This window comes from Ornithorhynchus anatinus, chromosome 14 (genome assembly GCF_004115215.2).
Source record: "Ornithorhynchus anatinus isolate Pmale09 chromosome 14, mOrnAna1.pri.v4, whole genome shotgun sequence".
Lineage (NCBI taxonomy): Eukaryota > Metazoa > Chordata > Mammalia > Monotremata > Ornithorhynchidae > Ornithorhynchus > Ornithorhynchus anatinus.
Genome location: NC_041741.1, coordinates 4,656,948 through 4,879,088, shown reverse-complemented (window position 1 = coordinate 4,879,088; position 222,141 = coordinate 4,656,948). Strand labels below are relative to the sequence as shown.

The 222,141-nt window shown below is 45.6% G+C and overlaps 9 protein-coding genes and 3 long non-coding RNA genes across 17 annotated transcripts; 6 read left to right on the top strand and 6 right to left on the bottom strand.

The window, feature by feature from the left end:
- Positions 1–4,128: 4,128 nt before the first annotated feature.
- Positions 4,129–8,659, bottom strand: RPS29 (ribosomal protein S29). Its single transcript, XM_029079566.2, has 3 exons — positions 8,465–8,659; positions 5,665–5,764; positions 4,129–4,268 (listed from the first exon to the last, which is right to left on the bottom strand). The coding sequence occupies exons 1-3, from the start codon at positions 8,524–8,526 to the stop codon at positions 4,260–4,262; spliced, it is 171 nt and encodes a 56-aa protein (XP_028935399.1). The 5' UTR covers positions 8,527–8,659; the 3' UTR covers positions 4,129–4,259.
- Positions 8,660–15,871: 7,212 nt separating this feature from the next.
- Positions 15,872–25,277, top strand: LRR1 (leucine rich repeat protein 1). The gene is made up of 4 exons (XM_029079119.2): positions 15,872–16,150; positions 20,098–20,196; positions 22,056–22,783; positions 23,673–25,277. The coding sequence occupies exons 1-4, from the start codon at positions 15,911–15,913 to the stop codon at positions 23,923–23,925; spliced, it is 1,320 nt and encodes a 439-aa protein (XP_028934952.1). The 5' UTR covers positions 15,872–15,910; the 3' UTR covers positions 23,926–25,277.
- Positions 19,346–27,534, bottom strand: LOC114816594. Of its 3 annotated transcripts, none has more exons than XR_003764391.2 (6): positions 27,463–27,534; positions 25,356–25,525; positions 23,475–23,565; positions 22,744–22,879; positions 21,139–21,227; positions 19,346–20,041 (listed from the first exon to the last, which is right to left on the bottom strand). It is a non-coding gene; the product is annotated as an uncharacterized LOC114816594 (long non-coding RNA). The 3 variants fall into 3 exon arrangements; XR_005660771.1 differs by having other exon boundaries at positions 19,346–19,477; XR_003764390.2 differs by lacking the exon at positions 27,463–27,534 and adding an exon at positions 26,399–26,461.
- A 307-nt stretch (positions 27,535–27,841) lies between these two features.
- On the top strand, positions 27,842–29,502 carry MGAT2 (alpha-1,6-mannosyl-glycoprotein 2-beta-N-acetylglucosaminyltransferase). Its single transcript, XM_003428383.3, has one exon. It carries the CDS (start codon positions 28,037–28,039, stop codon positions 29,366–29,368), a length of 1,332 nt encoding a protein of 443 aa, XP_003428431.2. The 5' UTR covers positions 27,842–28,036; the 3' UTR covers positions 29,369–29,502.
- Positions 29,503–32,363: 2,861 nt separating this feature from the next.
- Positions 32,364–48,547, bottom strand: DNAAF2 (dynein axonemal assembly factor 2). Its single transcript, XM_001514939.4, has 3 exons — positions 46,813–48,547; positions 35,794–35,940; positions 32,364–33,321 (listed from the first exon to the last, which is right to left on the bottom strand). The coding sequence occupies exons 1-3, from the start codon at positions 48,535–48,537 to the stop codon at positions 32,749–32,751; spliced, it is 2,445 nt and encodes an 814-aa protein (XP_001514989.2). The 5' UTR covers positions 48,538–48,547; the 3' UTR covers positions 32,364–32,748.
- Positions 48,548–51,259: 2,712 nt separating this feature from the next.
- On the bottom strand, positions 51,260–71,351 carry POLE2 (DNA polymerase epsilon 2, accessory subunit). Of its 2 annotated transcripts, none has more exons than XM_029078709.2 (19): positions 71,234–71,351; positions 67,478–67,578; positions 65,365–65,440; positions 64,320–64,397; positions 64,077–64,170; positions 63,783–63,857; positions 62,748–62,831; positions 61,964–62,020; positions 61,004–61,052; positions 59,267–59,339; positions 57,573–57,745; positions 56,618–56,707; positions 56,386–56,440; positions 55,544–55,603; positions 55,381–55,458; positions 54,906–55,014; positions 52,993–53,169; positions 52,688–52,755; positions 51,260–51,421 (listed from the first exon to the last, which is right to left on the bottom strand). In XM_029078709.2, exons 3-19 carry the CDS (start codon positions 65,427–65,429, stop codon positions 51,403–51,405), a joined length of 1,404 nt encoding a protein of 467 aa, XP_028934542.1. In that variant the 5' UTR covers positions 65,430–65,440; positions 67,478–67,578; positions 71,234–71,351; the 3' UTR covers positions 51,260–51,402. The 2 variants fall into 2 exon arrangements, with proteins under 2 accessions (XP_028934542.1, XP_028934541.1); XM_029078708.2 differs by lacking the exon at positions 71,234–71,351 and adding an exon at positions 69,266–69,421.
- A 19-nt stretch (positions 71,352–71,370) lies between these two features.
- On the top strand, positions 71,371–93,697 carry KLHDC1 (kelch domain containing 1). Its single transcript, XM_029078711.2, has 13 exons — positions 71,371–71,524; positions 77,593–77,663; positions 77,928–78,045; positions 78,473–78,591; positions 80,674–80,752; positions 81,623–81,706; positions 82,184–82,267; positions 83,110–83,168; positions 84,304–84,416; positions 85,308–85,380; positions 88,794–88,878; positions 89,522–89,574; positions 90,321–93,697. The coding sequence occupies exons 1-13, from the start codon at positions 71,426–71,428 to the stop codon at positions 90,490–90,492; spliced, it is 1,209 nt and encodes a 402-aa protein (XP_028934544.1). The 5' UTR covers positions 71,371–71,425; the 3' UTR covers positions 90,493–93,697.
- A 2,894-nt stretch (positions 93,698–96,591) lies between these two features.
- KLHDC2 (kelch domain containing 2) lies at positions 96,592–109,197 on the top strand. Of its 2 annotated transcripts, XM_001514054.6 has the most exons (14): positions 96,592–96,833; positions 97,019–97,186; positions 99,514–99,593; positions 100,888–101,005; positions 101,951–102,066; positions 103,244–103,325; positions 104,597–104,680; positions 105,209–105,289; positions 105,371–105,429; positions 106,517–106,626; positions 107,249–107,321; positions 107,811–107,898; positions 108,317–108,369; positions 108,858–109,197. In XM_001514054.6, exons 2-14 carry the CDS (start codon positions 97,031–97,033, stop codon positions 108,979–108,981), a joined length of 1,224 nt encoding a protein of 407 aa, XP_001514104.1. In that variant the 5' UTR covers positions 96,592–96,833; positions 97,019–97,030; the 3' UTR covers positions 108,982–109,197. The 2 variants fall into 2 exon arrangements, with proteins under 2 accessions (XP_001514104.1, XP_007661165.1); XM_007662975.4 differs by lacking the exon at positions 97,019–97,186 and having other exon boundaries at positions 96,597–96,833.
- Positions 109,198–109,818: 621 nt separating this feature from the next.
- Positions 109,819–137,984, bottom strand: NEMF (nuclear export mediator factor). The gene is made up of 33 exons (XM_029078786.2): positions 137,876–137,984; positions 135,137–135,205; positions 134,941–135,043; positions 133,563–133,688; positions 131,145–131,293; positions 130,873–130,940; positions 130,055–130,141; positions 128,582–128,655; positions 127,739–127,809; positions 127,577–127,652; positions 126,320–126,382; positions 124,096–124,173; positions 123,332–123,540; positions 122,703–122,885; positions 122,356–122,419; positions 121,780–121,868; positions 120,629–120,732; positions 119,960–120,022; positions 119,383–119,495; positions 118,648–118,705; positions 117,179–117,237; positions 116,956–117,076; positions 115,975–116,272; positions 115,116–115,158; positions 114,932–114,981; positions 113,836–113,989; positions 112,977–113,054; positions 112,692–112,871; positions 111,165–111,200; positions 110,729–110,835; positions 110,587–110,630; positions 110,422–110,501; positions 109,819–109,995 (listed from the first exon to the last, which is right to left on the bottom strand). The coding sequence occupies exons 1-33, from the start codon at positions 137,932–137,934 to the stop codon at positions 109,918–109,920; spliced, it is 3,234 nt and encodes a 1,077-aa protein (XP_028934619.1). The 5' UTR covers positions 137,935–137,984; the 3' UTR covers positions 109,819–109,917.
- A 6,120-nt stretch (positions 137,985–144,104) lies between these two features.
- Positions 144,105–155,059, top strand: LOC103168483. Its single transcript, XR_485448.3, has 3 exons — positions 144,105–144,267; positions 151,494–151,625; positions 154,525–155,059. It is a non-coding gene; the product is annotated as an uncharacterized LOC103168483 (long non-coding RNA).
- A 4,464-nt stretch (positions 155,060–159,523) lies between these two features.
- ARF6 (ADP ribosylation factor 6) lies at positions 159,524–163,195 on the top strand. Its single transcript, XM_029078701.2, has one exon. It carries the CDS (start codon positions 159,706–159,708, stop codon positions 160,231–160,233), a length of 528 nt encoding a protein of 175 aa, XP_028934534.1. The 5' UTR covers positions 159,524–159,705; the 3' UTR covers positions 160,234–163,195.
- Positions 163,196–188,289: 25,094 nt separating this feature from the next.
- Positions 188,290–197,630, bottom strand: LOC120638797. 2 transcript variants are annotated; one of them, XR_005660745.1, is made up of 6 exons: positions 197,457–197,630; positions 194,926–195,088; positions 193,467–193,668; positions 192,434–192,642; positions 191,605–191,728; positions 188,290–188,325 (listed from the first exon to the last, which is right to left on the bottom strand). It is a non-coding gene; the product is annotated as an uncharacterized LOC120638797 (long non-coding RNA). The 2 variants fall into 2 exon arrangements; XR_005660744.1 differs by having other exon boundaries at positions 195,004–195,088.
- Between the last annotated feature and the right edge of the window lie 24,511 nt (positions 197,631–222,141).

The following is a 222,141-nucleotide window of genomic DNA, read 5'->3' as shown; positions in this document are numbered from 1 at the left end:
TTCCTTATCAGCAGCATCTTTGATTGTTAAAGTGCTTACTATGTGAAAAACACTCAACTAAGCACAGGGCTAGACAGTTGCCATTCTGTTCAAGGATCGAAACCCCTTTTTGCCTGTAGACTCTGATCTATTCACAGTAGACAAGAATTGTGAGATGAAGACTAAATGTGGTGCACACGATGGCCCACATGTCATTTTCTTTCATGGTCAAAGATGATGTTATTGATTATTTTTATCCAGGTGTCCGTGAGCGACTGGAAAACCCGTGACTGATAGGGAGCTTCCACCTCCTCACCATCCCTCGGTCTCGCCTATCCCGCCGTCGACCCCCGGGCCACGTCCTCCCGCGGTCCTGGAACGCCCTCCCTCCTCACCTCCGCCAAACTGATTCTCTTTCCCTCTTCAAAACCCTACTTAACTCACCTCCTCCAAGAGGCCTTCCCAGACTGAGCTCCTCTTCTCCCTCTACTCCCTCTGCCACCCCCCCTTTACCTCTACGCAGCTAAACCCTCTTTTTCCCCTTTTCCCTCTGCTCCTCCACCTCTCCCTTCCCATCCCCACAGCACTGTACTCCTCCGCTCAACTGTATATATTTTCGTTACCCTATTTATTTTGTTAATGAATTGTACATCGCCTCGATTCTATTTAGTTGCCATTGTTTTTACGAGATGTTCTTCCCCTTGACTCTATTTATTGCCATCGTTCTTGTCTGTCCGTCTCCCCCGATTAGACCGTGAGCCCGTCAAACGGCAGGGACTGTCTCTATCTGTTGCCGACTTGTTCATCCCAAGCGCTTAGTACAGTGCTCTGCACATAGTAAGCGCTCAATAAATACTATTGAATGAATGAATGAATGGAGGTTAATGGGGAAGAGATAAAGTTCAGATGGCACAGAATCCAGCCAATCACTTGGAAAAGTTGGCAGAGATGAAAATGTGAAGGTGGTCCCCGGTGAAATAAGCTTAAAATCCAAATGTGTTTTTGCCCCTCCTCTCATATGCAGGCGCCTCCCGCACACCTCACGTAATCTCCCCTCAGTGGGTGGGGAAGCTGATGATGTCAGACTCCCTAAACAATAATGACGGTATTTGTTAAGCAGTTACTATGTGCCAAGTACTGGGGTAGATACAGGGTAATCAAGTTGTCCCATGACGGGCTCACTTTTAATCCCCATTTTACAGATGAGGTAATTGAGGCACAGAGAAGTGACTTGCCCAAGTTCACACAGCAGACAAGGGCAGAGCAGGATAAGAATCCACATCCTCTGACTCCCAGGCCCGCACTTTCCACTAAGCCACGCTGCATATACTATCAGCCGGGTAGGAAGGGCTAGGCCAATAAAGGAGCCCGGGGGGAAGTGGGGGAGGTAAGGTGGACAGTTATTTTGGTTTTATACTGATCTGGTTTTCACCCAGAAGGTACAGGCATGGTGCAGATGAGGGGACCTTAAAATCTAGTATTTTTATTGTGATTTCCCAGCCCCCTGCCACTAAGTTCCATAGTCTAGAAAGGCACCAATGTTCAGGGGGATCTGAAAGGTAGAAACTCTCCAAGTTTGGGTGGCCTTGGGAGTATTTCCCACAATATGGTGTCTATGATAGGGCTGCATCATGCTGTGCCCGGTGTAATGAATACAACTCAAGTGTTTCCCTGGCCAGTATTCACAAGAGCCATCAGTGGCCACTCTTTTGTGGGAATGGCTAAGAGGAAGCTTTGCTCCCGATTATCACAAACCAAATTGTGAGGTAATACTAGGTGTAAGCACAGAAGAGTTATTGCTCCATGGTAGCCTTCCTTTTCATTCATTCACTCGTACTCATTGAACCCCTAGTGTATGCAAAGCACTCTCATTTGGGAGGTTTGTATGTATTTCCCTTTCCAACAGAATCCAGTTCTGAAATAAAAGGCTAAAAGCTTTGAAAAATTCATTTTGGGACAATGAGATTTTTCAATGGGTTTATAACTTGGTTTTTCCAAAGGCTCCAAATCATTCAACTCTGTTGTGATTATGAGTTACTTATTGTTTGGCACGTTCTATTTTTCAAAAGCTATTACATCAATATCTTTTTTGTGTGACTGAAATTTTTTAGACTTATATGTCACTGGCAATATTAAAGTAAAATTCCTTGAGGAATATTCAGACTTTACCTGTCCTGAAGAGGGAAAGAGTTGTTCAACTATAATTCATCTTTCTTCCAAATAGTGGCCATGCCTACGGCTGTGTGGAATGCCAGTTGGTTTCAGTCAGCTTTGGGAAGGAACAAAATGCAATTTGCTAAGCCAGCTGAGGAAATTCAGAGCTCTGGTGTCATCTGTTATCAATGGGCAATAAATACTACTTTGAGGAGGTAGTATGGTAAAATGGAAACAGAGCCTGTATTACACCAATTCTCATCCAGATTTAAAAGATGAGGCAGAAAAATGAGTGTTTAGAGGGACTCCAAATTATGAGATTGGAATTCAAAATCCATGCGTGTGTCCCCCAGAAAGGTTGGCTTTTTTGATTCCCTTTCTGTGCTTTCCATAATGTGGGGAATCAGTCATATTGCGACTTCATTTTCAAGGTCCTGTTCTTGGATAAGATTATCACATTAGACACAGTCCCTATCCCAAAAAAGGCTCACAATCTAGACTGTAAACTCACTGTGGGCAGGGAATGATGTCTACCAACTGCTGTACTGTACTGTCCCAAGCACTCAGTACAGTGCTCTGTACACAGGACTCAACAAATACAACCGATTGACTGATATTTATCCCCGTTTTACATTGAGAAACCCAAGGCCCAGAAGTTAAGTGACTTGTCTTAGGTCACAGGAAGAGGCCAGAAGAGCAGGGGCTCAAACCTGGGTCCCCTGACTCCCAGAACCAACAGCCTTCTTCCAAGCCAAGTTGGGATGCTGCAGAAATGGCAAATGCAAGGGACAAGAGAAGCACCAGGAAGCCAGCTACTCCATTGGGACCTCCCAGAAGTAGCCCTGGGACAATTTTGAGCAGAGAGAAAGGCTTCTGAATTATCAGGAGGCTTACCTATGTCTTCCATTAGGCATCTATCTGATCATCACGAATTGGGATTTGCAGGCACATGAAACTCTAGCCCAACGTAAGCCATGTATGGCCAATGAAACTTGATGAAACCCTGTCCCCCTCCAAAGGAAATAAAGCATAAATAATTTTTAAAACTCCTCTGGTAGCCATCACAAAGAATTTTCTTGGAAGATACAAATCTTCAGCTACGTTAACAATTAGCATTTGAGCTAACCCAAAATGTCCCTCAGGTTTTCCCAGAGAATTACAATATCGGGATTAGAGGTGACAGGACTAATCTGGATCAGCTAATTATCATTTGAGCTCTGATTTAAAGTCCTTCGGTCAATTAGAAACAATTTCAACTTGCCAAAACAAATCTCATTAACTACTTATAACCCACTATATGCCTACATACACACACATCTATATGAAATCCTAAATTTTGCCAACTCTGAATGTTCTGATGAACTAGAAGGCAGATCCAGGAAGATATGGGAGAGGATGGTAAATATGGAAACCCCAAAATATACCTGCACATTAACATGGCAGCACTATAGCAATTAGTGGTATTTATTGAGTACTGTACTAACACTTGAGAAAGCACAACGCAATAGAATTAATTGGACACATTTGCTGCCCTCAAGCTTATAGTCTAGGTAATACCTGGCCATCTCAAGTGCAATAGGATACGTTTCTCTAGACTGTAAGCTCGTTAGGGACAGGGAATAGATCCACTAATTCTGCTGTATTGTACTCTTCCAAAAGCTTAGTACAGTGCTCTGCACATACTAAGTGCTCAATAAATGTCTAATAGTGAAGCATTTCTGTCCATATTTAACTTTCTGCTTGGGTTTTCCCCAAGGAACGTGGGATAGGTACTAAAGATTTTCAAGTCTCAGGACAAAGTGAGCATTGGAGGAATGCAAGGTCCAAAGTCTTATTTGTTAGCCTGTTCCCTGCTGGCAAACTCAATTCCCTGCTGCTCACCAAATTTAAACATACTGCATGACATCCAGTATGTGCTCAAATGCTATTACCATCCTTTTGTTCTTCATGAATAGCAATTTTTGTTTATCCCCTATATTTCCACATTAAAGTCGGTCAGACCTAACAAGCATTTTTTATTTTATATACAAAGGAGGATGTTGTTTAATGCCATGCTCATAAGGTCTTCAGTCAGGAGGTTCGCTCAGCAAAATGATGTCCAACGGCAATGGTTGCCATAGAGGTATCTAGTCCAACTGGAAAAGAATCAAACAGCAGATAGCAGTGGATGAGTATCTTAAAAGGCACAGGCAATTGTTGCTGCATTCATTTTAATAGCTATAAAGATAACAGCAGAGAAGAACTAAGACATTAAGTCAGACGTTCCCCCTTTGGCTAAATTTTATATCTTCGAACACTATTGACACAAGGCCTCCATAGGTAGGGAAGTTAAATTCCGGCTTCTGGGCTGTCCACAAGGCAAGGAGATGGTTCACGAATAGGCTCACAGCATAATAGATATGCTTCCACATGGAATGAATGTGCAGAAGGCTGCAATAACTCAGTTATAACAAATAGACTTGAATGTGATTTGGAGCCTCTGGAAAAACCATCAGGCTATAAACAGAGAAAAATCTCATTGCCACAAAATGAATTTTTCAAAGCTTTTAAGGAAATATAGCCTTTTGCACACCAAGAACGAGAATATCCACTATTTGGGAAAGAAGTGGCGTGCGAACGTTATTTCGGATGGCCCAGAGCGTTAACAGAAAGCCGCCAAAATGGCCATATCTAACAGAATGCTCATTCCAAATCAATGCGCCCTGGGGGAGAGGGGCAAATGGTCACACTAATTCAAATCATTCCTTCAACCTGCTCATCAACAGCAGTGACTGAGCCTCGTGCTGCCTACCGAGCTAGGCCCTTGGGTGCACAGCACCAAGGGCGATCGATCTCAGCCCTGGGGGGTTTCTGCTATACTGTACTCTTCCAAATGCTCAGTACAGTGCTCTTGCACAGAGTTAGGTGCTCAATAAATTCAACTGATATGTCTAGCGGTGAAACATTCCTATCTGTATTTAATTTTCTGCTTGGGTTTTCCAAGACAACACAGTCTGAGGACAAAGTAGGGGGAGGCCATGAGGCAGATGGACAGACCACTGGCCTGGGGGTCCCATTCCAGTCCCGGCTCTGCCACTTGTCTGCTGTATGACTTTGGGCGAGCCACTCCTCTGTGCCTCAGTTACCTCATCTGCAAAATGGTGATTAAGAGTGTGCCCCACGTGGGACATCCCGATTACCCTGTATCTACCCCTGAGCTTAGAACAGTACTACATAGTAAGTGCTTAACAAATGATATCATCTTCATCATCATCACCATTATTATTATTACCCTTGTCTGCACAGTAGGGATTAAGACTGCGAGTCGGGTGGGACCGGGGCTGTGTCCAACCTGATTAGCTTGTATCTCCCCCAGCGCTTAGTATAGGGCCTGGCAAGTAGTGAGCGCCTAATAAGTAGCACGATTATCAGTAACTGCTGCTCTGAACCCCATATCCTGGCAGTGCTCCCCAGGAGTGTCATGGATGCGGGCCACCGGCTGAGGCAACTGAAAGCGGGTGCCCGAGCAGGGAAGGCCGCCCCCTCCCCTACCTTGATGAAGCCGATGTCCTTGGCGTACTGGCGGAAGCACTGGCGGCACATGTTGAGGCCGTACTTGCGGATGAGGCCGTGGCGGTTGGAGCAGACGCGGCTGAGGGGATGAAAGGAGTCAGAGAAGCGGGCGAGGACCGGACCTCTCCTCTACCCTCCTCCCCGCCCCACAGCGCTTGTGTGTATACCTATGCCCATATGTATAACGCTGTTTATTTTTCCTAGTGATGTGTACATGAAGAATACACATGGAGTATGTGTATGGAGTACACAGGGAGTAGTGGAGAAGCAGCGTGGCTCAGGGGAAAGAGCACGAGCTTGGGAGTCATTCATTCATTCATTGAATGGTATTTACTGAGTGCTTACTAGGTGCAGAGCGCTGTACTAAGCGCTTGGAACGGACAATTAAGTCAAAGATTCAGAAACAGAGTCAGTGGTCATAGATTTCCGGCTCCGCCGCCTCTCAGCCGTGTGACTTTGGGCAACTCACTTCACTTCCTTGGGCCTCAGTTCCCTCATCTGTAAAATGGGGGTGAATACTGTGAGCCCCAAATGGGACAACCTGATTACTCTGTAAAATAATAATAATAATGGTATTTGTTAAGTGCTTACTATGTGCTAAGCGCTGGGGAGACACAAGGTGATCAGGTTGTCCCTCGTGGGGCTCAGTCTTAATCCCCACTTTACAGATGAGGTCACCGAGGCCCAGAGAAGGGAAGTGACTTGCCCTAAGTCACACAGCTGACAAGCGGTGGAGCCAGGATTAAAACCCATGACCTCTGACTCCCAAGCCCGAGCTCTTTCTTCTGAGCCACGCTGCTTCTGTATCTCCCCCAGCGCTTAGAACAGTGCTCGGCACATAGTAAGTGCTTAACAAACACCATCTTTATTATTGTATCCACCGCAGCACTTAGAACAGTGCCGGGCACATAGTAAGCGCTTGACAAATACCAACATTATTGTATCCACCCCAGCGCTTACAACAGTGTTCGGCACATAGCAAGCTGTTAAGAAATACCAACATTATCACTGTACCCACCGCGGTGCTTAGAACAGTGCTCAGCACATAGTAAGCGCCTAACAAATACCCACATTATCGCTTGTATCCACCCCAGCGCTTAGAACAGTGCTCGGCACATAGTAAGCGCTTACAAATACCCACATTATCGCTTGTATCCACCCCAGCGCTTAGAACAGTGCTCGGCACATAGTAAGCACTTACAAATACCAATATTATCACTGTATCCACCCCAGCGCTTAGAACAGTGCTCGGCACATAGTAAGCGCTTAACAAATACAAACATTATCACTGCATCCACCCCAGCGCTTAGAACAGTGCCGGGCACATAGTAAGCGCTTAACAAATACCATAATTATTATAATGACTGGAAGCCCGTTGGGGGCGGGGAATGTAATAATAATAATGTTGGTATTTGTTAAGCGCTTCCTACGTGCAGAGCACTGTTCTAAGCGCTGGGGGAGATCCAGGGTCATCAGGTGGTCCCACGTGAGGCTCACAGTCTTCATCCCCATTTTACAGATGAGGTAAGAGGTAAGGCAACCTCTTAGGGGTTGAACTGGGCTTTCCAAGCGCTTAGGGCAGGGCTCTGCACAGGGTTAAGTGGTCAATAAACACGATCGGTGAATAAATGCGAGTGAATGAATGAATATGAGTGGATGAATGAATGAGTGAATGAATGAATGCTGCGAGGCTCAGTGGAAAGAGCCCGGGCTGGGGAGTCAGAGGCCATGGGTTCGAATCCTGGCTCTGCCCCTTGTCAGCTGTGTGACTGGGGGGAAGTCACTTCACTTCTCTGGGCCTCAGTGACCTCGTCTGTAAAATGGGGATGAAGACTGAGCCTCACGTGGGACCTGATGACCCTGCATCTCCCCCAGCGCTTGGAACAGTGCTCTGCACATAGGAAGCGCTTAACAAATACCGACATTATATGAGTGAATGAATGAGTATGAGTGAATGAATGCATACAGAGGTCAGGGGTTCTAATCCCGGCTGCGCCGCGAGTCAGCTGTGTGACCTTGGGCAAGTCCCTTCCCTTCTCTGTGCCTCAGTTCCCTCCTCTGCTCGGCACATAGTAAGCGCTTAACAAATACCAACATTATTGGAGCCACCCCAGCGCTTAGAACAGTGTTCGGCACATAAATAGGCGCTTAACAAATACCAACATTATTAGTGTATCTCCCCCAGCGCCTGTCATCCTCTGTCAAATGGGGATTTAAAAAAAAAAAAACTGGGAGCCGCACGTGGGACAATCTGATCACCTTGTATCGCCCAGCGCTTAGGACAGTAGTTTGCACATAGTAAGGGCTTAACAAAAACCCCGATTATTATTAATCGCAGTGTGGCTCACTGGAAAGAGCACGGGCTTTGGAGTCAGGGCTCATGAGTTCGAATCCCAGCCCTGCCAGTGGTCAGCTGTGTGACTGTGGGCGAGTCACCTCACTTCTCGGTGCCTCAGTGACCTCATCTGTCAAATGGGGATGAAGACTGGGAGCCCCACGTGGGACCACCTGATTCCCTTGTGTCTACCCCAGCGCTTAGAACGGTGCTCGGCACATAGTAAGCGCTTAACAGATACCAACATTATTATTATTATTATTATTAAGAGAGTGAATGGATGAGGAGGGGGCGGGCGCCATTAGAGCGAACGGGCGGGCCGCCATGGCGGGCTTGGCTCCCCGGCCTCCCGGGCCTCCCTCCCTCCCTCCGAACCCCCCCCCCCGCCCCCCGCCCCCCGCCCGGGCGTCCCGGGAGGACCCTCCCTCCGCCCCCCTTCCTCACCAGGAGCGGGATCCCTGGCCGAACTTGCGCGGGTGGCTCCAGTAGAGCTGCTGGTGGCCCATGGCGCCGCTACCGCACGAGGGAGGCGAAAGGAAGGGGCGGGCGCGCGCACGCGCTAGTCATGGCCGGGCCGCCCCCACCCATCATGCACCGCGGGGCCCCCCCACGGAGGGGGGGGCGGGACGGGCTCGCGCAGGCCGCCCCCCGCCCCATCATGCACCGCGGGGCCCCTCACGGGGGACGGCACGGGCTCGTGCGAGCTCGCGCAGGCCGCCGCCAGCCCCCCCCCCCGTTATGCCCCGCGGGGGTCCCTCACGGGGGCGGGACGGGCGCGCGCACAGGCTCGTGCGGGCCGCCTCCACCCATCATGCACCGCGGGGGCCCCCCCCACGGAGAGGGGGGGCGGGACGGGCTCGCGCAGGCCGCCTCCACCCATCATGCACCGCGGGCTCCCAACGGCCGCCCCCCGAGGCCCCCTGCGGTGACGTCACCCTCCCGCCCACCGCGAGGACGTCAGGTGAAAGGGGCGGGGCCGCGCGGCCGGAGGTCTGCCGGCCCCCGCCCCCCCCCGCCGTGACGTGAGCGCCCAGTGCAGCCACTAGAGGCGGCGGCGGCGCTAGAGTTGTCGCCGGGCGCGGTGGCGCGCGCCTGTAGTCCCAGCTACTCGGGAGGCTGAGGCTGGAGGATCGCTTGAGCTCAGGAGTTCTGGGCTGCAGTCCGCTATGCCGATCGGGTGTCCGCACTAAGTTCGGTATCAATATGGTGATCCTCCGGGAGCGGAGGGTTACCAGGTTGCCTAAGGAGGGGTGAACCGGCCCAGGTCGGAAACGGAGCAGGTCAAAACTCCCGTGCCGATCAGTAGTGGGATCGCGCCTGTGAATAGTTGCTGCAGTCTAGCCTGGGCAAGATAGTGAGACACGGTCTCTTTTGCTTCACATCACATCGTACATTATATAGCTCCTTCCAAATCAACTTCTGTTTTCTCGTGTCCGCCTAAGGGTAAAAAAAAAAAAGACCTCAATAGAAGCTGCACTTGAATGCTTGAGTCTCTTTATAAATAATCCCTCCTTTCATAGTTACCATCTCTCCATAGACTGAAATGGATCCCGTTGAGCCGCCGATTCTATAGGAATTGTCTGTTTTTTCTCCGTCTCTGCACTGACCCCTGCTGGTCAGAGCGGGAAAAACCAGCGAGGAGCCGGTGTGATACCACGAGCTGACGGTAGGAGCCGCTGTTTTGCGGGGGGGGGGGGGGGGGGGGAGTCACTTTGGCGCCGTTGCTCTCGGCGCTCCATTCATTCATTCAATTCATTCAATAGTATTTATTGAGCGCTTACTAGGTGCAGAGCACTGGACTCAGCGCTTGGAATGGACAAATCGGTAATACATAGAGACAGGCCCTGCCCTTTGACGGGCTTACAGTCTAATCGGGGGAGACGGACAGACAAGAACAATGGCAATAAATAGAATCGAGGGGAAGACCATCTCATTAAAACAATAGCGAATAAATAGAATCAGGGGGGTGTACATCTCATTCAACAAAATAAATAGGGTGATGAAGATATATACAGTTGAGGGGACGAGTACAGTGCCGGGCCTGCACACAAAACACAATACAACTTCCCTAACTTTTATCCTTATCCCAACTTCACCTACATTTTCTTCCACTAACTGAGGATGCTTTTAAACGCCTCCTCCAAATTACATTTTAAATTACCAGCCTCCTTCCCGCCTCACTTGATCTAATCTGTCTGTCTAATCTTGATCTGTCTAATCTGCTGCTGCGTATCTTCTCGGTAGCCAGAAAAATAAGAATAAGGTCCTGCAAATACCAGTTCTCTCCCTGCACTAGAGAATTTTAAGTGACATTGCTACATCTCCCAAGTTCAGTACAAAATATCCAATGTCTATTACTGTATTACTAGCAGTTTGGTCGTATCGAGATAGTACATTTCTCAGTTTAACATGAAACCCCTACCAAATAATAAACTGATATTCAGCCCAATGGATTTTTTTGGATCATTTAGAGAGGCTGGGGTTTTTCATTCAATCAGAGAGACGTTAGCTGGAGGAATACAGCTTTGAACTATTGTATGTGCAGTAACAAGGTCACAATGCAAAAACTGCCTTCATTTCTGTTATTAATAAGGGTTACTGAAGATGAATAGGAAGGTAATTGCAATTTAGTAATGAAAACATTGTTACTGTTGACTATTATTAATTTTCATATTCCTGATTTCCTGTTTCATTTTTATATCAATCCCCATTATGATCTACTATAATTCTCTAAGCTTCATTTTAATGGATTTACAACCACCTAGAAAATTACAACAGTCCTGAGTATGTGATTTCTAGTGGAACGTGACATTTGACTTCATTAGTTTGGAATTTGCTGTTTACTCCATTTAAACTTCTGCAATAAAAGAAAATGATATATCATCACCAATCTCTTCTCCAAGAGAACAATGATCTCCTGATCAATGTCTTTATATTCATTCAGTAGTATTTATTGAGCGAGCGCTTACTATGTGCAGAGTACTGTACTAAGCACTTGGAATGTACAATTCAGTTAAAACTTCTAATATGATCAATAATCGGGAGGAGAAAAGGAAAAATGTGAAACAAGATTGAGGAAACTGTGAAATTAAGAGTTAGCAATATTGAGAGATTGAGACATTCTCTTAGCTAGACTAAATATTTCCTAATCTATTGGAAAAAGCATAGGACTGAGACAGAAGACCAGGGTTCTAGTCCCAGACTTTGTCTCAGGCCTTCTGGGTCCTACCACAATTTTCCCATCTGTAAAATAGGGAAAATAATTTCTGCCTCTCCCTAACTCACAGGAATGTTATGAGAATACAAATCAGTCAAAATTAAAATAAAAGCAGTATACAAAAATAAGGTATTTTCATTCTGATGAAAAGTGAAAGTCAAGTTTTTGGATAAATGAATTGATGCCTGGGTTCACAGATCAGAGAAAAAAACAAATGAGAACCCTGGGAAAATGTCCCAGTTTGGCCTGGGGGTTGTGGAGGGGGGAGGGAAGACTCAATTTAAGGAGTGAAATGTTTTAAGAGGAGAACTCTTTCCTCTCCTTTAGAACTCTTTCCTCTCCTTTCTCTTCCCCTGCCATCAGAGGAGACACTATTTGGAACCTGAAAGCAAAACAGGGATCTTCCCACAGAAACAGCAGGCTTAAAACCAGCCCTGTGTGTGCTCATAGCTTTTGCAGGTTTTCTAGTTCTCGTTCTCCTGGGTTCTTTTGATGCCTGCATTTTTGAGTCTTGATATTTTCTCCTTAATCGCATTTAAAGCTTCAAGTTTTGAAACAAAAGAACTCAGACTTCTTCCTCCTATTTAGACTGTGAGCCCTTCGTGGTGCAGGGCTGTAGGCCAATATATATATATAAGGCCCACAGGGCTGTGTGGGAACTGATTAACTTGTATCCCAAGGCTTAGAACACATAGAGTGTTCTATGTGAGAGTGTGGAACTATTTGTCATTTTATTACACTTCACTAATCAGAATTATTGAATTTGAATGCCACTCAGCCAAAACATTCTCTGACACATAGTTTGACACATAGTAAGCGCTTAATAAATACCATAAAAAGATTTGAAGCATATTTGGATTTTTAAAATAAAATGCCTCTGAAGGTCTTTAAATGTGAACAATTCAAACGGTATTGCTCATGCTGTATGTAAAAAGACCGTAAGTAATTCTACTTGTGGACCTAGATGGGTGGGTACACAATTGCTTTAGTAATGCTTGGAAAGGATGAGACATCAATGTCAACTTTTAAAGGAAAGTAATAAAAAGAAATTCATCCAACTGCAAAACATGAGGACCAGTGAATCAAGAGTCAGTCAATTAATAGTATTTATTAAGTATATCTTCTATATCAAGCACTGTGGAGGAACCGTGAAGTCAATTAAATGTCTCCAGCCTTGATCTAGAATGTGAATCTACATGGTCCCTTCCTGAAAATGAAAAGCCAAAATGCCTCTAAAATGCTTAAAAATAGCTATTTTGGTAAGAAAACATCCATTTCTCATTTTACCTGTTCCACATCAGGAACAACAAACCAAAGGAAGAATTAGAATGTCAACCAAAATAAGGGTGGTTTATTTGAGGCTTGGAGAAGAGATGAGGAAAAGGAGGTAACGGGAGGTAAAAAATAAATTGGTTGTATTGAATTTTCCATCTTGCTTCCATCTTTTGCCCCATGTTTGCCCGATGCAGTGATTTTTAACAGAAGCAGGATCAGTGCAGTGACTCGTCCAACCCATTATTCTGTCTGATGATTTGTGAGAGAACAGTCAACAGTTATTCTAATACCTTTTTCATGAATTTGGTATGTTTATCTTAGAACACATCAACATGTAGTATACTTGTACTTTGTTGTTTGGATAGAGAATTTGACTTGCTGTTTGGGAAATCACTCTTTCATGATCCAGAGAATGTTTTGGCTGAGTGGCATTCAAATTCAATGCAAAAATTCTAATTAATGAAGTATAATAAAATGACTAGTTCCACACTCTCATCTTTTTCCCAAAAATAGTCACGAAAGTTCAATTATAAATATTAATGACTTCATGTCACATCTGAGATGAAAATTAAGCGTTTATAAATGAGTTGCATCTATTAGAGAAGTCAACTTGCATGGAAATTCTTTAATAACTGGAGGCGTGACTTTAAAGCAATTGGTTACACTTGTGCAGTTCCTGAGTATGCAAATTTCCTCCACTGGGCTTGCCGAAGGTTTCAGGGAGGAATGCCAGATTAAACAAACACCATTTTATGTTTGATTCGTAGATTTCCTTTATTTTAACCCACCCCAGCAGCAGCCTGCAAACCCAGTAGCTCCTTTATCCGGGCCCCAAATCAGCCGTGGCAGAGGACATCCAGAGCAAGAAGCTGCAGTGGGAATGGGAGCCCTGTGGATGCTAAATCCAAACTGGACTGGTTCCAGGGTGTATGAGAGTCTGGAATAATAACACTAATTCTGGAAACTGCCAGGCAGTGTTGAACCACCAGCCTCTGTTAGATGAAGATAAACATCCTGTAGAGAGCTTCTCCACCTGGTCACCCCTGTCCATTGATCCCTTATCAATCAATCAATAGTAGTAATAATAATAATGGTATTTGTTAAGCGCTTACTATGTGCCAGACACTGTACTAAGCGCTGGGGTGCATACAAGTAAATCGGGTCAGACGCAATCCCTGTCCCACATGGAGATCACAGTCTCAATCCCCATTTTACAGATGAGGTAACTCAAGCACAGAGAAGCGAAGTGACTTGCCCCAGGCCACACAGCAGACAGGTGGCAGAGCCAGGATTAGAACCGTGACCTTCCGACTCCCAGGCCCATGCTCTATCCACTACACCATGTGCTAGCATTGCACTAAGTGTTTAGTACAGTGCTCACTGCTTAGTACAGTGCTCTGCACCCAATAAATACAATTGACTGCCTGCTCACAAGGAAGTCTGAATGGAAAAGGGAAGCAGTGTGTGGCCTCCTGGAAAGATCACAGGACTGGAAGTCAGGAGACCTGAGTTCTAATCCTAGCTCTGCGGTTTGACTGCTGGGTGGCCTTGGGCAAATCACTTGACTTCTCTGTGCCTCCTTTCCTCATCTGTAAAATAGAGATTTTTGCTCCCTCTCCGATCGGGAGCCCCACGTGGAGCTGGGACGGTGTCCAACCTGACTATACCGTACCAGGAGGGCCTCGTCTGGTTGGGGATAATCATTAGCGTTGTGCTAATCGATCAGAGTTTATGATGTGCCAAATCGAAGCGCTGGGGTAGATGCAAGTTAAGCAGGTTGCGCACAGCCCCTGTCCCACATGGGGGTCACCCTCTAAATCCTCATTTTCCAGATGAGGTCACTGCTGTCAGCCCGTTGTGGTGCAGGGATTGCCTCTATCTGTGGCCGAATTGCACGTTCCAAGTGCTGAGCTTCTGTTTATCGGTATTCTCCCAATCGCTTAGTACAGTGCTCTGCACACAGTAAGCGCTCAAGAAATACGACTGAATGAATGAGGCCCAGGTCTTGTCTGTCCGTCTCCCCCGATTAGACTGTAAGCCCGTCAAACGGCAGGGACTGTCTCTATCTGTTGCCGACTTGCTCATTCCAAGCGCTTAGTACAGTGCTCTGCACATAGCGCTCAGTAAATACTATTGAAAAGTGAAGAGACAGGCCCAAGGTCACCCAGCAAGTGGTGAAGGCAGGAATAGAACCCAGCTCCTTCTGACCCCCAGGTCCACGTCCAATGATGACAATAATAATGATGATGATGTTGGTGACTCAGTGGAAAGAGTCCGGGCTTTGGAGTCAGAGGTCATGGGTTCGAATCCCACCTCTGCCACTTGTCAGCTGTGTGACTGTGGGCAAGTCCCTGAACTTCTCGGTGCCTCAGTTCCCTCATCTGTAAAATGGGGATGAAGACTGTGAGCCTCACGTGGGACAACCTGATTACCCTGTATACCCCAGCGCTTAGGACAGAGCTCTGCACATAGTAAGCGCTTAACAAATACCAACATTGTTATTATTATACCAACATTATTATTATTATTATTGCTATGGTTTTAATGAGAAGCAAGAGAAGCAGCGTGGCTCATTGGAAAGAGCACGGGCTTTGGAGTCAGGGCTCACGAGTTCGAATCCCAGCTCTGCCACTGGTCAGCTGTGTGACTGTGGGCAAGTCACTTAACTTCTCTGTGCCTCAGTTCCCTCATCTGTAAAATGGGGATGAAGACTGTGAGCCCCACGTGGGACAACCTGATTCCCCTGTGTCTCCCCCAGCGCTTAGAACAGTGCTCGGCACATAGTAAGCGCTTAACAAATACCAACATTATTATTATTATTAATGAGATGTTCTTCCCCTCGACTCTATTTATTGCCATTGTTCTTGTCTGTCCGTCTCCCCCGATTAGGCTGTAAGCCCGTCAAAGGGCAGGGACTGTCTCTGTTACCGATTTGCCCATTCCAAGCGCTTAGTCTAGTGCTCTGCACGTAGTAAACGCCCACTAAATACAATTGAATGAATGGCGGCGGGGAGGGAGGCGGTCGCCTCAGGCGGGAGGGGAGGGGGGAGGGGCGGGGCCTCCTTCCCGCCCTCTCCCAGGACCCGCCCGAGGGCGCCCTGCACGGCGCCCGGATCCGGCCCTTGGAGCGCAGAAAAAACACCTTTCCCAACTGTCGTGACAGGAACTTTCTAGAGTTAGGTTTGTTGGAATTAAAAGCTACAAGAAAAAGACCCCCTCCCCCCCCAAAAAAATAACCCTCCCGAGACGCTTGGGGCGCGGCGGTTCAGGCAGGGCGTCGGCCCACCCCGGCGCGCGCGGGGGCCTGAGCGGGGGGGGAGGGGGGGGGGCGGCGGGCGGGAAGGGGCCGCTTTCAAAGCGGGCGGCCGAGGGGAGGCTGTCGTCCGTCGTCCGTCGCCATGAAGCTCCAGTGCGACGTGGAGGTGGTTAACCGGCAGCTGCCGGCCTTCGGGCTGAGGAACCGGGGCCGGGGCACCCGCGCCGTGCTGTCCCTGGGCCGCCACACGGACAAGGGGTCCCCCCCTCTTCGGCCCGGCGGCTGCGGGCGGAGCGGCCCCGGAGGCCCCCCCGGCGGCGGCGGCGGCGGCGTCTACCTGGTGATCTGCACCTTGAAGGACAAAGTGGGGGCCAGGTACAAGGTGAGCCGAAGGGGGGGGGGGTGGTGGTCTTGTTTTTGTTTTGTTCTGCCCTCTGTCTCCCCCGTTTAGAGCGGGAGCCCGTCATTGGGCAGGGACGGTCTCTCTCTGATGCCCCCTTGGCCATTCTATTCATTCATTCAATAGTATTTATTGAGCGCTTACTAGGTGCAGAGCAGTGTCCTAAGCGCTTGGAATGAACAAGTCGGCAACAGATAGACCCAGTCTCTGCTGTTTGACGGGCTTACAGTCTAATCGGGGGAAACGGACAGACGAGAACAATGGCAATAAGTAGAGTCAAGGGGAAGAACATCTCGTAAAAAACAATGGCAACTAAATAGAATCAAGGCGATGTACAATTCATTAACAAAATAAATAGGGTAATGGAAATATATACAGTTGAGCGGACGAGTACAGTGCCGAGGGGATGGGAAGGGAGAGGGGGAGGAGCAGAGGGAAAAGGGGGAAAAGAGGGTTTAGCTGCGGAGAGGTGAAGGGGGGGTGGTAGAGGGAGTTGAGGGAGAAGAGGAGCTCAGTCTGGGAAGGCCTCTTGGAGGAGGGTAAGCGCTCAGCACAGTGCTCTGCGCAGACTAAGCGCCCAATAAATACGAATGAAGGGGTGGGGGGAATCTCTTCCCCTCATCAAAGCCCTACTGAGAGCTCACCTCCAGGAGGCCTTCCCAGACTGAGCCCTCCCTTTCCCTAGAAGCAGCGTGGCTCAGTGGAAAGAGCCCGGGCTGGGGAGTCCGAGGACATGGGTTCGAATCCCCACTCTGCCCCTTGTCAGCTGTGTGACTGTGGGCAAGGCACTTCACTGGGCCTCAGTGACCTCACCTGTAAAATGGGGGTGAAGACTGTGAGCCTCACGTGGGACAACCTGGTTACTCTTTATCTACCCCAGCGCTTAGAACAGTGCTCTGCACGTAGTAAGCGCTTAACAAATACCAACATCATTATTATTATTATTCCCTCCGCTCTTCCCCCTTGCCCTCAGCACTGTGCTCATTGGCATGTATTACTTATTACCCTATTTATTTTGTGAATGAGGTGTACATCCCCTTCATTCTGTTTATTTTGATGATGTCTTGTTTTTGTTCCGCTCTGCCCTCTGTCTCCCACGTTTAGACTGTGAGCCCGTCACGGGGCAGGGATGGGCTCTATCAGTTGCCCAACTGCCCATTCCAAGCGCTTAGTCCAGTGCTCTGCACATAGGAAGCGCTCAATAAATACTATTGAATGAATGAGGGGGATGATGGTCATGACACCCCTTGCGTCTTCTCTCCTTCGGCCTCCCTCACCGTTTTGCCCACCCCTAACCCTCCTTCCCTATTCTTTCCCGTGAGAAGCAGCCTGACCTAGTGGCCAGAGCCCGGACCTGGGTTCTAATTCCGCCCCTTCCGCTTGCTGCTTCTGTAACCTTGGGCGAGTCGTTTCCCTTCCTCCGTGCCTCAGTTCCCTCATCTGCAGAATGGGGATTCAGTACCTTTGAGAAACAGCGTGGCTCAGTGGAAAGCGCCCGGGCTGGGGAGTCAGAGGTCATGGGTTCGAATCCCCACTCCACCACTTGTCAGGCAAGTCACTTCACTTAACTGTCCCTCAGTTACCCGCATCTGTAAAAGGGGGATTAAGACTGTGAGCCCCATGTGGGACAACCTGATTACCTTGTCGTCATCCCTGCCCCTCAGCGCTTAGAACAATGCTTGGCACATAGTAAGCACTTAACAAATGCCATTATTACCTGTTGTCCCTCCTACTTAGTGGTCCCCTGGTGGGACGCAGTCATCTTCTACCTACCTGATTACCTTATATGTACCCCGGTGCTTAGAACAGTGCTTGGCACATAGGAAGCATTTAAGAAATACCATCATCATTATTTACCCCAGTACTTAGTGCAGTGCTTGACACATAGCAAGCACTTAGCAAAAGTTCTTGTTGTTGTTATTTGTTGTGGTTTTTCCCTTCATTTCCTGCCCTGCACAACTCAGACACCCTCAGGGTTTCTCAGTCAGTCAGTGGTATTTACTGAGCGCTTACTATGTGCAAAGCATTCTCTTTACCTGGGGCATTTTGATTAAACTTATGAATGTTCACCTTGCAGGAACCCAAACTGCAGCATTTTACTTGGTATTTAGTATTGGTGTAATAATAATAATGGTATTTAAGTGGCTTACTATGTGCCCAACACTGTTCTAAGCGCTGGGGTAGGTACAAGGTAATCAAGTTGCCCCACGTGGGGCTCACAGTCTTGATCTCCATTTTACAGATGAGAGAACTGAGGCACAGAGAAGTGAAGTGACTTGCCCAGAGTCACACAGCTGACAAGTGGCAGAGCCTGGATTAGATCCCATGACCTCTGAATCCCAAGCCTGTGCTCCTTCCACTAAGCCATGCTGCTTGGCGTAAGCTCCTTATGGGCAGGGAACATATCTAGCAACTCTGTAATAGTGTATCATCATCATCAGTGGTATTTATTGGGTGCCTACTGTGTGCAGAGCACTGTACTAAACATATGGGAGAATACAGACCAACAGAGTTGGCAGACATCTTTTTTGCTCACAACGAGCTTACAGTCCGGAAGAGGAGACTGTACTCTCCCAAACACATAATACAGTGCTCTGCACAGAGTAGGCACCGAATAAATATGATTGGTGCAGCAACTCATTGGGGGAAGAAAGCATCGTCAAATGAAGGAAATCTCCTGTTTAAATTTCGTTAACTCATTCCATACTAAAGTTGCTTGATGATGCGTCTGGAGGCAGGGAGTTTAATGAAATTGTGTTTTTCAGACTTGATTAAAACTCGGCCCTGTTCACAGCCAGGCAAAGATCTGTCTTAGTTCCTTGGCTTCTGGACCTGTGTCGCTTTGCCTCACCAGAATGCAATATTTTCAAGAAAAAGATTTAAGCAAATAGATGCTATAAACTTGTTGCACATGTTACAGATGAATTACCATCTGTATGATTGTTATAAGCAGGTATGTTTTTAAAAAGTTGATCCCAGACAACTGCTATAAAACCAGGTGGGCCACAGCTTTTTTAGATGGGAGCTACATTTAGAGATATGGGTTGGGGAAATTGAAACTTGATTTTCTCAAAGTTGTAAAATAGTAAAATTTGAAAAATTTAACTAGCAATAACGAGTTTGCTTAATTAACACTTCTAAAGAGATTCTTAATGCCATTTTCTGAGAAGTCAAGGAAAGAGAATACAAACCTTTTACTGATAAATCTGTTCAGAATTAACTGGGTGAGCTCTGCTGACGTAATTGATATTACACAAACAAAGTAACCACCATTGCACATTCTGGCTTCAATCCCGCTGTGAACATAGGCTTTGGTGGGGAAAGAAAAAGGAGAGAAGATACTGAAGAAGGGGTGGAGCTAAATGACCTTTTAAATGCTTTGAGGAGCTTGGTGACAGTTGTCTTTGTGACAAGTGAACAGTATGTTCATTTGCCGCAAAGTGATGTGCCAAATTTCCACGGTGTCCTGTAACCCTATACAGACCACTCTTATTTCGTGGACAATAAAGTGGACTGATGTGGTTAATGTTTAATTCAGCAGATTAACTCTCTGCCAATCCATCAGAAAATCCTCTTGTTCAAACAATCAAAATAACAATATGTGTGTGTAACCTCTTTGGCACAGTTCTGCAACAGCTGCAAGTCCGTGGCAGTAGTTTTTGTTGAACTGAATAACCTTTTGTGCTCAATAATGCATCTGGGTCTGGATTTACCTATCAAACATAAAGGCTTAGTGTACCATTTAAAGCAGGGAGGGGAGAACTAATCTTTTAGATCATTGCAAGCTTTCAGAAGGCATGTCCACCCAACTTTAGAAATTTTAACCATTGTGAGTTTTTTTTTTTCATAATTAGGAGAAAACTGTCCCAATTCCTGTTAAAAAAAAAAAAAATTGTGTGATTTATGTTCTTGCATTTATTTCAAAACAGTTACGAGAAAACATCGAGCAGTTCTTTACCAAATATGTGGAGGAAGGGAAAGCTACAGTCCGATTGAAGGAGCCTGCTGTTGATGTCTGTCTCAGTAAGGTAGGGGCTCGAATGGAATTTTCCTTTAAAGGCTTTGTCTCCCCGAGTTCCTTGTAAGAGGGGAAAACCTGGGATCTTTCTCCCATGTTTTCAAGACCTGTGTGACAGCCCTCAAACTCTACATGTTTAGTAATCTTAGGCAGCACTTTTTATCTCTGCTTCCTTTCTCAGTTGTATATGTGGTATTCTTGCATCATTTTAAATTTCTTTAAGCCCAGGATGTGAAGACTTCATTCACATCCCAAATTTGATTCCTCAAGTGATAACTTGTTAAACTTCCGTGGGGCAGCTCCAGCTTTTCCCAGCCCCATGGCTCTAAGAAAACATCAATCAGCTTTGAAAGATGGTATTTGGGCCTCCAAGATATCCTATTTTCAATTATCAGTGCTCATAAGGTTATAATCATTTTAAACCTGCAAGCATTGGGAAAAGCCAGATTTAACCACCAATTAAGTGTCTCTCTTCTAAACCATTTACAGGGTCTGTTGACAAGTTGCAACAGGGATGACTGAGTCAGTTAACTTCTCTCCCTCTTTAAAGATAAGGCAGTACAGCCTTTCTTATGGGCTTTCTGACTGGCCTAAGTACGTGTGTGACTGACAATTGTTATTTTCCCCTCCTAGTTCTCGATTTCCCAATCCACCCCATACCTCATACTATCCCACTTGGGACCCACGGCCACAATAACTGACAGCAGAGTTGGGGGCCTGGGTCAGAGTGGTGGAAAAACCTGAATTACTGGAAATTTAGTGACTTGTACTGACTCTGAAGTCAGGTTGGAAGTGGGACTAGTGATCTATCGCTTTGCTCCTGTTTCCTTTGTCTCCTTGGCTCAATCATCACGAATATCAGTTAGGTTAATTAGTCCTTGACTTCCCAAGGGATAGTTGGGGCCAAGAAGTATCTTCTGCTGGAAATTTATCTTAAAAAATAGAAGCTCACCTTGTATAGGCAATTGATTTGAGGTATCCTCTTGATCCCTTTGCTTCGGGGGCGAGATAGGTTGACTTTAGCCATTCACTACTAGCTGCCTGTATTCAAAAGGATGTTAGTGCAGAGATAGAATAGAATTTGATGCTCCCCTTTTACTCAAGCTCTCTTTGAATAGATCCTGCTATAGTTCAGAAAATTCTAAATCAATCCAGAAAAATCTCTGTGACTGGAGAATTGTCATGGTCTCTATAGTCTGTGTTAAAAATCACAATGTAAATTTGCTGATACTTCAGGAAAGTCACTAATGTGTAAAACTTTCATATACCGGCTAACCCATCTTTCTATTTTGAGGAGCATCAGTAGGCATAAAGATACATTAGCACTCAGAGTACTACAAAAAATAACCTTCCAAGACATTTTTCAGCAAAAAAAATTGAGGCAGGAGAAATAAAATATTGAAATTTTTAAAGGTGTGCTCCATGGTGTGATTTCAGAAGTTGATCTTTTTTCTTAAAATTTGGCCATATCTGTGTTTCAGCCTAGGAAATGAGCAAGTGATTCAATCAAGATGTAAGATAGGTAAAATGGTCTTTAGAAATGTAGCAAGTGTTCAGGTCCAAATTTTAAAAGTGGAACTTGATGCTGTTTCCTAGCTTCACTCTTTACTTCTCTTCACTCTTCAATCTATCCATTTCTATTTGAACTATGTAACGCACCCTTTAGTTCATTGTGATAAACGGTGACTTGTGCTTTTTCGTCTTTTTTTACTGGAATGAAAGCGAGTAGCTATTAAAAAGCCTAAAGTTAATTTTCAAAATAGTTCTCACTGTTGTTTGTTTATCCAGGAAGAGTAGTCACATGCGCCTAAAGTTTTGAATTGGAACTTACAATTGTGTAATGAGGTTGATGATTATCGCTTCTCTTAGGCCAATTCCAGCAATTTAAAGAATTTCCTTTCGGCTGTGAGACTGGCACACCGAGGCTGTGATGTTGAAGCCGTACCGCCGCTAAGCCTCGTACCCGTGAAGACTTCAGAAGTTGAGAAGCTTAAAACTAAAATGATCATTACCTCCAAAAGGGACTATCCTCTAACCAAAAACTTCCCTTATTCTCTGGAACATCTTCAGACTTCCTACTGCAAGCTTGCCAGGGTGGATATGCGCATGCTTTGTCTGAAAAAGCTTAGGAAACTAGACCTGAGCCACAACCATATAAAAAAGCTGCCAGCAACAATCGGGGACCTGGTCAACCTTCAAGAATTTAATCTGAGTGACAATCACTTGGAGACATTCAGCGTAGCTTTGTGTAGTTCCACCCTCCAGAAGTCTCTACAGAGTTTGGACCTCAGCCAGAACAAAATCAAAGCTCTCCCTGTGCAGTTTTGCCAGTTGCGGGAACTTATATATTTAAAACTTGATGATAACGAATTGATTCGTTTTCCATTCAAGATCGGGCAGTTGAGTAATTTACGTTTCCTCTCAGCATCTTGCAACAAACTTCCGTTTTTGCCCAGTGACTTTAAAAAGTTATCCCTTGAGAACTTGGACCTTTTTGGCAACCCCTTTGAACAGCCTAATCTACTGGTTCCTACTATTCAGTTGAAAATACCATTACCTTTATTAGAGTCTTCTGCACGAGCAACAAAAGATTACAGGTGAGGGCCTTTTGGTTGTTTTGACATTTCTTCTAACTTTACTATTCCTGAAGAGTAGTAGAGTTTTGGCATCTGTTCACATTCGCAATATCTTTGCTGGAAAAGAAAACATGGATTTTAAGGGCGTTTTTATGTGAGTAATGTGAGCGTGACCTGAATATTTTAACTTGTAAAGGAGGCCAGAGTGAAAGGTAGTTACAGCTTGCTATTGTGGTTTACTCTGACGATTAGGCTTGCACTAGCTGTACTTTTAGAGCATGAGTTCCCCAGGAGACAGGGACCGTGTCCTTCCCATATATTCTTTTCCCTGCTCTGGCATACAGCAAGGGTTTAATAAAAGTTATTAAGGAAGCAGTGAGGCCCAGTGGAAAGAACATGGGCCTGGAAGTCAGAGGACCTCGGTTTTAGTCCTGGCTCTGCCACTTACCTGCTGTGTGAGTCACGAGTAAGTCACTTCTCTGTGCCTCAGTTCTCTCATTTGTACAATGGAGATTAAATAACTGTTCTCTCTCCTTAAACCGTGAACCCCATAGAGGACTTGATTATCTTGACCCTACCCTAGTGCTTGGCATATAGCACTTAACAAATACTATTATTGTTGTTATTCAATAAATAAATGCTGTTATGTAATGAATTATTTACTCTTAAAATTAGTCTTGAACCAGCAATACTTTATTCTTTTGCCACTGACCTGGATGACGGATTGGAGAACAGGTCCCTCGTTTAAATTTTGAATGAACCTTTCCATACTTTGTGTGAGGTCGAGAACACATATGTAGACCCTGGATGAGGGAGTAGAAATGTTTCATACTGTAACATGCAATACAAGTTATGTACCTAGCGATTTTTAACTACAAGATAACTTGATTTTAAATTCCCTTCCCTACAGGATTCCATATGGTCCTCATATTGTTCCTTCTCATCTCTGTCAAGATTTGGACACATCAAAAACTTGTGAATGTGGGAGATCATGCGTAAGCTGTTTCATCCAAGCAACTGTCTCCATGAACCTTCACTACGTATCCCACACCGTAGTCCTGGTAGATAATATGGGAGGAACAGAAGCACCTATTATCTGTTACTTTTGCTCCCTACACTGTTACTCCCAGTTTTTGGATCGCTCATTGCAGAGCAATAGGTGATGGCACAGAACTGAAGGAAATGCTATCCAGTGATACATTTAGAGTCTCGAAGTCAAAAGGTTAATTTCATCCCCTTATCTCATATTCCGGAAGTTGGACAGCGTCAACTTGTCGGGGGGGAACAAACGCTGTCAACTGGTTTGGCAGGAAGAGTGCTTTTATATAATCAGTTCTCATAATGCATGAAGGAAACATACATGTGACACCGTACATGCGCACAAAGCCATTCCTTCCGACACTGATCCAGACAGGCGTGCGTTGTCGGAAGGAAGTTCCTTCATTCGGCCATCACCTTCCACCCGAAATGGGATGTGAAAACATGCATTATGAAAAAACTAACTGTACTTTGTAAATTTAGTCTTTTTGGCATTTTCTGAAGTACTAATTGATTTTCATTGTAAGGCTTTGGTTTAGAGCTTTGTGGACTAAATTCCCTTGAATTGTTTTAGTATTCTTTATTTTGTGAAATCTTGCTGTTTCTGGTTGTGAGTGAGTTTGGTGAAGAATATGCTTCATCCCTTTTTTAAAAAAAAAATAAATCACCACCCTCGTCAAGACCCTTTAGTGCCAACTAAGGCCTTGGCCTCTCGGTTCCTTGTTCCCTAGAACTTGATTTTACGGTAGCACCATCCTCCACAACTCTTACTAGCCACTCACTCCTGCAGGATAAACTACAAGAGTTTTTAATCAAGTATAACTGGCATATTGTGGAATATGGTACTAGTGCTCACTTATATTTTCACCAATATGCCAGGGAATTAAGAATTACCTCAAACTGAAGTGGGAAGCAATGTTGCTTTGTGTGTGACTCTTTTTATTTTATGGATTCCTTTGGGCAGTTTCACATTCACAGCTTATTGTTTATGATTTCTAAGCATTTTTGTAACCTTTAAAAGGTGTATGGGGAGTGTTTTTTGCATATTAAATTATTAAAATACTGAAACATCTTTCCTCTCTAGGTATTTTACAGATAAAATATATAATAGGATAATAGAATCTTTAATAATCATCTTGGCTAAAAAGCAGCTGTACTGGAAGAGTTTTTTTTTTTTTTTTAAATGTCACGTCTCCCAAGTTCATGTTCAGTCAAGTAGTAGGCTTAAGGGCAAACTTTTGTTCATCTTGGGAAAAAAAAGTGAATGAAATTTGCATAGGCCTTTTCAGAATCTTGCCCTTAACCTCTGGGCAAAGAGTGTCAGGATAAAATGGGATCCATTTAACTTAGTCCCTTTTCCATGGGTGTTTTCCATTGTGTGGTTTTTCTTAGGTCGGAGACTGTGGACTTCGTACTTTGGCAATCCTCACCATAAGAGTAATATAGTGATCCCAAAATAAAAATTTAATGTGTTATATTTCTTTGTAGGATGATTTTATTAGACATATTTGCAAACTTAGGACTTCTAACCCAGCAGCACTTTGAATTTTCATACCTATAGTCCCATTTTTCTTGAACTGAAAGTGATAGATCTTCATTTCCTAGCCAAGATACTCAGCTCACACCATCTTCCACAGTTCTTCTAGGACTTGGGAACATATATCCATGTTTTTACATATTTCATTACATGATCGCACAGTCCCAGGCCCACATGGGCATCACAGCCTAGGAGGGAGAACAGTATTGAATCCACATTTTACAGGTAAGGAACCTGAGACACAGAGACCGGTATTAGCTCACTACTGGATCCTGAAACCACTTTGGTTCTGATGACAAATACAGTGTAGCTATCTATTAGCAAGTGTGAGTAACATCACCAGATTGTTTGGCATAGCCCCGCAAAATTAATTCTGCCTACTAGAAGGTGTGAGACTTTGTGAGAGGTGTTAAACTGTTTTGGGTGGTTTAGATTAAAAAAACATTAGAAAAGTTCTGGCTTTATTTTTCTAGCATAGACATGGCCAAGGTTAGATCAGACTGTCGACCTCATTTCCATTTTTTAATCATTGTATACTATTAAGCAAAATGCTTCTATATTTGAGGCCTAGTCTCCATAGTAATACTAAAATTTCTTCTCAAGATCTTTGTTAAAAAAGGTAGGACATAAAGGTAAATTCTACATGTAATACAAATGCAATCACCTTTAGGAAAGCAAATCAATTAATGGTCTTTCTGGAGTCCTTTTTGGGGCAGCACTGTACTAAGCTCTTGGGGGAGAATACAATAGAGTTGAGTCAATATGAACCGTGACGTCAAGGCTTTCACAGTCTGGCAGGCAGATGGACATTAAAATACCTTATAGGTAGGGAAGCGTTTGAATTTAAAGATGAATATTAATGCCATAAGGGACTTTACATAGTAGAACTTTCTAGTAGAGGAGGTCCTTGTCCTCAAGGGTTTTACAGTCTGGTGGGGGAGACAGTGCTCTGTATCCCGTAAGTGCTCAATAAATAGGATCGAATGAATGAATTAAAAGTAGAGAAGCATTTGAATATAAAGATGAATATTAATGCCGTGGAGGGCTTTGCAGGGTCTTACTCTTGATGTAGTGAAGGATGAGTCAAATCCTGATGTAGTAAAGAGGTGAGTCAAATCGGCTTCATCTCAGACATGATTTTTTTGGTCCCATTCCCTGAATTTTTCCAGACGCACATAAGTTGGGAAAAAGTTTCACCCAATATAGACCTCTTCCGGCCAATCTAGCCCCCCTTTAGGTGGGGCCTGGAGTGAAAGGTTGGGGGAAGCCATTTCTTTTCTATCAAAGCCCTCGAAGGAGTGGAGGCAAGAGGCCAGTTCGACGTCCAGGCGGGCCGCGGGTGGAGGGGAAGGCCCGGCTCCGGCTGACGTGTCTCTCCCGGGGCGGGGGCGGGGTCAGGCCGAGCTCCCGAACCCGCGGAAGAGGTGGCCGCAGCCCGGTCTGGGGGAGGCCGGGGCAGGGTATCTCGGTGGAAAGAGCCCGGGCTTGGGAGTCAGAGGTCATGGGTTCGAATCCCGGCTCTGCCACTTGGCAGCTGGGTGACGGTGGGCAAGTCACTTCACTTCTCTGGGCCTCAATTACCTCATCTATAAAATGGGGATCAACTGGGAGCCCAACGTGGGACAACCTGATGACCCTGTATCTCCCCCAGCGCTCAGAACAGTGCTCGGCACCTAGGAAGCGCTTAACAAATACCAACATTATTATTCTCTGGGCCTCAGTTCCCTCATCTGTAAAATGGGGATGAAGACTATGAACCCCCGTGGGACCTGTTGACCCTGTATCTCCCCCAGCGCTCAGAACAGTGCTCGGCACCTAGGAAGGGCTTAACAAATACCAACATTATTATTCTCTGGGCCTCAGTTCCCTCATCTGTAAAATGGGGATGAAGACTATGAACCCCCGTGGGACCTGTTGACCCTTTATCTCCCCCAGCGCTCAGAACAGTGCTCGGCACCTAGGAAGCGCTTAACAAATACCAACATTATTCTTCTCTGGGCCTCAGTTCCCTCATCTGTAAAATGGGGATGAAGACTGGGAGCCCCCGTGGGACCCGATGACCCTGCATCTCCCCCAGCGCTCAGGACAGTGCTCGGCACCTAGTTAGCGCTTAACAGATACCCACATTATTATGACGGCGGGAGCCCCCGGCCGCTCCGTCTCCCCCTCGGGCGCCCCCGGCGCCAGACCGGAAGGGGCGGGTGGAGGAGGGTTGAGCGACGGCCGCACGGACCAATGGGCGGGGGACGGGGCGGGGGGCGGACCAATGGGGAGGCGGGAGGGGCGGGGCCGACGGGCCGCGGCAGCCGGCGGGGCCGTGGGAGCCCGTCGCGGCCGCCGTCGCCTCAGCCGAGGGCGGGGGAAGGAAGCCCGGGCGGCTTGTCGTGGCGTCAGGATGAGCGCGGGAAGGAGCGGCGGCCGGGGCCGGTAGCGGAGCCCGGGGAGGGCTGAGGGCGGGAGGGAGGGCGCTCTCTCTTCCTTCCTCCTTCCGGGCCCTATTGTGTCGCCGCCGCCGCCGCCGCGTCCCTTAGAGGCCGGGGAAGGAGGGAGGATGAGCCGCCGCCGCCGCCGCCGAGCCTCCTGACGCCGCGGAGCCGGGGATGAGGTAGCGCGTGGGGAGTTGGTGGGGCGGGGGGGGGGGAGGGCGGCGGCGTCGTCTCGGCCCGCGACCCCCTCAGCCGCCGGCGGCCCCGGAGACCATGAGGTTCCGCATCTACAAGAGGAAGGTGCTGATCCTGACGCTGCTGGTGGCCGCCTGCGGCTTCGTCTTCTGGAACAGTAACGGGCGGCAGCGGAAGAATGAGGCCTTCGCCCCGCCGGTGCCGCAGGACGGCGGCGAGCCCCCCAACGCCTCCCCCGGCCTCCGCCGGCTGGCCAACGAGTCGGCGGCGGCGGCGGCGGCGGCGGCGGCCCCGCCGCGGCCCTCGGCCGACAACCTGACGCTGGTCTACCGCTCGCTGGTCTACCAGCTGAACTTCGACCAGCCCCTGAGGAACGCCGGCGGCGGGGAGCCCGGCCCGTCCGCGCCCCCCGGGGACCTGGTCCTGGTGGTCCAGGTGCACAACCGGCCCGAGTACCTCCGCCTGCTGCTCGACTCCCTCCGCCGGGCCCAGGGCATCGGCAACGTGCTGCTGATCTTCAGCCACGACTTCTGGTCCAGGGAGATCAACCAGCTGGTGGCCGGCGTGGACTTCTGCCCCGTCCTGCAGGTCTTCTTCCCCTTCAGCATCCAGCTCTACCCCGACGAGTTCCCGGGCCACGACCCCAAGGACTGTCCCCGGGACCTGGAGAAGGAGGAGGCCCTGAAGCTGGGCTGCCTCAACGCCGAGTACCCGGACTCCTTCGGCCACTACCGCGAGGCCAAGTTCTCCCAGACCAAGCACCACTGGTGGTGGAAGCTGCATTTCGTCTGGGAGAGGGTCAGGGTGCTCCGGGACTACGCCGGCCCCGTCCTCTTCGTGGAGGAGGACCACTACCTGGCCCCCGACTTCTACCCCGTCCTCAAGAAGATGTGGGAGAAGAAGCGGCGCGAGTGCCCCGACTGCGACGTCCTGTCCCTGGGGGCCTACTCCTCCCTCCGCGGTTTCTCCGGCAAGGGCGACAGGCTGGAGGTGAAAACCTGGAAATCCACAGAGCACAACATGGGCCTGGCCCTCACCCGGGACGCCTACCGCGACCTCATCCGCTGCACGGACGCCTTCTGCACCTACGACGACTATAACTGGGACTGGACCCTGCAGTACTTGACCGTCTCCTGTCTTCCCAAGTTCTGGAAAGTCCTGGTTCCCGAAGTCCCCCGGATTTACCACGCCGGAGACTGCGGCATGCACCACAAGAAGCCCTGTAGACCGTCCGCCCAGAGTGCCAAAATCGAATCGCTCTTGAACGGTAACCGACAGCATCTCTTTCCCGAGACTCTGAGTATCGGGAAGAGGTACTCCACGGCCGCCGTCTCCCCGCACGTGAAAAACGGAGGCTGGGGCGATATCAGGGACCACGAACTCTGTAAGAGTTACCGCCGACTGCAGTGAAGAGCATCGCGCCGCCGACGGCGCGCCGCGGCCTTTTTCTTGGGCGTCTCGCGGTCCCCGGGGCGGACGGCTGTAGCCAAGGGTTTAGGGGCTGGTTTCTGCTTTAATACGAATAAACGTTCTCGTAAAAGGTGTCCGCGAATAGTCATCTCTTTCGATCGTCTCTGGGAGTTAAAATTTTTTTTTTTTTTTTTCCCCCGAGGGGACGGGCCGTGGGGTTTCCGGAGCGGCACCTGAAGGCTCGACGCCCTTTTCCCCGCCTCCCTCCTCCTCCCCCTGCCCCGCGACCCCCCCCCGACCTGCCGGAAAGTAACCGCAGTTCCGTTGATTGAAAACGAAGCCAATGATCCTAGTAAAATGCATCACTTCAAACGTTTTTATCTGGAACTTTATATGCTGTTTTTCACCTTCGGAATCGTTTTTCAAAATGCTCCGACCCGGGACGGTTAGGGTGTCCCTTCGAGGTGGTTAGATTATTAACCGAGTAAGACCCCTTGCACTCTTGACACGGTTATTTCAATGGGCATTGCCTCACTGGCTTCCTAGCTTTTCAACATTTCTCCCTGTTTGCTAAACAGTGCCAGAACGGCAGAGAGATTTTTCACTATTACGGGACTCGCTACTATTGTGTGGAGATTTGGTACGTTCACAAGAAGCTTTTAGGGAATGGAATTCCTCAAGTTATGAAAAGCTTAAATGTTGTTTTCTCTTCAAGGTAGAAATAGTCAGTGCCGCCACCCCCCCCCTTCTTTTTTTAGTGCTGCCAAAATCCACATTTTTGTATACAGAGATCCTTAATCGTTTTCCAGAATCCGTTGTTTCGTCCTCTTTTTATGCCAAATTCGATTCTCTAAAAGGCTGTTAGCATTCACTTAAAATTGAGGATGGCAGTCACTTTCAAGTTGGAAATTTCACTGTATTTAAAAATTAAATAGCTCCATACCTCTGAGTTTCAAATACAGAAAAACTAACTCTTGCATGCCCTTTAGTAAGAAAACATTGGGCTTTCAAGTTAGCCAGCCATATAAAACCAACAATAAATGCCTGCTGGGTAATGGAAACGTACTCTAAATTCAAGCCGAAAGCTAGAAATGATATAAAGCATTACCATTTGTTAACGTGAAACATTTACTAGCGTCAGCCTGATTTAACTGGTGATTTTTATCTTTTTTAAAAGGACGAATGACAGCAAAAGATAAGGACTTAAGATGACTTCATATTTTAGTTGGGATAGAATTAACTAAATTATGGTAAGCAAAAGAAAACGTTAACTGCAAGTAGAGTCTAAGCCTGTAAAAAAAAAAAAAAACTTCCATCTTAACTGAAATTGGCCAGTGGTTCGGCAGAGATGATCGTTCCAAAAAGTCCATGTGGGCTGATGAAGTAGACATGCATCAGAATTAATGAATTCTGCATGTTTGAAACACATCCACCATATTAAGGCAGAAAAAAGCTCATCAAAAGAACTTAGTGAAGCTTCATATCCCACTCTATTCTTGAATCACCCTTCCTGGATGAGTACCATCTCCAAAAGCAAAGCAGGCTTGGGCCTGGCTCGTAGTAGGATGGCTACTTGGAGATGTCAGAGCCTGCCACCACGCCTAACAGCAGTTGATTTCCAGCTCGGTCTCGGGAGTTTGGGGCTACTCTAGTGCCGAGCAGTTCCGGTTGACCAGACCTGTGGGTCTTCAGGATGGTGGAAACTCCGGTTTAGGGCTGAAATCTTCCCTTAGGAAGTTCACCGTTAAGGGCCACCGGAAAATAGCCCCGCAGCCCAGGGATAGCCTCCAAACTGATCTGGTTTCACTGGGTCCCCAGCAAGTCAGTTCACATTCCTGGGGTGCAGACCTCTCTCTTTCCTGGGCAGGAAATGCTTGTTGGGTGTGTTAGGGTCAATAGCTGGGATTTTTTGTTTGTTTTGCTTCTGTTCTTTAGTGGTATTTAAGCATTTCTGTGCCAGGCATTCTCTTAAGCGGTGGGGTAGATACAAACTAAGGTTGGACGCAGTCCATGTCCCACGGGGCGCTCACAGTCACGGTCACCATTTTACAGATGAGGTCGCTGGGGCACAGAGAAGTGAAATGGCTCTCCCAAGGTTGCACAGCAGACAAGTGGCGAAGGGGGGATCAGAACCCAGAACCTCTGACTCCCGGCCCATGCTCTTCCACTCGGCCGTCCTTCACCCGAAGTAACTATTGCTCAGCAAAACTGGAACCTTTTATTTTTTTACGAGGGGGAGACACACTAGCAGCATTCTTTAATTTTTTTAAAAGTTACTTCTGTTTCAGAGGTTACGAATACTTTACTGGAAAGGAAATTAATAGCGAGTAACCATTACCACAAACAGTGGGATTATATTCATTGTACAGAATCGAATGCTGCCAAAATAATCGTTCCTTGTGGGGCCAACCTATCAGATTTTTAAACTGTCATAAGGTATAAAATGTGTAAATACGTTCGGTACTTGCAACCAAAGAGGCATTTTTAGCACTGTAAAAATACTAAGAAATGCACATCAGATGAATCCTGAAATTAATGAGAAAAGGAAGTATAACATCTGTTTAGAATCCTGTTAACGTGGTGAGGCTAAGACTCTTTTTAGAATAGAAGCAGAAGGACTTCTTTTTAAGTTTTACTCCCCAAAATTTAGAGTCTCGAAGCTTGACTGGAATTCAGTGGAGTAAATGTGTTATAAGTAAACTAAAATACAGTGGTAATTAGCTTGACAGCACCCTTGTTCCATCCCCATGAAGCTGAGTGAAAAAAGACATCCAAATGGAAGAAGTTTATGCATAATTATAATGACTGTATACGGGCCGTATTTGTTTAAAACTCCATATTCACCAAAATGATCCTAGCCTGTTTGAGCATACATATATTGTGTGCCTGGGGCTAGCCTGGATGTTGAGGATCATTAAGCAAACACTAGCCAACTCAACAGTTGGACAGGTTCACTGCCCAAAGCAGCCCGTCCTTGAGACTTGTCATGAACATCGAAATTTTAAATTTCAAGGCTTTATTCATATAATAAATACAAACTCTTAAACCAACTTACTTCTAAAACACCCAAAGCATTTCTATGACAGAATTTAGATTTGACAACTCTAAATTTAGAGGGATTACATGCATAGCTTTTGGCAATTTGAAAACTAATTCCTTTAAAAAAAATAAAGGCTTTTAAATACAATGTTTATTATTTCCAATTATCATTTACGAGGTTACTTGCTTAAAGTTAAAAGACTGTTTTTGAAAATAAAGTTGCATTATTTGCCAATCAAGTTCTGAATTTTGTATAGTTAATGTTTACCAGAGCCATGGGAGTGTGTTCCATATCAGTTAATCTTTAATCAGCTAAAATAATACCCCACACTGACCCTCCATTAGTCCAAGTCATACAATAAAGAATTCTGAAAAGTGAATGCACATCGAGTCACGTGATCTTTAATAATCTGCACACTTCCATCTTGCATGTTGGTTTCTTTTATACTTGAAAGCTCGGGTCCCTGCCTAATTGCCGACATATCTGCTGGCTCTGAAGGTGTGCTATCTCCACCCAGCTCTCTCTCTCCTTTCAGTGTATCTCCTTTCAAAGTTTCTTGTTCGTCGTTTGAGACAACGGGCTGGTTTTCTTTTGTGACTTCAAGTTCTAAATTCGGTTCAGGGAGCTGAGAGTTTCCAGCAACTGGTAAAGAAGCACCAGCGGATTCGCACCGCCCGCAGGGGGATGTTCGACTGCCGTCTTCTTCTTCCTCTTCTTTAGCTGCCCCAAGTAGTTCGGAGAGTTTGTTGCTTTCCCTTGGATGTTCTCTCTCAACCAGGTCTGTGACAGCTCTACAATTTTCTGTATTTGTTTCAAGCTTAATATCATTCTTAGTTTCAGGCACATCTCTTCCTGTATTGTTAGCTCTTTGTTCTTTTTCATCGAGTTGACGAGAGCCATCTACTTCTCGTGACTGTCAAGAGAAATAACAAATTAATTGCTCTTCGGAACAATAAGAATTAAACAGTGTGATCCGGTGTTGTGACTGAATATTCAAATCTATCATCCAGACATTCCCATGTCCCGAATGTCTTAAAGGACGCTTTAATTACTATGCATTCATTTGTCTTGAGGTTTTTATTTGTATATGACAATCTGCAATCACAATTCATTTACATTTACAGAGAGTGAAAGCGTATCTGCAGTGTAGGCTGTGAAATATGTTCGCACGTCTTGGTGAAGTACGCAGGCGGTGGAGAAAGGAATGAGATTTCTTCCAAAATTATTATGGAAAAAGCTGGACGACTTTCAGATAGTTGTAGTAGCGAATATCCAGTATCGATGAGGGGAAGAAACACTAAATGACCATACTTATATAAGAACTGGGTGACTTGACAGAGGCCTCTCGGAAGTCTGTTTAGTCTGTTAAGCAGAATAGCCTTCCTGCCATGTTTGTACTCCATGCTTCAGGTGGAACAAGAATGCCGCTCACAGGACGTTCATTTTCTTGCGCTGAATAAGTAAAACCAATAACTTCACCTGGCAGAATGCTAATGACTGTAGGAAGAGTCCCCAGGTGCCCAGATAATAATAATAGTAATTATGGTATTTGTTAAGCGCTTACTATGTGCTGAGCACTGTTCTAAGCGCTGGGGTAGACACAGGGTAACCAGATTGTCCCACGTGGGGCTCACATTTTTTAATCCCCATTTTTAAAGATGAAGTAACTGAGGCTCAGAGAAGTTAAGTGACTTGCCCAAGGTCACACAGCAGACAAGTGGCGGAGCCGGGATTAGAACTCACGACCTCTGACTCCCAAGTCTGTGCTCTTTCAACTTAGCCACGGGATCAGGGGAACGTTTTTTATGCGCCCCTCCTCCTTTGACAGGCGAGAGGAGTTCCCCAGAAAGAAATAGCAAGGGGCCTAATACGGCACAGACTACATTGAATCCAAGTTCTGAGGCTCTCTTCTTTCTAGAGCACGTTAATAATGTGTGCTAGAAAAAGGCTAAGAGAGCAGCAGTAGGAGCCACAGTAGTAGTAATAGCATTTATTAAGCACTTCTCTATGCAGAGGACTCCCCTAAGCACTGGGGAAGGAAAATACCAGAGTTCGACAGGGTCCCTGGCCCTCAACGGGCTCAAAATCCAAGAATTTAAGTAAAACTAATAAGATTATATAGTCGGTTCTTATTCAGTAGGTGTTTCACCACGCTTGTTGGAGAGAAATCTTGAGGAAGCAGGGAGCTTTCTTCTTTCGATGTGTGTCTCCCTGAATCCGGCACAACGTGTGGGCAGGACAAAGCGTATTGCGCCCACCCACGGCCTTGATCCAGGCATGAATACTACAGCATGAGGTTTCTTAAGAACACGATCCCCGCGTTACAGAAAAAACTGACTTCCTCTGCAAAATCTCATCGAACTGAATATTTAAAAACTTTCCTCGACACCTTGTTGGGGTCTCCTTGGCTCCTCTCTCAGGTAGGAGCACATCCCACATCTCCATCTGCCATTAACTCCTGCTGATTCTTCCTCAGCCATAGTGCCCAAACCCACTTTTTCCTCTGTGTGTTCCTAAAGCCTTGTTCCTATTCTTGGAACGGGTCCTCACCAGTCTCCTAGCTGGACTTCTTGAACAGCCTCGTTGTTGGTTTCTACTTTGAGCCTCTCCTCATTTCGGTCTCTCCTCCCGCATAGCAGACAGAAGAATCACCTTTTTCCTAAGAGTCGATCTGATCGCCTCATTCCTTTTTTGAACTCATCTCCAACTAAAGCTTTAAACCACGGGCTTCAAAGCTTTCCACTTAACTGCCCTCTTCTCCCACTATATCCCATTCCTGCTCCCCGCTCCATCCAAGCAAACTTCCTTCACATCCTCTGCCTTCAACTCTCTCTGAAAAACTCATCTGTGGAAATCCGTCCCATATTACCCCCAGATTGCTCTCAACAAGTTACCCCGACTCAGCTATCTCCACCTGATACATACTCCTGTAAATATATTACAGATAGTATTATGACACTTTCCTAAGCATATGTTTCCTCCTTTAAATTGTAAGCTCCTGAAAGGTAGGGACCAGGTCTAATTCTTATTGCGTAATTCCCTCCAGCACATAGAACAGTGCTTTGCACCAAGTCAGCACTCGGTAAATTCTGTTGACGGTATCGGTGATTAAAAGGAAAGAAAGAACCAAATTGGTCATTCATTTTGGCTCAGGTGTAGGATAAGAAAGATGTAGTCTGCGTAAGGCCAACAGTGTTATCATTCGATCAACTAGAGTGGTGGATACTTTTTCTTTAGTATGTAGAAGTTTGCACGTACTCATTTTCACCTGTTCAGTTCCCATTAGAAAAAGCAATGAGACACATGGAGAATCCAAGAATGAAGTGATTTGTTAGGCTTTAAATGTGCCATAAATCACCCTCTCACATAACTGACAAATTCTTACCTTTAGATGAATTCGACTCTTATCATCAGTCACTTCGAGTACTTCAATTAATGGCTGGGTTTCTGGGCCTGACTGTTCAAAGACTTGTGAGCCCAAGGAATCGTCCAGAAATCCATCAACATTTTCTTCACTAATAAAAAGTCTTTCCTAAATGAAAGGCAAAGTTTGGGGTTTAAATGCTCATCAGGGATATACTTGATGAATCTGTAACTAGCAATGCATTAAAAAGCAAGTTAAGGTCCACACTTGAAGGTAACACTTAGAAATGCCCATTTATTTTAATAATTAAGAACATTTTGACTTGGTCCAGAAGCTCATCCTGGAGTGACATCTAGGCTTAGAATGAGACTGTGGACAATCTGAGCAGAAAAAGTGAGGATGGATTTAGAATTAAAAGTGCATAGTAGTTGTAATGGTATTTACTGATCACCTTTTATCATCAATGGTATTTATTTAGTGCTTACTTTGTGCAGAACACTGTACTAAGTGCTTGGGAGGGTACAGTACCACAGAATTGGTTGGCATGTTCCCTGCCTACAACAGTCGTCTGGAGGGGGTGATAGATGTTAACACAAATTAATTATTTATAATATGTAAGTGCTTAGGAGGGTACAATACCACAGAATTGGTGGACAAACTTACTGTCTAGGGCGGGTGGCAGACATTAATACAAGTTAATAATTTATAATACGTAACATAGATCTGTACATAGGTGTAACGGAAACTTTGTCTTAGCAATACAGTAAATAATTTAAATTCCAATTCACTATAGCCAGGGGGTCTGTAGTGAGAGGAGGAAGTCTCATCAATTATACTTACCCATCCCACATGTTGACAGCCTTGAATTCATTCCGTCGTTCAATCATATTTATTGAGCGCCTGCTGTGGGCAAAGCACTGTGTGAAGCACTCTGAATATAATGAGCACTTGTTTATCGAAATAAATTTTCAGAATTTCATCACCTTTTGCAGTGATACTGTTTCATCGGTTCTAGACTCTCCCTCTTCCAACTATAGGCTTTAGCTGTGACTGTCGGGGCAGAACCTCATTTGCCCCTTCCCCGCATAATCCCCAAGTAATACTAACAGTGTTGGCACTTACTAAATGCAAGGCACGGTACTGAGTACTTGGAAAATACAGCAAATCTACTATGCTTGGAAAACCTCCCCGCCTACGAGGAGCTTACGCCCTTAACTGAAAGCACCCAAGGCAGTCTGGAAATGGAAGTGTTATCAGCCTCATTTTCAATGCAACACATGGAGAATTTACAGAGTCCATTTCTGAACTGTTAGTTGACTTGGATCAACTGAAGCCCGCGGGGCTTTTTTGGGGTTGGGAGGTTGAGGGCCTTAATTGGTCTGGGTGTTTGCCCAGTTGTCACCAAGCTGTTGCCTGGAAGTATTAATACCTCTGGTCCCGGTCCCCCCAGCCCCAGCCAATAGGCTGCCTGGCTCAGTCTGCTTGGTCTGCGGCCTGCTCCTGGGGCAGCAGGGCAGGATACAGGGCTGAAGGCTGGGCAAGCTGGAAACGTCATCTGTCAATTAGACGGACGTGCTGGCATCATGGTAGCCCAGGTGAGCTCCAGGCTCCAAACTCTTTTCCTTTGCATTACCCTCTCGGCACAGTTCCCCTCGTTTTTATTCAGTTTGAGAAATGGGTTTTGCTGTAGATGTGGGCGCAAAATGGATTGCTTGACACAAAAAAATACTGTACAGATTCTGTCGGTGTGCCATATTTACAAAGGTAGATCTTTTTGCCCTCTTCTCTCGTCTTCAATATTTCATAAATTGTAATGCTTTCATAGCTTTAAATTATTTTCCTTATAGTAACAACTAATGTCCTGCTTTAGAGTGTAATTCAATCTTAACATCCTGAAGGCACGCTTTCCGTTGTGGAGGCTATGAAATATAGATGACAAAAGCCATTTTGGTTTTGTGTACAAGCTTGCCTTTGAGGTCTTCACCCAGGTAAGAATATGAGTCTTCATTTAATTGAATGGACGTGTACTCTAGCTTTAAGCAGTAACACCCCTCTGGGGTGTTTTTAAAGCATCATTAATAAGCCTCTCAGAAGTAGTCTGAGACCCAGCTTAAAGTGCTATAGGTGCACCTTTCATCAATTTTTTTTTTTAACAGTCACACTAAAAAATATATCCTGAGATTTTAGCCATTTAAAAGTGATTTTTAATTTAAGTTTTTTTAGCAAATTTATTATGGGAAATACCAAACACATTTTCATCATTTCAGATTATTCTCATTCTTATTCTTTTTCCTTTGCTATCTCCTTCCCCTCCCTTCCTTTTTGCCCATCAGCAAAACAAAAAGACCCATGTGAAAGCAGACCAACCTCTGCTAGGACAGTCAAATTTAGCAGCCTCAGAGCTATTAGGAGGCAATTTGGGGTCAAATGTCTCCTCATGGCTGCTGGACTCCCATACCTTTTATTCCCATTTTTAATAGCCCATCCCTGGGTTACTAGTGCACTTTGATCTATAGTATTCAAACAACAGGGATAAGGCTTGGTTATCAGAAACTCCTGGGCGGGTGACAGGAGTTTTTGATAAATCTGCAGCCATCCTCCCACTTCCTGACAGGGGTTGGAGGAGGGAAATGGCTTAAGTGTCACCTGTTCCTTGGCTTGTCTTTTCCGCTGGTTTCTGAGTTTCTCAAGATGAGGGTGTGTCTTTAAGTTCAACCCTCCAGGAAACTTAGTTCAGGCCCCAAGCTTTGAGCTTGGAGTGGTGTATGACTCTTCTCTCAGTCTGTTCTACCCAGAGGAAAGGCTGTGGCCAGTTGCCACTAGCAAATATCTTCCCGGCAGCACAGTGACCCTGCCACATTCTTTTAGTGGCGGGATGACAGAGAGAAAGAGGGAGCGCTTGCAGGGGTGTATGGATTGGAAAAACATGACAATTCTATTCTACTCTGCAGGCAAACATTCTATGTGGGCCCAAGGGAAGACCAAAACGCATCAACGGGCGATCGACAAAAGGCTTAGACGATAAGCCTAACGTCACTGTTCACCATTATGGATAAATTGAACCCTCTGTCAAAATCGACTTTTAGACAGAAATAGGGCAGTTGATGCTTTTTCTCCCTCACAACATGCCTTGAAATATTTTAGGTTAGGGCATGAAGCTACAACAGAGCAACATGGAGCCAGTTTAGAATTTGCAATTAGGTAGATAGCTCACGTTTAGTAGTCATCAATTTACTAGGTCTACCTGTCTAAGCTCCCTGTGGACAACTCTGCCGTACTTTCCCAATCAATCAAAGGTATTTACTCAGTGCTTCCTGGGTGCAGAGCACTGTACTAAGAGCTTGGGAAAATACAGAGTTGGTACACACATTCCTTGCCCATAAGGAGCTTACAGTCTAGAGAGGATCTCCAGTACTCTGCATACAATAGGTCTTCAATAAATATCACTGATGGATTGAATATACTAAGCACTTGGGAAAGTACAACAAAAGGACAAGATTCATCCCCTGACCGCAAAGATTTGGTACTTGAATCAATCAATCGTATTTACTGAGCGCTTCCTGTTTGCAGAGCACTGCTTGGGAGAGTAGAGTACAAGAGAGTTGGTAGATATGTTCCCTGCCCACAAGGAGCTTAACCTCTAATGTTTAGGAGAGCACTTATAGCACTTTTAACACTCAACAAGTGGAATACATATTTTAGGGTATCTGGCCGACAGGTACTTTTCCAGCTAAATCTACTACATTCCATTAGGGTGCAAGCTTCTTGGTGAAAGGGAAAAGTGTCTAGTGCTTGAACTTTCCCAAGTGCTTAGTACAGTGCTTTGCAACCAGCAGGCACTCAATAAATCCCTTCACTACCAAAGGAAAAGGTGGCTTCCTTTTAATTTTGAGGAGGGTGTATTTGATTGATCAAATTCTGTTAGATGCCTTGCAAAATTTCTGTACTATCTAGGAAAAGTTCCACTGAGGCTAAACTTCTGGGGGGAAGAGGAGTATCCTAAACATTTCGTTCTGTGGATTTTTGTTGAAACGGAATCAGCAACCGTCAGACTTGTGACTCTCTTTTGTCCATCCTGTAGATGAAAGGGTGAGCCAGGACTGTAGAGGAAGTCTCCCAGGCCTGACTAGCAGCCGACATTTCCCTCTGGCCAGCTGGGGCCCCAAGGTCAAGGGCAGGGTTATCGTCGCATTCGGAGCAGAGAGGTTGTCGCCCCGCTTGGTGGTCTCCTGGGTACGGGATATGGGGCTTCAGGGGAAGCTGTTGCAAGCAGACAGCGCTTTTTCCTCGCATGCGAGTTTTAAAAGTCCCAGTTGACCACCTGGGGCTACATTTTAGATTCCATTAATGCTACAGTGAACTGTGAAGCCCAAGAGATTATTGGTGATTTTGAGGTTTGTCATGTTGTAATGAAATTGTATCTAAAGTGTATTTAAGTGCAGTTGGCAAGGGTCTTTTTTTTTTCTAATCACACTGCAATCATATTTCTTTTACAGGATTTCACTTGTAGTACTTTTTTGCCTTGCCATCTGGGCCTTTTTTGTTATTACTTTGCTGTTGTTCCTTGTTACAGGTCACTGCCATTTTATAAATGAAGAAAATGAGGCATCAAAAGGAACCTTAGCATGGCCCAATAAACAGCTAGAAAGTTTTTTTTTTTTCCTAGGAAACATTAGGACTAACTAGAAAAGAACAAGGTTGCTGCCATTAATCTGACTGAAGAAGCTCCAATCTGCCCCTCAAATCTTAATGCTACCCAAAGAGAACAGTTCTTAAAAAACGAAGAGAAGAACTGTACTAAAAAAAAAAAATCTGGATTTTTGGTCAAAAATATGTGGATGACTCAGGCCTTGAGCATATTTTTAGGCCTCAGTTATCCAAATAATTTGTCCTCAAAAACCAATGCTAGGAACTTTGACTATTGGTGTGAAATTCAAGGAACTACTGGAACAGTTGATTAGATTTAAAAAAAGGTACAATGGTACAGTGTTTCTTAATTAAGTGGTTGGGGTATTGGCGTGCCAAGAATTATGTCTCACTATGAACAGACAGCAGAGTATACTGAAAATATTTAAACTGAGTCACCACTTATAAACCTTCCAGAGAAACTGGAAATTCAAATGTTACTTAATAGGAAACATCAGCATAAGTTTGACTACATGAGCATTTACTGGGAATCTTTTTTCCCCCCTCAAATTTTAAAAATTCCTCTTTAGACTACCAACCAGTCTCAAGACTCTTTTCTTTTGCATGTATAAGCAGTTTGTGCAACAAACTGTCTCCTCTAAAAATGCCTCGCTCTGGTGCCTGAAAGAACTTCTACCAACAACTGTCAATGAATATTTAAATAGGGCATATAATAATAATGTTGGTATTTGTTAAGCGCTTACTATGTGCCGAGCACTGTTCTAAGCGCTGGGGTAGACATAGGGGAATCAGGTTGTCCCACGTGGGGCTCACAGTCTTAATCCCCATTTTACAGATGAGGGAACTGAGGCACAGAGAAGTTAAGTGACTTGCCCACAGTCACACAGCCGACTAGTGGCAGAGCTGGGATTCGAACTCATGAGACCTGACTCCAAAGCCCATGCTCTTTCCACTGAGCCACGCTGCATATGGTCCCTGCAAACCCATTAGTTCTGATGATTACTTGGTACAGTCCTTTCTATCCAGTTACTCTGTCAAGGTTGAGAAACCTAAACCTAAAATCCAGAATTGGCAGCTTTGGATGGAGTTGTAGGCCTGAGCGCTTTTTTATTAAGAGAATCTACACACAGAACCATGAGGACAGCATTCCACGCCAGCTTGGTTCTGGGATTTTGTTTAGAACAGAACTATGTAAGGACACGGAATTAGGATGGTGAAATCATTCTTTTGGGTAACTCAGTTGAGGTGAAGTTCGATTCCTATTACAGCCCTCCGTACAGGAGTCCCAATAATTTAAATGATCTGGGGAACATTTTCAAAATAAAACTGACCTCCAGAGACAGGGTAACAGAAGACATCTTTAGTTGGGCCATAGTTCCTGTTTTAGGACTAAACACTCATTATGGGTGGGGAGCGTGACCATCAACCCTGATATAGCACCCTGAGAAGCAGCGTGGCTCAGTGGAAAGAGCACGGGCTTTGGAGTCAGGGCTCATGAGTTCGAATCCCATCTCTGCCACTTGTCGGCTGTGTGACTGTGGGCAAGTCACTTAACTTCTCTGTGCCTCAGTTCCCTCATCTGTAAAATGGGGATTAAGACTGTGAGCCCCACGTGGGACAACCTGATTCCCCTATGTCTACCCCAGCGCTTAGAACAGTGCTCGGCACATAGTAAGCGCTTAACAAATACCAACATTATTATGTATTGCCGTCTCCCAAGCGTTTAGTACAGTGTGCAGAGTGCTCAAAAAATACCACTGACTGACAGTTATTTGTGGTCTCAGGGCATAATTTTAAAGTTCCAAACTACGAATCTGGAATTAGGGTTTGGATGTGCATTTAAGGGGTCAATCATATTTCCTACAATAATTCAAATTCTATATTTATCTGTTGGATCAAGATGCAAATGAATATGCTGAACTTTGGAACAGATACAGCAAAGGCCAACATCTTAATGGAAATAAATCATCCCTGAGGCTAAACAGTTTTAGCAATCCACTTGACACAGATGCTTCAGCTCTATTTTTTTTTTTTGGTAGGATGGCAGGGGTGTGGGGGAACCTGAGGGGAAACTGATGAAACAACTATGAACCCTTTGGAATCCCCAATGCCAATAATTCCCAAATCTACATCTCCACTCCTGATTTCTCTCCCTCTCTACAATCTCGCACTTCCTCCCGCCTTCAAGACATTTTTACTTGGATGTCCTGCCGACAATTCAAAGTTAACATGTTTAAAACAGAACTCCTTTTCTTCCCACCCAAATCCTGTCCTCCTCCTGATTTTCTCTTCACTGTAGACAGCACCACCATTCTTCCTGTCTCACAAGCCCATAACCTTGGCGTTATCCTCGACTCATTCATCCCATTTAACCCAAATACTCAATCTACTGCCAAATCCCATCGGGTCTTCCTTCACATCGCTAAAATCAGCCCTTTCCTCTCCACCAGAACCACTATCACATTAATCCAAGCATGGGATTATTGTATCAGCCTCCTTGCTGACCTCCCTACCTCTTCTCTCTCCCTACACCAGTCCCTTCTTTACGATGCTGCCCAGATCATTTTTCTAGAGAAATATTCAGTTCATGTTTCCCCACTCCTCAAGAACCTAAAGTGGTTTCCCATCCACCACATCAAACAGAAACTTCTTACCACCGGTTTTAAAGCACTAAAATCACCTTGCCCCCTCCTACCATGACCCAGCCCACACACTTCATTCCTCTAATGCCAACCTACGCAGCCAGTGAAGACTTGATCTGGATTTTCCCCAAACTGGAAAATCAGTTCGTGGATGTCTCACTTGCATTGAGATTCACATTGTTCTGGGTGCTTTCCTAATATGATAATATCAGGAGGTTGATAATAATTTGAAACAGCCTCAAAGGGATGAAAACAGCTATTTTCCTGTCCTCCTCATTCGAATGACCCCAGGCTAAATGCGAACACTAAATCCAATATGCGTCTCAAAGTCCAAATGGGAGAGGCCATATGGCTGCTTACACGTAAGCAAGTGTTGCAACGAGAACCGAGAGGGAGTAAATACCTGATCCTCTTTCAGTTTTGCTCCACCAGCTGAACCACAAACCGCTTTTCAAAGTGCCCAGGCAACCTGAAGTGGTCAGGATGCTAAAAAAAAAAAAGCAAACCTCGCTCTGTCACCCTCCTGCTCCCTAGGACCATTTATAGAATGAATGAATCAAGTACAGACCACCTTGCCACCTCCCTTAACTCACAGGGATGAGAAGAATCATGAACATTTATGCAATTTTGGGTGTTATGGCGGTATAAGTTATTTCCAACTAGTTTTCATCTTAAAGCAATGCTCTGGTTTGGGACAGTATATAAAATAGCACCATTCTCTAGTATTCTCATAGCAACAGGCCGAAAAAGGGGGAGGTTTCTTCCCCCCTTTCACAGGTTGTGAAACACTTGCACAACTGCCAAGGAAAAAGCGTCCTTTGCCACAAAACCCTGGACTTAGGGATGTGAAATTATTTCTGGTATTCACATACCATCTGCCAGGGGCAGTTAATTCTGCTCACCATCTTTCAATCCAAAAATAGAATAATTTCTATCAAAGGACGCAAACAAAACCTGCCTTATTCAAAGCACCTACGTCTCGCAGAATGACACATGGTTTCAGATGAAATCAGGGAGAAGTGTGAATTTCTGGTAGGTGGGAACCCAGTTTCAGATTCTTATTTCACATCTTAACATTAAATGTGTTCCACGTAAGAAAATACCATTGGGGTTAAATCTGCATGTCTTATAAATGCAAATAATTTTACTAGTCCTCCGTTTTTTCACTGTTTGGTACCATCCTATCAATCTGATGGTAGTCAGCAGTGATAACCTTAAATTCAGAATTAGTGCTAGGGGAATCAGTTTAAATTTCTATTCCCTAATCTATTTCAAGCTGCATCCTAGGGCTAATGCTAATTTATACAGATGCTTTTAAATCTTCTATCAATCATCCAATAGTATCTGCTGAACACCTGTGCACAGAGCACGGTGGTACTAAGTTCTTGGCAGAATTTAATAGTAGATCTGATCCCTGCCTTCGACGGACTTAACATTTAGTGGAGGAGACAGACACTAAAATAATCTACAGATAGAAGGAAGAAGGAAAATAAGATCTGTAATAGGGTATGTACATACATTGCCTAGTTTCTCCCCCTCTAGACTGTAAGCTCCTGAGTGGCAGAGAATGCATCTACCAACTCTGTTGTACTGAACCCTCCCAAGAACTTAATACACTGCTCTGCACGCAGTAGACATTCAATTAATAAGACTGATTGACTGTACGTACCCTACTAATTATTCTGATGTGAGTTTTTTGGGTTGCTTTGCCTATTTCTAGTGCCCTTTATTTTGCTTTGCCTGGAAAAATTAGGATACAAGGAAATACTGAGAGGATGCAGCAGCATAGGAATGACTGGGAAAAGAAGGATGACGCTGGGAAGGAATGAGGGAAACAATCTGGGCAAAGATGAGACCATGAAAACCCCAAGAATTTTCAGAAGATCCGGGATTGACATTTACAGTACTTAAAAAGTTGAATTTCAGCAGCATTGTTTCCCCTCCCCCTTTTGGGATAACTCCTCCAAGTTTACAAGACCAAACTACCATAATGAAATGAAAAATACTTCATCGTCTTTACTTCTTCTCCTTAAGTAAAAATATCACTTAGTATTTTTGCTGAAGTTGTGGCATCAGGATTTAATTTTTATAAAACATACAAATGCAACACAGTGAGCTCTGATTTATATATTACACTGCTCCCAAAGACCACCGAGCACTTGGATCATTTCAAAGTAGAGAAAGTTAGTTTTGCTTTGAATCTGTTTTTGGGTACATGTATTTTTTCTGTGTTTTGGGGAAGGTGGTGAAGAATTTCCCTGCGGTGAAAGGGTCTTGCAGACTTAACTGAAGGACCCACTTTGAGTTCCTCTCGTGACATGGGATGCTTTAGCGATACTGTGATTATCAGTTCATTGCCGACGGCACTTATTGAGCACTCACTCTGTTTGGGGGCTTTCATTTGAGAACGCCGCCTGTAGAGAAGCAGCCTGGCTCCGTGGGAAGAGCCCGGGTTGGGGAGTCAGAGTTCATGGGTTCAAATCCTGGCTCCACCTCTTGTCAGCTGTGTGACTTAATAGTGTTATTTGTTAAGCGCTTACTATGTGCAGAGCACTGTTCTAAGCGCTGGGGTAGACACAGGGGAATCAGGTTGTCCCACGTGGGGCTCACAGTCTTAATCCCCACCCATTTTGCAGATGAGGTAGCTGAGGCCCAGAGAAGTGAAGTGACTTGCCCCCAGTCACACAGCTGACAAGTGTCAGAGCTGGGATTCGAACTCATGACCTCTGACTCCAAAGCCCGTGCTCCTTCCACTGAGCCACGCTGCTTCTTGGGGCAGGTTACTTCGCTGGGCCTCGGTTACTTCATCTGGAAAATGGGGAATTAAGACCGTGAGCCCTACGTGGGACAACCTGATCACCTTGTATCCTCCCTGGCGCGTAGAACGGTGCTCTGCACATAGGAAGCGCTTAACAAATGTCATCATTATAGTTATTACTTTTCCCTCGGCTGAAAAAAACAAATAATAATGGCATTTGTAAGCGCCTCCTATGTGCCGAGCACTGTTCTAAGCACTGGGGCGGGGGGATACAAGGTCATCGGGTTGTCCCACGTGGGGCTCACAGGCTTCATCCCCATGTTCCAGATGAGGATGCTGAGGCCCAGAGAAGTGAAGTGACTTGCCCCCAGTCACACAGCTGACAAGTGTCAGAGCTGGGATTCGAACTCATGACCTCTGACTCCAAAGCCCGTGCTCTTTCTACTGAGCCACGCTGCTTCTTGGGGCAGGTCACTTCGCTGGGCCTCGGTTACATCTGGAAAATGGGGAATTAAGACCGTGAGCCCCACGTGGGACAACCTGATCACCTCGTATCCTCCCTGGCGCGTAGAATGGTGCTCTGCACATAGGAAGCGCTTAACAAATGTCATCATTATAGTTATTACTTTTCCCTCGGCTGAAAAAAACAAATAATAATGGCATCTGTAAGCGCCTCCTATGTGCCGAGCACTGTTCTAAGCACTGGGGCGGGGGGATACAAGGTCATCGGCTTGTCCCACGTGGGGCTCACAGGCTTCATCCCCATGTTCCAGATGAGGACGCTGAGGCCCAGAGAAGTGAAGTGACTTGCCCCCAGTCACACAGCTGGCAAGGGGCGGGGATTAGAACCCACGACCTCTGACTCCCCAGCCCGGGCTCTTTTCCACTGGGCCCCGCTGCTTCTCGGGGAAACTCTGAAACCCACTCAGAGAGGTAACACTCTCGGCAACGATGCAAACGCTGTCGTGGCTCTCTTCCCCACGGAACTATTACCTGCAGCGCCTGGGCGTTCGGACCAAAATACCACTTTCTCCAGGGCCCCCTGCTCTCGGGGGATTTGGCCAGTTCTATCACGGCGTTGCTTGGCGAGCAGCTAATGGCCGGCTCTTTCGAACTCAACTCGTTTCCGGGGGGGAACCGCAGGACCCCCGAGTAGGGAGTGAAATCTCGGGTGACGAAGCGGAGCTCGTACTGCCGGGGGGTCAGGGCGCCCCGCAGGCTGTGGGGTTGGATGTGAGGCACGAGGATGACGAGGGTGCAGCGGGCCTCGTCCTGGTGAGCCCGGGCGGGAGGGCAGGAGGGCTCCCGGGCCCCGCCCCCCGCTTGGAGGGGCGGCTCCTCATGGCCCCCGGCTCCGCCCGAGGCCGCCGCGGAGGGAGGCGCTTCCCTCTCCCCGTGGGGCGGCGGCGGCTCCTCGGGGCCTGGAGGACAGCGGGCGGCGGCGGCGACGACGACCCCCTCAGCCGACTGACAGGAAGGCGGCGTCCGGGCCGGGACCAGAAGCGACGCACCGGAAGTCCCGTCTGTCCGCCACGGCGCAGGCGCGGCCGGTCCGCCCGGCTCCTCCCCTCGGGGGGAAACACCGGGCGGGGAGCGCATGGTTCCGGCCATCTCTTCCGGCCCGGGGGCGCCTTCCGAGGGCGACGCCCCCCTTCCCCCCTCCGAGGGGCGGCGCGGCGGGACGACCACCGGCAGCGTGACCACCAGCTGCCGCTTGGCCTTGTTGAACTGCGCCTTGCCCCGGCTGTCGTCCACCGGGTAGGGGAGCGCCAGGCGGAGCCTGTAGGCGGGTTGGTGGGACTCCAGGCGCAGCTCCTTGTCGGTCACGTCCAGGGCGGCCTGGCCGGCCGAGCGGAGCAGGGGCAGCTCGATGGTGACCACCAGCTCCCGCGGGACCGGGCTCGGCGCCGAGTCCCTGCAGCAGCGGTAGTCCTGGAGGTCCACGTGGTGGCGGTGGAGGATGCCGTAGCGCGGCCGGGTAGGGGCGGGATCGGCGGGCGGCTCCGCCGGGGGAGGCGGGGCCTGCGGCCGCGGGGCGGGGGCCGGGTAGGGGGTGGGGTAGGGGAAGGGGGGCAGGACGTCGTCGGGCTCCTCCTCCGGGCGGGGCGGGGGCCCCCCGGGCAGCGGCAAGCGCAGCACGGCGGCCTGCGGCGAGCCCTTGTAGCGGCGGCCCTTGAGGGTCTTGGCGTTCGTCCGGTCGAGCTGCACCCCGAACTGCTTCTCCACGGCCTCCAGGGCGGTGGCGTCCAGCATGCGGCGGAAGGGCGGGTGGCGGCCGGCCAGCCGCAGCGCGTCCGGGTGGAAGACCACGTCGTAGACGGTGTAGCGGCCGCCGGCGCCGGCGTAGTCGCGGCCCGGGGCCAGGCTGTGGGGCAGGGACCAGTGCTGGCCGCGGCCGGGGGCGGGCCGGCAGCGGGGCGGGCCGAGCAGAGCGTTGGCGCACACGTTGACGAAGCAGCGGCCGGTCCCGTCGAGGCTGGTGCGCAGCACGTGGCCCGGCTCCGGGTGGACGAAGCGGGCGTCGACGCCCCGCTCCCGCTCCAGCGCCGTCACCTCCGCCTCGTACAGGCGCCGGTTGTCCGGGTCGGACAGCTCGGACGCGTACTCGCCGAGGAGCCGCCGGAACTCCGGCTCCCCAAAGGCGCGGCTCAGCCGCTCCGCCTCGTCCGAGCTCAGCTCCAGCCCGTCCAGCGGGGACGGACGGCCGCCCGACGCCATGGCCGCCGCCGCCGCCGCCGCCCGCCCGGGACCGGCGGGGAGAGGACGGGGCGGCGCGCACGCGCAGACGGACGGGCGCCCGCTGCCTAGCAACGCCCCATGGACGCCCGCGTGCCCGCTGCCTGGCGACGCCCCGCGGACGCCCGCGCGCCCGTTCCCCGGGAAACGGGCCGGGGCCCGCCCCTTTTTTTAAAGTCAGCCAATCAGATTGAGCGCCTACGCTGTGTAGTGCGCGCGGCGCTACGCCTCCCTCCCCCCCCCTTAAAAAAAAAAAAAAAGCCAATCAGACTGAGCGCTGTGTGCGGGACACTCCAGTAATAATGATGTTGGTATTTGTTAAGCGCTTACCATGTGTGAGTGTGGGCACTTCCACTTCTCTGGGCCTCAGTTACCTCATCTGTAAAATGGGGATGAAGACTGTGGAGCCCCACGTGGGACAACCTGATTCATAATAATGTTAATAATGTTGGTATTTGTTAAGCGCCTACTCTGTGCAGAGCACTGTTCTAAGCGCTGGGGCAGATACAGGGTAATCGAGTTGTCCCACATGAGGCTCACAGTTAATCCCCATTTTACAGATGAGGGAACTGAGGCACCGAGAAGTGACTTGCTCACAGTCACCCAGCTGACAAGTGGCCGAGCCGGGATTTGAACCCATGACCTCTGACTCCAAAGCCCAGGCTCTTTCCACTATGCCACGCAGCTTCTCTAGTCCCTTGTGTCTCCCCCAGCGCTCAGAACAGTGCTCGGCACATAGTAAGCGCTTAACAAATACCAACATCATTATTATTATTATTACTGTTAACAGTGCTCGGCCCATAGTAAGCGCTTAACAAATACCAACATTATTATTATGTGCAGAGCACTGCCCTCCCTCCTCACCTCCCCCAAACTAATTCTCTTCCCCTCTTTCAAGCCCTACTTAGAGCTCACCTCCTCCAAGAGGCCTTCCCAGACTCAGCTTCCCCTTTTCCCTCTGCTGCCTCTCTACCCCCCCCCCCCCACACCTCCCTTTCCCTCTGCTCCTCCCCCTCTACCTTCCCCTCAGCACTGTGCTCGTCTGCTCATTTGCATATATTTTTATTACCCTGTTTATTTTGTTAATGAGATATACTTCACCTTGATTCTATTTATTGCAATTGTTTTAATGATGTACATCCCCTTGATTCTATTTATTGCTATTGCTCTTGTCTGTCTCCCCCGATTAGACTGTAAGCCCATCAGTGGACAGGGACTGTCTCGGTTGCCGATTTGTCCATTTCAAGCGCTTAATACAGTGCTCTGCACATACTAAGCGCTCAATAAATACTATTGAATGAATGAATAAGTGCTGGGGTAGATACAGGGTAATCGGGTTGTCCCATGTGAGGCCCCCAGTTCATCCCCATTTTACAGATTAGGTAACTGACGCCTAAAGAAGTGAAGTGACTTGCCCACAGTCCCACAGCTGACAAGTGGCAGAGTCAGGATTCGAACCCATGACCTCTGACTCCCCAGCCCGGGCTCTTTACACTGAGCCACGCTGCTAAGTCGAAGAGTTGTAGAGAGGCAGCGTGGCTCAGTGGAGGAAAGAGTCTGGTCTGGGGAGTCAGAGGTCGTGGGTTCAAATCCCCACGCTGCCACTTGTCAGCTGTGGGACTTGGGGCAAGTCACTTCACTTCTCTGGGCCTCAGTGACCTCAGCTGGATAATGGGGAGGAAGATTGTGAGCACCCCCCATGGGACAACCTGATCACCTTGTATCCCCCGGGCACTTAGAACAGTACTTTGCACATAGTAAGTGCTTAACAAATACCACCATTATTATTCTCTGTGCCTCGGTTACCACATCTGGAAAATGGGGATTAAGACTGTGAGCCAGGTGGGACAACCTGATCAGCTTGTATCCTCTCCAGTGCCTAGAACAGTGCTTTGCATGTAGTAAGTGCTTAACAAATGCCATTATTATTGTTGTGTAGTCTAGTGGATGGGAGTCATAAGGACCTGGGTTCATTCATTCAATCATATTTATTGAGCGCTTACTGCGTGCAGAGCACTGTACTAAGTGCTTGGAATGTACAGTGCAGCAACAGAGAGACAATCCCTGCCCAACAACAGGTTCACAGTCTAAAAGCGGGAGACAGGAAAACAAAACAAGTAGACAGGCATCAATACCATCAAAATAGATAAATAGGATTCTGTTGCTGCCTCCACCACTTAACCTGTGTGACCTTGGACAAGCCACTTTACTTCTGTCTCAGTTGCCTCATCTGTTTATTCTATTTATTTATATTAATGTCTGTCTCCCCCTCTAGACTGTGAGCTCGTTATGGCCAGGAATGTGTCTGTTATATTGTACTTTCCCAAGCGTTTAGTACAGTGCTTTGCACATAGTAAGCACTCATTAAATATGATTGAATGAATCTGTACAACGGGGGTTGGAATTAAAGCTCTAAATCCAATGTGGGACAGGGTCTGTGTCCAACCCAATTACCTTGTGTCTACCCCAGTGCTTAGTAGTGACTGGCACATAATAAGCGCTTAATACTATTATTATTAATAAACAGACATATTCCCTGCCTACAACAAGCTGACAATCTCGAGGTATTAATGGTATCTGTGATTTTGATTGATAAAATGCTTCATAAAACTAAAGTATTACATTGATGATAAATTCAGACCTTACAATATAGTATTGAATTGGGAGAGTTTCCTTACAAGAATAAGCTAAAACCATTTTTTCCTTAAAAACCTTTTATTTTTGAAGTTCCTGGAATTTACTAGCTAGAATTTAATATGTATAAATTGTACAAAAATCACAATAAAAATATTCTGGAATTAAGTTGGGACAGCTGACGATGGTGGATTCTTTCAATCTCTGACTAGCTCAGAAACCTTGAAGTTTGCTGAAAATAGAAAAAAAGTATTAGGTTTGTAACACGCAGTCTGTAAAATGGACTATTTGAATAACTAGTATTTGTCATTAAAAACATCTATTAAATATAGGGTGGCACTGGGAGCTGTTGCAAATAGCTGACGTACCTTTGTCCAACCAGATAGTACTAAGCTGTGCAGAGTTGTTTGATTTATTAATATCTGTCTCCCCCTCTAGACTGTGAGCCCATTGTTGGGCAGGGATTGATTGTGTTTATTGCCGAATTGTACATTACAAGCGCTTAGTACAGTGCTCTGCACACAGTAAGCGCTCAATAAATACAATTGAATGAATGAATAGCCTGTAAGCTCACTGTCAGCTGGGAACATGTCTATCAGCTAATCTGTACTGTAGTCTCCCAAGCACTTAGTACAGTGCTCTGCACATAGGAAATGCTCAACAAATACCAGTGTTGATGATGATGATAAATATCCAGGGTCACCATTCAGCACCTCACTTCCACGGGGACAAGAGGAGTGAGTTTTGTCCTCATCACTCTTGAGAGCAGCAAACACTGCACCCCTGCTTGCCCGAGACCTCCAGAGCAGAGGTCAAGAGGGAGGAAGAGGTGACGGTGGTAGAAGAAACGATCATTCTGTTCTGCTCAGACAGGCTCACCAGACCACCTCCACCCTTGCCGATCATTAGTCAATTAATCAACAGTATTTACCGAGTGTCAACATTATGTGTAGCACTCTGTAATAAGTGCTTGGAGAGGACAACAGCGTGGAAGCTAAGCTCTGGCACTGTTTCCACAACTTTGATTTCTCAGTTCTTGAACATCTTCCTCAGGAAAGCATTACTACTCCTTGCAAAAGGGTGCTTTTACACAAGCTTCTTAACTCCAAGGTAGGGAAATATGTAAAGAATGCAAAATAAATTCTGGCTCCCCTTACACTGATAACTACGATTAGATTAGATCCTCTATATTTCAACTGATAAGCTTTTAACCACCACTTTTCAACTATTAAAGAGGTAGTTTCAGGGTGAAGCTGAAGCTTCATTTGCCATGAAATGGGATCATCAAATTGATTTGGATAGGCTCCAGAAGCCAGATTCAACCTATAAACATTTGTGTCTCAGTGATTGCAGGAGGAGCTGCATTTGGCCATGAGAGAAAGCAAGAGAACAGTCTACAAGCAAGTGAAACTGGAAATATGTTCTCTATTGCACCCTGCAATTGATCCCAAGAGGTGAGGGAATAGATTGTAATAAATAAAACCCCACATGCACTTACCTATCCTCTACTGTCTTGTTAGAAGGATAGAAAACCTTGAATGAAAATCCACTCCTTGGAAAAGATCCCTTTAGGAGAGAGGAACAATCCCAAATCATAAGTGAGTAATCTACTCAGCGCCTTGTACAGTGTCTGGCACATAGTAAGTGCTTAACAAATACCATAATTATTATTATTACACATTTAATAACTTCAGTCCTCTAAAATGAGACTTCTGATGTATAAACTTGGTGACTAAGACTATGAAGTTTTTAAAATATTCCTTTTGGTACAATACATTAATAAACCATGAAATGAGTTCTTACAGGGTTTATGCAAAGGCACTCTGTATTGGTCACGGTAAAAGGATCATATTTGTCTGCGATGACAAGTAAGTCAGGCACAGGATACACTCTCATAGTATAGTCATATGCCCAGTACACTGGGCTGACATAAAGTGGCAGAGGAGTCAGATGTCCTTGCGATAGTATGGTCTTTACAAACTATAAAAGGAAGAAAAGACAAAATGTTTATTTATAAATAGACTGGTAATTTAGTACCTAATTTTAATTTTCAGAAAGTCAGGATTGGGTTTGTAAAAATTAAACTTTTTCCTCCTGTACTGAGCTCCTCTTCCCCCTCTACTCCCTCTGCCATCCCCCCTTTACCTCTCCGCAGCTAAAGCCTCATTTTCCCCTTTTCCCTCTGCTCCTCCACCTCTCCCTTCCCATCCCCACAGCACTGTACTCGTCCGCTCAACTGTATATATTTTCGTTACCCTATTTATTTTGTTAATGAATTGTACATCGCCTTGATTCTATTTAGTTGCCATTGTTTTTACGAGATGTTCTTCCCCTTGACGCTGTTTAGTGCCATTGTTCTTGTCTGTCCGTCTCCCCCGATTAGACTGTAAGCCCGTCAAACGGCAGGGACTGTCTCTATCTGTTGCCGACTTGTTCATCCCAAGCGCTTAGTACAGTGCTCTGCACATAGTAAGCGCTCAATAAATACTATTGAATATTGAATATTCAAGGTGAATTCCTGCATATTTCCCCCCACAAAACACACTTTCCCTCATCAAAATGGTGATATATCCTAGAGCACCTCTCAGCCCCACATTAAGCATGTCCAACAGCAAAATATTGTAAACAAGTTATTTCATAATGGATAAGAAACAATCACCATAATAAACCTAGCTTTAAATCATATTGTTTAATGCAGCAAATTACTTCAAACCAGTGAAAATATAGGTAGTAAGATTAAGGTGGGTATTAATAATTTTAGCAATCCCTATTATATCTGAGCAACAAGGAATCATTTATCAGTTTCTTTCACCTTAGTTATTTAACTACATCTTAATGAAACTGGCAATAGATGTAGTTTAAAAAAAAATAAAATAAAACTGGGGGAAAGTTTGTAACTCTGATGGTTCTATTTCCAGTAATGAGAATATTCCTAGTGCAAAATTGGGATGTAAACACTGTCTTGAACTTGTGATAAAAATTCAAGTCTCTCTCTTGTGGTCCACAGACTATGGTGTCTTTGTGAGCTGGGAGATGCCATGTTCATATCATGGATGAATGGAGATACTGCATTTCCTGAGGGGTTATGGTTTATGGGCACATGGTCCCTTTCTAGCATTTAAATCCAAATTCCTTGAGGGCAAGGATCATATCCACTAATTCTATTTTCTTATTTTATAGTAAACATGACATAATAGTGAGGATGGAGATGAGGTCATCTATTAAACAACTTACTAAGGGCCATGCCCTGCTCTAAATGCTGTGGTAGATTAGATCAGAGAGTTGTTGTCCCATACAGGGCTCAAAGTCCAACGGGGAGGGAGAACATTTTGTATATAAGGGAACTGAAGCATAGAGAAGATAAATGCCTTGCTCAAGTTCACACAACTGGCAAGTGATGAAGCCGGGACTATGAACTGGGTCTCCTGACTTCCAGTCCAGTGGTCTTTCCACTAGGCCAAGCTGCCTCCCATTTATAGTCCTGAGTATTTAATACAGTTCACTGCAAAGTAGGTGCTTCATAAATGCTACCCATTCAATCACTGAATGATTTACTTTTGCCCCAGAGGACTATCAATCTGTGAGAAAAAGAATAGTTCCAGAATTCAATTTATCTTGTCTAGTACAGGGTAATTAAGTAGCTGTGGAATCAATTGTTGGGTTTTGGCACACCGTTCCAAAAGAACTTACTAAAAAGAGCAAGGAGTTTTACTTACATGGTTTGGAATATCCAAATTGCTACTAGGAAAACGGACACAATTTCTGCACATTTTATTTACCAAATCTTCACGAAAAACAATGATTTCTTGTGTGCAATATTGGATTCTGGAATAAAAATACAGGTTGAAATTCAGTTTCCAAATGGGTTAAGAGGTGGTCTTAAGACAGAAAATGGATAACTGTGGCAGGAGAAATTAAATCAACCTGCAGTTAACAGCAAATAATTTGTAATTATTTTCATTCTTGTTAACCTCTGTAAATGAGACGAGCCTGAGAATTTCTTAGATAATAAACAGAATTTTCACCCTGTTCAAGTTTTTGCAAATTATTCACCAAGGTTATATTTAAAATCAAAACTGTAATTGCTTTTATATTTTACACTAAAAAAATCACCCTGAGCACACACATTTTTTTCTGTGTCTTGCAGAAATGATGAAAATTCCATATTACATAGAATTAATTTATGTTTACCTGCAAGGATTAGTAGTGAAAACTGAAAAAGGCACCCGCTGTTTGAATTCATTGATGATATTTTCAGCAAGTGGTGGCCTGTAAGAACAGTAGTATACTGTAAGTACCATGAATTCTTAAGGAAATTATAAGTATACTTGCCAAAACTGTGAATCAAATTTACCTTGGTAAAATGAAACCAGGCCCAGGATCTTCTGGACCAGGAACAAACACAAAACGACTACTGCAAGTACAATATGAATACAGTTGAATACAATTTTTAATAAAAAGTACAGAGGTAGAATATTGATCTGAACAGTAAACTACTGACTTGCTGAGAACCCATTTAAAATTTTAAACATTTGTCAGAATAGCATTAAAGGCTGAATTAAACATAAATAAATGGTAAAAGTGAAGTGAGTGAAAACATCTTGGTCTACCCACTGTTCATATGACAAAACTGTATAAATTCAAAGATAATAGCATTGTGGTTCGTTATTTTTTTAAATCTGCACAGTAAAGTACATTTGTCAAGATTTGAATGTGAGACAGACGGGTAATACTGGTAAATTATAGTTGTGAACAAGAAACGTGCTTTCAGGAAGCTTACTCTTCGTTATTAGCCTAATAAAATTCTAATGGACAATGTTACAATTCAAGAGACCAATCTGCCATTTCTTGTGCTTTCAAAGTCTTTCTAGATACTTGATTGTAAAAAATGTTCATATAATAAAACTTCAAGAGATAGATGACTAATCAGTTTTATAACAAGAAATAGTATTTGCCATTTATCAGTGTACTGGAAAAGTAGAAGCTTTCCTCTCTAAGAGATGGCTATATTTCTGGCTCGGGAGATGAGCTAAATTCTATTGGTTTAAGGGAAACTTGGGAATTTCCTTGCTTAGGAAAGGGTTTTTTTTTACCATGGTTCCTTGATTCCTTTCCTCAAACATGCAAACATAGCTCTCTATACTATTTAACAAAAGTTTACAAAGTTTTTTAGATAATTGAAGTGTAGGTCATTACCTTTTGTGAATACTTGGGTATTCACATATTATGTCCGCAAGAGCCTTCAGGGAATCTGAAATGGCAAGGGAATGTTAAATTCAGCTGCATGTTCTGTGTTCAACACAATCAAATTACAGTACATTTGATTACATATGATGACATCCTAAATCTTTTACCTTAATGAATCCAAGTACTGTATTTAATATCAATTATTAGCTACACAAGAAATAGAGTATTGACTATTCAGTACCTTTGAGTGCTTGAACTTGATTTTTTCCATATGGTGCAGAAGAGAAATTTCCACAAAAGATAAAGCAGGTTGGAGGTAAGGAAGAATAACCTGAGGAGTAGGAGAATTAATAACTTTTCTATTCTAGAAAGCAGAATACAAGCAAATCAACTAACGCACATAGATGGTATTTTTCTTTATAGCTTTTTTCCAAATTAAGGAAATATATTTCACAAAGTCCTTAACAAAAAATTGATAACTGTGGTATTAAATATCTACCAAGCACTGTACTAAGAGCTGGGGTAGATACAAGATAAGATGATCAGGTCCCATACAGGACTAACAGTTTAAGTCGGAGAACAGGTTTGAATCCTCATTTTGCACATGAGGGAACTGAGACACAGAGAAGTTAAATGACTTGCCCAAGGTCACTCAGCAGGTAAATTGTGGAGCTGGAATTAGATCCCTGGTCCTCTGACCCCAGGCCCATGTTCTTTCCACTAGGCCACGCTGCTTCACTAATATAACAATGATCTGAAACTCTATTTGAACTCAATTCCTGGGAAATATTTGATGTTTGAGAGTGTATTAACCTCTGAAACAATTTGATTTTAATACTGCATATTCTTAGGCAAATAACTATACATAATAATAATAATAATAATGTTTCTTAAGCCCTGCATGTCATACTGGGGTAGATAATCAGGTTGGACACAGTCCCTATCTCACACTGGGCTCACAGTCCAGGTGGAGGGACAACATATTGGGAACCTTGGGTACAGATATGTTAAATGACTTGCCCAAGGACACAAAGCAGATACCTGGCAGAGCTAGGATTAGAACACAGGTCTCCTGACTCCCAGGGCAATGTTCTTTCCACTAGACCAGGCTGATCCAATGTATTACCTAGGACAGACTGAGATCTGAAATGTTGGGACAAGGATTCAAAAAGGCACAGAATCCAAACTGCACTTACCAGAAAACATAGTATGAAGCTTTTCCAAAACTTCTACCTGGTCTAACCAGACATCAGACAAAAATACAAACATGGCATCTTCATTCTCATCTTCCAACTGTTTCAATTTGGCAGATGTTTTTACAGAAGTTGAAGAAGGGCCTCCAAAGAAGTTCGTATTTCCATAGTATGCCCTGTGTTATTCACATCAAAATTAGTAATTTTTTTCTTCCCCATTACATATCAGTCCTTTCCCCCTTCATGTATTCTTTTCTGGCTCTTCTTTTTCCAACCCACAATATATTTTTCACGATAGTTTCTTTTCTCATGAAGAAAATGTATAGGGCTGATGGAAAGTTTATCAAATCAGTGTTAATTTCGCAGAGTGCTGTAATAAGCACTTGGGAGAGTACAATACAAAAGAGCAGAAATAGATGATTACCATAAAGCTTCTACCATATTGTCACTAAGTAGACTTAGCTAGAATCAACAGTTGGGCAGGGCAGGAGAGGTTATGCCCGCTTTATTTTTCAAAAAGAAACAATCATAAATGTTAGCATGATGTTGCTCAGTCAATCAGTGGTATTTATTGTGTGCTCACTGTATGCAGAGTACTGTACAGAGCATTTGGGAGAGAATCATACAAGAGAGTTTGGTAGACACAATCCTTGCCCTCAAGGAGCTTAGTCCAGTGGGGAGACACATTAAAATGAATTACAGATAGGGGGAATGAAAGATACGTACCTAGGTACTGTGGAACTGAGAGTGGGGTGAATATCAAGTGCTTAAGGGTTAAATTGTAAGCTTCTTGTGGTCAGGGGTTATGTCTACCAACTCTATCGTACTGTACTTTCCCAAGTGCTTAGTACAGTGCTCTGCACCCAGTAAACACTCAGATACCATTGACTGAATGATACAGAATTGAGGAGGCAGGTAAAGGAAATAAGGGTTTAGTCAGGGAAGGCCTCTTGGAGGAGTTGTGATATTAGGAGGGTTTTGAAGGCAGGCAGGGTGGTACTCTGTCAGAGATGACGTGGGAGGGAGTTCCAGATCAAAGGGTGGACATACACAAGGGGTCAGTGTCGGGGTCAAAGATACAGTGAGTACTTTGACGATGGAAGAGCCAAGTGTCTGGTTTGGGTTATAGTAGGTCAACGAGGAAGGTAGGCGGGAGAAGGCTGACTGACTTAAAGCAGATGGTAAGGAGTTTGTGTTTCATGTGGAGATGATGGACAACCATCCACCTTTGCGTTTTTATACTTTAACAAAAATATATGACCTCTTCATTAAAGAACAGAGAAAACATATCAGGAAGAGTAGAAACTGACTCTCTGGGAGGTGGACTGTCAAAAGGAGCAGACTACCATCTATGGCCTTATGCCCTTGGGCCATATGGTCCAGAATGAAGGTGAGGCCCCCTTGCCTAGTCACCTACTCCATCATTCATTTATTCAGTCGTATTTATTGAGCGCTTACTATATGCAAAGCACTGCCAATAACACCTATCACTCGGGCATATGGCCCTGAAACGAATGGGAAGATTAGAGAAAATAAGGCTTGGAAACAGACCCAGGGAATTCCATCTCCCCAACAAGCAGTATTACAGAGTAAATAGGCAATGTGAATTTCTATTCCTGAGACACTACCTTCATCAACTTTTGGCAAAAACAGCAAATATCAGACAGTCGGTCACACATTCCTATTTTTGTTTTTACCTAGTAGTACTGGAAGGTTCAGTAGGTGGAAATCCAAAGGCATTTACATGAAACACCTGATCTTCAAACCAACCTGCAAAAAAGCCACAGTGTAAACCCCATTACCCTAGCTGTAACATCTAAATTGCTGATTGGACAAAACAGTTATAGCAACATTACAATTATCCCTAGGCTAGCTGGAGCTGGAAAAGGTACCAATGACAACCAAGCCAATCATTCGGGTGGCACAATTACCACATGAGGATAGACGGAAAACAGCAGACCTCTCTGGCCAGACAAAGGCTGAGAGGAAACATGATTAAAGTTCAGAAAATTACCATGGGTGTGGGCCAGGCACACATGAATTGCCGTTCAATGAAGCCTGAAGACGGTAAATTTAAAACAAACAAAAGGAAAAACATTTTCACACAGGGTAAAAGCACAAGAGATTCATTACCACAAGAAGCTGGGCGGGTAGAAAATTCCAGTAGGCTTAAGAAGAGGTTGGATTATCTCACAGATGAGAGACTCATATGGGTATTAGAGGGAAAACTCTGGGATGTTATTGTGCAGTTGGACATCAAGGGCAATGGGTGGATATCTTATTATTGTTCCACGCACATTCTTTATTGCTTCTATCAATGCAACAGAATGCTGGGCTGGCTAGGCCATTGGTCCGGTATACCACTTCTGTTTGGCTTAAAATAAGAATGTAGCCTATGGGAAAATCTGAAGATGTGCAATTTAAAAATTGATAGGGCTCCAGTGCTACATAGTTTTACATCAAGATTAAGAAGAAGCATTAGTGAAGTCCAAAATTAATTTTTCATACTGTACCTAACAGGATGCTATGTTGGTGCCCATTCATAAAATTTAAAGGATGCATCCTCTTTGCCTTCTTCCGTTTTTTAATTATGCAGTTTTAAAATTAGAATTCATTTATTCAATCCTATTTATTGAGCGCTCACTGTGTGCAGAGCACTGTACTAGGCACTTGGAAGAGTACAATATAACAATAAACAGATGCATTCCCTGCCCAAAGGTGACATATTGTATTATTCCATTGTTCCATCACTGGGTCTGACAAATGGTTCAATTCAACCCAGAATTCGGTCTGATGGCAGCACAAAATGGAGAAACCGTATGAATTATCAGACTTTGGGAAATTTGGAGTGACAATTTTTCCTGAAAAAAAATGCATTTTACAGTTCATTCAATGCATGTCCCACTTTCAGATGGTGCGGCCAATTCACTTAAGCAGACACTAAGGCTCCAAGCAAGATGCCTCACCTTGATCTCATCCCTAGCAGCCCATGCCTCAAGCCCATTAATGTGTAAATCAGTCTAGTCTACTAAATTTGTTCATGCAACCTAAAAGTTCCTTCCCATCAACAGGTTCAGGCCAGATATTCTCATGTTAAATAAGGCAGCAGAAAAAGAAATAAAAGGTAATGGGTGACACGTATATAACGCCTAAGCTCACACCAGGCTGAATCATGTAAAGTTGACAGACCTCTTTTTTTGGCATTTTTTTTTTTTCCACTCCACAAATATCTTGGTTGGGTCACAGATTTTCTCATTAACCAAATGCTGTGTGCTTTTTTGGCTCACCCTAAGTGTGATTTTACTTTTAGGAACCACAAGTGAAAAACGCTGAGTTTTTCCATAACACCTGAGGTTTTTCTATCTATAGTTTCACTACAAGATGTTTAAAAGAAATCATGTAAATTTATGAAATGTATAGTTATAGCGACTTACCTTCGGCTAAGACATAACACGAATCTGTATATAGACCACTGTGGAACTGGTGCACAACCGTTTAGGAAAAGAAATTAACGTATTCATGAGGTAATATTGAATCTAATGTAATTTTTTTTAACCAACATGGATTTTAGAGGCCGAGGAGTTTCAGTGTCGCATCTTTGCCACATGCTTCGTTCTAGGGAGTATGTCTAGCTACTCTAGTGATAAGGCTTGTCCTTAGGACAATCCCTCCAGACCCAGTGAGTGAGGGGGCAGCTGGGAGCCCCTCAGCCCTCTTCAACTCTCCTTCCCCCTGCCAGAGACCAGCATGGCCTACTGGAAAGAGCACAGGCCTGGGGGGCCAAAGGATCTAGGTTCTAATCCCAACTCTGCCACTTGTCTGCTGTGTGACCTGGTGAGTCACTTAACTTCTCTGTGCCTCAATTACCTCATCTGTGAAGTAGGGATTGAATCCTCCTCTTTCTGACAGACTGTGAGTCCCATATGGAATTATCTTTAATCTACCCCAGTACTTAGTACAGTGCTTGGAACATAGCAAGTGCTTAACAAATACCATTTAAAAAAAAAACAAACACCAAAAACCACGGGGATCCAGAATTATTCAAACTCCCATCAGGAGGGGCAGAAAGGTGGAAATGGCTTCCACAACTTTGGGCTGAGCGAGTGAGGTGGGAGAGGGAAATTAAAGATCAATAAAACCCTGAGATGGCTCTGCATGAGGTTGAGTGCCTTAAGCCCCCAGCTCTTTTTCAGAACGGTCCACTAGAACCTCTTCTTTCCTTAAGGAGGTTTATAGAGGGAAATATATATTTAGACCACAAATACATAAGAGATTATTTTTCTTGTAATCTAGGTGAATCGAACCAGAATTTCCTGATTCATTTATTGTAAATTTCAACCATTTTACAATACAATTTTCTGGAAAACTCTTTCTTTCTATCATGTAAAGGATATAGCTTTACTAAGATCCAGTTGTACAGCTCCTGTAGGATCTTCCAAGAAAAATTTTCCCTAAAATGTTTTTTGAAAACAAATTGAAGTACCATACATACAAACATGCACTCTTCAAGAAGCAGGGTACCACACCCATTAGAAGTGTGAATGAACATCTTATACTCTCTTCTTTAACTTTCAGGAGTTACATATGGAGGTGCATATAATGAAAACCCTCTAGATAGTCATTTTTCCAATACTGGCTGTGTTTTCACCTAAAATGGATTGAGTCCCTTAGAAGACACTTTGGAAAAAGAACATCTTCTCAAACCCAATCTCCTTGGTACACTAGACCAAAGAAACATCTAATTTTAAAATGTGTTTGAAAAGTTAAATATACCAACACTGCAGATTTTTAAAAGCTGAGTTAGAAACAAGATTTGCAATCTTTAAGTCCTTTTTTTTTATGTTCTCTTTCTTCAGAGCAACAATAATCCCTGCCTATCAGGCAAGGGATTTAAAAGGAAAAGCTCCAGTCACTCACGTGCAATAATAATAGCAAAATCCTGATTATGTCTGTAAGGGATATGCATTCTGTTCTATATAATTCAATCATGCTCTTCAAATAATTGCAGCACAAAGTTGCTTGTGGAAAGCTAGCTCTTTATTTATAATGTTGCAAATAAAGATGTGATTTTTATTTTTGCTACATAAATATCTACATTAGAAAGTGTTCTGAAAGTTGCAATTTGGAAGAATGCAGAAGGTAAAGTAGATGAATATTCTTCTTGTAAGTTCCCCCTACCTCTTTCAGCTGGGTTATCATCCCAAGAACAATCAGTTCACCAATTTTTGCAGTGCTTCCCAGAAGAGTTTCTATTGTTTTAAGCTGAAGTAAAATAAAGGAAATTCTTTGGATATTGAGAAATTCAAACAGTCCCCAAATCTTACTTTTAGAGCCAACCATTTTGTTCAATAAGTAGCTAAATAACTTACTAAATTACTATAGCTAGAAATTAACTTGTTAGGAATTGTGTGTGTTGCAGAGCACTGGATACAATACAATTTCAATATATTTAAATGAGATGAGACTGCTAATGATGACTGTTGCAGTGAATGAAAAGAAGCAAAACTGGGAAGTTGAATTTTATCCTGTATGGCCCTAAACAACATTAAACAACAGATCATCAAGGAGTACCAAAGAAGTTCTCTGAATGATCTTATCCACAACACTCAGGTCTGCAAACAGCCAGAGTAAGTAAAAATGTTTATATTGATTAGAAGACCATTTAGTGTATGAGCTACTAATAAAAAGAAAATGATGAACTAAACTGCTTTTGGTCTTGTTGATAAGGATGTAATAGCTACTAGACTTAGTGGGGAATATGTCTGAGGAAGCTCAGTGCAACACAAATTGGGACTCTAGAAATCTGATATGAAAAAAACAGTTCCAGGAAAGGGAGCTGGAACTGCATCTCTACGAGAAACTATCTTGGCAGCCAATTAGAATTTTCTCCTGACAGCACCCCTTTTTTTCCTTGGCAGTCTCCTGCCACTTCACCCCCTCATTCCTCAGACACCATAGCCAGGGAATACCGTTAGGAAAAGGGTGCTGTATCCAGGGTGAAAAAGCTACACCCGAATGGTGAATAAAGGGGTAGTCAAGGACTCATTCTAAACCAACTTGTTCAAACTGGATCCTACAGCACAAGGCTCGTTGTGGGTGGGTAATGTGTCTGTTTATTGTTCTAGTGTACTCTCCTAAGTGCTTAATACAGTGCTTTGCACACAGTAAGCGCTCAGTAAATACGTTTGAACAAATGAAATAGAGTATTCAAACCTGAAACTTGCTTCTGCTTTCATCAGGGTGAGCACCGATCACCGGAGGCGTAAACAGCTCATGTCTGTGGGTTCTCTGTGAAAAGTAGGATTCGTTTGGGTTAACTCTGAGAGACATTTTAAGTTCTCTGAAGTATTTCAAAGTGAACTCAGTTGCATATGAAATGCATGTAACTACTGGAGTACAAATCCCAGAAATGTGCTTATTTGTAAATATTCTTAAAATTAGTTGCCTCTCTTCTTTAAGGCTTTACCTAAGGCTATTAAGCCAATATGCCAATAGCATTTTGCTCACCTGCTGTAAAATGGTATAACGTTCACGAAAGAGTTCTGCTTTGTCTCTCGCGGTTCCAAATAGATTTGGTGAAGGGTGATTAGTCATTGACAGACTGGAAAGAACAAACACAATAATATTTTTCCCTTCTGAAATGGCATAATCTCATTCACATCAAAAAATGGGTTAGAAGGAAAGAGTAAGAACCTTTATTCTTTGAAAAACAAAGGGTAGCAGACAGGATTAAAACATGGAAGGACTTACGGTAGAAATTTTTTCCTTTCTGAACTGTATACAAAGCGTGGAATATCATATGCTCCAATTATATTGAAAATATGTTCTCTGAAAAAGAAACATGAGACCTTATTTTCTGTAAAAGAAATATTTCAAGTCTTGAATGATAAAAAAAATAAAATGTGTCATTTGCAGTGAAGGAAATGTGACCAACATTTTAAATTAACTTTCATATTTGCCTCTTCTTCCATTATTGCACCCCCATTTAATGTGCTCTGTCTAGTGTTTCTTCAGTATAGGACTCATTAAGCATTGATGCCCTAGTTAGTTTTTATACTCGTTCAGCTCAACTTAACCTCATGCCACCAACCCTGGCAGGACTTTAGTTTGATGACACAGACCTGATTGGAAAAGTCTAAACTGCCTGGAACTTAGGTTTCCAGGGAAGAAAAGTTGGTTTCCAAAAAGTCTTAGATGCCATGGAGACTTGTCATGTAAGGAAAACATTTTCCCAGGCTGTCAGGGTTACAGATGGAGAGAATGAAAGAATTTGGTAAGTCCTATGACATCAGACAAGCTGTGGCAATATATTTTAACCCTGGCATGGAAACCAAAACCCATTTCTGAATGCAAAAAATAATCTGCAAGTACATTTTTAGTAGGAAAATTGGGCTATGCAAAAGTTCACCCATCCTAAAAGAGGTAAGCAACTATTTCAAATTATTAAGATGAATACAAATAATGGAAAAATATGAGTAAACATCTGGGTGTCTAAATCCAAGCCACAAAAAATAAACCTTTCTGCACCTCATTTCATGGAAAAAAACCCCTACATTCAAATATTTAATATGTCTTCAGAAATGTAAAATACCCTAAACATGAAGAACTGAGAAAAACATTTAAAGATATTTACAAGTTTACAGTTCAGTGCATTAACAGGGAAGTTGAAAACATTTAGAAACATTTCCCATTTAGAAATCTTTGTAGAAACACTGAACACTTATTTTTTCTAAGAATATTATTGAAAGTGGGGTACGAATAAGGTAGCAAAAGAAAGTAATTTATGTCAACATACATAGCTTCATCTACTGATTGACTGCATTCTTGGACTGCTATTTCCACAACAGACCGTTCAATCATATTAGATGACACTGAAAAAATAATTTCAAAGGTAAATGTAAATATTAGGTCTCAATAAATGTTCTTAAAAATAGCTCAACAACTCATAAAAAAATTAAAATATCCCTTAATATAAGCAGTATTCTTATTTATGCAGCCTCTAAGAAACAAGTTATTTCCGTTTTTATAGTTCCCCAAATTTAAATTGTTAAATGTGCATGGGAAATAAACTTGAGTTAATAAACCCTTTGGAAAGTTTTAATTTAGGTATTTCACAACAGCTAATACCATTTCAAGATTAAAAAATATTCAGACCTCACGGTCAAAACTGATTTATTTCAGAAGAACAATAGAACGATAGGTTTTAAAGACCCTACTACAATTGGTTGTTTACCCTAAAAATGTCACATCCCTGAGCAACAAAGTAATGTTTCTGCATCAAATCCCACTGCCCATTTAAAAACTAAATAACAAGGGTCATTGTAAAGTTAACATTACTTACAGTTCTTTCAGTTGCAAAGGAAACAGTGTCCCAGCACTTAGAAAAGTGCCTGGCACATAGTAAGTGCTTAAAAAATACTACTAAAAAAAGTGTAATGTTCAAATATCCATCATAACTAAAAATATCAAAGGAAATTGATTCTTCTGAAGAATAGATGCAAGGAGCTATTTCTAAACTGGTAGAAAGAGCCAAACTGGTGAAGAAAGAGTGGAGAATAGTAGGGTTTTTTCTTTTTTTTCCTGGTAAAAGCTGAAAGAATGGTTTACCCAGACCATAACCTATAATGCTATTCTCCTGCACAGACTCTGACTGGCTAATCTCACCTCAGATTCCACCAGTACCACTAACTGCCAGAAAGCGGGGAAGGTGCCTGTGCCCGGGGACAGTTAAGTTCAAGAAAGGTTTAGAAAAAAACAAACCTAGACCTAAAATCCTTACTGGGTTATTAGAGGGAAGAGTTAGAGATATTAGAATGGATATCTTCCAACTGTCTTGTGGTATTCCTGTCAGAGAGAGACCACTGGAATGGATGGATCCCTATTTGACCCAATCTGGGATGTGTGGGGTGTCTTCTAGTCCCTTCCCTTCACTCACTCTTCAGCAACACTGGATCCCAGGAGACCCCAGCAATGCCGACCCCCAGACCTCAGGCTGATGTTCCAAGTTCTATCGGGAGCAAGTTACTGGTACTGGTGGTGGATCTGGTACATTGAACTGCTGGAGGTTGGGGATCATATACCATGCTGTCCCTTTTTCACTCTCCCGGTAAGTCTCAAGAAAGGGAAGGCTATTTTGATGCCAAAAAAATTAACCTCAGACATGCTATAACATCTTATTATCATTCTATTGCTTAAAAGCAGAATGAACAATATTCACTTCTCAAGGCTCAGCTGAGTCGTATTCACCGTCATTCTTCCATCCCACTACCTTGCCCCAGCAAGTGTTGACCAAATCCAAGGTCAGGGGAAGGTAAGGAATGGTGTCAGGGAGCCCTGCTGGAGTCCACAAGAAGTTGGCAGTGCTTCGTGTCCTTCACCTCTCCACAGCTAAACCCTCTTCTCCCCCCTTTCCCTCTTCTCCTCCCCTCTCCCATCCCATCCCCTCAGTACTGTACTCGTCCACTCAACTGTATATATCTTCATTACCCTATTTAGTTAATGAGATGCACATCACGCTTGATTCTATTTATCTGCTATTGTTTTAATGAGATGCTCTTCCCCTCGATTCTATTTATTGCCATTGTTCTTGTCTGTCTCCCCCGAATAGACTGTAAGCCCGTCAAAGCGCAGGGACTGTCTCTATCTGTTACCGATTTGTACATTCCAAGCGCTTAGTACAGTGCTCTGCACATAGTAAGTGCTCAATAAATACTACTGAATGAATACTCTGAGTAAAGGAGATATTATGAACAAGTTATAAACACTATGAATAGGTTAAGCATTGCATTTGTTCTATCTGGGAACTCAATATGAATTCTCTAAGTAGCACATTTATAAATTGCACACATTCATCAAAATTCCAGATTAAGTATATTCATAATTCTATTGAACAATTAAAAGTTACTCACAAGGCTGTTTTTCAACAGCATCAATGACACTTTCCAATGCATCTTCAAGTTCCAGTTCATTGATGGACTGAAGTGCACCAGTAAGGTAAGTAGTAGCCTCACTGAAAAAGAAATTGTGCGTGACAATTAACATTCAAGACTTTCTTCTTCCTGCCTATTATGCTACTGGTATTCACACAGTCTATTCTGAGAATGAGCCTTTTTGGTAAAGTTTGCTTATTGGGCTCTTTTTGTTAACTATTCAGAGCCCTTCTAAGGAGGCCTTCACAGCTTTAATTTTCCACCTCCATATATGTGTTATTCAAATTCTAGGGTGACTACACTGGAACAACCACTCTACAGTAAAATATGTTAATAATCAAGCAGTGATATTTATTGAGCATTTACTGTGTGCAGAGCATTGTATTAAGCCCTTGGGAGTTTACAGACATTCAAACAAATTACAGATGTAAATAATTGCTGTGGAACTGAGGCTGGGGTAAATATCAAGTGCTTACAGGGTAGAGAAGCAGCATGGCTCAGTGGAAAGAGCACGGGTTTAGGAGTCAGAGGTCATGGGTTCTAATCTCAGCTCTGCCACCTGTCAGCTGTGTTACTTTGGCAAGTCACTTAACTTCTCGGTGTCTCAGTTACCTTATCTGTAATAGGGGGATTAAGACTGTGAGCCTCACGTGAGACAACCTCATTACCCTGTATCTACCCCAGCGCTTGGAACAGTGTTTGGCACATAGTAAGCTCTTAACAAATACTAACATTATTATTATTACCCTCCACACCTCGATCTCATCTATCCCACACTGAACCCCTTGACCGCATTTTCTGTCAGGACCAGAACACCTTTCCCCTTCATATCACAGTCCACTACTCTCCCCTATTAAAATCACACCTCCTCTAAGAGGCCTTCTGAGACTAAGTCCTTTCTTTCCCCTATCTGCCTTCCCCTTCACATCCACTATGAACTTGGCTGTGGACTTATTAAAAAGTTTTATAATAATAACAATAATGGTATTTGTTAAGATTTATGTGTCAAACACTGTACTAAGCGCTGAGGTAGATACAAGGTAGTCAAGGCAGATACATTCCTTGTCCCATCCAGGGTTCACTTTTTAAGTATGCGGGAGAACAGGTACTGAATCCCCCATTTTACAGATGAGGAAACTGGGGTGCAGATTCGAAACACCCAAGAACACATTTATTGGCCCAGGGCGAATCCATGGTCTCGTTCACCATAAGTCAGTCAAACGTATTTATGGAGTGCTTACTGTGTGCACAGCACTATACTAAGCGTTTGGGAAAGTACCAAATAATGAACAGACATTCCCTGCTCAGAATGAGTTTACAACTTGGGGATGTGTGACAAAAACCAGGCCACGCCCCCTCTGTATGCCTCAGTTTCTCCATATGTAAAAGAGAAGAGGCCAACTCTCTCCTAAGGATGCTACTAGCCCATTTGGGAAAAAAAAGGTGGGGCCCAGGATAACACCGTCACTGCTGTCAGGGGTTCTGATGAACTAACTGCAACCAGCCAAAGAAATCTGCGAGAGCCTGAAAGAGGCACGGCAAAGGAGCTTGGAGATTAGGGACGGGGGACGTTGCTGCTTCTTTCTTGCAGAGGACAGCGGGGGGACGGGGGTGCTTGAGCCCCCAAACTGGGAGCCCAAGGCCGGCGACCTGGGTTTGACAGCTCTGGCCCTCACCGGGCCGGGCAAGAGGACCTCTTAAGGGCCCGGGGTCCCGCCCCCATCTTTCCCATTGCCCCCACGAGTCCCTCCCCTGCACTAAACTCACCCCCGGAGCAGGAGACCCCGCAGTTTAAAAGCGGAGATGACTTTACTCCGCAACCGCTCTGGCGCCATCTTCACGTTTTGGCGCCACAGAGGCCCAGGCTCCTCCTCCTCTGAGATCCTCCCTCACGACCTCCCTCAGTCCTCTCCCTGGATATTCCGTCAGCTCTTCCCCAAGATCCTCCCTCAATCCTCTCCCTGGATCTTTCCTCTGCTCCACCCCTAGGATCCTCCTCCCTCGGTCCTTTCCCAGAGTCCTCCCTCAAATCCTTCCCCAGACTCCTCCTCCAGGGTCCTCCCCCAGAATCATCTCTCAATATTTTTTTAAATAATTAATAATGACCATTACTATTATTATATTTGATAAGCCCTTTCTACCTGTTCTGCACTGTTCTAAGCATTGAGGTAGATACAGCAGCAGCCACATTATCATGGAGAAGTAGGAGCCTGAGGGCTAATTAATTTTAACATCAATCTCCCCCTCTAGGCTGTAAATTCCCTGTGGACAGGGAAGATGTCCACCATCTCTGTTGTACTCTCCCAAGTCCTTAGCACAGTGCTCTGCACACAGTAAGCATTCTATCAATATTACTGATTGACTGATTAAACAAGAATGATATGCAGGGGCCAGGAAATCCTGCAACTCTTTGCATTAGTCTGCCCCTTTTTAAAGTATTGTGTTAGAATTTGTTCACTGAAATTTTTAAAAGGATAGTAACAGAAGAGGGTTCAGAGAAGAGGAACGAAAATGATTAAAGAATGGGAAAATCAATCAAGAATATTTATTGAGTACCCACTGTGTGCAAAGCCCTGTAGTAAGAGTTCGGAAGTGTTCAAAGCTGGATGAGCAGAGTTGAAGAGCACATGATCGTATTTCTAGTTATTTATCTCTGTCCTTAAGGACTTTACAATCTAGGGGAAAGACAATCATTAATTTCCAGGTAGGAGAAAGCAGCTCTGTAGAAGGAAGTGGATAAGCAAAAGGGAGAGAAAGATAATTAAGTGTCTTAAAGTCAATGGACAGAAGTTTCTGCTTGTGGCCAAAAGGACTGGGTAACACTTGAAGTCTTTTGAAGAGAAGGGAGATGTATGCAAAATGATGTTTTAGGACAAAAATGATCTGGACAGCATAGTGAAATGTGGGCTAGTGAGGGAAAAGATTGGAAATGGGAGGACCAGTGAGGAGGATGATGCAATAGTCCAACTAGGAAATGACAAAATCCTGTAGCCATTGTGCTGGCAATTTAGACAGTGCAAGGTGTGGAGGGATAGTCTAGAAATACGGAGGAAAATCCAACAGAATTTAGTGGTAGCCTCAATATGGAGATTGGAAGACAGGTAGGACTCAAAGATAATACTAAAGTTGTGGGTTTCAGAAAGGGAGGGTGGTGATGTTTTCAACTGAGATGAGAAAGTGAAGTGGAGGAGGTGATTCTGATTGGAAAATGAGGGAACTCAGTTTGACAGGTTGAGCTTGAGGTGCCGGTGATACATGTTTGTAGAGACTGAAACCTGTGAGGAAAAGTTAAAGGGATTGGGGTTATTTAACCCGGAAACTTGTTAACTCTTCTAGGTTGTGGAGGATTTTTATGGGTCTGATCCGATCCGTCGTTCTTCATATCCACAGAAAAAAATGGGCTTACGTGGGAGAGATTTCAATCAGACCTGAAGACAAACGACTTGACTCCCGGGGCAACTAAACGCGTTTATGGAATCCCCAACCCTGGAAATATTGAAGACAAGAACAGGCAACCACGAGTCCCTTATCATTTGATCATTCACCCTCCTGGAGGCAGGCAGGGGGCTGGATCCGGTGAAGACTAGAGGTTCCGTCCGGGATTCGTTGACAGTGATCATTATTAACCAAATTTCAATATTTGCATTGAGCATTCGGCAGGGATAAAAAAAAAGGGGGGGGGGAGAATAAGAAGAACTGGAGCACGGTCGCGGGGGAGGGAGGAGCACAGCCCACCTCTCTCGGAGAGGCCTACAGGAAGAAGGGCGGCGTAGCAGTCGGCGGAGGGGAGAGGACGCGCGGCTTCCGCCTTTCCCCCAGTTTTGAGCCTCGGCGCTTTCCGTCCTCCCTCCCTCCCTCCCGTCCGCCCGCCGGCCGCTGGCGGGGTCGGGGCGGCTGAGGCCCGGACGTGAGGGCGTTGGAGCGGCGATGGCGGCCCAGGACCGGCGGTTCTGCGTGGCCGAGGAGCGGAGCGGACACTGCGCCGTGGTGGACGGGAATTTCCTCTACGTCTGGGGGGGCTACGTGGTAAGGACCGGGCCGGGAGGGCGGAGCGGAGCCGCGACCTTGTCCCCCCGCGAAGCGGCGCCAGGACCGAGGGAGGGAGGGAAGGAGCGCGCGCCGCGCACCCTCTGCCTCTTCCCTCCGTCCGTCTCATTCATTCAGTAGTATTTATTGAGCGCTGCTGACTATGTGCAGAGCACTCTACCAAGCGCTGGGTCTCCTCGGGAGGCCCGGATACCGGCCCTGACCGTTCCCCCTCACGGGCCGAGGGGGCCGCCGGCGTCCAAGTGCCCACCGCTGCCCTTCCTCCTTCCCTTCGTCCGTCCCTCCCTCAGTAGTATTTATCGAGCGCCTCCTTGGACTAAGCGCTTGGAATGGACAGTTGGGCAACAGAGAGAGACAGTCCCTGCCCAACGACCGGCTCCCGGTCTAAACATTCATTCAGTCGTATTTATTGAGCGCTTACTAGGTGCGGAGCACTGGACTAAGCGCTTGGAATGGACAGATCGATAACAGAGACGGTCCCTGCCCTTTGACGGGCTTACAGTCTAATCGGGGGAGAACACAGGTCCCTTCACGGGTATGGGAAGCAGCGTGGCTCAGTGGAAAGAGCCCGGGCTTGGGAGTCAGAGGTCATGAGTTCGAATCCCGGCTCTGCCACTTGTCAGCCGTGTGACTCTGGGCAAGTCACTTCACTTCTCTGGGCCTCAGTGACCTCATCTGTAAAATGGGGATTAACTGTGAGCCTCAGGTGGGGCAACCTGATTACTCTGTATCTACCCCAGCGCTTAGAACAGTGCTCGGCACATAGTAAGCGCTTAACAAATACCAACATATTATTATTCGAGGCCCACTAAGGTGGACGTGCCCATCCCCACTGTCCGTGACCTCCAACCACTGCCCTTCGTTCACCTCTTCAGGAGGCCCGGACACCTTCCTGCAAAGGTCCATAGGGCCACCAAGGTGGACGAGCCCCCCTTCGCCTCTCTTCCCTCCCTCCCTTCTCAGGAGGCGGGGACGCCTTCCCTCAAAAGTCCCCTCTGCCCCCCCTCCCTCCCTCTGCTCCACCCCCTTCCCCTTCCCAAAGCACTTGTCTACATTTCTATATCTTAATACTCTTTTATTAATAATAATAATGATGGCACTTGTTAAGTGCTTACTATGTGCAAAGCACTGGTCTAAGCGCTGGGGGGGATACAAGGCGATCATGTTGTCCCACGTGGGGCTCAGAGTCTTCATCCCCATTTTACAGATGAGGGAACTCAGGCCCAGAGAAGTTAAGTGACTTGCCCATAGTCACACAGCTGACAAGTAGCGGAGCCGGGATTTGAACCCATGATCTCTGACTCTCCAGCCTATGCTCTTTCCATTGAGCCACGCTATATATATCTGTAATTCTATTGATCTCTTGTGATGGTATTGATGCCTGTTTACTTGTTTTGTTTTCCTGACTGTCTCCCCCTTTTAGACTGTGAGCCCGTTGTTGGGCAGGGATTGTCTCTCTCCGTTGCCCAATTGTCCATTGCAAGCGCTTAGTCCAGTGTTCTGCACACAGTAAGTGCTCAGTAAATACGATTGAATGAGTGAATGAATGAATGAAAAGTCCCCCCATGGGCCATAGGTCTGCCGGGGTCCAAATGCCCCCCTCAACGACTTTTTCTTCCCCCTGTCGGTCCTCATGGTCCTCCCCACCTAGTAGCCCTAACTGCCCCATCACCACTGACCGTGCCCCCCCAGTTTCTGCCCTGCCCCGTGCCCTTGACCCTTAATTTTTCCTCTTGCCCCTCCTGACAGCACTAGCCACAAAACGCCCTTTCCGCTGTCAGTCCCCCTACCTCTTCTCCACCTTCCCCCCCTACACTAGTCAGTCAGTTAATCGTATTTATTGAGCACTTACTGTGAGCAGAGTTCTGTGCTAAGCACTTGTGAGAATGCAGTATAACAGAGTTGGTAGACAGATTCCCTGCCCACAGTGAGCTTACGGTTTAGAGGGGGAGACAGACATTAATGTACAGAAATTGCAGAGATGTACATGCTGTGGGACTGAAGAAGGGGTGAATCAAGAGTGCAAATCCAAGTGCAAGAGTGACACAAAAGGGAGCTGGGGAAAAGGAAATGAGGACTCAGTCGGGGAAGGCCTCTCAGAGGAGACGTGCCTTCAGTAAGGTTTTGAAGGTGGGGAGAGTAATCATCTGTCAGATATGAAGGGGGAGGGTGTTCCAAGCCAGAGGCAGGATGTGGGCAAGAGGTCAGTGGTGAGGTAGACAAGATCGAAGTACAGTGAGTACACTGGCATTAGAGGAGCAAAATGTGGCTGCTTAAGGTAGGAGTGGGCAAGGTGATCGAGTGCTTTAGATAGAGCCTATGGTAAGGAGTTTATGTTTAACTCTTCACCACTGGCTTTAAAGCACTTAATCACCTTGCCCCCTCCTACTTTACTTCGCTACTCTCCTACTACGACCTGCGTGCACACTTCTTTCCTCTAATGCTCACCTTCTCACTGTACCGCTGTCTCATCTATCTCTCCGCTAACCTCTCGCCCACATCCTACCTCTGGCCTGAAATGCCCTCCCTCCTCAGACAGATAATTGCTTTCCCCCTCTTCAAAACCTTATTGAAGGCACATCTCCTCCAAGAAGCCTTCCCAAAGCCCTCCTCTCCTCTTCTCCCACTCCCTTCTGCACCGTTACTTGCTCCTTCATTCATCCTCCCTCCCATCCCCACAGCAAATATGTATAGATCTGTAATTTATTTTTTGTTTGCATTAATGTCTGTCTCCCCCTCTAGACTCTGAGCTTGTTGTGGGCAGAAATCTGTCTGTTGTTATACTGTACTCTCCCAAGTGTCTAGTTTAGGGCTTTGCACAAAGTAAACACTCAATAAATATGAATGGATTGGCAACCACTGGAGGTTCTTGAGTAGGGGAACACGGACAATATTTTTGTAGAAAAATAATCTGGGCAACAGAATGAATTATGGACTGGAGTGGGGAGAGACAGGAGGCAGGAAGGTCAGCAAGGAGCCTGATGCAGTAATCAAGTTGAAATAAGATAAATCCTTGGATTAACCTGTTAACAGCTTGAATGGAGAGGAAAGCATGGATTTTGGTGACGTTCTGAAAATTGAACCGACAGGATTTAGTGACAGATTGGATATGTGGGTTGAATGAGAGAGATGAGTCGAGACTAACGCCGAGGTTGAAGGCTTATGATTCAGAAAGGAGAGTGGTGCTGTCAACAGGGATGGGAAAGTCAGGGGGAGGATGGGGTTGGGGGGGGGGGATGATAAGGAATTCCGTTTTGGGTACCTTAAGTTTGAGGTGCCAACAGGACAGCCAAGTAGAGATGTCCTGAAGGCAGGAGGAAATGTGAGACTTCAGGGAAGGAGGGGAAGGGGTCTGACCAAAGGACGACCCAGAGCATGTCACTTGGAGAACAAGCCCAACGGGAATCCTGAAAATAGCTGACTAACGTGGGCGGCAAAGACCGAAACCGTTACCAAGGTAGCTGTTCTGGCAACCACCAGCTGATTTTCACGGTGGCACCGTGGCATCAGTGCTATCCTGCAGTCGCTTTGGTTGTAAGTAGGTTTTGAACATAAAAGTTTTGCATCTAGGTCACAATGTGCTTCCCCCTGCCTGCCTACTCACTTCTTGCGTTGCCTCAGCAGGAATGTCATAAGAATGGCACTGCAGAAATTACTAATGCTATAATCAATTTCTTCACCCAGTTTCTTGGTCATGAAGTCTTCATGACTTGATTGAGGCTAATCTGTCATTTATGATGGGGATTCCATCTATCATCACACTCTTAACATTACATCTTGTTACTTAATATCTCAACTCATATAGGGTGCCTTTTTGTACTGTTTCACACTGTTGGCAACTAACTGGAAGCAGCTCGGCCTAGTGGAAGAGCATAGGCCTGGGTCAGAGCCCCTGGGTTCTAACCCCAGCTCTGTCATTTGCCTGCTGTGTGACCTTGGGCAAGTCGCTTAAATTGTCTTTGAGCCAGTTCCCTCATCTGCAAAGTGGGGATTCAGTACTTGCTCTCCCTACTTAGACATGGGACCTGACAATCTTGTATCTACCTCAGTGGTTAATACAGTGCTTAGCACAGCGTATGTTCTTTACAGATACCACAGCAATTAACTGTGAATCAAATCCTATTTTTCCATATTTCTTAAGCAGTAAGACATCCAAATCTAAGGAACCATCATATACACCTTCAGTCAGTTTGGTCAAAGCTGTGTACTGAGTGCTTGGGAAAATACAATTCAATAAGATGCACTGTCCCTACCCATATGGAGGATGCAATCTAATTGGGACAGCTGATAGTCACGAGCCATAAAGAAATTATTGAGACAACAGAAAGATACAGCATTTCAGCTATGGGTAGCAGAAGATAAGTATAAGTTACTATGAATTGAGAATGTGCTAAAGGAAGGTGTATAAACATAAGTGCAGAGTCAACTATTGAATGAATGAGGTGGGTTCTCCAGAGAACTCTGAAGATGGGGGAGTTGTGGTCGCAGGAGAGAGATCCAGACAGGAGGAAGGCATGATAGGGAATCAGGCGGGAGAGTTAGGAATGAAACAGTGAGCTGTTTACCTTAGGAGAAATGATGAGTGCAAGCTGAGAAGTTGTGGATGATAGTCTCGTAAAACCAGTGGTCAGAAGTTTCTAGCGCAGTAAAGCTCTAAAAATTAAAACTAGCCATTTTAAACTTATAATTTTAAATACGGACCTATTTAATTTAGCGACATCTACCTCCTAAAGTAAAATTTCAGAGGAAACACAAACAGTAATTTTCTCATTAAAATGTTATATGTAGGGTCTCTCATTTTAACTTTTTTTGTGGGGGGGGGTGGCTGGGAATTTTTCAAAAACAGATAAAATTGAGGGGGGATTAAAAAAGAACAAATGATATTTTTGGAAAAAAAACCTGACAACAATTGTCTGCAAACATTGGTTTGAAAGCAAAGTAGAAGTGCCCCAGAGGGTCATTATTTTTGACTTGCCTGTGAGTATTTATTGTTGTCCTTCAGAGTCAAAGAAGACACCACTAATGGTGAAATTCATCACTGGGTGCATGTGGGGCTGAAGAGTCCAAGTCCACTGCAGTCCAACAATCCCAACAACCCTACACAAATCATGGTGCTGACAGGTTTGTTGTCTGCAGCACTGGTATTGTTTTCGCTTTTGCTTCCTTCTCATACAGTCCTTACAAATTTTCTTCTTGACAAGAGCCACTCCTTTATTGTTTGCTAGGTGCCACATTCTTCATTTAGTCGTATTTATTGAGTGCTTACTGTATGCTGAGCACTATACTGAGCGCTTGGGAAAGTACAATACAACAATAAACAGACACATTCCCTGCCCACAATGAGGTTATGGTGTTCTGTTTGCTATCCTCCTGTCTTCTCTCCACTGATTCAAATTGTACTCCTGATGTTTATTCCTTTTCAGAAGCCACTTTATTCACATATTTAGTTTGTTCTTTAGGTTTTTCACGTACTTTATGCCTTGACTTTCAGTGCAGGACATCTCCTTGTCCCAAATCAGTTTCTCTTATTTCTTTAACGATACTCAGAGTTGAATGGGGACAGCAACTTAATAGAGGCTGAGTTGACGAGGATAAAGGGAAAGAAAGGGGAGAAGACTAGGGAGAAAATGGAGAGATGTAGAGATGGAGGAGGTGGGAGAATATTCCCTTTTCTGGTCCTCTTTCTCTTATTTATGCTTTACTGTTCATTCCGTATCATATCCTAAGGCCAAAGCTGCGTCTCCCCCTTTTAGAGTTCCCTCTTCAAGATTTTCCCCTCAGAAACATTCTTAAGATCCCTGAATTTGACTTTGGTAGACATTCAAAATGATTCTGCCTCCTAAAGATGCTGGTCTCTTCTCCTTTCTTGCCTTCTGATTAAAACTGGAAACTCTCATGAGAGAAGCTGGGTCTGATTCTGTATCATATATAGTGTCTATTATTCTTTGAGCTAAATAACATTAGAAATAATTTTGTCATTTTATTTTCCTACTACAGTGATGTATGTTGACCATAAGTGACATCTATGTCCTTTTCACTTTTTTTAGTCCATTGAAGATAATGAAGTGTATTTGCCAAATGATGAAATATGGATCTATGAAATTGACAGTGGATTGTGGTAAGCTACATTAAATTTAATAAAATTATATAATTGTAGTATATATATACTAATATTTACTGTAGAATATTGATTTCTATAACTACATTTATGCTGGTTAGGCCACAGGTCTCCTTAGAGCTGCATCAAAGGGTATTGTACAGTTGTATTTGGATTTAATAAAATGGATAGTCACAACTGTCCCTAAAGAAAGTGTTTGGGGCAGGGGTGGTTGTTTTCACTGCCTATAAGGAAAGTTATGAGTTCCAAATTATTTTTCTGCAGGACAATGCAGCTAATGGAAGGAGATTTACCTACCTCCATGTCAGGAAGTTGTGGTGCTTGCATTAATGGAAATCTGTACATATTTGGAGGATATGATGACAAAGGATACAGCAACCGAGTAATGCATTTTTTAAAAATTCAGACATGTATTCCATAAAATATCCCATTTGAAGCTTCATCTCAGAGAATTACGAATATTTTAAAACAAATGTATCTAAAGTATGTGGTAACACTTTTCTTTTCTGGATTTAGAGTGTTTGAACTGTCCTACAAATAATCCCCAGTGGCTTCAGTATAAATTACCTACCCACTAAAATTATATATGGGGCTAAGAATGGAATGAGAATAAGCGTATTTTATTTCACCTATCATTTCTGTTTCCAGAGAGAAAAAGTATTCTCATTTTAATGGTTCCTTTTTATTAGTTCACTATTGGAAAAATGGGCACCTCAGCTTACTATGCTCATTATAAATGCTTTCTCTTTCCTATTTGATTTTTCAATGGGCTGCCTGTCTTCTACCATGGTTTCTTTTTTTCCTTCAAGCTGTATTTTGTTAATTTACGGACAACTGATGGAACGTACGTGTGGCAAAAAATTAGTAACTTTAAAGGAAATCCACCTACACCACGTGACAAACTCTCCTGCTGGGTATATAAGGACAGGTAATACTGGTAATTATCTAATTCTCAGAATTAATTATAATTGCACCTTAATGGTGAAATGGATTTTTTTTCCTCTCCCTGCCCTCAAGCACTGTGAATTTCACATGACATTTCCTAACAAAGAAAGGATAAAGTTGGAATGGCACTGTCAAGGTGGAAACAGCACTAGCAAATTCTTGTTCCGTTACTCTAAATGCAATGAGATTCCTTTCCAAAAACAAGACAAATCATGACCTCTTTCCTATGCCCTAAAATCTGCTGAGATTATGTTTATGCTAATCATCCATGCTCTCTTTCTGGTTTCAGACCTCTGATAGTACATTAATTAATTATTAATTCCCACTGATTGCTACATTCCTGGAGAGGAGCTTCAAGTTATCTCTAGTTTCATGATAATTATTATTTCTGAAGCAAGATAGGATTTTCTTCACTTCTTTTATTGCAACAGGCCTAGGGAGGGGCATTTGGTTCTAATGGATCTGATCCCTTTGTGTATGGCTTGCTTCTAGTTTTCTTCTGGCCCAAACAATTTTCTTTTATTCCCTTTACATATCAAAAAATGTGCATATAGCCTTCAGTCCTGAATCCTGTCCATGTGCTCTTATTGCCTTGAGTCAATGAGCTGCTGGGTTTAGTTTGTTTTTTTCTTATCAAGGTAAGTTTTTCCTGGTTTCCCCAAGACTTTGGCTTTTTACCTGCCTTTTGCCAACTCTCCCAACTTTATGCCACATAGGGATCAACTTCCATATGCCAGTCCAATGCCAAAGGATCTCTCCCTACGCTTTGCATATAACCATAAACCTACGTCTTGGGGCAGAGGGGAGTTCAGCCATTGCGGTCAACGCAGTTCCACTAAAAGGTGGGATAACTATCTGCTGTGGAACAGAGAAATGCATGTTCTCCTTAACTTTAAAAGGAATAATAAACACATGCATTGTGCTAGCACTGACTATTCTGTCGATGGTGCAGTTCTCCAAACATCCAGCTTGCTGCCATTCCCTACTTACCATCGCATCTTCATCAGCCACCTCCACCATCTGCTCCTCTTATTTTTTTTTTAAACCCAATTAGAGGTGAGACTTTGATGTAAAGTAAGCTTATAAACTTCAAAAAAAGTGCAAGGTGATGGAGTTTACAAGTGCCTTTTCCATCCCAAGATATTCACACAAATATGTGTTCAAGTGCCTTTGTTTCCTTCCTTTGTAAAGGAAATGCAATACATACTGGTTATAGCATAGATTCCCATGTAAATGTTTTCATTTGTTTATTTTAGGCTTTAAAATCTGGCAAGGTCAGTATCATTATGTGATAGTTCTCCTTCTGGGCAAAAATGGATTTTAGTATAATGACGTTCTGCAATATTGGCACATGCTTCACTGTTTGGAGCTTGATTTAGTATGGTTCCAGGGCTTAGTACAGTGACTGGCACATAGTAAGTGCTTAACAAATACCATAATTATTATTATCGTTGGATATAACATATATATCCTCTGGACTTTAAGCTCGTTGTGGGCAGGGAGTAAGCGCTTAAATACCAACATTATTATTCCATTGTACTCTCCCAAGCACTTAGTACAGTGTTCTGCACAGAGTAATTGCTTAATAAATATGATCGACTGCCTGAATGGATGATATTCTCAGTCCTTCAGATTATTTGGTTTTTCACAATCCAGTTTCAACCTAATGGGAGGGAAAATGTAAAGGAAATATTTTCTAGGTAATGAAGCTTTTACTTGATTGCTTTCTCAAGAGTTGATCTTTTACAGTTTCTTGGACCCTGTTCTGGATGGCAGATAAATTCACTGTTTGGAGCTTGATTTAGTTCCAGCACTTAGTACAGTGCCTGGCACATTTAGATGCCAGGCTAGTATAGATTTGTGATAAAGCTGAAATAACTATATGTAGTGGATCTGTGTGTGCCTTCAACCCCTTTGTCTTAAACAGCTCCCTTCAAAATAAGTGAGACTCAAGATCAATAAATTTAGAGAATAAAAGGGCCTATGTAACAAAATATCTATTTGAATATATTCTTTATTTTGATGAATTAATTAACATTTAGATTGCTTTTTTAAAAAATTATAGGTTAATATATTTTGGTGGCTATGGATGTAGGAAACACTCTGAACTCCATGATTGTTTTGATGTTCATGATGCATCTTGGGTAAGAGATTTCTCACTGGTTTTGTGTTTTGTTTTTTATAAAAAACCTTCATTTTTAACTTGTTCTTAAAAGGATTCTTAAATCATTCAAAATGATGAAAATTCTACTTGCATAAAATTAAATCTATTTAAGGCCAATTTTTTTAAAAGAAAAATCTCTCATTGTTAATATTAAGGATGCTCATTTTCTGTTTATTTTACCTGATCATTCTCTTCTCAGAAATCCATTCTTTTTTCTCCATTTATAATGCTAGTACTTTGGGGGATCACTTCCCAAACCTTCTGCAATAAAAAGTGGAATTTTTTAGAACAAGGAAGAGCAATCTTTTTGGCCTTCGAGCCATGTTTTGTAACGGTTATGGGCAGTTGGTTAGTGAGGCATCAAGTGAAAGGGAGGGTTGATCCGTGAAGTAACTCTGTGTCAGCCATGTACACAGTTGGTGACCCCCTCACGGTCCCTGGTCTCAGGAGGCTGCTGCGTACTTCAGTGGTTGGAGCAAAGCAAGAAAAAAGCCCTCCACAGGGGGAGACTGTTTATATACCCCAAATTTCCTAGATAATATTCTACCTTCCAATTAACTCCCAGCAGATTGAATTGTTGTGAAAATATTTGTTTAAAAAAGCTTTGGAGAGTAATAGGAATTCTGTAGAAGCCCTTCTGTGAAAAAAATGACTTCCTATTTAATCAGTGTGTATACTAGTTTTTAATCTGTTATATTTATGTATTCATTGATTCTAGAGCTATTTTAATCTGTTCATTTTTCTAATATAGTTTGACATGTTTAACCTGGAAACCTATTTAAATGAGATCATTTTATGTAAAATGAAGGATTGTTATAATTTTGGTTACGTTTTGAAAATATCGTTTTAGGAAGGACAGATATTCTGGGGGTGGCATAATGATGTCCATGTTTTTGATACAAACACACAAACGTGGATTCAACCCGAATTTATAGTGAGTATTATTAATAATCACTTTTAATTATCAATCAAAGGTATTTATTGAGCACTTACCGTGTGCAGAGCACTTGCCCTGCCCTAAGTGCTTAGTACAGTATAAGGATCGTTACTAATCAATGCATTGGATCCGCTTTCTCAGTGTGGCAGTCGAGGCTCTGGGAGGGAATATGGACAGTAACACATCAAATCCCCTCCAGAGCAAGTGAGCTCATCACAGTGTGCCTGCCTCCACTTCTACAGAGCCTGGGTTAAATAGGGGTCCAGGGCAGTGGAGGGGGAAGCCCAGCTCTGTCCTAAATAGTTGGAATGGGTAGAGTAGGGTGGAGGCAGGTTCGGTTGGTGGTATATTGCTGGGGTAACTGCATTGGGGATGGGGAGGCTGCTTTCCCCTCCTTCCTCCTCACCTTCGCCCTGACCAAAGGTCGGAATAACCAAGGGAATAATCTAAAACATTCTGTGTTTGTGTTTGCAGAGTGGAGTTCCACCACAACCTCGAGCAGCTCACACTTGTGCAGTCCTGGGAAATAGGGGCTACATGTTCGGCGGGCGTGTCCTGGTTAGTTTATTTTTAATAAACATTTTTTGGTGTGTGCAGGCCTTCATGGAGTATCATAGTAGCGTCCTCCTCAAGAGGGGAAGGCAGAGGGCGGGGCAGTTCTAGAGGGAGAAATGACCACTAGTGCTTGCAAAGTACTCCATTTCTCAAGTGAGCCATATCATCCATACTGAGGTAGTAGGCTCCTGTCTGAGGACACAAGCGTTCTGAGAACACCTGTGTTCCAATCATTCAAGCAGTCAACTATATTTGAGTCCTTACTGTGTGCAGACCACTGTACTCTGCACCTGGGTAAAGTACAGTACGATAGACCAGCTAGAAACAATCTCTGCCCATGAGGAGCTCACAGTTTAGAGGGGGAGATGGGTATTAAAATAAATTACAGAAGCAGAGTGTAAGGCTATATTTATATAAGTGTTTTGGGGCTGAGGGTGGGGTAAATATTAAGAGCTTATCTTTAAGTGAAAATAATATACATAGAGTATTTAGAAGAGGGACCCGGAACCGCTTAATTCTCATACACCACAAAGCTCTTTAGCTTTTCTCTTAGACTACCTGCCAAATAGGTGACAGCTGGACGAGTGGTTGGGCAACTCATGAAATGTCAATGTCAAAAAGCTACAGACCTTTTAGTTGGTACCACTAGAGAGGAATATTATTTTAGTAGAACTCTTCATGTAAAGTTTAGAATTTAGTATAGGACCTAAGAGCTACCAGTGTTGACCAAAAAAGATGTTTATTTTGACATATGATATTTCTTAAAATTGAGTTGAGAGGTGAAGAGATGTTTGAAATCCGCAGTAGTGTTTCATGTCTGATTTAACGTTAATATTTTATTTTAGCAAACTAGAATGAATGATTTGCACTGTCTGAACTTAGATACTTGGACTTGGTCTGGAAGGTAAGCATGTAACCTAATAATAACTAAGTTTCTAGGTAAGGAAATGTATTTATAATTAGCAGCCCCTTTGTAGAATAGTGACTGAATGCCCGTAATATGGTAGGAATGGTATGTAGTCAGAATGCTTTTAAAGATCCTTTTCTAAAAAATAGGATTGACTATATTTATGAGCTAATGATTTTTTAAATATAATTAAACTTACTGCTAAATTGTTTTCTTTTCTCCTATGGTGTCATCTAATAAAATATTTTGGACATCTTTATAACAAAGTTTACCACTGGCCTCTTCCAAAGTAAAATTATGTTGTATCTGGACCTTCTGCTTATGTGTCTTTAACATTGCAGTTTTACATATTTACAGTCCCCAGAAGTTGGTACTGAGATTAGAAATGTTTTAATATTACTGAGAAGCAGCATGGCCTAGTAGAAAAAGCATGGGCAGGGAGTCAGAAGGACCTGGTTTCTCATCCTGGTTCCACCACTTGTCTGCTGTGTGACCTTAACTTCTCTGTGTCTCAGTTACCTCCTCTGTAAAATGGGGGTTAAAAAGTGTGAGCCCCATGTGGGACGTGGACTGTGTCCAGCCTGATTCGCTTGTATCTACCCAAGCACTTAGTAGTGCCTGGCACATAGTGAGTGCTTAACAAATACCATTTAAAAAAAACAACAACAATCAACTGAAATTACTCTGTAATCTAATGGTAAGTGATTATTTTGAACGAAAGGTACCTCAAGAAGAATTACAAAAAAGAAAAAATAGGAATACAGAGATGATCTTAGGAAAATAGGTATGGATGAATAAAATGTAACAGTACAGAAATAAAGAAAAGTTGTAAACTCTGAAAGAAATTAATGAAAAGCATAAGGGATACAATTTTATAGAATTAAAGAATGATGTTTTCTAAACAACAGGAATAGGATATCTATTAAACAGTTTGTCTTGGATTTCCACTTTAATGAGAGGCCAGTTGTCATTCAAGCTGGAAATCAAATGAAAGTATTTATACAGTACTGTAGCGTAACGTGGGATACCAATTTTACAATATATTTTTGAAGCAGAAGGTAATCCAAACTCTTTCCGTAGGCTAACATGGTGATAGCCTTGTTTTCAAATTTCAGTATTTTGTTCTATCTAGAATTCATATCAGTGGAGAGAAACCAAAACATCGATCGTGGCACACTCTGACACCAATAGCTGATGATCAGCTTTTTCTATTTGGTGGGCTAAGTGCCGAGAATATCCCTCTAAGTAAGTAAAGTATTTCATCTAAAGTTTGGGCTCCACTTGCAGCACGACCGCTTTACCATCCATGGGAAATCTGTCTTTTGTCCCCTACCCTTGTTTTCAGTTCCCATTCCTCAGTTTTCTAATGCCACACGTACCAGTAAGATCTCCCCCTTTTTTCATTTCCCAGTCTCCTTTTTTTTTTCTCAGTTATAGCCCTAAGGGATGAATGCCTATCTTTAGTGTATTAGTGACTCATCTGTCAGGAGAGAGATTTTTTGTTTGTTTTTTCCCAGCTTCAGGGTGAGGTAAGGTTTGAATACTAGATTTCTAGCATTTGATGCAGTTCTTGATGTTATGCTGTGGTTTGGAAGTTCTGAGTGCCATTCCCAGAAGGCTCTGAAAATGAGATGTGTTGAAGGTGAGCTTCCTATATACCTTCACGCTCCAGAATTATGAGGGAAGAAAGTATCCAATTGGACTAAATTATTGTTCCTGTTAGCAGTGAGAAATACAAATATTTCTCTAACTGAAATGTTATGGCAGCAGGAGGAACTGAAGATAAACATAGATGTCCTCACTTCTTGAAATACTGTAAAAGTAGTTTTTTCAGGTAAGACAGATGTTTAACTGAAATTCAAGTAGCTAAAAATATTTTCCAAAGAAGACTTTTTCCACATATTGGGACCTCTTACAATGATCTGATTACAGTGGTTCACATGTAATGTTGGGAGTAAATTGCTCACCTTTTGGGATACATTTGTTCTAACAGACCACAGAGTTTACCATACAATTCTCTAGAGCAGTAGTGTACCAACTGACACAAAATGTGGCAGGGTAGGAGGAAATCAGAGGAGTAGAAATCGAAGAATCTTACTTTAGAAGAGTTTTCTAAAACTTTCTACTTATTTGCAGGTGATGGGTGGATTCACAATGTCACAGTAAATGGATGGAGACAACTTACACATTTGCCTAAAACTAAGCCCAGGTATGATTAATGAATTAGCAAATAATGAAATATTCGGATGTTTTAAAAGTGCTTAAATGAGCCCCTCATTCAGAGTATCTGCTAGAGAAAAAGAACAGTATTGATGCTTTTGATATCAACTTGATGTTACTTGATGAATTAACTGGATTACTCATTTATATTCCATTATAGGAAGTATTTTTATGCCACTTAGCCTTATTCCAGAATGCTCTTTTTCATGTTTCCTTTGGAAGTAATTGGATAGTTTTTTCTTTGAAGGCATAAGGGTACAAGGTGAAATCGGTCATACTGTTACATAGTTGTATATAAACCATTCAATGAAGAGATGGGAAGGGTGGGAGCACCAAGATGAGAAGGCTTTAAACTTCCTTCTTCCATGGAAATATTGCCCCAATTCCAGCAGCCTTGCATATAACTGATTAGCCTGTTAGTCCTGGATGGATTCTCAAATAGCATATTGGGTAAGAAAAAGAATTCTCATTCTTGAGAAATTGCTACCATTGAGTATTTTGAGGGGGGAGAGGTAATTTGATCCAACAAAAGGGCCTCGGTGTAATCAATCTGGAGATTTACGTCCAAATTACACTTAGTGTGAAAAGTAAATTATATTATTTTTATTAGTTAATTTATATGAACTATATGATAGCAGATGATTACCTGAACAATACATAAACTGAATCAAATGATTTGAGATGAAAAATTATAGAAGCAATATTATACTCTTTTTATAGTACAAAAAAATTTTAATTGAAATTCCTTCTATTTGAATAAGGGGACAAGTTTTATCTTTATATTAAAATCTGGAAGACATTTGTGTAGGTTTTTTTAAATTCAACATAGCAACTATGTAAATGTTAGAATTGTTTTGCGTTTTCAGTATGAATCATTCTCTATCAATCTGTGAATCACTGGGTTTTTTTGTGTGCTTACTACATGATTAATCATCCCACCTACAAAGTCCTCCTAAATTTCCAGCTTGGCCTTCCTAGAAATAATTATCAGGATCTTGAATATTATCAGCCCTTTAGGTGCCTCTTGCCCACATGTATTGACATATAATACTTGTGTGTTATATGTGTGTTTTATTGTCCATTCAATTTTACTTATTCTGTTTACACACTGGTTTTATGTTTGTCTACCCTATTAGCGTGTAAGTCCCTTTTTGCATTGCATTCATTCATTTAATTGTGCTTATTGCAACAATCGTGCAACAATATATAGACACATTCCCTGCCCACAACGAGCTCTAAGACTGCTAATACTCCTACGCGTCCTACTATTCCTATTATCTCCTCCTGTATTTTTCCGGATCCACCATTGCCAGCCCTAGACCTTCATCTCTCTTCCCCTTTCTTTGTCAATCCTAGGGACTCTCCATCGCCTCTACTCAAACTTCATTCCATTGAGTTCTCCTAGCATCCACACACTGGCCATTCCTGAATGTTCTTTTTCCCAAACCCACTTCTCATACCACCCAGTTCTAGAAGCACTTGACTACCTTCAGCCACCCTCACCTTTTTATTTTCCCAGTTTCTGCCTCTCTCCCATTCTCTATACCCACCTCTGCTTCTCTTAGTGTCACTACCCCCACCTCTCTCCTAATAGCTTTCTCATTCTGCTCACTCCTTCTCTGCTTCATAATTGCCTAATTTCACCCACTTGCTGCTTGGGAGTTAACCCTCTGAGCCAATCACAGGGTTAGGCATTTACCCGAACAAAGAGACTGCGTATGTTCTAAATAGAAGGCACATTCAAGGGCGGTGATAAATTGGTTAAATATGAACGTGTAACTTCTACAGTGTTTTTCATTCATATAACATGGTTAAAATGAGCCACGTTATCATTTCTTGAGTATATTTGTAATGGTGATTTATATTTTGAAATTTTATCATGCAAAGAAAACCAAATTTGTGATGGAAATAGATGTTTTTGTTTTGAAAATATTTGCACCAGAGATTATTTTGTATGTTCACTAGAGCAGTAGACCTTGTATCTATATAATCGTAAAGTAGAAGACCTGTATAAAAAGATTGATTGTAATTCGGTTGATTTATGCAAATAATATGCTTTATTAGAATATTTAGGTGATAAGTTAGAGCAGCTGTGAAAGTACATACATTATCAGTCTGTAGGAAAAACATCAGGTTGCAAGCTAGAATGTCACCAAAGTCAAGTCAGGAAAGGCTTTCCAGTGTGCTGCGATCATCAAGTCCAGGCCAGAGTTTTCCTAAGGCAGATAAGAGACAGATCTATCTTCAGGTATGAGGTGAGGAAGAGAAAAGGTGGGATACAGTTTAGTGTAAGGAGAATAGTGACTATTTAATGAAATTATTTTTTAATGAAAAATTAAGAATTAAGTTTAACAACTGCGTTGAATCTGTGCCAGTTTTTCTCTTGGGGTCATTTCAAACATATCTAGTTTCCTCAAATAAAACTCTAAAGATCCAGTTTTACCTTGGGGGGGGTCTCAAATACTTATGCCTGATATTTGAGGGAAACATCTTCCCCAGTTTCTTGTATGTTTTCCCAGAGTATACTGGTAATCAATCAATGAGTGGTAATTATTGAGCGCTCTCTGTGGGCAGAGAACTGTATTAAGCGCTTTAGAGGGTACAATACAGCAGAGTTTGTAAATGCGTTCCCTAACCACAAGGAGATTACAGTCTCTCACTGAGCTCTTGGCCGAGCATTTAAGGGAAGCATTTTCCCAGTATTTTGTACATTTTCCCAGCATCCACTCGTGGCATATAGTATACGCTCACAACCCCAGAGTACATTAATGGCACAGTGTGCACTCATGACCCAAGGGTGCACACATGGCAAAAAAGGGAGTGATCTAAAATAAGCTTTGTCATAATTTCATTTCTTATGTTATATCTTAAGGACTTGCTTAGCCATATCATTGTAGTCTTTTAAAAAAATCAAGTCTTCTCAAGACAAAATCACTGATTTATTTTTTCCCTCTTGAAACTGAGGAAATTGAAATTTAATATTGAAGACTTTTTTTTGCCAAATTTTGGTATCTCTTGAAATAGTATTTAAAAAAAAAACTTTGTAAACATTAATTTTGCTAATAGTGTGAAATTTGCTCATTTTTTGGTTTGTTTTTTATTCTTTGGGGGTATAAGAAATCACATTATATGATCCAGACCTTTTTGTAAGGACTCATATATTTAGTTTAATAAGCTGTTTTGAATTACAAACTTACTGATGTTTTTATATGGTTTTTCAGTTTAACTTTGAAAATATGATCAAGTGTAGAGAAATCACTTAAGATTGATGTTAATTGTCATGGAACTATATATTTTGCTACACAAATTCTAATGTTTGGGACTTTCATAAATTAGTTTTGTTTTATTTGTGATGCCCCATGACCCTTTTTACTGAAATTGACTCATAATTTTCACTTTCAGGTTATGGCACACAGCCTGTCTGGGAAAAGAAAATGAAGTATTGGTGTTTGGTGGGAGTAAAGATGATTTGCTTTACATGGACACCGTATGTACATTTTCTTTTCTTGGGCCATTTTGTATATAACACTTTTGAACTAACACTTAGCTTGCAGTTCAACCAAAAAAAAAAAAATGTAGTACTACAGTTGAGAATTTCATTCCACAGAAGTCAGGCAGATGTTCCCGGAGCTTGCTGTTTAATCCCTCAAACAAATACAGTGTTTTGTCATTCTTTATTTAGAGTAGGTAGCTTTCAAAAGGGGTTAACTGGTGACAAACAAAGTAATCAGTGAGTTGGAATTTAATTTTTGGCCTAGTGATTTGTAGTTATACATAAAGCTAGTTATGCTCAAACTCTGAGCCCTCAACAGATTATTGTTGAAATAGAATATGGTGGTGACAAGCTCTTAATATAATGCTCTGTGTACTGTGGGCACCCAGTAAATGTAGTCAGTTGATTTAAATGTCCTAAAGAGTCCCTTCTTAGAGCTCACCACCCAGTTGTCTAATGCCTGTACCTAGATGTTTGGTGACTGGAAGACTTGTTATTTCCATTACAGTTATTTCTATCATCCAAAAAAGTTTATAATCGATCATGTTTTTCTGTGCTCCTGACAAACTAAGAAAAAACGGTGTGCCTACTTAACTCTCTTCCTAATTTCAGATTTTTCTCTCTTGTGCTTGAATAGGGCCACTGTAATGATTTAATAATTTTTCAAACTCAGCCATACTCACTTCTCAGGTAAGTTAATGTTTTACATCTGCATCAAAGGGTATAGCATGCAGTATTAATTCCCTTGATTTTATGGTCGAAGTGTTTTTCATCCACAACGAATAGAGAAGAGTTTATAAATTTTGAGGGGATATGGACATTAAGGGAAAGCCTTCATTTTCCTCTGCACCTTTTGCAGACCTTATTCTCCCCAGTTGCACACCGACACATTTATCCAAACCTCCCCCCTCCTCAGCCACAGTGGGAGGAAAGATTACATGGACATGTGAAGGAAGATGTCAACTTCCAGGTGTCACTCTTTATCAAAATTATGTGGGTTGACGAATATTTCAGCAGACCTACATGGGTATATTTCAAAAGAACAGATATTAGTAATTAATTTTTTTGTCTCACAGCCATCTCATTTGAAATTGAGGCTTGAGAGTTTTATCAGTTTTGGAATTTTAGTTTAAATTTTTTACTCACAAAGTGTTATGCATGATACACATTTAATTTTCCAGTCACATGTATTTTTATGCATCCATCAGATTTATATAAGTTATTTACAGGAATTTTAATATGACATAAAAGATTTTTCTTGTTCCTGTTGAAATACTCAGCACAACATGTTCCAAATGAGATGGAGACAAATGACCACAGGTGGCTTTTCAAAAATGTTGTTTCAGTTCCATTTATTTTAAAAAATAATTTGTAGACTCTTCTTACTGTGTTATTTTCTGAGTGTATGTCTTAGTAAATGCTGATATTTGTTGCAGGTTATGCCTCGACTGCATAGGTAAAAATGCTATCATATTGGGAAATCAGATATCTTTCTTACCTTCCAATCTTCTGCAACAAGTACTCAAAAAAATAACATTTTGGGCTGCAACTACCCATCGACAGGAACAAAAAGCACAAATCGAAAAAATGGACCATAAGTATTACTGAACAACAGAAGTAATTATTAACCACTTATACATTTAACATGTTCTGCATTTTTTTAAAAAAGATTATCAGTAGAGGGCTTTCCACAGCAAAAACTTAGACTTGATTTAAAATGCAGCCTTGGGAACAAGGAAACCATTGTACATAGGAAGTTTCCCTGAGGCACAAAATATAATAGAATTGTGTTCAATATGAGTGGTAGGTTCATTTACTATTTATGTGTGAGGGACTTTAAGGCCACTTTCCACCTGAACTACATTAAAGAAATTCTTCCTGAAAGTCAGATGCCAAAACCTATTGATGGGATAAAGATTTAAGGATGAGACGACTATTTGGCTTATAAGGCTAATGAGTATCCGACCTGGTGTATAAAGGGATTGAGCGGAAGAATCTAGTTGAAGTGCTTTAAAACAGAAAGAGCTATGTACTTCTGTTGCAAGCTTTAAGGATAAACAGTTTTTCTCAGATGGCTCTGTAAGTGAAAGAGGCTCAAAGTTTCCCTCATACAACCTGACTACTGCTCAAGCATGCCTTGCCAAGAGTAAAACATTTGCACACGGGGTGCATGCCACAAAGTATTGCACATTTGTCCCCTGGCACACCTCTGGGGCCCTGAGGCAATTACTGTCACTCTTTGGCTTCCCCCTCCCTCACCCCCCCCTCGATTTCCACCTACCTACCTTTCTCACTTTCCTGTAAAGGCAGCATTTATGGTTGGTCTCTGCCACACTTAAAAGCAATTTGTAAAAATATGATTTACCTTATAAAAAATGCTTCTTGGGTTTCTCCCAGAGCTAAAATGGCTGAAAACCCAACTCAATAAAATGACTACAAGAAGATACCCTTATTCTTTGAGGTGGTACTCAGGAGACAGTGGGAATCTGACCCTTTTATTTCCAATACTTACATCTAACCATATAATAGCAGACCAGGTAAATCTGTCAGTTATTGTGAATAACTTTCTTTAACTAGACCCCATTCCCTTTTACAGTCAAATAAACCCCGCCCCCCATCTTATATTTATTCTAGAACTGAAACAACTGAAACCTTTCTCAGAAAGTCCCTGTACTGGTATCTGAAATTTGATTTGTTAAATTTAAACTTTATTATAATACAGTATCAACTATTTCTAAATTGAAATTTCATTCCAGTTGCAGATTGTAACATAGTTTAATTGTTTCACTGGTCATTGAAACTTTTGGAGGTCTATTTTATATATACTGATTTTTGGATGTGTAAAGTTCTATTTATGTATTGAAGTAGTTTATGTTTAAATTTATTTATTGAACAAAGCACATAGAGTTACTATTTTCCTATTTATTTGGTCTGTGTGAACTAGTTATTAGACCTATATGTGCAATGTTTGTTAATGTTTTTGTCATTTTGGACTCAGTGGTAAATATAGAAAAAGGCTCCTTTTGGAATGCATATTTTAGAAGAAATTATTTTAGGACTACACAGAGTAGATCCACATTCATATTTTCAGAGTTAATTCAGTTTAGGATGTGATATGTGGAAGTGGGATTTGTTGTTTGGGGTTTTGTTTTTTAAGTAAGGATATGACCATCATCCAGTTATGAGGTGTTTTATTCGTAAAGGCATTTAGTACAATTTACTCCTTGGAAGGTGATTGGAATTCTTAATCCTGCCCTAGATGGTGGCTGAGTTTCATATTCAGCTGCCCCAAAATCCTAACGTACAGTAGAGGTGCACCATTTGCCTGTTAAAAAGTGGCAAATGATTTTGATATCAGCACCATACAAAAGGGGTTAATCCATACCCTCCAAACTTCGAAACAATAAAAATTCCTGCATCTCTTATCAATATCCTTAACCTGCACTGCAGGAAACAGACTGATCTTATTCAGTGAGAACTGATTGGTAAGGACAATGTGTCACTTTCAAGGGGGGCAGTAAAAATTGACAGTGGGTGGAGAGAACCACCTGAAAAGCATAGTAGGAGTTGCTGAAATCCAGCCCCCGGCCAGGAGCTGAGCCAAAATTTTCCCGCTCCTATAGGGCTGCAAGAATTCCCACAGAGATGGCTTCCCCGCTGCCGGGCAGCTGGTTGGCTGGCTTCCTCGGGTCTGTGCCACCTCCTTCCACCTCTCCCAGGGGTATAGACATGGAATGGGTGGCTAGTTTCCATAAGGTACCCACCTGGTAATTGATAACTTCATATAGTCGAGCTCCCTATAGCCCAGCCCTTGGCAGTGGGGTCACCAGTCTGATTGGGAAGTGGTGGGGGAAGGGGCAAGGGCTGAGTTCTTTTGCAGTATCTGACCCAGGTCCCTTCCTCACTTTCCCATTGCTACATGCAGCTCCTTTTTTCATGGCTCATGGCCACATCGACTACCCTCAGCCACTCAGTGGTAGTTCTCCAGATGGTCGTTTCAGTTAATCTTTACCCATTTGAGACCTGAATCGCCACTGTCTGGTTTTTGTTTTGTTTCTAATTAATATCTTGGAACAGAAATCTTAAAAGTAGTTTTGAATTTATTGCTGCTAGAAAGGCGAGAAAAGCAGTGTAATTTCTAAAAGGCCCGTGAAACGTGCACACACACACGTGTGGGGCCCAGTATTTTACAACACACCCAAATGTTAGGCCCAAAATACTTTTGGGGATGAAACAGATGCTCTCCTGTAACTTATTTGCCTGTCTTTTTTTTTTCTACTTGGTGGGACTTCACTCCCTTTGTGTTTCTAATTTAAGTTACTCCTGACAAATCCAAATCTTCCAGCAAAGTCAGTTTATATAAATATAGCAAAAAGACCATTCCCATTTCAGTTGTGGCTTTCAATTTTCAAGTCATGGTGACATCTTGTTTCTAAATCGTGTGAAGGAAGGGTGCTCTTCTTTAAATGAAATTTTAATAGTTTTTATTCTGTATTTCTATAGAAGTTTTGGTAAGCCAAAAGTGTTTTAGGTATTTTCATCACAGTCCTCAAAATTTTATTGTTTTAAATGTTATTCAATAGTATGTATTTTTGAGGACAGAGTAAATACTAGTAAGTGATATGGTTTCACAAGGGAAGGTGAAAAGTGCAAGCAGTACTGCAAGAATATTGGGTCTACAGTATCCTGAAAAAAGAAAACCTAAAGAGGAAGAGGTTTTTAAAAGGCGACTGCTTATCAAGCATCCACTCAAATTTACTTCCAGATATTTTTAGCACAATGTTCTGTTTTAATAAATGTGTTCCAAAAAAAATAGTGCATTCTTTTGTGACGATAGAATGAGTGTGGGTTTTAGGAACATATAGACATAATTCATAAAAGTATCATCCCTGGTGCTGGGAAAACTCAAATTATCCAGTCCATTTCTCTTTTTAGTCTTTGATTGCTTCCTACCAGGTGCCCCATTGCCCCTTCTATGTCCCCAACTTTCTGTGCCATTAACAGTATTTCCTGAGCACCTACTGTGTTCAGATCAAGCAGAGCACTGAACTAGACAGCTGAGAACATACACTAGAAGTTATAGCTTTTGGTCTTTGTCTTTACATTTATCAACATGGGCTCTAGCTAGTGGATGCTCTATAAATGCTGCTCCTTCTTCTCCTCCTCCTCCTGCTACTAATTTTGGTATTCGTTAAGCGCTTAACTATGTGCCAGGCACTGTTCTAAGTGCTGGAGTAGTAGGTACAAGATAAGTGGGTTGGACACAATCCCTGTCACATATAGGGCTCACAGGCTTTATTCTCATTTTACAGACGAGGAAACTGAGCCACAGAGAGGTTAAATGAAAAAAGTTGCCGTAAGACACTTTATCATTTGCAGAATACAGCACATAAAGGAATTTCATATGGCTTTTACAGTGATTCTGGAGTGGATCTAAATTTATAGTGTATGTTCTCAACTTTTTCTCTCAGTGCTTAGTGGTGTTTTGCACACAGTAAGCGCTTAATAAATACTATTACTACTACATACCCTATTCTGCAGGTATTCATTGTATAACTAACTAGAGGGCACAGCTGTGTACAAACACACCTACCCACCCACTTATCTCCCCCCTGCCTGCTGTCACTGTCCCTAGAGAGGATAATGGGAGAGTGGCAACTTCCGGAACCTTGCCACCTCGAGGGAGATTCAGATCAGTTGCATTAGAGGTGTTTAGCACATGTTTCCCTTCTTTTTTATGGTATTTGTTAAGTGCTTACTGTGGGCCAGGCACCATCCAAAGCCATAGAGTGGACACCCAGTCCCTGTCCCACGGAGGGCTCACAGTCTTAATCCCCGCTTTACAGATTAAGGCTAGGTACAGATGAGGCACGGACAAGTTAAATGACTTGCCCTAGGTCACACAGCAGACAAGGGGCTGAGCCAGAATTAGAACCCAGATCCTGTGACTCAAAGGCCCATACCCTTTCCAGTAGGGCACACTGGTTCTCGTCCTCTAGGCGGAACTTGGAAAGTGGGAGTCCTGGAGTTTATGGGGAGGCAGCAAAGGTCAGTGAGAAAGGGTGTAATCTCTGCGCCAGTTATTTATTGAGCACCAGCCAGGTGTAAAGCTTGGCCTAGGGGAAAGAAGGCTGGCCTGGGAGTCAGAGGATCTTTGTTCCAATCCCAGCTCAGCTATTTGCTTGCTGTGCGACCCTGGGCAAATCACTGAATTTTCTTGTACCTTATTCCTCATCTACGAAAGGGAAATTGAAGAGCTGTTTTCCCTCCTGGATAGATTGGGAGCCCCAGGTGAGACGGGGACTTCATCTGACATGATGATCTGCTATCAGAAGCAGCACGGCTTAGGGGAAAGAGTGCAGGCTTGGGAGTCAGAGGTCGTGGGTTTTAATGCTGACCACCACTTTTCAGCTGTGTGACTTAGGGCAAATCCTTTAATTTCTCTGTGCCGCAGTGACCTCATCTGCAAAACGGAGACTAAGACTGTGAGCCCCAGGTGGGATGACCTAGTTAACTGATATCTACCAGCGCTTAGAACAGTGCTTGGCACCTAGTAAATGCTTAACAAATACCAGCATTATTATTACAAAGTCAACACTTAATAATAATAATGTTGGTATGTTAAGTGCTTACTAGGTGACGAGCACTGTTCTAAGCACTGGGGAGATACAGGGTAATCAGGTTTTCCCATGTGAGGCTCACAGTCAATCCCCATTTTACAGATGAGGTAACTGAGGCACCGAGAAGTTAAGTGACTTGCCCAAAGTCACACAGCTGACAGTGGCAGAGCCGGGATTAGAACCCCTGACCTCTGACTCCCAAGCCCGGGCTCTTTCCACTGAGCCACGCTTAACAAATACCATCACCATTATTACGATTGTCTACCCTCTACCCTAGTGCTTAGCACATAGTAAATGCCTAACGAACACCACAGCTATTATTAGGCACCCTAGGGGGCTGCCTGGGGTTTCCCGTCTCCAGGGTGGGCGAAAGCCCAGTGCTTGGCACATAGTAAACACTGAACAAATAGCATTATTAAAAAGAAGGCTGGGGGGGGCGGGAAGGACAGGCAGCAAGGATCCGGAATGACCACTGTCCGGGGAAGGAAAGAAGGAAGAAAAGGTGGGCATCTTTCTTCACAACTTTTAACGTTTCGGTGTTGCCCTCAAAGGAGGGGAGAGGGTTGCGGAGGGAGGCTCCCTAGGCCCAGCCTGACAGGCCGTCGCAAGGAGAGGTGAGAATGGGTGGAGGGAGTGCGCCTGCGCCCACAGGTACCTCCAGCGAGGGGTGGGGGCGCGCGCGGGGCCGGCTGAGTTGGAAGGGAGCGCGCACGCGCGGGGCCGGCTGAGTTGGAAAGGAGCGCGCACGCGCGGGGAAGACTGAGTGGGGAGAAGGGGGCGCGCACGCGCGGGGAAGACTGAGGGGGAGAAGGGGAGCGCACGCGCGGGGCCGGCTGAGGGAGAAGGGAGCGCGCACGCGCGGGGAAGACTGAGTGGGGAGAAGGGGGGGCGCACGCGCGGGGCAGATTGAGGGGGAGAAGGAGGGGCGCACGCGCGGGGCAGATTGAGGGGGAGAAGGGGGGGCGCACGCGCGGGGCAGATTGAGGGGGAGAAGGAGGGGCGCACGCGCGGGGCAGATTGAGGGGGAGAAGGGGGGGCGCAGGCACGGGGCCGGCTGAGTTGGAAAGGAGCGCGCAGGCGCGGGGCCGGCTGAGGTGGAGCTGGGCGCTGGGGGGCGCTGAAGAGCGCGTCGGTCGTCGGGCTTTTCCGGGCGGAGAGGCAGGCTTTCCCGGCGTCCGGGTAAACAAGGGGGCGAGCTGGCCGGCCTGACGGGAGCCGGCGGCACCGGCCGACACGGAGCCGTGCCGGGGGCCGCCCGCTGAGCCCGGCGGGGGCCGGACCCGCTCCCGCTCCCGCTCCCGCTCCCGCTGGAGGCGCGGCCCGGACTAGGTAAGGAGACCCGGGCCGCCTCACGGCCGTGCGGTCCGTGTCCTCGTGCCGCCCTCCCCCCCGCCCCCATCGTCTGAGGGGCGGCGTGTGGGGGAGGGGGCCGGGAGGGGCGCGAGCCCGGAGGAAGGGGGCGACTCCCCCTCCCCCCCCCCCCCCGACTCCTCTCCCCTCCGCCCCCACCGCAGCGCTGCACCAAAATGGCTGATGGCAACGAGGAGCTGCAGGCGGAGGAGGAGCTGGCGGGTCCGGCCGATGAGAGCTCGGAGCCGCTGGAGCCGGCCAGTCCCGCGGAGCGCAGCGGACACGTAGCCGTCAGCGACGGCCGCCGCATGTTCGTCTGGGGCGGATACAAGGTCCGTGCGGCGACACCCACTTGCCCCAACCCCACACACACCTACGGAGAGGGGGAGGGGGCGCCGACCCCCGTTTCGGTGGGGAAGGACGGTGGGTCGGGGTCAAGCTTTCGAACGCCCCACCCGTTCCCTTTCGGAGCCGGTCCTTCCCATTCCCAACACACACACACACACACACACACTCCCCCAATGTCTCCCGGTCGGCATTCCCTTCGAGAGCCCGGAGGGACGAGGAAAAGGACGTCCAAGCCCCCCTCGGTCCGGGACTCGGGAACAGGTGCACAGGAGATCGGCGAATGGATCGCCCTCCTCCCCCCCCACCCCACCCCCGAGGTCAGAGCCCAGGCTGGGCCCGGGCTCCAGAGGTGGGAATGCCTGCCCCAAATGCACGGCAATCCCGGATTTTCCCTCCCTCTCCCACCGTGGAATCGGCCGTAAATGCCCGGCACTCCCATCCAGAGCCGACTGGACCTGGCCCCGGCCCAAGGACCACAGGGCAGAGCCCAGTGTGCGCTGGGCTGCACCTTTTTTTAGCCCCGAAGGGCTGCATAAGGGGAATAAGGTTCATTCAGTAGTATTTATTGAGCGCTTACCGTGTGCAGAGCACCGTACTAAGCGCTTGGAATGGACAATGCGGCCTCAGAGACAATCCCTGCCCAGTCACAGTCTAATCGGGGGAGGCAGACGGACAAAGAACAAGGCCAAGTGAATCACGATGACTAGAATCAAGGGGATGGACAGCTCATTAGCAAAATAAATAGGGTAATAAAGGTATATAGAAATGAGCAAAGTGCCGAGGGGGGAGGAGCAGAGGGAAAGGGGGCTTAGCTGAGAGGAGGTGAAGCGGGAGCAGAGGGGAAAGGGGAAGCTCAGTCTGGGAAGGCCTCTTGGAGGAGGTGAGCGCTCAGTAGGGCTTTAAAGAGGGGAAGAGAGTTAATTTGGCGGAGGTGAGGAGGGAGGGCATCCCCAGACAGCGGTAGGACGTGGGCCAGAGGTTGGACCTTGCAAGGAGGCAAGGGGGTGGGAAAGGCCAAAGGTATTGGACTTTTCCAAGTACACCTCTGCCCGACTCCATTGCAGCTGCTGATATCCTGCCGTACAGATTCCCCTCATTTTAAATGAGCTCATTTGTCTCTTTCTCTGAATCAGTTCCTATACCTTTTCCTTTTGAACCCCCAACAGTGTGGTCCACAGACTGGTAAAAGGGCCAGCGAAGAGCAGAATGGGGAGGAGAGCCGTGTGGCAAAGTCCATATCCCACTGGGGCCAAGGGGAGGACCTGTCATCCTATGTATAGAACTGAATATTTTGTCCACGGCGGCCCCTTCTCTGCAGGATTTTGCCCAGGAGTTTCTTTGTTCAGAATTTTGGAGCGTCAGGCGATCGGTGGTATTTATTGAGCACTTACCGTGTGCAGTGTACTGTACTAAGCACTTGGGAGAGTTCGGCACAGAGTTGGTAGACACGTTCCTTAGTCGTGAGGGGGAGACAGGTATTAATTTAAATCAATTACCGATAACACACGTAGGTGCCGTGGGGCTGAGGGTGGGACGAATAAAGGATACAGGTCCAAGCGCGAGAAAGACGTGAGCGTGGGTATCAGTTGTTGGACATTTGCTGCTGTGGTACTGTCGGTGTCCCAAAGTAAGAAGTGAAGGTGGAAGTATCGTGTCCAATTACTTTAAGCAGATATTGGAGGAGGAAGGGCAGAAGAGTAAGTAGAAGAGAAAAAGGGTTTCTGAGCATTGTAGAGGGAGGGTCCAGCCCTGAACCTCACCTTCCCGTATCGTATGGTCTGTAGAAATCTCAGCCATCAAACCCTCCTTTCACTGGATTCAGGTTCCAGGACATGAATTTGCTCTGCAGTGAAAATGCTCAGAGCACAATTGCAGCATAAAATTTTAGGCCTGATGCTGAAGAAAGACCAAACTAGCCTCTCCTTCCTTCCCTAAGATGCGCGAGGAAGTGGGGCCCTAATTTACAAAAGCCCAGTAACCTGTTAAAATAAGGAGGTTGGTTTTTTAAACAATCTCTTTTGGGGAAAACTCAGGTATGTTTGATTTGTATTTTCAAACCTCGTGTAGTAGCCAATTTAAAATATCAAAGCCACTTTAAATGAAAGCATCTAATTATGTTTTCTTATCTGGGGATTAAATATGTAGTTGTCTTCCCCCTCAGACTGCTAGCCCCATGTGGGACAGGCACCGTGTCTGGCCTGATTATTTTGTATCTGTCCCGGGGCTTAGTACCGTGCTTGGCACATAGTAAGCACTTAACAGATACCATCATTATTACTATTAATTATGCCTTTTTGGTCTCTCTCTTTAGAATGCTCAAGTTAGAGGATTTTATGACTTTTATCTGCCTCGAGATGAAATATGGATCTACAACATGGAGACTGGAAGATGGTAACCAAAAATTTTCTTGGAGGAAAATAAAAATTTAGATGTTCTTTTAAAGAACAAAATCACTTTGTTAAACGTCATATTGAACTGACAGTATGGTTTTTGTGTAATTATATATGTCAGAAAACACAGTTGGCATTTCTGTACATTCCCGTGGTTCTTCGGAAGCAGCTTAGGATAACTTCGTAGAGATTTCTGTTTCAGTTTCTTGACTACCAAAACTGAGATGTCATTAGGCATGGTAGTGCGTACTAGAAGGTGAGGATCTCTGGATGTACGAATAGAATATGAAGATCTCTTGGAGTGCTTATAGGTGATAATTTAAATTGAAGAAATTATCTTCTTAGCACAGGGTATTCGGATCTAGTTATTTAAATGCTGTTTTAATTGGACTACCACCTTGAATTGATAGTGGAAGAAAGTCTGTAGAATGTTTCAAATCTAGAAGTATTAATCAACTTCACAGATAAGTTTTTAAACAAAATACAGCCCCTTCTTTCCCTTCCAAAAAATTTTCCCCTGTTTAAGTGTCACAGTGATGTTGCAGTAGAGCAGTGTTGGGACATTTTAATTAAAATTCTTGCTTTTCACCTGACTCCTTTAGGTTTGTCTCAATTTCTGGACTTTTAACCCACGTTAATTTGTTTGAGTAAATTCATTTCAGGAACATTCATTTAAACGGGTTGAATTTAGCGTGTGCCCTTTCTTTTAACATACAGTTGTATAGTTGGCTACATTAGTGGTAAAAGACACGGTTCCTGCCCACACCCGAGTTGCAGAGCCGTTTGGAAATGAAATTAAAATCTGAGCGGGTACTGCCTGTGGCTTTCCAAGTGTTTGCAGTTCTAGCCGTGTTCCCCCAGCAGAAGGGAGTTTGGTGGCTGCTTGTGGTTTCTGTTGCACCTTCAACAGGGTTCACTTTGCCAGAGGATTTTCACACTTGTGGATACAAGGCCACAGGTGTGTGGTACACACTTCCTCGTTGTGCATAGCTCCGCTGTCCAGGGTCTCAAGGGAGGAGCATTCCATATGTAGAATAGAATTTCTGATTTTTACTACAAACTGTCCCCGACCTTGGCTAAATCAAAAGCCAAAGAAGAGAAGATGGTTATCTGCTCCCTTTGCATCATTTAAAATAAAATGCCAGAAACGATATGCTGCTTAACATCATCAAATGAATGATGAGATCAGAGTGGGCATTCTTTTCCCTAGGTAGGGAGGAAAATTTGAGGGGTATGGGTACTTGCATTGTTTGTTATGGGAAAGGTATTTACACTTTGCAAACATTTTTCCTCAGGAAGAAAAATAACACTGAAGGGGATGTTCCTCCCTCCATGTCAGGAAGCTGTGCAGTTTGTGTAGATCGGGTGCTTTATTTATTTGGAGGACACCATGCAAGAGGCAATACAAATAAGGTCAGTTCTTCCTCATCAACACTGAATTTTGACCCACTTTAGAAGCCAAGGCATGGGTCTAGGTTTGGGTCATCCGATTTGTCCAGTTCCTATCAGGAAACCTAAAGGTACTGGATCCTATTTCTTCCCCTGCTTCATTTTGAAATGGTTTAGGCAAGCCTGCTGGAAAATGTCACATAGGCAATTATTGGTTGACTGCCTAAGAACATGTTGCAGAGACATTGGAAAAAATGCAGAAATATTGATAACTCTGTGTTTTCCTCTATTGGTTGACTTGAGATTGCATGGCCTCTCTTCCTCTCAGGGTAGGGAATGTTAATGGATCCATTTCAGATGATTAGCTAGGAAAGGGGTCAGTGGTTGTGGAGGAAAGCCTGGAATCAAGAGTGGCAGAAGGGTGTAATGGGAACCAAGTTGATTTTGAGGTAGTGAAGAGAGATGAGTGGAGAGGAGTGAGGAGTTGGGACTGAATCTAAGTCTCCAGGGAAAGGGAAATAAATAGTAACCCCTTTTGATACTGTTTCAGAGAAGGAGGCCAGCAGCAGGGAGACTAGTGAGAGGATGGTCGAAATAGTTTGTTTGGATGTAACACCGCCAGAAGAGGGACTGCGAGGTTGAATGGAGAGTAAACAAAGGCCCTTCTAGAGGTAGAGGAAAAAAGCCGTAGGATTTGGCAACTCCCAAAGGTTGAATCGCAAATTGTATTTTTCTGTGGTTTTTATTAGAGGAAGGAAATGAAGCCAATTCACGTTAGGGCTTCTAATGAATGACTTTAAGAGGTTTTCTCAGCGGCGAGCATTTGGGAAGGGAACAGAAGGTCATTAAGCTGGTAGAAGCCGGAATAAAGAAGTGAAAAATTCATCGAATGATTAACCCAAAGGCCTAATGTTGAACTTTCACTTTAATGAAAACAAACACAACTAAACATGATCATTTCTTGGGCAGTTCTACATGCTGAACTCAAGATCTACGGACAAAGTGCTGCAGTGGGTAAGGGTTGAATGCCAAGGAATTCCCCCTTCTTCAAAGGACAAACTTGGTGTCTGGGTATATAAAAACAAGTGAGTAGTGCTAAGCCCTTTATGTGCACATGGGCTATATGGGTAAAATGGAAAATTTTGTGATCTTTGTAACATCTCATGTGACGGTACGGATAAGTATGGTATTAAGAATTTAGGTGCTAAACATCGCACTGAGTGCCGGTGCAGATGCAGTCAGATTAGGCACAATCTCCGTTCCACGTAAGGAAGGGAGAACGGGTATTAAATCCCCATTTTACAGATTAGAATAGTGAGGCTTGCCCAAGGACACCCAGCTGGCAAAGTTGCAGAGCTGGGATTAGGCTCTAGGTCTCCTGCTTCCCGGTCCTGTGCTGTTTCCACTGGGCTATGCTGTTTCTCTGCAGTATAAAAATTACAATAACGATCGAATAACGGAACCCCTTCATAAGACTTCTGTAAGATCTTGGGAATGTACTAAATTTTATGTAGAAAAAGAAACTGAGTTCATATTACCATCCATCTAAGTGATGTTGGTCATTGTCAGCCTCTCTTGTGACATCTTAAGGGACTCAAGTTTTCTGCGTTCAAGGCCAGGGTGTATAGGGTGACTTTTTGGACTAAAAAATACAACCTCATTTTCTAACGACAATGTTGTAAGCAATAACATACAAATACCCTTTAGGAATTGTGTGGTGAGAGCAGAGGCATTTCACTTTCTCCTCCCTCCCTTCTCTGGCTCCATGCCAGAAGAAGGGGTGGTCCTCTGCACCGGGAGATCTTCAGTGCAGGAGAAAAAGCAAAAAGAGGATGGTGTTGGCTTTTTTTGCCTCTATGTGTCCACATGCCTCTCAATCTCTGTCTCCCTCTTTTCTCCATTTTCTCCTCATTTTCTGGCACATGTTTCTCTCCTTTCTCCCTCTTTGCCCCTACTCTCTCCCTCTCTGCACCCTGCTCACTCTTTCTCTTTCTTTCTCTCCCTCTCCCTGCCTTTCCTTAACTCTCTCTCAGCTAATGACACCTCAAGCTGGACTGTCCTGAAAAGGGGAGAGGATGTCAGAGAATCAAGGGAAACGAAAGGGGTGGAGAGATGACTGAGACAAGTGACACACATGGAGAAAGGAGGAGGGACATTTTCAATCTGAAGCATCGGATCTAATGGGGCTGCCTTAAAGTTAAGGTTGCCTTAAATCTGGAACATTGTTGTAGTAGGATTAATGTCTTGATTTCTGTTAAATAGGTTAATATTTTTTGGAGGTTATGGGTATTTCCCTGAAGATAAACAACTAGGAACCTTTGAATTTGATGAAACCTCTTTTTGGGTAAGTAATCTCAACCAGTCGATTAGTGGTGTTTAATAAGTACCTACTGTGTGCAGAGTCCTGTACTAAGAGCTTGGGAGAGTACAGTATAACCAAGTTGACGGATGCATTCCCTGCCCACAAGGACTAGAGGAGGTGACATTATTAAATAAATAAATTACGGGTATGTTACATAGTGCTAGGGGACAGAGGGTGGGATGAATAAAGGATTTATATCCAAGGGCAAGAGCAACAGAAGGGAATGGGAGAACAGAAAATGAGGGCTTAGTTGGGAAAGGCCTCTTGGAGGAAGTGTGATTGTAATAAGGCTTTGAAGGTGGGGAGAGTGATCGTCAGTCGAATACGAAGGGAAAGGAAGCTCCAGGTCAGAGGCAGGATGTGGGTGAAGGGCCGGCGTGAGAGAGAATTACATTCATTGTTTCAATTGTACCATGATATGTTATGCTCAAAATCAGTCCCTCAATATTGATGCTATGTCGTGACCTTTCATTTAGTATACTCTTCTATGTGTATGCTACCTTTTAATCCTAACTTGCCCTCACATTTGTGTTAAGAAGTCCACTAAGCTACACATTAATTATGTAATTCTGTAAACCCCTGTCCTGGTAATTGCTGGTATTAATTGAAAACCTACTTTATGCAGAGCACTGTAACAAGGGCTAGGGAGAAGTTATATGAAGGGACGTGATCCTTGCCCTCAAGCACAAGTTAGTGGGAGACATGGGGAAAAACGTGCAATAAAATGAAAAGCGCAAGTGCTAGAAGTATAGTTGGAGTCAAAAAGTAAATGCATACAAATGGTTTTCAAAACAGCACATAAATTCCGTCGGGAGGAAATGTAATCCGAAGTCATTATAAAGTGGTGAGATGTTTGTAGATTATGAATCTGAGCCGGCCTCCCAAGAGTCCAGCTGGGTTTGGGCTGGGCTCAGCAGCCTCCGGATGTCTTTGCTCAAGACTAAGGCCAGACTGGGGCTGAGGAGTTTGCAAGGTACATATGTAGTTTCTAGGGATTTCTGGGGCCCAGATTCCCAACAGCCACAGGTGTCCCATTGTATGAGCAGTAGCTAACTCCTCCTCCCCCTCTTTTTCCTCCCTCCCCCCCCAACCCCCAATTCTAAATGTCCAATTAGCCACAGCCAAATCTCTTGGCATCTCAGAGCTGGGACAGGGGGGTTGCTGAGCCAGGCTGGACAGAGCAGTACACCCAGCTGCATTGTTTGGAGACCAAAACAACAAGCTCTGCTAAATGTTAATATTTGCTTATTTAGAACTCAGGCCTTCCAAGAGGGTGGAATGATCACGTTCACGTTCTGGATACAGAGACATTTACCTGGAGCCAGCCTATAACTACTGTGAGTATGGCAGAAAGCCCAAGCTGAAGCCCTGTTCCTGTAAAGTTAACAGACGTGGGTGGAGGAAACAGCTGCTGGCCACATTGGTGGATTTTCTTAATCATAATCTGCAGTGGAAATACCTGCCCTTTGCACAAATTCAGTAGACTTTCCAGTTTCTTTATCCTTGCCCCTTCGTCTGTTCTTTGTCATCTTGAAGTCGTTTTCCCATATAATTCTTTCCCTTTTTCTTTGCTGACTGGATTTGTGTTGTTTTCAAGCATTTTGTCCTATTTTGAGGGCGGGGAGCGGATGCCATGATCTCATTTTACTTTCCACACATTCCCTTACCTCCTCCTCACTTTACCCCAGGAGAGCACTTGTCTGCGAATCTCTAAGCAAGTCAGGGTAGCTTCTGTATTTTTCTTCCTCTGTTCCTCGTCTGTTTTTCCTGTTTATTTTTTATCATTGTTACTTTTCCCACCCAGGGGCTGCCATTCTCTGACCGCTACTCCAAATAACTTTGCTGTCAATGTGTCTTCCTGACAGGGTAAATCTCCTTCCCCTCGAGCTGCTCACGCCTGTGCTACTGTAGGAAATAAAGGCTATGTGTTTGGAGGCAGATATCGTGTAAGTATAAGAAAGTGCTTCCTGGGTGTAGTTCTTCATTTTTTACTTGCTGTAACGGTTGGCTTTTTTGCTGTCTTTCAGGACTCAAGAATGAATGATCTTCATTATCTTAATCTGGACACGTGGGAGTGGAATGAATTGTAGGTAACTTTTAAAATGTATTTTAAATGTATTTTAGAAAAATGTGTTCAAAGGAAACAAAGCACTTCGTAGTGTGCCGTTTTCCTATTCTCACATGAAATGTATTCATTCTAAAAGCAGCGTGGCCTAGTGGGTACAGCACAGGCCTGGGAGTCAGAAGGACGTGGGTTCTAATCCCAGGTCTGCCGCTTTGTCTGCTGAGTGACCTTGGACAAGTAACTTAACTTCTCGGTGCTTCATTTACCACATCTGTAAAATGGGGATTCAAACTGAGCAGCATATGGGACATGTCCAGTCCGATTAGCTTGTATCTACCCCAGCCCTTAGTACAGTGCCTGGCACATTGGAAGCACTAAACAAATACCATTTAAAGAAAAAAAGGAAACCAGTGCCCACTTAACAGGGATTGGGGAGGACAGGCTCACCCTCACAGCTGTTTGAGCTGAACTCCCCGCCTCACTCATTCCAAGCCTCTTTTGAGCCCTGTCTCTCTGGCCTGTTTCCTCTTTGAGGCCTGTTTTTCCCAGTCTCTCCCTCACCTCGCTGAAATCTATGCTCCCTTACCCCCACACTCACAGTGAAAAGTTGACACCTTATTTTTAAGTCTGGCATAACTTTTGGTATGAATAATTACTAATTGTTTGGGGGCCAAGAAACACATGGGAAACAACAGACAGTTTAATAACAAATGCCAGACCCTTTTGGGCACTGAGATGCCTTTACCTTTCTTAAATATGAGTCCCCAGAACAAACAACTGGATCGATCTAGTACTATGAGCCTACAGCTTTGGTTGTGAGGGATCATTGTACTGACTGTCTGGAGGGTTATTTTCTCCAACAGCCATCACCCAGGTGGTACCAGGTGGCTGTAACTTCCCTTCCTCATCGAGCGGGGCTTGAGTGTCCGGCTTCACGGGCCAGAGCCATGATTGTCGAGAACTTATTGTTCCACTGGCAAATTGCAGTCCCTGGGAGCTCCATTCCTGCGATAACACTGTAGACCCAGCTGGGAGCCTCTGGGTAATGGCGAGGGAGAGCCCCGTTCCAAGTAAGAAAGTAAAGCCTTCTCCCCTCTTTCTTTTTCAGAATTCCCCAAGGCATTTGTCCAGTTGGTCGATCCTGGCATTCTTTAACACCAGTTTCCTCAGATCATCTTTTTCTCTTTGGAGGGTTTACCACTGATAAACAACCACTAAGTAAGTAACTTCCCATCCTTGACTATTGGGAATGGCTTCCCAAGTGAGAGAGGGAGACATACAATCGGCCTCATCCGTGGCCAGCAGACCCCAAGGCAGCCCTGGAGGGACACCGGTGGCAGAGGACCATTGGTGCCAGACCCCGCTGCTGCAGGCAGACAAGCAACAGTCGGCACATTGACTTGGAAATAGGGCTCGTATCCTGCTGAGCAAAGACAGCTCAGTGTATGTGTGAACTGACCCTGGTCTCACGTGAGCAACACTGTCCATTCCTCCATCCCAGCAGGGCGGCTGAAGCCTGAGGACAGGGGAGGAATGCCAGTCCCACTTCCAGCTCCCCCAAAGGCCATGTTGCCCGGGGGGATGACTCCTAGCTCTTCTGCTCCCAAGCCAAGGTTTGGAGGAGCAGGAGCTCCTAGGAGCTGGGGGTCAGAGTTCCTTCCTAGACCAGCAGCAAAAAGAACAATTCCCAGGGGATACTCAGATAGCGTCACTTCCTTGCCAACTCCGCACACACACCCACACACACCACTGGCTGGACAGGGTAGAGATTGGAGCCATGTAGAATTGGGTTAAACTGGGAAGGGGTTGATCTGAAAGTTTTGTTTTTTTTTTGTGCTAGGTGATGCCTGGATTTATTGCATCAGTAAGAATGAGTGGATACAGTTTGAGCACAACTATACTGAAAAACCCAGGTATAATCTCTTCAGAGTTACTATGTATGTTGAAGTGCAGCATAGGGGAAGATCTAGTAAGCTATAGTCTGGTTAAAAACTGTCTTTTAGCATTCTTTGTTTTCAATATGAAGACAGAAGAACTCAGTGTCATCTCAACAGCCCAGGGCAATTTAATGTATGGCACATTTTCTAAAAGTTTCAGGAAGATCCTGACCCGTGTCATTATGAGATAGAGATGTGTCCTGGAAAGTGCAATGAAGAATCTTTATGTAACGTCCTTTCTGTATCATTTCAACTCGAGATTTATTACCTAGATCTCTGCTTACTGGGCCCTCGCTTTGAACAAACCCCTTTATCCTGGAAAAACCTGCGGCTGATGCAATTTGAGTTACCACCCTAGGTGGACAGTAGCGAGCGGACAACCCTGTTCATTACCTCAGATGGCAAGTGTGATGTGACTTTCTGAACTCGAACGTGGCAAATGCAAATCTTTCTGTTCCTGGACAGGTTATGGCACACGGCTTGTGCGAGCGAAGAGGGAGAAGTGATTGTCTTTGGTGGATGTGCCAACAACTTACTTGCCCATCACAAAGCAGTAAGTAGAACTCGGTTGGGCTTTTTTCTTCCCCCCTGTTAAAAAGGGCAATCTGTGGGACAGCAGCCTTACACTCTAAGCACACATGGCTCTGATGCCAGAGGCCACAGAATAGGCAGAAGTTCCAATTTGGGGCCTGCCCAAAGGAGGCAGATGTATTTGCCAGCAGGCCCTGGGTGCCTCAGCCTTAGGGCGACATGGCGAAAATTTAACATCGGTGCTTTTTTTTCCCACCTTTCAAGGGAGCTGGGGAGGGGATGCAGGGAGATTGGATCACCAGAGCTATGTTAAATCTCTCACAGGTTCTAACTAGTTGGGAGTGTGTGCTGTATTTTGTCTTGTTTAAGCGGGTTCTTTGTTGCCTTTTAAAATCGCCTTTCAGCCACTGAGATTAAAAATCTGTTCGTCTCTCTCTCAGGCTCATAGTAACGAAATTCTGGTCTTCTCACTACAACCCAAGTCTCTCGTAAGGTAAGCTGAGAGGCTGAGCCTTCCCTAGAGCAGCAGCAGCTTTAAGGAGGAGAGTACCTTAACAGAAGGCTTGAGTTACGTTGGGTATTGGGAAGCGGGTTTGGTGATTTTGCTATGGAGCAGCAGCTGTGGGCCAGAGCACTGTCCCAGCAACCAAAAAGCAGGGGCCAGGTAACACTGCTGTCCTTCCCAAACCTCCCTGCCCGTGTGACCATAGCATAAACTCTGGGGTCGGCCCTGGTCTCAGGGGCCCTCTCAGCCACCGCTGGGTCCTCCTTGATTGCTGCCTTAGGTTGACAACCCGGAAGGCTGCAGTGTTTACAAAAGAATCATTACCACTTAAGTTTGAATCAGACTCTGGCTGGCAGTTCTACCAAAACGGGGAGAAGCTAGAAGTTCCCTTGTGCCCCTGCTTTTTAATCAGTGACAGCAATGGGCTTTCAAATATTAATGTGCTGCTTTTCTCCTCCTTCCTTCCTCCATCTCAGGCTCTGCCTCGAAGCAGTGATTTGCTTTAAGGAGATACTAGCCAGCTCATGGAATTGCCTCCCCAAACACTTGCTGCACAGTGTAAATCAGAGGTTCGGCAGCAACAATACATCTGGATCTTAAGATCTCCTGTCAGCCACTCCTCCCTCCTGGCGGCCTTGCGTGGGCAAGCAGTTCTAGAAGATGTAATGATTTCACGCGGTGTGGCAGGTGTGTAGGTCATTTGTATAATTTATCTGCATTGTAGTGTGTGCTTTCTGACTTTAATTTGCATGTGAATGGCCTAGAGAACCTATTTTTGTGTAAGATGGTTTGCAATAAATGTATTTCATGCACAGGCCCGTCCCCTCTCCAGACTAAGGCAAAACTTGGACAACCCTGGAGTTGCTAACTTCAGATGGGCATGTGGCTCGGGAGGAAAAGTTGTAAAGTTGGAGAGGTGAATGTCACCTTCAGACTAATATAAGTATTGTATTTGTTAAGCACTTACTATGTGTCGAGCACTGTTCTAGATACAGGTTAGTCAGGTTTTTCACAGTCCCTGTCCCACAGCCTAGGAGGGAGAGCAGACCTTGAATCCCCATTTTACGGGTGAAGAAATGGGAACACAGAAAAGTTAAGTGACTTGCCCTAGGTCACTCTCCAGGCAATTAACTGGCAGAGGTGGGATTAGAACCCAGGTCCTCTGACTCCCAAGCCCATGTTCTTTCCCTGCTGCTTCCCTATACACTACAGAATTGTGGGGCAGAGATTAGCCTGAGAACGAGAAGGTGTACTACGTAGCCTTCAGATGCTGGAGTTGAAGTTCAGACTTCATCGTGCAGGAAACATAATTAACTCTACCTTCAAGATCTATGTTAACCTAAATGAATAAATGTAGGAACATAGACTATTACAATGAAAGCTTTATATAAAAATAAAACATTAACTTCCCTATTTCTATATGAAAGAGAGAAGGGCTAAATATACAAGGGTGTCTTTATTAGCCAAATGAAGCAGTCCTGATCATTGTCCCCTCTGAACAGTCGGAGTATTGACAATTTTCAAATGCTCTCTCTGTCACTTCTTTTTCAGGTTGAGCAAATTGGGTGCAGACACTTTTACTTTGCCAGGAATATTTCTTGATAGATCAGTGTCCTGTTGGAGGGAAGAAAAAAAAAACAACCCCCCCCCCCAACCCCAAAGAAACAAATCACGTTTTGCCCAGGGTATTTGGGGAAGAGAAATTTGTATGAGCAGATGGCATCTCCCAAGGATTTTTTTTAGTGGGGTAGAGGGGCGGGATGGGAAGAGACATACGGAGACGGTTTGAGGAAAGAGCATTAACCACAAAGTGGGCCCTCTAGTTTAAAAATATAACCCAAAAAGCCAGAGTTAACTTCCCATCTTCTGTCCCTCTTCCCTAAAGCATTTCTTATTTTCTACCCAAGTACCTAGTACCTTGGGCCTGCAACAGTCTAATTAGCAATCGAACACAAGAATAAAAGTACCCCAAACCTAAATAGCAGCTTTGAAGTCAATCAGTGTTTCTATTTCATGGTCTAGGGGGTGGACTGTTTTTACCTTTACACTGCGGAATAAATCTTTTTCTCTTGTGGTAGCGTCTTTGGAATGCATGAAATTATTCAAGGCCACTTTAGCAGCTGCAGATGGTAGAGAAAAGAATGGTTTGAAACGTACCCATTAAAACCGGGACACACTGAGTAGAGACAAAACATCAGTCTGTACCTTTTCCTTTCTTCTGTGTTCCAGGAGTAAGCTTCACTTTGTACCTTTAAAAAAAAACCACACACACATCACTGAATAGCAAATGGTGAAGTACTCAAGAGGTTCTGTTTTTCCACCCCCTAAGAAAGGTGCAGCGACTTACTTGTAGTTTGTCATGACAGTGTAAGGGGCACATATCGGGATGGCAAAGAGGAGCACATCTTCAGTGTGGGGCTGTCCGGTGAGAGAATCCAGCAGGTTCTCTGCTTCCTAGAGGGGCAGGACCATTACTCTTAAACATTTTTAGGGAGTGGACGACATGGATTTGTTTCAAGAGAGTTGGTCATCCCCAGGAGTGAGACTGTACTCGATTCAATCTCGGGTGACTCTCCTCCCTGCCCAGCTCCCCCACCCCCAAAAAGGGGTCACAATGAATAGAGAAGGCCCTCACACCCAGATTAAGACAGAATGACTTGTAAACTTTTCCTCCTTCATGTAATAACAGAAGTAGCTTCTGCAATATGTTCAAGAGCTCATCCTTCTTCAAACAGCAAGATTGCTGGTAAGTGAGAGACTGAGAAAGAGGGAGAAAAGCATACCTCGTGTCCCTGCTGCTCCTGGTCTTGCTCTTCCAGCTTCAAATGTGTAAAAGACAAATGGTTACAGTTTCAGTTTTCCTAAGTGGGTTTTCTAGATGCTCATAAAAGAAACTAGGGCAAGATTTAGAGTAAAAAAAAACAGCTTTTTTTTTTTCCTCCAGATGAATGAGTAATCTCTCAATTTGTTGGTATTTTTCCTATTTAATTTCTAAAGTACAAACTGCAAACAAAATGTTTTGTGTCAGCAGGAAGAACTAATCTGAAGCTTGTGCTCCAGGCTAGTCCCAGGAAAGACTAATTACCTTAACAATTAATAATTATCCTTAATAATGATCAAGCATGAGGTGTGAGGGAAGCTTGTCTGAATGCACACCTCCTGAAACTACCCTCACAGCATCACTGACCCAATTCCACACCAGCTCATAACCACCTATGGAGTCCAGCCAATAGACTAAACCGAATCCGGAGGTTAAGATTTAAGAGCCACTGTAATCCTCAGGATGACTGAAACTAGGGATGTACCCAAAGCCAGGAACCCAGCTGGACACTGCCTGCTGCCCACAAAATTATTTTCAGGAAACTGGACCAGAAGTTTTTCCCAACAGGTGGCTAAGACAAATTTTCACAATTCGAGGGTGTTTTGCATTTGTCCAGGCCAGGCTCCACTGCATTTATTGCAAACAATTAAAAAAAAAAAAAAGGCACCGTTGCCACACTTTGACCAACTTTGCTAGGTTGTTGTAGATACCCAGGGCATGCCGGGATGTGTTTATATTATCTAACTGACAAAGAGTAACTAAATAAAGGAGGTGCCCCAGTCAGGACACTAGATGATCATGGGATGGAAACTGGTTTTCCTCTGGGCAGCTTAGGGTAGGTCCTTACCACCATTAACCACTGCCTTCTGCGGGGCGGGGGGGGGGGGGGGGGTTTTAAACCATTTTCAAGCAAAGTATAAGTCAGCTCTCACCTAACTACATAACTTTGTCCACTAAGAAGCATCTAGGACACTAGTATAAATGCTTTAACAACTATCAACCATTTCAAGCCAAAATAAGGGAAGAACTTAAGTCATTTCTGCTACTACAATGCAGGGGTTATGGCCTTAACCAACATTGTAACCACTGATGCAGTGGGAGCTAATGGGTTAGAAGACACCACCTTGGCTGGCAGTTCTTGATAGATACTCATACATTGCCATGTAGAAGACGGCTATGCGCTCTTGCCCCATTGCTATTTTTCTCTATTGACTACTCTATGGTGGCAAAACTACAAATAATAATAATTGTGGAATACAAAGTTCCCTATGGAACAGCAGAATGGGGCAGAGGCTGGAAATGAAGCAACATCATGCTACACCAAAAAAGGCTTCTGCTGAGGGAAAAACGTGTCCTAATTTTTCCACTGTATTATAGCCAAATGGTGTAATGAAAACACATGTTGTAGCAGAAATGACTGTATTCTTGGTTCCGATGTGCAATGTTTCCTATTCATAAAACTGCACAGTTTTAAGCTTAACAGGCTGACCTTGTCATCTCGCTGTTCGTCCAAGGCAAGCTCCTGCACTTCTTGGGCCACAGTTTCTACCGTGAGGGCTTCTTTCTTAATCCCGGCCTTGGGGCCTCCTTTGGGTCTCTTAGAGACGGCCAACTCTTTTTTCCCTTTTTTCCCTTTCTTAACCTTTTCTTCTCTGCTTGAGCCTGCAGACTTTATTTCAATTAGAGAAAATGAAAAAAAGAGAGAGACATCAACCCTCCTCCGCCTTTTGGCAAGGACCCGAAACAAACTGAAGGAATTTGATTCCCCACTTACACCCAGCAATTTCATGATTAGTTCACGATCTTCGTCATCCTGGTCTTTGTATTTTTCCTTGATCTTTTTCATTTTGCTCTGCGGAGTTAAAAAGATGTTGGGAGGGGGAAGAAAATTAAAATGAACATTACTAAATCACCCAGAACCCAGTTGGTAACGTATCAAAATAGGAGTTCCCGATACTGGGTTCCCGGGCCCCCAGATTGGGCAAGTCATGGAAAAATTGGGCCCACCCAGGGAGAACTTTTAACTGGCATGGCAGAGGTCCACCAACTGGAACCAATGCGTTTGCTGGCAACAGGCGGCCCCGGTTACGAGAAGGGGAATATCTCACCTCGGATCCCCACGTCCTGTAACAAGAGAATCCAAGAGGAAACCAACCCTCAAAGACCCAAAGCCGCAGAGAAGGGATTTCACTATTAACTCTTCGCAGGCTAGTAGGAGGCAAAAATTCTAAGAAAAGAGATGATTCGGTGACACCTGAAATTTGCATTTTCAACTCCCAAAGGGGGTTAAAGGTCCATTTACAGGTGGGAAAATTAAAGTAAGGGAACTTGGATCACCGGGCCAGGGTCGGAGAGAGAGCCAGGACATGTCGGCGATGGGGCTAGGGTGGCCACCCTTGGCTTGGACCATTAACCATCCCCCCGGGACTCAACACCGACAATTTCCTCCCCACCTCGTTCCCCCGGAAACCTGACGGTCAAGTAATCTCCAAGTTTAGACGGCTGGCAGGAAGGAGAGCGGGTGGAAGAATCTGCTGGTGTGAACTCCCACTGGGGCTGTGCTCACAGGCTAGGCAGGGTGGACAGCGGGGGGAGCCAGGCCCCAGGCGGCAAGGCACTGCTCAGGTTCCCACCTTTTGCCCCCGCTTTATCGGCTGCGAGGCTGGAGCACTCTTGCTGGGGTCCAGGCTGGCTGGAAGCTGGGGGGTGTTGCTCTCTTTCTCTTTCCCTTCGGTCGCCTCCAAGTCTTCCGGTTCCTCATTTGGTAGCTTCTTTTTCTTCATCTCCCTCGGAAAGAAAACAAGCCAAATGTCCATCCTCTCCCTCGGACTTCCAGGGCTCCGAATCTCCACCCCCTCCCTTGGTCCTAAACCAATCACCCGGCTGACGGACCGTTACTTCCAACCACACCACCGGCTGGAGTCTGAGGAGCAGAGAACCTTAGTCCGCTAGACTGTAAACTCACTGTGGGCAGGGAACGTGTCTACCAACTCCGGTACTGTACTCTCTGATGTGCTGAGTACGGTGCTCTGCACCCAGTAAGCTCTCTCTGAATACCTCTGATTGAATGTCACGGATACCATCGGGAAGCAGAAAGCTCCCCTGGCGCAGCCTCTGGCTGAGGCCTTTGGGATTCTCAGGAGCTCATTGCGGGGCTGAGGCCAGTCAATGGGTCTCAGAGGTGGTGGCCTGGAGGCTGGGTTGGATTGGGCCACAGCAGACCCTGGCCAGCTCTACGCTGGATCAGAATTGGCTTCCGCTCTCCTAAACCTTAACCTGTGCCACCACCTAAACCCTAACTGGCACGGTCACTTCCTGTCCTTCCGTAAATCGTAGCTCTCGGTCCACCTCAGTGGGAAGCTTCCCACAACCCGTCCCGACCATCCTACCCACACAATCCTGACTGAACGCCCTCTTGCGATTCACCCCTCTGTTAGTCTGCACGCCTGTACTGACTGTATGTCCACCATGCCGGGCCACGGCCGTCTCTTAGTTCCCCGAAGGCACGGTATGATGCCTTCCATCTTTGGAGGGACTAAGCTGACAAATCACTTAATGAAACAGGCCAAACGGACCACATCAGGTCATACTGGAGCGTGTCACTGGAAGTTAACAAAAATCCTTTTAGGTCTGTACATTCCAAATCACTTAGCACAAGCGTGTACCCATTCCTTCCGCTACCCTCTGAAATGATCGTTCTTTCTCAGCAGTAGGAACGTGTCTGTTTACCTTCTCTCCTTGGCTGACAGATGTCTCCGGCCATGTGACTTATTTGCACCCTGGTAAACAGACCAAAACAATCCCAATTCCGTTAATTTTTCCAACGTTAATGAAACAACAAAAAGCGATAATTCTCTTCAACAAAAAGCGCAAGCGTGCTGCAATTCTGCTCGAAGCTCCGCAGGCCCCTTACCCCACTGGCCGCATCCTCTTTCGCTGTTGTCTTCTGGACAGATCTGGAAAGGCGACACAAAGATGCGGTCATTTCAATGGGCCGTGGGCCGCGGTAGCTACGGCGCTACCGCTAAAATGCCTTCCCGAAACAACTGTGTGGCGAAGCGGGGGGAGGGGGGTGTCTCTCACCTGATTCTCTGGTAGGTACCCCAGTATTTACCGCAATGCTTGGCACAGTCAAGGCTTAATAAATGCCCTAATTATTAAATAAGGCACTCTCGCTAAGGGACTCGGGGAAAGTCAGACGATGGGTGTCGGCGCATAGTCTACTGCTAATCTTCACTACGTCACCTTGTATCTACCCCAGTGCTTAGAACAGTGCATAAAACATAGCGCTTAACAAATACCATCATCGCTACTATTATTATTTGCACCTCCTCGCCCTACGCCGACCTCCCTGAGTTCCACCCCAGTGAGCTGGGTGTCTTGCTCCAGGCACGAGGACCCAAAGGCAAAGGATGGGTTTTCCAGGCCAAGAAAGTGCCCCCGCTCCCACGAGGGGGTGACCAAGGCAGACACCGGGCCGTATTATTGCTCAGCTTGGCTAGGAAGGGGTTAGGCTGGGACATCGCAGGCTTCTCGTGCCAGCGAGCGAGAGCCTGACCCGGTTTAAGGGGATGGGAACCAGCTTTTCTCAGACCTGTCTCACAAACAGCAGCTGGCCCCAAATGACTAAGGGAGACGAACAGTCGCTGCTGAGCGGGCCACCTCAAGGGGTGATCGCGTTAAAGACAATGGAGCACTTTCACGTGGGACTCATCTCGTTATCCAGTACTTCTCACTGGACCAAGTTGTTTATGGCTCTTGGTTTGGTTTACCTTTGGGACTGAAGGTGGGACAGGTCAATAGACGTGTCCGGATAACTTAACATCTCTTCCGCTTCATCCTTCCCTGCGCTTGCTGGCTGTTGGCTTGCTCCCGCTCCCTCTTCAGACGCTCCATCGTCCTCATCTGCCGAGCTCCCTTCTTGCGTCTGGGCCTTGTTCGGCCGGTTGCGGCCATTTTGAATAGTGGCATTCTCCGGGCCAGTCGGAGCCCCGTCATCCGTTTCCTTCACAGTTTCCGGAGGCTCCTCTTTTTCCTCTTCGCTGCTGCTATCATCGCCATCTGCCACATCTTAGAAAACGCAGTGGGGGGAGAGTGACTTGAGATAACCACACGGCTGGGATGAAAACATTGCCCTGAAGCTCAAAAACGTATTATGCGAACACCCACTGGTTTTGTAGTCTGCTAAGATGCGAACGGTGATTAAGTGAAGGTTTCATTTACGCCCAGAGAGCTTTCTCCTGGCCGAGTGTCCTCCCCCCTGCACTCTCCTGAAGCCTCTCCCCTGTTCAAGTATCATCTGCTTGCGGGCAGGGAAGGTGTCTCTTGCTTCTGTTGTACTTTCCCAAGCATTTAGTACAGAGCACTGCACCCAACGGATGCTCAGTATCATTACTACTCCTCCTGCTACTTCCAGTAGCTGCTCTCTCCCCTTTTGGAGACTGGCAGGATGTTGCCTGAACAGAAATGCCCACGAATGTACAAGATTTTCTGCTCCCCAAACCACGCTGTGCTGCCAGCACACTTTTCAGCTTGTTACTTCCCTCGGGAAAGAGGCATCAATCCACTGATCAATCAGTGCTATCTACTGAGCGCTTACTGTGTGCAGAGCACTGGACTAAGCACTGGGGAGCGGACAATACAACGGAGTTGGTAGACCCAATCTCCGCCCCCAAGAACCTTTCAATCTACGGGGTTTTAGCAACAACCAAGCACCCGCCCATCTGCCCGGTTCGTTGAGCCCTTTGGAATACCTAATGGCTCCGTTTCCTCTGAAACAAGCTCACTAGTACTGCTGGTCACCGCCTCCATGTCTTCGTCCTGCACTTTGACTTTTCGCTCGCCTCGATGCCTCCAGACGCAAGTTTCTTCCACCTGCGGACAGAGGCGAGCCCTTCACCTTCACGCCTTTCACACCCAACTCCAACGCACACCGGGGAAATGGAAAGGAAGCGCGGGCTGAGGGCCGACCCGTACCTTAAACAGGAAGCTAAACCCCATCATAAGGTAGGAGGGAGGAAGAAAGTTCTTCTTTCCTGAAAGAGAAGCAAACAAATAAAACCATCAAGGAATGCACACCCAAATGACCAGGGTAAAAGAGATTAAAATGCCGCCAAGGGTGGTGACAGCCTATGCGGAGGGCCTGGTCAACCAACAGGATCAATGCTTCAGGCCGACGCAGTCTACCTTGCCTGACTCCACCCGGTGCTTATTGGCTAGTATGGCCAAGGCCCCCGTGGGCCCTCTCTCCCTGTCCAAGCAGGGCCACCCTGATCACGAGAGTGAAAAATAAAAGAGTGACGTCTCGGCCGGAGCTCTTGACAGCCAAGGTCCTCGGACCACCGCCCTGAGATAACCCCGACACGACGGACAGTGAGCAGGAGCCTGATAGGCACGGCTCCCTGTCTTTCCCTCTACACTCTACGCTCATTACGGGCGGGGAACGTGTCTGCTAATTCTGTTGGCTTGTACTCTCCACAGTGCTTTGTACAGTGCTCTGCGCACATAGTAACTGCTCAATAAATATGACTGATGGGCCACATGCAAAACAAAAAAACTTTCTGGTATGGTTTTAAGATTCGGTGATATGAGACTGTAAGCTTACTGTAGGCAGGTAATGTGACTACTTACTCTGTTATACTGTACTCTCCCAAGCACTTAGTACAGTGCTCTGCACACAGTAAGCACTCATAAATATGACTGATTTCATATTCAGATCCAGGAGGGAAGAAGGGAGAGAACTTCAGCTTTCCTTTTTTCTCCCCCTCATCATCACACTCTCATAGTTCCCACCCTCCACTCTCAGAGAGGAAGCTGTGTGTGGTTCAGGCTGAGAGGTGCCTGCCCAGACACCCATTCTAACTAGTTCCAAGGGCCAGCTGGTCCCTCCTTCCTCCTTAGGATAATAATAATGATGATGATAAATTGTGAAATTTGTTAAGCACTTACTGTGTGCCCTGTAGGCACTGTACTAAGCCCTGGGGTAGATACAATATATTCAGGTTGGACAGAGTCCCTGTCCCACTTAGGGCTCACGGTCTTAATACCCATTTTCCAGATGAGGGAACTGAGGCCCAGAAAAGTGAAGTGACTTGTCCAAGGTCACAGAGCAGAAAGTGGCGGAGCCGGAATTAGACTCCCAGGCTCGTGCTTTATCCACTAGGCCACGCTCTTCTTTCTACCACTCTCCCAGGCCCCAGGGAGCCCCAGGGCCGAGAGTAGAATGGGGCAGCGCTAACTGGCTGCAACCCTGGGAACTTGCAAGAAGGGAAAGGTAGGTGGTGCCAGGGCCGAGATCCCATCCAATTCCCGAGAAACCCAAGATTCAGTAGCCGAGGAGGTTTGAGCGTGGGTACGGGACCCTTTCTATTGTGCTCAAATAGCCGTCGGCTCCATCAACCAGCACTGACACGACCACTGCGACCACTGCGGCATCAAGTCCTCACCTCGTATCATGAAGCTTCCTGTTGTCAAGTATTCTCCAGTTGGTGCTGTTTTCGACACCTGATGAATAAAAAGTGTTAGAATTTGACAAAAACAATGGAACATAGGGTTAATTGTTAGTTACTTAAGGTATTTATTGAGTGCTTACTATGGGCAGAGCACTGTACTAAGAACTTGGGAGAGTACAACACAGTGGGTAGACAATCAGATATTGGAAATCAATCTTTTTTTATGGTATTTGTTGAGCACTGTGTCAAGCACTGTTCTAAATGCTGGGGTAGATGCAAGATCATCAGGTTGTCCCACATGGGGCTCACAGTGTTAATCCCCATTATCAGACAAGGTAACTGAGGCACAGAGAAATTAGGTAACTTGCCAAGGTCACCCGGCAGACAAGGGGAGGAGCTGGGATCAGAATGCATGTCTTCTGACTCCCAGGCCCGTGCTCTACCCCCTAAGCCATGCCCGCTTCTCTATGTAAAGGAGAGAGGAACGCCAAATACATTATAGGATGGCAATCCTGGTGTGAGTCCTATCTCTGGCCCTTCCGATGTGCCCTGGGGGGGCAGGGGGAAGGTGTTTCTCCCACACACCAGGAAGGAGGGACTAAGAAATACACCACAGCTCCTATGGCGAGGCCAGAGGGAGTTTCACATCACATCACTTCTCATCATGTCAGCTGGAATGGTGTTGCCCCATAACTCATTTTCAAGAGGAAGCACCCAAGCCCTTATTACCTGATGATGGTGCACCCACCAAGCACTGGTGATCACCCGGGCATCCCAGGCCGCACTATAACACAAAGCCATGGTGCCAGCCTCAGTCAGCGTCCGCGGGGGAATCGCTTCGCCTGAAACAAAACGTTCCAAATGCTGAGTGCCCGCAACAGGGAGGCTCCGGTTACTCATCAGCAGTGGGGAGCGCTTGCCCCTATACACAAAATGGGGGCCAGCGGGGGGAAAAATAAAAATCTGTTGCTCAGAGCTTTCCCATTTTGTTAGTTGGTTTCTTCACCTGGCTTGAAACAGGGACTTAGCTTAAATCAGCCATCTTGGGTAATGCTAAGATATCCTCAAGCAGCAGTCCCACTCCTAGGCCAAGAACTTAAAATGCATTCTGGGAATTGTCACTTATAACCACCTCCCTCTTAATCCCTTATACATTTTTGGTTTTAGTACATTACCAGGCGCTAAGCTGTGATATGGGATCATGGAAAGCGGTGAACTGAGTAGGAACGCATTGCTTACTACCCACAGATAGGCTTCTCCTATTTTTAAGAAAGTCATCCGCAATCCTGTGTTAAAGATTAACTACCTGTTGGATTCTTGATCACACAGCTTGTTGCTCCGTGAAGGTCAGCGTGAACATAAATATCCCCTTAAACAAAGAAACGAGATGTCTAGAATTACAGGTCTTGCAAATCATTGTTTAGAAGAGAAAATTCCAAGCTTCCACAGAGAAAAAGAGGTTCAGAATAAGTCGCGGTATCGCCTTTGGAGAAATGGATTACTTGGACTGTCCTAAAAATTAACTCTGTGGTTCTCTTTCCGAACAGAGACTTTGGCAGACGCTGACCTACTAGGTCAATGTAGTAATCAAAATTCTAAAGGTCAAATTAATTCCAATTAAGATACTGGGCAAGTGGGTCTTTAAGCTCAACTTCAATTATCATGAAAAGAACATGACAAAAATGGGAGATCTCATTTATTTTCTTTAAAAAAAACAAAACAAAAAATACAAACCCTTCTAGACATTCGAATTAAACACAGTGCTGGTAGCCTAATACATGAGCCTGCTTTATCGGGAAAGCTCTTAAAGATTCCAAAATGCAGATACTCTCTGTTATACTCTCTGTGCCTTCCACAAGCAAACTCTGCTTCCATCAATGAAAACTGGCACTTGAGGTGAGATGCTACCCTATGCATTTAAATTCTACTTCGAGTTAGAAATTCCTTGAACAACACTATATTTAATCCAACAAACCTGAATTCAAGTATCTCTTCACAATCATCTCATTCTGTTGTTGATCTCTCCCGCCTATGATCAGATAGTTCTCGGAGCTAATGAACCACAGAAACTTCTCAAACCTGTAAACGCAAAGGTAACACCCATTTTAACAGCATGACCCACTAAATGCCTCCTGCCTTCCTGAAAGGACATCATTTTCCAAAGATCATTACATTTCATTCTCACCTCTCCCACTGCCGCTGACTTCCAGCTCACACACTCCCTCCAGCTTAGAGTTCTCTCTCCGTTCACATCCAGCACACACACCATTGCTCTTTCCATCTACGAAGCCCCAGAGGAGGCCTTTTCTGATTAATCTCTTACGACCTACCCTCAATCCCTCCAACTGATTCTTCAGCACTTCCTCATCGCCTTAGCGATTGGATGCACGCACTTTTCCTCGACAGCACCTAAGCTACATTTCTTTATACTCTTCTTAGTTCGTCCAATCTGCATTTGGTATCCTCCGCCAGACCACAGGTTCCTTGAGGGCAGATATCAGGTCTACCTCGATTGTACTCTCTCTCAGGCCCACAGCACAGTGTTCTGCATTATTTGACTGAAGCCATAAAGATAGGCACAGTCTGAAATCCATCCTATTCCCACAGCACAGTGTTCTGCATTATTTGACTGAAGCCACAAAGATAGGCACAGTCTGAAATCCATCCTATTGCCAAAGTAAAATCCGCTGAGGCTCTCACTCTATAAATACTTGCTACCGAACATGTACGTACAAAAGGAGAACTCCACAAGTCACAGCTTAGTAGAAAGCTGTGAAATTATTCAGGCAAAAGGGATCCAATTATCCCTAAACCCATGCTCTATCCACTAAGCCACGCTGCTTCTCCACATAAGGAAGAGAGTGTGAGTTCCAGAAAACCGTATCCCTATACTCTGCCCCAGGCAGTCTACTATATTCTGACTCTCAATCTGGTAGTGGTCTCCTTATTCTGAAATATAAAAACAGCAATGGACTGAGAAGAGGGGTTAATGGGTGGAGTTAATGACATTATACTAGCTTTCCTGTCACCACGGGATAACAAGTGCAGGAATACTTCATTTTATAAAAAATACAAACAAGGAAACTCAATTTGGGGGTGTTGGTCTAAATTTAAAAACACGCTCACCAGTACACCTTCCTTGCTTTCTGAATAGTAGTAACCGTTTGAACCTCTTTTAGTGTTTGTTTTGTCTTCTTCTCTGCAGATTTGAATGCCTAAATGGGCGAATGACAAAGTTAAAAGTGATCTATAGGAATGCGAAAATTATCAAAATGTATAATTATTTGATTGAAGAATATGAATGACATCCTGTGGGTGTAACGTTTGAGTGCATATATATATACAAGCACACCTATACTGACATATAAATGTGTGAGCATGTGTGAGAGAGAGAGAGAAAGAAAATATGTGAAACATATTAAGGCTTAGGTAGACTGAGGATCACAAGAAAGGGAAAGTTAACAGTGGCGCAGGGTCAATTCAGAGGGACTCAGACTTTTTAATCAGAGCACTTATTAAAGTGCTTACTATGGGTCAAGCACTGTGCTAAACTCCAGGGTAGATGTAAGAATGATCAGATCACAGTCACTAATGCCAAAAGGGGCTCACAATCTAAGACTTATCAAGTAGTATCGCACAAGACATCGGTCATGGAATGGGTTACTGGTGACCCACACATTCCAAATAAATAATATTCGATACCTTCTCGGCAGCTTCAACTGTCTTTTGGGTCTTCCTGGCAGCGTGTCTCTTATGATCGTAATATCTGTAATACAGAAATCCTGTTTAGTGGCAAATTCTAGAATTTTGGACCCACTCCTTTTCAATCAGCTGTTAGAGTCTTGAAGCTCTGGATTTTGGCTTGGTCTGTACGCAGCAGACTTTTTAAATCCTAAACAAGCCACACAAAAAGGCATCTCCTCACTTAAATGACCGCAAAAATGACAGAGTTCCTCGACACCCTCGACATGCCACTCTCTAGCTAGGCCTCAGAGAAATCTACCCATTCAGAAATGAACCTTTAAGCATTTTCTGATCAATAATCTTACTTTTTAGCATTGGCATATGCTGACAGACTGAGATCCACATCTACGACCAACGGCTTGTTTTTCTGAGGCTTCTTAAGCTGTTTGTCTTTTTGCTTTTTCTTTTTTCCCTTTGGTTCTTCTGTTTCCTCTTTCTCAATATCTTCTCCATCATCATCTTCCTCCTCAGACATTACGTATGGATTCCTACAAACATAATGGGTTTTTACAAAATTAAGTTTTGACCAATTTGAAAATTTACTCGAGTACGATGCCTTTCCTCCTCGCTGCAATTCTAAAGGACAGGGTAGGACAGTCAGTCATTTGGTCAAGAATATTTATTGAGCACTTATTCTGTGCAGAGCACTGTAGTAAGCATTTGGGAGAGTACAATATAACAATACAGGCCAGAAGTTAACATCAGTAAATAAACTACAGGTATGTACATAAGAGCTGTGGGGCTAGGAGGGGGCAATGGTGACAGTCTTTATCAGACTTGCATTCTTATTACTGGAAAATACATTCGGCACATGAACTTCCAAACAATAAGGAAAAGGGAAGAAAGGAAGCAGCAAAGTAAAAGAGCAAAATATATTCTTGGGAACCAGAGATTAGCCAAGAGGAAGAGTGAAGCAGATTCGAAGACAACTTACTTGAGCAACATGGTAACGTGGTTGGTCTGGAGCTTCAGTTCTTTGATTGCGTTCGCCACGGGGTCTCCCTGGGCCTGGGCTTCTTTTACAATGAGCCCAATTTCTGTCCAGTCTATCTGGTTGGCTAAAGCGCTGCGGACCACCTGGATCGCTCGGTCTACGATCTGCAGGTTCATTTCTATGAGTTCGCCTTTCACTTTGTCGATTTCCTTGAGGAGTAAAGACCAGAGCCCTGGTTGGAAGGCCCCCTTCGATTCGTCTGGAGGCAACTACCTCACCGCAAAGCCTTAAAGGAGCAGGGCTCAGACCATGGGGCCTCTCGGCCGGAGCCCCGGGAGGTCACTGCGGCAAACAGACTGGCAAGGCCGCTCGGTCTATCCGGAGCAGGGCCTCTCTCTTTGAGCAGGAGCTCCAAGAAGATCGTCAAACGTGGAGAAAAAGGAAACACAGTGCCAGTAGCTGAGCAGAACATACTGTACAAAAAAGAAGGCCTTTGTGTACACGGTAGGGCCAGAACAGGTACCAGACATACACCCGAGGGTGAACTATCTATTTTATCCCCATTTTACTGACAAGGAAAAAGCGGTCCAGAATAGGTTAAATGACTTGACCGGGGTTACCCAAGCAGGCCAGTGGCAGAGCTGGAACTTGAACTAGGTCGTCTGATTCCTAGTGTCTTGCAATTCCCACTAGGCCACCCTGCCTTGCCGCAGTATACCTCCCTCACCCCATGTATCTTACCGAAAATTCTGCAACATGCATACCTGAGCCTGGTGAAGAGCTTCTAATCTGTGCTCATGATCCTTACGCACATTTTCCAATTTCTTCAATGCTTGCTTTTCCTGTACGGAACAGAATCAAGGAAAGAAAATGATTAAGGGATTTTAAAATGTTTTCATTTTCCAACTCAGAGAAAATGTTGAAAACAGGCTTTCTGAATTTATGATGAAATTATCACTTGATTGAATTATTCATATCTGATATTGTATACTTTTAAAAGTTCAGGGCACAATTTCAATGGATCTTCAAAACAGTATCTCGATAAATATTGCTACATTGCACTCTCGCGGTACGAACGCCTGCTCTTCCCCAAATTCTTGACCGCAGTCATTTGATTTTTTAATTAGATAGTCCAACCTAAATGACTTCTCTAGGAATCAAATCATCACCACATTAAGCAGAAGCAATAACATCCCTTAGACCAATTCTTCAGAAACAAAAATCATTAAAAGTTAAAGTGTTTATCACACTTCCTTAAAAGTGTTTATATTTCCAATAACGATAATAATAATGACAACAACAATAATAAAAATAGGCATTTATAACACTTACTACATGTCGAGCACTGTACTAAGGGCAAGATGTTAAGGTCAGACCCAATCCCTGTCCCTCATTGGGCTCACAGTCTAAACAGGAGAGAGAAAAACTATTGAATCCACATTTTATAGATGCGGAAACTGAGGCTCAGAGAAGGTAAGAGACTCTGCCAATGGCACCCAGCATTTAAGCGACAGAGCTGGGATCCAGAACGCTTAGAACTCGGGGCCTCTGTCTCCCAGGCTCATGCTATTTCCGCTGAGGCATATTGCTTCATTTTCATTATTGTTATCATTGTTGTAAAACAAGACATGGTCCCGGGCAGGGAAGCAGCAAGGCGTAGTGAGTAGAGCACAGGCCTGGAAGTAAGAAGGTCATGGGTTCTAATCTTGACTCTGCCACTTGTCTGCTGTGTGACCTGGGGCATGTTACTTCATTCATTCAATAGTATTTATTGAGCGCTTACTATGTGCAGAGCACTGTACTAAGCGCTTGGAATGAACAAGTCGGCAACAGATACAGTCCCTGCCATTTGACGGGCTTACAGTCTGGGCCTCAGTTACCTCATCTGTAAAATGGGAATTGAGACTATGAGCCCCACATTGAACATGGACTGTGCCTAACTCGATTTGCTTCTATCTCCCCCAATGCTTACTACTGTGTCTGGCATAGAGTAAGCACTTAAATACCATTATTATTATTATTATTACATTATCACTATTCTAGGTAGCCTAAACTCTAACAGGGGAAGATGAACATAAAAGTACTTACAAGTACAGAAAGAGTAAATAACTGTCTGAAAAATGGACTATATGTACACAACACATACAAATTGCAGAGAAAGGGCATAAAAAGTAGGGGTAGCTACTGGATTGACATGACTCGAACAAATCAGGGAAGTCTTGAAGGAATAATAATAATAATAATAATTACGGCATTCATAAAGCACGTACGTTGTGCCAGGCACTGTTCTACGCACTGGGGTAGATACAAGGAAATCCCAGGCCTGGGCTCTATCTACTACACCACGCTGCTAATGGGTTTTGAACATGAGAACTGTGGTCTGTGGGATTTTGGTGGGGAGAGTGTTTCAGGCAAGGAGAACATTTTGGGTGAGGGGACAGAGGCAGGAAAATCAGGAATGAGGTACAATTAAAATGTTAGCTTGGGAGGAATGAAAAGAGCGAGCTGAAGGGTAGGTGAAGAGAGCTGATATGTAAGATGGAGAGAAATGGTAGAGAGCCGTGAAGCCAGTCATGAAGTATCTTTATTTGATGATGAGGGAAATGGGAAGCCAAGAGAGGTTTTTGAGGACAAGAGACATGTGAGCTGAGTGAGGCTTCAAGTAGATGAACTGCGCGACGGCGTGTAACATAGGTTGGAGGAGGTAGAGTCTGGAAGCTGGGAGTGAACTGAGGAAGCTAATACAGGAGTTTAGCCCAGTCCTGGTAGGCACTTGGACCAGGCTGGTAAATTTTGGGTGGAAAGGAATAGGAGGCTGTAGGAAATGTGAGAGGAAACCAACAGAGAATTCAGAGAGGGATTGAATAAGACCCCTGAAAGACTGTGAGAATGAAGGTGTTACTGACTGACATGGGAAAGTTAGATGAAGGAGAAGGTTTAGGAAGAAAGGTAATTCCGATTTAGATTTTTTTTTCAATAAAACTGTACCTGTTGTAAAGCTTTCAAATCTATCTTCTGACCTTCTAGCTTGGAATAAAATTCATCCACTGCCTTTAACAAGAAAAACAACAACACACACACAAAAATTCCATAGAGATCCTCAAGAAATACAACAAATCCAATTTTCATGAGGACCAAAGGAAACAGTATACTGAAAAATCAAGTATAAGTCCAAAGCAGATTTCTAATACTTCAGGTGCTCTACCTGTTTTAAAGTCTTTAAAGAGGGAATGGTTAGAAGCCGTGGAAATAATCTTCAGAAAGAAACAATGGGCCTCCCATAGTCAACTTTCACTTGTTCATTTATAGTGGGGAGGAGGGTTGGAAGAGCAGAACTATCCATGGCAAAACAAATTCACAGACTGTCTGAAAATCTCACATTAACTAATAAATGTCTTCCTCCACCAACTTGTTAATTAACAGCAAAATACACAGAATTGAGTGTCATTTCCTCTCCTTTCCGCACCAGGCCGAAAGGGGAGCAGCAGATAGAAAAAGAGGGAGAAATAAAGAGCCTGGTAATGCCCTAACTGAATTATTATCCGTGAATGATCAAGTCGATTAATCACTTGGCATACTTGGAAATGAATAAATCAACATCTAATGCACTTTTCTCATGAAAGAAGCAGAAATTATGCCTTCCAAGACAGACTTTATAGGCTGCCCAAATTATAAGGACTCCGAAGGCATTAGCTCCTGATGAAAAGTTACAAGAATAATAAAGCAAGCTATGGACGTTGATTGTGGAAAACATTTCCCCAGAGCAGTGGGGTGTTCCCTCAGTCTTGGGCCCCACAAAGACCACAGCTGTGCTGGCCCTCCGAACCCTCAAAGTTCATCTCCTCTGCCCCCGGGGAACAAATCCCCACACCTTCTCCTCGCAATTTCAGCTACAAGTGGTTTGGCACTCTAGATCTGGGGGAGCCATGGAGTCAGCTTTAGACAACCCCAATCCTCCCCAAAAACCCTGCAAAACATGGCACCCAGAAAGGAGGGGGTGGCCAGTGCCCTGGGTCATGGACAGTCCCGGCAACCAAGGACAGCAGTGAGAGGGAAGAGAAAGGCAAAGCTGCCCACTGGCATTCAATTTCTCCACCCAAACCTCTCCGCCGAGACATTTTCTCTTTTTCTACCACTTATTAAACAGACGAAACCACAGAAATTTCTGACGTTTCTCAGAGGGAGTTCGGTTTTCTGTAGCACCAACTGGTTAACCCAACTCGAGCACAATATGAGCAAACGCACCTTGTCAAAAGATTCAAACTCCACGTACGGATATTTTGAATGTTGAGAAAACAAGAAAGGATGAAATTCCTCATATCTGCAAAACACATTCATAATGTCACTTGAAAAATTATTCTCCACCAAGCCACCCAATGCAAAATGAGCAAATGTTGCAATTCTCACGTGAGGATGTCTTCTGCTGGTTTATCTGGCTCCAGGCTTGGTTTTTTCTCTCTTTTCTGGATAATATACCCCTAGAAAGAACCAATATTCAAATGCTTTTACATCCACATTTCCAAAGCTCTAATTTCCTCTTCTTTCATGCTGACGTTAATAGTATATTCAAATGAAAAGTGCCTTAGCTACTCAATAACTGGATTTACCCGTCCATCTTGCAACTGAGAAACCTCAGTACATCTCTAGAAGCTCACTGGCCTCCAATCTGCCTATATCCAGTGGAAATTCCTCAGGACTTGTTAGCGTTGAGCCGCCACACCCAAAAGAAACTATAAAATTTTGCCCCATCTTCTACCAGAAGACCATTTCAACGTTTCAGCTGATTCAAACCAAGAATTATAAGTACGTTAGCCTTGAAATCAATATTTTAATTCTGCAGGGAAGCGGGAAGGCTAGGAGGAGCCTTCCATCACATCAGGATGACCGTCCAGGAGAAGAGACGCCCCTACAGTTGCTGCAGGCATCTCGCAGCCATTGTCTAAGAAAAAGCGCAAGGCTGGATGGGCCACTGGTTAAACCTGGAATGCAGGGCGTGAGGACCCAACTAGAGAAAACTCTCCATAGTGAGAGGAAGGAACCAGACTCACTCCTTACCGTGATAATCACTCCCTGAAAATGAACATCTGGAAACATTAATTCAGAGCCAAATCAGTCCCTCTGGCCAAAGTGGTTTGGCTGAGATGATTTGCCCTGCAGAGGATGTTTTGGACATCCCTGAAATAATGGTATATATGTATGGGCCCTTAAGTTTTAAGGAAATGCAATAGCAACACCAAGAAAAAGTCTTACCTTTCCACTGAAGTTGGTTGTTATTTTCATATACTCTTCAGCCTTCTGCAAACAGACAAGCACTTTTTCGATGTCTAAAGAGAGGCCAAATCACAAAAGCAATGAACTGGTGAAGCTAAAAGGGCAAACTCTAACCTTAAAATTACAGCTATGCCAAGTAGAAGACAGCTCTTCCTGTGTTGCTCTTATAGCTAGGGAGAATATTACTAATTTAGTGTGGCCTAATGGAAACAGCACGGGCCTGGGAGTCTGAGGTTCTGGCCTCTAATCCCAGCTCCAACACTTTCCTGCTGTAGTGCCTCAGGTCAGTCAAATTAACTTCTCTTTGCTTCAGTTTTCTCACCTGTACAATGGGGATGAAATCTTGGTCCTCTCGCCTACATGAGCCCCATGTAAGGCAGGGACTGTGTCCAACTTGATTATCTTGTATCTACCCCAGAGTTTAGTGCAGTATTTGGCACATAATAACTGCTTAGCAAATACTATTAAGAATAATAATACACATAAATAAGAACTATGTAGAGAGAGGCAGTATGGCCTGTGGATAGAGTATGGGCCTGGGAGCCAGAAGGACCTGGGTTCTAATCCCAGCTCTGTCATTTGTCTTGTGTGATCTTGGACAAATCACTTCACTTCTTTAGGCCTCAATTCCCTCATTTCTAAAATGGGAATTAAGACTGTGAATCCCATGTGGGACAGGGATTGTATCCAAACTGATTTGCTTGTATTCACCTCAGTGCTTAGTACAGTGCCTAGCTCACACTAAGACTTTAACAAATATTATTTAAAAAAAAATCGCTCTCTTCTTTAAAACTCAAGAACACTACACTTCCCATTCCATGTGCCTGAAGGCAACAGTGGAATGAGATTCTTCCTATACATTCAGTTTAAATTGTGCTACGAACATTTTACAACCTTTCCTTTTTCATTTATGTTTTCAGAACCCAGGAAGAAAATCAAGAACTCCTGTCAGGTCTACCAGTCCGGAATATCTAGTTTATCTTTTTTTTTTGGAAAAAGCACCCCCCGCCCCCCCCCCGAAAAAAAGACCTAATGGAAAATAGAGTGTACATTACATTCGGTTCTGCCATAATAAGTGTCTTTGTTGTGCACTTTTGCTAGAACCCTGTTAGGGAATTAGGGAACCTTTATCTGACCAGGTGAGTCTGTTGGAAGATGTGTACCAGGACAGGAGAATACTCCAATGCCAGTTTCCCTGAACACAGAGTTTTGTGAGGAAGGGTCACCTTTATAGGTGAATTAAGTGCACCTGTGGAATTTCCTGGGGAACTTGATAAGTAACTTCTCTGCACTCCTCAGTTCCTTCGCAGAAAAAACCAAAGGCACAACCCCCCCGTTTTTGTCCTTTTTGTTTCTGTAATTGAGATTTACTATTTGGAAGTACACATAAACCTATATACAGAGACATAAAGCCATATGGGTGAAGATTTCACTTGCAGCATAGTTATATACCTTTGATTTCAAACTGTGGGTCCACTTTGACATTGCCAGGAAATCCAGATTCTATGAGACAGTGTTCAATGAGGGTGGCTCCATAGGCTGTCAGAGCAGAGGATCAAACATCACTCTTTACTTGAATTTTCAAGTAATTTATTAACTGCTATTAACTTTTAAAATTGAAAAACTACAAATTCAATCTCTAGAAAACTCCTAAACACCTTTCTCCACAGGACTACACTAATACAAAAAATTATTTTCAACATAATAGAACTGCAAATGTTCAAATACCCATGTAAGGTTTCACAGCAGTAAATTATGACTGAAATGTCTGAACGTAAAGAGTCAAATGTCACGTCCCCAAAAGATCTGTAAGAACACAATATCATAAGGAAGGACATTACTGGGTCGAGAACGCTGGGAGGACTAATGTGGTAGACCATCATTATTATTATTAAGCAGCTTGTGGGCAAGGATCATGGCTACCAATTCCTTGGTACTGTGCTATCCCAACCACTTAGTACAGTGCTCTGCCACTGACTGACTGATTTTGCTCTCCCCCTCAAGTTAACGGAGAAACGGCCAAAACACCCTTTCCCCTTCAATAGCTAAGTCTGAACCTACTCTTCATTAACTAATGCGCTACCTCCCAAGACTCAGTTTGAACAAGGAGGCTTCAATGAGCCTCGTGTTGACAAAGTTTTATCTCCCCGCCCCCACCATTTAAACTTCTCTCTCCAGACCATCCAGTTTTTTCTGGATTTGTTTCATCCCCAATCCTGATAACTGAACTCATACGATAACTCATTCAATTGCAGCATAGCATTACTCACGGAGATGTGGGTTAAGTACTCTCTTTAATGGCTCTCCTTTGGGTGCGTTGGATATTATTTCAGTCAACCTGTGGAATAGAAATAACCACCTTTTCGGTAAAGAGTGAGTTATTCCATACGCAAATTAATCAGTCATCAAAGTTTGAGGAAAAAGAGGAAAAATGTTACATCAGAGCTTCCCCAAATATGCCCTATTGTATTTATTAGCATGCCACAGGTGCACATACACACCCAAGGGTGGGTGAGGAGTTAGAAATCCGAACGGTGCTTACCTTTCCAAGGTAAATAAAGGTTCGGGGGCCTTAGCAAGATCAACTGGGTATCGTTCTCGTACAGCAAACTTGACATCATCTGCCTCATCGGTGCGAAACCTCAGGATGTTTAAAATTAGGTATTCGTAGTCTGTCAGAACGATGTTCCCCTACAATGGAATCAAAACCAGTAAGAAACCTTACATTTTCCTTGTCGATACTTGTCGTACAACGGCAACTATCTCCACCTGTCGCATGGGGAGACCAGGATTCGATTCCCCAGGCTGGAGGCGGATATATCTTTTCTGAGAAACAGTGTGGCCTGGTGGAAATACCCTGGGTCTGAAAATCAGAGGACCTGGGTTCTAGTCCCAGCTCCGCCTCTTGATTCTTCTGTGGCCCTGGGCAAGTCAATTCACTTCTCTGGGCCTCAGTTTCCTCATCTATAAAATCAGTATTCAATACCTGCTCTACCTCCCAAGTGCCCCAAATGGACAGGGACTGTGTCCCATCTGATGATCTTGTTTCTAACCCAATGGTTACTACAGAGTTTGGCACATAGGAAGCACTTAACAGATACCAATTAATACTTTAATAGGGACGTACACATCTCGCATACCTCTGGTAAAAGATGGCTCCTGAAATTAAGCATCTTTGGTATGAAAATCCCTTGTACTTGGATGTGCATGCTTTATTCACCCTTCCCTCAGGCACACATCTCTTCTGTTCATATCTATAATTCATCTATTTATAATAATGTCTGTCTCCTCCTCTAGACCATAAGCTCGTTTGTGGGTAGGGACTGTGTCTACCAACTCTGTTATATCTGTATACTCCCACACGTTTAGTATACTGCTTTGCATGTAGTAAGAACTCAATAAACACGACTGATTGATAGGTGCCATTTCCCCAGCAGGTATTCCTTTACTTCTGATTGTTTCACCACCAATGTAATGAGATGTTGATTGGCAACAGACTAGTAAACTAGTAAAGCCTTGCCAATAAGGAAAAGACCAAAAAGTGGGGGAAAGGAAGAAAGTAGTGTTGGAGAGGTGGGAGGGGAAAGGGGCAAGTGGTCTGGAGTAACAGAGACAGTTAGCTCTTTGAGGTTTCTGGTGTTCGATTCAATCATTCAATCAATTGATCAAACACTTCCATACTCTTTCCTTTCCCAAATTAGGTGAAGACTGCTGCCTAGCCCCACAAGTATATAAACCTTAAAAGAGATCAGTGAACATTCACAGAAGTAAATTTAATATTGGTGGAAAATGCCCAACTGACCGTACAAAGAAATTTAACCAATTTTAACCACAACCTATAGGCAAGGGGTTGGCTTTGGCAATTTGCTCACCTGAAGTTAAAGACTGCCCGGCAACAACCTTGAAGTAGAATCACCACCCCAGGAACCACCAAAAGCATAAACAGTTGGAGATGCTTTGGCCTGGGGCCAAACAGAATAGGAAACTATGCCCTGGCTATGTATTATGTATGACCTCTAAATGCTTACTAGGTGCTAAGCGTAGGGGTAGATGCAAGTTTATCAGATCAGACACCATCGCTATTCAATATGGGGCTCACATTCTGTCTCATTTTACAGATGAGGAAACTAAGGCCCAGAGAGGTTAAGAGCTTGCCTCTGGTCACACATCAGGCCGGGGGCAGAGTTGGGACTCGAACCCAGGTCCCCTGATTCTCAGTCCCGCACTCTTCCGAGTAGGCTAGAGAGGGAAGATGGTGGGAGTGGAGAGAGAGTAGATGTGAGGGTGTCCAGGCCAGCCAGAAACCATAACCGCAGAGCTCCAGATAGAGGCGTGGCATAAAGGGGGTGAACTCTGAGTCCTGAAACATGGGGATGGGCCCCATCTGGACCCACAGAATGAAGTTTTGGGGAGATAAGCTAATTGATCTCATTCTCACGGCACTGAACTCACAATGAGAGTTCCCGCCCCGAAACACCCGGAGGAGGAGTGGTCTCCCTACGCCATTTCTGGAGAGTCCTTGCCTTTCAAAGGAGAGTCCCCAGCAGTTTGTGGACCCTTGAAAATAGGTCTGGGGACTGAAGGATCCCACTCCTACCCATGCCCTCCAAGAAACCCACCAGAGCTCTGACCTGTAGGAAAGCAGAAGAGGCTCAATCATAAACCTCACAACAGTTCCCCAGTACCCAGGGTGAAGGGTGTGGTTAGGGTCAAAACCCCACGTAATCTTTGGGTCCAAAATGAGGTGGCGGTGGGTGAAAGCCTATGCGGTTCCCACGGTTGCCAGGACCATGTACCCTAGGTACCACGAACCTAGGGTGGAAGCTACACGGAGTCCAAGAATCCCAGAAGCTACACCACGCCCCTGCTCTACGAAGGATTATCTGACAAGATCACAGGTCATCGACACTCACGACAAATCCCTCCCATTTCTAGAAAGGAGAAGAGTTCTGGAACTCACCCTGTCATAAAGTTCAATGATGAGATGATAAGCGGCTTCATCGCTTCCGAACTGAAAATCCACAATCCTGTCCACGCCGAGTTGTTTCACAGAGACCAATCTTCGACTTTTCAGATGCTTTCGGCACTGCCAAGAAGAGCGAGCAAATCCTAAGTGATAAGTTGAATGCCGCGATCATTTGCTATCTTGCTTTCTGGAGTCCGGTCAGTCCCAGAACGAATAATCTGAAAACCTTTTCAAAGCTGCTAAAATAATATGCCGAGGAAAGCTGATCATAGCCTTGGTTGACTCTGGCAAAACTGTAAACGTGTCTGTTCACCGTGTTATCCCTACTCTTACCCCAGAGGCAAGAGATTCACCCATCACAGGAGACCTTGTATGCAACTTCAAGGGTGGGGACAGTTTCAGGATAACCCCAGGTGACTCTCCTAATTTCAATTAAACGCAATTCAGTCCTATTTATTAAGATTTTACTGTGTGCAGAGCGCTGCACTAAGCACTAGGGAGAGTTCAATGCAATAATAAACAAATTCCCTGCCCATAACGAGCTTACAGTCTAGAGGAGGTGGGGAGACAGACATCAATAGAGATAAAATGACAGACACGTACGTTAAGTGCTGTGGGGCTGGGAAGAGAGAAGAGCCAAGGGAGCAAATGAGGGCAACGCAGAAGGGAGTGCGAGATGAGGAAAGGTGGGGTTTTGTCTGGGAAGGCCTCTTGGAGGAGGAGATGGGTCTTCAATAAGGCTTTGAAGCGGGGGGAGAGTAATCCTCTGTCAGATTTGAGTAGGAAGGGGCGTTCCAGGACAGAGGCAGGATGTGGGCGAGAGGTCAGTGATGAGACAGACTAGACTGAGGCACAGTGAGAAGGTTAGCGGCACTAGAGGAGCAAAGTGTGTGATCCGGGTTGTAGGAGGAGACAAGTTAATGGTCCTCATCCTTAATGCTCTTGCCCTGGACAGTGCCAGTTGGTCTCCACTCTTGACATTCCTGCCTTGGGCTGTCCTAATTGGTCCTCTCCCTTGATGCTCCTGTCTTGTCCTGGCAGCCCCTTCCCCCATCGGCTTTGTCAAACCATCTCTTTTTCCTCCCTCAAAGGCCTTTTATAGAGACTCTTCCAGCGGATTGTGCATTCCACTTCAACTGTTCTCTCCCAAACACTTAGTACACTGCTCTGCACAAAGTAAATGCTCAGCATATACTACTGATGGATTGACGTGGTCCCTGATGAATTTCGCCATTTTCCTGGTCACGTCACCCTATCTGCCATCTTAGCATTCAATTTTCCCAATACGTGTTTTTACATCTCATTAAACTCTCTGTTAAACTAACCAGTGGCTTACTGTACAAAATATTGCTCTTGCCCAAACTCAGTTTACCTTCATCGCAAAGCTAGAAGGCATCATATTCTTCGGCCACTCAAATTCGGTTGTGTGGATTCGAATGCCTGATTCGAGTAACAGGGTGGCTTTAACATCCGGCCTGAAGAAAGGAAAGAGGTTTTCCTTTAGGAAATTTACCCGGCCTGAAAAATCAGAAGACTAAAGGCAAACCCAAAATGGAAAGCGCTCTTACTTCTGAAGGCGGATGAGGTATGTCTTATTGTCCACATCATAAACGTTGTTCACTCTCATTCCCAGTAAGCTGTTAAGAGAAGCCAACATTCGATCATCACAGGTGGAAGGTCTTGGCGATACAGACACATACAGTTAGAGACCGCGTGCAAAACCTGTCAGAAGACAGGTTAACCCAACAGACAACAGCTCCTTCTGGGTAGGAAATGTGTCTGTTGACTCTTTGTTGTATTATACTCTCCAAAGTCCTTGGTACAGTGCTCTGCACTTGGGAAGCTCTCGATAAATACCACCGATTGACTGACTCCAGCCTCGGGTGCCTTATCCTCTTCTCCTCACCATCATCACCAACAAAGAATGAGGAAAGATGAGAGGCCTTTGAGCAGAGGCTGTGTTCATTTACAAATATCGTGACAATGATTTTTAGCCCTATCAATCAACAGTACTTACTGATTGTTTACTCTGTGCAGAGCACTGCACTACGCGTTTGGTAAAATACAACCAATTATATTTATTGCGCAGCGTGTAGAGTGTTGAAATAAGCTCTTGGGAGAGTACAATACAGCAGAGATGGGAAACAAGTTCCCTGCCCACAACGAATTTACAATTCAGAGGGGGAGGCAGACATTAATAGAAATTACGGATATGAATATAAGTACCGTGGGGCCGAGGGAGGGGGTAAATAATGGGTCCTAATCCAAGTGCAAAGATGATGCAGAAGACCACTTAGAACAGTGCTTGGCACCTAGCAAGTGCTTAACAAATACCATAATTATTATTAAGAGTGACACAAGAAGAAATGAGAACTTAATATAAGAAAGTAGGCACGATCCCTTACGGTACCCTCCCAAGCTCTTAATACAGGGCTTTGCGCTCACTGGCCATGGATAAAGAGCACGGAGCTGTGGGGCTCACGGTCTCAATCCCCCTTTTCCAGATGAGGTAACTGAGGCCTAGAGAAGTGAAGTGACTTGCCCAGGGTCACACAGCAGACAAGTGGCTGAGCCTGGACTAGAACCCATGTCTTCTGACTCCCAAGCCCTTGCTCTTTCCACCAAGCCAAACTGTTTCTGAAAGCCCCACGGGGGATATGGGCTGTGCCCAAACTGATTAGGTTGTATCAACCCAAGCGCTTAGTACAGTGCCTAGCACGTACATAGTGGGCACATAACAAATACCAGAAATAAAAAAAGACTTGGTGTCTGACTAGTTGGGCCAATGAAAATGGCTGCCAAATGGCCGGTGGCTTGAATAACAGTAATAATAATGGTATTTGTTAAGCGCTTACTATGTGCCCCAGTACCTCTGTATATATGTACATATTTATTATTCTATTTCATTAATGTGTATATATATCTACAATACTACTTATTTACATTGACGCTACCGACGCCCGTTTATTTGTTTTGCTGTCAATCCCCACTTTATTCATTCAATAGTATTTATTGAGCACTTGTAACTGAGGCACGGAGACGTAAAGTGACTTGCCCAAAGTCACACAGCTGATAAGTGGTAGGGCCAGGATTAGAACCCACGACCTCTGACTCCCAAGCCCGGGCTCTTTCCATTAAGCCACACTAAGTGCTTACTGTGTGCAGGGCACTGTACTAAGTGCTTGGAAAGTACAATTCCGCAACAAATGGAGACAATCCCTACCCAGTGACGGGCTCACAGACTAGAAGGGGGGAGACGAAGGCTGTGAGCCCCACGTGGGACAACCTCATTACCTTGTATCTACCGCAGTGTTGAAAACAGTGCTTGGCACATGGTAAGCGCTTAATAAATACCATCATCATCATTGTTATTATCAATAAATGCGATTAAAGGAAGGAACCGATGCCAGACACTGTATGGGGCTCTGGGGTGGATCCGAGCCAAACAAGTTGGACAGAGTCCCCGCCCCCCGTGGGGGCTCACAGTCTCAAACCCCATTTTCCAGATGAGGTGACTGAGGCCCAGAGAAGTGAAATGACTTGCCCAGGGTCACCCAACGGAGAGGGGGCGGAGGCGGGATGAGAAGCCGGGACCTTCTGCCTCCCAGGCCCGGGCTCCGGCCACCAGGCTCCAAGATTTCGGGGACTGAAGGGGGACGGAGGGAGGGGGGGGAATAGAAGGGGGGGGGGGGAGAGGGGGTGCAGGGGAGCACGGAGGGGAGCATGGAGCGGAAGAGAAGGGGGTGGGGGGAGCACGGAGGGGAGGTGGAGGGGAGCATGGGGGGAATAGAGGGGGGGATGAAGGGGGGGTGTAGGGGAGCACGGAGGGGAGGATGGAGGCGACGAAGAGGGGGCTGGAGGAGAGGATGGGGGCGGAGGGAGGGGAGGGGATGGAAGGGATGGAGCGGGAGGGAGCGGGGGGTCTGGAGGAGAGGGATGGAGGGCAGAGATGGGGGGAGAGATGAGGGTCTGGAGGGGAGGGATGGAGGGGAGAGATGGAGGTCTGGAGGGGAGGCTGGAGGGGGGATGGAGCGGGGGGTCTGGAGGGGAGGGATGGAGGGGAGAGATGGGGGCCGGGCAGCGGAGGGCCGAGGGGGCCGGCCCGGCCTCCGAGCTCCGGGCTCCAGGCTCGTGTTGTCCGGTCCTCCGGCAGGCGCTGAGGACAGCGGTGGGCGCACCGGAAGCGCTCAGCCGACGGGCCGGACTGGCTGCCCTGCCCTGCCCTGCCCTGCCCTGCCCTGCCCTGCCCTGCCCTGCCCCCGGGCTCGGGCCGGCTGACGGGATCCCGGGGCCGGGGCGGCGGGTACCTGCCGTTCAGCTCGGCGAGGAGCGCGCGGATGTCGATGGTGTTGAATCGCGACTTCATGGCGATGGCGGCGGCGGCGGCGGCGGCGGCCCCTCGGAGCCCCGACCCCCACCTGCCCCGGCCCGGCCGGCCCTCGCCGCTCCGCGCAGGCGCCCTGGGGCCCTCCCCCCTACGGCATCGCGGAGCAGCCAAAACTCCTCTACGCAAACGCGGGGCTCTTGCTCTCCTCCGCCGGAGCCGGTTCCTCTCCCGCCAGGCCCCGGCTCCTTCCTTGAAGAGCGCCCGAACCCGCCGCCCAACGCGCCGCTCCACAGCCCTCGACGACGCCCGCCTCTGACCGGCCCCCGCGGTCCGCGCCCCCTCCCCACACTCGGGCCGGTCCCCGCCCCTCGCCCTTCGCCCTTCTCCCGTCCCCGCCCGTGGGCGGGTCCGGACGCTCGAAACCGCCTCTGCAGCGACTCCTGCCGGCCCCGATGGGGAGCGCGGCCGGTCCCGCCAGCATTTCGAAGCGGCTTCCAGCAGGAGGCGGTGCCGAGCGAAGCCAATACGGTTTTCATTCATTCATTCGATAGTATTTATTGAGCGCTTACTATGTGCAGAGCACTGTACTGAGCGCTTGGAATGGACAAATCGGTAACAGAGGCAGTCCCTGCCCTTTGACGGGCTAACAGAAAAATCCTGGACGCTAATGACTTTCCCCAAGGTAGCAGTGGGGAGAACACGCTACCAACTCTGTTCTGTTGCACTCTCCCAAACGCGGAGCACGTAGTAAGCGCTCAGGGAGTGGATACCTTTGATGACTTCAATGCTTAGAATCTGAGTGTGCTATTATGCTGAGAGGTTCATTCAGAAATGTTGACAGTGTCATCATGAGTGGTATTGATTGAGCGCTCACTACGTGCAGAGCACTGTATTAAACGCTTGGGAGAGTGCAACAGAGCAGAGAGGTCGATATTCAGTGTTCGTGAGATCGTATTGGAAGGATTTGTCCATTCCAACCGCTTAGTCCGGTGCTCTGCGCATAGTAAGCGCTCCAATACTATTGACTGAATCTGAATTTTTGCAAAAAATAAAAAAGACTGTGTCTCACTATCTTGCCCAGGCTAGACTGCAGCAACTATTCACAGGCGCGATCCCACTACTGATCGGCACGGGAGTTTTGACCTGCTCCGTTTCCGACCTGGGCCGGTTCACCCCTCCTTAGGCAACCTGGTAACCCTCCGCTCCCGGAGGATCACCATATTGATACCGAACTTAGTGCGGACACCCGATCGGCATAGCGGACTGCAGCCCAGAACTCCTGAGCTCAAGCGATCCTCCAGCCTCAGCCTCCCGAGTAGCTGGGACTACAGGCGCGCGCCACCGCGCCCGGCGACAACTCTAGCGCCGCCGCCGCCTCTAGTGGCTGCACTGGGGGTGACGTCATCGTTGGGGGCGGGGGGAGGGGGGGGGTCTGTGGGGCTCGAGGCCCCGCCCCTCTTTTGACGTCATCGTTATGGGCGCTGGGGCGCCTCGCCGTCTCCGCCCAGCAGGTGGCAGCAGAGCGCAGCTTCCGCGCCGCTTCCCCGCCACTGCGCGCTCCATACGCTCCGTTTCCTTTTCAACGGAATTGGTTAAGCGCTTACTACGTAGCAGGCACTGCATTAAGCGGTAGGCTAGAGACGAGCTAATCATTCATTCATTCAATAGTATTTATTGAGCGCTTACTATGTGCAGAGCACTGGACTGAGCGCTTGGAATGGACAAAATCGGTAACAGATAGAGACGGTCCCTGCCCTCTGACGGGCTCACAGTCTAATCGGGTTGGACAGAACCCATGTCCCACGGGGGGGGCGGGGGCAAACTCAATCCCCATTTTACAGGTGAAGTAACTGAGGCCTAGAGGATTCATTCAATAGTATTTATTGAGCGCTTACTATGGGTAGAGCACTGTACTAAGCGCTTGGAATGGACAATTCGGCAACAGAGACAATCCCTGCCCCTTGACGGGCTTACGGTCTAAGCGGGGGAGACGGACAAAAACAAGACAACTTAATCGCAATAAATAGAATCAAGGGGATGTACACCTCATTAATAAAATAAATAGGAAAAATATATACAAATAAATAAAATAAATAGGGTAATGAAAATATATACAAATGAGAAGTGTACCCAACACTTAACCAAGGTCACACAGTAGACAACTGGCGGCTCTGGTATTAGAACCCAGGTCCTTCTGATTGCCAGGCCCGGGCTTTAACCACTCCTTTTCTCCTGTAATAGTATTCATTCAATAGTATTTATTGAGCGCTTACTATGTGCAGAGCACTGGACTAAGCGCTTGGAATGTACAAATCGGCAACAGATAGAGACAGTCCCTGCCCTTTGACGGGTTTACAGTCTAATCGCAGACAAGAACAATGGCAATAGAGTCAAGGGGAAGAACATCTCATAAAAACAATGGCAAATAAATAGAATCAGGGTGATGTACATCTCATTAAACAAAATAAATAAGGTGATGAAGACTCCCCCACGCACTTGGTCCAGACAATATACGCTATTGATGAATTAATTGCTGAGCAGCGTGGCTTAGTGGAAAGAGCACGGGCTTTGGAGTCAGAGGTCATGGGTTCAAATCCCGGCTCAGCTACTTGTCAGCTGTGTGACTTTGGGCAAGTCACTTCACTTCTCGGTGCCTCAGTTACCCCATCTGTAAAATGGGGATTAAAACTGTGAGCCCCACGTGGGACAACCTGATTCCCTTGTGTCTACTCCAGCGCTTAGAACAGTGCTCGGCACATAGTAAGCGCTTAACAAATACCAACATTTACTTCAGATCCCGGCCTCATGCTCTTTCTCCTGCCCAGCACTCCATTCCCTGACTTCCAATCCACTAGACACAGCTCCATCAGCTTCAAAGCCCTCTTAAAATCCTACTCCTTCCAAAAAGAAGCCATTCCAAATTAATTTTCTCCTCCTCAGATTATGTCACTCCAACAGCCACGTCCATATCTACAATCACCCACAGCACTTGGGTCATGACAATTTATGTACACTCCTTTCTTCTATAATCCGGGGGGGTATGCTTTTGCTGTGAGCCCCCATGTAGGACAGGGTCTGTGTCCAATCTGTTTAGCTTGTATCTACACCAATGTTTAGACCAGTGCTTAATACATAGAAAGTACTTAACTGTGTATCTCCTACCCCAACGCCTAGAACAGTACATGGCACATAGTAAGAGCTTAACAAATACCATTATTATTATTATCGTTATTATGAATTATAAATACTAAGGTTGTTATCATTATTGATGAGCACTGTATGAAGGAGAATTTGCATTTTACGGTCATTCATTCAATAGTATTTATTGAGCGCTTACTATGCGCAGAGCACTGTACTAAGCGCTTGAAATGTACAACTCGGCAACAGATAGAGAGAATCCCTGCCCACTGACGGGCTTACAGTCTAAGCGGGGGGAGACAGATGGACAAAAACAAGACAACTTAATCACGATAAATAGAATCAAGGGATGTTGATCAACGCAGTTGCATATGGCCACAACCTTTTCTTATATTGCTTCATATTTTACCCTGTCGAAAATTCCCAAATTTCCCAATAGAGTTTTATACAAAATACATCGAAACACACATTATGGAAGTTGAGGGTATCCACTTATCTCTATACTCTAGTTATTACCAATTTTTCGTCCTAAACGTAAATAATTTGTGTCCACCTGTCTCCCCCATTGCATTGTAAATTCCTTGAGAACAAGGAGGTGTCTTACGCCTCTGATTGTACTCTCAGGAGGTTTAGTACAACAGGGGCTCAATAATCCATCGATCGATTGATTGGAGATGGGAGCAGCATGGCAAACTGAAAATGAAAAATTAAAAGCAAGGGCAGAGGAAACAATTTAAGGATATAGTAATACAAGGCCTCTGACAATGCTGCGTCACAACTGAAAACTGGGAGTTAACGGCTCTTGAAGCGGAAAATCCTGTGAAAGAACTGTGAAAACAAAGCAGCAAAGAAGGAAACAGACAATGGCCTCAAGCAAAGGATATTGTAGGACAAGTATTGACTTTTGGATGTGCAAAATGAGGGCAGGACTGTGGGCCCCACATTGACCTTTTCAGTTACCTAAGCACCCATGGGTGAATTTCATTGTGATTCAATCATTCATTTGTATTTATTGAGCGCTTACTGTGTGCAGTGTACTAAGCGCTTGGGAGAGTACAATATAAACAACAAACAGACACATTCTCTGCCCACTGTCAGTGATGTCTTCTAGTATGGATATACTCGAAGGAAATGCTGTAGTGTTAGAGGATTCATGTTTTATTTCAAAACAACATTATTTAAAAAAGGGATGACAGAAACTTCCTTTAGTCATAGGCGATTATGGCAGTTTGTTTTTAGGTTCAGAAGAGTAGCTGATTCTCCTATTACATGGGGAATTCTTCCTTGTAGAATTTCATGTTCTGGGGAAATTGCATAACGGTAACCATGGAGTCAATGAGCATTCATGAGTAAATTATTCAGTTAATATTTTTCAATACAAATTCTTATATTACTGTTACATCCACCATTAGGAGAATCCATCTTGGCCACTCACTGTCATTTTACCATATTGAATACTGTAAAGTTGCAAAGATAAAAAGCCTAGTGAATAGATCACGGGCCCGGGCTGGGAGTCAAAAGCACCCGGGTTCTAATTCCACTCGGCTACTTGTCTGCTGTGTGACCTTGGGCAAGTCACTTCACTTCTCTGACCCTCAGTTACCTCATCTGTAAAACGAGGAGTTTGTGGGCCCCACGTGGGACATGGAGACGGTGAGCCCGTGAATGAGCAGGGTCTGTCCCTATCTGTTGCCAAATTGTCCATTCCATGCGCCTAGTACAGTGCTCTGCACATAGTAAGCGCTCAATAAATACGATTGAAGGAATGATTCTGTCCAAACTGATTAGCTTCCGTCTACCCCAGCAGCGCTTAGAATAGTCAGCACTTAATAAACACCATAATAAACCCAGCTCTGCCACTTGTCAGCTGTGTGACTGTGGGCAAGTCACTTAACTTCTCTGTGCCTCAGTTCCCTCATCTGTAAAATGGGGATGAAGACTGTGAGCCCCACGTGGGACAAGCTGATTCCCCTGTGTCTACCCCGGCGCTTAGAACAGTGCTCTGCACATAGTAAGCGCTTAACAAATACCAACATTATTATTATTACCACTAAAACAAAACAAGCAAAAGCACCGTAAGCCGTGGCCAGGCACAAACTGGGAAATGTAGCAGCATCCCGCCGTAACCGACACCATGGGCAGCACCGTTTCTTCCTAAGCCAAATCTCGGTTCGGTGGGAAGAAAGTTTCCTAAATTGTTTCAACGCTCTAAAGCCAAATCGGTGGGGAGGGGGGAGGTGAAACTCGTGTTTTGCAGAAGAGCGTTTTGGAGGTGGGAGTCGGTCCGCCGGGCAGCGGCCGCAGTCTGCGCCAAACAGCGGCCCCTGCTGTCGGCACCGAATATTACAGTGGCTCACGGTGGCCTTTGCGGCCTTCCTCCAGCAGGGGTCGATACTGAGTCGGGGTTAAATCAGACGCTTCAGACCCAGAGAAAGATGAAAAAGATGAAATGCAAAGCAAAACGGAGAGAGATGAGGTTCAGGTTAATGACCGTCTTTCCTTTGCGGACCCTACCTTGCAAATTGCACAAGTTGGGATCAGAAGATGGTGGCGTGCGCACGGGGGGTGAGAAGGAAGGACTGGACTAGAGTAAAAGGACCCCCTGCAAGCGTCAAATGGTGTCGAGCGCCACCAACAAAAGAGACCGTGTCTCACTATCTTGCCCAGGCTAGACTGCAGCAACTATTCACAGGCGCGATCCCACTACTGATCGGCACGGGAGTTTTGACCTGCTCCGTTTCCGACCTGGGCCGGTTCACCCCTCCTTAGGCAACCTGGTAACCCTCCGCTCCCGGAGGATCACCATATTGATACCGAACTTAGTGCGGACACCCGATCGGCATAGCGGACTGCAGCCCAGAACTCCTGAGCTCAAGCGATCCTCCAGCCTCAGCCTCCCGAGTAGCTGGGACTACAGGCGCGCGCCACCGCGCCCGGCGAGAGCCCGGCGGCCGCGGCGGCCTCTAGTGGCTGCACTGGGGGTGACGTCATCGTTGGGGGCGGGGGGAGGGGGGGGGTCTGTGGGGCTCGAGGCCCCGCCCCTCTTTTGACGTCATCGTTATGGGCGCTGGGGCGCCTCGCCGTCTCCGCCCAGCAGGTGGCAGCAGAGCGCAGCTTCCGCGCCGCCTCCCCGCCACTGCGCGCTCCGTCCGTTCTCTCCCGCAGCGGTGGCACCGCGCTAAGTGAGAAGGAGCGACGGGGCAAGAAAAAGTTTCCTCCAAGACGCACTCGGGGGTGAGTTTCACGGTGGCCAGCGACGGTGGAGTGGTCAGTGTGAGTCTCTTTGGGTATCTGGCTTCAAATACACTGCGGGACCGTCAATCCAAAGGCATCCACAAATCCGGACAGTACGGTGAAATCAAAGCGGTTGAAAGGTGGGCCTTGTCCTGGACACAGATGTGGCAGACACCATACAATTATTATTATTATTATCAACCTCTGTGGCAGACACCATGCAATAATTATTATTATCAACTGCATCGAGTCGTTTCCGCGTCGTAGAATGAACAGATCTCAGGCTAAAAGCTAGAAAGATCACTCATGCCTTACAGTCGCCCAAATCTGACCCGAGGAGTATTACCCCCCCGATATTTAAGGATGGTGTAAAAAATAGATTTGAGGCGCCTAATCTCACAGGCAAGGAGCCAGAGAAAATGTGGACAGAGATTAAAAATGTCATCAAGGAAGAAAGCGACACCGTATAGCACGATATGGCAGAGGACAGGACATTCAGGAGAAAATATATACATAGAAACGATAATAATTATAATAATTGTGGTATTTGTTAGGCCTGTAAGAGCTGGGCTGAGACAAGGTGATCAGGTTGGACACAGTCCCTGACCCACACATGGGTCTCATAGTCTTAATCCCCATTTTACAGATAAGGTAACTGAGGCACGGAGTTTAGTGACTTGCCCAAAGTCACATAGCACTCATTGGTTTTCCACTATTAGAAAATGCCTTTGCTGACATCCCCTTCCCCCATACTAGATGTCAGGGGACTGGTTAACTGAAAATTAGACTGTCCAGTATAAAGCGGGATGAATGGCCACCCCCTAGTTATGCATCATCTAGCCAGTGTCATTGAAGTGCTAAGGTTGAGGAGGACAAGGGGCGGTTATCCTGGGGGCTGAGGAGAAGAAGGTGCAGAAAGGAATCGGAGAGACCCTCCTCTGCCCTGGTCCCAATTTTGCGCCCCCTTCTTAAATCCTGGGGCTCAGGAGTTTAGGGGAATCCCCTGGGTGTGGAGAGGTCAATTAATCAATCAGTCAGCGGCATTTATTGAGCAATTTCCTAGGTGCAGAGCCCTGTACTAAGCACTTGGGAGAGTACAATACCACAGAATTAGCAGACACATTCCCTGCCCACAACAAGCTTACTGTCCAGAAGGGGAGACAAGACATTAATAAAGATAAATAATAATTTGTAATATAAAATTTAAATATGTGTATGTAAGTGCTGTGGGGTTGAGGTTGGTTGGAATATCAAATGGCCAAAGGTCACAGATCCTAGTGTATAGATGACACAGAAGGGGAAAGCGAGCTGAGGAAAAGAGGGGGCTTTTGGGGGAAGGCTTCTTAGACGAGCTGTGACCTTAATAATGTTTTGAAAATGGGGAGAGCGGTGGTCTGGTGTTTTGAAAATGGGGAGAGCGATGGTCTGGTGTATATGGAGGGGAAGGAAGTTCCAGGCTAGGGGGAGGATGTGGGAAAAGGATCGGTGTTGAGATAGCCGAGATTGAGGCACAGTAAGTAAGCAGGTCACTGAGCAAAGGGCAGTCAGCGAGGCCTCATTCATTCAGTTCATTCAATGGTATTTATTGAGCACTTATTGTGCGCAGAACACTCTACTAAGCACTTGGGAGAGTACAGTATAACAATAAACAGACACATTCAGAGACAGACAGGCCTGGTTTCCATCCCCTACCATCCACCAAGTCACCTGAGCTATCTTTCAATCAGTCAGTCATATTTATTGAGTGTTTACCGTATGCAGAACACTGTTCTAAGTGCTTGGAAGAGTCCAAAAGAACAGAATTGGTAGACACATTCCCTGCCCACAAGGAACTCACAGTCTAGAAGGGCCCAGGTGCCCTCAGGGCACCTCAGGGTTCACGCAGTAGCAACGGGAAGGCTTGTCGAAGGAAAAAAACCCAAGGAACTGACTCTGCCCACGGCTTGACTCTGCCCAAGTGAGATGGGACTCTCTTGGGAACTTCCCACAAGCTTTAGGGGCTGGGAACCTAGAAACCTGAAACAGCTCCTCCCTCTTTCTTCTCCTCCTCCTCCTCCTCCTCTTTCTCCTCCTCCTTCCATCACTGTGGCGTCAGTGGGGTCAGAACTCCGCATCAGGCTGCGATCTATCTGCCTCAAAAATGACTTCCTACATCCTCTGCCACCAAAGCTATAAGTGGGGTGGGTGACCCTCCCCCGGTCACCCACTCCTGCTCCAGTCATTTTGGAGTTGTTCTCACTCTGCTCCAGTCAGAGAAGATTGGGGTGTCCAGGTGCAAGAGGGGGCCAGCTCCTCCTCTGTTATTTCCACGTTTCCCTGTCCATCTCTCATCTTGAAATACCGATCACCAACTCTGGCAGGGGACCCTGACTTTAAATCACTCACCCTACCTGATCAGCACAGATCACATGTCGGTCTTAGAATCATATCGTTAAAAATTCATATCCGACAGTCCCTCAGGGCTAATCACAGGTTCAGTGTCTGCAATCTTGTCAATGGCTGCTAACTTTTAAAATATTTAGCTTTCCCAAGCTCCAGGGTGAATCACTCCAAGTCGTCATTAGGCACCTCTCCGAAACCCAGATCAATGAGAGAGGGTCATCTTGTACATTCTGCTCAACTCCACCACTTGGGAAGCACCCAGCGCCTGATGGGGATTTTGACATCCCTCCTCCAGCCCCATTTTTGGGAGTTTGGAATGATAGTGGGCCAAAGGGGGAAAGGCAGAGAGAAAAGGCAGATCGGAAGCAATGTGCTGACAGAAATTCCTTTCGGGGTAAAGGCGGGGGTAATGAATGGAAGAATTTCTGCTTTTGCCTCTCTAATCTCACAGTCAGTCAGTTTCCTGATCACTGTAAAACTGGAGCTAAGAGTAGAAATGTGAAAGGGAGATTTATGTGAATCCTCGCACAGCTACTAATTAGTAGGTGCTTTGAGTTCCTTGGAGACTCTTATTATTGTTAATAATAAATTTATTGTATGGACCAAGCCTCTGATATCTGTCCTCTCTGTCTTTAACATAGTTTTATGAAACTGAGGAGTCCATTTTAAATACAGCAGTAGCTCCCCCATTTTACATGAGATGGGTTGCCTGATCTGCAAGGCACGGGCCCCTCCTAGTTTTTTAGATGTAGAGGTAAGAATAATTTCTACTGCAGTGAAATCAATTTCTCTTGATGTTGTATTTGTGGTTGGGTGCTTTTCTCAGCAGGTTTGCAAAGAAACTGTAGCTGGTAAATTATTTTCTTTCTGTCTCTCTCACTAAACTCTATGAGAGCAGGCATCACATCTACTCATTAGAGTGATCTGAACACAGTAGGTGGCTATACAGTCTACGGATGGGTGCTGTGGGTTGTGCATCTACAGTCTGGATAGATATGAAGGGGTCCAAACAGATCCAGGCGCGCCCTGAGCAAACTCCTTTCCACATTTTGCACAAAGGTCTAGGAAAATGGGCCTTGGAGTTAGAGGGTCGTGGGTTCTAATCCCAGCTCAGCCACTTGCCTGCTGCGTGACTTGGTTAAGTCACTTCACTTCTCAGTGCCCCAGTAACTGTATCTGGAAAAGGGGGATCGAGACAGTGAGCCCTACGTGGGACAGGGACTGTATCCAACCTGATTTGCTTTTCTCCACCCCAGCGCTTAAAACATTGCCTGGCACGCAGTATGAGTAGAGAAGCAGCGTGGCGCAGTGGAAAGAGCACGGGCTTTGGAGTCAGGGCTCATGAGTTTGAATCCCAGCTCTGCCACTTGTCAGCTGTGTGACTGTGGGCAAGTCACTTAACTTCTCTGTGCCTCAGTTCCCTCATCTGTAAAATGGGGATTAAGACTGTGAGCCCCACGTGGGACAACCTGATTCCCCTGTGTTTACCCCAGCGCTTAGAACAGTGCTCTGCACATAGTAAGCGCTTAACAAATACCAGCATTAACATTAAGCTTAATATTTATTAATTATAATAATAATTATTATATCCACAATTATTATTATCCTAATGACTCTTGACAAAGGAGCAGAAAAAGCCTTCCAACTCGGGGGGGGGGGGGATGAGCGAGGGATTGGTCGGGGAGGGTGGGAAGGCCTCCTGGGGCAGTCAGGGCGGCTGTGGGAGAGATGGTGGGGAGAGCCTTCCTCCTCCAGGAGGCCTTCCCGGATTGAGCTCCCCCTTTCCTCTGCTCCTCCCCCTCTCTCCATCGCCCCTACTCCCTCCCTCTCCTCTACCCCCTTGGCCAACCCCACAGCACTTGTCTATATTTATGCGTATTTATTATTCTATTGATTTTATTAGCTTAGCACAGCACTCTGCACACAGGAAGCACTCAATAAATATGACCGAATGAATGGATTTTATGAATGATGTGCATAGCTATCTATAAGTCTACTTATCTATTTTGATGCTATTGATGCCTGTCTCCTTGTTTTGTGATGGGGTCTGTCTCCCCCTTCTAGACTGTGAGTCCGTTGTTGGGTAGGGATGGACTTGGGGCAAGTGACTTAACTTCTCGGTGCCTCAGTTACCTCATCTGTAAAATGGGGATGAAGACTGTGAGGCCCACGTGGGGCAACCTGATTCCCCTGTGTCTACCCCAGCGCTTAGAACAGCGCTCGGCACATAGTAAGCACTTAACAAATACCAACATTATTATCATTATTATTATGGTCTCTCTCTGTTGCCCACTTGTACTCTCCCAAGCGCTTAGTACAGTGCTATGCACACAGTAAACGCTCAATAAATACGGTTGAATGTATGAAATGAAATGAAATGAATGAATGAAAGCCCCCCGCCCAGGAAAAGCCTTCACCCGTGGGCCCCGAAGGGAGAGGGAGGGACGGACAGACAGTCAGACAGACAGGCCGTGGGCGCCAGGGGGCGCTGCGGCAGCGAGTTTGCAGCCTGGACGGAGGGACGAGAGGGCGGGGGAGCAAGATGGATGCAAAGACGGGCAGAGACTCTATTTGGCTCTTTGCCCCCTCCTTTCCCCCACCCGTAAACCCCTTTCCTCTCGATGACATCTGGGGAACCGTTCTAGCACGGAGAGTGGAAAAAGCATAGGACTGGAAACCGGGATCCCTGACTTCTAATCCCAATAAAAAATGCCACCGGCCTGCTGCTGGGCCCGCTCGGGCAATAAGAATAATAATAATAATGTTGGTATTTGTTAAGCGCTTACTATGTGCAGAGCACTGTTCTAAGCGCTGGGGGAGATACAGGGTCATCAGGGTGTCCCACGTGAGGCTCACAGTGAATCCCCATTTTACAGATGAGGTAACTGAGGCCCAGAGAAGTGAAGTGACTTGCCCACAGTCACACAGCTGACAATTGGCAGAGCCGGGATTCGAACACATGATCTTCGACTCCCAAGCCCGGGCTCTTTCCCTTGAGCCACGCTGCTTCTCTCACCCTCTCTGTGCCACAGTTTCCTCACCGGGAAAATGGGTGTGATACCTGCTCTCCCTCCCTTGTGAGCCCCTTGCGAGATTGTGAGTCCCATGGGGCAAGGTGACTGTATCCCATCTGGTAACCTATCTTTGCTCTTTCTTAGCATGGGATCTGGAACCTGGTAAGCGCTTAAGAATATTATTACTATTATTATTATTATTATTACTGAGCTAAGCTGTTGAAATTCCTGGTGTCCATCAGTGTCCTAGGTTTTTGGGCTGGGACTTGGGCCACACCGAGAGAGACCCTCAGGGAGCAAACCTGCCCCCCCCCCCCCAAGAGAGGGTGGCAGCCCAAGATTTTCTGGAACTTGTGCTCCATAAATCTGTGTTGCACTATTATGACCTAATTATGTAGTTGTTTTCATAAAAGCGACTGTTGTTGTATCTTTTATTCATTTGCTAGGTTCTCATTGATCTGGCCATGAGGTGTGGAGGTGAAATTTTTGTCATTGTAATCCACTGCCCCGTAAATAAGATCAGCCTCGGGTACTCTCCTGAGCTTCTTTGAGTGTCCACTTCTGTTTTTCTCATTTCTTCCACTCATTTTATTTATAACTAACTTTAGAGGATAGTCCTTGCTGTTACTTCATTGAGCTTTTAGGAAACGATTGCAAAATATACAAGAGGCTGAGTGCTTTGGTGAGGGGAGCTTTATAAATAAATGATATCATCAACATTATTAGTATTATTAATTCAGCATCATTGTATTTCAGAATAATATCTGAACACAATTTGTTACAGCCAAAGAGATTCATAGCTTCCTGAAGGGCTACGCTTTCGGAGGTGGGATTTGGTCAATCCCGTCTTCCCTGATGGCAGACATAGGGGATAGCACTAAAGGCACATAAAGCATCTTTGATGCCAGAGTGGAAGGTTGCCCTGGGCTGATGTGTTGTGTCTAATGTGCTGGCAGGCTAGGCATCGTGAAAATGGGGTATGGAGCAGGGTGAGACTGAGGGAAAGTTGAGGGAAGGTGGAGCTGCCCCCAAAGAGAGGGAAGCCAGGGGCTCACTTGAAGAGAGATGGTGGGATGAAAGAGAGTGGGGACTGCTTATTATGTGGTAAGAGCTGGAGAAGACACCAGATAATCACAACAGACCCAGTGGAGTTCACAGTTTAAGAGTGAAGGAAAGCAGGGATCTCACCCCCGATTTACAGATGAGGAAACTGAGGCCCAGAGAAGTTAAGTGACTTGCCCCAGGCCTCGCAGCAGGCCAGAAGCAAAGCTGGGAGAAGAACCCAGGTCTCCTGACTCTCCATTCCATGCTCTTTTCCTTACATCATGGGGGCTTTCAGACCTCAACACTGGCGAATCAGTGAATCGACGGCAAATAAAGAGCTATAGGTCCAGGCGATCGATGAGGAGACGAGGAGGCAGGAAGGTGAGGAAGATGGACTGGGGTACTGGGAGGTGGAGAGCCAGGATGGGCAGGGCCAAGACAGCACGATACGGACAGGCAGCAGGAGCCCTAGAGTGAGGATCCGGTTCTGCCCCTTGCCTGCTATGTGACTTCAAGAGAAGCAACGTGGCCTAAGAGAAAGAGCCCCGACCTGAGAGTCACAGGATCCGGGTTCTAGTCTCAGCTCCACCACCTGCCTGCCACCTAACCTTGGAAAAGTCAGTTCACTTCTCCATGCCTCAGTTTCTCACCTGTAAAATGCCTGTTCTCTCTCCCCCTTAGACTCTGGGCCTGCATCCGACCCAACTCTCTTGGATCTACCCCAGCGCTCAGAACAGCTTGGCATATAATCATAACTTAATGAATAATATAATTATTACATTTTAGAAACAGTGGCAGCTGAGCAGCGCCCTAGAGGAATATGGAGAGGGGCAACATGAAGACTCCCAAAGTTGCCAGAGCCAACAGGAATGGAGCCATACAAAGCAGAGTGGTTCATTACAGCACCTAACCCGAGAGGTTTTTATTACCATTATCATTTTTTATTGTTATTTTGGAATTTTTTGCACGCTTTCTTGGAGCCAGGCACTATATTAAGTCCTTGTGTGTAGACAGGGTAAGTGATCAACCAATCGTTTGTATTTACTGAGCACTTAACTGTGAGCAGAGTACTGTACTAAGTGCTTGGGAGAGTTCATTATAACAGTATAACAGAGACTGGTGGACACATTCCCTGCCCAAGCAATTCAGCCATGGTCCTTGTCCTAAACAGGGCTGACAATCTAAGAGGGAGGGGACAGACATGTGAAAAACAGGAATATATCAAAACAGCAGGAGCAAGTAAAAACACACCAATCAAAAATTGAGACCATTGAATTAGAAGAGAAACTGTGCAGAGACAGCCATGGTTCCCTCGCTACTCCGGGCCACAATCCTCGGTTACAAACCATCCTAGCCTTCCCTATGCTATTAGTATATAAGCTCCTCGACGGCAGGAAACATGTGTCTTGTTTCTAATGTACTCTCCCAGGTGCCTTGTGCAGGGCTCCGCACTCAGTATATGCTCAATGAGAAGCAGTGTGGCCTAATAGAGCCCAGGCCTGGGAGTTAGAAGGGCCAGGGTTCTAAATCTGGCTCTGCCACTTTTCTGCTATGTGACCCTGGGTAAATCACTAAACTTCTCTGTGCCTGTTTTCGTCTGGAAAATGGGGATTAAGACTGTGAGCCCCATATGGGTCATGGACTGCGTCTGACCTGATTAGCTTGTGTCTACCCCAGTGCTTAGTACAGTGCTTCACAAATACTATTAAAAAATAAAATAAGTACCATCGATTGGTTCCAAGTATTCTCAAGATAGCTGCTGGGGGCCTTCTGCCCCAGCGGCGGGTAGGCCTGTCCTCCCACCCGCGATGAAAGGGAGGGGCACCTTGTTGGCCCTCCGACTCCCAGAAAACGTCAACCGTTCGATTTTCTTATTCAGGTGGGAAACTGTGGATTTAAAGACCAGTTCTTGGAGGGACTGAAGGACATCTTTAATCACAGATTACTCCACTGCCCCTAGGGTAATTTATAGCGATGAAAACAAAGTCCCAGATTAACAGTGCATTGTAATAACTGCTTAACTATGTACAATTTATGGTTTGTATCCATTAGAGTTAAAAGGATTTATGGAGCAAGAGGCCTGGAAAAGACCCTTTCTGAATTCCAAACTCATAAATAATAGCCTCATAGCTAATGTAATGGATTAGGAGTCAGGGGGCCGAGTTTTTCGGTGTGATGTTTGGTGGGGCCTCGGCGGTCAGAGGGTCTGGGACCCAGGGGTGACCTGACCCCACTCCCCCCAATCCAGGAACAGACACTTGGAGGGTGGGAATGTCCACGCGACCAGGGGGATGGACAGGAAGGGAAGGCCCTTCAGCAGTCAGATGCTGGCTCCTCAGTCCCCGGGGGATAGGGTGAGGGTGGGCTCGGGCAGGCTTGGCTCAGGGGGTGGCTTCCACTCTTGTCTTCCGCGGGACTGGGGCTAGTAGAAACAGACTTCACCAGGGCAAGGCCACGCTGCCAGGCTTGGATAAACCATCTGTCTTGTTTGAGACTCAGTTTCTCCAACTACAGAACTGGGGTAAAACATTCATTCATGATTGCTCTCCAGGTGTTAGGAGTAGTCCATTCATGACCACCGCATTCGGCTGCAGAATGCCCGAACCATATACTGTAATGATATGACATTAGAAAGTCTCTCAATATGCCTCGATGACTTAAACCCTCCCTAGGGAGTAGCTAAGGCTACTCCCGATAATAAATTAGAATGTTTGGAAGAGGCATTCACTTTCTGAGGCCACCAGAGTATTATTCAGTAAGTTAGTCACTTCTTCACTGACTCACTCCTTCAGCATTTCCTCAGTTCCCCCAGAATGCATATTTTCACGAGGCTTTCTATCTAGAACGCTATTAGGAATTAGTTCCCACTTTCTGGTGGCACATATCTGTCAATAGAGCATGTCGTGGTGTAGAGAAGCGGTTGTGCCCATGAGCGCAGCGACAGATACGGGGTGAGAACCACAATGCGAATTTTCCTTAACATGGGATTCTGAAATAATGCCACCCTGCGTTGTGAAAGACCGGGTTGTATTTCCACATGTCCCACTGACCCGAGAGACTGGTATCCGAAGTACGTAAAACCAGGAGAATAGGTCAGGCACTGGGATAGACTGGCTTAGTTAGTACGTGAACATTTTCCTGAGTATTTGAGGCTTATCAGTAGCATTATGAAATAGCATGGAGCTCTCCAAGCCGAAGGAGTCTTTGAGTTCTGTCCATTTCAAATTTCCTTCACCTCCTGGTATATTCAATTCTGCCACAACACATATGTTCGTGGTGCATTTAGGCCAGAATGCCATTTGGGAATGAGGAAATATCGCCCTACCATGCAAGCCATGTTTGGGGACAGTGCTGGAAGAAACGCTTTCTACCTATGCAAGAGGCCGTCAGCCACAGCTAAAGTTTTCTACATTCTAGGAGATCTGGGCATACCTAGACAAGAGAATGTTGTCACATTTCCCAGAGAAATTACTCCTTTCTCCCTTCCCACATTTCTAGCCCTAAAGATAATCAATTTACATCAACCAATCATATTTATGGAGAGCTTACTATGTGCAGAGCATTGTGCTAAGGGCTTGGAAGAGTAGAATACAATAGAATTAGCAGACACATTCTATGCCCATAACGAGCTTACGGTTTAGAGGGCAAGACAGACATTACTATGAATAAATAATTTATGATATAATTTAAAGATGTATACATAAGTGCTGTGAGATTGGGAGTGGGGCAAACATCAACTGTCCACAGGACATTTAAAAATAGAAGGGTCACCGAATTGAAACCTTTCTCAAAGCAGAATGCAAATTTTGGCTTTCAGACTTTTCTATTGCCCCTTGGATGAAGCCTCCTGAAGAGCAAGCCATATGCACCAAGACACGTCAGCCTGTACAGTATGTTTTTGTGTAATAACAACATGACTGAGTATTGACACAGCACCGGGCCCAACAACTGTCAGCACAAACAACACATGCACTGTTGTTTTTTATTACTTAATTACAGGGTTTGGAATATTCAGCCAATTGAACAGATTAAATGTCTTAGTCTCTTTGAGGGCTTTATAAAAATCCTCTCCAGAGCATCTATATTGCAAATTATTTTCTGGACCTATCTGGCTGCCACTGCCTTGCATTTGCTTAGATTTTGGGGGGAACCTAAAAGTATGTTTCTCTAAATTAAATGCCTGAGAGCATAATATAAAATGTATTATCCGTATTCAACTGTGAAGGGGAGCGTAGTTTTTAAAGAAGACACGATTAGAGCATTCCCTGATAAGAAAAACATTAATATGAAGAGATGATCTGTGCAGCTCAGAAATTTGAAATTTAAGAAATACAAAATTGTGTGGTCCTTGATCTCTTGGTCTTCCCATCTCCTCTGTGGTCGATCTACAAAAGACACTTAGCCCTGTCCCACTGCCACCCTACGCCCATTCCATGCAGAGAGTTCCAGGCCTGTTTGAATCTGGAAGAAGGGCCCAACGATATCATGAACGGGAATTCTGATTTCTTTTTAGGTCATCAACAGAGCTCCCTATCCATTAAGATGACTTTAGAAAATGTGATCCTCTCTAATCTCCCAGACAGAGATTAGATTGGAGCCTGATGGGGGCAGGAAGCAGGGACATATCTGCCTTGTGGCTGGTCACTGGAATGGCAGAAGACAGGAGAGATGGTATGGCATCAGAAGATGAATACTCTCCTTTCCCTTCTTCTTTTGCCTTCTTTTCCTTCCCTCCCTTTCTTTTCTTTTTTCCACTTCTTCCTGTTCCCCTATTTTCCCTTTTCCCTCTTTCCCACTCACAGTGTTCCCCCATACCCTACTCCCTTGCCCTCGGTCTGGCCAGGATGCCAGGCAGGGTGGAGACCCTTGGCATCCACGGGCTCTGTTACTGTTCAGGGCCTTTTGGGATCTCCCCCACCCCACCCCCACGTTAGGCTTTGGGAGCAGGTTTGTTTCTCCCCATCACCAGAGCAACCAGGAGCATTTTCAGCTCTTATTGGAGGCCAGGAAGGAGCTGTTTTCTTTCAAAGCCATGTCCACAGAAATCTCCGAGGCAGCCCCCACATCCCGCATCCTCCCCCACCCCCTCCGGCAGACCAACTAGCCTGGTATGTGGCAAGAGAAAGTAGGGTGGTACACCTAGACCAGAGGCTTTGGGAAGATCGTAATACCATGAGACAGACGTAAAAACAGTGACATGTGTGGCAAATGGAAAACCCATTAAAGGATAAGAGCTCACCATCAGAAATGCCACTTCAAACAGAAGGGTAGCGAATGCAGTGTTTACCTCTCTCTGAGGGGAGGTTGCTGATGGATGGTAGAAATTTATGAAATTTTTTCAAATACCTTAGTGAAGTGGTGGAGGAAATAGAGAGTAGGGGAACGTGATTGTTTCTATGCATACATGCATGCATGCAGTACTAGTAAAGTGCTCTGCACACAGTAATGTTGGTATTTGTTAAGCGCTTACTATGTGCAGAGCACTGTTCTAAGCGCTGGGGGAGATACAGGGTAATCAGGTTGTCCCACGTGAGGCTCACAGTTAATCCCCATTTTACAGATGAGGTAACTGAGGCACAGAGAAGTTAAGTGACTTGCCCACAGTCTCACGGCTGACAAGTGGCAGAGCCAGGAGTCGAACCCATGACCTCTGACTCCGAAGCCCAGACTAAGCGCTCAGTGAATACCATTGATGGATTGATGGTGTTTGGGGATTGTTAGTTTGGTCAGTACTGATTTTTGTTGCAGTTAAGTGGATAACAAGTTTAGATGAAGAAATTTGTGTCCAATCAATCAATCAATCAATCATTTCTTATTGAATGCTGTGTGCAGAGCACTGTACTAAGCGTTTGGGAGAGTACAACAGAATTGGTAGACATGTTCCTTGCCCACAAGGAACATACAGTCTAGAGGGAACCCTTGTGTCTATTCTAAGGTCCCTATTCAATTAGTGACTATTAATTTAGAATTTTTTAAATTGGGGGAAAGATAGCACCACACATCCCCCAACTTCTTGTCTTAATAATAATAATGGCATTTGTTAAGCACTTACTATGTGACGAGCACTGTTCTAAGCACTGGGGGGATACAAGGTAATCAGGTTGTCCCACATGGGGCTCACAATCTTAATCCCCATTTTACAGATGAAGTAACTGAGGCCCAGAGAAGTGAAATGACTTGCCCAAAGTCACACAGCTGGCAAGTGGCGGATCCAGGATTAGAACCCATGACCTCTGACTCCTTGTCTTGGTGGTAGGAAAGGCCTCAGGAATACCTAGGTACAGCTCTCTCCAAATATGACCCCAGTTCTCCTATTAATGGTTAGGTAATATAAAAAGGCAAAAAAAAAAAAAAGATGAAGGTTCCAAAGATCTGCTATAGGACAGTCTAGTTTCTCGCCACACTGAGGATAAGAAGTCTATATTAGGTAAGTCACTTTGTGGCTTTGGAAATTGTGCATTTTTTCTCTTAAATGTATTATTATAAAATAATCCAGAAACTCGGAGAGGTCCTATTTCAATTTAACTAATGTGACAGTTCACTAAATACTCAGAAATGCACCCATCTTCTCCACTCTGTTATTTCCTTCCTTCTTCTTTACCCCCAACTTTTTAATTGTTTGCATTTTTCTTCCAAAGATTCCATCCAACGTTACCTTTGAACTTTAAGTATTTCAGTGTTGAGAACATTTGATACAATCGGGCTTCTCTTTCTTCCTACTGAAGAGAGTTTTCAATTTACTATCTGTACTGTTCTTAACATTTTGAAAGTGCAGGACCAGTCTGGTAGTAAGGTAGGATCCCCCTCCTCTGGAGACGATCCCTTTGGAAAATAACTCCCACTTGCTGATAGTCTTTGGGGGTAAGGTCCACCGGGGAACGTCCCTTTGCCTCGAGGACTAGCTCAGCCCTGATAAAATCTCAGGATCTGGTTGCCACTGGATTGGTATTTCTTCCCCTTAAACTTTGTGGCTCTGACTTTTAAAGGGAAGGAGAGTGAAGCCTGTGGAGTGACTTTAGGGACAGGTGAGGAGATAAGGGAAGGGATGGGGGTGGGGAAAGGAGGGCGAAGAAGGAGTCCTGACCCAAGGGGCCAGGGGAGGAAGAGACAGGGAGAGGATAAGACTGGGACAGGCTGGGGCAAAAGTCAATCAATCAGTCAGTCATATTTACTGAGCACTTAACTGTGTGCAGAACACTGTACCACACGCTTGGCAGAGTATAACAAAACACATTCCCTACCTACAGTGAGCTTAGAGTATAGATGGGGAGACGGACATGAACATAAATAAAGAAATTGCAGGAGGAGTGACAGGTAGAGGTGAGAAGCAGCATGGCCTAGCAGAAAGAGCACGGGCCTGAATGTCAGAGAACCGGAGTTCTAACCCCTGCTCTGCCAGTTGTCTGCTGTGTGACCTTGGGCAAGTCATTTACCTTCTCTGTGCCTCAGTTCCTTCATCTACGAGAGGGGGATTCACTACCTGCGCTCCCTGCTTAACCTGTGATAATCAAGTCCATCATAATAATAATAGCAATAACAACAACTCTGGTATTTGTTAAGCACTTGCTATGTGCCACATACTGTACTAAGCGCTGGGGTGGATAGAAGCAGCGTGTCTCAGTGGAAAGAGCACAGGCTTGGGAGTCAGAGGTCATGGGTTCTAAACCCGGCTCTGCTGCTTGTCAGTTGTGTGACCTTGGTCAAGTCACTTCTCCGTGCCTCAGTTCCCTCATCTGTAAAATGGGGATGATCGTTATTAGAAGCACATGGGGTTAAACCCAGTCCCTGTCCCATGTGGGGCTCACAGTCTCGATCCCCATTTTACAGATGAGGGGGCTGAGTGAGGCCCAGAGAAGTGGCTTGCCCAGGGTCCCCCGGCAGACAAGTGGCGGAGTCGGGATCGGAAGAGAAGCGGCGTGGCTCAGTGGGAAGAGCCCGGGCTTGGGAGTCAGAGGTCATGAGTTCGAATCCCAGCTCTACCACTTGTCAGCTGTGTGACTGTGGGCCAGTCACTTGACTTCTCTGGGCCTCAGTTCCCTCATCTGTCAAATGGGGATGAACTGTGAGCCTCACGTGGGACGACCTGATGACCCTGTAGCTCCCCCAGCGCTTAGAACAGTGCTCTGCACATAGTCCGCGCTTAACAAATACCAAAATTAATTAATTAACCTATGACGCTGTGATTTGTAGCCAGTCCCCCGCCCCCCCCGAGGTGACCCTGTCAGGACCTCCACGCTGCCCCGCACCAAGCGCTGCTCGTCAAACAGCGCCCTCAGTAGGGCTGGGTGGGCGGGGCGGGCGGAAGTCGGAGGGCCGGTTAAGCGGGCGCCGTGACCCCTCGGGGCCGCCGTAGCCCCGCCCGCTCCCCGCGTGCCGCTGATGACGAGAGCGCGTGGGGCGCTCCCCCCTCCCCCCCCGCCCCACGAGGTCGCTCGAGTCCGCGCGCGCTCGGGCGTTGCTGCGCCTGCGTGGCAGGGAGGGAAGTGAGGCGGCCGCCTCAGCGCCTTTTCCGGCGGCGGCCGAGCGAGGAGGGACAGGGAGGCGGAGGAGGCGGAGGAGGGGAGCGGCGTTGGTGGCGGCTACAGCTACAGGTACTGGGCTGGGCTGGGCTGGGCAGGCGGACGACCGGTCCCCGTCCCCGGAGCCCCGGTAACGTGGCCGGCCCGCCGGTGTGTGTCTGTGTGTCTCGCCCCTCCAGGCGGCGGCCGGAGCTCCCCGCGCGGGGACCCCCTGTCCTGAGGAGGAGGAGGAGGGCGAGGAGTCGGCAGTTGTCGCGGAGGCCGGAGCGGGGCGGCGGCGGCGGCGGCGGGTCCGGGGGAGGCGGGTTCCGGCGGGGCCTGCGCTCAGGGGCCCCGGGCTGCGGCGGGCGCCGAGGCCGGTGATGCCCGAGTGAGCGGAGCGGGTGCGGAGGGACACCCGGCCCGGCGGCGGCGGCGGCGGCGGCGGCGGGGAGGACCCGGGCCTCCTGAATGCCCCCGGCCCCGGCCGCTCCGGCGCGATGGGGAAGGTGCTGTCCAAGATCTTCGGGAACAAGGAGATGCGGATCCTGATGCTGGGGCTGGACGCGGCCGGCAAGACCACCATCCTCTACAAGCTGAAGCTGGGCCAGTCGGTCACCACCATCCCCACCGTGGGCTTCAACGTGGAGACGGTGACTTACAAAAACGTCAAGTTCAACGTGTGGGACGTGGGCGGCCAGGACAAGATCCGCCCGCTGTGGCGGCACTACTACACCGGCACCCAGGGGCTCATCTTCGTGGTGGACTGCGCCGACCGCGACCGCATCGACGAGGCCCGCCAGGAGCTCCACCGCATCATCAACGACCGGGAGATGCGGGACGCCATCATCCTCATCTTCGCCAACAAGCAGGACCTGCCCGACGCCATGAAGCCCCACGAGATCCAGGAGAAACTGGGCCTCACCCGGATCCGGGACAGGAACTGGTACGTGCAGCCCTCCTGCGCCACCTCAGGGGACGGACTCTACGAGGGGCTCACGTGGTTGACCTCTAACTACAAATCCTAAGGGGCTTCCCCGCCCCCGGCCCCCCGCCCCCGGCCTCCCGCCAGGAGACACGGACGCGGCCCGGCAGACCGACACGCACCGAGGCGAGGCGGAGCGAGAGAGGGGGGCGGACGGAAAAATCCCACCACCGTCCACCACCCCTCTTCTCTTCTTCTTTTGAGGGTGGACTCCGGAGGGGCCGCCCGACCGTTTGGAGAGGGGAGGTGGGGGGGGGGGGCGGGGTGTCCCGGCCTCGGTTTCCCCTTTTGGGGTTTCTCCGGCTTGGCTTCGGGAGGCCTCCCCGGTCTTGACATTTGACCCGGACAGAACACGCTCCGTAGCGGTGGTCGACTGCCAGCGAAGCGGGCCGGGGCCGGGGGAAGTAGAGTAACTCATTTACAAAGACATGCACAGCCCTTTATAATGATGGTTTGATAGATTTTTTTTTTTTTTTTTGATTTTGAGGGGTTTTTTTTCTTTCAATGTATGCTTTCTTTTTTTTTTCTTGGCCCCGTTTCCTTCTCACGTGCTGTAGATGGCTTATTTCGCATTCATGCAGACTCTGTTGCAAGTCTGTTTCATCTAGTAAACGGAAATTTATTGCTTAAAATCAAACTGCATTCTGTCTTTTATATTTAGGGACTCTCTCATTTTATTTTATTTTTTTGCCTCCTTTAGAGTTTCCATTTTAGTTTAGTAACAGACTGTGTCCTTTCCTGTCTAAGGCTCATAGGGTCAGTCTTGCCTCCAGGGGCAAATCGTGACCGATACCATTGTAATGTGTTCCCAGTGCATCACAGACGTAATGTTGAACAGGTAATGTAAGACGTGCTTTGAAATGTCAGCTGTTGAGGTCTGAAACACCCGTCGTGCGTGAGTAGGGAGAAAACCAAGTTTCCCCAGACTGCAGAACTAAAAGGGGAAAGTGAGAGAGTAGTAAAGGTTTCGAGGACGCAGTGAATCTTTTCATGGCACCCTGGTTTCTTTCTATAAGCTTCTTTTCATTTGAGGTGATAATTCAGAATACTTTTTGTTTCCAGAAAGCACAGCAATAATGTACACTCCATTCAGAGATGAGCTCTTTGTAGATATTTTAAACGTTTTGGCGAAACTGGAATATTTAATTGCCTGCCTTAGTGGTGAACTTTAACACTGGCTTGAAAAACCCTAAAATCTTCTACTTGCTTCTCTTCGGAGCATTTGAAAGTTTCTAAATTTCATACCCCTCCTCCTTAGCGGCCAAAATAAATATTTCCATTGCCACATAACTGCACCTGATTAAACCGGAGCCCTGAATCATTTTTAGAGCAGTTGATTGTCAAACTTGAAAAGATGCTTTATAATGGAAGTTCTGACAATTTTGTGAGAATGTAAATTTAAATCATGCTAGTGATAATCAGATCTGTCGGTTCAGCAGCACACGAGTGATAATCCTCTGTTGAAGGAACCGTGTTGGATTATGCCTGGATTTAAATCTATGAGAGGAAATAGCTATTAAAGGGGAGGTAGGGTAGAGAGAATGAGCCTGCAATCGACATTGAATGTAATCCTCCAAATTTTCTTCTCAAAAAAGGGTAGACAGTACCCTGTTAGATCAGAGAGTTAAAATGATTACTTATTTGTTGACTAATTATGGTAAATATAACTAGGTGTGACGTTTAGAGTTGAAAGCAGAATGAAAACATTTAATTAAGTATTCTTGGTGCGAACTATAAAGTAGCAACCGGTTCTTATTCAGCCTTAAGACTCGACTTTAGATTTCCTTAAGGAGTTAATCTTAAAATAGGGAATTTTTGAAATGTATCTACAAAACCAGAAAAGGAAGGGTGTGTGTGAGGGCCTGCGGGTGTGCCCGTATGCCCGTGTATGGGGGTGGGTGGGGGTGTGTGTGTATGTGGTGTCTATCTGAAGTAGATGTGAAATCTGGTGAATGGGATCTCACACTTCTTTTGTGCAGTATTGGCTGCAGTTTGTTTTTTTTTGGAGAAAATGAATAAGCTTTTACCAAAGAGATACAAAGAATTTAAGATACTAGAGAAATTACTTTAAACATCGATTTCCCAGGAAATAAAGGAGTTACGTTTATGAGGCAATGAGTAAAACAAAACTGAGTGCCATTTTAGTGACAGGGTTTTTTGGAATCTGACCAAAACCTTAGTAGATACATTTGGATTTTTCTCTTAAAAGAACGTTCCGAAGGTTCCACTCTAACTGAATTATCAGAAAAAAAAAATTGCAATTTCTACTATTTCTATCTTCTGAAGTAAGTAAGCACAAGGGGTATAAATGCCTGAACTGGAGCAAACTTGAAACCCTCATTGAATTAGAAAGTTTTAGAAGTTTATTTTAACATTTCTCCTTCAAGACCTAACGGTTGGATTGGGTTAGCTGCCAATTTGTTCCCCTTCTGTCTTGAAGCAAACAAGGGGCAAAGGTGAAGATTTTCAATATCCAAGTGATTTCTTTTGAATGATGTAAGTGCCAGAGTGAGTGAAAATGTATTTTGCATTTTTGAAGTTCTCTCATTTTGAAAGAAGAAGAACCAAACACTGCTGGAGTTTTGTGTGCTAGGTGATTGCATTCTTTTGGTAAGGCCAAATGTAAATTTCATTTCCAAATTTCCTTACAGGGTAAAACATAGTTTGTAATTTATGTAGTGAAACTTAACCATAACCATTAGTGATTATGGGGTTGGTAATTATAGCCTTCAGGAAAAAAAAGTGGCAATCTTAAGAACTCCAGTTATTATGATTTTTTTTTTCCAAATAACTTGAAGCTTTGGTTTAAGTGCATCAACTTCTGTATTCATGTGGATTTATAAACTGCAGTAAGTTTTGAATGGAGTTAATCTTGTCTGAGTCTGTAGACTGTGATCTCTCTGACTAAAAAGTACAGTATCGTACTTTGGAAATTGTGTTCTTTATCATGGTTGTAGTGTTGGCAAAGAACTAATATGCAGAAAATAAAGCAATTACACAGTGCAGTTTCGCATGGTATGTTACTTGTTTGACTATGGGAGAAGGATAAGTGGGATGTATGTTAAGATGGGTTCATGTTCTCATTTCTCTTTGGAAATATAGCATCAAGTGGTTTTGTGAACTTGGGCCCTTGGACCAAGTTTTTCATAAAGAACTATTTGAATTTGGCCAAGTACAAGGTCATGGATTTAGAACTGCTATGGGTCCCTAACTAACTTTTATGTGGCAAATCCTACCGAACTCTACCCACTGTTTTAAAAAACAGAACACTGATATGGTTGAGGACAACTTAAAATTACCCTTTGGTTTAGCAGTCTGCGTCCTGGACTCTGTGACTTTGGCACACAATACGTGGGAGTTTTTAAGTTGAGAACTGTGTATTCAGAGAATGTGGCCTCCGTAGGTAACTGATTTGTCAGTGTGACACACTACTTTTGTGTGTGTGCTTGTGTATATACACAAACTCCAGGGTCCATAAAAAAAAATGCTACTTGTGATATTTTATCCACACATGTGAGTACGCTTAAGACCTATGCAGTCCCTTCCATATTTTGTGTTATAAAGACAGTACCTTGCTATGCTGTTGCATTTGCTTCCTGCAGTGACTGGTGCTGGGACAGTTTTCTCTGCTCTGAGAGTCACCCCACCAGTCTAGTCGGTCAGCCGCTAATCTCTCAGTTGTCCCCAGCCGTGCATGTCTCTGGAGGTTCTGCTTCATTGTGTCTTTTCAATATCTCACTCACCATACATCAGCTATTGCTTGGGGGAGCCTGCTGTTGCCCATTCTCCTCGCATGTCCTGCCCAGTGAAGGAAGGAGTGATGTGATGGGGAACTGACTGCATTCCAGGATCTTATTTTCTCTGACTACTTGATGGATGTCAAGTTCGATGTGTAGGTGGCTCTGTGGAACTGGCCTAGAAGTTGAATATGGCTTCTGTGGTAAGTCTAGGTCTCACAGCCATATAGAAAGTTTAGAAACCACAATTCTTTAGATCATCTGTTGGGTCTGAAGCCCGTTGCCAAGGACTTACTGGACTTCTCAGTTCAGTTTTTTTTATCTCCTTGTCTAACCTTAAATCATTTTGATCAGTGACACTTGCATTAAAGCCAGTGCTGCCTAAGCAGAATTTAGAGACCGCATTCAACTCTAAGATAACAGCGAGTGAAAGATACCATGGTTGGTAGGAGTTTGGTTTCTTTGTTTCTTTTTTATTTTTATTTTTAAAAATGAACAGGAACTTCCCTTTTTTGTTAACTTTGCTCAATATGTGCATCCTAATGTGATTAATGGCTCTAAATGCTTTACTCGAGCTCATTTTGTCTTTCACTAAGCGTGAAGTTATTAAATGACTGAAGTCGTAAAAACAGTGTCTGAATTAGAAGAGAAGAATCATATGTTAGAAGCTTTATAATATAAAAACATCATTCAAAAGCTTTGAAGTTTTCATTAACCCTTTATCACCTCAGTAAATTCAGGATTTTTCAAGCTTTAAAAATAATGTGAGCTGTTTTCCAACTCCGAGATTCTAGAAGGAGAGTGAACTTCCTTTGTGTGTATGTGCCAAAACAAACTGAACAATAAACGCATAAGTGACATATATAGCAATTATAATCAACTGCTGTTTCTTTGACTAATCATGGAGCACATTGTATCTGGTCTACACTTAATTTGACTGTAAATTCAACTTCATAGAGAATCCAGCGTCATGCAGTTTTTATACTGTATACCACTGCAGCATGGGAGACTACAAAAAGCAGTAAGAAGAAAAGACGCTATTAAAGAACCACAAAAATCAGGTGATTCTTGGAAGACCGACCTCCGGGGAGAGGCAATACAAGTAAGTGTCTTGAACACTCATACGCCTGAGATCAAAGTAGGCAGAGGGAACAGTTCTGCATAGAATTTTGGAAACCAGGAAGATAAGTTTTCAGTTAGGATTTTAGAGATGATTAAACAATGGTAAAGGGAAGTACAAAGGGTGGGATGGAGTGATATTGTTTCATTTTAAATGAGTTCTGAGATATCATACTCTCCCAAGCACTTTCTACAGGGTTCCATGCAGAGTAAGCACTCAAATACCTCACTCTCAAATTTTCATATCTATGTTGTTTTACGTGGGACACAAGACCTGCTCTTTTAAAGTATTTTCATGTGAAATACGATTGGCCCCCGCTTTATGAAAGTATTTAAGATGGGCATATATATTTTTAAGGGTATTCGTTGCTTAAGAATGCCCACATTCGCAGTCAATTCCACTGGGATAGGTGTTAACTGATATTCAGTATTGATAGGGAGGATGTTTTGATTTACCAATTCCAAGGGTATTTCCAAAGTGCTATTTATAGACTATACATTCTAAAGTTTAATTGGATTACTGTTATATGTATGAGTACCCGTATTGTGTTGTCAGATAACACTGGGAAACAGAACGGGTAATGTTTATGTGTTTTAGTGTGCCGCGAGAATTTTCCGTCATTCAAAATTTGGAGTTAATTTGCCTACTTAGTGTTTTCATTGTGTTAAATTGTGCAGGATGTAGAGTCAAATAATTATGCAGTACGAGGACTAATGGCATTTCAATATTATTTTCTTAAGTTAATGTGAATTCCATTAGGAAAAATGTGGTAGAGAGTGTATTAGGTTTTTTTTTAAATGAATCATCTTCTTTGCCTATCTTTGTTTGGCTTTAAATGCAGTTGTATAGTTTTTCTCCTATTAGTTACGCATCCTTTCTTCCAAATTAGCTGTTAGTTTGGTAGTGTTCTGATTTACTTAGAGATTGTCATGTTATCCAGATGTGGTTTTTCAGTCAGTCGGACCCATTATATGGTCTGTTGTCACACACCCTTAAGAGGAAGTTGTTTCTTCCTCATTTGGAAGATGGGAACAAAAGAGACTGGGTGATATCTGACTTCTTAGAACCCTCTCTCTAGCTAAAATATATCGGGTCTGTAGGCCACTTAAGGCATCTCTTGGGTAGAGAGGAGCTTCTTCCATATTTGCATGGTTATTTTAGGGAGTCTTCCTGATTCAGTAGCTAGAAAGAGACATGATTTGAGAATTGATGTCAGAGTTGACCCGGTAGAAGCCGTAGACTGGATTTGATATAAGTAGGGAAGTTCTGCAAGAGGAAAGAGAGAGACCCCGTCAATGCCTTTTCTCTTGAATGTGCATGCTTTCATATAATTTTTGCAGATATCAGACTTCCACGTCTAAGACTTTTCTCTCTGGGTGCCGCAAAACATTTCACTGCTTTTCAGGGACACCAAGTGAGTGACTGAAAGCAAGAACCCAAAGAGGACATTGACAGGTACATAGAAGGGGAAGAAAAGACTTTAGAGATGCTTGATGACCAATAGATAGAGCTATATGATTCATGACCGAAAAGGTGGCCTTCCAATAAAGCAGTAGGCAATAAAGTGACCGGCCGTTTTTGGAAACCCCAAAATGAAGAATGTGGTAGGTTTTTGGGTGGTTCAGATGATTAAGAATGGACACAAACCTGGATTTTTCTTTCTCTGGTTTTTCTCTGAAGAGATGTTTGGTTTATAGTCACTTATATGTTTGGGCAGCAGGAGTAATACATTAATAATGAAACTTGTGCCTAAACCAAGATTTGTGTCAAAATTTAATGTCTAAAACTGAGATTTGAAAATATTAATTTCCGTGTTCTGTATGGAAAATTTCCTACTCAGATGACATAGGTACCAAGCAAAAATTGGTTGAGTTGGTTCCACTGATGCTCTTTCAGCTATCGAAAACACCAAGATTAAACAAGCGTTGGTGCATTTTAGCTTTGGAAGAATATTTCCTATTCCTTTATTTTCAATTTTTATGGTTTTATGTTATTTTATGTTAATTTTGATTGTGGCAATGAAGCAAATTACCAAGCTATTTGGAAATATAATCCTGAACAGTGAGGAAGCTGAAAGGTAAATTAGTAAATAACTAATTAATGTAAGGAGCTTTGGGAATAAAAGCCCTACAAAGAAACACAGGTCAGCACTTAGAACAGTGCCTGGCACATACTATGCACTTACCAAATACTATATTATTATTATTACTGTTAGGTCCTCAAGCCCAGGGACTGTGCCTCATACTTGTGTGGTTTGTTCCTAACCACCTGGTACAGGACTCCGCTGTCATAGGCCTTGAATAAATGTTGTCGTTGATTTATAGGATAATTTTCTGACACTACTATAGGTAGTTGTGTAAGGATTTCATAAATGACTTGGAACTTTAGAAGGAAGGGAAGTGTGAGAGGTCACCAGAGAAACTGGATTTAGCTGATTTTTGCATTTTGATGACAAGATACTAAGTTTCATTGCTGCATTTCTAGTTCACATTCTTTGAAAAAGATGAGTGTTGAGGTGTTACAACCTGACAGTTTTCCAATGATCTTACTGCTCTGAATTGAAACCTTTAAGAGAGGTTGAATTGGAGGATCCACGGGATAGGATGGAGTAAGATAGGGAGCTGCTCACAATAGCCATCTTTTCTACAGATGGAAGTCTATGACAATTGCATTTTCTTAACTTTTTCTTAAGAAATATGATGTGAATAGGAACATGATAAACAGTTCTAGTAATGATGTAGGATGGTAAAAGATCCATTTTGCTAAATAAAGTGTATTTAAAATTTGTTGAAGTTAGATGTATGGTTTAATGATGTCTCTGTCCCCATCCCTCCCAAATGCCACTTTCACACTGTCAGTGTCATAGTGCAGTATTTTGTGCTTGGGAATATACAAAGAAGATGTAAATTGAAAACAACCCTTCCTCAGGGTTCCAAATCTCGGAAAGAAGACAAAAGTGGGGAAAAAAAAAACCCTAATAATTAATAAAAATAATAATGAATAAATGCTGCTTGGCAAATCATTTAACTAATTCTGCTCACTTCCTCCTCACTCCCTTGGCCCCACCCACAGTGCCTAGAGCAGAAGCAGCCCAGTGAGGATCTCTCTCACTCTCCCTCCTTCCCCTGCCCTCTGCTCCTGGAGGTCACCGGGTTTGGGTACCAGAGGGGCGTGGGGGGTAAGGGACAGAAGTCACCTCCTGGCCTTCACCTTCCCCCTGTTCCATGCTGTAAAATACATTTACGCACCAAATCCTCCATATTATGACTAAGTGGGTACAGCACTCTAGACTGTAAACTCATTGTGGTCAATACATGTGTCTGTTTATTATATTGTACTCTCTCAAGCTTACTACAGTGCTGTACACACAGTAAGTGCTCAATAAGTATGATTGACAGCAAAGACAATGGAGAGAAACTTCTAACAAATCTCATTGTTTTGGGGCTACGGAACCCAATACAATTTCAATGCAGTTTCTTTTTACAAAAAAGTTAAAAAGAGAATGTCTGAAATGGGGGTTTACAATAAAAGAGATATCATCAACAAGGCCCTTTTATCTCTTTTGGGCCTTTGATTCTAGTGCTCAAATGAGTAATGGATGAGTCAATTTGAACATTAGGTGGCAAAAGCATATTTAAGACTTGTGCTTCTTAAAACTTTGCAAATATTTTCCATTCAAAAGAATTGAGAGAAAGCCACGTAGCCGGTCTGATCATAGGGAAGCCTGTTAACTGACTTTTTTCCACTTAAAATTAGAAAATGTAAAGTTTCAAAACACTATAATTAAAAAGGCTATTGCACTGTAGCGAGACAGAATATGACCAAATTTTATCCTGTTTAAGGATGAGGTTTGTTTTTTTTTTTTACATTCTTTTCTTGCTCTCACTTAGAGGGAAAAAAAAACTTGAATTAAATCATCCAAGGAAATGAGTCAGGTCCTGGGACCCATAATGTAACGATGAATCTTATTTTTAGGTGGGGAGGGGAGCAGTCAGGTTTTGCTTAGTCTTGTGTGTTCCATTTTATATTGTATAAAATATGCAATTTTCATTGAGTGTGTTTTGAATTAATTTGAATGACTTGAAATACCGTAACACTCTAAGAAAAGTACTGTTAAAATCAAGATCAAATTAACAGTCTAGAGAAGCAGCATGGCCTAATGGAAAGAGCACAGGCCTGGGAGTTGGCGGACCTGGGTTCTAATTCCAGTTCTGCCACTTACCCACTTAATGACCTTGGGCAAGTCACCTAGCTGCTCTGTGCTTCAGTTTCCTCACCTGCAAAACTGGGGTAAATACCTGTTGGTTCTCCAACTCTGACTGTAACCCCATGTAGAACAACAACTGTGTTAACCTGATGATCTTGTATCTACCTCAGCATTTAGTCAGTGTTTGGCACAAAGTAAGCCTTGAATAAGTATTATTAGCGTCATCATTATTTATCATCTTTTAGATTATCTTTGACTCTGTGGGATATGTTCATGTCTAATAGAAGGTAACCAGAAGTGATTTCTGCCCAGATTTTGATACGTGATTGTAGAGGTTAGTTACTGATGACTCATCTGCTGGGATTATAGTACAATTGTGGGAAACTACTAGCACGATGTACACATCAACTTGAGTCTTGAGTTTTCTACTCTAGTTTGCTTTGCAGAGAATGTAATGAATTGACTTCATTTTTTTTTTCTGAAATCTCAAATTCAAGCCTGAAAAAGCAGCACATGTGTTATGGCTCATTTAAAAATTTTCACAGGGCTAAAATTTCACCAAATATATGGTCTGCATGTAGTCTTTAGTTGACTAATAAAAGGATATCCTTTAAGCTTGATTATTTCTGTATTGACAATTTGTTAGATTGATCAAATTGCATTTTACCTTCCCTCCCAGTTTTCTAGATAAATGGATATGTAATTCCACATTTTTAGTATTCAGCATTTGCACACCCTTTGTGTGCAAAGCACCGTACTGTCAGTCAATGAAATTTCAGTGGAATTTATGGAGCTCTTTGAGAAGAGTACTGTAGGACTCTCTTGGGAGAGTATAATACAGTTTATAGACACTCCCCGTGCCCTCAAAGAACTGATAGTCTAATGGGGGGACAGATGTTAAAATACAGGTTGGGAAGCAAGCAAGTATACGGATATGTATATAGGCATTCCCCCTTCCCAGCTCCCTCCACCCGCCTCGATCCCCACAGCATTTAAGTGCTTAGGAGATGGGTCTAAGTACATGGGAGAGAGAATGGGGGTGGGGGAGGAAGACTTCCTAGAGAAGATATGATTTCAGTAGGGCTTTGAAGATGGGAGAGTGTGCTGGTGGGAGGAGAAAGAGTTTAGGAGGGAAGATAAGAAGTTCAGTTTTGAACATGTTTAGTTTGAGGTGTTGGCACGACATACAGATAGAGAGGTCCTTAAGGCGGTTTCTCCCTTCAAGGAGTTTACAGTAGAATAGGAGAGGCAGACATCAATTGATACATGTGCCATTAAATATGGCAAGTAGCAGAAATGGAATTAGAACCCAGATCCGCTCTGACTCCCAGGCCTGTGCTTTGTCCACTAGACCATGCTGCTGCCCCTGGAATAATGGAGAGGAGGGGAGGGAAGGGAGGAGGAGGAAAGGTTGACAGGAAGAGGGAAAGAAGCTTTTTTTGGAAGTGGTTGAGGAGAGCCGTACATGTGCTGGCAGCTTCCTGTATGTTTTCCTCTGCTCCCTTTGGCTTTTGGCCTGCCAGGTCAACAGTCATGTGTGTATGTGTGTGTGTGTTGGGGGAGGGTTGTGGGCAGAACTGAGGGTCGAGAGACTAGATATTTAGTTTGAGGGAGTGGCAGTTCACTTCCAAAATACTCCCCAGCCTTCTCTTTGCGTCTCCTTCCCCTCTCATCCAGCAAAGAGGCCTGGGAAGCATTGCTTGAGGCTGTGGTCGGTCCTAAGACTTGTAATGCGGCTAACTCTGCTCTGCCCTGGAAGATCGGACTCCTGCTTTTGGCACTTTAGCCCCATGGATTTGTCTGGGAAGTACATAGGTGTGCCACCAAATTGCCTAATTTCCAGGGTGGAAGTTCAGAAGCCAGTAGTTGCCTTGCAGATATAATCCCGAATCCTACCATCTGTCTCACTGGGCACAGCAGTAATATGGAGACTTGGCTATACAAGCCATGGATTTGTTGGGATCTTCAGCACATCACTAATTGTCTGTTATAGCCACGGGCTCCTTGTTTTCACAAACAAAAAAGTCTGGGCAAGTATTAAACATCAGAAATGAACACGTTTCCTTCAGGTTCAGGTGACAACTAGGAATTGTCCATTGCAAACCAATGGTACCCAAACATAGATTCTCCCGACTATCTTGGTTTTTCTGCCTCTCTCCATCTTTTTTTCTCTTCACTAGGTAACTAGCTGCTGCCTAGTTAGTTGTGAGATTATGCACAAAAAATACTGATTATGGTTTACATCTCTGATTACTACTATTCTGTGAGGCAAAGTACTCTCTTATACCTGTTTGTCATCCAGGGTACCTCTCTCTGGTTCACTCAACCAAGAGTGCCTATTAAGCACTTCAGAGGCATTGGCTAGACTGCTAGATTTTAGGCTCCCTGAGGACAGGGTTCATGTATACTAATTCAGCTGTCCTTGCTCAAGCACTTAGTACAGTGCCCTGGACGAGTGCCTAGAAAGCCCTTCCCTTCCACATTCCTCTCTGCTCCTTATTTTCTCTTCTATCAAAGCGATGGGGAAGTGCCATGACATAGTCTTTGGACTGATGGGCAGCGGGGATATTGATGGGTGAAGACTTAGTTTGGTTTAAATAGGATCAGAACCATTGCCCTTAGGAGTCACCCAGTGTTGTACCTGTCAGAACGACACCAACTCTTCAAGGGCATGTCCTTTGGGCTCGGTGCCCAAAGCAGCAGGCACCCTTGCAAGGGATATTAGAGGGTGTTGGGAGATGGGGAGAGAAAGACACTCCTCCTTGGCTCCCCATATGGGGTTCCTTTCTCACAGTCCAATGCCCTTATGTTGTCTGGCGTACATCTACCACAGCTTGTCTCCCTATAGGCCTCATGCAATGCCCATCTGTCTTAATGTTCCGATTTCCTAATCTCTGGCCAGTGGAAATGAAACCAAGTCACCAAGTCACTCTGGGGTCCTGGGGGGAAAAAAAAAAGCCTAGCAGAGATGGATTGACAGAAGCCAACCTTTTTCTGCAGCCCCCACCTGCTACTTGCTGATGGCACAAACAGGTATCGGTTGTTGTTTGAGGCACAAGTAATTAACTCTTTAAGCCAAGCGGTAAATGTACAGTCATCATCTCTTTGGCCTGGGTGGAGAGGGACCAAGAGGGAAGCTTGGAAAAATTTCCCAAAGAAACTTTTTAGCTTTTCCCCCCTCTAATCCTCTGAATCATTTCAGGGTGGAGGCATGGCATGGCTCATTGCCAGCTTCATTTTCAGATGGAAAAAGCGAGGGTTTGGTCTAGAAACTCAGTCACCAAAATGACTAATACAACACTCAAACCAGTTTCGAATCCTGGTAATCTCTGTGGGCACTAAGCAAAAACTCTTGAGAGATTCATCAATCATACCTTGCTCATGAAAATCATACCTTGCATTTAGCCAAGGCATCTCTAGGAAACTCAGCTCAGTACTAAGTTACCATAAGCTTTCAGAAATGAAGAGAAACAGGCAACATACCCTTTGTAACCAAGTGGATATTGGAGGGAAAGCATTCTCCCCCTTCACAATTGTTTTGTAACTTTGCAAAAAATAGATTTCTAGAGAAAATTATTTTTAGTATGGGTTAAATAGTGCTAGGCACCACAGAGGAGAGAAGCTTAAATTATAATAAAAATACAAATTTCATTTTCTACAGGTCAGGCGTTTCACTTCAAATAACCCAATATCTGCTCACTTTTCCTGAATGTGGGCCTGGAGGGAACTGGTCCTCATCCCTGTGACTTTCTGGGCATAAAGTACTGACTTCAGGACTAATCTCATTTTGTGTGTTGCTGTAGTCATCCCTATATCGTTCAGTTGTAGTCAGTAGCAACTCGAGTATTCACAAATACATCCGTAATGGTGATGGAGCGTAATTGAATTTCAGCTTTCAAGGGAACTTGACTCAGCCCTGTCAAGTGATTGGGAGAGGTGGCGGTGTGGGGAAAGAGCCATGAGGTGTGTGGCGGTGAGAGGGTGACAGTGGTAGCTGTGAGGAAAGAGGCAGCTGGTGATAGCTTCCCGAGGGGAGTTTATAGGGGGACAAGCTGGAAAGCTGGTGTGAGATTCTAGCTGGGAGGAGGGGAGAAGCCCAGCTCCCTGAGCCCTTTTATCTCTTACTCCACCTCGTTTACCCCAAATCAGCCTTTCTCCAGGCCTCTGCCTCTCCAATCCCAAGCTCCCCTGGCTGGGTGGAGGGCATGGGAGGGTGGATGTTTGATAGGTCAAACTTTTGATGGAAATGTAGAAGTTTCTGATAACCAACTTCCTTTCTTCATTAATGGGGTAGGAGAATATTAATATTGTGAGTAGATAGTCAAGTTGCCAGCCTTTGCTCATTTTCATGAAGAAATAATTTATGATTTTTAAAGAGCAAAGCAACTCATGCAGTTCCTTCTGTGAGATCAGGGATTTCCACTGTAGGCCTGTGAAAGGGCAGGGACTGTCTCTATCTGTTACCCATTTGTACATTCCAAGCGCTTAGTACAGTGCTCTGCACATAGTAAGCGCTGAATAAATAAATGAATGAATTTCCAAAGTGTTTTCGTGAGCATTCAATCTAGCAAGCGTATACTGGCAAAGGTACTTTGAGAACGTTGAGATTTCTCACAGTAATTTCACATATTAGGATAATACATGCATAACTGAATAAAGTAGCTCCTGATGACAGTGGTAGAATGACTAAATCCAGTTGTGCAATGTAGAGTTATAGTTTTAAAATAAAATGTTCCAGTAGCTGTGAAAGGAGCAAAATCTCTACACTTGTAATGTTCTACTTTAGTTGCAAAAGACAGCTGATGAAAATGATAACTTAAACGTTTCCCCAAGCTGAAAATAATGTAACCACCAGGGAGTGAAGGGCTTTGGGAGGAGCATTAACCTCAGACCTGGTGGGAACTGTTTAGAGCCTGTACTGTTCATGCCATCATCAATGACATTTTTTTAAGTTCTTACTATGGGCAGAGCACCATACTGTATGTTTGGGCAAGTACGATTCAACAGATTTGGCAGACATGTTCCCTGCCCACCATAGTATACTATATTATGGGGCTTATTTCTGCTTCCAGGGCAGTGGTTGAATGTGCTTAGGTGCTCATCTATCATCTGTGAAAGGCAATAGGATTGTGATTTTCACCATGTTCAGTGCTCTGCCACTTGTCAGCTGTGTGACTGTGGGCAAGTCACTTAGCATTCAGAACAAAAAGTTATTGAGAAAGTTAAATGCCTCTTGCAAATAAATGAGTAAACAGTTTTTCTCCCCACTCACCAACAGCTTTCCATTTCCTGGTTTAAATATATCCAAGCTCCTGCCTTAAGAAATTGCAAGGTTAAGGTGAGAAGAAAATGAAATATTGAAGGTATCAGCAGTAAACTGATGAGACTTTTATGTCTACCCCAGCCCTTAGCACATAATAGCACTTAAAAAATGCTGTAGTAATTATTATTATTTGGTTACCTCTCTCCAGTGTAATTCTGGCATTTATTAAGGCTGGGAAAGTGGAATTTTTCTAGTTTTGTGTCTTCAAAAACAATAATAATTGTGGTATTTGTTAAGTGCTTATTAGGTGCCAGGTACTGTACCAAGTACTGGAGTGGCTACAAGCAAATCCCTGACCCACATGGGGCTCACAGTCTTCATTTTACAGATGAGATAACTGAGGCCCAGAGAAGTAAAGTGACTTGTCCAAGGTCTCACAGTAGACAAGTGGCAGAGCTGGATTAGAACCCATGACCTCTGACTCCAAGGCCCATGCTCTATCCACTGTGCCATGCTGCTTCCCACAATGCAAAAGCATAACTATAACAGCTCAAGCGAATAAGCCTGTTTTTGGTTATTGAAAGATTTGGTTTTCTAAATGTACGCATTACCTTGCACTAGAACTTGTATATACTGGGTGCTGCTGCAGGAGGGGCTACAAGTGATATGGAAAATGGTTATTGACTTAGAAATTGCCACTTGAGCTTCAAACTTTTTTTTGATTGTTGGACTCAGATGCATTATATATGATGTTGAAAAATTTCTCAATTCAAAACCCTTGACAAAGCAGAAAAGTCCTTAGTTACTGGATAACTAGGGAAAAAAAAGTCAAATTACATTTTAACGATTGATCTACTTGGGTGGAGTGTAGTCCCTGGGTGAGGCAGATGCTTGCAGTTTGTGATTTCAAACCTGTGATTACCAATGGGGCCACTCTTCAGGGGAGGCCCCAGAGTCCCCCGTTTCACTTACCAAGAATTCTGAGGTAGCAGAGGGCTCTCTGGCCTTCAATCATTGGTTCTAGAAAGGAGAGGCAGAAGATACGACCCAGGTTAGCTCCCCTTAACTGAAGTTTGTAGAGCCCTGCTACAGCAGGGGGAAAATGGCAGAAGAAGACCAGAGCTGGGTTTTAATCACCTGTTAACATCTTCTCTGGGAAAGGAGTTGATGATTACCACTAAAAACATAATACAATAGAGCTGGTGGACACAATCCCTGCCCTGAAGGAGCATACAGTCAAGAGGGGAAACAGAGATTGAAATAAATTACAGATAGGGGAAATGGCAAGGTATAAGGATATGAATGTAAACATCGTGGGGCTGAGGGTAGTTGAATATCAAGTGCTTAAGGGGTACAGCGTGGCTCAGTGGAAAGAGCACTGGCTTGGGAGTCAGAGGTCATGGGTTCGAATCCCAGCTCTGTCACTTGTCAGCTGTGTGACTGTGGGCAAGTCACTTAACTTCTCTGTGACTGTTACCTCATCTGTAAAATGGGGATGAAGACTGTGAGCCTCATGTGGGACAACCTGATTGCCCTGTATCTACCCCAGTGCTTAGAACAGTGCTTTGCACATAGTAAGCACTTAAATACCAACATTATTATTATTATTACAGATCCAAATGCACAGGCAGTGCAGAAGGGAGAGCAAGTTGGGGGAGTGAGGGCTTAGTTGCCATGGGATTTTTAGAAGGGTTTTGAAGGTGGGAAGAGTGGTGGACTGACTAATATGAAATGGAGGGAGTTCCGGGCCAGAGGGAGGAAGTGGGCAAGGGTTGGTAATGGGCTACATAGGATTGAGGTACAATGAGTAAGGTGGCATCAGAGGAGTGAAATGTGTGGGCCGGGTTGTAGTAGATTTGTGGGGATAAGGTAGGAGGGGAAGAGCTGATGAGTGCCTTAAAGCCAATGGTAAGGCGTTGCCGTTTGCAGAGGTGGATGGGCAATACTGGAGGTTGTTGAGTCAGGAGGTATTAACAGAAAAATTAACTGAGCAGCAGAGCGAGGTACATACTGAGGAGGGGAATGGCAGGAGCCAGGGAGTTGAGTGAGGAGGTTGATGAAGTAGTCAAAGTAGGATATAAGTGTTTGGATCAGGGTCATTAGCCGTTTGGATGGAGAGGAAGGGGCAGAGTCTAGAGATGTTGTGAAGATAGAACCAGCAGGAGACAGATGGAGTGAGTAGGTTGAATCAGAGAGATGAATCAAGGATAAAGCTGGGGTTGTGGGCTTGGGAGATGGAGGATGGTGGTGGTGTCATTTGTGAGGGGAAAGTCACAGGGAGGACGGGGTTGTGTGGGAAGATGAAGAGTTCTGTTCTGGACTTGTTAAGTCTGAGGTGTCCACGGGACATCCCAGTCGAGCTGTCTTGAAGGCGAGAGGAAATGTGAGACTGCAGAAGAGGAGAGAGGTCAGGGCTGGAGAGGTAGTTTGGGGATTCATCCTATCCGTGTAGAGATGGCAGCTGAAGCCGTGGGAGTTTTTCCTGGGAGTTGGGGGAGATGGGTCCATATTGTCACTTTCTCTGCACGTGCCTGTGTCTGGGAATCACGATTGGACTAAAGGGTGCCCACGTGCAGACCTGGTCTTCAGCCTCAACTCCGTTCTCCGCTCCAGGTGCACGGCTGTGGGGTTCTGAGACCTCAGAGCCCTCCTGTTTCACTCATTCATTCAATCATATTTATTAAGCGTTTACTGTGTGCAGAACACTGTACTAAGTGCTCGGAAAAGTGCATTGCAACAATAAACAGTGGCATTCCCTGCTCACAATGAGCTCACAGTCTCGAGCTCTAGAGCTCATAGTCTATTTGTCTCGAGAAGAATGTGGGTTCACCCTTCACCGGGGTCAACGGGATCCCAAAGGGCGGTTCCCTTGTTCCCTGTGATTGCCTGTTTGACCTTCCTTGTTCTAAACTCCCAGGGTCCAAGTGGCTGTCTCAGCACCCCGCCCCCGGTAACAGGTAGAATTTCACCCAGCATATTGCAGTTCAGTTGTCTAAAGGTCTTGTTCTGAATTATTTTCAATCTGCCTTCTTGGCCTTAAATAGTCCTGACGTAGGGGTTTTACCCTCTGACTAGGCAATATCTTTAACGTCAGTTAAACTTGTTGGAAATATTCATCACAGTACGTAGGCCGAAAGGGCAAGCACTTCACTGTTCTTCTGGCCTCGGGGTATCAGTACTTACGAAGACTGGGGTCTGATGGTGGTCTCCGTTTGGTGTTTGGGGTTTCTTCCGGCTTCTGAGAGTGACTCGATGCAAGTTCAATACTGTCAGCCTCCACTCGGTGTTTCTTAGGCGAATGTTAACTGACAGTCCCAGAGATCAAACGAAGTTGAAGGACCTCATCGTTGGCATTGAGGATTCTCGAGTGGTGCACAGCATTGACCTGGGCCTTCTCGGTTTCCAATTTTGATTTGCTCTCTGCCCTCAAGGAATTAACAATAATCTAGTGAGCAGATGAAATGGACAAAGGCAGGAATATTACTCACTTAAATGAAAGTGGAATAAGGAAGTAAAGAAATGTCATATATACAAGTGGAATGCCTAGCTTTCCCTATGGTTGTGGACCTGAGGTCAGAGGCAGGGCCACCTGCAAGGAGCCCCCCTCCCACCAATGCCATCCTGCTCTTCCTCATTCCCCGGGCTCGCTGGGCACTCAACCAGCAGGGTCCCCCAGTGGTACACAAAGTCCTCAACCACCACCATCCCTCTCCGCCCCGCACCTGCTAGCATGTGCCCTTGAGCAGAGTATTGGTACAAGGGTCACACATGGTCACACATGGGATCGGGGTGAGGGGAGTGAGTGCAGCGTGCTCGTTTTCAGAAACACCAGGAGTCGCCCCACCTGCCGAGGCTGCGTGTATCCTCTGCCAAGAGAAGGGCTCTCGGGGCAGAAGTGCCAAGCTGAGTGTGTAGCTGAGTGCATCCATACATGAGCCTCTAACATTCAGGAATCAATCTACAGTATTTTTTGAGTGCAGGGCACTCTATTACACGCTTAGGAGAGTCGCAACAGAGACGTTTGGCCTAGTGGATAAAGCATGGGCCTGGGAGCCAGAGGAGCTAGGTTGCAAACCTAGCTCTGCAACTTGTCTGCTGTGTGACCTCAGGCAAGTCATTTACTTCTCTGAGCCTCAGTTACCTTATCTTTAAAATGGGGATTAAGTCCATGAACCCCATTTAATGCCATTAAAATGCTTAATGCCATTAAAAAAGGGTGGCAGACATGTTCCCTGCCCACAATCAATAAATCAGTGGTAGTAGTCTGTAGTTGGTAGTTGGAGTAACGGGTGGTGTGGAGCCTCTGGAAGGACTTGAAGAGTGAAGATTGGCCATGATGGGCTACTCTGAAGAACAGAGGCTAGATCTTTATGGAGTAATAGGATGCACTGGTCTGGAGGTGTTCTGCACATTCACATAGGAATCAATGACCAGCAATTTCTTTACTTATTTGGGGACTGCATTTTCAGGGTTTCCCTCTATAGGTTCAAGTAGGTGTTCTTTTCTTCCATTAACATCCTCAGTCATATGTGGACACAATCCTACACCAAGTGCTTTATTAGCATTCCCTAAATACTCTTGAAAATGTCCCCAAGGCAACTCAGGGACGTATTGAGTCCACAAGATGAATGTCAGAGAAAGAGTGCCGAGTCACCACCTGCTTCCTATCTGCTTTACAGTAGGGTCATCTGTTACTTGTGCTCTGCAGTTTAGCCTGAGTTAAGAGCTGAGGGAAATTGAAGTAGGGAGGCTGGGGAATTACCATCAAAAGTTATGTCCCCAAGCTTGCCTTCTGATCGGTTTAGAATAGCCTGATTGGCAGCTGCTCCTCAGGATTTGGGGAGACCTAATTGTGCACCCTGCCTGCCTGGGCTCTGGGGCCTGCTCTAAGGCTCTCTGGGTCCACAGTAATTGGGGAGGACAGGATGGCAGCTTGGAAGGGCTGGACCACTAGCTGTCCCCTTGAGGGGGCTGCCAAAGTCAGGGTCCCTGAGGCAGTTTCAGAGGCTGGGGCTGTGCAGCAAGATGCCAGCTCACATCCTACCTGAAGTGAAAGGAGAGTGCCCTTGGAGAGTTCTATCAGAAGGGGACTCTTCCCCTAGGAACTGCTTTTCAAAAAAACCCACAATACTCCTGACCTCAGGTGTGTACTACAGTCTCTCCATCTTCCCATGGGGAAGCAGTTTCAATTAGGGTTGTGTAGTTTGTGGTTGCTCTGTGGAGTCAGGGACTGCAGGATGCTGCCTGGTTTTTGTGCCCAGGGCTTGCTCTGAGTGGCAGGTGATCCCTCAGAAGACCCCTATTCACAAGGCCCCCTTTGACCTCTGCTTTCTTGGTCAGACTCAGACTGCAAATCAGGTCAGCGTCCAAGCAGCAAAGGTAAGACTCACAGCTCAGAAACAGGCTAGAATCAAAGGATAGGAAAGCATGTAAAAGTCTTAGTCCCATTTCTTGATGATTTATAGGTTATTCAGTTGCCAGAAACTGTTTTAATTTCCAACACCCTACATTGTTGCCTTCCATTTCCGGGGCACTTTAAACTGGGCCTTTGGCCAAACACATCCAAGCTGGTCCAAGTTGCCGACTCATAGTGTGAAAGAAAGATATACTCCGGGCCATGTTTTCTCCTGTGATTGCTGCCGAATGAATCTCTTCGCAAGATGTAAGCCTGGAAACAGACGTGATGGCTCATTCCGGCTGGAGGGCTTTGTTGCCTGCCTCCAAACACAATTCTAAATTTCTGAGCCTTTGGACAAGTCGAGAGAAACATCTTGAATGAACTAGGAACAATAGTTGCTTGTTTGTAAATGTGGCCTCTTTTTGATATTCAACCCCCAAATTTGAGAGACTATCTGAAACAGAAAAGATCTATTTTGGTGATGTTAAAGTCTGAATGAGGATTTTGCCCACCATTTTATTTTGCCAAAAGGCACACATTTTCTTGCTAGGTGAATTCACTGTGCATTTACAGCAGCTGTCATCCAAAGATTAACTGGATTAAATCCTGTGAAATCCACTGGCAAGTACAGGATTCGAACCCCCGTTTTTGACAGAAACCAAAAGGCTTTACTGATGCTCTAGGAGTAGGCAGATTGTTCATGAGAGTGCCCTACCATCCCCCACCCATCCCCCTGGCCCTCCTCTTCTCTTCAGTGATGGCAGCAGCCAGTTGTGCTCACCATGAGGGGGGTCAGGGTGTCTGCCCCTTTTTCCAAGTGCTAATGGCCCTGGTGGGGAATCCCAGAAAGGATGGATGGTAGAGGGCCAGGGGGGCAGAATAAAAAAGAAAGGAGGCAGTTGGTGCTTTTGATTCCCCCAGTGTTCATTTTTGGAGGCTTGTCTCTGGTTTTGACTGTCAGGTTCTATTGCTGGTTCTGACCCATGTAAACTATTGCCATGGAACTGAAATTCTGAACCCGGCCCACTTCCCAGCTTACTTGGGCTGTGCCCCCGGTCCGACCCATCCAGTTTCTCTGGTTCCTCCCAAGTCGACCCCAGAAGCCTGGAAGGGACCCCTCCCCAGTCCTGCCGCTGAATCTGTGGCCATGGCTTCACTAGTGTTCCTAAGACTGCAATAGTGGTATTTGTTAAGCATTCACTATGTGCCAAGTACTGTACTAAGCACTGGGCTAGATAATCAGGTTAGACACAGTCGAGGGCCCACAGTCTAAGAGGGAGAGAGAACAAGTATTTTATCACCATTTTACAGATGAGGAGACTGAGGCACAAAAGTTAAATGACTTGTCCCAGGTCACACAGCAGGCAAGTGGGGAAGCCAGGACCCTTAAGTCCCAGGGCTATATTCTTTCCACTAGGCCACCCTGCTTCCCCACCTTGTTCCAACTGCAGTCCTGGCAGCATGCCACAGCAGGGGAGTTGTGGGCTGTGACACTGGGAACTGTGGGGCCTGGCTAGAAGGTGCAATAGCCCAGGAAACCTCTTAATAGTGATTTGGCTTGTACTTAGGCTTGTACCCCTGTATTTCTGGTTAGTTGCATTTTTGCAGAAAAATTTCTGGCTTTTCCAGGCAGCTTTAATCATCAATCAATAGTATTCATTGAACGCTTACTGTGTGCAGAGCACTGTACTAAGTGCTTGGGAGAGCACAATATAACAGAGTTGGTGGACGTTCCCTGGCCATTTTAATTCTGCCTTTAATTTACTCCAATCCATTTCTACTGGTCAAATGCTTTATGAAGGGAATTGGGTTTGACATATATCAGGATAATGTATTCATTTGTAGACACCCAAAGCTGCTTGTAGTAGTAGGAGCTGTCTCAGCTTAGGGCACTATTTAATGGAGCCCAAATTGCAGGGGGGTTGGGGGGTGAGAGGGGTCAGAGGGAAATGATCCCTGCCTTTTGGTGGTGGCACTTATAAAATTAGGCCGGTGAAGGAAAGCTAGCAGAAACTCCTGAAACAGCCACCGTGGCCTTTTTAAACTACACCAGTCGTCTATACTGCGAGGTCTCAGTTTCTCTCTGTGTCCCTCAGATTGCAGCTTTATGTCCGTCTGACTCGGTCTGCGTCTCTGTGGCCGTTCAGAAACCCTCAGTGGCCGGCCACACGCACCGTGGCAGCTGCATTTGAGAGAGACGGCTTTAGAGAGATAATACATTCAGTTATCCAAGGGGCACGCACACGAGCTCTCTGGGCACCCGCAGGAATGTGTGACCAAGTCTCGGTCCCACTCAAGGGAATGGGACTATGGAGCGGGTTAGGAAAGGACAGCTTCTAAAATTGGAAAAGCTAAAATAGGAAGAAAAAGAGAGGTTGTACTATATTACAATATGGGAGTCTCAAAAAGTATCGTTTGTAAAGATCTAAAAATACGAGGTCTGTTTATTTAACATTATATTACATTTGGACTAAATAGTTCCAGGTCTCAAATAGCAAACCTAATACCCAAGTGAAAATGTTTTTCTCTGGGAGTTGGAATTTCTGAATTTTCACTTCTCAGATACAGTGCTCTGCACGCAGTAAGTGCTTAATACCACTGATTGATTCTTGTTTTGTGTCACCTTTTGCTGCAAACTATAGAGCATTTTGTTTGTAAAAGCATTAACCTATATTGTTCCTTCATGGACCAAAATAATTGTGATGCTTACCCAGTGTAACAGAAATAAACACCAATAATTTCCCTGGGGGGTGGGGGAGGGAAGAATAAATGAACACTGAAAATAAAGGGCTCAAAAGCCACATCCTTGAATTGTGCAAATTCCTCCTGCCTGAAGTCTCGCTCTGTTGGCCACGTTGGTTTGGAGGACAGTGATTCATTGCTTGATCTCCTGGAGCGTTATTTAGCATGTGCCCTTTGATTTCAGCTCCGAGAGAGACTGCAGGTTTGATTCTGCCTCTCCCCATTCCCTTTCCAGAGAAGTGTCATCTCTTTCTGTTGAGAAGGTCCTTCTCGGAGGGCAAGAGAGAATGGCAGGCTCTCTGTCGGAAGCCCTGGGCTTTTTGAAACTCACTCCAGATTTCCTCTGGGACCCCCTCACCGTTACTCCACTTGCCCCCACAGTGGGAGAGAGTGAGGCAGCTTTGGCCCTCCCTACTACTCCGTGTTGCTCGGCCTCACCATGCCTTGTTCTGCTCTTGTTCCGGTCCGGGACTGCACCTGCCGATAGCCTTGTTACAGGGGATCAAACTCGAGGAAAGGTTGTGGTTCTGCTTGTCGCCGAAGCATTGGCCAACATTTGGAGTGCTCAGGAGGTTCTGATTTATGACCAGGTTCTACTGTTCAGAGCAGCTGGCCACCTACTGGAGGTGCTCTTTCCTCTGACCAGTGCAGCGAGCACCCGGTACTCAAACCCAGCCGGGGAGGGGTGAATGTCTAGGGGACTCTGGACCTCCTGAGTCACTCACTGTTTGTCCTGTTTGTGTCATGGGCAACGGGGGAGGGTTTTCATGTATGGGACGGATTTTGTTCTTATAGATGCCAGACAGGGCTTGACACAAGAGTAAGCACCCAACAAATACCACCGTGGTTATCATCATAAGTACACCTGGTTTTACTGTCTTTGCTACAGCCTGGTTCAATTGACCCAAAATGAAATGGCTGCCTTCCGGCCAATTTAGGGACGTGTTGTACCTGGTACCGGCAGGGCCATGTTGGGAGTACACCAGGGGCCATCGTACAGTGACAGCATCTGGCTATGGTGTCGGGCCCTCTCCACCTGAACCCCAAACAGGTACAGATTTCGGGGTGGTGTTGCCGAGAACCCGTCAGCCCACCTGAGGTTGGCATCGGGCTGGCTTGACTGAGCTCAGGGCCTGTGGGCCAGAGGCGGCCTGGGCAGTTCTCGGAAGGGACCCCCTTGTCGGTTTCACTGACATTTTGGACTGTTGGATCCTGTATTTGTGCATTTATTCCAATCAAACGATAATATTTACCGAACACCTGTGTGCAGAGCCTCAACCTAAGTGCTAGAGAGTATGCCACGAACATAAGATAGAGACTTTGCTTTCAGGGGATCTAAATCTAATGGAGGAGACAGGCGGGCATTAAATTATTTGCAAATTGTGGAAAAGATCACGGATAGACTAGATAGTGTGAATATGTCAAGATGAAATAATTGAGTAAATAATTGAAATTAAATTTGAATAGAGAGGAATTTGTGCTTAAGTTCTGAGGAAATTCCTAAGAGTGTTTATTGGCAATTTATTGGAGCAGGTATCTTGGAGGAAGTGAGATTTTAGGAGGGCCCTGAAGATGGAGAGAGAGTTTCAGAGGACCAGCCTGAGGAAGGTCAGAGGCAGGATAGCTTGGGAGGAACAAAGAGGGTGAGTTGGGGAATAGTGGCTGAGGAGCCTTGATGCCCGTGATGAGGAGTTTCTGCTTGACAAAGAGGGAAATGGGTATCATTGGAAGCCTCTAAGGAATGACAAGACTCATGCTGCATAACGTTTTCAGAAGATCTACCCAGCAATGTGTGGTGGTATTATTAATAATAATAAACTGTGGTATTTGTTAAGTGCTTACTATGTGCCAGGCACTGTACGAAGCACTGGGGTGGATACAATCAAATATGGATACAAGCAAATAGGGTTGAACACAGTCTCTGTCCCAAGTTGGGCTCACAGTCTTAATCCCCATTTTACAGATGAGGGTACTGAGGCAAAGAGAAGTTAAGTGACTTGTCCAGAGTCGCTCAGCAGACAAATGGGGGAGTCAGAATTGGAACCCATGACCTTCTGACTCCCAGTCCCATGCTCTATCCAATACACCAAAGGGATAGAGCCCGGAGGCAGGGAGACAAATGTAGGAAGTGGGTATAGTTGTAGTCTAGCTGGGAGTTAATACTATTAATAATTGATTATTATTTCCACCACAGAGCTTCACATGAGGTGGTCCGTTATGGAGTATGTGTGTGGAAGTAATGGTAGTGTGAGCTAGTGGGAAGAGCACTTACCTGTTCTCGCTCCTACTTAGACTGTGAGCCCCATATGGGAGAGGAACTGTATCCAACCTGATTAACTTGTAATCTATCCCAGTGCTTAAATCAGTGCCTGACACATAGGTGCTTAACAAATGTTGTAATTATTATTATTAGTGGAAAGAGCATTGGTCTGGGAGTTGGAGGACCTGGGTTCTAATCCTGGCTCTGCCACTTGTCTGCTGGGTGACCTTGGGCAAGTCCCTTTACTTATCTGGGCTTCAGTTACCTCATCTGTAAAATGAGGATTAAGATTGTGAGCTCCAAGTAGGATACGGACTCTGTCCAACCTGATTAGCTTGTATCCACGCCAGCGCTTAGTACAGTGCCTGGCAAATGGTAACTGCTTAGCAAATACCATTTAAAAAAAACTTCCCATAGCTCTCTCTTGAATGGAAATGACAAATTCAGACCTGAGTAGACGCTTTCGGGCATTTTTACCATTTTCTTCATTTCATACTTGCATTACCACTTTTCCCAAATAACAGTGGCCTGGAAGTAATGGCATGTGTAATCTTTCTTTCCCAAAAGAAATGGAAGCACAAGCGGGCATATTTAGGCGAGGAGCATAGAAAGAAATCTGTAATAACTGGCTGCACAAATATATATGAAAAGCAAACCAGTCCTCACAATTTCCCATAGAAGAAAAACAAGCAGTAAAATCAATCAAATTAGCATCGATTATGGGCATGTATTATCTGCCCTGAGAAGACAATTATTTTCAGCTCTGTCTTGGGCTACCTTCTGCCCAGAAAAGTGTCCCCAAAATAGGCTCTGGGAAGGCTGAGTTTCAAAGAGTTGCTGTGCATGTTGCAGGGAGGAGTGGAAAGAGCATTTAGGGAGAGGAATGGTGGAATGGTGTAAGCAGCAAGAACAAAGATGATATTCTGAGACCTCGAGATGTTGTGAGATAAAGGAACACCGGCCGGCTCTGTGAGGAATTTCGGCGTGAAATTGCAGAAAGGGTTTGTAACTTATTTGTCAGATGCCAAGTGCAGAAAAAGTTTGGAGAAAATTGCTTTCCACCCTGGTGGGCTGCTCAGCCACGCAAGTCCCAAGAAAGCAGGGCTGAAGAAGGAAGACTCAACAGGTGAACAGGCTGGGAAGGCCTACGTTCTAGGTTCTCAAGTGCTCTTCACTGGGCTCCTACATACCCCCTTCTCTGGAGACTACTGGAAACCACTGCTATATATATACACATACATACATATACGTTCAGCTAACTGCTCTGCTAAAAAGCCCCCTCCTCCCAGGGCATTTCTCCTCGCACTTTTCTGCCCCCAGCAACACTCAAAAGTTGAGAACTCTCATGCACTGTTTGCCCTACCACATATCTAGTCTCAACTATTGTTTTGTCAATTTATGTTCATTTATCTTCCTAAAAGACTTAAGTTCCTTGTAGTCACAGATTGTCTTATTCTTCTATATGTACCCAAGCACCTATTAGAGTGCTGTGCATATAGTAGTGCTCAATCAATACTTGAAGGTGAGAGAGAGTTACCTCTGTAAGAGAGGGGCCTTTCTTCTTCAACCTGAAAACTACAGTGCTCTGCACACAGTAACTGCTCAAAAAATACCACTGATTGATTACAATTCAGGCTCTGAGAGAAGCAGTGCAATCTCACGGAAAGAGCCCTGGCCTGGGAGACAGGAGATCTGGGTTCTAATCCCAGTTCCACTACTTGCCTGCTGCGTGAACTTAGGCAAGTCATTTCATTTCTCTGAGCCTCAGTTTCAATCATTTAATTAATGGTGTATATTGAGCACTGTGTGCAGAGCACTATACTACACACCCATCTGTAAAAATGCTGTTTCCCTTAGTGAGCACAGGGACTGTCCAACCTATTTATTACTGAATCTACCCCAGCACTGAGTAGTAATAATAATAATGATGGTATCTAAGCACTTAATAATAAGTAATATTAATTGTGCTATGTGTTATTAATGAATGTGAGTCTGCCACAAGTGATTATCTCACCAGGGAAACAGCATTGGATGCTCTATCCAATGTCTGTCTCCTCCTCTAGACTGTAAACTCATTGTGGGCAGGGAATGCGCCTGTCAACTCTGTCATATTGTACTCTTCAAGGACATAGTACAGTGCTCCGCACACAGTAAGTGTTCAATACCATTGATCGATTGGTTTTGGGAAGCACTGAAGAGCCACTTGTGGACTGAATGGGAGAATCATGTGTTCTGCTAGGTGTTTTCAAACAGCATTAATGTTTCCTGGTTGGTCCAAATAAAGTTGGAGATGAATTCTGCCAAGGACATGCTTGGGGCCCCCAGTGTTTTGGTGGGTGGCAGGGTGCTAGGTGGCTGTTTGGCCTCTGCCTGTGTGCTATCTCTTGGCCTCTCTCCCCTCCCTGTGAATGCTGGGATGGGTGACTTGCCTTTAGTCTCTGCAGTGTTTCTCCAAGACCTACCTAAGCCCATCTTGACTCTTCTCCTGCTGAGTCTCTGGTTTGCCTCCCCAGAGAGCTAATTATAAGCCTCTATTTTTGTGCCTGCTTCAACGAAGAGATAGTGTCAAAAGCACTTCATGCGCTGTAGAAGAGTTTTCCAAGGGTATAATTCCTGAGCATCGTCGAGGAGGCATTTCTTTCGATGCGCAATCATGTGAGCAGATCTGCTCTGCAGCAAGAGGCCTCCAGCTGCCAACACCAATGGGGCTGCTGGAGCCAGGAGCTCTGTGACGCCCAGTCGGGGAGAGGGCCAGGAGAAGGAGGAGGGGGGAGGGCTTAAGGAGCAGAATTACCTGATCCTTCCCAGTCCACTGGGCCAGGAGTGGCCACGGATGCTATCCTGAGCTGAGTTGTCACGCGTGGTCTTGAGAAAACAGTCCCGCTCTTATGCCCCCAACACTACAAGCTTAGTGGGGCCAGTGCAGGGAGAGAGACAGAGGATCCAGGACTGGATGTGGTCGTGGAGGAAACCAAATCGCTCTGTTTTCTAGTAGTCTCCCTGCTATTGAAAGCGAGGTCATGTAGCCTGCTCTGGCCAAGTTTGAAGTGGGAAGATTTGGAAGTCATTTTCTGGGCTCTGTCATATTTTTTTTTTTTTTTTGCAGTTTGCGGATGGGGACATAGTATGGCTATTATTATTATGGTATTTGTTAAGCACTTACTATGTGTCTAGCACTGTTCTAAGCACTGGGGTAGATACAAGCTAATCAAGTTGGACATAGTCCCTGTCCCTCATGGGGCCCACAGTCTAAGAAGGAGGGAGAACAGGTATTGAATCTCCATTTTACAGTTGAGGGAATTGAGGCATAGAGAAGCAAAGTGACTTACCCAAGGTCAGACAGCAAGCAATTGGCAGAGCTAGAATTAGAATCCAGTTCCTCTGACTCCAAGGCTCATGCTCTTTCCACTATGGGAAAAAAAGTGGGAAGTGGCTGTCAGCCTGAAGAATGGCTCACAAATGTGGCTTTTCTGTCCTTTGTCATCCAGGCTGCTGAGAACCTGGTGCCGGCTTTGGTGCTGCATCCCAACCCCCTCCCCCTGGCCTCCACCCTTTGGGCAGCCCCTCAGCCACACTACTGATTGTAAGGCTGGCGGGCGACCTTGCATTCCTTGGGACTGGGGCAGTCACTGGTCCTAGGGAGCCAGTGCAGGCCTCGTCCTTGGGGGTGATTATCAAGGGTCTTTGGAACACAGAGTTCCATAATGCCGGCCTCAGCTTTTGTGGGGGAGTGAGTGCTCCTGCCTGATTTCAGCTGAGGAGCCAAAGAGCCCTGCTTTACGTCAGAGTTGTTCCTCTTTGGGACCTAGGGAGAAAAAGTGGCCGTGAAGAATCCTCGTGTGTTTAAGTGAAAGGAGAGAGATGGTTGGCTTGTTCTTGTGATTGCGGTGGACTGAATTTAGGCCAAGCAGCCTTTTTATTTAGCATTTTCTGCCACTTCAGGGATGGAAAAATTGCACTATCCAATGTCTTTTTTTTTTTCCCCCAAATCAGATGCTTATATGGCCAACATTTATCTCAGCAAGAAAAATCCTGGCATTTCACTCAGTGACGAGCTCATGTGACCCAAACTGAGCAGATTTTAACGGGAGCAAATATTTCTAACTTTTTTACTTCTCTTATCACAGAGAAATAAACACAACTTAATTAAGTTGGGTCGGGGGGCTTGTGCTAAATGTAAGTATGAATTGGTACAATTACATTTCAGAATAAGATTTTCCCCAACTTTCGGGAGCTCGTCCTTGTTTCGGAGGGGAGGAGAAATTCACTCTTGGGTCATTCATTGTCTTGGCAATCGGGCCTGAGAGATTCTAGACTGGAATTTGTCAAACTGGTCTGAAGCCCCTTGGGAGAGGTCTCCCAAGAGCTGGGCCCTAAGGACCAGGCAGGAAGATGACCCAGGCAGGGAAGGGGGAGGTGGCTGTTGCAGTGGCTGAATGGGACTTCTCTGTGAATGTTACCTCATCTGTAAAATGGGGATTAAGATTGTGAGCCCCATGTGGAACCCCAGCATATAATAGTAATATTAATTATGGTATTTGTTAAGCACTTACTATGTGCCAAGCACTGTTCTCAGCACAGGGGTAGAAACAAGGTAATCAGGTTGACCCACGTGGGGCTCACAGACTTAACCCCCATTTTACAGATCAGGTAACTGAAGCACAGAGAAGTTAAGTGATGTGTCCAAAGTCACACAGTTGATAAGTGGCAGAATGGAATTAGAACCCACAACCTCTGCCTCCCAAGCCCATGCTCCGTGTTGGGCACATAGTAAGTGCTAAACAAATATTATTCCTGTGGGGTTTTGGGGGACATGATTTAATCTGAGACAGAAAGTGACTAAGAACTGTTCGTGGAAGGAAAGGCTTCGCTTCTTAGCACAACCTCCTCCCTCTACTTGCTCCCTCCCTCCTCTTGTGGTTATTTTTGTCTGCTTGTATTCTACATTAGATTGTAAACTCCCAGAAGGCAGCGATTCCCTCTTTGTTTTGGTAGAGGACAACACCACAAGTCTTATCATCACCCAACAAATAAAATGTGCACCTAACAAACAGGTTCTATGTCCTGTTGGGCCCTTACTCTCTCGTGCCCAGAATCCAAGAGAATGCTCATTTACCATTCTGTGCCTACAAGAGAAAGCCAGAAACAGTTGAAGGTAGAAGATGATGGCTGAGCTGAAAGTAAAAGTCCACAGTCAGAGAAAGGGGGGTGGAAAGGGGTAGAGCCAAAGGAGCAAATCTGATATTGAAGCGGGCTGGGACACGTTTAAGGAGTATTTTCATTTCTCCGGCCTCCTTTCCCCTCAACTTCTCGGTCAACCTTCATGTGTAAATACAGGTTAATGTTGAACAAACAGTTGTCCACAGAATTAAAATCTGTTGAGTTGCACGTACAGCGGATTGGGGGAAGCTGCAAATGGCTGCGAGCACAGGCCCCTCGAGGATGATCCTGAGGAATCGAGACCAAGCATGGGCCCATCGCTGGCAGGGGGCTGACCTGCAGGTACGGAGCGGGAGCCTTGTACTTCAGAAGGGGCCAGGCCAGAGGCATCGTTAGGGGCCTATAGGTGGCTAATCGGGAGTGAAGAGGAGCGGAGACGGTTTCACTGGGATAAGGACTAAAGGCATCCCATGAGTTCCTGCCATTGCTTGCTGGGAGACCTTGCCAAAGCATTGTAGCTCTTCCACTAATGGCTTCCGAGAAGGGTGCGCTGCAGTGGAGGGGCCTGTGGCTGCACGTTGTTTTTGAGGGTGGGAGCGGTGGAGGGACAAAAACTGCTAGAACATCTTGCTTCACGTGAGCAGGCCGAGACTGCCTTACTGCCTGGCCACTCTCCTTAGGCACAGCTGAGAACAGGAGGACCCTCGAAAGGGGTAGGGGGATGCTGGGTAGACTCGGGGATATCTCCTGAACGATTCCACCTCCATGCCACTGCTTAGCCTGAAAGTTTGCTCCACCCCAAACAGGAACAACAGTCCCGGGGCCCTAGGAGGACAGTGAGTTTGAGGACCATCGAAGAGTAGATTCACCTTTCCCACCACCGGGTCTTCTTTCCTCTACTGCTTCGGGTTGGTTCACCGCACCATTCGCACTGTGACTCCCACAATCCTGCAGTCTCCAGTGGCAGTTGGCCCCCTCTCCTGGTTGCTACTATTAGAATGATCACTTTCACACCTTCCTTGAGGATGATTTAAAAGCTAAGGGGTCTATTTCTCCAACAGCTGAGGCTGTTTTTACATAATCACTACTAATTACACTTACTAACAGGTATCAGTTCAGAGTCCTCACTTAAGCCTTCTCGACAAATGTTTAAAACTTTGTAGGATACTAAGACTACTTTAAGGGAAACGGAGGCAGAGAGTGAAACCGGAATGCTGTGCTGCGACCTCCTCCCTCCAGGCTTTCTCTCCCCGCAAACTCTCTGCCTTAGCTGTTTGAGGCCAAATTGAAGGTCCAGACCTTGCCTCAGCTCCCATGAAAGTAATTGTCTACTGTGTTTTGTGTTTTTGTTCCATGAATCAGAAACCAACTATGCAGGCAGCTCAACCCTGAAGTAATGAAAACAAAGTGTTTGGCTTTCCCTGGGCTATACGTTAAGCGGAAGGTCATCTGATAATCTAGTTTAGCGATGCAGACAGACAAGCGGAACATCCGAGGGCCCCGCTCCTCTCTGGGAAGACAACTTACTGGGAAGGAAGGAATCCCGGCAGTCGGGTGCTGTCAGCTTGGAGCTGATGTCCATACTGACCCTCGCCTCGCTGACCTGCAGGAAGACGATGTGGCAGGGACCGGAGCATGAGTCTTACAAGAGCTGGAAATAAAGCAGGGGTTTAGATCAGGATGAAGGCGTCGTCTCTGAACCGAAGGACAATTCAGAGGTGCCAGTGAATCTGGGTGAACAGGCAGGTGCTGAGGCCAGAGCAAGCCCCCTCGCCTTGGGTGCCTCATCAAGCCTAGGGCCAGACTTTAGCCAAGAAACCCAAATTGAGTCTGAGATAAAGGTGGGAAGGGTGTGGGATGGAGGGAAAGGGAGGTAACAGTAATAATCATGGAATTTGTTAAGTGCTTCCTATGTGCCAGGTACTGTACTAAGCACTGGAGTAGATACAAGGTAATCAAGTTGGATACAGTCCCTGCCTCACCTGGAACTCACATTCTTAATCCCTGTTTTACAGATGAGGTAACTGAGATACAGAGAAGTTAAATGATGTGCCCAAGATCACACAGCAGACAAATGGTGTACTCAGGATTAGAACCCAGGTCCTTCTGACTGCCAGGCCTGTGCTCTATCTACTAGGCCAAGCTGCTTCTCTGAAACCAGTAGTAGTTCCAGGGACCATAGCGTGGGGTTTTTTATTTGAGAGTCCATCTGACCCTGGAGCAGACTCTGAGGAATGGGAGGGTGGAAATTAATTTAGGAATATTGGCTATTGTCTTGGCTTCCTGCTGAATCGAATTAATCCTCCCCCTAAGACTCGGCCTTCGGGGTTGGACAAAATAAATTCAACTCCTTTACCTCCAGCCACCTGCTACTCTTGCTGTGCTTATTGCTATATTTGCTGCTCCATCACGTTAGCTTTCCTTATTCCGGGGGAAATAAGTGAAGTCTCACAGGCTGAAGAGCTGCTGCAATTGTTCCACTCCTGCCTCCCGGGGTGCCCCTCAGGCTTTGGGGTGGTGATGATTGGTTGCTTTCGGCAACAGGCCACGCAGAATCTGCTCCATCTGGAATGGCAAGCCAAGCCCTAAGATTGCAACATCCCGAGGCCTGCTTCTTACCCTCCCAGGGCGCGACAGGGAGGCTCAGGGGGAGGGATCCCTGGCCTCTCTCCTTATCAATTCATTCTGCCCCAGCAGTGGGCTCTCGGCCCTGAAATGAAAGGGTCCAAACAAAAAGCTAAATTTTAAGACAATGCATCTTTTAAAGAACCAAGGCATAGTAAGACTCTAGTCCTAAGCAAGAGCGAGATGGAAAAAAGGAGGTGAGGAGGAAGGGAGTTCCTGAACCCAGCTGCCAGGCCACCTCAGCCCTTTGGAGGAAAGTGTTTGCAATTTTGCAAACTTGAGGGGAGCTTTGCAACATAATCATAGTAAGTGCAGTTAGGAACTTATATGAGAGCTATAACCCCATCAAGCTAGGAGAGGATCTGCATTCAGGCCGGAATTCGCTGCCTGTATGTAGACAGACTCCATGTGTGGGCAAGTTGAGGGCGGGGAATGTCACTGTTCTGCACACAGTAAGTGCTCAATAAATATGATTGAATGAATGAATAAAGGGAGCGTGTACAAGAACTGCCCAGTTCTAACAGGGTAGTGACTGCAGGCAGCAGGTGGGACCCTGAAAGGGAGCTTCTGGCAAAAACCATCCTTTGGGTGGGGCTTGCACTAGGCAGATGCACAGCCCGGGGCCAAGGACACAGGAGCAGTGGCTGCCCCTTGTAGATTTCAGAGGCCCAAATCATATGTCCACCTGATGGGCAAAAAGCAGTTTGAACTTTTCTAAACCTTCTCCCATCCCTCCACTTTCCACCCCTGCTCCTTTTACTCACAGCCGCCTTAGGAGACATCTAGGCTGGCTGGTAGCAGCAAGCTGATGTGAGGAAGGAAGGAAGGAAGAAGGGGGTGGGGTGGGCGGAGGTGTCTTGCTTCCGTGTCCTAGATTGCAAGCAGTCAGGTGAGGTGGGAGGCTAAGGCAGACTGCTACATTTGCTCAATCTTCTGTGCTTGTAGAGCAGCTCCCAGCACCTGCATCTACAAGACATATTCACAGAGTAGTAAGAGATCTGGCAGCTACTTGGGGCTTGCTTGGTTGCCCTGCCTTCAGTCTCTTGGGGTGCCCAGACTTGCAGCATTGGGGACTTCTCTACCAGGAGTGCTGAAAGAGTGAGAAAAAGCTACACTCATGGACTGCTAGCACAATGACTTTGGAAAGGAGTAAGTGGGACAATAAGGGTGCTGGGGAAAGGAGTGGCAAAAGATCTTAAGTCTCATGGAAAGGTGCCTCCACGTGGTGTGATGAGGCCCACTCAAATTAAATGTGTGTGCCACCTCTCCACTTCCATACATCTGCTGGGCAGTCACTATAAATAAGGACCTGGCCAGGTTCACGGGAGGTGACTGGAGTACTCCATCTTCCAATAACCACATAAAATCTACAAGTTTGCCTGCATGGCCTCAGCCTAATATTTTTCAGACTGGTGCTGCAGTATGACAGAAAGTACTGATGATCCACTTCCCCAAACATTTGCTGTACTCTGGCGTTGGGAGCAACTAAAGTATGCACGGGGAGAGAGGCAAAAGGACCAGAATTCCCCTTTATCTTCCTGGCCCCAAGGCATCATGGTTGCATTAAGGAAGATTACACAATAGCAACCGGGGGTCTGGCCTTTGGCATGGAGGAGGGATGACCAAGGACACCAACTCAAACAACACCTTGACCCCACTAGCTACTTGCTCTGTAGAGGAGTGTCTTCCCTCTTTTCAACACTTTCTGGCTACAAAAATCCAAAGATCAAGTGACAGAGCTCTCCTCTATTGGAAGTGAGCCCATCGTGGAAGGGGGCAGCCAATGAGATGAGGTGGATCCCCAAAAACATCAGTGGGGTGGAGGGGAATGAAGGTACCAGGAGGAGTGAGGTACCAGGGGAGGAGGGCAAGACCCAGCTTTACAATCCAGGGAGGGCTCAGGGAGGTGAGGAGCTCAGGCTGAGGTGAGCAGCTAGGCTCAGGCTCATTAGCCAAGACAGCGTTTCCACTCTCCACCTTTCTATTCAGACACTCGGTGAGTCCCAGGAATTTCTCTTAAAACCTAACTGCCAATGACAGAATAAGTGGGCCCAAATGGGTCAGAAGAATTTGCTAGCAATTGCGTAAAACAGTTCTCCCTGGAATGGGAGAACTTGGTCCACATGGCAGTACTTAGGAAGTATGGAGAACAGAATTCACCAGATGACAGAGGTGGGAGGGATCCCAAAATAATCATCTCAAAGCAATTCTGTCTGAACAGACCTCAACTCCAGCGACCCATCACCCAGCGCTCAGATTCCAGGCATTGGGCAACATGGAACGGAGATCAAAAGTAGACACCTTTCTCAACAGCCGAGGCTGGGGCATTTTCCAGGACCGTCACCTGAGCCAACGAGCCCTTTCCCCAACTTAATGTCGTTGCTTTCTGTGGAGATTAGAGAAAGAACTTCATTAAATATCTTAAATTTATATTAATGCCTGTCTCCCCCTCTGTAAGCTCAACTGTAACAAGCTGTAAACTCATTGTGGGCGGGCAACGGGTCTACCAACTCTGTTGTATTGTACTCTCCCAAGTGCTTAGTACAGTGCTCTGCACACAGTAAGCACTCAGTAAATATCACTGATGGATTAAATAGGTTCTGAATCTTATAAAAAGCACCATTAACATTTGTAGTACTTCCCCCAACAACCTTGAGCATCTATAGCACATTGAACAGGCCTCCATGCCTAAGTGCCACTGCAGATGAATAAATACATTTCCCTTTCCCCCTTTCCCATAGTTACGAGAAGACTTTTCATCTGATGACAGTTTTTGGTGCTGACGATGTTTCCATGGCAATTATACTCCGAGATGTCGGTTGCTGGAGCCTGTGGGCCCAGCCCCCTCTGGGAGGTTACATATTCTTTGTTACAGAAATGACACAGGCTTTTGCTTGCCGGACAAAGCTCACGCTGGCAGGTCGCAGCTTGAACTCGGTTAAGTTGCCGCAACCCCGCTGGCCTGCACCTCTCTCAGAGTGCTGCTAGAGGCAATTTCCCTGGGCAGTCCAGCAAGGCCAACATTATTGGAGTTGTGACTTTCACCTCCACAGGTGGAGCCCAGTACTTTTTGACAGCTTCAACGGATTTGAAGTGAAGCGTCGGCGACTTGAACCTGCAGTGGCTCCAGAACCAAAGGCATGGGGTGGGCACAGGGGGCTGCTTGGATACACAGTTTCCTGAAGGTAGAACAGTGGGTCCATCTGTCTTGGTGTAGGATACTGGGAAAATTATTCTCCCAGGGAAGAGGAACTAAGAATTTCAACTTGGAATTTCCCAAAAATAAGGGGCTGAGGTGGCCAAACCAGGAATCTGCACCATGTTTCTCCAGCCAGGCTGATGAGGATTTGTTTGGGAGGCAAATGGCCTGAGCAGTTGTCTGTCTCCGGGGGAATTTGCTCCTTGTGCCTACACTTGCCAATTGCTCCTTTCTCTGAGCTTGCACTTGCCCCTCTTGGGGCCTCAGCTACAGGAATCAACTCTTCTGTTCAACTGTGGTATGGAAACTCGGGAGCTCGCTTCCCACCAGCAAAGCAGAAACCGTAACCTTTCTATGACGCAAACCAAACAGGCTTAGACACGGATCGGAAAAGCGAGAAACGTGCCTCAATTTTCAGTGTACCTGATCTGACATTTGGCTCTAATACTGTCGGAGAGGGAGCAGCCCTGGTTGGAGTGAGGGAAGGAAGGAGAAAAATGTCTCCACATTGAGACAGGAGTCTTCACAAAAGGAGTTTGAACCAGGAGAGTAAGTTGGTTACATTTCACCCACAGGTTGAGCCTGCCAGGGTCCTGAGACTTTCCGAAAAACAATTCAGTCCCTCCCTCCTCACTGGGTTCAAATAACAGTAAATCACCCCAATTCAAAATAAGCCCCTTGTGTTTTATATTCTGGAAACAACCATGAAGGATTCCAGAACCATCTGAAAAGATTTTCATTCCTTTCAGGCCACATCTGGGAACCGGGTTTTAAGTCTTTCCACCATCCCATCCATCTGTGGGGCCCGTCCCAAGTTCCACCTGTCCGTGATTTCAATAGGAAACACAGAGGAGGACAGGAAGCCAGTAGAAGGGCCTGCTGGGATGCTGTCCCAGCTCCGGCACCTGGCCAAGTCCCTCCAGGAGGAATGGGTCCGGTCTCTCTGTCCCCTTCCACCTCCAGCACCTGGCCCAGTCCCTCCAGGAGAAGGGCCAGTTCGCTCTGCAGCTCAGCCAGCTCCTCCACGACTCATTAACGTTCAGAGTTCCTGGGAAGGCAGTGGAGACAATTCCCTCACATTCACACTCTTGAGTTCTTCAAACCCTAATTTTGTTGTTCAGATTTGTTTTCCAGTGGAAAGCAACCCACCCTCGAGCTCTGGCCCTTCAGAAGCCACGTTCTCCACAAGCCAACCCACCCTCGAGCTCTGGCCCTTCAGAAGCCACGTTCTCCACAAGCATCTTTGGGTACCTTACTGACTTCATCCCAACTCAGTTCGTGAAGCGCCTGGAAGGGAGACATCACCATCTGCCTGCTGCTAGGAATTGGGAGGATGAAGTGGGAACCCACCCTAGCCCCATTCCCTGAAATTCCCTTCCCAAGGAAATGGAAAATGTCATTTTAGAACAATTCCATTTGCTCTTCCAGGAGGTTCAATCTGTGGGTGACTCTGGCCCTGAAATCCCATCTCTCTCATTTAGTACAGTAATTTATGGTTCACTGAATCGAAAGCTTTGACAGAATCAATAAACAAAGCTTCCCGTTCTTGACCCACCTCCGAAGCTTTAGCCACCTCAGCAGAGTCAACGCTGTGGTAAATACAGCTCTGAAGCCGTCCTGCCCAGGCCTTCATATGCTCTGGAAATGGACATCACGTTTCAGCAGCTCAGTGATGAATTCAAACAGTCTGGCGAGGCCAATAGTTTCACAATTGGATGATAATTGTTCACATCTGATGGATGCGTCGATTAAAAGAGAGAAATAATGAAATGAGCTTCTATGAGGACAATAGCTTTTTAATTCATAATTAAGGTCAAATGGCAAATAGAAATTAAAGAACTCTCTGCATTAGGAAGATAAGTTCGTTACGCTAAGCACTGAAGTTACAGGGTTTGTCAGCTTTCTCAGGGAATGTTATTCTGATGTGCTTTATTTGGGGGCCGGCTTGAGGGGGTTGAGCAGATGTTTTGTCTCTAGTGGGGTAATATGTCACTCAACCTTTATGGCCCATTTGTTTCTACCGCTTATTGATGAATAGAGAAAGGGGAGAAAGGAAGGTGGGAGGGCAGGGGTGGGGGTGAGGGGGCTGGCTGTGTGGTCCAAGATTCATGGTTTGGGGCCAAAAGGAAGAAGAGAGGGTACAGAATGCCTTGGGAGCCTGGGAAGGAGGGGAGGACATCTTATACTGCTGTTCTCACCATCCGCTCGTCAATGTCCAGAGTCCTCTCCCCACCCAAACTCATTCGGGCCCAGCTGGGCCCAATCTGATGCCCTAAAAAATAAACCCATCGCTTCTGCTGCTGCTTCTGGCAAAATGGGGTGGGGCAAGGAAAAGAGAAGAGGAAATAGAGGAAAAAAGAAAAGAAAAGGCTTGGAGACTTGGCCCCTGAATCTGGGGAAGAAGAGGAATATGAGCAGTAGGACTGCGGGGCAGAAAGATGTGGAGAAGGAAACCCCTAAAGTGTATTATCCCTCCAATCCAGCATCCATTGTGGAGGTCCTCATATTTTGGATTTTTCATGATTTGAACAGAGGATCCAGAAAAGAGTTATATAGGTGGTGTAATTCAAGAGGGCTAGTGTGGAGTCTGAATAGGGCACACAGAATAGCTGTGATCTCATGAGCTGGGCTTGCGTTATTATTACTATATTTGACTAACGCTCATTCTTTGTCAAGCACTTTCCTAAACACTGGCCTAGGTAAAAGTTAACCAGGTCAGACCCGATCCCTGTTGCATCGCCCCATTTTTCAAGCAGCCAAGACACCAGCATCAGCAGCGGCACCCTCCCCGCCCGGCCACCTTCAAAGAACCCCATTCTAACCCAAGAAACGGCAGGGGCCGATGGCCACTCCAGATGGCTCAGCTACTGCTGATCTGAGGTGGGGCGAGAGGGGCCACGTAAATAAGGTGATCACCCAGGGGCTGGGGTGGAAGGGTCCTCTTTGAGGAGTCAATTATTAATCTCTAAAAACCAGGCTTTAGACCGGGGCTGAAAAGAAAGGCTTTCTCTGTTAAAGCAGAAACAGAAGGATGACGGTGGCGTTGCCTCGTGGTACAGTGCATTTCGTGGCTGGGACCATGGGTAGGGAGTGCTACGGCTGCAGCTGTGGCTTTAGCTGCAGCCGCTGCAGCAACTGGGAGAGATTCTTCCCTGACCATAAGGAGTGGATGCTCTATCAGCCCCGAGAAAAGAGGTTTTTAATTGTTACGGGTTTTTCATGACCCAATTCTCCTTCCCTATAAGCGTCATACAGAAAAAGGGCTTTGTAACCCAAATAGTGCGCTGGCAAGCTCCTTGTTGCTATTTAAAAACCGCCTCTCATGGGGCACAATCAACCATGAACATGTTAAACTGTGTCACCCGTTACCTGCTCTCAGTGACTGATCTGGACAGGCCACTTGGCTCGGGCCGGCAGCGTTGATAGTTCTGAGCCTCCGGGGAAGGTCAAAATTTTCCTGCCGGTGGCCCAGCCTGTCCTGGGATGGCTCTACCTCAGGCTGCCTGAGTGAACCACCAGTCTGGAAAAAGGGCAAGCCGTTGTCACGGAGACGACCAGCACGCAAGGGGAAACAATGTGAGACAGTGCAGTTCACGGACCCCTCAGGGGAGGAGAGATTTGAAGTCCTGAGGAAACCTCTAAGTTTTGGGGACCGCACCTCTGGCCCCTGGCAACAGGGCTGGAGAGATGAGGTGACTGCAGCTGGCACCTACCCTATCTGGCTGGGATCCTTCTGTCTGTTCGGAGCCCTGGCAAGGGGAAGCAGCATGGCCTAGTGGAAAGAGCCCAGGCCTGGGACTCCTCTGATTCCCTGGGTTCTAATCCCAGCTCCGCCATTTTCCTGCTGTGTAACCTGAGGCAAGTTACTTCTCTGTGCCGCAGTTGCCTCATCTATAAAATGGGGATTCAATACCTGTTCTCCCTCTCCCCTAGACCGTGAGCTCCATGTGGGACAGGGACTAGGTCTGGCCTGATTAACTTGTGTTTACACCAATGCTTAGCATGGTGCTGGCACATAGTAAGCACATAAATACTATTATTATTATTATTGTTACTATTATTAACTGAAGTGCAGGGTGGTGAAGTGACTCCCCCAAGGTCACTCAGGGAAACAAAGTGGAAGCTGGGTCTCAAGTCCAATCCTCCTCACTGTCCCCAGCTCACAACGCCTCCTTCCCCATGCAAGCAGGTTCCTGGGAGGTGGCTGCCCTGCCTCATCCCTTGATTCCCAGTGGACAGAAGGGAGAACTTCTCCAGCTCTCCTCTGTTCTTCCAGGCAGTCCCCAGCTTGAGGCATCACAAGTTATGTCAAACCCCACTGACGACTTTTCAGCTCTGACTCTAAAACTCCAGCCTCACATATGGCCCTAGCTCTGGGGGTGTGGGCCTGGAGGGGACTCACAAGATCAGCAGGGAACAGGAGAAACTAATTTAAAAGTCACAGTTGGATGGGAGGAAGAGGAGAGTCTGAAAGAGGGTGAGGAGGGTAGGGTCACCCGATCACCAGACAGAGTCACTGGGGAGGGTCGAAATGTCCCTTTTCCTCCGGTGAAGACGTCTGCTACCCTATCGCAGAACCTGAGTCAGTAAAATGGTATCTGTTAAGTGCTTAATATGTATCAAGCACTTTTCTGAGTGCTTGGAGAGATACAAGTTAATCAAGTTGGACACAGTTCTTGTCCCTTATGGGGCTAACAGTCTAAGTAGGAGGGAGATCTAAATCCATTATTCCTCATCTATAATTGACTGAGTACACAATTCCAGGTAACTCTGGTAAAAACTGGGTTCTGGAACTGGTCTCCCATTTATAAAACTGTCCCTTTGGGAAAGTTGGTTCTGACTCCTGGCATTTTATCGTAGGATGCAGTTTTCAGGAACCAACTGGGCTGTACGGCTGGGGACTGCCTATACTCCTCCCTCATGCCGAACCCAAAGCCTTTGCCCATGCGGTACCGGAACGGTCCTTGCTCTCACTTTAGTGAGATTTTTCCATATGTCTTTCCTTGCTTCTGTTACCAACAGCTGAAACTGGCAAATGGCTGGTGCCTGTCCAGCCTCCTTAAGAGCAGGGATTGTGTCTCTTACTCAACTGTACTCTCCCAAGCGCGCCACACAGTGCTCAGAACACAAGAGGCTCTCAGTCAGCACGACGGATGGGCTGACTGCTCTTCCTCCACCTCTGCTCCGCAGAAAATGGCCATCTTAAGAATGTAATCCAGTACCCCATTCAAAGACCCAACTCATGAATCCAGGGAGCAGGAAGATAGACCACACGAACCTTTCCCCCAGTCCAAGAAGCTGAATACATCAATGTGTATAAGCATGTGTTTCAGTGAGTGTGCTGCAATGTGTGTGTACTGGCGGGGGGAGGGGAGGGAGGAGTAGGGGCTGGCGGGAGAGGGATTCAGCATTCAAGAACACTTCCTGTACTTGCCTGGATATTGCTGTGTCTCAGTGCACAATGGTAATCTCTCATTTTCCTTTCTTCTTGACGGCGTCCCTTATCTTCAACGTGACGCTGTCTGGAACACAGGATACACCTGCCCCGGATCAAGTGAACAGATTAATAATCCTGACAATCCTTGGAACAAAAGTGCTTCACATATGCGGTTTGAATTTACAACGCCACATGTCATGATTTGGCCAAGATTGCTGAAAACCGCTATATTAACGGAGGGCCCCAGAGTCCCAGGCCTAAAGCTGCTTTTAGCTCCTCATCCCCAAGTTCCAAGAGTTGTTGAATCCAGACTTTCTCTTAACTAGCAAGAGCCTGGAAAGAGCCACCCATCTATGGTCCGAGCAGCTACTCTCCCTCTCACCAGGCCGACTTGAGCCTTTGAAACCCTTTCTTTGGGGTCCTGGTGATTTGAAGGATCCCTCTTCTTCCTCAGCCACACCTGTTGCTGACAGTGCCCAGCGGGAAATGCTCTATGGGAGCAGTGCATACGCTTCTGAACGTTTTATAGCTTCCACCTCTATTAGGCACTTTTCTGAAAGTTTATAGGTGGATCTCTGTCACTAAGCTTTTTTCCTAAACCATTCCGTGCCCCAGCTGCATATCTTTCATCTACCCCAGTGCTTGGCACAGGATCAGCGCTCAAGAAATATCACCATTATTATTATTTCCTAAATCTCCCCATTAAACTGTAATACTAATGCCCACACACAAACCCGCTGCAGACTCTCGGGGGCAGGAATGCTCAGCTGGACAGCCCATCGGCTCCACAGGGAGCTCTGCTCAGCCACGCTGGCTTTCAGCTGAGACCTCACACCGGGGGGATGGAAGGGAAAAAGGGTGGAGGGTTGATGGGGCCTGGAGTAGCTGCCAGTGGTATGAGCCGTGTGATATCAATGCAGGATATGGGGGGAAAGGTGAGAGACAGTTAGTCAAAGGATATTCAGAGCCTTCCCCATGAATAGTTTGTGCTTTTTGCCCTGCACAACAAGGTTCTCTATTGGCTCTGAACTTGAAGCTTTTCATTGGCTTTATCCTCCTCAGTCAGCACCTGTCAACTGGAGGTTATTTAGTTTAACATGACAGTGTCACTCTTTCCCCCCATCAGATAGGTCTTTTATTATTTTCTTCCCAAGGCCACAACTCTCCTCCTGTCCCAGGCCAGACCTTCCCCTAGATTTATCTTGGCCAGCAAGCTTCAGTCCATCTGTCAGCACTGGGGGACAGCTTCAGCCTCCCCTGTCTCCTTCCTAGCCCACAAGAGTGACTTTGGTCCCCCCACTTCAAGAGTGCCCCAAGATTCCACCTCTCTTACAGTGAACTAAATCACCCAACGAGCAACGGGCCTGATACACTGGTTTCTCTGTGAGGTCATTGCCGGACCTGCTTCAGGAACTCCGCCCTCCCTCGTTACATGCCACCACCACACATCCTCCTGCGGAAATTGTCTTTTTAGCTCTGAAGGCTTTGGTCTCAGGCTTCCCATCTCTTTCTAACTAGTGGTCACTTAAAGTTCGGATTACAAAGCCCTTGGGAAGGGGAGGAAAGAAGGATAGAAGCCAGGTGGTGCATGGTGTTACATAATGGAATTATTTCTCCTTGCGGCCAAGGCAGAATCAAACTGGGGTAAATCCTGCAGTTCACAGAATCCCACTCTAGCGACAGACATACATTTCAGCATTCAGTCCCTGACCTTTTGCTCAGGCTGGGGTGGAAAAAGATCTGGCACTAGAGACAAGGGAAGGATGGGGGTGGTTGGGGAATGGGAAAGCCTGTCTTCTATGATGCAAGAATTCGGTGGTGATCCCAAAACAGGCAACCTACAATTTGCGATCCCAAGGTTTGTCACATCCCTCAGGTTCCTGCTCTCCCAACAACTGGCAGAGGCAGCTTTAGCCTGCAGACCGCACGATCAACCAAATACGGGGTGTCTCTCAATACAGTCACCGTGGGGAGGAGCTGGGCTCAGAGCCCGGAGCCGACACTTCCGCTTCGAGCCCTGTTTGGTTCGTACCTCTGGCAGGATGGAACTGGGCCGAGAAGCCCGTCTCAGCGGCAGGCCTTTGCCTGGGCCTGAAGGAGTTAAGTGACTTTTTGTGACTCCCTTAAAGGAGGACACTTCCCGAGGGATCCGAAGTGAGGGTGTCGCAGGAACTATCCTAGTTTCCCGTGGTCCCTGGCCCCTGTGGCACAGCAGGGGGCTCAGCCAGCCTCCTGAAGGGACACCCCGCATTCAGTCAGCCCTCGGCATTTATAGGCAAAAACAGGCAGAGCTGGCCTCGGAGCTACTGGGGAGGAAATTGGGCCCAGCGGGGAGACATGTTAAAAGCCTGCAGCAGATTGTTGGCCAGTGAAATGACCCATTAACAGTTCACCATTAGTTGAAATGAAACATCAATTGCACTTCCTCATCAGAGTGGGAACCTCTTTCTCACACAGGAGAGAACGAGGCTCAGTCCGTGAACAACACTGGAAGCATTTCATGCCAATTCCCAGTCCCTTTTACAAACGTTTACGACTGCATTATATCTTCTGCAGTTACGATCTTCCTCTGCTTAGGATACCTGGGTATCCATTTCCTAAAGGAAGTGTCTATTCTCCTTATGTTCAATCTTGGGAAGGAGGAAGATTTAGAAAACATTCTCCAGGAACATGGGGGTTCCCCTTTTGCAAAGCCTGTGTCAGAAAGACTCTTGTAGTGTTCACTGGTTTGAATGCTATGCATATGTGTGTATACAAACTATTTCTTCTGATACTGTAGTATGCTATATGCAAACAGGCTCGCCTTGTCGAACAAATGCTCCCTAATTCCCCAACGATGCTTTAACCGAAAAGCCTAGTAAGAACACGTGCTATGGCAGAACTGAATGAACTGTTTACCCAGAAACCACCAAGGCTGAGGTCATGATTAGCTGATGAAAGCAAGGGCCTGGGAGTCAGAGGACCTGGGTTCTAATCCTGGATCCTTCTTATGTGCTTGCTGTATTTTTCCAAGCTCTCAGTACAAGGCATCGTAGTCCCTGGGACTCAATAAATATCACTGCTAATTCTCCTGGAATCAAAATGAGGCCCCGGGCTACAACAGATGTGATTTTCACCAGCCCAACAGAATCAGAAATTGTTCAGGTTCAGGGAGCTATACCATGAACTCCTATCTGACACTTTCAATAGAATACAAAGAAAGAACAGGACATCCAGTACATCGCTGCCCTTAAAGAGTTTACAATCTAGCAGGTTCAGAGTCCTTAAAAGTAGATGAAGGCAGAGGAAGGGGGATAGAAAATTGAAGGGAGTAGAGGCAGCATTAGAGATCAACAAGAATCTCTGTCCCCATCCATCTCCACCCAATGAGCCTACCCCTTTCCCCTCCCTTCTCAATCAATTAATAATATTTACTGAGCACTTTATGGTGTGCAGAGTACTGTACTAAGTACTTAGGAGAATCCGATCGGAGTTAGTAGACATGATTACTCCCTTCGTAGAGCTTACACCTAAGTGTGCCGGGGGACACAGACACTGAAGTGATTTCCACCATGGTCTAGTGGAAAGAGTCTGAGCCTGGGAGTCAGAGGACCTGGGTTCTAATCCCAGATTTGCCAATTGTCTGCTGTGGGACCTCAGGCAAGTCAGTTACCACATCTATAAAATGGGGATTAAAATCCTACTCCCTCCTACTTAGACTGTGAGTCCTTTGTGAGACAAGGGACTGTTTGCAACCTGACTGTCTTGTATCTACTATGTGCTTGGCATATGGTAAGCAATTAACAAGGACCATTATTATATTAATAATTGTGGTACCACTGTTATAATGCTGTGTTGTACTCTCCCAAGTGCTCATTACAGTACTCTGCACACAGTAAGCACTTAATAAGAAAAAAAAAGAATGACAAATGGATATGTATATGAATTAGTGCTCAAAATTATAGGGTTACAGGATTTAAGGAGAGGAGCTACTAGCTTCTAATCGAGACAGTTTGTAATGGAAGAGATGCCAGGACTCAAAGAGATTCCATAATTTTATATTTAAAAGTGCAGTAATTTTGTCTGCACGACAATGGCCTGTAACGTATGGTGGTAACACCTTTGGGACTGGGGATTCTGTCTCCAGAGGGGCCAGGGACCAGTTTCTGCTTTCAATGACTTGGAACCCTCGGAGAAGTAGCAGAGAGACTTTTATGGGAACGGCTGCGAGTTGAGCACTTAAAAGTAATTGCTTCGTTTCATTTTTTCAACACCAGGCCTTCCTGGGAGGCAACTTTAGAGGGTGCGGTTGGGGTGGATCCCGTGGGGAGGGTGAAATTTGGAGCAGGCAGGGAGATGAGCGATCAAAGGACTGTCCTGACTGCTGACCGCAAACAGCCGTGGGAGCAAGCAGCGTGGCCTAGTGGAAAGAGCCTGGACCTGGGAGTCACAGGACCTGAGTTCTAATTCCGGCTCTGCCACTTCCCTGCTCTGTGACCTTGGGTAAGTCACTTAACTTCTCTGTGTCTCTATTTCCTCAACTGTAAAATGGGGATTCAATACCTGTACTCCTCTGTACTAGGGCGATGACCCCAACGTAGGACAGGGACAGTGTCCGACCCGATTAACTTGTACCTACCCCAGTGCTTGGAACTGTGCTTGATACGTAGTAAGTGCTCAACAAATACCATAAAACATGACATAAATTAAATACCACCCTCTCCAGCGTTTATGTGCCAAACACTGAGCTACACACAATTGTGGATTCAAGATAATTAGATCAAAGAGGGCCTCTGGCCCATATGGGGTTTACAATTTATGAGGAAGGGAGAGTAGAGATCTTATTCCTGTTTACAAATGAGAAAATGGAGATGTTTCCTAAAACTGAGGCCCAGAGATGCTAAGTGACTTGCCCAGTGTCACACAGCAGGCCAGAGGCAGATGTGGGACTAGAACTTGGGGTCAGAGTTCTTGCAGAGAAGGTGGGGTGTTCCAACTGATGTTGACAGAGAGACATACTGTCATTCTTTACTTTGGCCCCTTGAGCATGAATGCGCCCTCCTTCCCCACCCCACTACATCACCTTCTTAGAAAAGGAGGGGCAGAAGCATAGGGCAAGGAGGGGGGCACTGGGAGACTCCCTGTTAGGGAAGTATCTTTCTCTACCCAAAGACTGGCTTGTGTGCCCTTGGGTTGAAAGGGATGCCTCCATTCTCATTCATGTTCAGCTTCTTCTTCAAAAACACTCATAAAAAGAACATTCTCCAAGTGAAACTTTGACTTATCTGACACCCCCCAACACACACACACACCACGTGTCCCTCAAGCCCCACCTAATGGGCAGGGCAAAAAGCGAGCAGCTTTTCAACTTCTCCTTTGCATTTCCCAAGTTAAGGCGAGTTTTCCGTCAGACCTATTTTTAGCCTTGAAGATTCAGCAGGATTTCAAAGTTTGTGCTTTGGATGGATGCCATCCTAGGACTGCATGCAAAGCCTTCTACAAAAGCAGCTCCATTTTGTAAGAGATAGGATAATGGCCCATTAATAATCCTGCTGCTAGCATGGAATGCCCTGATAGTCCAGTTCTGGTAAGTACAGAAACTGGCCGGTCACTCCACTCAGGAAAGCTGAATAAGGGGACAAAACTGCTGGGAATCCACTTTTCGTTGTGGGGAGGTCCTGACCCCCACTCCTGTTGGGGAACAATGAAAACAGACTAGGGACTGCAAGACCCTGATAAGGAGACACCCCAAGGGAAGTCGGGTGGTTTGCCACTGCTCCTGGGACCTTCTAGACTGTAAGCTCGCTGTGGGCTGGGAATGTGTCTACTAATTCTGTTATACTGTACTTTCCCAAGCACTTGAGACAGTGCTCTGCACACGGTAATCGCTCAATAAATACGACTGATTGATTGATTGCCCCACCCTGGGAGGGGCTCAGCCTTTTCACGGATCTGACCGTGAAAAGATCAATACTGGAGATCACAGTGGCCTAGCCCAGGGTCTGCCATTTCCTCATTACCCCTACTGACACTCTCTCTCTCCTTAAGACTATTCTTCATTTATGCCCCACCTTCTCACCCTCCCTATTTCCCCTTTTTGCCTACCTTCAGTTTCCTCAAGCTGTCACGGTGGCGGCTCGCAGCCGCTGGGCTCTAAATAGCCAAGGTTGGGGCTTGAGGTCTGGCTGACAACGAGTGTTGCCCATCCGACTCCTCTCTGCATCTTCCTCAAACTTGCCTCCTCTGAGGGTTGACTGCCCAAGAGTCTTTTCAGGGGTTTCACACCTGTTCTCGGTAGGGAAGGTTCCCAGCTTTCCGGCCCACCGGTCAGAGAGAAATAGTTGAGGTGATATGCAGGAAGGAGCTCCAAGTTGAATGGCAGGCCGAGACTGAAGTCTGGGGCAAGGCCCGGCTCCCAAGTCACCTGTGTCTCAAGTTCCTCAGCTGCTAATACAGGGGCCTAACCCTGAGTGATTATGAGGAGCAATGATAGTTAAGAATTCGATTGTTTTGCTCACCCCTTCATAGCACCGTGGTAAGCAGTCACATTTTAAACAGTAATTGTGGTATTGGTTAAGCACTTAGTATATGCCAAGCATTGTACTAAGCACTGTACAATATAATCAGTTCTACATGGGGCTTACGGTCCTGTAAACTCATTGTGGGCAGGGAATATGGATGTGTCCCTTTATTGTTGTATTGCACTCTCCCAAGTAATAATAATAATAATAATAATGTTGGTATTTGTTAAGCGCTTACTATGTGCAGAGCACTGTTCTAAGCGCTGGGGTAGACACAGGGGAATCAGGTTGTCCCACGTGGGGCTCACAGTCTTAATCCCCATTTTACAGATGAGGGAACTGAGGCACAGAGAAGTTAAGTGACTTGCCCACAGTCACACAGCTGACAAGTGGCAGAGCTGGGATTCGAACTCATTAGCCCTGACTACAAAGCCCGTGCTCTTTCCACTGCGCCACGCTGCTTCTCTACTTATGAGAGTGCTCTACACAGAGTAAGTGCTCAATAAATTCGAATGAATGAATAAGTAGGAGGGAGAACAGGTATTGAAACCCCATTTTACAGATGAGGGAACTGAGGCACAGAGAAGTGATTTGTGTAGTGGACAGAGCATAGGGCCTGTGAGTCAGAAGGTCATGGGGTCTAATCCCGGATCTGCCACTTATCTGCTGTGTGACCGTGGGCAAGTCATTTCACTTCTTCATGCCTCAGTTACCTCATTTGTAAAATGGGGATTGAGACTGTGAGCCCAGTGTGGGCCAGGGACTGTGTCCAACCCGATTTGCTTGCAGCTACCCCAGCGTTTAGAACAGTGCCTGGCACATAGTAAGCTCTTAACAAATACCATAATTATAATTATTATTATTATTACAGAGCTGGTAAGTGGTGGAACTGGGATTAGAAACCAGGGACTCTGACTCCCAGGCCCTGTGCTCTTTCCATTAGGCCTCACTGCCCAGACCAGGAGGAACCCTGAAACTCCACAGTGGATTCAACGCCATCTCACGACTAGCTGGTGGTGATAGGCTTATAGCAGCTGGGCTGTATTTACCCAAGGGGGAGGAAGGATGGAGCTGCAGTCTCCCTCCCAAACTTTCCTATCGGAAATACCACCATCCACGAAAAGTTTAAGGAAGAGAATGTAAGCCCCCTGAGGGCAAGAATGGGATTTTGGTATATAAATCCACCAGCAGCATACACTGAGCACTGTCTATGCAGAACGCTGTACTGGGAGAGTACAATAGAATTAAAACACAATCTAGTGGGGGGAGGTGGGGCAGAATCTAAAATTACAGATCAGAGGAAGAAGGAAATGGGGTTACATACATTAGTGCAGAAGTAACAGGGTACAGAGGATTTGTACTACACACTATGGGCAGTTGTGAGTACTTCACTGTTTAGTTGATGCAGCCACTGGGAGGGATAGAAGATGGGGAGTTTAGAAATTAACTGGGGAAGGCCTCCTGGAGGAGATATGCTGTGCAAGTGGGGAGAGCTGTGGTCGGCCAAATTTTAAGGGGGAGTTCCATGCAGAGGGAAATGCATGAACAATAGGCCAGGGGAGGCACAGGAAATAGATTAGACTGAGAAGAAGGAAGAGTGCAGTGTCCTCTTCCCTGTCTGCTCAATAATTCATTAATTCATTCAATAGTATTTATTGAGCGCTTACTATGTGCAGAGCACTGTACTAAGTGCTTGGGATGAACAAGTCGGCAACAGATAGAGACAGTCCCTGCCGTTTGACGGGCTTACAGTCTAATCGGGGAGCTTACAGTCTAATCAATAAGCAATAGCTACTTCATAAATACCACTGACAGAGATGATCTGTCTCCGGGAGGAGAAGGAGGGGTAGGGAAAGCCTGGGAGTGGTCTGGGATGGTAGTCAACACAAGTACTTGGGCATCAATACTATTCGATTAACACAGAGAAGCCCTGGGTCTTCATCTAGAATTTAGTTGAGTGTTTGGTCATAGTACAAACTGAACAGATACCATCACTAGTAAAAAAAAAAAAAAGCAAAAAAAAAAAAGCTCCTTGATACTCCAGAAACTTCCCATCCAGGTGCCCGGGCTCTGTGACTTCCAAGAGAGGCAAGTCAAGCAGCCTCTCTTCCGGCCAGTCAGCCAAAATTCCAGCTGACGGCATCAGAGTATATGCCTACGATGCAAAGAGCTTCCTAGCAGCAGCAGGGAAATGCAGCCCCAGATCTCATCCGGGAGGCTTAGATAACTGTTCTCTGCCTCCCGACAGTGACTCCTGGACTCTCTCATCAGGGCAGAGTACTGTCGATCCTGGCCTCTTTCTGTTTGGGCCCAAAAAACGACTGCGGCCCCATTTTCTCCCGGCCCAAGGAGACCCCCAGTGCCTGGGGAAGTGGCGGTGGCTGCCGTCAGTACTTCCTCCACTTCCGTAGTTCCCGAATCTAGGCCTTGAAAAGGTGGCGAGAATTCCGATTTTATAATGAGCACCACAAAACTGGGCACCTTCCCAAAGGGCAGCTCACAGCTTGAGGGTAGACCGTGGCATTTTGAAATACCAGGATGTTTTCTGGGGATGAGTCAGGCGTCATGGGCCAAGCCAAGAAATTACCTAGGTTATATGAGAGTGTTTGTGCTTTCAAAGGCAATGAGAGTTATGGGAAGAAGAAAACCCACATTTAAGAATGAATCCTTCCGTTTAAAATGCTTAGACCTGGTTCTGAGTCATGAATCAATCTCTTTCAGTCTCTGTCTGTCTCTTCTGCGTCAACTTGCTTGAGTACTCCCTACTGCCTATAACAGTTATACTGTTACTTACCCTACTCCTGAAGCCCTCACTCACCTAACATATCCACATATCCACTTTCCTTCCTCCTCCATAAAATTATTTTACTGTCCGTGTCCCCTACTAGAGTGTATGTTCCTTGAAGGTAAGGAATCAAGCCTACAACAGTCAAATGTCCTCTCGCAAGTGGCTTAGTACAGTGTGCTGCCCAGAGGAGTGGTTCAATAAATACTATTGATTGATAGAATAATCAGATGCATTAAAGAACATCCATATATATACCAGTGCAGTGGGTGGATATCAAAATATACATGCTAAGGGGTGGCCCAGGAGTCTCACTGAGGCTGTGACCAAGTATCTCAAGGGAGTGTCATTTCCTACCTTCTTGTCTTTAAGAGAACTCTCTGCCATGGGGTCACTTCATTGCTTTCGGTTGTAGGGTCCACTGCCTCTTCCCCTGTGTGCCCATCTCCTACATCACCCCCTGAGTGAGAAAGGTCCCTGGGGGAGGAGAGGTGCCCTGCCTTTGAGGCAGGAGAACACCAGGCTTGGGAAAAGTCTGCAGGAGGTTGCCCTAGTTTGTTTATTTTGCGTTCTTGGAGCTGGTGACTGCTGAAATAAATAATAATAATGATGGTATTTGTTAAGAGCTCACTATGTGCCAGGCACTGTACTAAGCACTGGGTTGGATACAAGCAAATCGAGTTGGACACAATCCCTGTCCCACAATGGGCTCACAGCCTTAATCCCCATTTTTTACAGATAAGGTAACTGAGCCACAGAGAAGTGAAGTGACTTGCCCATGGTCATATAGCAGAGAAGTGGTGGAGCCAGGATTAGAACCTGTGACCTTCTGACTCCCAGGCCTGTGCTCCATCCACTACGGCATGCTGCTTCTGAACCCTGGTTGCAATTAGTGAGATGCCAGGGATGACTCAGAGAACTAAGACTCCTGGACACTCAATAGGGCTGCTTCCCTAGAAGGAATCAATCAATTGTATTTATTGAGCACTTACTGTGTGCAGAGCACTGTACTAAGCACTTGGGAGAGTACAAAGTAAGACAGTTGGTAAAATACCATGTCCCCCTGCCTCCACCACCAGAGGAAGCACCAGTTTCCAGACCACAAGAACAGATGAAGCTCTGGACTGAAGTAACTTTCGCTCTGGCCTGCAAGGGCAACATTCTGTGACATTCGCACCACTCTCAGAGCCCAGTGGAAGGAGGTCAGAATTAGAGGGCAGTCAGAACACCCACCCCATGTCCCCCGTCACCATTACCCTTCCTGTCTGGGAGCTTCCAGTTCCCCCACTTGGCTTCTCCAAGCCCCCTCCCCACCAGCCTCTGCAGGAGAGCTGCAGATTAATCGATTTGAAATTTCCAAGTTCACAGCCTTGGTTTCCCAAAATAGGGTTAAACTAGGTTAAGATTTTTTTATATTTTAAGATGAAAATGCAGAGCCTCTAAGAGGCTGCCAGCTACATCTCTGACAGCCCTGCCTGTAAGCTGGACATCCAACTTCTCCCCTGCAGGAACCCTTGCAGCCCCAGCAAAGTTCAGGGATTGGCCTCACTGACCAAACTCAAAGTGTGAAACCGAAGGGGGCAAAAATGAACTGAAGTTCAGAAGTGCTCCACCACAGGCCCGTGAGAAAACCAGCAGCATGCCACTCAGTAGCCTTAACACAGAAATACCATGCTGGGAGCACCAAATTGCAGAGTTCAATGTGGCTGCTAGGGAGGGCTTGAAGACTGTTTCAGAAGAAGCCTGAAGCAGTAGGGCCGGTACCCCTGGTAAAGCCCCATTTGTCATTCAGCGTTTCTCACCCATTTCCCACCAGCCATATCAACCCAGAGACTCTGGGCTTGAGCAGTCTGAACAGTGACTTCTTACAGACCAGCACTCACACCAACCTTCCCTTGGCTGAAGACCCTTTAAGCCCCTTTTGGAGGAAGACTGGAGTGCGACACATAGTGTAGACAGCAGAAGACGCAGAGGGATCACTTGGGCCAGGAGGTTTTAATCCAGGCCCATCTGTCCAGACAGAAGCAATGTGTTCAGGCAGGAAGGCCCTGCCCCTTCCGTAATTCACTGAATCATCTGAAAGAAGCTGTTGGCCTAGAGAGTGGGGGGAGGGGGTGTTAACCACACTGTTAACTACATTGTCCTCCTCCAGGGGAGGAGGAACCAGAACACATGAAAGGGCATTTTCAAAAAGATAAAGGGTTTGGCAGTAATGCCTACTTACCTTTACCACAAAGTTTGGATGCGGAGGATGAGGGGCCTCAGTAGCCAAAGCCACATCAGTCCCATGGGGCTGAGATGGCCAACGTCGGAGTCGTCCGTCTGGCCGGTTGGGGCCCGTGGCTTCAACGGTGCTTCTCCACCAAATGAGTAGATGGCTGCCCTTCTTCTGCACCACTACTTCCTCCCAGCTAGAAGCATCAGCTCACTAAGCAGCTCCACTGGGCCCTGTCAGTTTTGAGGTGGAATTCTTGCGACCTCCTTCCCACCCTCAGCCCCTTCTTCTCTCCCCCCAGGCACTCTCCCCAGAGTGAAAGAGCTGCTGCTCTTGCCTCGGCTGGTGGGGGGAACAGCCCAGTTAGCATTGCCTGGAGCCAGCCAGTGAGGTGGTCAGGGCTCTCAAGGCTGGAGGGCAGAATGGGGTCCCGGGTCTTTTGAGTGAGGCTCCCAGAGGCTATTGATTTCAAAGGGAAAATCAAAGAAACACTTTCCCCCTGTTTCTGTCAGGGATAATTCCAAACAAACTGATGGCTCATCCCCACGTGCCCTAAGAAGGGGTTTGGAGCTAGTGGGGCACCGGGTCAGTGAGGGTGAGAGGGGCAGAGATCCCGACCCCTACATGGCTATCCCAGGGAGAGCATCTTCAGGAGGTTTCCTCCAAGGCAGACTGAAGAAGGAGAATGCGGCCCAGTGGGTATTCCCATACCCAGGCATGGCCCTTTTAGGGATGGGGCTGGCCAGAGTGGTAGTTCTTTATCCTAAATCTAGGTGCCTGGAGAGGACTACAACCTCACCAATGCCCAAGAACGCAGTTTTTCTTTCTTCCTATCAGTAATTATTTTGTCTTCTCCGTTAAATTAGAAGCTCCTTGTGGACAGGATCTGTGTCTCTTACATTCATCATATTCTCTCACAGGGCCCAGTACAGTGCTCTGCATCCATTAGGCACTCAAAAAATACCACTGATTAACTGATGGAAGTGATAAGGGATGTACAGCAGTGCTACAGGTGTTTGGTGCAAAATGCTGGGTTGACAATTCGGGGAGATGAAAGTAGGAGAGAGGATAAATTCATCCAGGAAACTAAGTTAGGGAAGAAAGGTCGCACAAGTAACACAAAGAAACCTAACTCTCTCTATCCTAGCACCGGAAGCCAAAGGAGACTAACCCTGTATAAAGTATACATCTGTCAGTCCCCGGCAGTTCTTAACTAAGGGATTCAGGTTTTCACACCCACGTACCTGGCAGGCGCTCTGAGATCAGCCCGCCCCTTGGCTTGGTATCACATCACTGGTTTATCCCAAAGGTGCCACTTCTTTTTCTCCTTTCATCTCAGCCTCAGTCTCTCCATCTTGGCTAGCCGGAGCCAGAGGAAACAGACCAATTAAACTCCACCCAGCCAAGGCAGCCTTTCTTTCACAAAGTTGATAAAAATGAGATTATACAGTGCCCTTGGAGATGTTCTCTTGGCTTCCCCAGTAAAACAACCTAGTCTAAGGCTCACCACCAGGGCAACTTCTCACCTTCTCCTCAAACAGAGGGGGAGGGTGCCAAGGAGAGGGGGAATGGGAGAAGGTGAACAGAAGGACAGGCAGAGAGAGGACAGGCTGCCTCACCTGCAATCAAGTAGTTCCCTGGTGGAAAGCTACTTTCTGGGAGCCAGGTGAGTTTATTAGCTGGGACTATGGGAAGATACCAAGAAGTTGTGACTGAAGGGTGGAGTCCAGACCTGGAGACTCAAACAGTGTGTCTCTGTTTCAAATTTAACCAAGATACGAGAAGGGGAGAGAGGAGAGAAAGTGGAGGGTGAGGAGGGCAGAGAGACAGACAGACATGTGTCTGTTTCGGTTTCTTTCTAAATCTGGCGGCATGATTATTTCACAGAGAGGATCGTAAACATCAGTGAGTTGTGTGGGTGTGACCAAGGCATTTGTCCTTATTTTCCCAACTTTTCCCTTGAAAAGTTCTTCCCAAAGTCCTCCATTCTCTGTCTTATCCCCTGATTGAGCATATCTCAGTTTAATGGGACATTTTAGGGCTGAATTTTCAGTGGGGTCCAGCCTGGGACTGGTTGATAGAGCTTTGGCACCTCCCCTCTCAATAAATTTGATTGATTGATTGATTGATAGATCGATTGATTGAATTGACCAGAGGGCCCGGAAGAAGCGGTGCCAGAAACTGGACCTTCCAGATCCTCTAAGCTCCATCAAGGCACTCTCCCACCCCACCTGGCCACCCTCAAGGAGCAGCAAAGGGAGAGTGGCCAGTCTTTTAAATTATATATTACAAATTATTTATTTATATTAATGTCTGTCTCCCCCTCTAGACTGTAAGCTCATTACGGGCAGGGATCACGTCTGCTAATTCTGTTGTAAGTGCTTAATACGGTACCCTGCAAATAGTAAGCACTCTGTAAATACCATTGAGTGATGAGCTCATCGTGGGTAGGGAATGTGTCTGCTATACTGTACTCTCCCAAGCACTTAGTACAAGTGCTTTGCACACAGTAAGCGCTCAATAAATACGACTGAATGAATGAATGGACTGATTGATTCTTGGGGCCCCAGTTCCCTCCTCAGAAACACTCATCACAAGGATATTTAAAGAGTTGTCTCAGAAATGGTGACCCAGCAAGCCTGGCTGCCCTTCCGCCTCCTGGTTGTGGGACCGGTTCTAATGTTCTCCTATCCTGGCTGCCAGTTTCTCCCCCCGCTCCCTACCCTCGCCCCCTCAGGCTCCATGGTGGTCCAGAGGGCGTGGCGGTAATCAATTGGGGGTGGTCTCTGGGCCTTCACCATTCCTGCCACAGCAAAAACCTGGCTGTCACCCATGGGTAGCTGCTGTAGAATGATCTGGGCCAAGGGAGCACGGGGCTGTATTTATGCTGCAGCACTCCAGATGGGGGTGCTCCTGGGGACTCGATTCAGCATAAAAAGAGATTTGGGAGCCAAAAGAATGAAGGCCGGCCGCAGGGGACGGGAGGGCGGACAGTGCGGCAGTCTGGGCTAAGTTCAGTCCCGAGAACGAAAGCGGCTGCTTGGGTTCTCAGTTCCAAGAAAAAGTAGGTCATCCTCCCTTCTGTAACAATAATTACCAGATCCTTAAGAGGATGAGCCATGTGATCTTAACCCATCGCCTGCAGAGACAGCATTTGGTCACTCTCCACTTTATAGTTTTCTCCAAGACGCTGATCTCCAGGGCCCCTGTTTCAGATTTCAGAAACTGACCACCACCAGATGTTTGGGTAGGAGGCTACAACCCTCCACGGGCTACATCAGTCTGAGCGGTACTGATGCCAACATCCCGATCAAGACCGAGGGCCAAGGGTACTGCTGGGTAGGTGAATGCAAGGGAGAAGGGTCAAGTAGAAAGAGTAGAAGGACTGCGGATGCCCGTGTAGCTCAAAACCCCCTCACCACCTCAGCTTAATGGGGGTTGAATAGGTATGGCAGCATATGACCTTCTCTGACAACTGTCCATGGAATAAAAAAAGAGAATTCATCCCCAGAAGACTCTGGTTTCCAAGCATTTTCCACTAATCTCTGCAGAGAGCTCGCTCACAGCTATGTGCCTGACAGAGCTCCTCCCCGATCAACGTCCTGAGGAAGGATGACATGGCGCTTGGCTGTGAAGTGAAAGACTCATCTCTCTTGGACTGAGAAAACTTTTTCCCCAGGAGGCCAGATTGGGTTACATTACCTTCACTGTTGGGGCATTTAATCATAACAATCCAGCTATTATATAACGGCTTCCCTTCTCTGGACTGAGTTCTCTGAACCGATGGAAATGCAGTTAACCCTTGAGTTGTCAACTCCAGGGTTTGTGGCTAAAAAAGGAGGGCTCGTAAAATATCTCTTTTGGGTGGTGAAGGAAGATAAGAGGAGGTGGGATTTGGAATGTGGTGTAGAGTTGGCTTTAAAGCAGTTCACGGAACTGGGATCGTCTAACTGGTCAGGATGATGGCCCAAACGAGGCACCTGACACCCAGCTTTCAAACCCAAAGTATGAGCTCCAAAAAAGTACCCACCGTTCCAAGGGAATTTGGTAAAAGAGGGAACAGTCCCACTGGCTTAAGAGTTGGAGCTGCCAGCTGGCTCTCCCAGCTTCTCTTGCCCTCCATCCGCTCAATTTGATTCTGAGTGTTTTCGCCATGATGCATTCAGAACCAATTCCAGCTGCAGCTGTCCTCGGAACCCAAATTCTCCTGGAGTTTGGCAAACTCCCTGGATTTGAGGAGTGGTTGGCAGAATGGCATAGAGTAACTCTGTAGGGAGTTGCCAAAAAAAATAGTCTCATGTTTTCCTCCAATATCTGGATCACTGGGGCCACACTGTATTTTGTGGGCAGTTCTGGATGCTACAACTTGGGAAAGACAGAATAGAGTTGGAGATAATACTGAGAAGGGAAATCCAGAAGATGTGGGGCCTGGACAAGCTTCCACATAAAGGCAGGCTGAACAGGTGAGACTCTTTAGTGCTGGGGAGATGACTGAAGTTTACAGAATCACTACAGGTGGGGAGAGGACAAACATGGACCTGTTGTTCACCAAATTTGCTTACTTCGTATTCACCCCAACACTTAATACAGCGCTTTAGCATAAAGCGGGTGTTTAATAAACACCACTCCTCCTACCAAATTCCACAGCAGTAGGGTGAGGGGAAACTCTCTGAACTTTAAGGATGGTAGGTTCAAAGTACACAAAAGAAGACACTGCTCCCCGAAGCCGGCAGTAAGCATATGAAAAATATGTATATTGAAAATATCGGCAGGTCTAAAAGCGCTTGGAAAAACTGATGGACAACTTGAGGGAAAGTTAGGGATGAGGGAGAAAATTAGGGGGGTTCAATGGTCCATCCCTATCCATGAGAAGGGGCATCCAAGAGGCCAACCATCACACTGTTCCTCCAGGCATCCCTGTGCCATTCACTGTTAGAGAAAGAGTCCTGGGCTGGGTGGCCCATGGATCTTACCCAGAAAAGACCCATGGAGAACCACCCTCAAAGAAAAGCCTATCACTCCAACCAAAATGCAGGGCTCTATGTTCCCTCTGGGTCAGCTAGAATGAGAAAGGAACAAGATGCTAAGGGGAGAGGGAAGGTCTTCAAAACTCACAATAGTCTATTCTTTTATAAGCACAGCTGCTCCCCCAAGTCTGATTCCTTATTCAGTGTGGCTCGGAAATCGAGCTTCCCAGGGCAAGTGCCAGAAGGAGGGGGCAGAATCTTCCTAGCCTCTGGGTTTCTGAGGCAGAATCTAAGCTAGAGAGTTAAAGGACACTCCACCTTAGGGAGGGAGAGGCAATTACTTTCTTATCTCATGGCAGCCAAGTGTCTGAAGTCCACCTCGGCCTTTAAAGTTCCCACATTGTTGCACCTTCCCTCTTCTCTCCTTGTCATTTCCTGTATGAGACATTTTTGGGGAGCTAGTTTGGCAAAACTGGACTTTGAATATGATTCCTTTCTTCATGAGCAATGAAGTTCTTGAACTTACCTCCTAGCATTGAAGTTAGGCTCACCCCAACACGGTTACACTGGGTGGGACATGTGAAGTGAATGAACGAAAGTGGGGCACCCAAACAGCTGCAGTATGGAGAGCTGAAACTGGGAAACCAAAATCAAGCAGAGCAGAAGAAACGTTTTGAGGGCACAATGAAACAAAGCCTTATAAAATGTTGCAGCCATGCCGAAATCTTGGGAGGTAATTTCTGAGGCGAGATCAGCATGGTGTACTGCTATCGAGAGAGGAGTTGCTCTTTTAGAGAAAAAGCTCCAAGGGGAATGAGAGACAAGGTGGTGATACAAAATAGTGCCAGGCCTTGCAAACATTAAACACAACATGACAAAAAAGAGCATTTTTGTATACACAATGTGGCTGGGACTGTGGGTCCTGCCATTGTCCTTTTCAGCTTCATATGCACTCATAGAATAACTTCATCACCAGTTGTGCTTTTGAAGAACTATACCAGACAAATATGTCTGTACGTACATAATAATAATAATAATTATGGTATTTGTTAAGCGCTTACTAAGTGCAAAACACAGCTCAAAGCGCTGGGGTAGATACAGGAAAATCAGGTTGTCCTATGTGGGGCTCACCCTTTTAATCTCCATTTTAAAGATGAGGTAACTGAGGCACAGAGAAGTTAAGTGACTTGTCCAAGGTCACATAGCAGATAAGTAGTGGAGTTGGAATCAGAACCCAAGTCCTCTGACTCCCAAACCCATACTCTTTCCACTAAGCCACACAGCTTCGCTATATACATATACGGATGCTTCATTAGCCAGAGAAGCTCCCTCATCATCCCACCTTCCAACCAAAGATATCCCTATTAAGCATTCAACCTACCCCCAGAGAGCAGAAATGTCTGCCCTAGATAGCACTTTGGGTGGAAGCCCACTTGTCTTGCCCAAAGAAAATACCCCGGCTGCTTTAGGGCCTTGGAGAAAATAATAGCCTCACAGTTGGGAAACCTGGTCCTGGCTCCACAGCACGGAGGCCCGATGACATGCGGAGGAAATCTGAAGTTGATTGGGTCATGCTCGTCTGCTCTGCTTATCTCACAGTCAGGGGAAAAGAGCAGTCGGCACAGTAGAGGGACTCGGCCTCCTGTTTGTCTCGATCCCTTCCTTTCTGTGTGACTGGGGAAATCCTGCCAAGATGAGAGCATTCACTGAGATGTTGGTGGAGGGCACATTCCTGAAGCTCCCCAAACCAGTGTTCCCTGGGAGAGAGGCTCGGCTTGAGCAGACCATCACCTTCCTGGAATTGGACTGGACTAGGAATCTGGAGAGAACTAGGAGGAAACCACGGATGGTCTGCTGCAAATGGGCTGGAATTTGGAGCTCGGGCTTCTTTCCATAGACAGACATTGTCCGTCTGGTGGGCTGTCTTCCCTATGATGACCTCACAGCCTTTTGCTCATATCAAATTTCAAGCCCTGCGCTTGAGAGCTTGATGACGGTCCCAGTTTGAGCAAAGTGAAGCCAGAGGAGCCACGGGAGCTGGCTCGAGGTCAGAGTCATCGACTCTACGAGGGTGATGGGAGGAAACAACTGCCACAACCAATCATCAGCCTTAGGGCGACATCCTTCCTTTCGACCTCTGCTTGGTTAGCTCTGAATCTCCGCAAGCTGTAGGGAAGGAAGCCATGTCAAAAGGACTGCCAGGCCCACCTGCTACTATGTCAGAGAGGAAGGGGCTGGGGCCTTTCCCTGCTCTAAGATGGGTAGTGGGAGAATCAGATCATGGCATCTTATATCTACCACAGCACTTAGCACACTGCCTGGCACATAGTACTCACTTAAAAAATACCCTTAAAAAAAGGCAAAATGGTGGCTGGGGCAGAGTGGTCCGGCATCCTATCCCCTCACACCCTGCGTTCCTTCCTGTGGGAATGCTGGCCATGGTTGGTCTCTCACTCTCACCCAGCTGCGATCCTGCCTCAGGTCTACCTCCCCTCAGTGGTTCTGACTGGGGTCCCCCCTCGATGAGTGGCCGGAGACTGGACCTGAGTGTGCCCAGGACCTGGGTAAGGCATAGAACCTGTTAGGCAGCCCGGAGAAATCCCTCACATAAACTCAGTTCCTCTTTGATCCATTGCTATGTCTCCATCCTCGCCCGGTGCAGTGCTTAAAACTAACTGTCGAAGAGCAAAACTCAAATCCCCTATGCCTATCCCAGAATGAAGCACCCTATAGTTTATGACCTTTCCTGACCTCACAGAGGTCATCTTCGAAAATGGTGGCAGGCATAGAGAGGGATTGGCTAGGCTAATCACCAATAACACTTGGGCCTCATTAGACTAATAGTCTAAAGTTGCAATCCACTTGAAATGGAATTTTTCCTTTGACCTTGTAAAGGCTTTGTTCTAACTAAACCATAATCCAAATCACAAGAATACCATGATCGAAGGACATAGTCTAGTCAGGTGCCTTGCTTCCGGGATTGGAGGGGTTTATCTAGAGGGCAGAGGGGGCTAAGGAGCTATTCTACAAATTTCTGTAAAGCCTTAGTTTTCCCAAACCTCAGCCTCTGGGAAGAAATGAAAGCAATTTCCATCACAAACTTCCCTCAGGATTTCCTGAGCCACAGAACTTTCTTCCAATCCTTCTGGGTCCAAATCCCAAATTGTTTCAAAAAGCTGCTGTCGCTGCTGCTTTCAGATTTAGGCAAATTATGGGATTTACACCGAGGCCGGTGGAACAGAATGTAAGGAGTTAAAAAAAGATCTATAATTACATGGAACTAACCTGAAACCTGTTAACCGCAAAACCCTTGAACCTGCCCCAGAGACCTCACTCTCCCAACACAACTGAGAAGAGATTCAAAGCCACTATTCTAAAACACACAATCAAAGAGGACTCCCCAGTTCCTTGTTATAATTGACATTTTCCCTGTATTTGGCATCTTGACGTTGCAAGAAAAAATAACCTTCCTCTTTCCCATCTCATCCCAGCCACCCTCCGCCTTCTGTATAACTCAACATGGCCTATCACCTGCCTGTTTCCAAATAGAGTTGCAGTATAGCTGGAGGAAGGGGTCTGTCCTATTGGACAGATGATCACTCTCCCCACCTTAAAGCCTCACTGAAGGCATATGTCCTCCAAGAAGCCTCCCCCAAGTAGAACCTCATTTCCTCGGTCTCCCACTCCCTTCTGTGTTGCCCTTGCACTTGGATTTGTTTAGACTGTGAGCCCGTCATTGGGCAGGGATTGTCTCTATCTGTTGCTGAATTGTACATTCCAAGCGCTTAGTACAGTACTCTGCACATAGTAAGTGCTCAATAAATACTACTGAATGAAAGAATGAATGAATGAATGAATTTGCACCCTCTATTCACCTCTCCTTCAGCCCTACAGTCCTTTTGTACATATTCTTAATTGATTTATTTGGTTTAATGTTTGTCTCCCCCTAATGTTTGTGCATTACGGGCATTCAGCATCAATCCATCAATGGTATTTACTGATCACACTCTGTGCACAGCACTGTACTAAGTGCTTGGGAGAGTATAATACAATAGAAGGTGGTAGCCATGTTCCCTGCCCAAGTCAGAATGAATGACATAAGGAACATTTTGCAGAAATCCACCCCGACCTAAGTCAAAATCATAATAGTAAAAACAAAACATGTACCATTTTAACAATTTTAATCTTACAATTAGTGGATATCAACATTTCTGGGCTTCAAAAATTCTGACTATAAATCCTCATAGAGTTGCCAAGACACCCTGCTGCGGCAACTGTTCTCCCAGCCCCTGCCAATGTCACTGTGGGCAGAGAATGTGTCTGTTTTTTGTTGCAT

Excerpts from the sequence above, each read along its gene's own strand:
- RPS29 (XM_029079566.2), bottom strand. The coding sequence starts at position 8,526 with ATGGGCCACCAGCAGCTCTACTGGAGCCACCCGCGCAAGTTCGGCCAG. Across the intron at positions 5,765-8,464 it reads GGCCAGGGATCCCGCTCCTG|CCGCGTCTGCTCCAACCGCC; the intron begins GTGAGGAAGGGG and ends TCATCCCCTCAG.
- LRR1 (XM_029079119.2), top strand. The coding sequence starts at position 15,911 with ATGAAGCTCCAGTGCGACGTGGAGGTGGTTAACCGGCAGCTGCCGGCC. Across the intron at positions 16,151-20,097 it reads AAGTGGGGGCCAGGTACAAG|TTACGAGAAAACATCGAGCA; the intron begins GTGAGCCGAAGG and ends ATTTCAAAACAG. Across the intron at positions 20,197-22,055 it reads TTGATGTCTGTCTCAGTAAG|GCCAATTCCAGCAATTTAAA; the intron begins GTAGGGGCTCGA and ends CGCTTCTCTTAG.
- MGAT2 (XM_003428383.3), top strand. The coding sequence starts at position 28,037 with ATGAGGTTCCGCATCTACAAGAGGAAGGTGCTGATCCTGACGCTGCTG.
- DNAAF2 (XM_001514939.4), bottom strand. The coding sequence starts at position 48,537 with ATGGCGTCGGGCGGCCGTCCGTCCCCGCTGGACGGGCTGGAGCTGAGC. Across the intron at positions 35,941-46,812 it reads CGAACGCCCAGGCGCTGCAG|GAAAGACTTTTTATTAGTGA; the intron begins GTAATAGTTCCG and ends CCTTTCATTTAG. Across the intron at positions 33,322-35,793 it reads AGAGTCGAATTCATCTAAAG|TCACGAGAAGTAGATGGCTC; the intron begins GTAAGAATTTGT and ends TTCTCTTGACAG.
- POLE2 (XM_029078708.2), bottom strand. The coding sequence starts at position 69,333 with ATGGCGCCAGAGCGGTTGCGGAGTAAAGTCATCTCCGCTTTTAAACTG. Across the intron at positions 62,021-62,747 it reads TGATAACCCAGCTGAAAGAG|GGAAAATTTTTCTTGGAAGA; the intron begins GTAGGGGGAACT and ends AAAACATTTTAG. Across the intron at positions 56,708-57,572 it reads GCTTCATACTATGTTTTCTG|GTTATTCTTCCTTACCTCCA; the intron begins GTAAGTGCAGTT and ends CCTACTCCTCAG.
- KLHDC1 (XM_029078711.2), top strand. The coding sequence starts at position 71,426 with ATGGCGGCCCAGGACCGGCGGTTCTGCGTGGCCGAGGAGCGGAGCGGA. Across the intron at positions 78,592-80,673 it reads TGCTGGGTATATAAGGACAG|GTTAATATATTTTGGTGGCT; the intron begins GTAATACTGGTA and ends AAAAAATTATAG. Across the intron at positions 85,381-88,793 it reads TTGCCTAAAACTAAGCCCAG|GTTATGGCACACAGCCTGTC; the intron begins GTATGATTAATG and ends TTTCACTTTCAG.
- KLHDC2 (XM_001514054.6), top strand. The coding sequence starts at position 97,031 with ATGGCTGATGGCAACGAGGAGCTGCAGGCGGAGGAGGAGCTGGCGGGT. Across the intron at positions 104,681-105,208 it reads GGAGCCAGCCTATAACTACT|GGTAAATCTCCTTCCCCTCG; the intron begins GTGAGTATGGCA and ends TCTTCCTGACAG. Across the intron at positions 107,322-107,810 it reads AACTATACTGAAAAACCCAG|GTTATGGCACACGGCTTGTG; the intron begins GTATAATCTCTT and ends GTTCCTGGACAG.
- NEMF (XM_029078786.2), bottom strand. The coding sequence starts at position 137,934 with ATGAAGTCGCGATTCAACACCATCGACATCCGCGCGCTCCTCGCCGAG. Across the intron at positions 110,631-110,728 it reads ACTGTCATGACAAACTACAA|GTACAAAGTGAAGCTTACTC; the intron begins GTAAGTCGCTGC and ends TTTTTTTTAAAG. Across the intron at positions 110,502-110,586 it reads AACACAGAAGAAAGGAAAAG|CTGCTAAAGTGGCCTTGAAT; the intron begins GTACAGACTGAT and ends TACCATCTGCAG.
- ARF6 (XM_029078701.2), top strand. The coding sequence starts at position 159,706 with ATGGGGAAGGTGCTGTCCAAGATCTTCGGGAACAAGGAGATGCGGATC.